The 288,358-nt window shown below is 37.5% G+C and overlaps 4 protein-coding genes and 2 pseudogenes across 13 annotated transcripts; 4 read left to right on the forward strand and 2 right to left on the reverse strand.

Annotated features, from left to right (window-relative positions):
• Positions 1-6,588: 6,588 nt before the first annotated feature.
• Positions 6,589-89,185, reverse strand: Nup35 (nucleoporin 35). 6 transcript variants are annotated; one of them, XR_016537242.1, is made up of 10 exons: positions 82,944-83,056; positions 79,919-80,089; positions 78,801-78,928; positions 76,770-76,827; positions 62,889-63,024; positions 58,225-58,294; positions 55,248-55,376; positions 52,999-53,163; positions 51,275-51,452; positions 6,589-6,811 (listed from the first exon to the last, which is right to left on the reverse strand). XR_016537242.1 is itself a non-coding variant. In XM_090342507.1 (10 exons), the coding sequence occupies exons 3-10, from the start codon at positions 80,076-80,078 to the stop codon at positions 51,375-51,377; spliced, it is 924 nt and encodes a 307-aa protein (XP_090198633.1). In that variant the 5' UTR covers positions 80,079-80,089; positions 86,567-86,623; positions 89,016-89,184; the 3' UTR covers positions 50,833-51,374. The 6 variants fall into 6 exon arrangements, 5 of the variants coding, with proteins under 5 accessions (XP_090198633.1, XP_090198634.1, XP_090198632.1 ...); XM_090342507.1 differs by lacking the exons at positions 6,589-6,811; positions 82,944-83,056 and adding exons at positions 86,567-86,623; positions 89,016-89,184 and having other exon boundaries at positions 50,833-51,452; XM_090342508.1 differs by lacking the exons at positions 6,589-6,811; positions 82,944-83,056 and adding an exon at positions 89,016-89,185 and having other exon boundaries at positions 50,833-51,452.
• Positions 89,186-94,617: 5,432 nt separating this feature from the next.
• Dusp19 (dual specificity phosphatase 19) lies at positions 94,618-128,164 on the reverse strand. 2 transcript variants are annotated; one of them, XM_090342511.1, is made up of 5 exons: positions 127,157-128,164; positions 111,966-112,141; positions 109,084-109,130; positions 102,502-102,654; positions 94,618-94,959 (listed from the first exon to the last, which is right to left on the reverse strand). In XM_090342511.1, exons 1-5 carry the CDS (start codon positions 127,357-127,359, stop codon positions 94,720-94,722), a joined length of 819 nt encoding a protein of 272 aa, XP_090198637.1. In that variant the 5' UTR covers positions 127,360-128,164; the 3' UTR covers positions 94,618-94,719. The 2 variants fall into 2 exon arrangements, with proteins under 2 accessions (XP_090198637.1, XP_090198638.1); XM_090342512.1 differs by lacking the exon at positions 127,157-128,164 and having other exon boundaries at positions 111,966-112,225.
• Positions 99,570-99,960, forward strand: LOC150056097 (small ribosomal subunit protein eS12 pseudogene; annotated as a pseudogene).
• A 2,822-nt stretch (positions 128,165-130,986) lies between the features above and the next one.
• Nckap1 (NCK associated protein 1) lies at positions 130,987-221,797 on the forward strand. 4 transcript variants are annotated; one of them, XM_090342501.1, is made up of 32 exons: positions 130,987-131,272; positions 141,695-141,712; positions 142,736-142,846; positions 158,035-158,127; positions 158,427-158,483; positions 161,294-161,436; positions 161,521-161,611; positions 163,453-163,590; positions 164,207-164,255; positions 165,039-165,195; positions 166,856-166,912; positions 168,767-168,863; positions 169,459-169,565; positions 170,398-170,530; positions 174,557-174,638; positions 177,197-177,255; positions 181,413-181,558; positions 182,985-183,117; positions 185,102-185,221; positions 189,174-189,313; positions 191,050-191,181; positions 193,208-193,426; positions 193,603-193,733; positions 193,984-194,081; positions 198,364-198,457; positions 206,816-206,898; positions 207,311-207,391; positions 212,065-212,158; positions 213,383-213,499; positions 214,043-214,152; positions 218,359-218,448; positions 219,683-221,797. In XM_090342501.1, exons 1-32 carry the CDS (start codon positions 131,165-131,167, stop codon positions 219,797-219,799), a joined length of 3,405 nt encoding a protein of 1,134 aa, XP_090198627.1. In that variant the 5' UTR covers positions 130,987-131,164; the 3' UTR covers positions 219,800-221,797. The 4 variants fall into 4 exon arrangements, with proteins under 4 accessions (XP_090198627.1, XP_090198628.1, XP_090198629.1 ...); XM_090342502.1 differs by having other exon boundaries at positions 158,041-158,127; XM_090342503.1 differs by lacking the exon at positions 141,695-141,712.
• Positions 221,798-242,268: 20,471 nt separating this feature from the next.
• On the forward strand, positions 242,269-272,736 carry Frzb (frizzled related protein). Its single transcript, XM_090342513.1, has 6 exons — positions 242,269-242,749; positions 250,216-250,263; positions 260,209-260,274; positions 266,804-267,008; positions 267,398-267,461; positions 271,227-272,736. The coding sequence occupies exons 1-6, from the start codon at positions 242,275-242,277 to the stop codon at positions 271,341-271,343; spliced, it is 975 nt and encodes a 324-aa protein (XP_090198639.1). The 5' UTR covers positions 242,269-242,274; the 3' UTR covers positions 271,344-272,736.
• A 5,832-nt stretch (positions 272,737-278,568) lies between these two features.
• On the forward strand, positions 278,569-280,624 carry LOC150056100 (growth hormone-inducible transmembrane protein pseudogene; annotated as a pseudogene).
• Positions 280,625-288,358: the final 7,734 nt, after the last annotated feature.

Here is a 288,358-nt window from a genome sequence, read left to right on the forward strand (position 1 = left end):
TGCACATTAAAGCAATCTGATTATTCTATGAAAAAAGTTTATTCAATAGCCACAAATAATAAATTTACTAAAAAAGAATATGGATGCATTGGAAAATCTAATGACTTTACAACCCTATTAAACATTATCAGGTATACACTAACTTCAAATTTTTCTTTATTTTTTTCTTATTTTTTTAAAGAAGTGAATCCTTAGGGAATCTTACAAACTAGTGTCCTGAAAATAAGCTAGTGAAATAGGAAAGTAAACACAAAAGCATTTCAAGAAAGAAAATAAATGAACACTATAGTTCACTCTAATGGCATGATTATGACATAGGGAAGGATTGGCATGGTGTAATATTGCAAAGGAATTAACACTGCATTTTCAGTCTATTACATAAAGATACTGTACAGCCAAATTGTATTTTTGGTCTCTTTTTATCCTAAAAGTTCTGTGATACAAGTAGTAACAGCATCATTGACATGTGAATGAAAGGCTCATAATTCAGAGGGTAGAGGTAAAACCAAGTTAAAACTTTTCTGAGGATTAGCAAACAATATAGTTCTTTATAAACAAACTATATATAGAAATATAAGTAAGTTTAAGATCTTTTTGCCAGTCCTGGGGCATGAACTCAAAGCCCGAGCACTGTCCTGGGGCTTTCCATAAGGCTAGAGCTCTTCCACTTGAACCACAACACCACTTCTGACTTTTCTATATATGCGGTACTGAGGAATCGAACCCCAATGTTTTGTGCAAGCTAGGCAGTAAGTATTCTACCACTAAGCAAAACTCTCGGCCAGATTAAAATTTCTATGTATGAATAACTTCTGATTTGGCATACCATGCTTCTGATTGAACATACATAATCTTCTCTCTTTTATTCAAAAAGCCCTGTGAAGGAACAGTAAAGACAGATTGAATATTATAAAAACAAACAAACAAAAACATGGCACTGTCAAGGGAAAATCATTTTCTTCCTATAGGTGCAAAGTGCAGATAATTTTTTTTACTTTCTATAAGACGGAAAAATGAAGGAGTTATGTTTGTAAGTCAACTTACAAAACCAGAAGAGGTAAGTGCACATACACAACACAGCTGTAACAAAGGAGTGCTGTCATTCTCTCTTTGGAACAGATATACTTCCTAGAGAATTGTAGTATTCTTCTCCAGCTGAAGCCAACACATTGTCCATCAAAATACAGTAAAAAAAAATTTGTTTGGGAAGGACTATTGATATGTTTCTTGTGAAGCCATAGGCAAAGGAACCCTGATGCAACTGCAACGTACCTCAAGGAATCTGGAAGAATAAAAGAATGACGTCCACCAGTAAAAGTCACTAAAGATCACTGTTGGCCTGGCACCAGTGGCTCATGTCTGTAATCCTAGCTACTCAGAAGGCTGAGATCCGAGAATCACCATTCAAAGCCAGCCTGTGAACTAAAGTCCATGAGACTCTTATCTCCAATTAACTACCAGAAATCCAGAATTAGCACTGTGGCTCAAGTTGTAGAGAGCTAGTCTTGAGCTGAAGAGGTGAAGAGGACAACACCCAGACCCAGAGTACAAGCCCCACTGCGACCCATCACCACAAAAAAAAAAAAAATCACTGTTATGGGCTAACATGTGTCCCCCTCATATCATCACCTTCAGTTCTTCTGACTGTATTTAGAGATGAGGTCTTCCAAGAGGTAACTGGGTTAAATGGAGCTATATGACTCCATATGACTGGCATCTTTCTAAGAAAAGATGAGGACACAGAGAAGAAAGTCCATGCCAAGGCAAAAAGACATGGCCATCTGCCATGCATAGAGAGGGCTCAGAAGAAACAAACAACGCATTGAATTTGAATTTCCAGCTTCCAGAAATATTGTGTGTGGGGGGATGGTAATCATTTTTGTTTTTTTAAGTCACTCAGTATCTGGTACTTTGTTATAATATCCCTAACAAAATAGTCACCCTTACTTTAAAATAGTGATAGTTCCAAATTAGCCTACCTTAAAGATGGAACCTAAAGGGTATATGTAGATTTCTACGTGTGTTCTACTTACTCCATTTAACTGAGACTTTTGACCAAAAAAAAAAAATGAACCATGTACACACTATTCCTATAAGTAAATGTACTCCTCATTAAAAAAATATTATTACTCAACAAAAAGTCAACAGTTATCTAAGAAAAATAAATGGAAAAAACCATCCCTGGGTGGACTAAAAATTATGCATGGCAGAGATGCAGTCTTTTAAAACATCTAATTAGCATACTCAACGTGTTTTAATCTATTATAAAATCAGTCTCAGAACAGAGAGCTAGCTCATTTGGAATTTCCTGTTCATAGCAGTACAGCAGCATCGCCAGCTACCTGTTTCTTTAGGCTCCACACAACTAGAAACAACAATTAGTAAGTGAAAAGGAAAATAAAATGACAAAAAAAAGAACAGGATAGACATGCTTTTATTGGCTGTTTCCAAGGAAATATTTTCAAAGGTATGACTAAGATTTGGAACAACTATGGTATACTGATAACATATATATGTGTGTTATAAATGTCTCCATTTTTAACCTTAACTGTGATAATACAGAGAAAATATTATTCGTTTTGTTTAATGATTCTAGCTGAAGCTTGTTTTCTCACAAGCAAAAGTATGCTAGCTGGTTATCCATGACTCTCTAGCTACTCAGGAGGCTGAGATCTAAGGATCCAGCATCAAAGCCAGCCCATGCAGGAAATTCCATGATACTCTAATTTCCAGGTAAGTACCAAAAAAAAAAAAGAACAAAAGAACAAAGCCATTAATGGATCTGTGGCTCAAATGGCAGAGTACTAGACTCGAGCACAAAAGCACAGAGACAATGCCTATGCTCTAATTTCAAGCCCCAGAACTAGCACTGACTGTGTGTGTGTGTGTGTGTGTGTGTGTGTGTGTGTGTGTGTGTGTGTGTGTGTGTGTGTGTGTGTGTGTGTGTGTGATTAGGTAATGATAGGCACATAGGTGAATAGATAAATGGATGGATGGATAGATGACTAATATATGAATGAATAGATAAAAAGTAAATAACACAGTGTGAAATACTCAACCTTATAGCCTTCTATGCAATTCATTAATGTGTAGACTGCATCACATTGCTCAAATAGTACATGGCAATCATTTCAAATTTGCATGTCCTTTACTGGGTCTGTAACCAGTATACCCAAGCAAGCTACAGACCACAGATTCTCTCATCTACTCTCAGTTTCTCAGCCCAGGAGTCTATCCCATTATAGCAGGTCCCTTAACAGATGGGCTGGAATCAACTCAAGATTCCCAAACCACATAGGAAATCTAAATTTCAACCCACCATTCTGTGTTTTAGTTTTGAATTAGCATTCATTCTAGTATAAGACGGCTCATTGGAATACACCTATACATATAAACAGTGTACTTCTTTTTTTAAGAATTTATTAACATTGATCTTTACATCATATTTCAAATGATGTGTTCAACAAACAACTATTCAAGAAGGGAATCTCTATATACAATCACTGGCACTTAGATTTTAGAACATAATTAAAATTAGGCTGAGGGTTTGTATGTCATAGATACATATTAATCTATGTAATAAAACATTATGTCTATAGTCATAAATTTTTATGTCTATGTAGTTGTCTTTATATTTCCATGTCCATAGCATTGGGTACACAAATACTGAGTCATTGCTCTTGTACTGTTTGGCTCTAATAGCCACATATTAAGGATACCATGCACTTTAAACAAATTCTTCTCCTGTACCATATTCTCATGCCTCCACCCACTTGCTCCTTTTATCAACCCTGACATTCTTTCTTATCTTATTTTGCTATGAAACTTCCTTTCATGGGGCTACATTGTATAATTTTGTGTAATAATACAGGACATAGACATTTCTCAGAGCCCCAGGAAATACAGGAAAAGGGGATTTTAGTTGCAAACGCCCCCCTCCACTCTTGATGTTATTTAACATGACTATCAACATCCTTTTGCCTACTTTGTCCCCAGCATCTGGAAAACCAAGTTCACCCCACTTCCTCTTCCTCTCTATTCTTCTTATACTTAACACTATGGAGAGCACGCCATCTTACTTAGACTCTGACAAGCTTAAAACAAAAATAAAAGTTAACCGAATAATTTGGGAAGACAGTAGCTTTGTTACTAAGACTACACAAAAAATCATATTTTTAAGTATGGGCAGTTACATATTATCTTTATTCTACTTGCATTTATTTCTATTTTTCTCAGCTTAAATCTAGCCTGATGTTGCACAGAATAAGTAAATATATATATATATACTTTTTTTTCAAAAAATTAATGAGGCTGGCACTGGTGGTTCATGAATTTAATTCTCACTACTCAGGAAACTGAGATTCAAGGAGGATGGTTTGAAGTCAGTCCAAAAAGGGAAGTCTTATGTCCACTAAATTATCAAAAAAGTCAGAAGTGGAGCTGTGGCCCAAGTGATAAAACACTAGTCTTGGTAAAAGAGGATCGTGAGCCGGGCATGGTGGCTCACACCTGTGATCCTAGTTACTCAGGAGGCTGAGATCTGAAGGTCACGTTTCAAAGCCAGCCCAGGTATTAAAAAGTCTGTGAGACTTTCCAGTTATTCCCCAGAAAACCAGAAGTGGCACTGTGGCTCAAGGGGTAGGGCAGTAACCTTGAACTGAAGAGCTCAGGGACAACACCCAGGCCCAGAGATCAGGTCCCACAACCGACCCTCCCCCCTCCAAAAAAAGAACATCAAGAACATGACCCTGCTAAATGGGCAAAGTTTCTGCTATAGGATAGTGAAAAACGTTCTAAAATGTATCATGATGGTGTCATAACTCTGTACATACTAAAAGACATTGTACACTTTAAGAGATTAAATTAATAGCATTTAAGTTATACTTGAATAAAACTTATGAAGCAAACAAAGAGAGCTGGAGCTCTTTGGTATAGCCCTTAGTTCATTTTCTAACACTACATAAAATAAAAAAACTAACCACAAATATTTGAACCCAGAATTGTCTTCTCCCATTTGTAGTCAAGATTTTATGACCAGAGGGCGTGCAGCAAGTAAGCAATAATGCTTACAGAGAGGAGTCTGAGCAGGGATTTTTTTCCCCTCCAAGACAATTATATGCTATAATGGCAATTATATGCTATAATTGATTGATATTTATGAATTACTAATATAGCCAACCTGCCTGTGGCACAACAATTGTAGTTTAATGCCACCTGTCCTCCACTTATCTCTTGTTGAGACTCCTATTGTTCTGTACATTCTATTATTAAATATATGTTTCATTTTAAAAAGCTATGTTTTGGCTTTTACCACACAAGAACCCTGGGAAACTTGGCTCTCCATACTTATTCCTGATATAATTTTAATGTATTTTGGCATACATAAGCAAATAAAGGCAGGCCATTTTTTAAAAGACTTTTTCAGAAATCATAATAAGATTATGTCAAAATCTCAGATAAGAATGTTTTTAAATTAAATTTTCCAAAGCTCTTCAAAACTGTGAGATGAGTTTAAAAAAAAAAAAAAAAAAAAAACCCGGGGCCAGGAGTTTGGCCTAGTGGTAGAGTGCTTGCCTAGCATGCACGAAGACCACGAAGACCCAGGTTTGATTCCTCGGTATCCCACATACATAGCAAAAAGCCGGAAGTGGTGCTGAGGCTCAAGTGGGAGAGTGCTAGCCTTGAGAAAGTCCAAGGACAGTGCTCAAGCCCTGAGCTCAAGCCCAGGACTGGCAAAAAAAAAAAAAAACCCTGGAGAAAAACTAGAGTACTTCAATTACTGAAATAGTGTATGTGCTAATTTTTTCTTTATCATGAAAAGCATGTAATATTTGTAATTCAGGTCCACTAATTTAGACTTTTTTATTTTTGGTTAATATAGCCCAGAAGGACAAGAATTATGCCCACCTTTGTCTCAGATCAGGGTTGTTGTCAAGAAAATGGAAACTTAAGTCCACGTGAAAAGGCTCTCAGAAAGTGAAGAACAATCCCAGATTTCAGAAAGGGAAAGAACTGAAGCAAAATATCTGCAAAGGACAAGCAAAATATAAGACTGGGTCCCTGAAGTAGAGCCTCGGGAGCTCCCCAATGTAATTAGATGCAGGAGGTGAGATGCAGTGGGGCAGAGGTTTTCAGTAGCTGCTACTGCCAGCCTATAAACAGAAAATGTGTTGTGAAAGATACTTGCTTTTGGCTAAAGTTCTGATTTTAAAGCCTGATGTTCTTTCCTGTCTATGTATATAACTCAGAATCATAAGTGAAAATTGGAAATACAACTCCCAATCTTCAATCTTGCAAAATTATCCAGTCTCAAAATTCACTTTCCTACATATCCAATAACTTCTGCCTATTTCTTATTGTGACACTAAAGCATTCATGTTGAGCACAGGTCATCACATGTTCCCAAATCTTTCATGAATTCATTAAGAGGAAGCATAAATGAAAGACGTATGGATACTAAGTTCTATAGAACCCGTAGATGAGCAGAGATGTTGAATAGCAGTAGACTGAAATAAAGATGACTAAAACCATGAGTCCTTTTAATCACTTTTAAATTCTTTCTTTTTATTGTTGGGATAATGTATAGAAGGGTTACAGTTATATTTGTCAGATAGTAAGTAGGTACATTACTTCTCACACATTGATACCCCTTCTCATGTCTTTGTCCCTACTTCCCTTCCCCCACCTTTAAATTCCTTCTTAAAACATACTTTTTTGAAAAGTTGGCAATTAGTGGATAAATACTGGAGTTAGAGATATGGCTCAGTTGGTAGAGCACTAGCCAGGTACCCAGTTTGAGTTCATCTTGGAGCTGGAAAAAAAAGGGATAGCTAAATACTAAACACAGTAGAGATACTACCATAAAACCAGTCATGCTAATTCCCATAACCTTTCAGAACAAAACATTCAAGTGAAAGTCAGACACATAATTATGTTAACCTTGGCTTTCAATAATCCCCAAAGCACAATACAACCATTTAATAGTAGTTACTTCCAGAATACACAGGCAATCGGCATAATTCCATCTTTCTTTTCTTTCTGTCTTTCTTTCTTTCTGTCTTTCTGTTTCTTTCTTGCCAGTCCTGGGGCTTGAACTCAGGGCCTGGGCACTGTCTTTGAGCCTTCTCAAGGCTAGCACCCTACCACTTGAGCCACAACACCACTTCCAGCTTTTTCTGTGTATATGTTACCTGCCCCACCATTTTTAGTTTTTGGGAATGGGGGGGGGGGGGCAGGTGATGGGTACCCAAGACATGTGAAAGGGTATCAATGTATGTGAATTAATGGACCTTCTATCTGGCAAATATCATGTAACCCTTCTATTAATTACAATAAAAAAAATAATAAAAAAAGAGGGACCGGGAGTTTGGCCTAGTGGTTAAAGTGCTTGCCTAGCATGTATGAAGACCAGGGTTCGATTCCTCGGTACCACATACATAGAAAAAAAAGCTGGAAGTGGTGCTGGGGCTCAAGTGGTAGAGCTCTAGCCTTGAGAAAGTCCAAGGACAGTGCTCAGGCCCTGAGCTCAAGCCCAGGACTGGCAAAAAAGAAAAAAGAAAAAAAAAAGAGAGAATAAGGGCTGGGAATGTGGCTTAGAGGTAGAGTGCTTGCCTAGCATGCGTGTAGCCCTGGTTCAATTTCTCAATACCACATAAACAGAAGTCCAGAAATAGCATTGTGGCTCCAGTGGTAGAGAGCTAGCTTTGAGCAAAAGAAGCCCAGTTCAGTGCCCAGGCCCTGAGTTAAAGCTCCATGACTGGCACAGAGACAGAGAGAGAGACAGAGAGAGAGAGACAGAGAGAGACAGAGAGAGAGAGAGAGACAGAGAGAGAGAGACAGAGAGAGACGGGGAGAAGTGAGGGGGGTGAGGGAGAGAAAGAGAGGGAGGAAGGGTGAGGGAGAGGGAGAGAGGGAATAAAATACAGGACATTTTCTAAAGATGTCTAATAACATCTGTCCCTTTCCAATTATCTAAATTATATTAGTAATTATGTCCAATATCCCTGAAAGATTAGAGAACAGAGTTTCAATGTTATCTTAGCAAATTAAGAAAAAGTATTTATTAAAGTAATATGATACAAATTGCCTGAATAGATAAAATCTTAATTCTATTGTCAATGTTAACACTTTATGAACAATTAATTTATCTCATATAATACCCATTTTGACACTGCTTGATATTTTCAAGGTATAAGAATCTTTGGTTAATCAATTTCCATTGTGATATCAATAAAACCTTTCTTTGTTTCTTTCTTTTTTTCTTTCCTTCTTTCTTTCTTCTTTTTGCCTGTTCTGAGGCTTGAATTCAGGGCTCGGTCACTGTCCTTGGACACTATTTGCTCAATGCTAGTGCCCTGCGACTTGAGCCACAGTGTCATTTCCAGCTTTTTCTGGTATGTGGCATGCAGGAATTCAACCCGGGGCTGAATGCATGCTAGGCAGGCACTCTACCGCTAGGCTACGCTCTCGACCCAATAAAACCTTTCTGATAAGGTTTATTGTATTAATAATGTTAAGAAATTTTTTCTAATAAGAGGCATATGAGTGATCACATATGCTAATAAATAGCCATACACTCCACACACTTGGTACAGTGAACAAGGGAAAATGAAAAACAAGTCCGGAAATCTTTTAACCAAAGAAGGAAATAGGAATGTGTTAACTATGAGGCGATTATTTTGAAATTAGGTCAGTACTTAAAAATAAGAGTAATTCCAACCACAAATATAGTAGAATAATTTCCTCACTGATAAAAATCAATCAAGTTCAAAGTTGATATTGAATAAGAAAAGACAACTAAAAATTTTTGATGTGTTAATTTTTAAACTATAGCTGATATACTTGGCCTACCAGAGCTATTTAAAGAGTTTCTGGCACTTTTTTTAAATCTAATTTTATTAGCTGAGGCTGCCAAGGAATGCATCCAGTTAAAATAAAAATGTTCCATAATGTGTCCTTCAGCAGAGTCACCAAAGTGTCCTGTGTTACTAACAAGTGCATTTATTATTCATGGAGAGCTACATCCCGGTGCTTTTGAATGAAAAGGGTTAACTTGGTGAACAGTGTCTTCCATTTATTTCTTGCTTTTCCCAAAGCCCTGGACATTTCCAGCTGACAAATACAGACACAGTTTTCATTTTCAGAAACAACATTAGTTTGCTGCACCATTGGGTGAAATCCAAGCATTTAGTCAGGCTTCTTTCCCTTGCTGCCTGGCTTAGCACATGTAATGAGAATTATGTCTTTCACTTCCATGCCAACTTGAATACATTAGGTGCAAAAATAACAGAGTCAGCACTATATCAAGAGAGACATACTAGCAGAAAATAATCAAATGCATCTTTACCCAGGTGGCATTCAACTGCTAAGCACTGGAACTAATGAACCATATAAAACTAATGATGGACTACAGTTTTATATTAGGCTTATAAAATTTCATAATTCAAACCATTCAACCCATTTGTTCTTTAAAAAAACTCACTCATTTTTTGGAACAGTATTATCTGCCTGTAATATATTCAACTATTTTTATCCATCTTGAAAATAAGTACACAGGAAATATGATTCAGTTTTAGTAAATAGGCTAAAAGGCTAAGTAGGAGAACAATCTGAATATTGTTTTTTAAAGAACAGTAGAGTTCAGAGCTAAAATAACAAAAATAGCTTGGTACTGGCATAAAAATGGGCCCAAGGACCAAATGAATAGATAAATCTATATATGTACAGTTATTTGATATTTGACCAGAAAGCCAAAAAATGTATGTTGTAAAAAAAGAAACCCTTGTGGATAATTGGTGTTGGGAAAACCAAATGTCCATACGTGGAAAACTAAAAAGCTAAAATTGGATCTCTGTTTGTCAGCTTGCACCAATATCAACTCAAAAATGAATGAAAGACTTCAACATCAGATCTGAAACTTTAAAACTATAGCAAGATGAAGTATAATATTGGAACTTATCAGCATAGGCAGGAACTTTCTGAAGAGATTCCAGGGGCACAACAAATAGGAGAGACTTAAACGGGATTTCATCAAACCAAAAAGTTTCTGCACAACAAAAGACGCAATTACTAGGGGCCGGGAGTTTGGCCTAGTGGTACAGTGCTTGCCTAGTATGCACAAAGACCTGGGTTCGATTCCTCGGTACCACATACATGGAAAAAAGCTGGAAGTGGTGCTGAGGCTCAAGTGGTAGAGCTCTAGCCTTGAGAAAGTCCAAGGACAGTGCTCAGGCCCTGAGCCCAAGCCCAGGACTGGCAAAAAAAAAAGACGCAATTACTAAACCAAGAAGACAGACAGACAGAAAAATTATTTACCAATTATATATACATACATATTTCATATCAAAAATGTAAGGAGCTCAAGAAACTAATCACCACCCCCAAACTAATAATCTAATAACTATAATAAGTTTAACCTCCAGGACTAGCAAAAAAAGAAAGAAAGAAAGATTTTATTGATGATATCACAATGAAAATTGATCGTCCAAAGTTTCTAATACTTTGAAAATAATCAGTGTCACAATGGGTATTATGTGAGATAAATTAATTGTCCATAAAGGACAATAACATTAATAACAATAGGCAAAGAAACTAAATAGAGACAGTTCAGAAAAAAACAAATAAGAATGACCAATAACACCTGAAAAAATGCTCAACATCTTGAACATAAAAGAAGAGGAAATCAGAATACGGAGATTCCAACTCTCCCCAGGAAGATTGGTCACCACTGAGAATTCCAAAAATAACAAATGCTGATGGGGATGTAGTAATCCTGTTCCACTGTTGGTGGGAATGTGAACTAGTACCAATGCTGTAGTTTGTAGGTTTCCCATTTACCAAAAAGATTACAAACCAGGATACAATAAAGCCACCACCCCAACCATGTTTACTTCAGTAGTATTAATCACAGCCAAGGGTATGGAATCAAGATAGATGCTCCTCCGTGAATGAACGGATCAAGAAAATGTGAAATATATAAACAATGGAAATTTACTCATCCATTAGAAAGAATGATATTGTATCATTTGTGAAGAAATGGGAATACCTGGAAATGTTTATACTAAAAGAAATAAATCGGGCCCAGAGAGACTGAGAATGCATGTCTTCCCTTATAAGTTGAAGCTAGATTTAGTTTATACACTTATAAGTAAGTATTCTGGGTGGTGTGCAAGTGCATACAAGAGTGTTTACTGAAATATTGTTGATTCAAAGAAAAACTCAAATATTTTAATTTCTTAAAAAGGCAAAGTCAAGAACCAAAAACTGGTGGTGCTGCTTTTAATCCTAGCTGCTTAGGAGGCCGAAATCTGAGGATCACAGTTCAAAGCTAATGCTGGACAGGAAAGTCTGTGAGAGTCTTCTCTCCACTAAAGAACAAAAAAGCTGGAAGTGGAGCTGTGACTCAAGTGGTAGAGCACTAGACCTTAAGCAAAAAGAAAAAGTGCAGAGACAGTGCACAGGCCCTGAGTTTAAGTCCCAGGAACAGCACACCCTCCCAAAATCAAAGTTCAGCAAAATAACCACCACAAAGTGGGTATTCAAAAGGGGTGGGGAGAGTCAAGGGGAAAGGGGTCACATTAATCAACATATACTCATAAAATATTTTGTTAAATCACAACTACTCACTCAAATACTTACAAATATATGTGTATGTATATGTATATACATGAACAGAATTAAGAGTTTAAAAAAACTAAACATAAAACTTCCCTGTGAACTAGTGATACTACTGTTGGGATACCCAGATTCTTTACAAGTCAGGATATGGTAAAGACACTGTGCTGGCCAAGGCCAGTGGATGTACTATTTGTGAATACCTGACATAGGATAAAGAAAGTCAGTTGATGTTTAGTGAGCATTGGATAAATGGCTAGAGGGAAAGAAAGAAAGAAAGAAAGAAAGAAAGAAAGAAAGAAAGAAAGAAAGAAAGAAAGAAAGAAAGAAAGAAAGAAAGAAAGAAAGAAAGAAAAGAAAGAAGAAAGAAAAAAGAAAGAGAAAGAGAGAGAGAGAAAGAGAGAGAGAAAGAGAGAAAGAGAGAGAAAGAGAGAGAGAAGAAAAAAGAAAGAAAGAAAGAAAGAAAGAAAGAAAGAAAGAAAGAAAGAAAGGAAGGAAGGAAGGAAGGAAGGAAAAGAGAGAAGGAAGGAAGGAAGGAAGGAAGGAAGGAAGGAAGGAAGGAAGGAAGGAAGGAAGGAAGGAAGGAGAAAGAGAAAAAAGAAAGAAAAAAAGAGAGAAAGAAAAGGGAAAGAAGGAAGAAAAGAAAGAAAGGGGAAGGAAGCAAGGAAGGAAGGAGGGAAGGAAATACACAATGAAATTTTACTAATCCTCTATGAAGAACAACTTTATGTTATTTTCAGGGACATGGATGGACCTAGAACAAATCATGTGAAGTGAAGTAAGCTATGCAAAGAGAGACAAATGGCATATGTTTTCTCTCATAAAAGGAAAACAGATCTCAAACACAACTGTGTATAATACCATATATAGGGCTGAATGCCTTTACACACAAACTGACTAAGCGAGGACACAATTAGGGGAGGAATTCAAAGGGACAACTCCTCTGAAAACTTACTGTTTATCAAAATGTTTACCAGGAGGTGAAAATATGTTTGGGGTGTGGGCAAAGGGGGACACAGGAACAGTGGAAAGTTGAGCAAATGCCATAATTGTATTCAATGTATAATTTATACATTTAGACAGGCAGGATAGAATTAGGCAAGTTAGGACTAGAATATATTAATAAAAATATAGTGTTCCCGGGGGCCCGGGAGTTTGGCCTAGCGGTTAAAGTGCTTGCCTAGCATGCACAAAGACCCGGGTTCGATTCCTCGGTATCCCACATACACAACCAAGCCGGAAGTGGCAGAGACGAGACACAACCAAACCGGAAAAGTGGCAGAGACAAGACTGCGACGGCGACAGAGAGCGAAAGAAGCGAGCTGAACTGAAGTAAACAAAAAGCCCAACCGAGCTGTGGCCGGAGCGTGCGGGAGCGAGCCGGGCCGGAGCGAGCGGGGCCTGAGCTAGAAAGGGGGCCTAGCCGGGCCGGAGCGAGCGGGGCCAGAAAGAGAAGGGGGCCAAAAAAAAAAAATATATATATATATATATAGTGTTCCCTCTGCTAAGCTCTGTTAAATCAATAAACTATGTTGCATCATAAAAAATGAATTATATAGTTTGAGGGTATGGTGGAAGGGGGAAATAGGACATAACAAAGGAAAGGGTGACAGTGGCCAAAAAGCATTTTACTCATAACCAGATTTATGAAATGGTAATCCCTCTCTATTCCTCTGTATACCTACTTAATAACAACACCAGGAATGATAATGAAACGAAGGATGGATAAAAATAGTAATCATATTATGCATGTTGGTATATGTACATATATATATATATGAATGTATGCATGTATGCATGTATGGAGGTGCTCCAGAAATTAATTAACTCACCTAGATGGGCTAGATTCCCAAAATCAAAAGGTGCTAAATTTACTGACTACAATATCTGACCTCCCTTGGAAGTCTTCTTTTTCACAATGACTGTAAGATTCTCCCCATTTTCATCTCAATTCAATATTTTGTTTCATCTGTTATTTTTTCATTATATTTCAATCCAGCTAATTATATCCAGCCTCTAACTTTACGAAAGAAACTGTCCAAGACTTCAAGACCCTTATGCACATTAAATTAATAAACAGGAATCTGAGTCATTTCTTGAATTCTCTGTGGGAGGTAGAGGGTAGAGTTGTTACTGTGTTTTAAGGCTGTACTTGCTCAGTCCTCCATCATTTGAGCCGCACCTATAACCCTGCTTTTTTCCCATATATCTTTATTGTAATTAATAGAAGAGTTATATTATTTTCACCAGATAGAAGGTGCATTACTTCACAAACGTTGATACCCTTTCTCATGTCTTGGTCCCCATTTCCCTCCCCTCGCCCCCTGCCCCTCATCTTGTTTTCCCCCCTTCCCTATCTAATTTCAAATAACCAAATACACATATATGCAATATATCAGATAACAAGGTAAAATACTGTAACAATGTGAGATAACCAAGGGACAGCAAAAGAGATGAGAGATAACACAGTACATTAAGGAAAACAATCACTCATTATATGGCTTTTGTTTCTATATTGTGGAGGTCCTTTCATTTAGCGTCATACTATATGGCCTTATGTATCTAGGTTTTGCTCTATTGTAAATTTCTGCTAGGAGAGCCCAAGGTTTCTACTGCTTATGACAAATGAGGAAACCATTGAGCCTATGTTCCTTTGATATGATTTTTTCTAAATCTTCCCATTTCCTTACAAATGGGGCGATGTCATTCTTTCTGACAGCAGCAAAGAATTCCATTGTGTACAAATACCACATCTTGTTGATCCATTCATCAACTGCAGGACATCTAGGTTGGTTCCATATCTTTGCTATGGTGAATAGTGCTGCAATGAACATTGTTGTTCTAGTTGATTTAGTATGTCCTTGTTTCTGGACAATTGGATAAATGCCAAGTAGTGGAATTGCTGGGTCATAGGGGAGCTCTATGTTTAGTCTTTTGAGGAACCACCATACTGCTTTCCATAGTAGTTGAACGAGTTTGTACTCCCACCAACAGTGAGTGTAGTAGTGATCCCTCCTCACCACATCCCAGCCAGCATCTGTTATTAGATTTCCTGATCCTGGCCATTCTAACTGGAGTGAGGTGGAATCTTAGAGTTGTTTTGATTTGCATTTCTTTTATGACAAGAGATGTCGAGCATTTCTTCATGTGTCTATAGGGCATTCTTATTCCTTCTTCAGAGAAGACTCTCTTTAAGTCTTTGGCCCATCTTTTAATGCGATGGTTGTTTCTTTGGAGATTAGTTTGGAAATGATTCAATTTTTTGAGCTGTTGATATATTTTAGATATGAGGCCTTTGTCTGTTGTATAGTTAGTGAAGATCTTCTACACTGTAGGCTTTCTAGTTAATTTGGTAGCTATGTCCTTTGCCATATAGAAGCTCTGCAATTTAATGCAATCCCACTTATCTAGACTTTCTCTGATTTGTTGTGTTCCTGGGTCCTTAAGAAAGTTTCAACCTGTGCCAAGGAGACCTAGTGTATCTACTATTCTTTCTTGTAAAGTTTTCAGTGTATTTGCTTTTACCTCGAGGTCTTTGATCCATTTGGAGTTAATCCTGGTGCAGGGTGACAAGGATAAAGCTTTAGTTTTCTGCATGTGCTTAACCAGTTCTGCCAGCACCACTTGTTGAAGAGGCTGTCTTTCTTCCATTCTATTTTTTAGGCTCCCTTATCAAATATTAGGTGGCCATAGGTCTGTGGGTAAATATCTGGGTCCTCAGTTCTGTTCCATTGCTCTTCAGTCCTGTTCTTGTGCCAGTACCAAGCTGTTTTGGTCACTATAGCTCTGTAATAGAGTCTAACGTTTGGTATTGAAATTCTTCCTGCGCTGTCTAACCTTGCTTTTGATTGTTAGTTGGAAGACAAAGTATCACAAACTTTTCTTCCTGAACTGGATTCAAACATTGATCCTTCTTATCTCAGCCCCCTGGTAGGTAGGATTATAGGCATGAGCCATGGGTTCTTGGTCATTTCTTTTAGTCTTACACTAAAGCAAGTTTTACAGTTTGCTTAATATTCATTTAACAGAATTTTTCCTTTATACCACCATTACAGATATCAGGTCACTATTGTAATACCCACTCCCAAGTTCTTTCCCCATTTCTGCTTCAGAATTAGGACATTATCTATTCTTCCAGACTTCAGAGAGAGATAGCTATATAACACAATGCTACTCAATGAGATGTAAGTATGCCCTAGTCTCCTGAAGAGTTGGCGAGAATATCTCTGCTGCCTGGTGATAAATATTGCTACCATCACCCTTTCTCTGTTTCTACTTTGCAGATAAATATGATGCTTCAGACTGTGATACCTAGTAAGACATGGCAGCTTATGCCTGTAATCCTATCTATATGGAAGACTAAGTTAGGAGGATCATGGTTTAAGGCCAGCTTGGCAAAAAGTTTGTAAAATACTACCTCAACCAGTGTCAGGTCACTTTGTCACATGCCTGTTAATCCAGTTATATAGGAAGCTAAGACTGGAAAGATCACGGTTCCAGGACAGATCAGGAAAGAAAGAAAAACATGTACAAGACTCCATTTCAATATGAAAGAACTAATTATGCTGATGTGCTCCTATCCTTCCAGGTATAATGGAAGCAGAAATACAAATATCATGGTAGATCCTACTGAAAATAACCATAATGTGAACAACTGGAGGGTTGGCTAAATGGCTAAAGCTGTACAGTGTCTACCAAACAAGCGTTAATCCCTAAGATCAAATGCCAGTACTGCCTTCAAACAAACTGAAATACAGTAAATTCAAGGGAGCTCTCAAATAGTGCCTTAGGAAAAGCAAGATCATGTGTCTATTAGTCATTCTTATTTTATCTTTTGAAAAGTCTCTTTAAGTCTGTAGCCTATTTATTGATTAGATTGTTTGAGGATTTGTTTTTGGAAGGTGTAATTTTTTAATATTTGAGTATCCTTATCTAATGCATAGCTAGTAAAGATATCCTCCCATTCTGTGGGCTATTTATCTTGCTAGCTATATTCTTTGCCATGCAGAAACTCTTAAGTTTGATGCAGTCCCATTTATCCATTCTTTCTTTGATTTGTTATGATTCTGGATATTTACTTAGTAAGTTTTGACCTATGCTAAGGTGTCTTAGTGTTTCCCCTATTCCTTCCTGTAATATTTTCAGGGTATCTGGTCTTACATTGAAGTCTCTGACTGACTTATGAATTAATTCTGGTGCAGAGTAATATACAAGAATCTCACTTCACAAAGCCATATAATGAATGAATTGTTGTCCTTAAGGTACTATGTTATCTCTCATCTCTTTTCCTGTCCCTTGGTTATCTCATATTGTTACAGTATCTCACTTTATTACCTGATATATAGGATATATTTGTATTTGGTTATTTGAAATTGGATACGGAAGGGGGGAAAACAAGATGGGGGTGGGGGTGGGGGGAGGGAAATGAGGATCAAGACATGTGAAAGGGTATCAATGTATGTGAATTAACGCACCTCCTATCTGGCAAATATCATGTAACCCTTCTATTAATTACAATAAAAAATATATGAAAAAGAAGAATCTCACTTCAATTTTCTTCATGTGTATAACCGATTCTGTCAGCACCATATGTTGAAAAAGCCATGTTTCTTCCATCTGATAATTTCGGTTCCCTTATCAAATATTACTTGGCTATAGGTCTGTAGGTTATTTCTGGGTCTTCTATTCTATTCCATTGGTCCTCAGGCTTATTTTTGTGCCAGTACCAAGCTGTTATTACTACGGGTTTGTAGAGTTTGAAGCTTGGTATTCATAGTTCTCCAGCATTATTCTTCCTACTAAGGACTGTTTTTGCTATTCACGGTTTTCTATTATTCCATATGAATTTTTGGATTCCTTCTATACAATTGAAGAATGTTGTGAGATTTTGATGGATAGTGCATTGAATTTGTAGATAGTTTTGGGCAGTATTGCCATTTTCACAATGTTAATCCTTCCAAACTAGAAGCATGGGAGGCTTCTCCACTTCCTTAAATCTGTTTTAATTTCCTTGTTCAGGTTTTAAAAATTTCACATCATTCATTACATTCATTCCCAGGTGTTTTATTTTCTGTCCATAAAAGAAATTCAAATCAAAACAAATTAATTGCAGTGAGGTTCCACCTTACTCCAGTTAGAATGGCGATTATCAAGAACATTAACAATAACAGATGCTGGCAGGGATGTGGCCAAAAAAGGAACACTACTACACTGTTGGTGGGAATGTAAACTGATTCAACCACTCTGGAAAGCAGTGTGGAAGTTCTTCAAAAGACTAAACATAGAGCTCCCTATGACCCAGCAATCCCACTTCTGGGCATGTACCCAACTGTCCACAAAGCAGGCTACAGTAAAGCCAATCACATTCATTGAAGCACTGTTTACCATAGCCAAGATATGGAATCAACCCAGATGTCCCTCAATAAACAAATGGAACAAGAAAATGTGATATATATATACATATACACACACACACACACACACACACACACACACACACACACAACAGAATTGTATGCTTCCATCAGAAAGAATGACTTTGTTCTGTTTATGAGGAAATGGGAAGACTTGGAAAAATAAAAAATCATGTTAAACAAAGTAAGCCAGACCCAAAGAAACATAGGCTGAAAGGTTTCCCTTCTATATAATAACCAGAATGTGCCTATAAATCTACAAGTAAGTGCCAATCAGAAATTATCTCTGACCTGGTACAAACACACACACACACACACACACATACACTAAATGTAAAACCCACTGGTCAGAGGGAAATGGGGACCATGACCTGAGAAAGGGTATCAATATTTGTGAAGTAATGTACCTTCTATCTGGTGAATATAATGTAACCCTTCTATTAATTATAATAAAAAATATATGAAAAAAACTCACCAAAAAAAAAATCTACAAGTAAACCCAATGGATAATAAAAGACAGATAATTACACCTGGACATGATTAATTAAACATCAATCTAAACATTCATACAGTAAGAACAAAGGAGAATATTCTTAGGAGATCATGACAGCTCACTGACCCCACAGTCAGCTCACTGACCCCACAGTCAGTCCCCAACAAATAACTACGTGCATGTAAAATGATGCTTATTGAAATGAACTCCAAAAACTAGAAAAGGGTTTGTTTTTTTTTAAATTACACTATTTGTAATTCTTTTTTTCTATTGTTCTCTTCTTTCCTTCTTTGGTTTAGTCCCTTTCGTCACTGTTTTTGATTTTTGTATCCCTTGTCTTATATATAATTTCAAGCAATTCAGGGTGGGGAAGGGGATGCACAGAAACGTGGGACAAAGGGTGAAACAATTCAGCAGTGAAACCCACTAGACACTATGTTGGAAATGATCTACATAACTTTGGAGGACAGAAGTCAGGAGGGGAAAACCTGGAAAAGAATGAGGGAGGGGGACAACACTGTTCCAAAGGAATGCATTCACTACCTGACTCATGTAACTGTATGCACTCTGTACATCACCTTTACAATAAATTTAAATAATAAAAATAAATCTTAAAAGAAAGGCAAAATCAATATTCAGAAAAATAAAACACTAGAGTTCTTGAAAGAGGTGGGTGGAGTCAAGGGGAAACAGGAAGAATGAAGAGGAGAAGAGAAATTACAGTTAAGAATCTAAGGTATAGGGACCAGGAGTTTAGCCTAGTGGTAGAGTACTTGCCTGGCATGCACGAAGACCGAGGTTCGATTCCTCAGTACCACATACACAGAAAAAAGCTGGAAATGGTGCTGAGGCTCAAGTGGTAGAGCGCTAGCCTTGAGAAAGTCCAAGGACAGTGTTCAGGCCCTGAGCTCAAGTCCAGGACCGGCAAAAAAACAAAACAAAAAAGAATCTAATGTATATACTAGGTCTCCTTGGCACAGGCCATAAATTTCTTAATAAAGGCCCAGAAGCACCAGGAGGGATCACTACTACACTGTTGGTGGGAGTGCAAACTCGTTCAACTACTACGGAAGGCAGTATGGTGGTTCCTCAGAAGATTAAACATAGAGCTCCCCTATGGCCCAGAAATTCCACTACTTGGCATTTACACACTCATCCAAAAACAAGGACATACTAAATCCACTAGCACAACAATGTTCATTGCAGCACTATTTACCATAGCAAAAATAAGGAACTAACCCAGATGCCCCTCAGTTAATGAGTGGATCAACAAGATGTGGTATTTACACACAATGGAATTCTATGCTGCCATCAAAAAGAACATCACCTCATTTGTAAGGAAAAGGAAAGACAGAAAAAATCATATTAAGTGAAGTAAGCCAGACTCAAAGGAACATAGGCTCAATGGTTTCCCTCATTTGTCATAATTAGTATAAACCTTGGACTCTTCTAGCAGAGGTTTACAACAGGGCAAAACCTAGATACATAGGGAGACGCTAAATGAAAGGACCTCCAGGATATAGAAACAAGAGCCATATATTGTAATTGTTGTTCATAATATACTATATAATTTCACATCTCTTTGCTGTCCCTTGGTTATCTCATATTGTTACAGTATCTTACCTTGGTATCTAATATATTGTATATATGTTTATTTGAAATAGGATAGGGAAGGGGGAAAACAAGATGAAGGGAGGGGTGGAGGGAGGGAAATGGGGACAAAAACATGAGAAGGGATCTGGCAAATATAATGTAACCCTTCTATTAATTACAATAAAGGATATATTAATTTAAAAAAGACCCAGAAGCACAACAAATCAAAGAAAGTTCGGACAAATGGGACTGCATTAAACTGCAGAGCTTCTGGATGGCAAAGGACATAGCTAGCAAGCTAAATAGAAAGCTCACAGAGAGGGAGAAGATCTATACTACCCATAAAACAGATAAAGGCCTCATATCTAAAATATATCAACAGTTAAAAAGTTGAATCTCAGGGTGATTCTATTTTTAGAAAAGACAATCTTAAACGGAACAAGGTGGCTCAGGCTGTAATCCTAGCTACTCAGGAAGCTGAAATCTGAAGATCATGTTCCTATGTTCAAGGTAATCTTGTTACTTTATATGCAGGGATAGCTGATTATGTAATCAGCCTACTTCTGCTTCCCTGTGTTTTGTCATTGGGATAATAAGCATGCACCACTGACCCAAACATTGATTGTCATGGAATCTGGAAAACTTTTATGCCTAGGTTAGTTTCAAATCTTGATCTCTTCATCTCTGTTTCTCAAGTAACTAGGATTACAGTCTTGGCTACCATGTCCAATAACAAGAAGAACAATAAAGGAGGAAAAGGGACTGGAGAGAAATAATACATGCCTAGGGAAATTTCCCAAACATTGATTCTGCCTAAGGAACAATCAAGTTTCCCTCCACATGCCACCAACAGCAATTTAATCCAAATAACATGGGACAAGCCCATACTTTGGAAACAAATCATAGCAAGCTAAGGAAAAAGCATATGCAAAAGTTTCGATTAAAAAAAAAACCTGATATATTCAAAGATGCACAAGTGACTAGTAGGGCTGAAGCCAAGTAAGTTAGAAAGTGTGAAACATTGCCATAAAAATAAGCCATTCAGCTAAACACATGTTCCTTCATTTTAAAGCATTTTACTTATATGGTGTCATTTAATTTCTTAAAAAGGCACCATATTACTTTTGGCAATTTACAGCTCTTTGCCAAAATGTTTTGTAGAACATTGTTCCTTCTCAAAATATCATTCATCCATTCAAATATTGAAACAATTTCAAACAATAATCTCCCTGTCTTTCAAGGATGGGGAGGGTATTAAGAAATATTAGAGTTTTTTTTTCCAAGTTTGACTTTAGAGAAGAAACAAATAACAATGCTGACTGAGACCATAGAATTTAGCTTCTTCAATACAAGTCAGGCATATTTTTCAAACTTCTTTCCATTAAATGCTTTCGACACAAACTTATAGAACTATCTCTTTTAACTGCATTAGCTCTAAAGAATAAAAACAATTAACCAATTTCCTCACAACATGCTCAGATAACCTGACAACCACGTTTAATGATGAACTATGGGATTCCTTCACATTACCATCTGCCAGCAGAGCGGCTTGAGGAGCAATGGTGCAAGGATGTTGGATATTTCCCTCTATGAAGAGACAGCTGGTAGGTGAAACAGAAAAAATGATAGATGCTGATATAACCAATTAATGTGGCAGCCATCCCCTTCTGTATAAGTAAACATTAGATAAGGATGATTGCTTTTCACCTTGTGTCTAAGCAGAAAACTGATGTATTAAATATTAGTGTATAGTTGGATCCATGATCAAATAAGTTTCCAATAAACTCAACATGTGTCTAAATGTTGAATCAGAGTATAAACATAAACATGATAAAAATATGAGAAGTGGCAATGCGGCTCAAGGGGTAGAGTGATGGCCTTGAGCTTAAGAGCTCAAAGACAGTACCCAAGCCCAGAGTTCAAGCCCCACAATTTACAACAAAAAAATAAAAATAAAAAATAAAGGGACTGTCATTTCCTCTAAAATCAGGAACAAGACAAGGATGCCCACTCTCTTCACTCCTCTTTAATATAGTATTAGAATTCCTAGCCAGAGCAATAAGGCAAGCAGCAAGCACAAAGGGGATCCAAATAGGGAAAGAGGAAGTGAAACTTTCCCTCTTTGCAGATTACATGATTCTGTATTTTAAAAACCCTATAGACTACACTCCCAAGTTGCTTGAGCTGATCTGAAACTTTAGCAAAGTAGCAGAGTATAAAATTAACCCTCAAAAATCAACTGCTTTCCTGTATGCCAACAACAAGAGGAGCGTGGCAGAAATTAGAAAAGCAACTCTTCTTGCAATAGCCCCAAAGAAAATAAAGTACTTGGGAATTGACTTCACTAAGAATGCAAAGTACCTTTATGATGAAAACTTTAAAAAACCTGGGGCCGGGAGTTTGGCCTAGTGGTAGAGTACTTGCTTAGCATGCATGAAGACCCGGGTTCGATTCCTCGGTACCACATACATAGGAAAAAGCTGGAAGTGGTACTCAGGCTCAAGTGGTAGAGCTCTAGCCTTGAGAAAATTCAAGGACAGGGTTCATGCCCTGAGCTCAAGCCCAGGACTGGCAAAAAAAAACAAAACAAAACAAAAAAAAACTTTAAAAACCTGAAAAAGGAAATTAAAGCAGAATCCATGCTCCTAGATTGGAAGAATTATTGTGAAAATGACAATCCTGCCAAAGGCTATCTACAAATGCAATGCAATACTCATCAATATCCCAAGGCCATTGTTTAAGCAAATAGAGTAAGCAATCCAAAAATTCATATGTAATAATAAAAGACCCAGTACAGCAAAAACAATCCTTAGCAGAAAGACCAGCTCTGGGGGAATATCGATACCAAACTTTAGACTCTATAACAGAGCTACAATAACCAATACAGTTTGGTACTGGCACAAGAACAGGTCTGAAGACCAATAGAATAGAACTGAAGACCCAGAAATCAACCCACAGACCTATGGTCACATAATCTTTCATAAGGGAGACAAAAAAATAGGATGGAAGAAAAACAGCCTAGCCTCTTCAACACGTGGCGCTGGCAGAATTGGTTAAGCACCTGCAGAAAACTAAAGTTGGATTCTTCTATGACACCCTGCACCAGGATTAATTCCAAATGGATCAAACACCCTCAAAACTTTACAAGAAGGAATAGGAGATACACTAGGTCATCTTGGCACAGGTAAAAACTTTCTTGATAAAGACTCAGAAACACAACAAATTAAAGGACAAATGAGACTGCATTAAACTGCAGAGCTTCTGGATGGCAAAGGACATAGCTAGCAAGTTAAATAGAAAGCCCCCACAGGGCCAGGAGTTTAGCCTAGTGGTACAGTGTTTGCCTAACATGCACAAAAACCCAGGTTTGATTCCTCAGTAACACATACATAGAAAAAAGCCAGAAGTGGTGCTGAGGCTCAAGTGGTAGAGCTCTAGCCTTGAGAAAGCCCAAGGACAGCGGTCAGGCCCTGAATTCAAGCTCAGGACTGGTATAAATAAATACATATATATATATATATATCTCTTAAAAAAAATAGAAAGTCCACAGACTCTCATAGAAGAGGATTACAATAGCTCAAAACCTAGATACATAAGGCCATATAGGATGAGGCTAAATGAAAGGACCTCCAGGATATGGAAACAAGAGTTATATAATGTATGATTGCTGTTCTTAATGTACTATGTTATTTCTCATCTCTTTTGTTGTCCCTTAGTTATTCCCATATTGTTACAGTTTCTTACCTGTTAACCTGGTATACTGTAGATACATTTATTTGTTTACTTTAAATAGGAAATGGAAGAGGGAAAACAAGATGAGGGGAGGCGGCGAGGGGAGGGAAACAGGGACAAAAACATGAGAAGGGGTATCAATATGTGTGAAGTAATGCTCCTTCCATCTGGCAGATATAACTGTAACCCCTCTATTAATTACAATAAAAAATATATGAAAAAAGGACAGAAAAAAAAAAGCCCACAGAGTGGGGGAATATCTTCACTAACCAAAGAACAGACAATGGCCTCATATCTAAAATATATCAACAGCTAAAATAATTGAATCTCTCCAAAACAAATCTTCAAAGAAACCACCACCCCATTAAAAGGTGGGCTAAAGATTTAAAGAGAGACTCATCTCTGAAGAGGAAATAAGAAGGGCCTATAGACCCATGAAGAAATGCTCAACATTTCTGGCCATATAAAAAATGCAAACCAAAACAACTCTAAGATTCCACCTCACTCTAGTTAGAATGGCCATTACCAAGAAGTCTAATAACAACAGATGCTGGAGGGGATGTGGCCAGAAGGGATCACTGTTACACTGTTGTTGGGAGTGTAAACTTGTTCAACCACTCTGGAAAGCAGTATGGTGATTTCTCAAATGAGTAAACACAGAGCCCCTATGACCCAGCAATTCCACTCCTTGGCATTTACCCAATTGTCCAGAAACAAGGACATACTAAAGCCACTAGCACAACGATGTTCATTGCAGCATTATTTACCATAGCGAAGACATGGAACCAACCCAGATGCCCCTCAGTATGTGATTGCATCAACAGGATGTAGCACTTATACACAATGGAATTCTATGCTGCCAGAAGAAAGAATGACACTATCCCATTTAAAGGAAATGGAAAGACTTGAAAGAAAATCATATTAAGTAAGCCAGACCCAAAGAAACATAGTTCAATGGTTTCCCTCATTTGTAATAATTAGTACACACCTAGGACTCTCCTAGCAGAGGTTTACAATAGCTCAAAACCTAGATACATAAGATCATAAAGGATGAGACTAAATGAAAAGAACTCTAGGATATGGAAACAACAGCTTTATCTTGTGTGATTGATGTTCTTAATGTACTATGTTATTTCTCTTGTCTTTTTTTTTTTGCCCTTATGGTTAATCTCATAAATATATAATCCCTACCTCAGTCATTAAGAAGAATGTGGCTCAAGTGGTAGAGCTCTAACCTTGAGAAAGCCCAAGGACAGTCTCAGGCCCTGAGTTCAAGGTCCAGGACTGGCAAAAAAAAAAAAAAAGATTTTCTTTTTAAAAAAATACTTGAGTAATAATATTACAATATCATTATTTTGCAATTCAAATTAAATCAACATTCAAGCAATAATTATCAATGGATGAAATTCAAGTAAACTTTTTGAGGGATTATACCAGATTATTGCTCCTCCAACTTCAGGAGCCTTTATACAAAGCTTAGTAATCATTATGTGTCCCAATCAAAGGGTTATTTTCAAATACATTTAGTCCTTGCTTAATTACTTTCATTAGTACCTGAAAATCATGGCAGTAAGGAAGAAGCATTTAAATGAAAAAAGAAAAAGGCTCCATTAAATTTAATAGGAAAATTATGATGTGTTTTGTCTCAATATAAGATGCTCAAACATTTTTCACAGCTAGAAAAAAATAGAGCTGTTTATATTAGTAATAGCAAGTAGAAACCAAACAAATACTACTTATACATAAGTACTCTGTTATTCTAATTTTATAATTTTCTGTTGGGGACATAATTATTTTGCCCTTAGATTACACTTATTAAAATCATATTCAAGAAAAAAGGTTTTGGCAAAGTATAGAGTGAATTTGGGAAGACAAACAGTATCTCATAGGAGATAGTACAACTTCATCTTTCCTAAAATATTCATACAAAGAAAATGATTTACTCAGACATACAAGACAAGTGATTTAAATATGAGCCACAGAAGCTTTCCACCAAAGCAGTGCTATTTCAACAACCCAGAAACAGTTGATTCAAGTTCCTTAGCTTGTCCGAGGCCTGAGGACCAGCTCACCTAGTACAAACCATTGCACTGCCTCTGAAAACACCTACAAGTCTGAGATAAAGGCATATATTCCTGACATTGATTAAAATCACATAGACACTACCCTACAGATGTAGCCTGCCCAGAAACACCCTTAATGTGCTCTGCTCAGCTGATATCCTAATACCTTTCTATAGGAGCATCTTTCCTTTAAAGACCTGCTCATAATTTGGAAAAGGCTACTGTTCTACCAGAATGTTTAGACACTAATGTAGAAACTCAAGAAACACAGAAAAACATGGAAACTTAAGACCATCAAAATAATACAAAAATTAATTCCCCAGTAACAGACACCAAAGTTAAGAGAATCAATTCAATGCCTTAAACAATTTCAAAATAATGCTGTTATGAAAATTCAAGTCTGGTATGGTGGATCATGCTTATAATTCCAGAACTCAGTAGGCTGAGGCGGTAGATCACCAGATGTTCAACGTGACCCCTAAGATACAGAGCTAGTAAGATACAAAATGATTCAAACAATTCAGAAGAAAAATTTACATTCTAAACAAAACATTCAATGAAGAGGTGGAAAAACCAAGTAGATCAAGTAGACGGAATTTCTTAATTGGAAGACATTTCTTAAAATAATTTAGTCAGGTAAATGTGATCCATTTATCACAGACTAAAAATTGCTATGTCAAGGAAATTGTCAAGATGTCATTGCCTGAAATCAGTGTTAAGTGTGTGAGTGTGTGTGTGTGTGTGTGTGTGTGGAGAGAGAGAGAGAGAGAGAGGGGGGGGGGAGGGAGGGAGGGAGGGAGGGAGGGAGGGAGGGAGGGAGGGAGGGAGGGAGGGAGGGAGGGAGGGAGGGAGAATATCCTTGGGGTTTTTCTCTTTTCTTTATTTTTTTCTTTCTTTCTTTCTTACTTCCTTTTCTTTTCTTTTTTAAATTCTTTCCTGCCTGTGCTGTCCTTGAACCATAAACTTCAGATTGCAGCCTCCTGAGTAGCTAAGAATACAGGTAAGAGCCACCAGTGCCCAGCACCCAGCTCACACCTGTAATACTAGCTACTAGGGAGGCTGAGATCTGAGGATTGCTGTTCAAAGCCAGCCCTGGCAGAAAAGTTACCATAAGACTCTTAATCGCCAATTAACCATTCAAAAACTAGAAACAGAGCTGTGGCTTGAGTGGTAGTACTCTAGCCTTGAACACAAAGAGGCTCAGGGACAGAGCCCAGAACCTGAGATCAAGCTCTACAACTGACTGTCTCTCTGTCTCTCTCACATATATATAAATGCATAGATATATATATACATATATATCAGAACACATATTTTTTGTAAATGGATTGTTTATTAAAAAATAATTGTTCAAAAGGGAATCACTTTGCAAGGGCTACTATAGCAAAAACTCATTCCCTTAAACTTTAATTCCCTTAAACATTATAGGAAGAAGTCTGAAAAGTTACAAGTAGAAAACCCATTGTCCATTCAAAAAACATTTTTAAATTCTTAGTTTAAGCAAATTGGACTGCCCGTGTTATCTAACCTTACTGTTGCTTAACTACCTTTGTTATCTTTTATTGAGGTATTAGTAGGGAAATGTCATGGTCTGAATGAACTATGGTTTTCTTTTAAGAGTTTAGCAAAAAAAGTTTAGTTTCATTTATTAGAACAGGGTAATAATTGTTACTTTCGACCACATAATCTAAAATCAATCAATCTATATCTCTAGATCAATCTAGAGTATCGTTAAACTAATCATGCTCTTTCACACTGATCTGTTGTACTAGAGAGGTCAAAATTGGCAGGGGAGAAAATAATGGCCACCTTCCTAGCCAACTATAGCTGGTATAACTGTTCGCAACTGACTGACCTTTCCTCTCAACAGTACATCATATCACTTCGTTCTTTTTGTCTAGCCCAAAAAACTCCCACTCACTAGTGTTTTACATAGAAAGCTAGTATTTTATTCTATTCCTTATTTTTCAACAGTATAAAAAGTAAATATGGATTGTTGCTCCATTGCTTCTATGAGACTATAATTTTGACTTAATTATCAAAAAATAAGTGAAATAAAAATGAACTAATGCAACACTGATATTCACTTGACATTATGTTAGAAATTAACTTTACAACTTGAGACAGAGGAGTTGCGAGGGGTAAGGTGGAGAAAATAAGGGATGGGGTAATAGTGTTCAAAAAGAAATATACTACTTATTACCTTACTTAAGTAACTGTAGGCCTCTGCTCATCACCTTTTCAATAAAGATTTTTAAAAAGTAGCATAGTCAGCTGTATTCAGTGTTAAGAGGTGAACTATTATGTCTATTTGCAGCTCATGTTGTTTAGAAACAACCCAATACACCTATGCATTAGAACTTCTTGCAGTAATGCATGTGTTCTATTTTTGTACTTTCTAATATGCTAGCCATTGGCCAATTTCTATTAATTAAAGTTGCCCACTTGTCAAAGGCGAGAGGTCAAAAGGTGAAAATATGAAAGGTCCTAACAAAATGAGTCCATCGTTATGCTATGCAGCATAACGAAGAAACGTGTTTTAATCTTAACACACAATAAATAAAAGCCTTGAAGTTATGTCACTTAACAATCCTCATATATTTAACCAATAGGCAAGAGCCACAATGCACATATGCTTTTACAGAAAATAAACAAGGACCCTAAAAGTTATTTAGATTCAAGGATCTATACCAAAGGGCAATAATAACTTTACAGAGAAATGGTGTAGCAAACAAAAAGAGGTTTGAGCTTCAAGGTTGAGTAGGTCATGGGTGGTAAATAAACAAGGGAGCTAATAAACAGTAGTGGTTAGTAGATTTATTGATGCTATCCACCTCAGTGCTCACTTTTCTGTCTCAATGATAGTGGTTATTTTCCTCTTTCTAGTATAAGAGAAGTGGAGCACAGATGGAGTCCTGCATATAGGAGGAACACATACAGCTCTTTCTATATTTTCAATTTCTTAATTGCTGTTAGTTCCAATCAGCCCTTAAACCAAAGTGGTATCTTTGGAGGTGATAGCTATTTTTATCCTATTTGACTATCACTATAATTTCTGTGCAGCAAATAAACTTGTTTTCTATGTTCATTTTCTTTGCAATCTGTTCTTTGCTTGAAATAATTTGTATGGAAATACAAAGGAGCCAGAGGTAGTGGCTCACGCCTGTAATCCTAGCTACTTAGGAGGCTGAGATCTGAGGATTACAGTTCAAAGCCAGCCTGGGCACTAAAAAACATGACTCTTATGTCCAATTAACCTCTAGAAAACCGGAAGTGGGACATGGCTCAAGAGGTAGGATGGTAATCTTGAGCTGGAGAGCTCAGGGACAGTGTCCAGGCCCAGAGTTCAAGCCTATGACCCACCAAAAAAAAAAAAAAAAGAAAGAAGAAAAAAGTATTACCATATAAGAAAAATATGAAGCTCAACCTTTAAAAGACACAGCATCATCCTCACCATTTTTGAGATTTTCCATTCTCTGTCTAAATTGCTGCAGATGTAGACTTAGAACATTTTCATTTAGGTCCATATTTCAGCTGCCCTCATTGAAACACATAAAAATACCTAAGGAGCTAGTTAGCCCCATTCCATAAACTCTGTGAGTTCACTGCATGCATAATCCTGTATTATGTGATGAAAGCACTTTGGTAAACAATGGAGAGAAGGTCTCTGGACAAGTTTAAAGTTTTGTACATAAAAAGACATTTAAAAAGTAAACAAATGCATACATAGAGAAGCACAACTGAGATGAGACTAGAAAAGAATGGAAGGCCTGAGAGAATACCAGGAGGATCTGTGTTAGCCTCAGGAGACATGAAACCAAGTCTGCAAAGGAACTAAGTGGATAATCATGAAAAAGAGAAAAGAAGAACATGCAAAGATGCATTTGAAAGACATTTGAGAGACATACAAAAGGAGAAGGCACAAAAAAGGTAGATGGTAATGAGTTTATTTTCAGTCTTGCAAACCTAAGTAGGAGATTGGATTTTGTTCTAAGTACAGAATAAAGCTTCAACAAATTTTGGAAAGGAAGTAACATCCAATTTACATTCTAAAACAGAAGTTTTGGCTGCTGTATAATAGAAATAGCAGAAACAAGAGTGGATTCAGGGAAAATCATTCAGAAAATTAGAAAGTAGTTCTGTAACGGTGAATGGCTATGGACAGTGGTTTCTGTGGTAGTCTGTAAATAAGTCTCCATACACAAACCATTCTTTGAAACAGAACTAAATCAATAGGTTAAGAGAACAGTTGTTAAGCCAGAGTCCAGTGGCTCATACTTTAGCCACGTAGAAATCTGAGATCTAAAGATAGTTTGAAAACAGCCAGGAAAGGAAAGTCTGTAAGACCCTTACAAAAAGACAGAAATGGAGCTCTGTCTCAAGTAATATACCAAGTGCCCAGGCCCTGATTTCAAGCTCCACTACTGGCACTAGAGGGAGAGGAGAAGAGAGGGGAGAGGGAGATGAGAAACAGGTAAAGGGAGAAGACCAGAGAGGGAGAAGAGACAGAGAGAGACAGAGAGACAGAGAGAGATGAGCATAGAGAGAGAAGCACAGAGAGAAAGACAGGCAGAGAGAGAGAGACAGGCACAGAGAGAGAGAGAGATTCACAGAGAGAGAAAGAGGCACAAAGAGGGGGAGGGGAGAGGGGGAGGGGAGAGAGAAAGGGAGAAGAGAGGCAGATGTTGAAATTGCAACATAAATTAGCTCAAGATTTCACACTGATGCTTGAGGTTCACTAAAATAAGAGTGTAGTATATGTAGTTATTGGGCAAAATGGAGAGATCCCAAAGGAAGAGAAGAGATATTCACACAGTAGAATTATGTCATTCAATGACTGGAGGACTACAAGAGATAAGAAGCAACCATGAAATACAATTCTCAATGTGGTGGCAGGACTTGGACTCAGACTCAGCCACACAGCCTCTGGACGCTACTTGTCCATTTAAACTACAGAGCTGTATTTGCCTGAGTTTTCCAATATGTTCATTGTTTAGAAAGAAAGTTTCCACATTACTATTTGAGAGAATCAAGTGAACTAATAAATATTAGAATTTTGAATAGTTTCTCAAAATTCATATCTGGTTCCGAACACATACAAAAATTATTTAAATTAAGTAAAATGTCAATTATCCTCATGTTTATCTTTGCATAATAGTACTTCATTATGGAAACCCAGAAAAATTGAAGTCCATACTTATTTCTTTTCAAATTAACCAGTATGATTTTACTGACCTATTTTATTAACTTATATGTTATTAATTATTTTATATAGTCAGTTGCCTCCTTTAGAATTCTTGTATATCCATTTTGTGGCTCCCTATTGAGTTTAATAAGATATTTACTCTTAATAATGCAATAATTCTAGGTAACAGTATGGTAGCTTGATATTTGTCTTTTAGGTTATTTTCTGGGCATAGCTTCTTTACAAGGCTACAGTTAATAAGAAAGTAATTGCCACTGAAAAGATGAGAAAAACTCTTTACATTTTGAAAGACAAAAAAGGATATAGTTTTGTTTGAAGTATAATTCACACATTCTTCCAGTTATTATGAACACTGTAGAAGTATTTCATACATTTCAATACCTAAGATATAAAAGTAGCTATTTAGAGCCATAATCATTTATCATATATATTTAATTTTCAGTCACATGTGCTAATAGGAATCAGCACTGGTATTTTTATTCTTTTTTGTTAGAATAGTTAAGTGATCAAATTATGACTAAGGGTTTAAGGGAAAGAAAGCTTCCCAATGGCTAATAAGTCCTAAACTGTACTCTGTACTCAAATTCATTCTTGTGGAAGTTTAGACACATTAGCACTTTGAACAGTCTCCTTTTTGCTTAAATGCCATTTGTTTTTACAATTTGCTTTTAATAATTGCTTGACTCATTTAAGTGCATACAGACTTCTTAGAAGATATGGAAACTGTGTGTACCAGTGCCACAAGGTAAAATTAAATGAATCATTTCCTTTGTGATCAAAGCTGAAAACTTTTCTATTTTTAAATTCTGTTGTGAATTTCACCAAATAACTTCTCAGTCATTTATTGAATCTTCCTTTTTGCACACATTAACATTCCAAGCTCTTGTATAGTCAGTGAACTGGTAACTTTTGTAATATGCCTCAAAATATTTTAAATGCCCTGCAGCAAAGACAATATTAGATGTTACCTAGTAGAGGGGTAAGCCAGTTTGCCTTTTCTTCAGTTTGACATTTAGAACTATGGAAAGATATTAAAACATCTTACATTGATGCCATGGATTAATATCCTGTACCCAGCACATTTGCTATTTAATATATATATATATATATATTCAAAAAAGTCACCATCTTCCCAGCTTATAACCTTGAAATATAATTCTCAAAGCTATAAAGATTTTTGCACATATAAGAGCTTCTACATACTTACTTACATAATTCCAATGAAACATACAACTCAAATCTGAAACTACATCCACAATGGTAAAATCCTGTAATTGCAAAATGGCAATTGCCAGGAGGCCAGAACAAATTCTAAAAATATTTTGGTGAGAAAAATCTATAAATAAAATTTGTCATAGCTATTTGATGGTGGTTTACTGAGCTGGAGTTTATTGCCTCTTCTGAAAATCCTGTTCAGGATGACAGGTTTCAGAAGAGGAAACATCCGTCAGTCACCACTGAAAACATCACTGTCATGTGTTTGGTGATTACATTTCCGGTTTCTGGTTCTGATAATAAAGGCGGCAAGACATCAATCAGTTACCATAACTTTCTGTAACCTCTTAAGGCAATATTGACTACTAAATACTACATATATCAGGGATATATCAGGGATAACAGCCAGATAGAAGGTGCATTATTTCTCTTGTGCTTTTGTCCCCACTTCCCTCCTACCCCTCCCCTCATTTTTCCCCTCACTTTTTTTTTGTAAGTAATAGAAGGGTTAGTTATATTCGCCAGACAGGAGGTACATTACTTCAGACACACTGGTACCCCTTCTTGTGTTTTTGTCCCCATTTCCCTGCCCCAAGCCCTCCCCTCATCTTATGAATTCACTTTCTTAGTGAGGCAAGTCAACTAATCATCTCACTATCTTCACTATTTGAGTAGTGGGTATCTAGAAAAAGGAGACGCCTTTGGAAAGAATCTTGGAATACCTAGAAATTATAGAATATATGTAGTATATATTAAACTACAAAAGGCAAAGCCAGATTGTTACATAGCCAGAAACAGTGGCTTATAACTGTAGTCATAGCACTTGAAAGACTGAAGCGGAAAGATACTAGTTTCACCCAGCCTGGGATACATAGACTGTCTAAAATACACACACACACACACAGTTTCAAAACCAATGCTCATAAACCTATAATACTAATCATAAAATACATTTAGAAACTTTAGACACCAGTGTATTATCAATGTATCAGTTCTAAAGAAGCAGCAATGGTTTGTACATTCAAAGGTATTGCTATGAGCTAGAGAAGCCCACGGAATTTCAGCATTAATATTCCATAATAGCTGGGAGCTGGAGGCTCACATCTATAGCTACTCCGAGTATTGCCACTCAGGAAGCTGAGATCTGAAAACTGCTGAAAGCCAACCCTGGGCAAAAAAGTCTGTGAGACTCATGTCCAATTAACCACCAGAAAACCAGAAGTGGAGCTCTGGCTCCAAGTGGCAGTGTGCTAACCTTGAGCATAAGTGGCTCAGGGACAGTGCCAGGTCCTGATTTCATATAGTTGTGTAAATATATTTATATGTATAAATATAATGGATGCACATTCCATGAATATTTTAAGACTAAAGCTTATCTAATAATTATATTCAGTTACCTCTTTCTTTTATTCCCTTTCACTGCTACTCATTATGAAAAGGTGCTAGCATCTGTATTAAAAGCAATGTGATTGTGTCTTTCTAGGGCAAAGTGATATGAAAAGGGTACCAAGGGCAAAGTAGCCCCTTGCTGCTAATCGAAACTCACTCAATACGTAATGTTTTGACAAGGCATCAAAATAGCTTCAAATTGCTGGAAGCCTATGATCTTATAATGGATGAACCAAAAATGTTCAGAGAAAACCAAAGTTACTATATCTGTGATGTCTCTTGTGTGCCTGTACTATGTGTGGGTAGTAGGGGCACAGAAGAAACTGACCTCTATACTTGAAGACAAAAATCTAGATTTAAAAGTGCATACAATCACACCCCAAGCAAGCTGAATGTGGCAATTTATCTTCCTATTTGAGTTTCAATTTCTTCATGTGTAAATAGGAGGAAAATTAAAGGCCCTTCAAAAGTTATGTGAGAATCCAATATGAAAATACCTAGAAAATCTTTTCTGATATTCTTACATTAATATTAAGAAGTCTGATTGAAAAAGGCTTGATAAAATTTGTGTTCCAGCATTGCAACTATAAGCCCAGATAAAGAAAGGCAATTGCCTAGTATCATAATTTCATAATTCTTACTCAAAAAATGACAGAAAAAACAATACCATCAAAATCTGTAACTACTGAAAATGTTTCATATGGCATGAAAATGTTTACTGTGCAAGTATTCACTTATAATAGAAAAAATAATAATATTATTTGTTCTTATCAAACCAGCTTGACTGGCATGGTCAATTATCTTATTGCTAATACATCTCTTTTGCTGTCCCTTGGTTATCTCATATTGTTACAGTATCTTACCCTGTTATCTGGCACATAGTATATATGTTTATTTGATTTAGGAGAGGGAAGGTGGAAAACAAGATGAAGGGAGAGGTTGGGAGAGGGAAATGGGACAAAAACATGAGAAGGGGTACCAATGTTTGTGAAGAAGTGCACCATCTGGCGAAAATAATGTAATCCTCTATTAATTACAATTAAAAAATTCCCTGAGTTAAAAAATGCATATTGGACATGGTTATACTTTGGATATGAAGTATCCCCTACCCAAACGTTTCATTTATTGAAGACGTGGTCCCCAGCTGGTGCTTCTCATTTGAGAGAAACTTTCAGAGAGTTCCTAGGAAGTAATATATCCTCCTCTCGCTACCTCTTGGACTGTGCTGTCTACCCAGAACCATGATGCCTCACCTTACCATGGTCCAGAAACAATGGACTCAACTAACCATGGTGTGGAACACCTAAAAGCATGAGCAAAAATAAATGCCTCCTCCTTTTAAATTCTTTCTCTGGGGCATTTGCCACAGTGAGAAAGACTGACTGAACCACATTTAAAGTGAAACACAAAAATGACACAAGACATTGTAAGGTTTATTGTATTCATGCCATCTGACAGGAAGGATTTGGAAAATTAATGTCTCTTTCCTTTTAACTCCTTCCAAGTTTTTCTTCTCCTCGTATTTCAAAGCACACTCATTCTTCTCTAATATGAATGCAGCTGTATGTTGTTTCAATTGCTTGGGACAAGAAATTTAGGGAAATTTTCTCTGGGATCCATGAAATGAGCCAGGAAAGTTAGTGTGCTGTAACTGAGTCTTACTGAAGCTCCAGTCACTGGAGCTTTAGAACTGATGTCCTCTAGACAGTTAAAGACCGTCACCTTCAGATGTTGGGCTAAAAGCAATGTGTTTAGTATCTGAGCAATCAAGGAAAGTAATTATAATATGATAGGGCTAAAGAGAAGGCAAAAAAGCTTTTGAGTGATCTGTTTTTCTCATCACAAGGAAAAGAATCAAAGGAAGGTCTAGAATAAGAAAAATCATCACTACTTCTTGATGACCATTCCCCATTAAAAATGTTTTTTAGGGGCCTGGAATTTGGCCTAGTTTGCCTAGTACAAGAAGACCCAGGTTCAATTCCTCAATACTACATATATAGAAAATGTCCAAAATGGTGCTCTGGCTCAAGTGGTAGAGCTCTAGCCTTGAGAAAGCCCAAGGACTGGGAGAAAAAAAAAAGGCTTAAGACCTCTGACATATTTAACCTTAATTTCTTTTGTAAATGTGGTAATTTATGTAGGTACATATGTAGTATGTTTTCTATTAGTTGTCAAGCACAAAGGAATATTGTATAGTTCTGCATATATTCTAATTAGTTGAAATAGAAATTTGGAATTTTTATAATGGTAAATTCTGAAATTTAGCATTTTGGGGAAAAATATTCCCCAAAAAGGTGATGCATTTCCTCTTAAAAAAAATAGTCACAACACATAATAATTTTATGAAGGCCTTATCCTCCAAGAGCACATAATAAAACCAATCCCATAAGCAATTTTAATTTTTCTAAATATAACCTGAAAATGAATATCCTCTTTTATTTTGGAACAAAATTCAATTATAAAGAAACAGAAATGTAATTGGAGATCAATACCCTATTACAGTGCAAGAATGAGAGACCATTTCAGCTCAGTTTAATCTACTGAAATATGTGGCTGTGGAATGTTCATTTGCTTATTCACTCTTACATGCAAAGGGACCTACATTTACTTTAATTTTACTAGAATATAAAGGATAGAATTGAGAAGTACTAAGAAATGTAATAGAAAATTCAAAAACAATACGCATGCAGCCTGAAGCAAAATAACAATTTTGATTTACTTTCTCCTTCAAAGATACAATTTTTATAGACAAAACTCATTGTTTAAGTTTGATGGGAAAAAAGACAGTAATGAGCTAGGTCTCTGCATTGGAGGTTAAAGATAAATATTTCAGTTTCAAAAAATTTAGTTTTGTAGGTATCAGTGTTCATTTTTGATAGGGTCTTGTTCTATTACCCAGGCTAAGGAAGCTTGTGTTCATGAGTTCAAATAATCATCATGATTATTTGTAGCTGGGGCTACAGGTATGTATCATTAGGTTCAGTCCCATGGAATTGCCACTAAGGCAGGTAACTTATAAAGATTCTATATCTACTTCTGAAATGTAGGATGAACAGTAATTCAAAGAGATTGAGTGAGTTGCTTAAGCAATGAGAATTATACTTTTCATAGCTGGTTAAATGGCATATATAACCTCCAAGCCAAAATGTCTCTAAGAGCACAGCTGTTAGGATGTTAATTGTTCTACTTACTAGCCACGTGATTCAATTTTATCAAGCTACTTACTCTTCTTGTCCTTAGTGCCCGCATATATAAAATAGGAATGATTATATTTCCTACCTTTTAGGACTATTGTGATGATTAAATAGGTTAATAGACATAAAGCACTGTGCTTGACACAAGGTAAATGACATTCTTAGAGTGCTGTAGGATACAGCCTATGGAATATCTTTACATATATATATACATATATATATGTAAAGACATTAAATATCGTGTGAACTTCTGAAGAAGCTTCTGAAAATGCAAAAGGACTTTATACATAATATCAAAATCTGGAGGTAAGTCAGTAACAGTACCCTCAGTATTGTTTTTTTTTCATTTTTAGATAAGAAAGTATTATAATATAGATATTAAAAATAGGGAAAAATTAGGTAATTATATATGCATAAATGTGTAAACACATGCAACACAACACATCCTACACCATGAATATAGTCCTATCAATTAAACAAAAAGGAAAATAGAAATCAAATACTACCTCCATTATTTCTGTAAAACTACAACTACAGGAAAATGTAAAACAAACTGTTTCTTTTTAAAAGCTAATGTAAAAAAGTGATAGTGTTACTTTTACTTTTTTTAATTTGAAAAAATTGGACTTTTTCTCAATGTTTGTGAAGCAATGTACCTTCTATCTGGTGAATATAATGTAACCCTTCTATTAATAATGTATGGGAAAAAAATAGCCGGGAGTTTGGTCTAGTAGTAGAGTGACTGTCTAGCATGCACAAAGACCTGGGTTCAATTACTTTGTAACACTTACACAGAAAAATCCATATGTGGTGCAGTGGTTCAAGTGGTAAGGTTCTAGCCTTGTAAAAACCCAAGGACAATGCTCAGGCCCTGAGCTCAAGCCCAGGACTGGCAAAAGAAAACAAAACAAGACACTGTTCTCTATCACTAAGATGCAGTACATTTGTGACATGAAAGAGAAGTCACACTCACGAGGGCATCGTCAGGAGCATTCAGATATTATAAAGCCTACCACAAGCTTTCCTTTTTGGGCACTGCTGGCAAAGCAACCAGGAAAGCTAGTGTTTGACACAACTCAAAGGTTTAAGTGCAGAATGAGTTCATCAAAGTATATAGAGAGAGGCATTTTTTAAAGCAAGGTTCCCTTACCCATTAGCCTACCCCAAGTGATTCTTATCCACCCTACATTGTGAAAAATCCTGTGGATGGGAAAGTCCCAAATGTATCTTCATTGTCACCATTCCTGATCTAATAATGTTATGATATTACAGTACAATGGAATACAGAACTATTACGGTCCCTAATTTACTCCTGCAAAAGGACAATAAACTTAACTTTCCAGTAAATGTAAAGGTAACCAGCATTTGAATAATAAAAAATATCACAAGACTGTGCCTACAAAAGATTGTGTTACAAATTTAATGCACTCCTCACCAAAATCCCAATGATATTCTTCCTTGAGATGTAGAAAACAATTCAAAAATTCAAATGGAACAATAAAAGATGTGGAATAGCCAAAGCAATTCCAGGCAAAAGAAAGGCAATGCTAAAGATAATCACATTTCTAGACCTCAATCAAGACTGCACAACTATAACAAAAACAGTTTGGTGCTGACAAAAAAAAAAAAACAGGCCCAACCATCAATGGAACAGCCTACATAACTCAGAAATAAAGCTTCACACTTTATCAGGGGGGCCAAAAATGTATGGTGGAAAAAACAATAGCCTCTTCAATAATTGGTACTGGGAAAACTGGATATCCATATATAGAAAACTAAAATTGGATCAGTTTGTCAACCTGTACCAATAGCAATTCAAAATGGATAAAAGAACTCAACATTAGCCGTGAAACTTTGAAACTACTGCAAAATGGAGTAAGAGAAAATATTTGAACTTTTATACATAGGTAGGAACTTTAGTAAGAGTCCCAGGAGAACAGCAAATAGGAGAGACCTGACAAATGCAATTACATGAAAATAAAATGTTTCTGCACAGCAAAGGATATAATTACTAAACTAAAATGACAGCCAACAGCCTGGGAGAAAATCTTTACCGGCAATACATCAAATAAAGGCTTAATATCCGAAATATGCAAGTTCAAAAAAATTAACACTCCCAAATTAATAACCAATCAATAAATGAGCCAAGAAGCTTAAGAGAAACTTCCCAAGTGAAGTAGCAAGTATGGTAAACATATGAGAAAATGTTCAACATCCCTGGCAATAGTGAAAATCAAAACAACTTTGAGATTGCTTCCCACCCAAGTCAGATTGGTGAATTCAGGGGGAGGGAAGGAAAGTGGGAGAAAAACAGAAACAGGGGCCAGAAGTTTGCCTAGTGGTAAAGTGCTTGCCTAAAATGCACGAAAACCCAGGTTCAATTCCCTGGTACCACATACATAGAAAAAGCCAGAAGTGGTGCAGTGGCTCAAGTGGCTCTAGCCTTGAGAAGCCCTGAGTTCAAGCTCCAGGACTGGCAAAAAAAAAAAAAAAAAAAAAAACATGGGAAGGGGGTTCAAGAAGTAATGTGTACCTACTACCTGATGAATGGAACTTTAACCCTGTATCACCTCTATACATCACCCTGACAATAAAATTTAAAAAAAAATTGTGAACGATGTTCATTGCAGCACTATTTACCAAAGCAAAGATATGGAACCAACCCAGATGTCCCTCAGTTGATGAATGGATCAACAAGTTGTGGTATTGGTACACAATGGAATTCTATGCTGCTGTCAGAAAGAATGACATTGCCCCATTTGTTAGGAAATGGAAAGACTTAGAAAAGATCATATTAAGTGAAGTAAGCCAGACTCAAAGGAACTTAGGCTCAATGGTTTCCCTCATTTGTCATAATCAGTAGAAACCTTGGGCTCTACTAGCAGAGATTTGCAATAGAGCAAAACCTAGATACATAAGGCCATATAGTATGACGCTAAATGAAAGAACCTCCAGGATATAGAAACAAAAGCCATATAATGAATGATTGTTGTCCTTAATGTACTATGTTATCTCTCATCTCTTTTGCTGTCCCTCGGTAATCTCATATTGTTACAGTATCTCACTTTGTTATCTGATATATTGGATATATTTGTATTTGATTATTTAAAATTGGATAGGGAAGGGGGGAAAACAAGATGAGGGGTGGGGGTGGGGGGAGGGAAATGGGAACCAAGACATGAGAAAGGGTATCAATGTATGTGAATTAATGCACCTCCTACCTGGCAAATATAATGTAACCCTTTTATTAATTACAATAAAAAATATATGAAAAAAACATTGTGAATTCAAACAATAATTGCTGGCAAGGATATGGCAGGGAATATTGCATGTTGGTAGGAATGTAAGCTACTATAGTCATTCTGGAGGACAGTCTGAAGATATCTCAAAAAAATGAACATAGAACTTCTCCATAACCCAGCCACATTACTCTTGGGCATATACCCAGATCATTACAAATCAGATTATCGTAAAGACTCACACATTCATGTTCATTGCTGTACTATTCACAATAGTCAACTTATGATAACAGTTCAATAGTCCTATAATAGATGAGTGGATCAATAAATTGTGGTGCCTATAAAAAATGGAATTTTACCATCCATCAGAAAGATTACGGGGTTGGGAGTTTGGCCTAGTGGTAGAGTGCTTACCTAGCATGCACAAAGACCCAGGTTCAATTCCCTACTACCAGACACATTGAAAACGCTGAAGTGGCACTGCGGCTCAAGTGGCAGTAGCCTTGAGAAAGCCCAAAGACAGTGCTCAGGCCCTGAGTTCAAGTCTCAGACCGGCAAAAAAAAAGGAAGGAAGGAAAGAAGGAAGAAAATAAGTTTCAAAGAAAGAGAGAGGGGGGGGAAGGGAGAGATTATGTCATTTGCAGGGAAATGGATGGATCTAGAACTGCAGAGAAATGGATGGATGCTAAGTGAGGTAAGCCAACCTGAGAGACGGTTTTCTTTCATATGTGGAATGTACATCTAGAATATAAGTGGATATGATAAGCTATGTAGGACTCTAGGCATTCATACACAGTCAAACTAAAGGAAGATACGCTTAGGGGAGGACCCAAATATCTAACTTTTCTGAACATTTAAAATATTTTAAAAATGAACGATAGAAAATGGAAGCATGGGTTTTCTTGTTATTGGTGGTGATGGTGGTTATGGTGATGGTTTTTGCTTCTGGGTGTTTTGGTAGGGAAAATGCAGAAAGAGAGGAAGAGTGAATGGAACAAATGACGTTATGGTATTCACTATACACTATGGAAATGAACTGTGTAACTTATGGGCAGAGATGAGAGAAACTGTTGGAAAACAAGGAAAGGAGTACATTGTCTAAGAAATGAAATGTACTCATTACTTAACACCTTACTAAAAATAAAACATCACATCTTTCAAAACTTCATCAGATATATTTTAGGTATGTTAACATTTTGGTTGCTGTCAAATTTAACATATGTTCATTTATCTGTGAATTGATTGGTCATATGAGTTTATTTTTGATGCTTCATATATGTATGTATATATATATATGTATGTTTCTGATTTTTCTAACATATCCACTTGATTTATGTGCCCATTTTTAAGCCAGTACAATATGGTCACTGTAGCTCATTATACTTTGTTACATTGCTTCTCTTGCTGATTTCTAGTTATATTTCCCTGTGTTCTAATAAAATATCTATTTCAATTCTCTGATATACCCTAAAATATGACCATTTCTGTATATGAAATTCCGTAGGCTAGTAACCAGAATGTGTATATCAGAATGCGTATATCGTGGCTGTGTGTGGAATACTCTATTACATAGAGTTTTTGGTTGGGGATGGGGGGAGGGAAAGTGGGGAAAAAAACACAGGAAGGGGTTATCAATGTTCAAGAAGTAATGTACCCACTACCTGATGAATGTAACTGTAACCCCTCTATATATCACCCTGACAATAAAATAATATATACATACCAAAATTTTATCTTAAGTAATTGTACAAAGGAGTTGCCATTCACCAGAGCAGTTTTTGAATATAATGTATCTTAATCAATGTCACCCTTTCAACACTCACCCACCCTCACAACTGACCCACTTTGCTTATGTATCTGAATTTTAGGTTAAGCAGCTAATGTATACAGTGCATCTTGATCTGAGTCATCACTTCACTCTTTTGACCCATCTCTTACACTTATCAATTCTATGATATATAGTTAGTGCAGCCAGCTGCTTTCCATAGCTTGGTATGCTCTTCTAGCAACATTAGCCCATTTAGTAAGGTAGTAAATAATCACCCTCCACACCCCCGTCTTTACCTTAAAATGGCATTCCTTTGGGGCAGTTACAACTCCTTAGACTGACATTTGCAAGGCCCCTTATCTACTATTTGGGCAGCTGCCATAAATGTTAGCCCACTATGATGAAGTCCTGTGCCCACACATCCAGTTCCCCACCTCCTAGCACCCCTGCCCCCACTGATTATAAGCAGCTACCCAAGAACAAGGCAGGCATCTTTTCTCCCTGTGAGAGAATTGGCCTTGTCAGTTTCTTTGCTGGCAATAAAACTTTTCTTTGTTCTATGTGATGGTGTGTCTGAGTAAGAGCTTACATATAGAATGAATTTTTTGCCTACATTCTCCCTCCTTCTCCCTAATTCTGGGGCTTGAACTCAGGGCTTAGGCACTATCCCTGAGCTTTTTTTGCTCAAGGATAGCACTCTGGCACTTGAGCCACATCACTTGCAGCTTTTTCTGTCTTAGTGGCACTAAGGAATCAAACCCAGGGCCTCATGCAAGCTAGACAAGCACTCTACCACTAACCACATACCCAGTCCCTCCCCCTACATTTTTTTACCCCTTTTCCCTAGGCCCCACAACCTCCTTTTGCTAGTACCCATTTCATGGTACTTACTTTGTTGGGCTTTCAGTATTTTTTGTTCTTATTTTTAAAGAATCACACTATTTGTGGTTTCCACAGAGTCTACTGTATTCATTTGTAACCTCTTACTTACCATGCAGTGGGTTTACTTGTAGATTTATAGGCACATTCTAGCTGCCACAAATGAGGAAAACCATGCAACCTACATTTCTCTGAGTCTGCTTAACTCAATAATTTTTTCCAGGTCTTTCCATCATTTACAAACGATACGGTATCATTCTTTAGGAGGCGTAAGCAGGATTCACTGTGTACGTGTGTCACATTCTCTTCATCATTCATCCACTGAGGGCATGCTGGGCTGATCCCATATCCTGGCCATGGTAAACAATGCTGCGATGAATGTGGTTATGCTGGTAGCTTTAGTGTAGCCTTATTTGTGCTTTTTTGGAGAGGGGGCTGGGAGTTTGGCTTAGTGGTAAAGTGCTTGCCTAGCATGCATGAAGGCCAGGGTTCAATTCCTCAGTACCACATACATAGAAAAAAGCTGGAAGTGGTGCTGTGGCTCAAGTGGTAGAGCTCTAGCCTTGAGGAAAGTCCAAGGACAGTGCTCAGGCCCTGAGCTCAAGCTCCACAATGGGGGAAAAAAAAAAAAGCCTAGGAGAGAAATTGATTGCTGGGTCATAGGAGGATTGCTGTGTTTAGTTTTTTGAGGAACCTTCATACTGCTTTCCATAGTGGAGTTCCCTTTTGGCAAAAAAAGACCTCCCATCCAAGAACAGCCCAGGACCCATGGATTTATAGTGAAAAATCTATAAGGCCTTCAAAGGAGAACTGACAACACTCTCAAACACTTCAATAAGAGAAAATCCAATAGTAAACTCATTCTATAAAGCCAGCATTACACTTATCCCAAAATCAGATAAAGACCTGTCTAAGAAAAGAGAAGTATATGGCCTGGGAATGTGGTTTAGTGGTAGAGTGCTTGCCTAGCATGTATGAAGCCCCGAGTTTGATTTCTCAGTACCACATAAATTGAAAAGGCCAGAAGTGTCACTGTGACTGAAGTGGCATTGTGGCTCAACTGCTAGCCTTGAGCAAAAAAAAAAAGCACATCAGGGACAGTGCCCAGCCCAGTTCAAGCCCCATGACTGGGCCTACTGGAAAAAAAGAAAAAACTATGGATGTGTATGGTAAAAAGCTACAGTAGTGAGTTTTTTAAATCAAGAATTATAAAAGATAGTTGAAATCATTTATAGGACTAATGGTGAAATTTTGTTTAAAGGAATGTTTTTTTTTTTGGTCCCCAATGGGAACAGATAAAAACCATATGTTTTGATAAAAACCAGCAATAGCAATGAAAAAATGCTGATAGGAAAAAGGAGGGGGGAAAACAAGATGATTGGGAGGGGGTGGGAGGATGGAAATGGAAACAAAAACATAAAACATGAGAAGGGGTTATCAATGTGTGAGAAGTAATGCACCTACTACCTGATGAATATTACTGTAACCCCTCTAAACATTATCCTGACAATAAAAAAAAAGAACGTAGAGTTGGAGGTTAAAGTACTAAGAGCAATTATCATGTTCTATGAATAAACTTTAAATTTGCAGCAATGACACTGATATATCATTATAACTAATAGAAGGTTTTATGTTGTACTATAGTGACTATATTTTCATTAACATTTTGTGATTTTTTCACTTTGTAAAAATTTTAGAAAATGTCCATTTATCAAACAGTAGAAAATTATTCACATTCATTAGGCCACCTTTTCTTCCAAATATGCTCAAGAACATTAAAGTAACTAGTGGTGCTTGTCTTTAGATACTTACATTTTCTAATTTTCTGGAAACAGTGATGCCTACTAAATGGAAGCACATCTAGAATCATCTGGCTTTTTCTATGTATGTGGTACCAAGGAATCAAACCTGGGTCTTCCTGCATGTTAGGCAGGCACTCTACCAATAGGCCAAACTCCCAGCTCCAGGACTCAAAAAAAAGAGAGAGAGAAAGATTACTAGGAGATCCAGGAGTTAATAGGTATAGTTTGTCTTGAAAGATGAAAAATAAAATTATGGGACTAGATAGTAATAAGTTTGCACATTATGGATGAAATTAGTACCACTGAACTATCTTCTTAAAAATGGTAAAGACTACCTACCTAAGTGTCTTAGGCTCACACTTCTAATCCTAGATACTCATAATGCTGAGATCTCAAGCTCAAAGCTTGAAGCTGGCCCATGCAGAAAAGGCTATGAGACTCAACTCTGGTTAACCACCAAAAAGGTTGAAAGTGAAGCTGTGGGTGCCAGCTTTGAGCAAAACTGCTCAAGAACAGCACCTGAGCTGAGCTGAAGCCCCAGGAATGGCATGGGTGTGCGTACACACACACACACACACACATACATACATACATACATACATACATACATACATACATACGCGCGCGCACGCGCACACACACACACACACAAATGGCTAAGACTAAATTTTGTTTTGTGAAACTTACCATAATAATGTTGGGAATCAAATCCAGGGCCTCAAAGCATACTAAGCAAGCACTTCTGTCACTGAGCTATTATATCTCCAGCTCCTTTAAAAGAATCATTTTAAAGAAATAGTTTCCAGGTTTCTGGATGCTTTGGTGAATCACATGCATACCCAACAATAGGAAAAAAACTCACAAAAATTGTGGAGCTCACCACACTAGTGAAAGTATCCGAATCCACTAGCCTGGGTCATATTAGATACCTCCTTGCCTATGAAAGAAAGAGGAAAGGAGGAAAGAGAGAGAGAAAGGGCGGGTGGGTGCGCGGGCAGGCCGGTCCCTTGATGGATAGAACTTTAAGCCTATTTCTTGGGTGATTTAGAAGATTTTTAGTGAGACCCAGAGTAAAAGAGCTTTGAAATAACAAGCTATAATACAAATAACCCTGAGCTGGACCACATTACCAGGTATGTCTCATGATTCTAGAACTATCATGAAAGATTAGATGCTACACAAAAATCTCTGGAAAACCTTAATTGTGGAGCTAGCCTATTCTTTCCGAACATTTATTTTTTACTTGAAAACATGATCTTATGTTTTATAAGCCAAAAGAACATTTGGAAAAGGAAAAGCAAGTCCAAAAACAAAGCGTACGCATAACATTTCAAGATAATGCAGTTGATGTCACTACTTCAAAATGAATTATGTAAAAATTGTGTTGTTTGGAAGAACAATCATGTATAGTAAGACACTGTGATAACCAAGTTTACATAGAAAAGATTAATCTTTCATGGGATTTTTTTTTGATTGGTTGTGGGACTTGAACTCTGGGCATGGGTGCTGCCCCTGACCTCTTCAACCCTTAAGTCACAGTGCCACTTCCCATTTTCTAGTAATTAACTGGAAATAAAGAATTTTTAGTGCCTGGGCTAGCTTTGAACAGCGATCCTCAGATCTCAACCTCCTGAGTAGTTAGGGTCACGGGCGTGAGCCACCACACCCGGCTCATGGAAATTTATTTTTATTTTATTGGGGGCGGTCTTTTATTTTTCTCAGCAAAAAATTTTGTCAGGGTGATATATAGAGGGGTTACAGTTAATTTGTGAGGTAGATGGTACATTACTTCTTGAACAAGTACCAAGTCATGGCACCAAGTCACAGTACACTCACTAGGGTGCCAAAAACTGCCCAAGTTCTTTTCTAATTAATTGAAAAGGAGCTTCTAACCTCTGAAACACCAACATCTCTCCCTTACTTACAAGCTATGATTTTAGTGGGATTCACCACCACGATCGGCTTAGCAGAGAAAACACTAAGTTGGTTAAGATATATCAGTCTGGTATATTTATAAACCAAAATTTGCTCCATATTAAATGCTAATCGAGTCTAGAGAAAATCTACTCCACTGGCAAAGCTTCATGCATTAAACCTAATCAAATGCTTGATCTATCTAGTTCTGTGGTATCAAACACCCATCACAGATGTTAAACATATATTTGAATATATTCAGCTTGTCTGTGGTGCATTCTTCATTTCACTTCTCTGGAAGCACTCAAAGGGAATATGTTCATTGAATTCTTGTATCTGGATAATGTATGAGCATTGATTTTCATCCTTAAAAGTCAGTTTTGCTACACATGAAATGTTCTGCTCACATTCATTCTATAAATGTTAAGTGTTTTGTCTGTTTTTTTCCCCCCTTCCTCTTGGCTAAGGGCTATTTTAAGTCTTCCTTTTTACAAGTTACATGCTATTTTTCTATACAGCCTACCCCCAAACTTCTGCCTTATTCTTGGTTTCTATTAGATTCTCAAGTAGTTTCAGTCTCTACAATTTGTAATTTCCCATTAATCCTTTGTGTTTTTCTCTACCCTCTATTTAATTTTTCTTCTTTTTGCAGGACTGGAGATCAAACTTAAAAGCCTAATGGATGCTATCACTGAACTACATTTTAAGCCACCATTCTCTAATCTTATGTATTTTTTAATGCATTATTTGTTGTCCAACTATTTTGCTTATTCTCATTGAGATTTAATTTTTCCCTTATACATTCTCAAAATTTTCAAATTCAAATTTTTCTTTTATGTTTTTTTTTTTTTGGTCATAGGGCTTGAACTCATGGGCCTGGGCGCTGTCCCCATACTCCTTACGCTCAAGGCTACCACCCTACTGCTGGAGCCACAGAGTCTCTTTAGTGCCCAGGCTGGCTTTGAATGCAATCCTCAGATTTCAGCCTCTATGCTGACTTTGAACCTCAATTGTCAGCCTCCAGAGTAGCTAGGATTAAAGGCGTGAGCCACTACACCTGGATGGTTTTTTTTTGCATCTTGTATCATTTTTATAACTTTAACTCCATTTTAAGTAATAGGCTATAGTGTTTATCTATTTATAGGTATGCATTTCTAGTGTGATTTCAATATCTAGAGTAACATTATTTCATACACTGCCTGTTATTGATTTATTTTTGTGTGGGTCAGTATTTCTGAACTTTTCAGAAGGTGTGGTTCATCCAACTTCATGGCTTTACAGAAATCTGATCCACTTCTTTGGGGGAGGGAAAACATTGAAAAACACAGAAGCTTGCATCTTGGTATTTCTTTGGCACTACTAAAGTTAATATGACAATAAAGATGTCAGGCAATAGGCAAACTTTTTTTCTTCTTTGTCAATTGTGGGGCTTGAACTCAGGGCCTGAGCCTTGGGCTTTTCTCAAGGCTATAGCTCTACCACTTGAACCACAGCACCATTTCCAGTTTTTTCTAGGTATGTGGTACCAAGAAATCAAACCCAGGTCTTCATGCATGCTAGGCAAGCACTCTACCACTAGGCCAAATTCCCAGCCCAGCAAACATCTTTTTAGCTATAAAAAGAAAAAAAAAAAACCATGTTCCATGAAGGCCCATGCAAAGAGCACGCACTATTAAATAAACAAAACAAAGTTGGGCATCTGTGGCTCACACCTGTAATTCTACCCACTCATGAGGCTGAGATCTGAGGAATGTGCTTTGAAGCTAGCCCAGGCAGTAAGTACATGTGACTTTTCACCTAAATACCCATCAAAAACCTACAAGCAGCGCTGTAGCTCAAATGGTAGAGTGCTAACTCTGAGCAAAAAAAAGGGTAAGTGACAGAACGTAGGCCCTGAGTTTAATCTGCAGTACCAACACTAAAAATTTAAATGAATTGCATAAATAAATGTAATTACAAAATGATAATAAAATTACAAAACTATACAGAAACTATACAGAACTGAAAGCTTTTAAAGTACCATGTAACACCAACTTCTATCTTTAAAAAGAGTCCTATTTGCAATAAAACATGATATAAAATAGCATCTTAAGTTAGTAGAATATGACTTCAGCATAAAAGTTTTCTAATGAAGCCAGGCACCACACACTCATACCTATAATCATAACTACTCAGGAGGCTGAGATCTGAAGATTGTGGTTTACAGCCAGCCCTGGCACAAAAAGTTTGTGCTACTCATCTCCAATTAACAACCAGAAAACCGGAAGTGGTGCTGTGGCAGAGTGCTAGCCTTGAGGTGAAGAGCTTAGGGACAATGCCCAGGCCCACAGTTCAAGCACCCTGACTGACCAAAAAAAAAAAAGCTTTCTAAAGAGCTGGGCTTGGTGGAAAACACCTGGAATCCAACATTCATGAGACAAAAACAAAAGACATACAAGTTCCAGTAAAGCCAGTTCTACATTAAGATACTTGATTGCAAAACAAAAATATATCAAAAGAAAATTTCCTTAGGATCACTTCATCTCACATAACTAAATTTTAATTGTAGTTTGCTGTGGCTTTATAAACCTATAAAATCTCCCATAGAATATATCATTTAACCAATGCTTTACAAAAAAAACATTAAAGGGGGCAGGGAGTTTAACCTAGTGGTAGAGTGCTTACCTAGCATGCACGAAGACCTGGGTTCAATTCCTTGGTACCACATACATAGAAAAAGCCAGAAATGATGCTGTGGCTCTAGTGGTAGAGCTCTAGCCTTGAGAAAGCCCAAAAGCCCAAGGACAGTGCCTAAGCCTTGATTTCAAGGCCCAGGACTGCAAAAAAAAAAAAAAAAAAAAAAAAAAAATTAAAGGAAAATATACAGATTATCTAGATACATGTACAAAGTCAATTATTTGGTCAAATATTTCAGTTATAAATGCTTTATCTCACTAGAACCATCTTAATTAGGCTATTATTGGCAAAGGGGGATAATATAAATAACAGTGATTGCAATTAAATGATTCAATGACGCAATGAATTTTTTTAATGCCACAAGAACAACGATGATACACACAAAAAAGTATGGGTTTTTTTTGTTCTGTTTTGCTGTCCTGGGGCTAGAACTCAGGGTCTGGGCACTGTCCCTGAGCTTCTTTTGCTCAAGGCTAGCACTCTTATTGCTTCAGTTACAGCACCACTTCCAGCTTTCTCTGTGTATGTAACACCAAGGAATCAAACACAGGACTTCATGCATGCTAGGCAAGCACTCTACCACGAGGCCACCTTCCCAGCCCACAAAATACATTTTAGGCTTAGGATAGACCACTGGTAGATGTCATGGTTCCAAAACACCACTCTGAAAATAACGGAAAAAGACTGTATTTATCCTGACATTCTGTATGAACATATGTCACGGTAACCAAATAACCCTAGCAAGGCAGGGTTCTTGTATATGAAAGCGTTCCAGCTTGTTAAATGCAACAGGAATGACAAAATTGGGAATCATTGCTTTTTAGTCCTAAATAAAATAACATCCTAACAAGCAGCATTAGTACATTTTTAAAAAACATTATGGACACTAGTGAAGTTTAATATTATATGCAGCATACAATTATCAACTATTATTTCCAAAAAAATGAAACCAGAATCTAATGTTCTCAAGATTTAGTTTCCCAGATATGAAAAAAACAGTGAACAAGCTCAGACTATAGTTAACTCACAGGGCAGCTTCAGTAGGATAGGGTTGTGCTGGACAATGGGGACTAAGGAGTGAACTAAATTACTAAAACAGTTAAAGAGACAGACAAGGGCCAGGAGTTTGGTAGAGTGCTTGCCTAGCATGCATGAAGCTCCAGGTTCAACTCCCTTTATCACATACATAGAAAAAACTGGAAGTGGTGATATGGCTAAAGTGTTAGCCATAAACCTAGCTTGATCATGATTTGAATAATGAACCTTTCATTTATAGACTATAATGAAAATTTTAAAATAAACTGAATAGAAAGCTATTATTAACTGGTAAATGGGATATGGACATTACATATATCCTGAAGTAGATTAAAACTGAATTCCATCATGTGTGTCCTTTAAACAAAAACAAAGGGGAGGGAGAAAATGATGGAAGAGGTGACACTAATCAAGACACTGCGCTTACAAATAAATGGACATGCTGAATTGAAACCCCTTCCAGCTACTTAAAAATACAAATAAATAACAAATCAAAAATGGCAAAATGTAATAGTATTTAAAGATGATTACAAGTACTAGTTAATAGTATATTTTCTATATTTCAGTGAACTGAAACTTACTAATAAATCACCACTTTAAAATATAGTCAGTACATAATTGACAAAGTTTATTATCAAGAAATTTTAATAATAGGTTCTTAAAAAGAATGTTTGGGTTTTATAGTACTAAAAGACGATAAGCCACAACAGGACATATATAAAGGTAAGTATGAAATATTATCTCAATTAAAAGACCATCATTCAAATTGCTAGTTATAATCCTGTGTCTTTATACATACAAGCAGCTTTCATGAAATTCAACTTCTCATGAGAATGAGGAGACAATTCTCCAAATTCAATTATTCAGTTTATAATAATCAATGCTGAATTTTTTGTGCACGCACTATTATATGAAGCACAAAATCCTAGAGTAATTTTTTGATTTTCTTCAAAATGTATCTCAAGCATCTTTTAAAGTGCGAGCTACAAATAAGATGTATTCTTAAAGAAAAAAAATTTTCCAAAAGAAGCATGTGAGATAGCTACCCACCATTGCCAAGTGTGGTTATACAACTAACCAAAGGAGACAGCGGTACATTGCTAACTCTGGTTTTAGTGCAGGGACTCCTTCACAACAGAGCTCTTAGTATCTACCAGCCAAACATGTACTCCATTGCTTTCGATACAAGACTTTCATCTTTCTTTGGTGTTTGTCTGTCAGAAATAACCTATTAAAATACACACAAAAAGAAAAAAAATATTGTTAGGTTATGATTTCTTCAATGTCAGTCAATTCAGTAATTAAATGGCTAATTTAAAAGATTAAATTTAATTTAAAATACTAAAACCACTAAAAATCCATTTCCAACTATTATATATTTTAAGGATTAAATTGTGGACTTACAGCCGGATGCGGTGGCTCACGCCTGTATCCCTAGCTACTCAGGAAGCCAAGATCTGAGGATTTGTGGTTCAAAGACAGTGTGGACACTAAAGTCTCACAGGAGACTCATCTCCAATTAACCACCAGAAAACTGGAAGTGGAGCTGTGACTCAAGGGATAGGCCAGTAGCTTTGAGCTCAGTGACAGAGTTCAAGTCCCACAACCGACAATTTAAAAAAAAAAAAAAAAAAAAGAATACCAACAACTCAGGTAGGACCATATAAAATGATGCTTACCAAAGAACTCTGAGAAATAAAGATGTTTGTTGTTTTTTATAGCACTGTTTGCACTTATTTCTTTCCCTCTTTCCTTTATTCCCTGTTGTCACTGTTTTAGATTTTTATAACCTTTCTCTTATATATATAATTTTTTCTGATTTGGGGAAGGAAATGGGAATCATAGAAACAGTGATATTCACTCAACATTATGATGGAGGGATCATTACTACACTGTTGGTGGGAGAGCAAACTCGTTCAACCACTATGGAAAGCAGTATGGCAGTTCCTCAAAAGACTAAACATAGAGCTCCCCTATGACCCAGCAATTCCACCACTTGGCATTTACCCAATCATCCAGAAACAAGGACATACTAAATCCACTAGCACAACGATGTTCACTGCAGCACTATATACCACAGCAAAAACATGGAACCAACCCAAATGCCCCTCAGTTGATGAGTAGATCAACAAGATCTGGTATTTATACACAATAGAATTCTATGCTACTGTCAGAAAGAACATTTGCAAGGAAATGCAAAGACTTAGAAAAAATCATATTAAGTGAAGTAAGCCAGACTCAAAGGAACACAAACTCAATGGTTTCCCTCATTTGTCATAAGCAGGAGAAGAAACCTTGGGATCTCCTAGCAGAGGTTTACAATAGAACAGAAACTAGATACATAAGGCCATATAGTATGATGCTACATGAAAGGACCTCCAGGATATAGAAACAAAAGCCATATAATGAGTGATTGCTGTCCTTAATGTACTATGTTATCTCTCATCTCTTTTGCTGTCCCTTGATTACCAAATTGTTACAGTATTTCACCTTGTTATCTGATATACTGGGGTGGGGGGAGGGAAATGGAGACCAAGACATGAGAAAAGGTATCAATGTATGTGAAGTAATGCACCTTCTATTTGGTGAATATAATGTAACCCTTCTATTAATTATTTAAAAAAAAAAAACCTTAAGTTTAAAATTTTCAATGAGGAAATCACACCAGCATGAAAGCTTTAATGGTAGATTTTATCAGTCCAATGAGGCACTTAAGCATGCTATTAAGTCTTTTTAAATACACCTTTAGATATTTTTACCCAATTTTTAAATACCTGATAGTCACTAGTAGAAGCTTTGTATGCTGTAGCAAGAGGTCTCATGGTAGAAATCCTAGGAGTACTTCCAGGTTGTGAGGGTGTACCTAAGGTCTTGATTGGTGGTGTAAAGGCCAGAGATGGTGATGACAAAGAACATCTCTCGCTGTTTTCCATGACACTCTACAGAAATAAAGAAACAATTCCTTGTTTATAAGCACACACATATATCCAGTATTGCATAAACTTCCAAAGAACTGTATTAAAGAAGGGATTACTTTATTGAATTCTAATTAACCCTTCAAATAATTTTAGGTGGGAGAAGACAATATGGTTCATAGCTAGTACTTGAGATCAGCATTTGAGCAAGAAATCTCTAATCACCTCAAAAATGCTCAGAGCTGGTGTCTCCCACCTATAATGGTAGCTACTCAAGAGGCTTTGATCTGAGGATTGTGATACAAAGACAATCCAAGCAGGATAGACCATGGGACTCTTATTTTCTACTAATCACCAAAAAAGACAGAAATGAAGCTGGGCTACTCCGCAGCACAAAAGCTCAGAGACCGCACCCAGACCCCTATTCAAGCCTCAGTGCTGGCAGCAAGAAAAAAAGATTTCAAAACAACTACAAACCACAAGAATTAAGAATACTTAGCAAGTCAGCAAAGACAAAAATTTAAAACTCTTGGAGAAACAGACTGGAAATGAAGAGTCATAGCTATTAAGTGACTAGTAACTCCAGAGAGTCCTCTATTCTCTGCCAATATCTGTTATAGCACAATTATATAATCACATGGCTACAATAAATAATCAAGTACAGAAACCAAGTCTGTTTTGTTGGTTAACATGTATGTGCCAAACAGTAAGCACAGGGTAGTATAAGTTTGTAAATACTTACAGTATGTACACACTGATTTTACAAGGAAGAAAAATTTGAACTATACGTGGTATTAACTACATATACTTTCTAAATACTGTGCAATCAAAATAAGTAGTCAACAATTGTTTTCCTAATTTGTAATACTTAGTACACATCTAGAACTTTCCAAGCAGAAGATTACAATAGCACAAAACCTAGACACGTAAGGTCATATAGGATGAGACTAAATGAAAGGATCTCTTGGATATGGAAATAAGAGCTTTATCTTGAGTGATTGTTGTTTTTAATGTACTATGTTATTTCTCTTCTCCTTTGTTGCCCTTTGGTTAATCTCATATTGTTACTGCATCTGACTTTGTTACCTGGTATATTGTATATCTACATTTTATTTGTTTATTTGAAATAGGAAAGGGAAGGGGGGAAAACAAGATGACTGGGAGGGGGTGGGGAGACGGAAATGGGGACAAAAACATGAGAAAGGCTATCACTGTGTGAGAAGTAATGCACCTACTATTTCGTTAATGTAACTGTAACCCCTCTATATATTACCTTGATAATAAAAAATAAAATGAAAAAAGTAGTCAAAAGTTCCAGTTATGTAATGCTATCAGTTACAATCTATGTAAAACAATTCATTGAGAACTGAAATTGGATAGGGAACGGGGGAAAACAAGATGAGGGGTGGAGGAGGGGAGAAGGGAAATGAGGACCATGACATGTGAAAGGGTATCAATGTGTGGGAATTAAGGCGCCATTTATCTGGCAAATATCATGCAACCCTTCTATTAATTACAATAAAAAATATATTTAAAAAAAAGGAATGTGCAGTTTCACAAAACTTGAGGTTGCTTTATATGACACAAAATGGGTTAGTAGTTAAGAGATCTAAAATCTCACTTTCAACACTGGACAAGTAAGTTACTTTTGTGCTCTTGACTTCTTTACATGATGTGAGGGGAAGTGCATGTATTATCTCTAAAAATCTTAAAATTAAATATTTTTGGCTTATTGTTGGAAATAAATAACTTTGTCCCTCATAGGGCTTGAAATGCAGCCTGGGCTCTGTCTCTGAGCTCTACAGCTCAAGGTTAGTGCTCTACCACTTTTAGCCACAGTGTCACTTGCAGTTTTCTTGTGGGTAAATGGGGACAAGAGTCTCACAGGCTTTCCTGCCTGGGCCAGCTTTGAACCTCAATCCCCAGATCTTAGCCTCCTGGTAGTCAAGATTACAGTTATAGCATGCAATAACACACAGCTTTTCATAACATTTCCTTATAAGCTAAACAAAAGACACACAGGGAAAGGAGACGACATAATGCCAGTATGTCTATCTTGTGCTCTTCATGCAGGCTAAGACAATTTCCTTTTATTACCAAAAACTTACTTTATCAATGCATGGTTTTACACCAACCATGATGGATTCTCCAAATATCCTCCCATCTTTGCTTAAAGCTTTCCGGGCCTGCAATTTAGATTGGTAACGAATATGCATCCAGTTTCCTGTGTTGGACATCTGCAAAGAACAGAGTCATCTCTTAAGATATAAAATATGAACCCAGACGCCCCTCAGTTGATGAGTGGATCAACAAGATGTGGTATTTGTACACAATGGAATTCCCTGTGCTTCTGTCAGAAAGAATGACATCGCCCCATTTGTAAGGAAATGGAAAGACTTAGAAAGTCATATTAGGTGAAGTAAGCCAGACTCAAAGGAACATAGGCTCAATGGTTCCCCTCATTTGTCACAATCAGTAGAAATCTTGGGCTCTCCTAGCAAAGATTTACAACAGAACAAAATCTAGATGCAAAGGCCATATAGAATGACGCTAAATGAAAGGACCTCCAGGATATAGAAACAAAAGCCACATAATGAGTGATTGTTGTCCTTAATGTACTATGTTATCTCTCATCTCTTTTGTTGTTCCTTGGTTATCTCATATTGCTAACAGTATTTCACCTTGTTATATGATATATTGGATATATGCTTATTTGGTTTTTTGAAATTGGATTGGGAAGGGGGAAAACAACATGAGGGGCAGGGGTAGGGGAAGGGAAATGGGGACCAAGACATGAGAAAGGGTATCAATGTATGTAAAGTAATGCACCTTCTATCTGGTGAATATAATGTAACCCTTCTACTAAGTACAATAAAAATACATGAAAAAATTGGCAAAAAAGATACAAAATATGTAAAATTAACACTGAATGACTATCAGAAAATAGATATGTGAGAATAAATTCACTCTTTGACTTTTTGTTTCATGTCCTAAAAAATTTTTATATTAGAATTCAGTAAAAATCCAATGGAACTGTTTTAATATCTACCTAGCTCCAATTCTCTAAAAAGTAGATGGCAAAAATTCTCCAAAACATTTACTTCCTATTAAAAAAAAAATGGGCTCTGGTGGCTCATGCCTGTAATCCTACCTAATCAGGAGACTGAGACCTGAGGATTATGGTTCAAAGGTCTGAGCATGAAAGTCCAGAGAGACTCTTATCTCCAATAAACCACCAGAAAACTGAAGTGGTGCTATGGCTTAAGCGGTACAGGACTAGCCTTGAGCTGAAGAGCTCAGGGAAAACACTCAGGCTCAGAGTTCAAGCCCCGCGACCAACCCTCCTATATCCTCCCCCCAAAAAGTCATGAAGGTAATGAATTTTTTTTTTTTTTTTTTTGCCAGTCCTGGGCTTGGGCTCAGGGCCTGAGCACTGTCCTTGGACTTTCTCAAGGCTTAGCACTCTACCACTTGAGCCTCAGCACCACTTCCAGCTTTTTTCAATATATATGGTACCAAGGAATCGAACCCAGGTCTTTGTGCATGCTAGGCAAGCACTCTACCACTAGGCCAAACTCCCAGTCCAATAATGAAATTTTTTTTTTTTTTTTTTTTTTTTTGCCAGTCGTGGGCTTGAGCTCAGGGCCTGAGCACTGTCCTTGGACTTTCTCAAGGCTAGAGCTCTACCACTTGAGCCTCAGCACCACTTCTGGCTTTTTTCTATGTATGTGGTACCGAGGAATCGAACCCGGGTCTTCATGCATGCTAGGCAAGCACTTTAACCACTAGGCCAAACTCCCGGCCCCAATAATGAAATTTTTAAGGAACTATATTCATCAATACAATTTGGTATAGAAATTAAGTTCATATTGATGGGGCGAGGGATTGACCAACTTAGGCAAGACATAAACACTTTTTTGAACTCTCAGTAAGAGAAAGAGCAGTAACCCCAAGAGCCTTCTCCTCATGTTTTACTCCCAATAAAGCCAACTCATTAGAAAATAATATAATAATTTGCTGAACATCAGTGGCTTACTCCTTTAATCCGACCTGTTCAAGAGGCTGAGTGAGAGCTGTTGATGGAGGTTAGAAACCAACCAGAGCAAAGAAGTCTTTGAGAATCTTATCTCCAATTAACCAGCAAACACCCAGAAGTAAAGGTATGGCTCAAGTGGTTAGAACACTATCCTTAAGCAAAAAAGCTCAGAGACCTTACCTAGGTTTTGAGTTCATGCCCCAAGACCAGCAATAATAATAGTAATAATAGTAACACCAACAATAATAATAAATCTATCTTAATCTCTTTTCAAAGGGACTGAACAGAGGAGATGATAAAACTCTCTCCTTTCTTCAATTTTTATTCCATTTTCTCAAGCAATGTGCAATTCTGAGCCTTCTAAATAACAAAGGATATTATCTTCAGCTGAACACAGGTTTATACCTGTAATTCTAGCTACCAAGGAGGCTGAGATCTGAGGATCAGGGTTCAGAGCTAGACAACATAGAAAAGACCATTAAGATTCTTAGTTCCAATTTAACTACCAAAGAGGTGGAAGTGGACTCAAATGGCATAATACAGCTCAGAGACAGAATGACCAATTCTAGTCCTAGGACTGCCACTTCCCCCTCACAAAAAAAGGTAGGTAGGTAGTAGACAGGTAAACAGATAGACACACAGACACAAAGGCAGACAGGCAGACTCAAACTTTATGAAGAGGGCACTAGTTTAGAGTTCTGAATTTAGGAATCCCACCCCTTGATAAGCAAGCATTCTACCATCTCAGTCAAAACCCCAGCCCTATTTCTTCAAAAATTAAAAAACAAAAGGGGAAAGAAAAAATAATTTAGAAAATCATACACAAAATTCAGAAGTAGTTTTCTATCTTCAAAATCTTTTTTTTTTTTTCAAGTCCTGGGGCTTGAACTCAGAGCCTGAAGCACTGTCCTTGGGCTTTCTCAAGGTTAGAGCTCTACCACTTGATCTGCACCATCACTTCTGGCTTTTTCTGTATCTGTGGTGCCGAGGAATCAAACCAGGGTCACCCACCCCCCACCCCAAAATACTGAATAAAAAAAAACCCTTACCACATGCTTTAAGATATTTCCATATTGTGCAAATTGTAGCAATATATAAGATGCAGATGCTTGTGGAAACCTGAAAAGAAGAAGTTATCCAGTCTAAGCAATCAACTTCCTTTATCAACAGAAAATCACATGACTGCCATAAATACTTTTAGATACATTGCTATCCAAATTGTCTATCTAGAAGACTAATAATAAGAAAACCTTAATTCTCCCTGTTTTCCTCTATCTAGGCTATCAAATACTAGTCACTCAAAAACAAATACCTTAAAATTAGTTTTGACTCTAATTTTCTGCATAGACTTTCTCTCTAAAACCTTCAAAATTCCCACTCATAGCCATTTTGATAGCTTTTCATAAACAGCTATAAAGCTGTATTTCTGTATATGTAAACATACAGTATATATGTTTGTAAACACTCTTTAGGTTTATTGTGAATTTTTAGAAGGCAAAATAAATTACAAAGTGTTTCATTCTTCATTCTACATAAAGCATTCTTCATTCTACATGAAGCACTATCTAAATTTTCTGAAATTTAGCCTTCAAGCAAAAATAAAAGTCAGCACCAATGAACAATGGTATTAGAATCCTTTTAAAGAACTGTAATCAAGCCTGGTGCTTATGGCTCATGCCTGTAATCCTAGCTACTCAGGAAGCCAAGATCTGAGGATCGTGGTTCAATGCCCGCAGTTCAATGCCAGCCCAGGCACAAAAGTAAGTCTATAAGTCCAAAAGTCTGTGAGACTCTTATTTCCAATTAAGCACCAGAAAAATCAGAAGTGGCAAGTGAGGCTGTGGCTCAAGGGATAGAGCAGTAGCCTTGAACTCAAGAGCTCAGGGACAATGCCCAGGCCCAGAGTTCAAGCCCCATGACCAAAAAAAAAAAGAAGAATTTTCTGATGGTTAACAGGAGATAAAGTCTCACAGACTTTACTGTCCTGGCTGGCTTCAAACTGTGATCCTTGGATTAGCCTCCTGAGTAGCCAGGATTACAGGAATGAGCCATCAGCACCTGGCTAGAAGTTTTTACTAATATAAATTAATCTGGACCTTCAATTAGAACCCAAAAGAAAAAAAAGCTGATAAAGATAAATGACAAATTAAGCATATTAAAAATCTATGCTAGTGAAATGCTCACTGAATTCAAAGTTAGTTTCAATTTTTAACTTTACATTTAATTTTAATTTATGCTGGATGAGAAGTCTCATTCCTACAAACACAAAATGAGGGTATCTCAAAGACAAAGATGAAAAACAAATAAATTTCAAATAAGGTAGCAGTTAAAAAATAAACATAATTCTAAGACCCACAGTTTACTTTAAGTAGAAACAAATATTTCGATAGTCTTTAAAATAAAAAGCACTGAAAATAATGAATGCTATTTCACAGTGGCTCTAAGTCAGCATGAAAAACTCTCAAGGAAAGAGCAAATTTAAGGTGCTTTAGGAAAAACCTTCCTATATGCCCAAAATGTTTCCTTTAAGGACAGTATGTGAGGCCGGGAGTTTGGCTTAGTGGTAGAGTGCTTGCCTAGCATGCACAAAGACCCTGCTTCAATCCTTGGTACCACATACGCAGATAAAGCCAGAAGTAATACTGTGGTTCAAGTGGTAGGCTGCTAGCGTTGAGAAAGCCCAAGGTCAGTGTCCAGGCCCTGAGTTCAAGCCCCAGGAATGGCAAAAGAAAAAAAAAAAAGTAGAGTACATAAATCTAACAATTAACTTCATAATAGAATTACTAGAACAAAGAAGTAACAAAATAACCTGGGCTCCAGTGGTTTGATGGCTCCCTCCTGTAATCCTAGCTACTCAGAAGCATGTGATCCGAAGATTGAAGCAAGCCAGGGCAAGACAGTCCAAGACACTCTAATCTCCAATTAAACATCCAAAAAAAAAAAAAAAAAAGTCAGAAGTACTGTAGAGGCCCAACACTAGCTTTTGAACAAAAATCTCAGGGACAAAATCCAGAAGTCAAGTGACCGACCCAGCACACAACAATAACAGAAAAGTTGAAAAAGTGTTAGTCTTAAATATCAGAAAAATAAAACAAGCACCTCAATTTATCTAATTATTGGTTTTAAACAAATTAAACCCCTGGGACAGGAGTTTGGGATAGTGGTAGAGTGCTTGCCTAGTATGCACGAAGACCCAGGTTCGATTCCTCGGTACTACATAGAAAAAAAAAAAGCTGAAGTGGTGCTGTGGCTCAAGTGGTAGAGCTCTAGTCTTGAGAAAGCCCAAGGACAGTGCTCAGGCCCTGAGTTCAAGGCCCAGGACTGGCAAAAAAAAAAAAAATTAAACCTGGTAATCTTGAAAGTGACCCTAATAATTGAGCCTAAAAAACACTAGGAGTAAGAATCCATGTTCTAACATGTATGTATTTTATTAAGACACTATATGTTTTTAAACATAAACAAAAAAATCAAGAAGCCAGCCAAAATGCTAGAGACAGTTTTTTGATAAAACAAAAGGAAGGAAATGACTCTGGCTTTTTTTGTTTTCACTCCAACATAATCAACAACACACAGATTCTCTTAGGAAAGTTCAACTAAAAAATAGGTGGCAACCACTTCCTTAAAGAGAAAAACAAAATTGTAGCAGGGGACAAAACTAGATGAAATTATTATGAAATTCTTGGAATTTCAAGTTAAATCCATATTATCAATTATGGATCTACAGTGCACTGTTCTTTCTTAAATGAGCTCCTGTGTTACTATTTCACCCCTAAAATATAAATAAGACCAATTATACATTTCGAATACAGTGTAAATATCAGCTTTGAAGATTTAAGTTTTGCTGAAGCTTTGCTACTTTATTACTTGGGATGCTCAGGGAACAAATCACTCTATAACCTTATATCCTAGTATTCTTTGCCTACAAAAAATAAGATTATGAGGTATGCCACATTACTTAGTACCTTTTTTGTCTGTTAATAAAAACTATGCTAACGTGAGGGCTAGTGGCTCATGTCTGTAATCCTACTCAGAAAAGAGATCTGAGGAGCCTGGTTCAAAGCCTGCCCAGGTAGATTCCTGTAAGATTCTTTTTTTTTTTTTTTTTTGCCAGTCCTGGGCTTGAGCTCAGGGCCTGAGCACTGTCCTTGGACTTTCTCAAGGCTAGAGCTCTACCACTTGAGCCTCAGCACCACTTCTGGCTTTTTTCTATGTATGTGGTACCGAGGAATCGAACCTGGGTCTTCATGCATGCTAGGCAAGCACTTTAACCACTAGGCCAAACTCCCGGCCCCTCCTGTAAGATTCTTAACTTCAATTAACCACTCAAAAACTGGAAGAGATGGTTGTGGCTCAAGTGGTAGAGCACTAGACTTGAGTTACAAAGAGAGGCAGGGACAGTGCTCAAGCCCTGAGTTCAAGTTCCACAACAGACAAAAAAAATCCAAACGCCTTAGGAAGCTCATCTTCTACTTCTAATCTACAATGTTTTATTTACTAAAATGCATAAATTCTATGGCACAGTGTATGTACCATGTCAGTGGAATCCTATGTATCATAGAAATAGAGGAACTGGAAAGTGGCTCCCTAAGGAAAGGTGCTACCTGAGGAAGCAAACTCAGTAAATCTGCTTTCAAAAAACAAAAAGTTTTAGAGCTGGGAATGTGGCTTAGTGGTAGAGTGCTTTCCTAGCGTGCAGGAAACTCTGGGTTCCATTCTTCAGTACCACATAAATAAAAAATGCTGGAAGTGGCACTGTGGCCCAAGCAATAAGAGTGTTAGCCTTGAGCATAAGTGCCCAGGCCCTGAGTTCAAGCCCCAGGTCTGCCAAAAAGAAAAACAGGTGCCAGTGGATCACATCTGTAATCCTAGCTACTCAGGAGGCCGAGATGTGAGAATCAAGTTCAAAGCCAACCTGCGAAGGATAGTCTATGAGATTCATTTCCAAATAATCACCAAGTAGCTAGAAGTAGAGCTGTGGTTCAAGTGGTAGAGCACTAACTTTCAGCAAAATAGCTCAGGTACAAGTTTAAGCCTCAAGACTAGCACAAAAAAAATAACAAAACTTAGATTAGAAAAAAATATATACATGTATTGGCCTTTAGTAATCTATGCATGCTCAATAATAAGGACGACATGCATGTCTACAATTTACTATAAAATACACATAAAAAATGATAGATGAACTTGAGAGTAAGAACAGGAGAGGAAATGGAAAAAACAAAGTAATGAATGACATTACAAAATATGCATTATACGCATAACCTTAGTTACAAAATTACAACCCCTAATACAACAATTTTTTTATTTAAAAAAAAAAAAGGCAGATAGATATGTATCCAGCCCATTGCAAACAATTGACAATCAAAAAATCTAGGTGATATGTGGCGTTTTCTGCCCAAGTCTTTGAATTATTCTGCATTGTTTGATAATGTTAGCGAATGTTGCCAAGGGATAGGTTTGTTTTTAAAAGTCCCCAAACCCTCACCCGGTGTGAGCGAAGAGGTGACATTTCCAAAAAGAAACATCCTCTTTACCTGACTTATATAACTATACTCATGTACTTTTATGGTAACTTATATAACTGTACCACACATTTATAAAACAAAAAATTAAAATTAAAAAAAAAAACTTGTTAAACATGTCCTTTGAAATATGTAAAAATCAGTGTTAATAAATTCTTTAATTAACAAAATTTAAAAAAAATAAGCCTTACCCAAACACAGTCACCCAAGTGTCATCAAGATGATCTTCTGAAGTCAGAGAATCTCCCTGAGTATAAAAAGGATCCAACTGTGCAGGCGAAAGTGTCGTCTTTCGTGGCTGACCAATATTTGCTGGGCTAAACATACCTATATTGATAAATTTACTTTAGTTAGGAATGTAAACAAGTTTGGTTTATCTTCTTTTCAAAAGGAAGTGAGCCGGGAGTGTGGCTTAGTGGCAGAGCGCTCGCCTAGCATGCAGGAAGCCCTAGGTTCAATTCCTCAGTACCACATACACACAGAAAAAGTTGGACATAGTGCTGTGGCTCAACTTGTAGAGTGGTAGCCCTGAGGAAAGTCTAAGGACAGTGCCCATACCCAGAGTTCAAGCCCCGGGACTGACAAACAAAAGGAAGTGAGCAACTATGTAAACAGCTCAAAATATATAATTGTAATCAAATTATAATTTCATACTAATACACAATGAGAAAAAGTCATTAACAATTTGGGCACAGTTGATGACATTCCACATTATAAATTGCCCAAATGTTTTGTTTTTAATTTCTTGTTGAGCCTTGGGTAAATTCTGTCCATCTCAAGCACTTCTTTTTGAACTGATGGTTCAAAATCCTATCACTTTCATCACATTACCTCTACTTTAAAATATATTCAGAAAGTTGCGCAGAGCCTGCAGTGGTGGGCTTCATGCCTGAATCCCAGCATGAGGCAGGCTAGGGAGCGTACACACGGAAAAAGATCCGATGTCAGTGCATACCTTAACAATACCTTTACCCACTCCCTCTAAAATCTGAAGGTAGTTTTTATCTAGGCCATTTCTATTTAAAGTTTCTAAACCTATTGTTTCTAATTCTTCAATATAGTAACTACTATATAATATTCTGGTATTTCAACCAAGCCAAACTCGTCACAATTTTTTTGGTTTTTGTTTTTGTTGGTGGCTCTTTGGTTTTCACTCAGTTAAGCTACACGGTTTTAGCTGCTGGCCTAAAACAGAGATCAGACAGCACCTAGGCCCCAAGGCCCCAAGTTCAAGCTTTACTATGGACCAAAAATGAAAAAAAAAATGTTTATCAACTAATTTACCAACTGTTTTGGAAATGTTAATAAACACATACACATAAAAAGATACTCGTTAATCAATTCAGTACTTAATATGGAGACATGCCATTATTAAACCGAAGATAGTAAAAGGTCAAAATGTGAAGCCAAGTCATTTTGTTTGTCCAGTTACATTAAAAAGGTACAATTTAACCGGATCAAGAAGATGTGGTACTTATACACAATGGAATTCTATGAAGCCATCAGAAAGAATGACACTGTCTCATTCGTAAGCAAAGGGAAAGACATGGAAAAAAATCATATTAAGCGAAGTAAGCCAGACCCAAAGGAATATAGGCTCAGTGGTTTCCCTCATTTGTAATGATTGGTACCCATCTAAGACTCTCCTAGCAGATGATTACCATAGCTCAAAACCTAGATACACACGGTCTTATAGGATGGGACTATAGGATGAAAGGAACTCTAGGATATGGAAACAAGAGCTTTATCTTGTGTGATTATTGTTATTAATGTACTATGTTATTTCTCTTCTCTTTTTTTGCCCTTTGATTAATCTCATATTGTTACTGTATCTGACTTTGTTCTTAATGTACTTACTATGTTATTTCTCTTCTCTTTTGTTGACCTTTGCTAACTAATCTCATATTGTTACTGTATCTGACTTTGCTATCTGATATACTGCATACACGTTTATTTGTTTATTTGAAATAGGAAAGGGAAAGATGATTGGGAGGGGGTAGGGAGAGGGAAATGGGGACAAAATATGAGAAGGGGCATCAATGTGTGAGAAGTAATGCACCTACTACCTGGCAAATGTAACTGTAAACCCTCTATACATTAACCTGACAATAAAAAATAACATTAAAAGAAAAAAGAAGTTACAATTTACTTATGCCACATATAATACCCTCAAGCAAGAAATTAAATGAGGGCTCAAATTGAGACAACCATTATGACCTTTAAAAATAAGACAAGTCAAAATTAAGTTTCAAATGAATAAGCAATCTAATTTTTGCCTTGTCAACTAATCTTAAAAATATAATTACTTGTACATAATCTAAAAGTATTTACATAAGTTTAGCATAATTGCCCCCCACCTAGTTAATGTTTAATTGCTCCACTGATTTCAGTTCTTCTAAATCAGACTTCTGGTACCCACATGCTATGCTTTATTAGATGTAAATAAAATATGTCTATCAAACCACATCAAATTGGACTGCAATTTTGTCTTCCTTGTTATGTCACTATTTAAACATTCTCCAAAATCCAATTAAAAGTGAAAGGCAAAAGACCTTTTTACCCTTTATAAAAATGGCCTTAATTAAAAAGCAGACTAAATTATTTCAAACTAATCTAAATGAAAACAAAAGATTAAAAGTTGTAGGAAATTTTATTTTCTTAATCAGTTCTGGGGCTTGAACTCAGGGCCTGAACACTGTCGTTGGGCTTTCTCAAGGGTAGAGCTCTACCACTTGAGCCACAGCAATACCTACGGCTTTTTCTATGTATATAGTACCAAGGACTCGAACCCAGGGCTTCATGCATGCTAGGAAAGCACTCTTATCACTAGACCAAACTCCCCACCTCATAGTAAACTTTAAACGGGCAAATATAATTTTGAAAAAAGAAGTCCTGTCTGTGTTATACAATATTCTTACCATGAGATACTCTAACACAGTCTCAATCCACTGTAAGATCTAACACTTGTCTAATTCCTGGGATCTAACATCTAAACTCTTGAGAAATTTCCCAGCAATAGGACTATGTATGTTATTTACAGTAGACTCCTCAGACTGAGTCTGCTAAACTTATGCTAACAAAGTGCAAATGGGTCACTCTAGGAAAATAATACATGGTCTTAAAGAACACAGTATCATCCCTCTTATGACAACAGGAGAGGAACTAAAGACAGAGCATAATTAACAATTTTATCACATCTACATCATGAAACTAATAAAAACCCCAGTCATGTAAGTTACAATGATTTTTCCCTCTTGGTCATGTTCTTTGTATAAGAGGTGAATATAAGAGAAGTAATAAGTGCTCCAATAGAAGGAAAGTTTCCCATTTTGAAGTTTCCAAGATTTCGCTCTGTATGTTCTCTTCATACTCAGGTTTGAATCATACACTATAAACAAACGTGTAGTCATGAATTCAGTACCATCCAATTAAGCATGTTGAACTTCAACACCTATGTTCACCTCTGGTCCCTCTACAAAACTGATCACTCTGGACAATCTCATATTTTAGATAACACAAGGAGGCTTTTTGCTGAATGAATTAAAGGAACACTAGCTCAAAACGGGTATAATACAGAATTAGATACCAGGACCCTGCTTATCCTAAACAGCAGATAACTTTTACCTCCAAGAGACTAGAAGTTTTATCTCTGAAGAAAAAGAACCCAAACAGTGCAAATGTCAAAGGACAAATCACGGAAGGAAATAGCCATAAGATCAGTGAAAATACGCAAAACTTTGTTCCTGTGTTCAGAGCATAAGCTTAGACTGCTAAGGGAGTCTTCTATGAGATAATTTAACAAGGAAAATGGACCTTCTATGTGCTGAAATTAGGTCTGTCAGGAAACAACTAAATCAACAAGCTGTTCAATCTTTTTACAGGGAAGGCCCAAAAGCACTTTTTCTCCATCAATTCTCCCTAGCCCCCATCCAGCCAATAGTAATTCTACCAACAAAAAAAGACTTCAATTAAGTTTATTAATACTTCAAGGACAAAGATTTTTTCATCAGTAATAACAAAAAGGGGAAAATAAAAAATAAATACAAGGTATGAAAGAATAAACATTAAGAATTGGAATTTTTTTTAAAAGACGACTACCCCATTGTTCAGACACAACAGGAAAACCAGGATGCTACATTTCTAAATGCAAAGAATAACAAAAAGCCATGTATATTAAAATGAAAGACAAAAAAGAAAACTTACTAAGAAAATCTCAAAAGTAAAATACAAACATTAAGTGACAAGACAAAACACAGAAACTACAAATCTCCAAGGTGATTTAGCACACCCAAAAAAGGCAATCCATAAAGAAAGGAGAAAGTATGAATATCAAATACCACAGGAAAGCTTCCCAGAACTGAATAATGAGTCTAATTTGAAATGTTCCATCAGTTTCCATCAAAACAAATAAACAAAGACCTATTTGTGAAATTGTGAAAACAAACTACAAAAACATCACAATTTTTTCACAAAATAAGGCACAATTCAGGAACCATCACTGCAATGGTTTCTGTGAACACTAGAAGGCAGATAGCAGCAGAAAGAGTAACTCAAAATTCTACCTTACATAGTATACCTCTTCTCTCAAGCAATTATATCAAAGCTCAATACCAAAAGATGAAGAAAAAAAAGAAAGAAAAACTAGAAACAAAACATATGGGGCCGGGAGTTTGGCCTAGTGGTAAAAGTGCTTGCCTAGCATGCACTAAGGCCTGGGTTCGATTCCTTGGTACCACATACATAGAAAAAAGCCGGAAGTGGTGCTGAGGCTCAAGTGGTAGAGCTCTAACCTTGAGAAAGTCCAAGGACATTGCTCAGGTCCTGAGCTCAAGCCCAGGACTGGTAAAAAAAAAAAAAAAAAAAAAAAAAAAAAAAAATCTGTACTTTAGGTCTTAAATTTTACTTTCATAGTAAGTTTTCTTGAAACTTTGGCAAAGTAGCAGGGTACAGAATTAACCCTCAAATTGTTGTCCTTAATGTACTATTTTATTGCTCATCTTTTTTGCTGTCCATTGGTTATCTCATATTGTTACAGTATTTCACCTTGTTATCTGATATAGTGTATATATGTGTATTTGGTTATTTGAAATAGGATAGGGGGGAAAAATAGGGGATGGGGGAGGGAATGGGGACCAAGACATGAGAAAGAGCATCGAAGTTTGTGAATTAATGCACCTTCTATCTGTTAAATACAATGTAACCCTTCTATTAATTACAATAAAAAATATATGGGGGAAAAAAAAGAATTAACCCTCAAAATCAATGGCTTTTCAGTATGCCAACAAGAGGAGGGAAGAAGAAATCATGAAAGCAACCACTTTTACAACAGTCTAAAAGAAAACCAAATACTTAGGAATTAACTAATGATGTAAAGAACCTTCATGATGAAAACTTTAAAAACCTGAAAAAAAATAATTTAAAGCAGACCTGAGGAAGTGGATAAACTCCCATGTTCCTGGATTGGAAGAAGTAACATCGTGAAAATGGCAATCCTGCCAAGGGCTATCTACAAATTCAATGCAATAACCATCAATATCCCAAGGTCATTCTTTAAATAGAGGACGCAATCCAAAAATCCATATGGAATAATAAAAAAAAACCCATATAGCAAAAATTATCCTTAACAGAAAAAAACAGTGCTGAAGGAGTATCAATACCAAACTTTAGACAAGTTACAGAGTTATAGTAATCAAACAGCTTGGTACTGGCACAAGAACAGGCCTGAGGACCAGTGGAATAGAACTGAAGACCCAAAAATTAACCCACAGACCTATGGCCACTTAATCTTTGATAAGGGAGCCAAAAAAAAAAAAAATAGGATGGAAGAAAGACAGCCTCTTTAACAAATGATGCTGGCACAACTGGTTAAGGACCTGTAGAAAACTAAAGTTGGATCCTTCTATGTCACCTTGCACCAGATTCCAAATGGATCAAAGACCTTAAGGTAAAAGTAGATACCCTCCCTCAAAACTTTACAGGAAGAATGCCAGGAGTTTGGCCCAGTGGTAGAGAGCTTGACTAGCATGCATGAAGACCTGGGTTCGATTTCTTGGTACCACATACATAGAAAAAAGCAGAAGCTGGGCTGAGGCTCAAGTGGTAGAGCTCTAGCCTTGAGAAAGTCCAAGAACGGTACTCAGACCTTAGCACAGGTCCAAACTTTCTTCAGAAAAGACCCAGAGGGCCCGGGAGTTTGGCCTAGCGGTTAAAGTGCTTGCCTAGCATGCACAAAGACCCGGGTTCGATTCCTCGGTATCCCACATACACAACCAAGCCGGAAGTGGCAGAGACGAGACTGCAACAAGCGACAGAGAGCGAAAGCAAGCAAGCGGAGCCCAACCGAGTGGTGGCCGGAGCGAGCGGGGCCGGAGCGAGCGGGGCCGGAGCGTGCGGGAGCGAGCCGAGCCAGAGCCAGCGAGGCCGGAGCCAGCGGGGCCGGAGCCAGCGGGGCCGGAGCGAGAAGGGGCCGGAGCGAGAAGGGGCCGGAGCGAGCGGGGCCGGAGCGAGCGGGGCCAGAAAGAGAAGGGGGCCAAAAAAAAAAAAAAAAGAAAACACCCAGAAACATAACAAATTAAAGTTTGGACAAATGGGACTGCATTAAACTGCAGAGCTTCTGGATGGCAAAGGACATAGCTAGCAAGTTAAATAAAAAGCCCACAGAATGGGAGATCTTCACTAATCATACAACAGACAACAACCTCTTATCTAAAATATACCTACTACAGCTCAGAAACTTGAATCTATTAAAAACAAATCCTCAAAGAAACAACCATCCCATTAAAAGGTGGGCTAAAAATTTAAAAAGAGACCCATCTCTGAAGAGGAAATAAGAAGGGCCTATAGACACATAAAGAAATGCTCAACATCTCTGGCTATACAAAAAGTGCAAATCAAAACAACTTTGAGATTCCACCTCACTCCAGTTAGAATGGCCATGATGAAGAAATCTAGTAACAACAGATGCTGGCAGGGATGTGGCCAGGAGGGATCACTACTACACTTTTGGTGGTAGTGTAAACTCGTTCAACCACTATGGAAAGCAGTATGGTGATTTCTCAAATGAGTAAACACAGAGCCCCTATGACCCAGCAATTCTACTCCTTGGCATTTACCCAATTGTCCAGAAACAAGGACATACTAAAGCCACTAGTACAACATTGTTCACTGCAGCATTATTTACCATAGCGAAGATATGGAACCAATCCCCATGCCCCTTAGTTGATGATTGGATCAAGAAGATGTGATACTTACACACAATGGAATTCTATGCTGCCATCAGAAAGAATGACATTATCCCATTCACAAGGAAATGGAAAGACTTGGAAAAAATCCTATTAAGTGAAGTAAGCCAGACCCCAAAGGAACATAGGCTCCATGGTTTCCCTCATTTGTAATAATTAGTACACACCTAGGACTCTTCTAGCAGAGGATCACAATAGCTCAAAAGCTATGCACATAAAGTCATATAGGATGAGACTAAATGAAAATAACTCTAGGATATGGAAACAAGAGCTTTACCTTGTGTGATTGGTGTTCTTAATGTACTGTGTTACTTCTCTTTTTTGCCCTTATGGTTAATCTCATGTGGTTACTGTATCTGACTGGTACACTGTATATATTTATTTGTTTACTTAAAATAGGGAAAGGATGATTGGGAGGGGGTGAGTAATGCACCCATTACCTGACGAATGTAACTACAACCCTTCTATATATTATCCGACAATAAAAAAAAAAAATTCTGTGAAAGCTACTCAAATATGTTCTTCACTAAAATGAGGACAAAATGTAGACATGTTCCCTGGGGAAAAATGCTCAACACTAGAAAGTATGTTGAATCCTGAGATAATAGTTGGACACCATCTGAAACAGTAAAGAGCAGAAAAAGACAGAGACATACGTTTAAAGCCAAGAAGAAATGTGCTTAAAACCATGTGAGCATTTTACAAAACAGACGTATCATAGCAACAGAATGCTTTCAGAAAGTACTGCAGTCTATCAGTTAATATTGTTAACAATAACTTCTATTTCATTAATGATCATTTGTTCTAGCAATTAGGGACAGACAAAAAGAAAGAAAAAAGAGAGGGGAGGAGGAAGGATCCTCAAGGAAAAAAGCTAAAAAGGAGGAACGTTTAAATTGAAGAAAAAGAAATTGATAGGATGAAGAAACAACAAACATCCAATCTTCCTTTTCTTTTCTTTTTTTCTTTTTGCCATACCTGGCTAGAACTTGAAATAAGGGCCTAGGCTCTGTCCCTGAGCTTCTCTGTGCTCAAGGCTAGCACTCTATACCACTAGAGCCACCGCATCACTTCCAGTTTTTTCTGAATATTTTTCGGAAGTAACAGTCTCACTGACTTTCCTGCCCAGGATGGCTTTGAATCTTGATCCTCAGATCTCAACTATCTGAGAGGCTGGGATTACAGGAGTAAGTCACCAGTGCCTAGCCCAATCTTCTTTAACAGGGGCAATACAAACCATAATGACATGTGCTTCTGATATTCTTTAATTCAAAGTTCTTTATTTCTGTTTACAACAGAAACTAGATTCGAAAAGTGAGTTTGATATCAGTTATATAAAAAAAAACAAACCTATCAAGCACAACAAATCTATGCATCATGCCAATCTATCACTTACATTCGATGATAACAGTTTACGTGGTTATTCTCTGATGACTACCATTTACAAATTACACAAGAAAATAACACTTATCACTAAATACAGGAACGAAGAAAATGCTTGAGCAGGATTTCCTGCTCAATTTTTCAAGTCAACTCCTTTTTTCCTGTATCCTCTTTATTATGGACCACATGTAATTTGTCACACTGTAACAACTCTTTAAAATTGCTCCTTTTCATTTATATCCCATGAAATTTTCTAGACATAAATTCCTTAAACTCAAAAAAGAGGCAGCAGTGGCTCCCAGTGGCCAATTTATGACAGGCATGTTTTTGAACCACAGTTCTTATGCTCATAAACCATTTCTTCAATTTTAAAAACGTCAATGAAGTTATATTTTAAAATATTAACAGAAAGATATTCAACTTTAATCCTGTGCTCTTTCACTTGACAAGAAATTAAGTTTTTCTGTCAACTGAGAGAGTGCGTACCACTTAAAATTTTTATGTCTGCTATGATTTAGATATAACATGTCCCTTCTGACAATCACATTAGAGTCAATACTGTTATGAGGTTAGAAACAAATCATATAGGGGCCAGTAGTTTGGCTTAGTGGTAGAGTGCTTGCCTAGCATGCACGAAGACCTGGGTTCAATTCCTCAGTACCACATACATAGAAAAAAGCCAGAAGTGGTGCTTAGGCTCAAGTGGTAGAGCTCTAGCCTTGAGAAAGTCCAAGGACAGTGCTCAGACCCTGAGCTCAAGCCCAGGACTGGCCAAAAAAAAAAAAAAAAGAAACAAACTACACAGTGTATAGAAGCTGAACTTTTGGAGTTGTTAAAACTTGATAAAATGAAGGCCCTATGACTCAATAGTGGTGGATTGTAAGAAAGACCAAAACAACAGCACATAGATCCTTTCAATGTGTGATGCCCTGTACTACCCTCAGGACTCTGAGAGCACAAAGGACCAGAACAGTGAGCCAAAATAAACTTTTCTTTATACCTTACTAATACTGTTTTTGCATCTTGAAAATCCCTGGGAAGAATGCTACTACACTTTTGGTGGCAGTGTAAACTCGTTCAACCACTATGGAAAGCAGTATGGTGATTTCTCAAATGAGTAAACACAGAGCCCCTATGACCCAGCAATTCTACTCCTTGGCATTTACCCAATTGTCCAGAAACAAGGACATACTAAAGCCACTAGCACAACAATGTTCACTGCAGCATTATTTACCATAGCGAAGATATGGAACCAATCCCCATGCCCCTTAGTTGATGATTGGATCAAGAAGATGTGATACTTACACACAATGGAATTCTATGCTGCCATCAGAAAGAATGACATTATCCCATTCACAAGGAAATGGAAAGACTTGGAAAAAATCCTATTAAGTGAAGTAAGCCAGACCCCAAAGGAACATAGGCTCCATGGTTTCCCTCATTTGTAATAATTAGTACACACCTAGGACTCTTCTAGCAGAGGATCACAACAGCTCAAAAGCTATGCACATAAGGTCATATAGGATGAGACTAAATGAAAATAACTCTAGGATATGGAAACAAGAGCTTTACCTTGTGTGATTGGTGTTCTTAATGTACTGTGTTACTTCTCTTTTTTGCCCTTATGGTTAATCTCATGTGGTTACTGTATCTGACTTTGTTACCTGGTATATTGTTTATATGTTTATTTTCACCTTGTGATTGGTTGAACACAGATACACAGGGCTACCTCATATAATAAATAAGACTTCTTGTTGGGAGGGAAGAGGGAGAATGATGAAAGAAGTGGCATGGACCAAGAAGCATTGTATTTATACTGATTTCTTGAATGATAACTACTCTGAACCATTACTTAAAGATAAAATATTTCATTTAAACTTTTTTTTAAAAAAAGAGCCAGTCAGTCAGTAGCTCAAGCCTGCAATCCAAATTACTTGCGAGGCTGAGATCTGAGAACAAAGGTTCAAAGTCAACCCTAGCAGAAATGTCTATGAGATTCATCTCCAATTAAACACCAAAAAACCTACTAGTCTTAAGCAAAAAAAGCTCAGGGACAGCATCTAGGTCCTGAGTTCAAGCTCCAAGACCAACACACACACACACTCACTGAGACTATCTAAAGATCTCACCAATATTCTATCTCTGGATTGGACTGACCATTAATTCAGTTAAGCATCAATTTCGGTATTTCTGGGAAAGAATCTTGTAGGTGGAATTAAAGTTACAAATCAACTTAAAGTGAGGAATTATCTGGACCAGGGATGCAGCATGCCTGAAATTCTGAGTATGATCCTCAGCATCACAAAAAATAAAAAATAAACAACTGTCCTAGGTTGTATCATTTGGTCCAAGAAAATCAATAAGCCTCAACAATAAGCACAAAAGTCAAGTCAAAGAAATAATATTAGAAAAGGACATGAACTGCCATTGCTGCCTTTGAAGATGAAACCACGGAATGAGAGCAAACTCTGAATTCCAACTTCCCAAAGAGCCTGGAAACAGATGCATCTCTATAGCCTCTAAAAATACGAATAGAGCTGGCCACCAGTGGCTCACACCTATAATCCTAGCTACTCAGTAGGCTGAAATCTGAGGATCATGGTTCAAAGCCAGCCCAAGCATGAAAGTATGTAAGATTCTAATTTCTAATTAACTACCAGAAAACTGGTTCAAGTGGTAGCGTGATAGCCTTGAGCTGAAGAACTCAGGGACAGCGTTCAAGCAGTCCAAATCCCAAGCCCCACAAAAAATAAATAAATAAATAGCAAGCATAGAACCAATGCTGATAACTGCTCTTGGGAGAGGAGAGGAGGGGAGGTTCTCCAGCAATGGCTAAATATCTCACCTGTAAAATCTGTGAGATAATAAATTTCTGTTATAAGCCAAAGAACCACTAGGTTCATAGAATGGGGGAAAAAAAAATCTACAGAATTTAGTACTATGAATCAGGTAATTCTCTTAACAGAAAAGTGAAAGAGAAAGAAAGAGAAAGATGGTATTTCCTTAAACAAATTGCAGTACAAAGCTAGCCCTTCAGAATATTCCCAATAAAGATTGAAAAGACATCTTGAAGAAGGCTAGATTACATCTAGAAAATTAAAAGATCCAACTGCTAGCTGGAAATCGCTTTGTCATACATTCTGACAATCTCTGTATTTTAATTAGAACACTTAGCATATTTTATTTTGTGCAACTGTTCGTTTGGTTTATTGTAAATCCACTTTCTTGCATTTCCATTCCATCTATTATATCATTCCCGATGTCTTCTCCTTTCCTGCCTTCTTTTTCCTTTACCATCACCTCCAAACAGATTTGCTTCCTTTTACCCCAATCACTCATTCACAAATTATCCTCATTTCAGTAACATTCTCAAACACCCACAAATTATTCTCATTTCAGTGACATTCTAATCATTTTTTAATTTTTCTGGGCAAATATCAGGTATTACAATGAATGATCTGCAGATACAATAATCTGTACCCATTACCTTTCTAATTTTTCTACTGTTTTTGGTTTGAACTCAGGGCTTTTTGCACTGCCCTTAGGCAATGTCACTTGAGCCATTCAGCTAGCCTCACAGGGATCTTTGAGATAGAGATGTGACTACATACACAACAAAAAGAGAGATGCAAAGTTATTGGTTTTGAAAACAAAGAAAAGAGACCATGGGGCAAGAAATGTTGAGTAGCCTCTAGAATCAGAAAAGCTAAAAACGTATTTCAAGTACCTCCATAAATATAGTCCTACCAATGCCCTAATTTGGCCCAGAGCTATTTCAAACCTTCTGACTTCTAAACTTACAGTTTGGTTAAGTCATCATTAAGCCAGTATTAAGTTTGCAGAAACATTAAGACACAACACAAAATATAGTATTAACTAGGGCCGCAAGTTTGGCCTAATGGTAGAATGCTTGCCTAGCAGAGACCCAGATTCAATTCCTCAATATCACATACACAGAAAAAGCCAGAAGTGGTGCTGTGGCTCATGTGGTCGAGCGCTAATCTTGAGGAAGGCCCAAGAACAGTGCTCAGGACTGGCAAAAAAAAAAAAAAGAAAATTAATATACTAATTAAACCCACTCAAGAGGCTGAAGAGGATCACAAATTTGAGGCCAGACTGAACTACAGAGCAAGATGCCCTCTAAAAAATTTTAATTCTATATGCTTTTGTGTGTGTGTGTGTGTGTGTGTATACATTCTGCTTAATTTTTCCCCAGAATATTATCTTCTAACCTCACTTATTTACACTGTTTAAAAATGGAAATCCTATAAACAGACGCTCCATAAAGTCAGGAGTTACATAATTTGTTCACCATTTCCATCAGCCTGATAAAAAGGTAGGTATTCAAACATTTGCTAAATAAATTTAATGTCATAAACATATGAACATATAAAGAACTGTGTGTGCTGGGCACAGTGCTCAAGTCTGTAATCCTAGCTACTCAGGAGGTTGAGATCTGAGGATCAAGGTTCAAAGCCAGACCCAGCACAAAGGGCCAGAGACTCTTATCTCCAATTTACCTCTAGAAAATGGCAAGTGGGGCATGGCTCAAAGGTAGAGGACTAGCCTTGAGCTCAAGAGCTCAGGGACAGTGCCCAGGGTAGGGTGGCAGCCTTAAGCTGAAGAGGTCAGGGACAGCACCCAGGCCTAGTTCAAGCCCTATGACCCACCAAAAAAATAATATTATGTGCTACATACATATCAAGAATTTAAGACTAGCCAGGCTGGTGGTTCATGCCTCTAATCCTAGCTACTGCAGAGGCTAAGATCTGTGAAATGTCGTTTAAAATCAGTCTGGGCAGGGAATTCAATGAGACATCTCCAATTAACTATGGAAAAGCTAGAAATGGCACTGTGGCTCAAGTGGCAGAGTGCCAGTCATGAGTTAAAAAGCTAAAGGATTCAAAGTTCAATCCCAAGGTTTATGGCTGTTACTTAGAAATGAAGTTCTAGGGCAGCCAGAGCTACATAGTGAGACCATGACTCAAAAGATTTAAAAAAAAAAAAAAAAAGCTATGTGCTAAAGATGATTACAGTGATAAAAAAAAAATGAATCTTAAAACAAAATCTAGATATAGTCAGTGGTTGGTTGTTTCAATGTCATTTAGATTTAGACCTCTGCATTAGTCACTCAACAATCATTCATTATTCAATATGAGTATTCTTTGTCTTGTCATTTGCAACAGCTTTTCTGATTTTACAATTTTTAATAACCCAGGACACTTCAACTATTAAGCATAAATTTAAAAAACATTGTTAATATTTTCAATTGGATACCTACAAATGCATAATATCACAATACATAAAATATTTCCTGAAAGGAGTTATTGACATCTGAGAAGTCTTCATGTTTAAATATATATTTTAAAAAGTAATTATTAACAAAGGTCTTACATTATCTTTGATTGGAAGACAGAATAGGCTTTGATGTTAAAAGGAGTTGTTTACCTGTTCCAGGTGTAGTTGTAACTCCAACAAGAGGACTTTGCATTACTGAAATATTTGTCTACATGAAAACAGAACAAAGTAATATGGTAAAAATGCAAAGACTAACCACTGATAAAGACAGTAATTATAAAAAAGTTATTTCAGTAGATAACTAAATTTTTATCCAATATTTACTAGAACTAGTGCTGTACAGTCTCTAATCAAATCATAGTACCATGAGTATGATTCTTTTTTACTTTTTTGCTATTTATGTTTAGAAGTGTCAACCAGAAATATGCTCGATCCTTCACAGCATAGTTGTTTAAAATAAGAAAACTTGGGCTGGGAGCATGGCCTAGTGATAGAGTACTTGCCTAGCATGCGTGAAGCCCTGGGTTTAATTCCTCGGTACCACATACACAGAAAAAGTCCTAAGTGGTGCTATGGCTCAAGAGTGCTAGCCTTGAGAAGCTCAAGGACAGTCTCAGGCAGTGAGGTCAACTGGTAAAAAAAAAAAAAGAAAAGAGAGAGAGAGCGAGAGAGAGAGCGAGAGAGCGAGCGAGAGAGCGAGCGAGAGAGCGAGCGAGAGAAAGAGAAAGAGAACTTACACTGGATAAGAAGTCCTATAGGAAATAACTAATCCAGTTGCTACCTCATTCTCAATGTACAAAAATTAAAATAATGAAGATAATGAGTCTTCAAATCACCAAATTGACAGAGAAAACAGAAAGAAGATATTTGGGAGCCGATGGCTCATGCCTATAAACCTATCTACTCTGAAGGCTGAGATCTGAGGATCAAAGTTCAAAGCCAGCCCAGGCACTAAAGTCTGTGAGACTCTTATCTCCAATTTATCACTAGAAAAGGGAAGTAGGGTAAGGCATTAGTAGCCTTGAGCTGAAGAGCTCAAGAACAACACCCAGGCCCCCAGGTAGGGCAGTAGCCTTGAGCTGAAGAACTCAGGGATAGCACCAGGCCCAGAGTTCCCCATGACCCACCAAAAAAAAAAGAGAAAAGAAAACAGAAGGATAACAATTTTAATCAGATATTTAAAAATAAAAATACTACAAATTAAAATCATCCTGGACAATGAAAAACCATATAACCGTACACTACCAGTAAAAAGTTATAAAGCTGGAAATGTACCATTACTAGTCCTGTAATTATGAAAAAAAAAGTAGGGGCCGGGAGTTTGGCCTAGTGGCAGAGTGCTTGCCTAGCATGCACGAAGACCCGGGTTCGATTCCTTGGTACCCACATACATAGCATAAAAGCCGGAAGTGGTGCTGAGGCTCAAGTGGTAGAGCTCTAGCCTTGAGAAAGCCCAAGGACAGTGCTCAGGCCCTGAGCTCAAGCCCAGGACTGGCAAAAAAAAAAAAGAAAAAAGAAAAAAAAAGTATTTTAAATCATCCTAGAAACAAAAAAACAATCTAATTAAAATCTAACAAAAGCTGGGTGCCAACAACTCATAGCTATAATCCTAGCAACTGAGGTTGCTGAGATCTAAAGATTGCAGTTCAATGTCAACACAGACAGAAACATCCGTATGACTCTTACCTCCAATTACCCGGGGAAAAAAAGTGGAAAGGGATATGGCTTAAATGGTAGAAGTACTAGCCTTGAGCACAAAAGCCAAGGGACTTCTAGACCTAGTACTGACACCGGGAGGAGAGGAATATACAGAAATCATCTGCATGAGAAAAAACATCTACTTTGCCTTTTCGGAGACAGGGTCTTACTATTATGTGGGCATGATGGCCTGGAACTCTCCTCCCTTAGCCTTGTGAGTGCTGTGATTACAAAGCATGCGCTATGATGGATAACTCAGAGTTCTATTATATTTCTCAGTATATTTCAAGATAAACACAATTTAAGTAGAATCTTTGATAAATTGTGTTTATTTTGTGCAACATAGCTACTTTATAAAAGACTTTAGGGTAATGTTTATCTAATTCCTGACTCCTACTGTGTAGCCACTTAGAAATATAAATGAATTAACTATAACCATCGGATATGAATATTAATCATGGATTATTAAGATATGAACATTACCTGCCTTCTTGAAGCTAAAGGTGTTGATCCAAGTCCTGGGCTGGAAATATCATCGTATATACTTCTAACAGGTGGAGCTCCACTTTTATCTTTATGAGCTGGTACAACTGGTTGTGGTGGCGAGCCACCTACAAGATACAAACATACACACACATACAATCCAATGATAGAGCAATCTTTTATCAATCTTTTATCTTCTAGATTTTTTTAACTTGTGCTTTTGAAATATTGACAAATATAGAATAGCCCTCATCCCTTAAGGCAATTCAAACTTTAATACCTGAATATGCCTGAAAAATAACACTGGGATCTTGTTAAAATTCTTATTCAAAAAGGTATAGAGGAAAGTCAGAGTACAAAGTGCCAAAAAGCACCCAGGTAGTACCACTGTTGCGAAGTCATAGATAGAATTTTGAAGAAAAGTTTTCTAAGTAGCAATTTTTTGCCTTCTTTCTTTTTTTTGGCCATTCCTGGCGCTTGAACTCAGGACCTAGGCACTATAGCACTTTGCCACTTGAGCCACAGAGCCACTTCGGGTTTTTCTTAGTACGTGGTACTGAGGGTTTCCTGCATGCTAATCAAGCACTCTTACCACTAGGTCACACCCCAAAATTACAATTTTTAAAACTCAGATGCTAGGATGAGATCTGAGGATTTGGGTTCAAAAGTCAGCCAGCATTTAAGCATATGTAATAAGAATATTAGCTCAGAGTCTTCTGTTTCAACAGTTCTTACTATGCATAATTAAAACATGAAAGCAGAGTCGGGCGCAGTGGCTCACACCTGTAACCCTAGCTACTCAGGATGCTCAGATCTGAGGATCTAGGTTCAAAGCCAACCCTGGGACACTAAAGTCTATGAGACTCTTATCTCCAATTAACCACTAGAAAACTGAAAGTGGCACTGTGGCTCAAGGGGTAGGGTGGTAGTCTTGAGCTAAAGAGCTTAAGGACAGTGCCCAGGCCCAAAGATCAAGCCCCACAACCCACCAAAAAAAAAAAAAACCTGAAAGTTGCCTTTTAAAGTATAATTTTGCTTAATTTTTTTAAGTCCTAGAATAAATATGGACTATATAATGCACTGATGTACTATACAACTACTCTAAGCAATTCACTTACCTGCAAGTAAAGGTGATCTCATTTCCATAACTCCAACTGAAGGGCCACTAATTGTTCGAGGTTGTGGAGTCACTGGAGCAGGCAAATCACCCATTAAAAATCCAGGTAAGAACTGGGCATTAACTCCTGGCTTTGGAGATGTAGGTGAACCCAGCATCATTGGTTCTGATCCTAAATCAATTAAAAAATAAGTTAAATATATTCCTATCATAAAGATATAACAATCTATCATGAGTATGAGAATTTAATCAAATTTTTTATTAAAGAACAGTTACAATTAATTAAAAAGCCAAAATCATTCCTAGAAACACAAAAGTAAACTTATCTTCTATTCACAATATTAGTCTTCAATAGTTGTTCCTGTATACATTGCACTGGTTTAAAAATCAACACCATTGTCTCTGTAGAGCAAAGTCAGATACATGGATGGATTCAAGTTCTCCAAGCAAAATACTGGAGCTTGAACTCAGGGCCTCACTTGGCTTTTTCCACTTCTTATTGTACACCTCTTTTTTGGTGGAGATAACCATTGTTTTAAACTCTGATCCTTTGTCCCCTAAGCAGCTAGGATTAAAGGCATAGGCCACTAGTGCCTGGTAACAGATTAAAAAGAAAAAAGAATTAGCCAGATATGGTGAAGTGCCAGTATCCAAGCACTCAGGAGGCAGACAAGAAAACTGAAATTTGAGGATCCTCTTCAATTAACCAGAAAAAAAAGTCAGACAAGAGTTCCAAGCCCAGTGCCAGTGGCTCACACCTATAATTCTAGCTTCTCAGGAGGCTGAGATCTGAGGATCAAGATTCAAAGTCAATCTGCCACTAAAGTCCCTGAGACTCTTATCTCCAATTAACCACTAGAAAATGGCAAGTGGTGCTGTGGCTCAAGGGGTAGGGAAGTAGCTTTGAGCTGAAGCTCAGGGACATCATCACCCAGGCCCAGAGTCCAAAACCCATGACCAACCAAAAAAAAAAAAAAAGAGATCCAGCTCAAGTTGTATGCAAGGGTACTAACTTCAAAACCCAGCAAAAACTAGAGAAAAGCTACAGCAGAGATGGAGTGGAGCTCAGTGGAAGTGCACTTGCCTAGCCAGTACAAGGCCCTAAGTTCAGTGCTCAGCATTGGAAAAAGAAAAAAAAAAAAGATATACCAAAAAGAATTGCTGTTCTTAATTAATATTAGATTATTATTCCACATTATATATCATTTGATATTATATATTATTTATTTAATTACATGATGTTAATATCAGTTACATTACCATTCTTATATTTATATAACATTATATAGTGTGTGCTTAACTATATTAATATTACTATATAATTAAATAATTGTATTATTAGACTGGATTAATTATAAGATTCCCTATCTAGCTAACAATGACTGATCTCAAAATTAATTCAAAATTAATCTCCACAATTACATGAGATAATAGTCCCATGTGAAACTAATTTATTCAAACTATTCAGAATAAACTAGTGCAGCAAAATAGAACCAAAAGTCAGATATATGGATGGATTCGAGTTCTCCAAGTAAAATGAGCAGAAGGGTAGCCATATACTCATAACTTTTACGGTAGTAGAATTACATCAAATAAAACACTTGACCTGAGACTTACATGGAATTAAGTTTTGTGTTGCATATCCAATGGTTACTATTATTCTACCAATATTTTATAAAATTAAATGATCGTGATGACTGTAAATCTGAAAACTCAATTTTTTGCCCTAGATGACAAACCTGAGTACACTCAAAAAGTCAAGTGTAAGCCAGGCACTGGTAGCTCATGGTTGTAACCCTGGCTACTCAGGAGGGTGAGATGTGCATGATCATGGTTTGAAGCCAGCCTAGGCCAAAGACTCCATGAGACTCTTACGTCCAATTAGCCAGCAGAAAACAAGTGGTGCTGTGGCTCAAAGTGGAAAAGCACCAGCTCAGAGATAGTGCCAAAGCCTTTAAGTTCAAGTCCCACGAACAACAAACAGATGCGCACACACACACACACGAACCTTGCAACTTGTAGGCAGGAATGGGAGGGTAGGGAACGGAAGGAATAACACTGTCCAAAAAGTACTGTACTCATGTGATTTGTGAAGCGATAACCCCTGTACACAACACCTTAACAGCAATAACATTAAAAATCAAAAATAAATGGGTTTCTTGCTCCTCAAAAGCCATCAATTATTTATCCAGATTATAGTAGACGTAAATACTGACACAGGACTATAAAAGAAGCAAGCCACCAATTCTTCAAAACTGCTAGCAGGAAACGTACCACGCGATGGTTACATTGTAACTATTTCACAGTCACTATGTCACGCTAGGCATTCGACACTGAGACGCTCCAGGGAAACCGAACGCCTCAACGGAAGTATTCGAGCCAGCGTTAGGAAATCGAGTCATAAAACGATCCAAACCACCTTCCCTCCACGTCCCCAAGACGGAGCAAAGACGCAGGAGAGAAGCATCCAACACGGACTCGGCGGGAACGCATGCGCCAGTGTGGCTTCAGCTCGGGCCCTGTCCCGCAGTGCTGCACCCCGGGAGCCACGGCTCCACCTTCGGGCTGGCTTCCGACCGCGCTCCTGGATCTCCACCTCCCGAGCGGACAGGGTCACCTCGCCTCAAGACGGCGCCGGGCCAGGGGGCCGGGGGGCCGGGGCGCCGGGGCGGAGCCAGGGCGGAGCCAGGGGCGCCGCGCGGGTTCCGCCCCCCACACCCCGCGTGCCGGGTCCCCGCCCCGCGCCCGGGCCCCGCCCCCGGACACAGCCTCCGGTCCGCAGCCTGGGCGGCCGGACCCCCGCCCCCACCACCCCGGGGGGACGCGGAGCCAGCGCGCCCGGCTCGGGAAGGACGCGCTCACGACGCCGGAGCCGGCCCGACCCGAGACCGGGAGGGACCACGGCGCTGCTCCGCCTCGGCACCAACGGCCGCGGCCCGACCGCGGCTGCCTCCACCCCACCACGCCGAGGCCCGCCGCGCCGGGGACGGCGCCGGCCCGGAACGGCCGACGGCCGTGTCACTCACCGAGCGCGGGCGCCTGGGGCTCCACCGCAAACGATGCCATCTGGACCGCGGCCACTACTGGGAGACCCAGCGCCGTCTCGATTTTCAAAAATGGCGGAAACGCCCACTCAGTCCCCGGCGAGGGCGGGGCGCGCGGAGCACGCCGTGGCGTCACTTCCGGACATGCGCTCTGCCCGGACGGGGGCCGGCGGTTTTCCCGGCCATCAGAGCCGGTGAGCCGGCGGCTGCGGGGCGTCCTCGGGCAAGGCGGCGGACCAGAGCGGAGCCTGGAATCCACGGGATTCCCCGTGTTTCAGCTAGTGTGTGCCCTTTCTCGACCCATCCCAGGGCAGCATCCTCTTCGTGAACGCGTAACTCAAGGCTGCTCGTTGCGTGTTAGCACACAGAACAGTACAGCCGGGCAAGGGAGGCCGCGGCCCCGGGGCTCGGGCCGCCGCGCTCCTCCTCCCGCTCCTCCTCCCGCTCCTCCTCACTCCGCTCTTCCTTGGAGATGGCCATGTGTTGGTCACACCCAGTCTACGGGTGCAACGTTCAGTGTTCGGTGATGCGATTCCGTAGTCCCTACACGAGCTTCCTTATTCCAAATCACCCACCTGTCCTCTGGGCTTTCAAAAAGCCTACATCCACAATGAATTCCACCGCTGGGTTTAGTTCAAAAGCAATGCTAAGCTGGGCGGGGTGACTCACCCGTAATCCTAGCTGTCCAGGAGGCCGAGAGCTGAGGATCAGGGTTCAAAGCCAGCCCGGGCACAAGAGGACCCGAGACTCTTATCTCCAATTAACCTCTAGAAAACAGGATGTGGGGCTTGGCTCAAGGGTAGGGTGGTAGCCTTGGGCTGAAGACTCAGGGACAGGCACTGGGGCTGAGTTCAAGCCCGTCACCCACCAAAAAAAAAAGCAATTCCAGAATTACAGGTTCTCAGGATTCACATTTTAAAACCATGTCAGTGGACTGTTTAAAAATTTGATCGGGTGTGTTCAATTCTACCAACAAGTTTTGTTCAAGGCTTACATCTACAAATGTGAGCTTGGTAGACAGAATTAAATTCAGGTGTCACACTAGATTACCACCAATTTGATAAATTAAAACAACACAAATTCCTCTTTCTATTCAGAGGTCTACAAAATGAATTTTATAGAATTTTCTAGATGCCACTAAAACTAGCATATTCTGGAGACACTAAGTCCTTACCTTTTCTAGCTTCTAGAGATTAATTGTAGCCAAGAACATAAAGCACAAGACTCAGGGGATCAAATGCCATTTTGGTATGCAGTTGTAATTAAGCTAATCCTGACCACAGTGGCTCAGACAGTAATCTCACATATCTAGACTTAGAAATCCAATTTAAGGCCTGCCCATAGGGTTAGGGGGATTTAGCTAGCTAAATCTCATCGCAATCAATAACCAGGCTTTGTTTATTGTGCTGCAGTGATCTCAGCTATGCAGAAGATATAGGTAGAATAATCATGATCTAATTAATGTGCAGGCAAAAACATAAGACACTGAGTGACTTAAAACCACAAAAACGTCTAGTAGAGCACTATCCTTGAACAAAAGAGCTTACAGACAACGCCCAGAGTTCAAGCCCCAAGACCTACAAACACACACATACACACACACACACCTATGTACGTAGCATCATTAACAAAAGGTAAATCGATGGAGGGGGGGAGGATAAAGATAGAGGGCTCTAAATAAAAGGTAGAGTTGGAAAACATTTTCCCTGAAATATTAACAAGACAGAACAGAAAAAGGTTTGTAAGTTGGGTGATACAAGAAAGGCCTTCAGCTTACTTCAAATACTTAGTTATTATACATGTTAGTATTTTCAGTAATTTTTTTCTCCCAGTTCTGGGGCTTGAACTTGGGGCCTGAGCACTGTCCTTGGGCTTTTTCAAGACTAGATCTCTACCACCTTGAGCCACAGCACCACTTCTGGCTTTGTTTTTCTACGTATGTGGTGCCAAGGAATTGAACCCAGGTTTTCGTGCATGCTAAGGAAGCACTCTACCACTAGACCAAACTCCCAGCCCCAAAGGTATTTTTTTTGTCAGTCATGGGACTTGAACTCAGGGCCTGGCACTGTCCCTAAGCTCTTCAGCGCAAGGCTGTACTTTACCGCTTTGAACCATGGCACCACTTTAAGAAATGTTGCCCTTCAAAATCCATTTATAGCCAGATACCCAGTGGCTCCTGCTTAGAATCCTAGTTTCTCAGGAGACTGAGATCTGAGGATCAAGATTGAATTCTAGCCCAGGGAAGGACAGTCTGGGAGATGCTAAATCTCTAATTAACAAGCAAAAAATAAAACAATATAAAAAACTAGGAGTAGAGATGTGGCTCAAGTAGTTGAGCTCTAGCCTTGAGCAAAAAAAGCTAAGATAGCCCTATGCCTGTTCTTTACAGGCATATCACTCTCTACCGTTTCAATTGCTTAGAGGAAACGTTGTTTGCCTACCTTTATAAGACTTCGAAAGACGGAGCTTCAGAAAGTAAATAGTCTTTAGATAGCTATCTTTGGTTGTCAGTCTTTGCTTGTGGGGGAGGGGGAACTAATTTCCTACTTCTAATTACTTTCTATTCCCTACCTTAACTTTTCAGTAACTATGTTTCTAACTTGAAAATCTTTGGCCTTACCTTTCTTCCTCAACCCCAATAGTATCCTTTGAAGTACATATCTATTGTCACATCTATGAAAATAATTTCCAATACTGTATGCCCACCATTTCTGCAAACCCAAATGTCTTTTTTCTATGTGTTTTCTGATACTAGGCAATATCAGTACATTGGACGTGGAAAACAACTTGTTACCTCTAAACCAACCCCATTCCAGGTGTTTACTTTTTTTTTTTTTTTTTTTTTGGTCATGGGGCTTGAACAAGGCCTGAGATCTACCGCCCTACCCTTGAGCCAGGCCCCATTTCCTGTTTTCTAGAGGTTAATTGGAGAAAAGAGGCTCAGGAGGTTCTTTGGTGCCAGTGCTGGCTTTGAGCTTCCTGAGTAGCTAGGATTACAGAGGTGAGCCACTGCTCCTGGTCAGGTCTTACTTTTTTTGTTACTGTCTTAGAAACTCACATATTTAAGTCACATTTTAGAAACAGACCAGAACTAAGAGTCATATTCACTTGAATTAGAGCCCAGTGCTCCTATTTAAAATCTGTATAATTTGGATTTGTATTTAATTTCTGGATTTTTTATTTTGGTAATGGGACTTGAACCCTGAGCCTGGCATTGTCCCTGAGCTTTTCAGCTCAATGCTACTATCCCCTACCCCTTGAGCCACAGTGCCACTTCTAGTTTTCTAGTGGTTAACTGGAGATGAGTCTCACAGACTTTGGAGCCCATGCAGGATTTGAACCCAATCCTCAGGTCTCAGCCCCCTGAGCAGCTAGGATTACAGGTGTGAGCCATTGAGCCTGTCTCTGCATTTTATTTTTTGTAAAATAAAAACAATTATCATGAATATTTACATTTTTTCCACCATACACTCAAATACCAAGTCTTACTTTTTTCTGCCTTCTCAATTTTTAGATAATTTCCAACTCTCCATCTCTCTCTGCCTTCAGTCTTTTACACTAACCCTAACACAAATAACCAAAAGTTCCCACTTTGTATACATTACCTGGCTATCCAAAACAACTTCACGGGGGCAAGTATGGTTCAATTCCCAGAAGCTCTCCTGAGAAAAAACAAAAACCAAAATCCTGACTTATTGTTTCTTACAGCTGCCTCCTCTTTGTCAGATTCCACAAGGCTCACATGGGCAGCACAAACCAACTAACAATATACATCATTAGCATATATACATTCTCACCTGGGAAGCCCGGAAATCTTTCATGGCAAGAGGGCAGGTACACCTCTACTTAGAAATTTCACTAGGCTCCCCTGAAAGCATGGAATCCACATTTCAGCCTACTTTTATGTTTGAGTATTTGAGAGCTCTGCTCTCAAAAAAGTCCTTCGGCTTATCACCCTAACCTCCTTCAATTCATTCTCCCATTATCTTCCTCTGCAAGCACCCATCTTCTTGTGATCAGAGCTTCACATTTTCACACTTTGCTCAGAAAAATTCTGTGCTTATCATATCTTCACATCCCCCTGCCTTCCCATCCCTTATCCTCCAGTATGGAAGAAACCTGCTCAAACATTGTAGCCTCAGTCATTTTTTTTTTTTTTTTTGCCAGTCCTGAACTTGAGCTCAGGGCCTGAGCACTGTCCTTGGACTTTCTCAAGGCTAGAGCTCTACCACTTGAGCCTCAGCACCACTTCTGGCTTTTTTCTATGTATGTGGTACCGAGGAATCGAACCCGGGTCTTCATGCATACTAGGCAAGCACTTTAACCACTAGGCCAAACTCCCGGCCCCTTGCCTCAGTCATTTTTCTGGTTCAGAACATCCGTTGTATTTTCTTTGCAACTCATTTACTAAAAGATAATTCAGTTTTTGTTTTCCTAGCTTTCTTTTCAGCACCACTAACTGGATTTTCTTGCAATGACCATTTCCCCGTCTGTCTTGTATTTTATTATTTTTTGTGTTTACAAATGTTGAAAATACAATTAAAAGAACAAATTAGGGGGCCAGGAGTTTGGCCTAGTGGTAGAGTGCTTGCCTAGCATGCACAAAGACCCGGGTTCGATTCCTCGGTACCACATACATAGGAAAAAAAAAAAGCTGGAAGTGGTGCTGAGGCTCAGTGGTAGAGCTCTAGCCTTGAGAAAGCCAGGACAGTGCTCAGACCCTGAGCTTAAGCCCAGGACTGGAAAAAAACAAAACAAATTAATGATCAACTCTAAAATATTGAACAAATGACAATTAACATAAGGTACTTGATTTACATTTTGAATATTTTAATGTTTTAATTATAAACTTGGTGTATTCTACTCAGAGTGCTTGTTATTGTAAGTGAAGATGTGCTTATAATTCTAAGATTTTTAAAACTTGTATTATCTTGATAAGAAAGTCGCAAAAATTCTGATTGTTAAACTACAAACTTGCTTACTCACCATATACAGGAATATTAATAACCATTCAACACTTTGCTTTTCTACTTTCTGTTTTGAACACACTGAATAAGATGTCACACGGAATGGAACCTGTTCCCCATTTCTTTGTTTCTTTTGTGCCAGTACTGGGGCCTGAACTCAAGGTCTGGATGCTGTCCCAAAGCATTTTTTCTGTTTTACTTTAGCCACACTCCCACTTCTGGCTGTTTTGGTTGTTAATTGGAGATCTGAGTCTCTCAAACTTTCCTGCCTGGCTTTGAAACTTGATTCTCAGACCTCAGCCTCCTGAGTAGCTAGGATACCAGGCATGAGCAAATAGGCATTCAGTCCTTCTATTTCTATTCTGGATTAGCGGTTCTCTAAATGAACTCCTCCCATGACATAACTTTTCATCCAAGTGCTGTTTGTAGACTACTGATTTTTAGCTTAGATGAAAATTCCTTTAAGAGCATAGGGTAGATTCCTGGGAAATACAACAGAATTTCTCTGGTTGGTGGAAAAACATAGGAACAGGGCTAGGGATAGGGTAGAGCGCTTGCCTAGCATGCATGAAGCCCTGGGTTCCTCAATACTATATAAACAAACAAAAAAGGCAGAGGTGGCACTATGGCTCAAGTAATAGAGAGCTAACCTTCAGCAAAAGAAGCCCAGGGACACTTGCCCAAGCCCTGAGTTCAAGCCCCAGAACTAGCGAGATTAAAAAAAAAAAAAAAGAGGAAGATGATAAGTCCCATTGAGTCAGGGTTCTGTTGACTAATCTGTCTTCCAACAGTAGAAGAAAGCTTAGATGAATAACCTTGGAATTCAACCTAAAAATTTATTCTTCGCAATATATATTTCAACTTTTTTCTAAACTCCAGCAAACTTTGAAAAAAATCAGAAATATATAGTCTCAAAGTTTCACTAACCTTGATGCATTTGTAACTGTATGTCATATATACTGAATGTGTATCAACCTATTTATAAATGTCTATGAATGTGATATTTATATATAAATATAAAATCAAATTGTTTGTTGGATAAAAAAACCAAAGAATTAAAAAATTAAAATGAAGAAAAGATATTCACCTTCAGTAAGACTAGAAAAAGATGGAGTCTGTCATCTTCAGAAAGTTGAAGGAAAGGGAGCCTTTACCATCGATGCTGCCTCATCTCTCTGGTTGGCAGATAGTATTTACCATGGACTGTCATTCACTTCGATTGTGATGTCACACAGAAAGCACATGGAGATGCTCTGACTTCTCTGACTTCTCAGTGCCAAAGGACAAGGATCTCTAAGATGCCTTCATGATCTTTAAGGTAGAAGGATCATCCTGAAAAAAATACAAGTCCCATTACTTGTTATTTCTATTATCGAGCTCTAATAATAAACTGAAACCACGTATTTTTCTTTTGTTCTTTCTTTCTTTTTCTGTTGTTGTTCTGCCAGTACTGAGGCTTAAACTAAAATTCCGGTCTGTCCCTTAGGTTTTTTTACCCAAGGCCAGTGTTTTATCACTTAAGTTACAGCTTCACTTCTAGATTGTTTTTGTAGTTCATTGGAGATGAATTTCACTGACTTTGCTGTCCTGGCTGGCTTCAAATCATGATCCTCAGATCTCAGTCTCCTGAGTAGCTAAAATTTCAGGCATGAGCCACTGATGCCTGTCTTTGGCACATTTCCTTTTTGAGAAATTATGACTGCTTCAGTTTTACTGCTCATTATATATCTGTTTACATGGTTAAGGCCTTCTTGATTCATATGTGTCTAGAAATAGATTTTCAATTTATTAGAATGTTTTCAAATTTTTCCTTGATGACCCTAGGAATTTCATTAATATCGTTTTTTTGTTTTTTTGTTTTTTTTTGCCAGTCCTGGGCTTGGGCTCAGGGTCTGAGCACTGTCCCTGGATTTTCTCAAGGCTAGGGCTCTACCACTTGAGCCAGAGCACCATTTCTGACTTTTTGCTACGTATGTGGTACCGAGGAATCGAACCCAGTCTTCGTGCATGCTAGGCAAGCACTCTACCACTAGGCCAAACTGCCGGCCCCAATATCATTCTTTTTTTTTTTTTTGCGTTTTTATTTATTTATTTTTAATATATTTTTATTGTAATTAATAGAAAGGTTACATATTTGCTAGATAAATGGTGCCTTAATTCCCACACATTGATACCCTTTCACATGTCATGGTCCCCATTTCCCTTCCTCCCTCCCCCACCCCTCATCTTGTTTCCCCCCCTTCCCTATCCAATTTCAGATAACCAAATACAATTATATCCGATATATCACATAACAAAGTGAGATAGTGTAACAATATGAAATAACCAAGGGACAGTAGAAGTGATGAGAGATAACATAGTACATTAAGGACAGCAATCATTAATTATATGGCTTATGTTTACATCATATTTTAAATGACAAGTTTAACAAACAATTGTTCAAGGAGGAAATCTCTAATTACATTCCCAATATCATTCTTTTCTAATTGTTTTAACTTGGGTCTAGTCCTTCCTTCCTCCAGATACACTGTCAATATCTTACCAACCATTTTTCAATGCTTGCTTTGAATGCATACATTTTTGAATGCTTATAATATATAACATTACAATTATGTCAAGTCTCAGCTTTGATGGAAAACAACAATTTATTATGCAAAAACTATGTTCATGTATGCAATAAAAAATGGGAATGTAAAAAGTGTTAGGGATTAAAATAGCGTAAAACCTAAATACATAAGGCCATATAGGATGAGGCTAAATGAAAGGATCTCCAGGATATGAAAGCAAAAGCTTTATCTTGTAAAAAGTGTTAGGGATTAAAATAGTGTCAAACTTAATTACATAAGGCCATATAGGATGAGGCTAAATGAAAAGACCTTCAGGATATGAAAGCAAAAGCTTTATCTTGTGTGACTGTTGTTCTTAATGTACTGTTATTTCTCTTCTCCTTTGTTGCCCTTTGCTTAATCTCATATTGTTACAGTATCTGACTTTGTTACTTGGCATATTGTATATTTATTTGTTTATTTGAAATAGGAAAGGGAAGGGGGAAACAAGATGATTGGGAGGGGGTGGGGAGAGGGAAATGGGGACAAAAACATGAGAAGGGGTATCAATGTGTGAGAAATAAAGCACCTACTACCTGGCAACACCACCAACAAAAAAAAACTACCAAATGAGGTCAAAGAATTAACAACAAATGGTCCAGAAGCATGGGCTTTATGCCTAGCATGCACAAAGACCCAGGTTCAATTACTGAAAAAGCTGAAAGTAGCACTGTGGCTCACGTGGCGGCGGAGCACTAGACTTGAGCAAAAAAGTGTCCAAGGACAGTGCTCAGGCCCTGAGTTCAAGCCCCAGGACTGGAAAAAAAAAAAAGAATTAACAACAAGCAAGTGTGGTGGTAGGTGCCAATCTGTGTCCATATAGTTTCAAAACAATCATGCACAGAACATCCATCAGTTTATTTTGACTAAAAGTACTTTAAACTTTCCATGTAGTTTTCATTGACAATTTCTTCAACTTCACCAGTATTAAAACCTTACTTTAGTTTTTCAATTCACCATATATTGAACATAGACTCTAAAATACATGGTTTTTGCTTCTTCCCCACACATTTCTATTTCATTTCCTTTTTTATTTTAAGGAGCTGTACAAAAGGGTCTCAATTCAACAAGTCAGATTATGAGTACAAAGCATCTTGATCCATGTCATTCCAACTAGTTTTTAACTTAGAATGCAATAACAAATAAAACAAGGTATTTCATCCTGAATGAAATACATTAACAGGAGAAATATATATTTATTAAGGTATGCAATACCTACAAACAACAAAGGGAACATTATGAATAAGTATACAAAACCAATCAAAGCTATACTTGAAATAGAAAAATGTTAGCTATGTTATTTTTTAAAACATGGCAATGGAAACAAACCACACATATACAGAATAAAAAAAAGCTATTGTATGTATTTCAACAACATAAAACCTCAAAATCTAGTTTAAACTGCTACATAACTACTGGATGACCAAGTCTCTTGAGAGAGAATCCTTTAGGCAGGAAAATAAAAGATTCAGAGTCATGTTGAAAAATTAAAATGTATCATCATGCTATACTTTTGTTACATTTAAATGTACTGTGGTTTTACTGATAAAGGTAATTCTTCACTAAACTAACAAAATAGGTATCATCTAAATATTATATTTATATATGGAAAATTCAATAATATTTCCAGAAAGGACCTTTTTTCTATATACATTTGAAAAACTAAAATTATCCATGTTAACAAGTTATGGTAGGTTCCCTAAGACATTAACATTATACATTAGAATCAAAGGTTCCTTAGAGTATGCACACACATTTTTATGTCCCCATCAAAGTTGTAGGAAGATATTTTCAGTAAGCATTTAATACTAATACTCCATTTCCTCTGAAATCTTTTTCTTGAGTTAGTATACTGGTCTAAATTATTTCCTAAAAAAAACCTCGAGAACAAAATAGATACTTTCAAAAGACCTAGATATTTTCAGTTTTACAGTTTCAATTATATGTAATTACAATCCTATATACTAAATCATAGTTAGAAAGCCTTATAAAGACTAAAGGATACTCAAGGAGTTGCAATGCCTTCATGGGTTTGATAAAATTTATTGAAATTAACTCCAGGAAATGGAGTCAGTCCTTTTCCTTTTTTTTTTTTTTTTTTGTCTTGTTTCTTGGTTTTATTGTCCTTTTTGTGGGAGTGGGGGAAGGATAATGAAGGGAAAAAGAGTGAACAAATGCAGCAGTGATACTCAGTTGAAAACAAACTATACATACAACATGTGGGCAGGGACAGGAGGGAAAAACTGGGAAACAGCAATGGAAGCAATTGTCCAAAAAGAAATATACTCATTGTCTGACTTAAGAAACAGTAACTCCTCTGTACATCACTTTTATAATAACAACCAACATTATTTAATGGAAATTTTTAAAAATCATTTGTGTATTTGTGGGGGGGTACTTGTACTTGAACTCAGGGACTCACACTCTTTCGACACTAGTAGAAAATCTATTCACAGATTGCTTTTTATGCTGGTACTGGGGCTTGAACTCAGGCCTATGTGCTGTCCCTTATCTCTTTCGCTCAAGGCCAGTGCTTTGCCACTTGAACCATATCTGTACTTCCAGCTTTTTGGTGATTATTGGAGATAGACTCTCAGGGACCTTCTTGCCTAGGTTACCTTTGAACCACAATCCAGATTTCAAGACTCCTAAGGAGCTAGGATTACAGAGGTGAGTCATTGATACCTGGATAGAAAATCTATTTTTAAAATAGATTAAACAAAAACTACATGAAATATTTTACCTCACTCAACACAGACTCATATGTGATATGAATGTTTTTCATTTATACCATATTATAGAATACTATAATATTATATAATCTAAATATATAATATCATAATAACGAAGTTCTTCCCCAAAAATAATAAAAGTAGGCCCAGTGGTGCATCTTTGTAGTCCCAGCTACTCAGAAGTAAAAGGCAGGAAGATAGTGATTCACGGGCAATCCTGGCAAAGGAAGATATTTTATTTGAAAACAAAACAAAACAAAAACCTGAAAGACTGGAAGTATGACTCAGGTAGAGTGAGACTCTGAATTCATTCAATCCTTGGTAACACAAAATACACATACACACAAAGGTATTTCCATATTAAACATTTTCCCATAGGCCTTAGGAAACCAAAAGAAAAAAAAATCCGAGGGACTGGGAGTTTGGCCTAGTGGTTAAAGTGCTTGCCTGGCATGCACGAAGACCCGGGTTTGATCCCTCGGTACCACATACATAGAAAAAAGCCGGAAGTGGTGCTGAGGCTCAAGTGGTAGAGCCCTAGCCTTGAGAAAATCCAGGGACAGTGCTCAGGCCCTGAGCCCAAGCCCAGGACTGGAAAAAAAAAAAATCCGACAATAGAATGCTAAACATTCTATTGGAACACAGGCCCAAAACATAAAGGAATATGATAAATAATAAGTTCATAGTAATATGAGAGAGCATCTACACAAATACTTCAAAAATTTTTAAAAATGAAAGAAATAGAATTTTAAAAACCAAAATGAAATGTGGACATGTATTCACAAGGAAATTTAAAACTTTTCTAACTACTGTAACCACTATATGTTAAATAAATCTTAAAATTCTGATATACTCCTGGAGTAGTCATATTTTAACTTTAAAATTCTTTATCAAAAAATGTATTCCCCTCAAATAGAAATCAAGTGGCACTTCAAGGTTTTTGGTTCATGAACTCAGATGCTGGGATACAAAATGCTAAAATTCCTCATTAACTGATCTATTCTTTCTGTAATATAGCCTTAAAATGTAAGCTTTTTTCTTCTATAAAAATCAAAGAGCGGCCAGGAGCATAGCCTAGTGGTAGAGTGCTTGCCTAGCATGCACGAAGACCCAGGTTCAATTCCTTGGTACTGCATACATAGAAAAAGCTAGAAGGGGTGCTGTGGCTCAGGTGGTAGAGATCTAGCCTTGAGAAAGCCCAAGGACAGTGCTCAGCCCTGAGTTCAAGCCCAGGACTGGCAAAATAAATAAATAAAAGAGATACACAAACATTGTAACAACAAAGAGAAAGCAGTATAGTTTTTAAATGTATTCAAACACTAGTTCAGAAAAATCAAATTGGCCCTTATTTCCACTTGTTAATAACAAGTTTACTTGTTTACTCTCCCAAAAAGAGGAAAGATGGCTGCCAATATCAAAAATTGCATTTGTCCATCATCTGTTAGAATGAAACTCATGAGCTATTGTTCTTTCCCAGTTCTGGTGTGTCGTCATACAGATTGCTTTCCTTGCACTCTTGATAGGTACGAAGTTGCTCCATGAAGCCAGAATTTGGACATATAGAAGGTCTTGCATTTTTCACCAAAGAAAATGCACCAGTAAAGGAGATTTCTTCAGAATGCATCAGGAAGCCTATTACAATTGTGGCAGCCCTGGAAACGCCTGCATTACAATGAACAAGAACCACACCACCCTGCAAGAAAATCAAACCAAGTGATGAATTCTTCATTTACGGTTATTAAATCAACTACGCATAATCTTAGGCATGAAGCAAAGTTCCATTTTATCTATTTATTAGACTTAATTTATTTTTCAAATATAACTCATTGCAACTAATGAATGGGAAAATAAATCAATTACTATATCCTACGATTGAAATGCTAGGATGATATATTTGGAATTGTAAAACAGTATCATTAATAAAATAGGAGTAATCTAGTAAAGTGTAATAAAATTATAAAAGCTGTAGTTTCTATTGAGCATGTCAACTTAATAGCATAATGTATATGAATGATAGAAAAAACCCCTGGAATATACATATGGAAACATAAGACATAGCCACAAACTAAACAGAAAGACAGAAATATTCCAAGTATACAAAGTATTCGCATAAGGAAATTAATGCCACTGGCATGGACATCTATGTATAAACATCAGCAAGAAAGCCAGCCACCAGTGGCTCTCACAAGTAATCCTAATTATTCAAGAGGCTGAGATCTAAGGATCATGGTTCAAAGCCAGCTTAGGCATGAAAGTCTAGTGAGACAATTATCTGCAATTAATCACTAGAAAACTGATGTGGTGCTGTGGCTCAGAGTGGTAGAATGATTGCTTTGAGCTGAAGAGCTCAGGGACACAGCTCAAGCCCAGAGTTCAAGGCCTATGACTGACAAAAATAAATAAATAGGGGCTGGGAGATTGGCCTAGTGGTTAAAGTGCTTGCTTAGCATGCACAAAGACCCGGGTTCGATTCCTTGGTACCACATACATAGAAAAAAGCCCGAAGTGGTGCTGAGGCTCAAGTGGTAGAACTCTAGCCTTGAGAAAGTCCAAGGACAGTGCTCAGGCCCTGAGCTCAAGCCCAGGACTGGCAAAAAATAAATAAATAAATAATCAGCCAAAAAAAAAAAAAAAAAACCTGAAGAGAGTGAAAAACAACACATCTCAATAAACAACCATGTTCCCAGGTACATGATTATTAGTAAGTCAGCTATTTCCAAGTGAAGTGCTCAAGGCTTGAGGAATTCTTGGTCATCTAAAGTACTTTTAGTTTCCATTAAGAAGAGTAGCTCACTATAAGAGCCCGGAGTGGAGTTTTCAGAAAAATAGCTTCTTTTTCCCCCATAGAGTTGAATCTGTCAGGCATACCTAATAAAAGTGTGTACATACATCAAAATATTTTCTTGTCTTCTTGAAATGCTGCCCTTGACATCTTATTGCTGTTTGTATTTCTCCCTGTATCTATCCTCTGTTAGAATGCCCATCTCTTGAGATTTGCTTAGTTGGTTGCATAGGAATATTGTTATTTTCCATCTTGTCCGCTAACTCTTATTCAAGAACTACGGGCAGAGGTATATAGATGGAAGCGGTCCTTGGTTACTTGGTAGTACTGAAGATTTGTCCAAGTAACTGGCTGCACAGAATGTAATAGAAGCTTTTCTTATTTTATTCTTAAAATCAGTATCTTTTTACAATATTCTTTCTATATGATCCTTTTTTGTACTTTTAAGAATATTTTTATGACATTCAACAAGCACTACTTTTTAAAAGGGGGTCTTCAAGTGAATAAGTAAAAAAATATATTGTTATAGGTAGAGGAAAAAATGTTACCAAAATTTGCATCTTCCTGCATATACCCAAGCTCAAAAAAACATTTTGTCTTGGGTCAGTTCAATACTTACTAGTTTTGAAATCTTTATCATCAAACCCTTTCTTTAAGTTTAAAATGCTGTGGAATATGACATGTTTGAGAAGAGAGTGAGCTCAGAACTTAGATGGGATTCTGTAGATTAAGTATGCTAAGTATACAATATATGTTTTAGTTTTGTACTTATACCAAGAAGATGTGGTCACTAAAAAGTAAAAACTATGTAATACTTAAGGTACTCTTGCTTTGTCAAGCTGTTTGCTCTAGTTCGTAAGATCATTGTTACTCTTAACTCTGGAAAAGTGATGTAATCTGGTAGCAATGCAGTACTTCAAATAAAAGCATTTACATTAAAAAAAAGAAAAAACTGGTAGCCAATATCTGGAATCTGGCTTAATCAGAAACCTGAGATCTTCCTGGTGGCAGTGGCTCATGCCTGTAATCCTAGCTACTCAGGAGACTGAGATCTGTGGATTGTGGTTCAAAGCCAACCCAGCACTAAAGAATATGAGACTCTTATTTCCGTTTAATTACCAGAAAACAAAGAAGTGGGGCTGTGGTTCAAGGGTAGGGCAGTAGCCTTGAGCTGAGAGCTCAGGGACAGCACCCAGGCCCAGAGTTCAAGCCCCATGACCCACAAAAAAAAAAAAAAAGAGGGCCAGGAGTTTGGCCTAGTGGTTAAAGTGCTTGCCTAGCATGCATGAAGACCCGGGTTCGATTCCTCAGTACCACATACATAGAAAAAAGCCAGAAGTGGTGCTGAGGCTCAAGTGGTAGAGCTCTAGCCTTGAGAACGTCCAAGGACAGTGCTCAGGCCCTGAGCTCAAGCCCAGGACTGGCAAAAAAAAAAAAAAAAAAAAAAAGAGAGAGACCTGATATCTGAGGATTGAGGGTTGAGGCTATCCCAGGTAGAAAGTCTGTGAGATTTATCTCTAACTAGGGAAAAACAATAACAAAACACAACAACATCAAGGAAAAGAAAGCCAAAAGCAGAACAATGGCTCAACTGTTAGTTTTAGCCTTGAGAAAAAGAAAAAGAGAAAGGAAACATAGTACTTAGGCCCTAAGTTGCAGTTCTAGTACTGGTGCACGCACTCACGTGTGTGTGTGTGTGTGTGTGTGTGTACATACACCCCCCACACACACATACATACACACACATGAACAAGGTAATATTTTTTCTCCCATTGGATTACTTTATTTTAGAAGTTAGTAACATAAAAATGTTTAAGTTTATAAGTTAGTAAAATGGTGAGATCATGAACAGCTCATGACAACATGAAGTAGAAAAGGTAATCAGACACTAACACAAGGTGAATAAATGAAAAATGTTTCAGGTAACTTGAAAATAATATTTTCCAAGTGAAGAGACACAGTGCAGACCAATGCTGATGGGGGAAATAGTGCATGAATAATGAACATAACAGATCTGATGGGATGGCACCGATAGACCTTGGTCTGTCTCAGGCTTTTGAAAAGTTAATGATCTAAATGAAATGTGGTGAACTGGAAGCACCTCTACATTTGCAAACAACAAAGGAAAAGAATAGGGGGAGATGAAGAAGAAAAAAGACCATTACTGGGCTGGATGTAGCTCAGTGGCAAAGCGCTTGTCTACCAAGTGCAAGGTCCTGGGTTCAATCCCCAGTGCCAAAAAAGAAAAGACCCCCCCAAAAAATACCATTAAAAAAACAACAACAACAACTACAAAAGACCATTACTGAAATCCTTTACCCAAAGCACACAATATTATTGCTATAACTCAGCTTATTTTCTGTTTGCAAGGCAGTTTTCTCACATTTATGTATCAATTTACACAATTCTGCTCTTTGATCCCTTGTAACAAATTGGCAAGTGCATCTTTTTTTCAAGAATGATAAAAAACAAAATTAGTTAATAATTTTGAAAATGATCACATCGAGAAAGAAAATCTTAATTATTTTCTAACAGGTATTTATGATTCACATTCAAACTTTTTCTGCACAAGGAAAGCAAAACAGCAGTTTCTATATTCACTTTTATCATTGTAACAGCAACTCATTTTAAAAACATGATGTTTAGAAACTGTATTGTATCCAGGAAATGGCAACAATAGAGGTTTTGTTAGCTGTTTTTGTTGTTATCTTTTATTTTTGTCTTGTTTGTTCATTTATGTATTTGGGGGAGGGCAAAGGGGAGATCACAAAAATGGAGGGACAAAGGGTGAACAAATGCAGCAGGAGAACTAACTAGCCACTATGGCAAAAATGAACTATACAACTTGTTTGTGGGGACAGAGGAGGATGGAAGGTGTGACACTGCCACCCTAAATGTACTCATTACCTGACTTATGTAACTGTACCCTCTCTATATATCACCTCCATAATAACAATTTTAAAAAGGGAAAAAATTTATTATACTAGCTTGGAAATTATAAATGTATTTCAATTAGCTCAAAACAAGTTAATCATACGCTTCAGAGAAACCTTGTAATTTTTCTTCTCCTTTACTACTTGCTTTATATAACAGTTCTGGTGCGTGCGTGCGTGCGTGCGTGCGTGCGTGCGTGCGTGCGTGTGTGTGTGTGTGTGTGTGTGTGTGTGTGTGACAGACAGACAGACAGACAGACAGACAGACAGAGACAGAAAGACAGAGAGACAGAGAGAGAGAAATAGGATCTTACTAGGTAGTCCAGAACAAGCACTCTTTTTCTGTCTGCTGTCTGAGTGCTAGGATCATAGGTATTCATCATGATACCTGGCTTTTATGACTTTTGATTTATCTACTTTCTATGTTATTATTCCTGGGTATCATGTAAGCCTGGAAAATATTTCCAGAAAGTTATCTTTATATTCCCTTTCCCAAACTCAAAATAGTGATCTTAAAAAAAAAATTATAAAGCAGCTCTTTCTTTCCCTGCTGCCGCTCAAGCTTCGGCTTCACCCTTACCTCACCCCATGGCGGAGGAAGGCATTGCTGCTGCAGGTGCAATGGACGTTAACACCGCCCTCATCCACGATGGCCCAGCATGTGGAATCCGTGAAGCTGCCAAAGCCTTAGACAAACGCCAAGCACATCTTTGTGTGCTTGCATCCAATTGCAATGAACCCATGTGTGTCAAGTTGGTGGAGACCCTTTGCGCTGAGCACCAAATCAACCTTATTAAGGTATAAAAAACTGGGGGAGTGGGTAAGCCTCCGCAAAATTGATGGAGAGGGGAAACCCTGTAAAGTGGTTGGTTGCAGCTGTGTAGTGGTTAAGGCCAAGGATGTCATCCAAGAGTATTTCAATTGCAAGAAAAGAACAAATACCAAGACATGTGAAAGGGTATCAATGCATGTGAATTAATGCACCTTCTATCTGGCAAATATCATGTAACCCTTTTACTAATTACAATAAAAAATGCAAAAAAAAAAGAAAAGAACAAATAAAAAAAGTTGAAAAAAATATATAAAGCAAATTTTTCCTTTTTACTTGCTGTTGTCCTTTGGCTTCAATACTAAGACTATCTCTCTCTAAATGAGGGGAGGGCAGGAATATCTTATCCCTCTATCTTTGAGTCCAATTCTTGACACATATTAAGGATTTCATAAATTTTTGATGAGTAGGGCCGGGAGTTTGGAGTAGTGGTAGAGTGCTTGCCTAGCATGTATGAAGACTTGGGTTCAATTCCTTGATACCACAAACATAGTAAAAGCCAGAAGTGATGCTCTGGCTTAAGTGGTAGAGCTTTATCCTTGAAAAAGCCCACGGACAGTGCTCAGGCCCTGAGTTCAAGCCCCCGGACTGGCAAAAAAAAAAAACTGATGAGTGAATTCTATTGTGCATTTCGGTGAGGAAATATGATGCCCTAAAACTTCAAATCACCATTTCCATTTCATTGTGAACCAACAGTGATGTAGATACAGATGCGGGCATATGGTAGTATATTTGTGCATGTGAACATAGTAACAGAGATGTAGATGTAGCAATGTAGAATGCTATGAAATTCCTACTTTAGTTTGTTGCCTTATTACTGTTACTACCTAGGAATGGTAACCTTTTGAATTAAGCAACAGGTCATAGTCCTTGACTCTGTTTTTAAGAAATCCAAGCTAAGAACTAAATAACTAGTGGTCCAAATCAAGGCAAACTTAATATTAAAATATTTTTAAATTCCAGAACTTGTTACTCAATATCCAATTCTTCTGTTTTAGATACTGTTCTCTTCTCCAATTTTTACTTGCAGCATGTATATCCCTTCTCATTTTAGTATGAATAGATGATATTTACTACTTCAAGCATAATGTATATCTCCTTTGAGGAAAAACTAACTCAGAAGCATACCATTTCACTCTATTACCTGGTGCATTGCAATGTTGCCATTTATAATATGTAGATAGATGGATGGATAGATAGACAGAGAGGAGAGATACCTAGATACATAGATGTAGATTTAGGTGAACCAGTTCTCACTTTGTCTCCCAGGCTGTCCTCAAACTCTTAATACTGTTGCCTCCACCTCCTGAGAGTTAGGATTACAGGTGTGCACCCCCATATCTGGCTATAGCATATCACATTTTTCACTACATAACAGAATGGCTAATATTAAGCCAAAGAGAGAAAAGGGGAGAAAAAGGAAAAGAAAGGAAGTAGAAATGAATCCATGAGATTAGAACTCAAACTGGATTGAGACCTGTCCTTTCTAGGAGTTCCAAGGGGTATATTTCTCTTTGTAACGGCTTTTGCTTCCCTCATCCATCTATTTTATAAACTTTATAAGATTTACTAAAATGATACCATTTCAAAGCATACTTATTGATAACAGCCTACTTGACAGCTCTGTCAGTGTTGAAATAGCTTCAACACCAAGACTGAAATATATTGTCTGTCCTCTTAAGACACAAAATCTAACCAACAGCTTCTGGTTAGCCATTTCATACAACCAAAGTAAAGCAATGGACATTTAGTCCCCAGAGAGACTTTCACATTTCAAAATTATTCTTAAAATGCATAAATACTCTATAGACATAATGTTTTATTTCATAAACTAATATGTATCTATGACATACAAACCCTTAGCCTAATTTTGATTAAGTTTTGATTAGTTTTTAAGTGCCAATGATTGTATATAGAGATTCCCTTCTTGAACACTTGTTTGTTAAACTTGTCATTTGAAATATGATGTAAAAATCAATGTTAATAAATTCTTTAATAAAAAATAAAATTAAAAAAACCAAAGATAGTGAAAAAATGCATAAATACATAATCCCTACCTCAGTCATTAAGAAGAATGCATACTTGAGGCCGGGAGTTTGGCCTAGTAGTAGAGTGTTTGACTACCATGCACACGGAACCAGGTTTGATTCTTTGGTACCATATACATAGAAAAAAGCTGGAAGTGGTGCTGTGGCTCAAGGGGTAGATCTCTAGCCTTGAGAAAGTCCAAGGACAGTGCCCAGGCCCTGAGTTTAAGGCCCAGGACTGGGAAGAAGAACAAAAGAATGCATACTAAATCATCATGAAAGTATTAAACAAGGCAAAAAGCAGTCTCTATATTCTGGTCCATATTGTTATGTTACAAATAATTCAGAGGGAAAATGATTATATGCCCTAAACAGAAATCTAAACACATATTTACATAGGGAATTTCAGCAAGTAGGAAATTTTATCTCCTAACCTATTTCAAAAAGGGATAAGAACAGAAACTGAATTAATGTAAAAAAGTAAATTTCTCATTAAGAACAAGTATAGAACTAAAAGAACTGAAGGAATTAATGAACACTTTTGCAGGAAAATTTTCACAGTGATTTTTCATAGATTAATGGCTAAGAGAATAAAAATTGGTAACTGACCAATATTTTCAGAAGAAAATCCTTTTAAAGAAGTGTGGATGAAAATGAAGCTTACCTTCATTTTTGCTTGTTCAATAAATTCAAAACATTCTGGAAAATAAGACAGGATATTTGTCTCAGGCAAATCCAATATAGAAATGTTCTTATATGTAAACTCACTCAGGAAAGCATTTTCAATTCCACACGCAACATTGAGAATATGAGTCACCTTGAAGAGAACGAAAAGAGATGATTTTTTTTCTAAGTCTTTTCAGTTAGGTTATATAAAAAGAAGCTGTGATATTGGTATCTATAAAAAGAAGATGAAACTTCAACATGGCTCCCTTGAATGAAACTTCCTCCTGGAAGCTTTCTCAGACTGCCTTGCCCCCTTACCAGCAGCGTTCCCTCTGTACATTTATCACTTCTACGTTTGCTCCTCTAACTTACATGGTCGCCTAGCCTTTATGTGGTCTCCTTCACTGCCCTAGATACTCCAAGAGCTTCTACTATAAGCACTGCAAGCCTAGCAGAAAGTACTTTACACATATGTTGCCTACCTCAGTGAATATTCATATGAAAACTTATGCAAGAGAAATATATCAGTGGTATATGACTCCTCTTTCAATTATTTTGCTATTTCCCATCATGTTCTTTACGAGTAAAATGGTTCTTGAGTGTGGCTGAGCAAAAGAATCATCCGGTGAGCTTTTAGAAACTATTAATCCACAGAGCCACAGCTCCAAAGATTCTGATGAATTCGTCTGGCTAGGCAGGGAGGTTGCGAGAGTAAAGACATGTTCACTTCATCTCTTTTTGGAGCTCCTTTGCAAAGGTGACTTAGAGGAAGTTTACTGAGTAATCCCACAGGGTGGGAGATGGACACCGGCAGCCCAGGTACTTGGAGGTTGAGAGAGGGATGTCAATTGAGCCAGGTATTCTAGACTACATGGAAGACTCTGTCTCAATAGCAAACAAACAAATCCATTAAGAAGAATAAGGGCCGGGGCCGGGAGTTTGGCCTAGAGGTTAAAGTGCTTGCCTAGCATGCATGAAGACCTGGGTTCGATTCCTCGGTACCACATACATAGAAAAAAGCCAGAAGTGGTGCTGAGGCTCAAGTGGTAGAGCTCTAACCTTGAGAAAGTCCAAGGACAGTGCTCAGGCCCTGAGCTCAAGCCCAGGACTGGCAAAAAAAAAAAAAAAAATGAAGAATAAGGGCTAAGCCTGACGTGGTGGCTCACACCTGTAATCCTAGCTGCTCAGGAGGCTGAGATCTGAGGATCACGGTTCAAAGCCAGTCCAGGCAAGACTCTTACCTCCAATTAATCACTAGGAAACCGGAAGTGGGGCTGTGGCTCAAGGGTAGGGTGGTAGCCTTGAGCTGAAGAGCTCGGGGACAGCGCCCAGGCCCAGAGTTCAAGCCCCATCACCCCCCCCCCAAAAAAAAAAGAAGAATCAGGCTATGTACATAGCTTAGTGGTACAGCGCTTACCTAGCATTAATGAGGCCCTGAAACTTTAAGAGGGAGAGAGAGGGAAAGAGGTGAAAGAAGGGGAATGGAGAGGAAGGAAGAGAGAAAAGAAGGGAGAAGGGAGGATGGGTAGAAAGGAGAGAAGAGGGGCACCAAAAGCTAAATGGATCAAATAAACATAAATATAGTTATAAAAATAATTCACTGTATTTGTTCTACTTGTTTCATAGCATAAGTCTTAGGTTTAACCTAATCAGTATTTTCCTATATTTCTCAGTATTTTCATCTATTAATACATTAATATTAGAGTATCCATCTATCCTGCTCTCTTGCCTTCTCTACCCTCACACTTAGAGTTTTGCCAGGATCTAATTTTCACTCTTGCTCTACAGCTGACTCAATCTGGGAGATTTAGAAAGTGAAATAAGCTAAAAAGATAGCTGTAGTGATCTACGAAATTGGAGTTCTGAAAGCGTCCTTCTATTAATATGTTTAAGGAAAATGAACAATTCCTACTGTCCAAAGGGATGCGTGGGATAGGGGCAGTAAGGGACATGGGAGAGAGGAGCTTGCCCGGATGTCCTCCTATTCCCTAGTTCCAGGCCCTGGCACCCCTATCTTGCCCTTTTGTCCAGAGATTTCCCCCTGTATTCCACAGTATGGGTCTACTGTAGTCTCTTAAGTAGGTTCTTCATTGAAGGGCAAGTGAGCTGTTTCCAACAATTTGCTGTTATGCATAGTGTGGAACATTTTGTGTTACACATAGTATCTATTTTCAAAGTTTTTATTAGGCACACACCAGGCACTCAAGGAGCACCTCATTCTAATGTAACTATTATCACCATTTATAAACATGAAAATTATGTTCCTATAGGACTTTCTGAAATAGACCACCACCAAAGAAGTCCTACTGGTTACAATAGTTAATCAAAATTCTAAGGCATTGCTTTAGAATGTGCAATACATTTCTGCAGACTCCAAACATTTTTCTAGAAACTGCTGCTCAGAAACTCAGTTTAGTTTCTTCAAGCCTTGATTAACACAGTTGTATGTACAGAGACCACAGTATATTCTAAGTTTCTTGTTTCACATCACTGGATGGAGCTGAATTTGGACTACTAGATCATTAAGATGTGAGTTTATTGTGCGTGTGTTTTTTTTTTTTCCATCGGCTGTGGGTCTTTAACTTTGGGCACTGTTCCTAAGCATTTTTGTTCAAGGCTCGTGCTCTACCATGTTGAACACAGAAGCACATCTGATTTTCTGGTGGTTAGTTGGAGATAAGGGTCTCATGGGCTTTCCTACCTGGAATGCCTTGGAATATAACTCCCCAGATCTCAGCCTCCAGAGTAGCTAGGATTATCGGAAGGAGCCATAGTACCTTGTTAGGTGGCTAATTAAAAAATAAACAAACAGGGCCGGGAGTTTGGCCTAGTGGTAGAGTGCTTGCCTAGCGTGCACAAAGACCCAGGTTCAATTCCTTGGTACCACATACTTAGAAAAAATAAAAATAAAAAAATAAACAAACAAAATACTTGATAATACAAAGTTTCTATTTGTTATTTTACCCTGTGGAATACTAATTTGTTAGTAGAAGCAAGATTCTGAAACTTATTATACCTTTGTTAAAATATTGGTATAGGGCCGGGAGTTTGGCCTAGTGGTTAAAGTGCTTGCCTAGCATGCATTAAGACCCGGGTTCAATTCCTCGGTACCACATACATAGAAAAAAGCCAGAAGTGGTGCTGAGGCTCAAGTGGTAGAGCTCTAGCCTTGAGAAAGTCCAAGGACAGTGCTCAGGCCCTGAGCTCAAGCCCAGGACTGGCAAAAAAAAAAAAAAAAACCCCTAAAATATTGGTATATAAGAAGCCTATTAAGAAATCCAGTGTATGCAAATTACTGAAGATCCATGCCTGTTATCCCAGTTATTCAGGAGGCTGAGGTCTGAGGATAGAGGTTTGAAGCCAGCCTTGACAGGTAGGTCCATCAGATTCTTATCTCCAATTAACCACTAAAATACCAGAAGGGAAGGTGTGGCTCAAGTGGTTGAGTGTCAGTGTTGAGGTAAAAACAAAACAAAGCCGGGCATGAGAGCTCGTTGATGTAATCTTAGCTATGCAGGAGGCTGAGATCTGAGGATCACAGTTCAAAGCTTGCCTGAGCACTGAAGACTGTTAGACTCTTATCTCCAATTAACTACTAGAAAACAGGAAATGGTGCTGTGGTTCAAGTGGTAGCTGTGGTTCAAGTAGCTTTGAGCTGAAGAGCTCAGGGATAACACCCAGGCCCAGAGTTCAAGCCCCATGACTGACAAAAAAAAAAAAAAAAAGCAAGAGCTTGAAGCACAGAATTCAAATCCTAGTATCAACAGAAAAATGCAATTTGTCATCCTCCTATTCTTTATGTAATTTAAGCCATTATTTCTCATTGCCAGATGGTAATACGTATAACAATAACAAACCAAGGAGAACTCCATTTAAACACAAATCAGTAAAGTGACAAGTAAAAATGTCATTCTAGTACAAATTAAGTACATACATATATACATACATATATATATATATATCAGACTAGTAAATTCATTGGTTAGAAGCTATTTTCCTTAGAAAAATACTTCTCTTTATTATGTAAATTTTTATCTTCAATGCAAGCTAAAGTTTGTTGATTTTTTTAAAAATCTTTCAGTTAGCAGTCCAAAGCCCTGCACTTGTCTGGAAAAAGTTCATTTTACACCCAAACCACAAAGTGTTGCTGGAGAAAAAAGCAAGACAGTTTTGCATTTCATGCTTACCATAAATAATAAGAGAAAATCCTCTGGACTTGCAGCAGTGTTTAGCAACTCTATTTTCCTAGTGGTCTCTTTCCTTCATTCTGTCTCAGTTCCTTCAAACTTTCCCACTCTTCTGAAAACTTTCAACTCTACCATCTCTTCATAATTACCATAAGTCACCACATAAGAATCTATATATCTCTCCATCAAATCTACACCCTACCTACATCTATACTCCTTCCTTTTGCCTTCTTATTAAAGAAATGATCTTTTCCTGCATCCTTTAAAAGGCTTATACTAGTCCCTATGCTTGCAGTAACACAGAGTCCTACCTCTTTGGCATCTCACTCTTTCTATAATTTTTGCTTTCTTTTTTTTCATTCTTTCCTGTACATAAGCCTTAAAACATGCTCAAAATATTCCCATATTACAGAGTTATAGCATCTCTCAGGTTTATTTTTTCCTTCACAAGCAAGACTCTTTAATTTGACATTATGAAAAAAAAATCTAGATTTTATATAGATCCTTGGAATTGGTGATTCGTGCCCATCAGCTCATTCTTTTTCAGCCTCAATCACAGTCTGCCATTTTGGGATCATGGTACACATCTGGTCATGTTATGGTCTATGCCATGAACATTAGTCAGGCAGGATTTTTATTTGTTTGTTTTCTCCCCTCACCATGCTCAGAAATCAGCTTGAATTTTCTACATGTAAATTTATTCTGCACCTTAGTTGACCCTTGAGGCCATCAGATTCAATTCTGGTTTCTTGATTCCTTGTGACCAGAGACTTTCCAAGATAATTTATTGAACATGGTTGGTGTGCATCTTCTTACAATACTAACTTTTCGTAGACAATAGATTATCCACCTTCCTTTCAGCTTCCTTTATGTCGTTTTTGGTAAGGCACTTGATCTTGCCAATCATCCTGGTACTGTTCAGACAGCCAAAACATTACCTCGATACTCTTGATCTTTTGGAATCTTAATCTAACATAACTTAATCCTATTTGTACTTAAACTTCCAGCATATGACACTGACAATTCCCTGCTCCTTAAAATTCTTTTCTTTTGGCGTCCGTGACCTGTTTTGACATTCCTGTGATCTCTTGCAACCTTTCCTTTGCCCATCTAGAGTCTTCTTCCTTGATCATACCTCACAGATCAGTATCACACAACTTACCACTTCTAATAGTGTTCCACAAAGGACTCTGTGTTTTCATTAACATTTCTGAAGGTGATTTCACTGGCCTAATAATTTCAATTGCTGTTTATAATTGACTACTCCACAATACCTTCTTCCTACACTAACTCCCTATATACCAGGACTATCCACTAAACTCTACTCATAAGATCTATAGTATCTGAAATTAACAGTGAGCAATAAGTACATCCAAGCACACAGGAACTGGAAGCCAGTCTGGTCTGGACTATTTCTTAGCAAAAGCTTTATGAGCACAAACATCTTTTATACTATTCAAATCATAGCAATTCCATAACCTGAAATACTTCTTGACACAATGATAGTACAAAAAATCTTTCTCAGTAAATAATGTAAATGAGGAATAAATCACATCATTTGCATGCAGACAGTGGGAGGAAACATTAACAGAAAAGAAATGGTACATGAATTGGGACTTAAGGCATGGCTAGATCTTTGACAAGCAGAGATGAGAGAAAGTCTCTCATACACAAAAGAAATACTTAAGCAGAATCAAAAAAGATACACTTCCTGGGCTAAATTTATGGGATTATACAAATAGATTGGGGAAAATGTAAAATTGAAAAGATGGATTATTGATCCACATATGTTCTATTAGTTAAAATCAATTTTTTTCCCACTTCTGGGGCTTGAACTCAGGACCTGGACACTGTCCTCGGACATTTTTTGCTCAAGGCTGTCACTCTGCCACTTGAGCCACAGTGCCATTCCTGGCTTTTTCTGCATATACAGTACCAAGGAATTGAACCTAGGGCTTCACGCATGCTGGACAAGGACTCTACCTCTAGGCTATGCTCTGGCCATAGATGTAATAACTTTTTAATAACAGTAGTCAAAAGAGTAACAATCAAGTATTTGAAAGATGGACCACGGCTTTTTTCTTTGCCTTTTTCTCACATTTTTATTAGGTATACAAAGGAGTTTCCCTACGTAAATATAAAAATTGAAATATCTCTTAAAGGTAGTGTTAGGGCCGGGAGTTTGGCCTAGTGTTAGAGTGCTTGCCTAGCATGCACGAAGACCCAGGTTCGATTCCTTGGTACCACACACATAGAAAAAGCTGTAAGTGGCGCTGTGGTTCATGTTAGGGTTCTAGCCTTGAAAAAATCCAAGGACAGTGCTCACCCCTGAGCTCAAGCCCAGGACTGGCAAAAAAAAAAAAAAGGTAGTGCTGGGCTTGAAGCATTTTTACCTTGTACTTTCTCAGTATATCCAGATCATGAGCAGCATCTTGTGACCCTATAAGAAATACAAATTGAATACAAATATAATCATCTCACTTTTGATTTAATGTATTCAACAATTCTGTTGAAGATACATGTGTATATATATACATATACATATAACAACTTGTGAAGACCTCTTCGTAGTGATCGACATTATTCTTCATGAAACATTAGTACTCCTCCTACACATGCTTTCGGGTTTCCCCATCTAAGAATGTGCTGTAAAACTTACAGCTGTCACAATGATTAGCTGTATGAACTTTATCATACTATTGCTTGAATCACAACAAACAGAAACAAAACAACCAAAAAGGAATTAAAACCCAGGATAGCTGGGTGTTAGTGGTTCACACCTATAATTCTAGCTCCTCAGGAGGCTGAGATCTGAGAACTGTGGTTTCAATGCAGCCGAGACTCTTTTCTACACTAACAACCAAATAAGTCAGAAGTAGAGCTGTGGCTCAAGTGGTAGAGTACTAGCCTTCAGCAAAAGCTGCTCAGGGACAGCGCCCAGACTCTGAACTCAAGCCCCAGGATAGGTATATACACATACACACATATTTTCTTTCTCCCTCCCCCCTCTCTTTCTCTCCTTTTTCTCTCTTTCTCTCTCTCTCTCTCTCTCTCCCCCCACACACACACGCGTAAGCATACAAATCCTACTATAGCTGAGTTAAACAAAAAGTAGTACAGATTAGTAGGTATACATGAAGATCTGGACAGTCATGTGCAACTGAACTGCTTAACAGTTTGTTTCTTTAATTGACATGTTAAATAAAGGTTATTTTTAAAGCAATACAATTATATAATGAAATAAATATATACAGCCTTCAGAACCATTAGAAATAAGAAATGAAAAATATTTATGGTATCAATATTTGTTCTTAATATATTAGGTCATATAAATCAGTTATAAAAGACCATTATACTTTTTTTAATGTAAAAGCCAAAACTATGTATATGCTTAAGAATAGCCTGGAATAATACAGAACACAAGGTTAACTGCAGAGTCTCGGGTAATTTTTTTTCTTCTTTAAACTCACTTCTGTTGTCAGTCCTTGGCCTTGAACTTAGGGCTAGGGTACTGTCCCTGAGCTATTTATTTGTTCTCTCAAGGCCAAAACTCTACCCTTCCAGCCACAGCTCCACTTCTGGCTTACCCTCACCACCCCCTGCCCCCATGGTTAATTGGATAACAATATCTATCACAGACTTCCCTGGCTGGCTGGCTTGGAACTGGGATTCTCAACTCTGTCTCTTAAATGTCTAGGATTATGGCCTGAGCCACAGGTGCCTTGCTTTCATTTGTACTTTTAATAATGAACACTTCTTTATTTCCTAACTTAAAAAAGGAATAATAAGAAAGTCACACGCCCACAACCTGACTTAGCACCAGCTGGTCTGGGAACACTCGGCAGCTTAGAGATCTGCAGGATGATCCACGCACGCTCCATGCACCATTTCTCCTCTTTCTGTTGAAGTTATCTTTCCAGATCTCCCACACTTGGAAACTGGCCCTAACTGATAAGCAAATTCTCATCTCAGAGAATAGCTTAAATAACTCAAGGTTGACAACTCAAAAAATAAAGACAATCTATTTCAAGATGTTAAGTATTTTACTTTCCTGATTTGGGTTTCAGTCTCGTAAACCATGTTTTTCTGATTTTCTAAGAAAATCAGCCAGCTTTGGTTATTAAATGGTTTTGTACTGGGACTGGGGTTTGAACTCAGGGCCTTTGCTTTTTTGTTCAAGTGTGGGGCTCTACCTCCTCCGCCACATCTCTCTTTCCTGCTTTTGGCCAGTTAACTGGAGATAAAAGTCTTAGAGACCTTTCTAAGCTGGCTAGCATCAAATTGTAGTCCTCAGGTCTCAGCCTCTCAGTAGCTAGGATTAGAGGTGTGAGCTAGCATCAACCATTAGTTCTTTTTGTTTGTTCTTGTTGTTATTGTTTTTGTCCATTGTGGGACTTGAACTCCGGGCCTGGGCATTGTCCCTGGGCTCTACAGCCCTATCCCTTGAGCCACAACACCACTTTTGGTTTTCTGCTGGTTCGTTGGAGATAAGAGCCTCAGGACTTCAGTGCCCAGGCTGGCTTTGAACCTTGATCCTCCGATGTCAGCCTCCTGAGCAGCTGCGATTACAGGCGTGAGCCACGGCCCCAGGCTACCCATTGGTTTCTATCTCACGATTTTGTAGCTGAAGGCCAGGAAGTTCACTTTCTAATATTATCTTAATACCACCAGGCTCACAGCTTGCTAACTAAGCCTAAGTTCAGCTTTACTTAAGAGCGAGCCTATCAAACTACTCCATTTTTAAAGTTGGATAATGCACACACAACTGTTTCCGATATTATTTTCTGTGATTTTGTAAACGTTAAGTGATAACTACGTCCCGGGCCTGAGCGCTGTCCCTGGGCTTCCTCAAGGCTGGAGCTCTCCCACGTGGGCCGCGGCACCACCTCCGGCTGCCGAGGACTCGAACCCGGGTCTTCATGCATGCCAGGCAAGCGCTTTAACCAGCAGGCCAGGCTCTTGCGTCCAATTAACCACGAAGCCCGGAGGTGGGGGGCGCGCAGGCTCGCGGGCGGTTGCACCGCGGGAGCAGAGCCACGCCGGCCCTGCGGACGGGCGGCATGCAGGGGACAAGTGACCCCGCTCGGCAGGCGCTGGGCCCAGCGCTGCTCTGAGAGGTGGGTGGAGGGTTTGCAGATGGCGTGTGTGGGGTCCACACCCGAGCGGGGACGCGCACGGCTGTCCGCAGGTGCTCCGGCCGCGGCAGGGGGGGGGCTGGGCGGCAGCCGTCTAGACACGGGACGCAGCCCCCGAGGTGCAGGCGGGAATAACTCACCCAGAAGCAGCCAGGGCTTGACCACGCCGACCTGCAGGTCCAGGCTGGGGTCCTGCACGTAACCGCAGCCACCCCCGCCGCTGGGCTCCGCCTCTGCCACCACGAGGATCCCGGCATCGCTCCGCGTTTCTAGGATTTGCCTTCCCGTTGGCGTGGTCACCCTGGTGCACTGCTTCCTGAGGTCCTTCCGGGAGAACGCTTTAATTTCCTGGTTAAGAGAGTGCATCGCACGGGGCGATGACCGGCACAGCGAGGGGTTGAACTGCACCGCCCTAACCGCGCCGGACACGCAGCTCAGCCCCGGGGACGCGCGCGCGGCCGGGGACCGCAGCGCCCGGGACCGCAGCGCCCGGCTCGGCTTCCCAGAGCCGCAGTGCAAGGCGAGCTTTGATTGGCCGCTGTGAAGCGGGCGCTGATTGGATGACGCTCCCTCCTCCTCGGGACGGGAAACTGCGTTTTCCTCCGCCTGCCCGCCCCGCCACGCCTCCCCGCCCCGCCCCGCCCCGCCGCCCCGCCCCGCCTCCCCGCCCCGCCCCGCCGCCCCGCCCCGCCCCGCCGCCCCGCCCCGCCGCCCCGCCGCCCCGCCCCGCCCCGCCGCCCCGCCCCGCCCCGCCGCCCCGCCCCGCCCCGCCGCCCCGCCCCGCCCCGCCCCGCGGTAGACAGTGTGATCAACTATGCCATATGTTGCCGAGTGTGGAGTAAAATGAAAACTGAAGCCAGGCACCAGTGGCTCGTGCCTGCATCCTAATTACTGAGGAGGCTGAGAGCTGAGGATAGCAGTTTGAAGCCAGATGGGGCAGAAAAGTCCCCTGGAGACTCTTACCTCTAATCAACTATTTTAAAAAGCCTTACTGGTGCTGTGGCTCAAATGGTAAAGCACTAGCCTTGAGCACCAAAAGGCTCAAGGACAGCACCCAGGCCCTGAGTGCAAGCCCCAGGACTAGAAAGAGAAGGAAAGTAAGTAAGACATAAAATAAGAAAGGAAGGAAGGGAGAAAGGCAGGAAGAAGAGAATTGAGCACCCAGACCAGATTAAAGGGCTTTTCAGGGGGGGGTAATGGGGACCAAGACATGTGAAGGGTATCAATGTATGTGAATTAATGCACCTTCTATCTGGCAAATATCATGTAACCCTTTTACTAATTACAATAAAAAAAATTAAAAAAGAGGCTAAAAAAATAAAAAAAAAATAAAGGGCTTTTCAGTAAAAACAGATGCTATGTCTGTCCCACCAGTATACAGTAACTATCTGATTCAAGCAGCTATTATTCACTCCTCTTTTATAGAAAGGAGCACTTGATTTGAATCTAAGTAACTTTGTGGCTGGGAATGTGAATTAGTGGTAGAGTACTTGCCTAGCATGCATGAAGCCCTGGGTTCAATTCCTGAGTACCACATAAGCAAAAAGGGCTGAAATTGGTGCTAGGGCTCTAGTAGTAGAGTGCTAACCTTGAGCAAAAGAAGCTCAGAGACAGTGCCCAGGCCCTGAATTTGAGCTCCAAGAGGAAGAAGAGGAGGAGGAAAAAGGGGGAGGAAGGAGGAGGAAAGAAGAAAGGAAGAGAGGGAGAAAAGGAGGAAGGGAGGGAGGGAGGGAGGGAGGAAGGAGGAGGGAAAGTGACTGCAGTATCCCTGGATGTGAAAACACTGATTTTAAACCCTACCCAACTGAATGCAGCATTTTGTAGAAGATGAATCATCTAGAGAAATATTCTGATTTGCCTAATGAAACGCCTTTGCAATTCCAGGTCTTGATTCAATATATAATACTGCCTCATATAGGTTACTGAAAAGACTTTTCAGTAAGGGAATAACATATTTTTCAAAAAAAGAGTCTAGAAACATCACTCTCAGGCTTGAGTGCTGGCAAAAAAGAAAGGAGATGTAAAGTATCATGAGACCCAAGCTAGAGCACAAGGATCACATTGCACCAATGAGGGAGGCATTAGGTCTGCAGAACCATGATCTGCAAGGGATTGCTCTGGAAGAGAGACATTTGTTTTAAAAGGCTTAAGGGGCCTGGGTCTGAAGAGAAGGTGAAAATGTAAAGAGAATATACTGAGAGTACGTTCTTGCACCCTCCTAACAGATGTCGAGGGTCTGTGTCAAGTACACAGACATGAAATATCAACCCAGAAATGAAAATCCTAGACATTGCCCACGTATTGCTTCTCATCCCCATATAACGAATGTAACTCTCAGATGGTTACTAGCATCCAAAGTGCTATCATGTGTTCAGTCTCAGGTATTTTGGCTTCAGAGACCTTTTGTTTTCCCATGACACTATAGTTTCTGACATATTACATTATAAAATCTGCAATGGAAATATATCACCTTCATTAATTTAGATATGACTTATATGGGTAAAAAGATTTATAAATACTGTAACCTACAACCTTCCCACTTTACATTACAGTTTCTGGTATGAATTATAACCTTAATTATGTAATTCACTAGGAACATGCAGGTACAGCTTGAAATGAACATAAAGGAAAAAAATTCCTTTTGTTATTGTTGTACCTGCTACCTCTGTGATTCTTTAAAGACATTTACATAAGGTATAGTTCAATTAAACATAATTTGAATATAAATTTTCTTTATGAACAAAATGCTTCATATATAAATTTGTTAATTGAACATTTTGATTACACAACAGGTTTTTTTGTTATCCAAGCATGATTTTTCTTATTTATGTTATAATGTTACCATCAAATGAAGCAGAATGCTTCTGAATTTCCTTCCTAGTACTAATTATTTTCAAGTCTCTGGTGATTTTTAAGAACCTTTCATTGCCTAGAAATAAAATATTTTTAAAAGTTAGAGCCATAAAGTCAAGATATAATTTGGAATTTTATAATTCCAGCTTTTGTGGTATACATTCTATATATATATATATATATATATATATATACTTAAAAAGGAGATTTCTATAGTTGTCAAATATTTTTCATTTTTTCTAATTTCTGTCAAAAAACAAGTCATTTTAAAATTTGCTTTTGAAATTAGTGATATATTAGATAGTGATTAGATATACAGTACTTTTTTTTTTTGCCAGTCCTGGGGCTTGAACTCAGGGCCTGAGCACTCTCCTTGGGCTTTTTTTCCCCTCAAGGCTAGAGTTCTGGCACTTGAGCCACAGCACCACTTCTAGCTTTTTTTTTTCTGTGTATGTGATACCAAGGAATAGAGCCCAGGTCTTTGTGCATGCTAGGTAAGCACTCTACAATTAGGCCAAACTCCTTGCCCAGATAGACAGTACTTCTTAATGATATGGCCAGGAAATGAATCAATAAGCAATTTTGGGTTATCTGCAATGAGTTTAATACTTCATCAAGGGATGTGAAAGCGCATAAAAGATACATTGTTTAATTTAAAATATCATTATTTATTGTTTTGAATACCGCCAAAAGAAATACGTCCAACAATGATAAATATTGTTGATTTTAAAATACATTCTGATTTTAAAGTAAATCATACAAAGTACACATACCTTAGAGTTAATAAAATCAGATTAAAAGTAGATTCTATTTTCTGAGAGCTATAAAAATGACCAGAAATGAGAAGAAAAATCACAGTGTAAGGACAGGCATTATCAAATGTGGAGATACTTCCTAGCTATAGAAAGAGTGTATGTTAGGTAAAGATGTTTGGGCACATAAAGTTTATGAACATTAGCAATGCTATGATCAAGTCTTATCATGTAAATTGAAGAAATTAAGCTAAATAGTAATCTAAGTACAAGGGACTTAGCAAACTGTATTGTATTGAAGCTCATAAGAACTGATTATTCAAAAAGATCTTTTTAAATAGTTAATGAAGCTTACTAAAACAAAGAATGTAGGGATTAAAGAATTGGAGTTACTAAAGATGACTTGGCAGTTTCTAATTAGGGAAACTTAGACACTAGTGTTACAATTGCTGTGAGCTGTATTGTTCTAGGGAGCAGCTCAGCTAATTTATTTAGTGGATGCCCCATTGCAAGCATTCAGTAAATATTTCATCAGTGCATGAACAAAAGAGTAAAGCCAGGCCCTCTGGGTTGAAGGCATTCATATCGAGGTGGTAGTTGAGTGAGATAGCATGAACTTCTCAGAAGCGCTTGTCTGGACAAAATTCACAAAGAACAGTGACTTCTAAAACAAAATCTGAAGACTTGAAAATATTGAAACAGGAACACTCACCAGATAAGAAGTTATAGGAATTAGTAGACACCATGAAAAATGTAATACAAAGTAAACAAAAGGGTGTGTGTGTGTGCACACGTGTGTTTTGTGTGTGTGTGTGTGTGTGTGTGTGTGTGAATCCTAGGACTTGAACTCAGGGCCTGGACATTGTCCCTGAGTTTTTTCCCCTCAAGGCTAATGCTTAAGCTACAGCTACAGCTCTACTTACAGCTTTTGAATTTTTTTTGACTTGTCTGAAAGTATGAAGAGCTTCAGAGAGGTCACTGATACAAAGAACTAAGAAAAGATAACTTGAAATGATGAGTTCTATTGGCCACTTTTTAATAGAATAGCCTTGGTAATGTGGTAGGATCAAATAGCTGTGAAATTTGAGAGGTTGGAGGGATATGATCAATTGGAAATAGAGATAGATGCCTACTAGGTCTAGTTCAGAACACATGTGATTGTCAAGATAGGAAATTCACTGTCACAAGGTCATCCTCAAGAAATGATGATCTGTCCATATTCTTCCAACAATTTATCTTTTCTAAGCATTTTTAATTTTACTTTTTTACATTGTATTTTTTGTCAGTCCAGGACCTTGAAATCAGGGCCTGAGCACTGTCCTTGGGCTTTCTCAAGGCTAGAGCTCTACCACTTGAGCCACAGCACCATTTCCAGCTTTTTCTATGTATATGTGGTACCAAGGAATCAAACCCAGGTCTGCATGCATGCTAGGCAAGCACTCTACCACTAGGCCAAACTCCCAGCCCTTAATTGCATTTTACTGTGGAGGGATTACATTACATTCATCAGGTGGTGGATACATTACTTCTAGAACATTGATACCCCTTCTCATGCTTTTCTCCCACTTTCCTTCCACTAACCTCCTCCCAATCATCTTGTTTTTCCCCTTCCCTTCCCTATTTAAAATAAACAAATAAACATACATACAATATACCAGGTACCAACGTCAGACACAGTAACAACAGGAGATAAATCATAAGGGGGGAAAAGGAGAAAAGAAATAACTTTAAAAAATAATATATATGTGACTTTTTTGTGTTTATGTCCCAGTACTACTACTTGAATTCAGGGCCTGGTCACTGCCCCTGAGCTTTTGTACTCAACCACAATTCTACTTCCAGCATTTTTTTTGGTAGGTAATGAATTTGAGATACAAGTCTCACAGACTTTCCTGCCTAAGATAAATTTGAATTGCTATCCTCAGATCTCAGTTTCCTGAGTAGCTAGGATTACATGCATGAGCCACTTAGCCTTCCAGATTTCAGTTGAGATTTCAGATACTAGGACCAATATTCTTGTAGCACAATGGAACACACCTGTAATCTTAGCTACTTGGGAGCTTGAAGTAGGAGGATCATAAATTTGAGCCCAACCTTAGCTATATAACAAAATTTCATCTCAAATAACAACAACAAAAAACTCAACGATGATAATAAAAAGCAGAGAAGAAATATGGTCAAATTATTTTTTCCTTTTTTTGCCTGTTCTGGGTCTTGAACTCAGGGCCTGAGCACTCTTCTTGGGCTTATCTCAAGGCTATTGTTCTACCACTTGAGCCACAGCACCACTTCCATCCTTTTCTGTGTATGTGGTACTGAAGTATTGAACTCATGTCTTCATGCATGCTTGGCAAGTACTCTACCATATTCTCAGCCCCAAATTACTTTTTAAAATATGAAATGAAATGGATAATGTGAATTAAATAAAAGTTACTAGAGAACCAGTCTTGAAACCCAAAAGTATTTTTATGTCAATTGAAGGACATATGGTTAGTAAACTAATTATCATGTCATATCTGGTGTTAACAAACATCAGAACACTGATTAAGAAGTTTAAGAAATGCTTGGGTCACCCATGAGCTCATCTAGTTCAATAAGGGAGCCGTTCATGATTCTGCATTTCTGATAGATGAATTCAACAGCTCCTGTATGTTCCTTCCAGATCTATTTTTGTATCAGTACTCTAGTTGGTCCAATGTAGTAAACATGGATTTTATTTTATCTTTGATCTTCTCTTTTTCAGTTGAATTATTATTATTATTATTATTATTGCCAGTCCGAGGCATTAACTCAGGGCCTGAGCGCTGTCCTTGGGCTTTCTCAAGGCTAGAGCTCTATAACTTGAGCCACAGCATCACTTACACCTTTTTCTATGCCTGTGGTACCAAGGAATTGAACCTGGTCTTCACGCATGCTAGGCAGTCACTCTACCACTATGCCAAACTCCCAGCCCTCAATTGAATTTTTTTTGTTTGTTTGTTTTTTGCCAGTCCTGGGCCTTGAGCTCAGGGTCTGAGCACTGTCCTTGGACTTTCTCAAGGCTAGAACTCTACCACTTGAGCCACAGCACCACTTCTGGCTTTTTTCTATGCATGTGGTACCGAGGAATTGAACCCAGGTCTTCGTGCATGCTAGGCAAGCACTCTACCACTAGGCCAAACTCCCAGCCCTCAATTGAATTTTATTAATTTTTTTCCTTTGTAAATTCTCTGAAAGCATTGTATATTTCTCTGGAAATATCACTATAGATATAATTCTCTGATGATTAGATGTGCCCTGTGTCTTTCTTGAATTCTATGAAAAGAAATTTTTCACTTCCTGACAAAAGATTTAAAACCCAGAACTTTAAAGATTTGGATGAGGGGCCAGGAGTTTGGCCTAGTGGTAGAGTGCTCAGGCCCTGAGCTCAAGCTCAGGACTGGCAAAAAAAAAGATTTGGATGAAATAGTTAAGGCATTGATACAAAAAAAATGCATTAACATTGAACAATGAATATTAGATCAAGCTGGGCACAGTGGCTCACACATGTAATCATAGCTACTCAGGAGGCTGAGATCTCAAGATCAAGGTTCAAAGCCAGTCTGGGCACTAAAGAACCTGAGACTCTTGTCTCCAATTAACCTCTAGAAAATGAGAAGTGGGGCTTGGCTCAAGGGTACCGCACTAGCCCTGGAGTGATAGCCTTGAGCTGAAGTGCTCAAGCTCAAGGACAGCTTCCAGGCCCAGAGTTCCAGCCCATGACCCTCCCCCACCTCCTCCAAAAGAATATTAGATCAATGTGTTTGGATAGAAAATAGACTTCTCACAAATTTTTCAGTTATAAAATTATAGAAAACACTGTGGCAATAGTACTGAGGTGAAAGAGAACAAATATTATTAATATTTTGTGAATAACATCTTTGTATTATATTGATTTTCACTGAAGAATTTATCCCAGCTCTAAATGCTTCAGTTAGAAAATGCCAACAAATATTAAGGACCATTATTGTTCAGTGCTAGAGAGTGAATCTAGGACTTCATATATTTAAGAAATAACTTTTACTATTGAGTTCTAATGCCTATGATTTTTTTCTTTGAAAAGTTTGTGAAAAATGATGTGCTGTTTTATAGTTATGATTGTGCACTCCTTAGTAAACACAGTGTTTCATTATTGGTTAAATATGTTAAGATAAAGCAAAAACTATTTGTTGTTCATTTATTGTACAATTCTTTTTTTTTGATGATGAGCTTATGTTTTACTTAGATACATGTCAGTACTGATGGTTGCTTGATAGCTATGGAACATTCTGTTTCTATGAGCAACTATACAAGTTTTGTGTACCTGTTTTGTATCAAAGATTAATACAGAGCCATTTTTGGCAAGACTTCACTTGAGATTTGCTCAGTGTTAGAATTCTTATGTTCATATAAAACAAGTCAAAATGCATGTCTTTTTTAAAATTTACTTTTAAATACATATATACTTATATAGTCTTGAAAAATAAATATTAAATTATTCACATGTTAGAAGTAGTGTCATTAGTATTTGCATTCTAGTCATTATTGTACTACTGAAATTCATACTTTATATTATACTTTATATGTAATAAAATGTTTGAAGATTGCCATAAAAGAAGAAAAACTCCAACTTAAATAAAATTTCCCCATTACCTGTAATTGTTCAAATGCATATTTATCACGATACTTTCCATTTGGCTTGAAATGATGGGAGAAAGAGAGTTAGAAAATAAACAGACATTATTGAAGATGCATTGTGTTCATAATCTGACATGTTGAATTGAAACCTGCTTGTACAACTATTTAAAATAACAACAACAACAACAATAATAATAATAAAAGGTCGGGAATGTGGCTTAGTAGCAGAGTGCTAGCCTAGCATTCATGAAGCCCTAGGTTTGATTCCTCAGTACCACATAAACAGAAAACGGCAAAAGTGGTACTGTGGCTCAAGTGCTAGAGTGCTAGCCTTGAGCAAAAGGACCTGAGTTCAAGCCCCAGGTCTGGAAAAAAAAAACTAAAAATTAAAACATAAAAGACGAACAGAATTATTGACAATATCTTGACAAATATTGAAGTTGGATGATGGATAAACAGGTATTCAGTTTTACAATCTCTTCTTGTTTTGTTTGAAAAAATTTAAGTACCATTACGTAATGTAAATGTTAATGGCAAAATAAGAAAAATCAATCCTCTGTGAGCTCCTACAAATGGCATGAGATTTCAAACATATTAAAAATGTTTGCTCCCTTAATGCACCTACTACCTGACGAATGTAACTGTAATCCCTACAATTACATTATCCCTACAATTAAAAAAAGCAAAAAAAAAATGTTTGCTTCTTGAAGAAAATGACAATGCCAGGACAGGATTTTTTTTTCCTTGCCAGTCATGGAGCTTGAACTCAGGAAATAGGCGATGTCCTTGAGCTTCTTTCACCCAAGGCTGTCATCCTACACTTGAACCAGAGCTCTACTTCTGGCTTTATTTTTAGAGGAGGAGGAATTTATTAGAGATAAGAGTCTCTCAGACTTTACTGCCCAGTCTGGCTTCAAATTGTAATCCTCAGATCTCAGCTTCCAGTGTAGGTAAGGTTACATGTGTTAGCTACTAATGCGTAACAGAAAAAAGGTAGTATCTTAAAAGCAAACAATCAACCAAACATCATAGCTAGGTAAACATAAAAAGGGAGAAAAAGAGAGTTTCCAGGGCATAGACAAATAGCTATGCTTCATATTATTGATGTTTGGAGGGAAAGAAAATAACTTTTGATAATATGTTTTCTGATTTCTTTTTACTTTATTATTTTTGTATTTTAAGAGATATGAAAGCTAAAAGTATGTCTTCAATAATTTATTTTATATATCAAGTGTATTATTAACTTTCTAACTTGATTCAGACTATTTGATGTTTTTACAAGTGGTTTTGATGCCATCATACAATATTACTGTTTGAAACTTCCAGAATTTTGCTGACTCTTCTACCACCAGGAATTGGTGCTACATGAAATGTTATTATTATTACTTTACAAAATAAGAAGGACATAACTTCAGTGTCCATATGTGCCTGCATTCCTGTGAATCTGTGTGTATGTTCAGCTATTTATATCTCAGCAGCATAGAAGATTCCAACCTGCCAGCTGTAGAGTAACACACCATGTGCTCATCACCATGGTAACTAGCTCTAAGATAAATTCACTCCAGAACAATGGTCCCAGAATAGTCTAATACCCATTTCTTTCTTTTTTTTTTTTTTTTTTTTTTTTGGTAGATTTCCATTGTGGCAGCGAACAATTTTGGGGAAAAAAACAAAAATGAAAACCCTTCATCTATTCCTTAACTGAGAGACAACAACAGCATATCCAACCCTGCAGAGAAAATATAGCTATATGTGTTGAAAATCATTGCAGTAAACTCAGCGTTTCATGGGCCCTGAGTTTTATTTTGTGATTATCTATACTTTCACAACTTTTTTTTTTTTTTGTCAGTCCTGGCTTGAGCTCAGGCTCTGAGCAATGTCCTTGGATTTCTCTCAAGGCTGGAGCTCTACCACTTGAGCCTCAGCACCACTTCCGGCCTTTTCCAAGTATGTGGTACCAAGGAATTGAACCCGGGTCTTCGTGCATGCTAGGCAAGCCCTCTACCACTAGGCCAAACTCCCGGCCCTACTTTCGCAACTTTTAACTTCTTACCTTTCATGATCCTTTCTGGGCTTTTTCTTTTTTGTCTATAAAATGAAGAGAACAAACAATCCCCCCATCTCTTTTAGCTTTGAAGTTATATTTTATAAATTTGCTACTTGCCCTATTTTGAGAAAATACTCTAGAAAAATACTTGAGTTATTCTTTCTAGATAGATAAAGGAGTTTGAAAACTATTCCAACCAAGTAGTGCTCCTGTCAATATTTTAGTATTCTTATTCTTTTCTCTTACAGTTGATTACATTTCCATGAAGCTTAAAATGTTCTAATTTTTCTAATTGAAGACAGATTGGAGAATTTTCATATTGGTAGAAAACTCCTTTCTGTTGGTTTTTAAGTGCTCATTCTACACATAACTGCTGCATCTCTCTACTTAAGTTCTAATGCCAGGAAGCAGGAACGCCACTGTGACCTTTAAAAAGGAGTGGCCAGGAAAAAATACATCATGGAGAAAGCATTGCTGATTCTACTCAGTCCTTTCAGAAAAGCTAATTTGTCAGTTCTGGTAGCTATCCATCACACCAAAGCTCTCAATGACATGAAATTCTCTCTGCTCCAAGATTTAGAGAGATGGGGAAGAAGAGATAGGTCTTTTATATAGTTCTGAGTAAATTCCTTTCAAATGATCTTTTTGATTTGTGAGTGTCATACTCATAGCTGTTCACCCTTGCTGAAAAATCCTCCTACTCTTCCTAGGAATGGAATTTCAAATGTATTAAGTGCGCATTGATTATTTTACAAGGGAAGAATAATTTCAATGTTCTTGATAAATATGTTCAAATTGATCTCTGCAAGTTACAGCAACATATCAAAGTACTCTTCTTTTTTTTTTTTTTTTTGCCAGTCCTGGGCTTGAGCTCAGGGCCTGAGCACTGTCCTTGGACTTTCTCAAGGCTAGAGCTCTACCGCTTGAGCCTCAGCACCATTTCTGGCTTTTATCTATGTATGTGGTACTGAGGAATCGAACCCGGGTCTTCATGCATGCTAGGCAAGCACTTTAACCACTAGGCCAAACTCCTGGCCCCTCAAAGTACTCTTCTATGCAAAGCATTTTTTCGATTCTTTTTCCCCTTAAACTTTTAAAAATTAAATAGCTGTACAAAGAGAACAAATTGTTTCAAAATTTAATGTTTCTGTTTCATTTTGTTTATAAATCATTTTTTTTCCTTTTTGGTCTAGGATCGCATTTCGGGATGTTGCACTTGTTAGGCAAGTGCTTTGCCACTGAGCTACATATCCCATCCCAATCTTAATAGTGCTTGTTTTCTAAAATGTCTTGTTGTTCTAAATTTTGAGAACCTCTTTTACTTTGCATGCTGTAAAGAAATAAAGAAGATAAAATTTGGATTTTTTGTGTGTGCTATAGAAAGAGAAGGTATTTGACTTCATGAACGACACAAAAATTATAAAGGTTAATATCTATTTTATTGCAGCTTTTTTTACAAAGACTTTTATATTTAAACTAAAATTTACTAAACAGAAATAAGACGGATCATGCTAATTAGGCTTATCAATAAAACAAGTTAACTGATTTGAAGCTATAGGCAGGAGTAGCAATAAATACGCATCTTTATTTTTCTTAAGAGAGTAACGATTTTATTATATTATTGGATATTATCTGATCACATCTCTAGAGCACTCTGAAAGTTTTTCATATAATCAGATTTCTAGTTCATCATTCTGTCTTGTCTGGCATTAAAGTGATTTGAACAAACAAGGGGTAAGAATTATTGAAGTCAGGGCAGATTGTATAAAGCCTGTGTCTTCATACCTGTGAGTTCTTTTTTTTTTTTTTTTTTGCCAGTCCTGGGCTTGAGCTCAGGGCCTGAGCACTGTCCTTGGACTTTCTCAAGGCTAGAGCTCTACCACTTGAGCCTCAGCCCTATTTCCAGCTTTTTTCTATGTATGTGGTACTGAGGAATCGAACCCGGGTCTTCATGCATGCTAGGCAAGCACTTTAACCACTAGGCCAAACTCCCGGCCCACCTGTGAGTTCTTAAGAAGAATTACAAAGAAGAAACAGGTGGTTTACCTTTCTCTCTTTGCACTGTGTGACACAGTGGTAAGAGCGCAGGGCGCATTCCTGATAGGCTGCTCAAAAGCATCAAGATTTAGGAAGCACTACTAGGAGTCATGGAATCACACGCTGGTATCTAAGGCTCTGTTCCATAAAGAGATATGCTGTTAACTACTGGTAACAAATTTTCCTCTTTAACTTGGTCTGGAGTGTCACTTTAATACTTATTCTTACAGTATCTTCTTTCAAAAATGTTGTTAAAACGACAACGAGGAAATGTGAAAATGACACCTTTCTCAAAGAACTAAAAGTAGTTGTTGTCTTTGAATGAATAAGCCCCGTTGCTTCTGAGAAATTATTTTATTCATAATCATGGCATGAATAAGAGAATACTGGCTTAGATTATAGACAAATTAGAAGTCTTTATATTTAATTTGGGAAAATGTCAGTAAGAGTCCAGCCAGGAGCAGGCGGTGGTGGCTTATGCCTGTAATCCTAGCTATTGGGGAGGCTGAGATCTAAGGATTGCAATTCAAAGCCTTCATAGGCGGGAAAGTGTGAAACTCTTATTGCCAACTGGGAAAGGGTGAAACTCTTATTGCCAACTAACCACCAAAAACCTAAAAGTATAGTTGTGGCTCAAAGTGATTGAGCTCTATCCTTGAGCAAAAGAAGCTCTGAAACAGTGTCCAGGCCCTGAATTCAATCTCTAGGACTGACACACATACAAAAGGAGTTAAGAGATCCAGAAACACAACAAATCAAAGGAAGGCTGGATAAGTGTGATTGCATTAAACTGCAGAGTTCTGCATGGCAAAGGACATAAATAGCAAGATAAATAGAAAGGCTACAGATTGGGAGAAGACCTTTACTAGCTATACACCAGACAAAGGTCTCATATCTAAAATATCAAAAAATTAACCCCTGCCCCAAATAAAGAAACAACCCCATTAATAAATGGGCTTAAACACTTAAAGAGAGACTTCTCTGAAGAAGAAATAAATGAGGAAATGTTCAGCATCTCTGGACAGAAAAGAAGTCAAAGAAATATTAAGATTCCACCTCACACCAGTTAGAATAGCCATTATCAAGAAAACTAATAACAACAGATTTTTAGCAAGGATGTGGTCAAAAGGGACTGCTACTACACTGTTAGTGAGAACATAAACTTATTCAGCATTATGGAAAGCAGTAAGAAGGTTCCTCTAAGGACTGACTGAACATAGAACTCCCCTATGACCCAACAATTCCACTCCTGGGCATTTACTCAAAGAATCCAAACAAGGCCACACTAAAGCTACTACCAGAACTATATTCATTGCAGCACTATTTACCCTAGCTAAGATATAGAACCAACCCAAATGCCACTCAGTACATGATTAGATCAAGAAAATATATACACAATGGAATTCTATGCTTCCATCAGAAAGAATGACATTGCCTCATGTGTAAGGAAATGGAAAGACTTAGAAAGATTTATATTAAGCAAAGCAAGCCAGACCCAAAGAAACATAGGCTCCATGGTTTCCTCATTTGTAATAACTAGATTTTGTCTAGGATATTCTTAGCAGAGGATCACAACAGCTTAATACCTATGTTCATATGATCATATAAAATGGTGCTTATCAAAATGAGGGTCAAGAAATGGAAACAAGAGTTCTTTTGTTTTGTCCTGCTAAAGCATGAGTTACAAAAGCTACCATGTCATCTAACATGCTGAACCGATCAGCAAAGGGACACTTTTCACAGTTCTGAAGATGCTCAAAAAGTTGGCTTCTTAATGATTATGCCATATTATGCCATATTAGCACATGATTATGATCTCTCCCCTCCACCCCCTTTTGAGGCAAGATTTCACTATGTAATACAGTCTGGCCTCAACATTGATTCTCTTGCTTCTGTCTCTTGAATCTTGGGAATACACACATGTGCCATTACACTGGCCCATTATTCCTTTTTTTCTTTTTCTTTCTTGCTTTCTTGTTCTTTTTTTTTTTCTTTTCTGCCTGTCCTGGCTTGAACTCAAGGCTTGAGCACTGTCCTTGGGCTTTCTCAGGGCTAGTGTTCTACACTTGAGCCTCAGCACCACTTCCAGCTTTTTCTGTGTATGTGGAACTGAGAAATGGAACCTGGGGCTTCATGCATGCGAGGCAAGCACTCTACCACTAGGCCACCCTCCTGGCCCTCTTTTTTAAATTTTAATTATAGGTTCTGTGAACTTATACTCAGTTTTTTGTTTTTTTTGTTTTTGTTTTTTTTGCAAAGGCAAGGCTTTATTCAGGCAGGCTGCAGCTCGGGCTTCCTCCTGCACACTGACAAAGCGGAGCTTAGGAGGAAGCCCCAAGCTGAAATTTCACAAGGCTTATAAAGGCAAAAGCAACCAGATGTTTGAGTAAGATAAGGTGGGGGTTAGGGACATTCCAGGGTAATGGGAGCTGACGGGAACTTCCCACGATGGTTGAGTTCTATTCAGCTGTCTGAATAGTTTGATGGCTTGAAAAACAAATGCTATGTGAATTTTAACACAGACAGGTCAGTTCCTGGAACTTATGGACATCACAATCCTGTTTCTTTAATTTATGGACGCTTTGGGGTTATACTCAGTTTTTAAAAATTATCTTTCAGTAGTTGTACAAAGATGTTTCAATTCAACATACCAATTTATGAGTACAATGCATTTTGATCCTTACATCATCCACCTATCTGCAAAAACAAAAATATAAAAAGCAAAAAATCCTATAAACTGTTTAAACAATTGCACTGGGCTGGGAATGTAACTCAACATCATAGTGCATGTAAGCATGCACGATGCCTACCACCACAAAAACATCCAAATCACACAATAGCAAATTTTGAAAAAGCTTAAAAATTTTTGTGCTGTTTTTCCTTTGGTGGTACTAGAGTTTGAATTTGTGGTCTGAAGCTTGCTAGACAAGTACTCTACTATATAAACCATGGCTTGCTTCCTTATTGTTTTAGTTACTTTTCAAATAAAGCCAGCCGTTCCTCCTACCTTTGCCTGCTGTGTAGCTGACGTAACAGGCGTATTGGCTGAAGTGGTAGAGATCTAGCCTTGAAGGAAGACCAAGAACAGTACTCAGGTATACCCTTGTTACTTCTGTCAATATGAAGGAGGTAGGGGAGAACTGGCAGAAGGAAAAACAGCCCTCTCCTAAAGAAGGGTCTTAAAAGCTTGTATTCTATTGGCCAGAACATTAGTTTCAAGGTCAGAGTCAGTTGCAAGGGAGTCTGGGAGTTGTAGTCTTTATTCCAGTTTTAAGAATAAAAGATTTTACACATCCCTCCACATACACACGTAAACACACACATATGCATATGCACATAGCACATGATATTAATAACAAAACTCTTTTCTGCTAAAAATGAAATGAAAACACTGTAAATAATTCATTTAGATTTAATCTCCTTTTCTCAAAATTCTCTATTAAAATTTGGGCTTAGCTTGTCCAAGAATTAGTTATAATAATATCAATTGAACAATGAGTCTAGTCTCTGCAGAGTTCTCCATGGACAGTCAAGAGTTACAAGTAGTTGCAAGCATTCCAGCTGTGACAGAAACATAATAGTAGCTTTTCTTGAGTGAGAATTGCTTTAAAATTCATACCATTCTTGTCTGTTTAAATATCTGAACTTTAGAATTGGTTTATTTATAATTGTATTAAAAGAGCATAGGTTTCCCTGCCTTCCCCACACCACACACTCTCCAAGACTCGGCATCTTTTCTTATCTGGCTGCCCTAACCTTTTCAAGTGCTTTCTCCTTTCCAGTTTCCCAGATTTCAGATGCTGACCACTTTTAATTGAAAATGTTAGGCATTGGGGTGTGCCTCCAGCCAATGAGTGACAGTGTGCAGGCATTGAGTTCAAGTTCTGATCAAGGTCCTACAAAGAAATGCGATTAGTTAACCAGACAGTGATTAGTTATCTGCAATAATAGTAAATACATGACCTCTGATGTGTTTATATTTTTTTCAAAAAAGCAAGAATTTCAAGTAAGCTAGCTCTATTCCAATCCTAGTATATAATTATGACATTTTATTATTAGGAATAGTATTATTTTAAGTTCTTAAGTCAAATACATGATCTAATCCCTCTCTCTTTGAAATTTTAAAATATTTTCTTTTCTTTTTTCTTTTTTAAATTGTAATTAATAGAAGGGTTACATTATATTCGCTAGATAGAAAGTGCATTACTTCACAAACATTGTCCCCATTTCACTCCCCCACCTCTTCCCTTCCCCTATTTCAAATAAACAAATAAACATATATATATATATATAATATACCGGATAACAAGGTAAGATACTGTAACAATATGAGAATAACCAAGGGACAACAAGAGATGAGAAATAACATACTACTTTAAGAACAACAATTACGGGCCGGGAGTTTGGCCTAGTGGTTAAAGTGCTTGCCTAGCATGCATGGAGACCCGGGTCCAATTCCTCGGTACCACATACATAGAAAATAAGCCAGAAGTGGTGCTGAGGCTCAAGTGGTAGAGCTCTAGCCTTGAGAAACTCCAAGGACAGTGCTCAGGCCCTGAGCTCAAGCCCAGGACTGGCAAAAAAAAAAAAAAAAGAACAACAATTACACATTATATGGCTCTTGTTTCATATCCTGGTAAAATAAAGATTTTCTTAAGAAGAGTATACTAGCTTTTATCCCATATTTTCTTTTCATAAAAAGTGTTATGAATCCAACGATAGTGTATTAATTTTTAGAGCTTTGTTTATTGAAGGTGGCGGGATGTTTTGTTGCTCACCTAAACGAATAGATATAATCTAAAAGATTAACACAGAGAAAGGAGATAAAACCCCAACTATCAAAGTGGTCTAAATTCTCTTGTCTGGAACTTTTCAACCTAGTCATCAATCACATTGGGGCGGCAGGGGGGGGCTGTGAGAGAGACAGACAAACAGACTGACTGACTGACTTGACAGACAAGAGACAAATGAGAGATGGCAAGGGGGAGGGGGAGAGAGGCACCTAGTGTCCATGAGAATAACCGACCAAGGAAATAAACGAGATGGAGAAGTGAAACTTTTCAAGGAGTGGGATTTAGGCGGAGCCCCACCCCCCACTGGGAGGCCTTCACTCACTGACTTCTCCAGATGTAGACGGAGCCCCTCCTCACTGGGAGGCCTTCACTCACTGACTTCTCCAGATGCAGGTGGAGCCCCTCCTCTCTGGAGAGGCCTTCACTCACTGACTTCTCCAGATGCAGGTGGAGCCCCTCCTCACTGGGAGGCCTTCACTCACTGACTTCTCCAGATGCAGGTGGAGCCCCTCCTCACTGGGAGGCCTTCACTCACTGACTTCTCCAGATGCAGGTGGAGCCCCCTCCTCTCTGGAGAGGCCTTCACTCACTGACTTCTCCAGATGTAGGTGGAGCCCCTCCTCACTGGGAGGCCTTCACTCACTGACTTCTCCAGATGCAGGTGGAGCCCCTCCTCACTGGGAGGCCTTCACTCACTGACTTCTCCAGATGTAGACGGAGCCCCTCCTCACTGGGAGGCCTTCACTCACTGACTTCTCCAGATGCAGGTGGAGCCCCTCCTCACTGGGAGGCCTTCACTCACTGACTTCTCCAGATGTAGGTGGAGCCCCTCCTCACTGGGAGGCCTTCACTCACTGACTTCTCCAGATGTAGGTGGAGCCCCTCCTCCTGGGAGGCCTTCACTCACTGACTTCTCCAGATGTAGACGGAGCCCCTCCTCACTGGGAGGCCTTCACTCACTGACTTCTCCAGATGTAGACGGAGCCCCTCCTCACTGGGAGGCCTTCACTCACTGACTTCTCCAGATGCAGGTGGAGCCCCTCCTCACTGGGAGGCCTTCACTCACTGACTTCTCCAGATGTAGACGGAGCCCCTCCTCACTGGGAGGCCTTCACTCACTGACTTCTCCAGATGTAGACGGAGCCCCTCCTCACTGGGAGGCCTTCACTCACTGACTTCTCCAGATGTAGGTGGAGCCCCTCCTCACTGGGAGGCCTTCACTCACTGACTTCTCCAGATGCAGGTGGAGCCCCTCCCCACTGGGAGGCCTTCACTCACTGACTTCTCCAGATGCAGGTGGAGCCCCCTCCTCACTGGGAGGCCCTCACTCACTCACGGGTGTCGGAGCCCACGAGGACTTCTCTGGATGGGCGGTCTCGTGGACCAACGCCCATTCTGTCATCTCGGGAACTTGGGTTATTTGCACTTTCGAGGTCCTCGTTTGCCGAGGGAGGTCGTCGGAGGGGAGCGGGTCGGGTGGGGTGGCCGGAGCCGCGGCGTCGGAGGTGTTGGGCGGGGAGGGCGTGGGCCAGGCCGTGGGAGGGATGGAGGGGGTCCTGGCGCTGGGAGCCGCCGGTGGGTGACAACGCCGCTCCCTGGGCCTCTCCGGGGCGGTGTGCGGAGGCCACGCGGGAAACCCGGGGAGGGGCGCGCGGACCCGCGGGGACGACCGCACCCGGGCTGCCCACCTGGGCCTCGGGTTGCGCCCGGCACTCCCAGCGCTGGTGAGCGGTCGGCCGCCGCGAGGCCCGGCGGACCCAGGGCCGCCGGCTGCGGTTCCCCGTCCGGCCTGGAGGGGGAGCCGGCGCGCCCGGTCAGGTGACCGCGCCGGTCCGGGGCTGCGGGAGGCGGCCTCGTTCTCAGCCGCCGAGACGCCGCCGCCCGCCGCCACACCTAGTGGAGGAGCCGGGAAGGCCGCTCGGTGGGGGCTGGGCGAGAGCGTCGGGGCGGAGACGGAAGGGCGGCGGGCGGCCGGCGCGGAGGCTGCGGGGCTCCGCTGGCTGCTTCTCTGGGGGTGGCGGAGAGGGGACGGGAGCCCCGCGGGAGCGTGCGGCGCGGCTTGCTCCTCACCCGCGGGGTCGGGGCGCGCGGCCATGGGCGCGCTGGCCTGAGGCGAAGGTCGCGGGCGGCGGGGGAGGAGGCCGCGGGCCGGGGCCTGGGCGCGAGGCGACGGCGGCGTCGGCAGCACCACCACCACCACCCGGGCCACCGCGGCGACCACCATGTCGCGCTCCGTGCTGCAGCCCAGCCAGCAGAAGCTGGCGGAGAAGCTCACCATCCTCAATGACCGCGGCGTCGGCATGCTCACCCGCCTCTACAACATCAAGAAGGTGCGCGCCGGCCGGCGAGGCCGGGGGGGGGGCGAGCGGGCGCGGAGGCCGCGGGGGTCCGGCGGGCGGGCGCGGAGGCCGCGGCGGGCGTGGAGTCCGGGGCCGGGTGGGGGGGGGCGGCGGGCGGCGCCCGGGGCCGAGAATCGCGGCCTCCCCGCCAGGCCCGGCCGGCCCGGGTCGCCGGGATGCGCCGCGCGCGGCCTAAGGCCCAGTCCGGCGCGCTTCCCGCGGCGGCTCGCGGGGCGGCCCGCGGTGGGGAGAAGCCGTTTCCCGGTTCCCGCAGGCGGCAGCGCCGTCCCCGGCCCCGGCCCTCGTCCGCGGGAGGGAGGGTGACGGGTGCACGCCATTCCGCAGGGCTCAGGACCCTTGGTGTGCCTTGGCCGAGGGTGAGGGGCCGTGGCGCCGGGCCGGGCGTCTGCCCTCCCCGCCGGCATACTTTTCTCTCCTTTGGGAGTGTGGAGGAGACATGGCCGATGGGGCCTCGCGTGCCCGGCACTGGGCCCCGGGCTGGTACACACAAACCCTGCGGAGGCGCGAGGACGCTGGGATTATTCCACGGTGAAGGAGGCGCGGAGGCGGGAGCGGGGAGCCAGCGTTCCCCCGCAGCACCTCCCGCGGTGAGTCACCGGAGCGGGGGCGTCGGCCTCCCCGCCGCCGCCTCCCCCGCCGCCTCCCCGCCGCCGCCTCCCCGCCGCCTCCCCAGCTCCTCGAACGCCCCGGAACGCGGGTTATCATCCCAGAGCAGTGCGGACACACAGAGGCTCCGCGCGCCGCGGGCGGCAGCGTCCGATCCGCCGAGTGGCCGGCGGCTCCCGGGAAAGCCCTCGACCGCGTAGGAAAGGCGGGTGTGCAGAGCCGGGCGAAGGCAGATGAGCTTCCTGGAACGTAATCCAGAGAACCGGGAGCCGTCTAGGTTTTGTTTTGGTGCTCTAGTCTCCAGGGTAGCACATCGTCATCGCTTTTCCTGGCCTCTTCATGTGGCTTCTTAAATGATAGCAGTAGATGAGTGAGGGTCGTTGATTTAGAAAATGCCTGTCAACGGGGTCAAGTCCTGAAGCGTAAAGAAGGCCATCCTGCGTTAGCAGTGATGATGTGTTTTGGAAAAGGACAAACATGGCTGTCCACCCGACTGCCAGGACCCACTCCCTGTGCGCGCAGTGCCCATGTTCGTTACAAGCTGCGAGCCTGCAGCACGGCGTCGTGGCAAAGCAGCCTTCCGAACCTGCCGTGGCTCGTCGGTGATGAACCGCTGTAGGCTCTGCACTAACTGAATTGAGGAAGCACTACTTACAGGTGGCCCTATCCTAAACCTTTGGGTGAGATTAGCTTCGTAAGAAGCACACGGATTGGAACCACCATGTAAACTTTGTCCAGAAAACCAGCAAGTCAGACCTTACTAAAACTTACTAGACCTGTGGTATTGTGGTTAAAGGAAATGGTTAGGATGGTTTTCAGAAGAGGAAGTGAGAGTAACATCAAAAGTGATTTGGGTTACTTGGGCAAAATACCTTGTGTTAAGCAGTCATTATAACTAGTTTATGGTGTAAAGATAAAAAGGCTTTAATACGGTAGTTTCATAGATAAATTTAGCTAAATTCTAAGCATCTGAGCTCTGATAATTCCAGTTTACTGCCATTGCTCAAAGCAGTATTTTTATTCACTTCCTGTTTTGAGAAACGTTGTTTTTGTATTGTTAACTACCGAAATTTAAGTTGAAAGCAGTCATTATTATATCTAATTGCCAAATATTTTAAGTTATTGAAAAACTATATTTCAGCACTTGCCAAATATTGATAGTTTCCTGAAAAGTGTTTTGCTTACCCTGCCTGATTATGAGGTTCTTCTTGATTAGTATATTTTTGAACTATTAGTATTTAGGATTATTACCTGTCACATGAGGTCATGAGGCCATTGATTAGAGCTTGTTGAAATGAATTATATAGATACATATTGTATTTATGAACATAAACATTTGTAATATACATAAATATGTTACTTTTAATTTTAATACTAATGGCTTTTAGGTTCTTGTGTGTAATTTTGCTTATAATTGCATCAGATAAATTTTTAATCTTTCAGTCTGGGAAATTGTCTGTTTTATCTTCCCAGCTGGCTAGGGATTGAGACATTTGTTAAAATATTCTGCCAAAGAACTGAGATCTGTTTGCCATGTGTTTATAAGGTTCACAGTGTCTTCAGTTTTATAGGAATATAAACCACATAATCTTTTCAATCTCAATCTCTTACATTTCTCAGAAAAACTTTCCACTTCATAATACATGGCCAGCTAATTACTACATTTTTGTTAATACATATGTACATTAGATTATCTACCACACTTGATTTTCTGCTCTATTTTGGTTGGAAGTAGCAGATTTGGTTTAGAAGTAATGAAGTTTCTCAGATTTTGGAATGTTTGGGCATACATAAATGAGATAATCTAGTATGAACCCAGAGAATAAAATCTGTTTGGTAGTGGGGGCCCTGGAGTTTGGCCTAGTGGTAGAGTGCTTGCCTGGCATGCACGAAGACCCAGGTTTGATTCCTTGGTACCACATAGAAAAAAGCCGTGGCTCAACTGATAGAGCCTTGAGAAAGCCCAAGGACAGTGCTCAGGCACTGAATTCAAGGCGCAGGACTGGCCAAAACAAACCAAAAACAAATCTGTTTGACCTGTTTGGGGTGTGTGTGTGTGTGTGTGTGCACACGTGTGTGCATGCACACGTGTGTGCATGCATGTATGCATGTATGCATGTATGCGCCAGTGCCAGTCCTGGGCACTGCCCCTTAGCTTTTTTGCTCAAGGATAGCACAGAAACCACAATTACACTTTGGCCTTTTCTTGGTTAGTTAGAGATAAAGAGTTTCCTGGACTTTTCTGCCCAGGTTGGTTTTGAACCACAAACCTCAGATTTTAGCCTCCCGAGTAGCTAGATTACAGGCATGGCTACAGGCACTTGGCTTCAGATACATCTTATACATCATAACCAGAAAGTAACTTTACATAGTGATTTTATTGCTACTGCATTTTGACTGATCCTTCACACAGGTTATGTGTGAAATTTTCCACTTGTGCCATGTAGATGCTAAAAAAAATTTTGGATTTCAGAGTATTTTAGGTTTTCAGATTGGGGAAATATACAGTCTATATACTGTGGAAATGGTTCTATCAAATAAGTATAAAGAAACATCCTTTAGTGAGCTAAATAAAATATATTACTACAATTAATACATTGAAACATTTACTTGGGGAGCTTACCATGGTTCCTTGAAAATATTTTCATAATTGATTTAGTCAAAAATATTTGAAGCTAGCTGGTTAGCCCCTGGCAAAAGTACTGAGACTGTATTTCAAACTGGGTTTGTAATTCTTGTTCTTCAAGAGCAAGCCTGCTGGTCAAGAGGCAGCCTTGGGCAGAAAGTGAGACCTTAGATTTGAAACCTTTTGGGGCAGAAAATATTTCAGTGAGACCCTTATCTCAAGAAACCAGTAAAAAGACTGAAGTACAAATGTGGCTCAAGAATGCTAGACTTGGGTGAAAAACCTAGAGCTCAAAGCTCTGAGTTAAAGAACTAGTATAACACTAGAAACAAAAGACCCTTTAGCAAAAAAGAGAAGGAATTGTCCTAGCAAGTTTGATCATCTAAGTGTAAATCCTAGCACCATTATCAGAAACATTCAACAAAACAAAACATACACAACATCCTCCTTCCAACATAAAAAAAGCTGGAAATGTGGTAAACATCTGTAATCTCAGTATCAGCACACTAGAGAAATCTTAAGAAGTTTGGTCAATTTAGGCTACGCAATGAGATTGTTTTAAAAAGGAAAGAAAAAATTGAGACCTAAATATTTACAAGTTGAGAAAGTTTTAGGGAGTTTGTAGTTTAGTTGAAATTGTGAGAAAATAGGGGAGTTTAATGTAAAAAAAGTAGTTTATGATGTAATTTATTTCTAAATTCATTAATATTTTATTAATTAAAAACCTAGCTTCCCTTTCCAAACTTTCTAATACTGCTCACTTAATACATAGTGATTTTTTTTTTTTGCCAGTCCTGGGGCTTGATGAACTCAAGGCTTGGGCAGTGTCCCTGAGCTTTTGATCAAAGCGAGGTCTCTGCCACTTGAGCCACAGTGCCATTTCCAGCTTTTTCTGTTTATGTGGTACTAAAGAATTGAACCCTGGGCTTCATGCATTCTAGGCAAGCACTCTACCACTAAGCCACATTCCCAGTCCCACAGAGTGATTTTTTTAAGTTGTTCTTTAAGTGATTCTTTTAGTTGTTTTTGTAGAGGATGACTGGGTAGTATGGTGGTAGGGTTAAGAATTATGGGCCAAAAGTTAGGAGATGTGCACTCCAGTCTTCATACTTTCACTAAAAATTCTTTTCCTTTTCCTTTTCCTCATTTGTAAAATGGGAAAAGGTAACTGAAAAAAGTAACAGGAAAGTCTCTTCAGTTAAGTCATCCTTTTCAGTCCCTTGTGAAGTAGTATGACCCATGGCAGTGTCTGCTCTGCATACTTCACAGGATTGGTTCTGAAGGTAAGGGGTTATGATACTACAGGAAAAAAGCTTAAAGTCCCTATGAAAGTTGGCAAATAGTTTTGAGTATGAGCAAATTTTGGGAAATTGTATGTCAGGTAATGTCAGAGAAAGTATAGCCGAATTTCCAAAGAAAACCCTTTGCTTAGTTTAAGGCATACTTCATTTTTGTCTTACTCCTTTTTTATCCTTTCCACTCTATGCCATCAGTTATGTGAGCTTTTCTCTGTTTCAAAAAGATCTCAGTTAATTCTTCATAATTTTCCTTTTGTTGTAGTACTGTACCAGCTCTTATGGTATAAAAAAGGAGGAAAAAGTCTTCTCAACAGTGGCAAATCACTTCTATAATGGAGTGTTTTACCTTTAAAAAATTGATTGGAGGAATATTTTCCCCCTATAATTATTTTTATGTAATTTTGGATAACTTTAATTTTGTTTCTTGAGGGAAAAGTTAACCAGGTTAGCAGTATGATGTTGAAAGTCTTTAGCTATATTTGCTTAATTATTGGCAAGAAATGATGTTTGTGAAGGGGGGTGGCCACACAGTTGGCTTTAGTCTTTGCCTCTGGAATTGTTCTTGTCTCCATTTAGGGCATCATATTCTTGGTTGGTCAACCAGGAGCAGAGAAATTAGGTCAGTTGTTTGAAATTGGATTGCGGCAGTTCTATGCTAATAAGAGCTGTTAGTATAAATTTGTTTTTTTCATATTGGATTCATTATTGAAAGTGTTAGACATGTTATGTAAACATCTCAGTACAGCTGAATTTGCAATATATGTTCAACTAAATATTATAACTACAAATATAATAACATTTCAGTTCTAATATGTTTGCTTGTAGTTGTTTTAAGGAAGCGCTGAATGTAAGATGAGGCTATGATTATTCTTTTCTGTTTTATTCTGGCTGGGGCAATAAAAATCACTAAAATACTGAGGGAAAGTGATTATTTTTAATTTTTTGGTTGACAGTGGTAGATTTTCCATATTATGTTTCCTTTGTAGAAAGGAAATACAAAATAACTTAAATATGAGGAAATCAATAGTTAACAAAGAAATACACATTATTTAAAACTTGAACATAGCAAATATGTGGCTTACAAATTTCACTGTTCTCTCACTTTTAAAAATGTCATATATATTTTTACCCTTTTATGTATAATGCTAACATATGTGCATGCATATTTTATTATATTATGATTAAATTGGGTAGATTCTTTACAAAAATAAAATTGGAGAAGCAGCATGGTGTAATTTACATGTAAATGAAATTAGGTTTCTTAATCTGTTAAATACACCCCCCCCACACACACACACAGAGCCAGTTCTGGAGCTTGAACTCAGGGCCTGGGCCTTGGACACTTTCTTTGCTCAAGGTTAGTGCTCTGCCACTTGAGCCACATTGCCACTCTGGCTTGCACTCTTGGCAAGCACTCTACCACTGAGCCACATTCCCAGACCAAAGATCTTGTTTTGAAATTGGGAACTTCCTTTAGATAGTCACATTTTTTTCATATATTTATTATTGTAATTAATAGAAGGGTTACATGATATTTGCCAGATAGGTGGTGCATTAATTCCCATACATTGATACCCTTTCACATGTCTTGATAGCCACATATTTTGAAAAGTTTTATATTACAAGAAAAAAAGCTATTTAGAGTTTACTAAATACTTACTTGCTAGGTATTAAAATAATACTTCGTATGTACCATAGTTTGCTTTTTAAAATACCTTTTAGCAGTCTATGAAGTAGGTAGTAATCTCACTTCCTTAAGTAGGTAACTGAGGCATAGAAGTTAATCAACTTGCTAAGTTACATGCTGTGAGCTTGACCAAAGAGATAGGTGGGGTCTTCCCCCCCCACCAGATGTGGGAATTGAACTCAGGATGTAGTGCATGCTAGATAAACACTTTGCTACTGAGTTATTTCCTTATCCTAGCAAGATAGTGAAATATTTTCTATAATAGAACTGTGATTTTTATCAGACACTTAGTCTTGAGCTTTTTGAATTTATAATGAGAATATGGATAATCTTTATGGAGACTATAGTTCAAGTTAGAAGAACTACAGATTTCTATCAATAAATTTATTTTAGATTTTCTGGAATTTCAAACAGTATTTTATGCATTGTGAAAATTAGTGAGTTAATTAAAATAAAATATTAGATTTTTTTGTAATTTTGTGGTTTATATATTTTTCTTTTGTGTGTTGAAATTTGCCCTTTTATTCAGTACTATGAAAAATACTTGGTAGAGCTATAAAACCTTATTAAAAGTAAAAAGTAAACATTTTTCATTTCTCTCAGCTGTGGTGGGGAATAAAATCCCAGTCCTTACGCATGCTAGACAAGCATTCCACTATTGAACTACATTCCCTACCCTTTAAATGTAATTTTTGTATCATTGTCACCTTTTTTGTTTATTTTTTTGGAAACCTGGAAAGGGATAGAAATGTTCCAAACTAATTCAGTCAGCAGTTTGTTAACAATTTTTACTTAGTCTTGAGTTAAGCCCTTGAAATGTATTAGTAATTAAATTTAATAGTATATATAGTTTCCTAAAATTTGGAACTTCAAGGATTTTTTTTTTCTTTTTTGCCAGTCCTCGGCCATGAACTCGAGGCTTGAGTACTGTCCTTGGGCTCTCTCAAGGCTAGAGCTGTACCACTTGAACCACAGCACCATTTCCAGCTTTTTTTCTATATATATGATCCTGAAGAATCGAACCTGGGTCTTTGTGCATGCTAGGCAAGCACTCTACCACTATGCCAAACTCCGGTCCAGATAATTTTAATAGTGAAGAATTAATTTTATGTAATGCAGCTGTGGTAACATGATACAGGGCTTCAGGTGTGCTAACACCATGCTCAGCTCAAAAAAAATTTGAATTGTTATCTTAAAATTTCTTTGTCTTCATATGACATTTTTTGTTAGGGTGGGCAAAATTGGTCTTTATAAAGAGCCTGCTAATTAATAGGAATTTTGTTCTATCACTGTGGTCATAGTATACAAACTGTCTTGACTGAATTGCAGTTACAGAATTGTAAACTTAGAATTACTGTTATAATAATTTCAGTTACAGTTAAAAGTACAACACCATCTAGGTAATGACATTGTTGTACACCGACACAGTAGTATTTCTGTTCATATGACTAATATAAATTCCGTAAATCTGTTGTATACTGAGACTCACCATTTAGTGTATCTTTGCCAGGATATAGTTTATGTGGTTATAACTTTAAATCAGATCATAGTTTTATGTTCTTATACATTCTTTTGCTTGAATATTTCTCATATTTACTCAGTGTCTTTCCTATCCCACCCCATTACTGAGGTGTGAACTCAGAGTTCCCTCACTTTTTTTTTTTTCCTGCTCACAGCTGGGACTCTGCCACCTATGCCAGGCCTCCAGTTTCTGCTTTTGACTGATTAATTGGATTTAAGAGTCTCTATATTTGTGGACCTAAGCTAGCTTTGAATAACAATACTTAAATCTCAGCCTCCTGAGTAGAGCTAGGCATATAGGTATGAACAAATGAACAACTGGTGTCTGAGTGTCTATTTTATTCAGTAAAATTTGAGAGAAAGTATAATGGGGATCCTTAGTTTTGTATTTTTTATTGCCATTCATGTGTGTGTGTTTGTGTGTGTGTGTGTGTGTGTGTGTGTGTGCGCGCGTGTGTGCGCACGCGCGTGTGTATGTGTATGTGCGTGTGTGTACCAGAACTGGGAATTGAACTCAAGGCCTGGTCACTGAGCCTAAACTTTTTTACTTAAGGCTGGCACTCTACCATTTGAGCCATAGCTCTACTTCAGGCTTTTTGGGTGATTAATTGAATGTAATAGTCTCACAGTCTTTCTTGCTTGGGCTAGTTTTGAACTGTGATGGTTAGATCTCAGACTCCTAAGCAGCTAGGATTACATGCATGAGCCATTGTTTCTTGGTTATTGACATATTTTGATTGCTCATGATATACTATATACTCATAAATTCTATTCATGTGTGTTCTTTTCATGCATCTAAAACATTAAATTATGTAGTTTATATTCTCCAGTTTATTGTTAACAGCATTGAAACAAGGTAAAATCATTTATTTGTGGTAACGTAGCGATTGAGTGACAGAGCCAAGATTTCAACATGGCTATCCTATAATAAAGCTCATATTCTCAGTTCTGTAAATGGTACAGAATACTTTGGGCATGTAAAAAGCCCTGGGTTCAATCCTCAGCACTAAAATAACAAAACAAAACAAAGCCACAAAAATCTTACATTCTTAACAAAAGGCTAAGTTTTTGCTTAAGTAATATATTTACATTTAGGCTAAATGGGGAAATAAAATAATACCTTTAGGAGAATCAGTACTCATATAAGGAAATTACCACTTTTTGCTTAACTTCCATGTATTATGAAGAGGACTGTTACTAAAATAATGGCTGTCAAAATTAGATTTCTTATAAGTTATTATAATAACTTATTAACAAAGCTATAATAATTTGAGCACTTACGTGTCAGTCATGTTGCTAAATGTTTTTACCTGGATTAATCTACCCTCTTCAGATCCTTATATGGAGGTAAGTACTGATACCCACTTCAATTTACAGATGAAGAACCTGAGAGTAAAAGATTCTGTATGTAGAATTTTCAGGATTCCATGTCTAGTTTTATTTCAAAATCTGGTTTTTAACCTTTCTGCCATACTTTTAATATGTTTAAGATTCAATAAGCAATATGGAAAAAGGTAAATCAATTCCAAAAGGGATTTTCTATAATTACTTTTCCAACAAAATGCAATTTCATTCTTTTTGTTTTCAGTTTAAAAAAAGAGCTATTTACACATTTTTACAAATGCATACTCACATTGTACACTTCATTTTAGTTGATTAAATTCTTACACAGTAAAATTTGTGATCATGGAATATTGTTATTGTAGCCTATTATATCTTCATTGTATAATGTAGATGCTATTAAATTGGATAACTTAATTCTTAAGTAGAATAAAATAGATAAGAGAATAATTTGCAATCAGTTTAGGATTTTGAACTATTTCTGGCATGTTTATTAAACTTGATTTTCATTATGCCATTGATGTAAGGAAATACTAACCTATAGTTGCTTCTTTTGGGGCAGATTGTTAGGTGTGATTTTTACTTTGTTATATAATTATGAGGAAGATGATCCATTGGAAGCAAAGTTTACAGGAAACAGTATTTTAGAGAAATGATAGTATTAGGAAAAGTGAGATTATATGCTAATATTATGTTGAGATTGAATTTATTTAGTAGCCTTGTGTCAGTCTTATTAAAATGAGAATGATTAGGCTATAATTGTTTTATCTAGTTGTATTTGAAAATTAAGTTTTTTTTTTTACTGCGTTCCTATTTTCACTTCTTTAAAATATGGGAATGCTTGCATTGATTTTTTTTTTTTATACTAGGAAGCTAGATAATACTTGAAAATAGTGTTCAATTTGAGTTGAAGTGAAAACTCACCCAATAACAATTTATTTTTATTCTTGGCTACCGTTTGTTTTTAAGGTATGTAAAATTTCACTGCTGGTTTTGCTCCCATTTTTATAGATGCATGTAGTGTTTATTTTTCCTTTCTATTATTATTTTAAATTGCTTAAGAAAGGCCACCAAGATACTGACATGGGTTGTACACTTACACAGTCTATTTCAATATATATGAATAGTATAATCTATGAATCTATACTGACTTGCTATTTAGAATACCTTTAGAATGTAGCAACATACAGTTCTAATCTTGTTTTATTATTCATAGTCTGCAGTGCATAAGTTTTCTACTGAGAAGTATGTCATAGTTTGACAATCATTGTTGACACATAATTTTCTCTCTTTTTATTACAATGCTTCCCCAGCAAGGACAAGTTTGGAAGGTTTGCAAAGCTTTTCACCTTCCCTCTGCCCGCTTGCCCGCTTTCAGATCAGTTTCATGTCTCATAACTTCTCTTTCTGTAATTCACAACATAGCCATAGTAAATAATTTTTTAAATTACAATGCTTTATTTCCTCACACATGGCAGACAAATTATTTTTCAAAGGACACTATTAAAGTTATGGTAAAAATGATTAGGAATGCTACAATATTAGTAATTTCTTAAGAACATCTGATTAGCAAGCAGTTAATTGTCACAGAATGAAACAGTGACTAATATTCAAGATTCTATAGTACTTCACAAAAAATTCCAATGATTTTTTTTTTTTTTACAATTGTATAATGCCTTGTATTTCACTACCTAGAATGCTGCACTGCTGATGTGGTCAGGTGTAAACATTTTATTTGTTCTGTGTTTATGAGATAGAGAGTAGGTATAGATTTTATTGTAGTGCTGTTGGATGATGGAAAACTGTGCGGTAACCTAAAGAACAGGGAACACACGTTAGCATGTTAAGACAGTTTTGCAGTTTTCAGTTCTTTTGAACAAGGGCTCATATTAAAATGTTTAAGTGAATGAGGAAAACGTTTTGGAAAAGACATTTAAAAATAAGCTTATCACACTTAGAAAGCAACATGTCCAGTAGTTGAGTTAATAGTTAATTTTCAGTTCTACCTCAAACCAAGAATTATTTTCTTTTTTTCTTTATCTTTTTCTTTTTTTCTTTTCTTTCTTTCTTTTTCTTTTTTTTTTTTTTAGGTTTGAGCTTTTCCTTTCACTGCTGTTCTGCGCTAACTGCTTTGGAACTTTCCATGCATTTTTTTTTTCAGTAGAAGAACATCTCTGTACTGTCTCCCATTGCATATTTCAGCTGTGACAATCCTTGCACTTTGCCTATTCATTTTATCACCTGCTCACCAAAAACAATAAACACCTTCCTAATTTCTGGTTGCAGATTTGTTATTCTTTGATTTTAGGAGGAGGATACATTTCACTCTTGTTTTTGTTACCATTGTTTTTTAGGCATGTGGAGATCCCAAGGCCAAACCATCCTATCTTATTGACAAAAATCTGGAATCTGCTGTGAAATTCATAGTCAGAAAATTCCCTGCTGTAGAGACCCGCAACAACAATGTAAGTCTTTTCAATTTTCCTATTGATTAATTATCTGTAAGGAAATCAGTGGTCAGTCTGTGATGCATGTAGTATTTATTTAATTCTTTTTTTTTTTTTGCCAGTCCTGGGCTTGAACTCAGGACCTGAGCACTGTCCTTGGACTTTCTCAAGGCTAGAGCTCTACCACTTGAGCCTCAGCACCATTTCTGGCTTTTTTTCTATGTATGTGGTACTGAGGAATCGAACCCAGATCTTTGTGCATGCTAGGCAAGCACGCTACCACTAGGCCAAACTCCCGGCCCTAATTCTTTATATTTTGTTACACAGATTATATACATTGCTTCAGAACTTTTGAAGATAATGCTTGTCATTGAAACTGGAAAAAATGTCTTAGTATCATTATCATTTTATTGTTAAGATTAAGATTTTAATTTCTTAATTAAATCTTAATTTTAATTTTAATTTTTATTTTTTTTCAAAGTGCAACAAAAATAAGGGAATGAGATAAATAATATAGAATTCTAAATACTTATTTTGTTTCTGTAAGTCATAAACTTGACCTTTTTCTGGTAGTAAATGACTCCTTAGAGCTTTTTTTTGGTCATTGTTGGGGCTTGAACTCAGTTCCTGGTTATTGTCACTGCCACTTTGATCCTTAGTGCCACTTCTAGTTTTCAGGTGGTTAATTGGTAATAAGAGCCTCATAGACTTTCCTACCCAGGTAGGCTTCACACTGAGGCCATCGCACTCAGCTCATAGAGTTTTATTGATGTGGTTATTTGCTGGATTCAGTTTTGAACAAATAATTTGCTTCAGTATTTTCATAACACTCAAAACATTTCTAAAAAAAGTAAACATTATGGTGAGATGTTTGGTGATAGATTATTCCTGTTCTACTTTCTTTTTTCTTGTTTTTGGTCTGAGACTGAGGCTGTTTTGCTCATTGTCGAGCACTCTTCCAATGGAGGCCCACCTTCAGGCCCTGCCCTCCCTGCTTGTCTTCTTTTTTCCCTCTTATATTCCCATGTTATAATCCTTGCTATTTTTTTATTAAAGAATTTATTAACATTGATTTTTACCTCATATTTCAAATGACATGTTTAACAAACAAGTGTTCAAGAAGGGAAAATCTCTGTAGCTATTTTTTTTTTAACTTTTTGTGCAGGTGTATGTTCTCATGATTTTCCTAATTTTGCAAATGTTTTTAAAAGATACATTGTCATCTTTTCATTTTCTCAAATTATTTGTGGTCCTTGAATATTTGTATTTAGCCTGTTACCACTTTTACTTAAAACCATTTGTAAAAGAAAAGCCAGTCCAATACAAATAAGTTAATGCTTAGAGAAGTGGTTTTTTTTTTTTTTTTTGCCAGTCTTGGGCCTTGAACTCAGGGCCTGGGCACTCTCCTTTGTTTTTTTTTTTTCCTCAAGGCTAGAGCTCTACTACTTGAGCCATAGCACCACTTCTGGCTTTTTTCTATGTATGTGGTACCGAGGAATTGAACCTGGGTCTTTGTGCGTGCTAGGCAGCCAGTCTACCACTAGGCCAAACTCCCAGACGCACTTAGAGAAGTTTTTAAGTTTCTGGCTTTTGGACTCGGGGACTTGCTGGATTTGTACTCTGTTACTTTAACCATAGCCCTTTCTCCTATTCATTATGTTTAAGATAGTGACTATTATTTATGACTGGCCTTTGGATAAGAATCCTCCTACCTATGCTTTCCTCATTATAGCTGGGACTATAGGCATAAACCACCACAGAATGCCACCATGCTTCTTTATTGAATTGAAATCTTGTTAAACTTTTCCAGGGCTGGCCTGGAATTGCAAACATCCTGATCTGATTGGCTGAAATAAAAAGATTATGTTTTAAAATTTTTATTTGAAAAATAACTTATTTTTTTTTTTGCCAGTTTTGGGGCTTGAACTCAAGGCCTATGTTGCTGCTTCTGAGCTTTTTTTGTTCAAAGCTCTATCACTTGAGCCACAGATCCACTTTTGGCTTTTTTAGTAGTTTAATGGAGATGAGAGTTTTACAGACCTTCTTACTGGCAATTCTTTTCTTTGAACTGCAGTTCTGAGATCTCAGCTTCCTGAGTAATTGGGATTACAGGCCTACCTACACCTGGCTAAGATTATGTCTTATAATTGGTGTATTAAGGTATCGTAATTCATTTCTGATTAGAAAATAGGTAATTCAGGGTATATGTTTCTTCATACAATTATTGTGTAGAAAAATCCTTTTAGTTTTTGGTAATAGTTGGATTACTTTTTCTTTTTTGCCAGTTCTGGGACTTAAACTCAGGGCCTGAGCACTGTCCTTAAGCTTTCTCAGGTCTACCATTTGAGCCACAGCACCACTTCTGGCTTTTTCTATTTGTGTGGTACTGAAGAATTGAACTGGGGCCTTCATGGATGCTAGACAAGCACTCTATCACGATGCCAAACTTCTGGCCTTGGTTGGATAACTTTTTAAAGAGATTATATACTTGAAGAGATTTTTCTTTTTCTTTCTTTCTTTTTTTTTTTTTTTTTTTTTGGTGGATCATGGGGCTTGAACTAGGCCTGGGCACTGTCCCTGAGCTCTTCAGCTCAAGGCCCACTGCCCTACCCCTGGTCCTGGGTGTTGTCCTTGAACTCTTCTGCTCAAGGTTGCCGCCCTCTTCCCATTTTCTAGGGATTAATTGGAGGTAACTCTCCCTGTCTTTAGTGCCTGGGTTGGCTTTGTCCAGTGACCCTCAGGATCCTCATTCTCTGGCCTCCAGAGTGGCTATGGTTACACGTGCGAGCCACCGTGCCTGGCTTAGAACAATATAAATTTATCAACAACACAAGTCATTCACATGCTTGAACTGGTGACTAAAGTGTGAAATCAAACATTGTCACATTTTATTTGTAAATGTTCATGTGGCATAGTTACTTATTATGAAATCTTCCTTAGAAAATCACCAGGAGTTACGTAAATACCTATTCACTGTTAATAGTTTGATGTTTTTTGTTAAAGGCATCAAAAATCTTTATCGTTCTTGATGGGCTTGCAAACTACTACAACCACAATGTTTTTGCTTTTTATTCTTCGATATTTTACTTCGTTTTTCATCTTTTGAAGTACAGAATTTTAATAACAGCTTTATTAAAATGTAATCATATATACTATAAATATAATGCACTTTAATACACTTTTAAAATATGCTGTTTACTGATTGTTAGTTTATTCACAGATTATAATTGCAGTGATATGTAATTCACATATTATAAATTCACCTATGTTAAGTATACTATTTAATGATATTTCCTATATTTGATACTCAGGCAGCTGTAGAACATTTATATTGTCCCAACAAAGAATGTCATTGTCCATTAACATTCACTCCAGATTTCCTGCCAGCATCTTTTCAGTAAATAAGTGTACTTCCTGTCTCTGGGCCTATTTGATTGTGGTTGGCTTTTTGTCATAGCATAGTGCTTTCAAGGTTTATCTAACTTGTAGCATGTATAAATACTTCATATCTTTTTACTGTTAAATGATATTCTTTTTTTTTTTTTTCTTTTGTCTTTGTGCTTGAACTTTGGGGCCTGAGTGCTGTCCCTGAGTGCTTCAGCTTAAGGCTAGCTCTCTACCATGTTGAGCCAAAGTACCACTTCTGGTTTTCTGGTGGTTAATTGGAAATAAAGAATCTCACAGTCTTTAGTGCCCAGGCTGGCTTTGAACTGTGATCCTCATATCTCAACCTCCTGAGTAGCTCGGATTACAGGTGTGAGCTACTGGAGCCTGGCTATGCTATTGTGTTTTATATCACATTTTATTCATCATCCTGAGTTGATGGATGTTTGGGTAGTTTTTACCTTTTTTGGCTGCTAAGGGTAATGATGCTTTGAATTTGTATAAACATTTTTCAGTGTATACATATTCCAGCATTATTGGCATATGTATAACTAGGTGTAAAATTGCTGTGTTATTCTGTGTTGAACCTATAAAATTGGTTGCATAATTCTGTTGAATATTGTAACTACTTGTAGAATTTAACTGTGATTATTTGTAGAGCTTGGGCTTGTCAAAACTTTTACAACTATTTTGTATAATGCTACACTGTTTATTTTATTTTTTGTAATTAATAGAAGGGTTACATTATATTTGCCAGATAGAAGGTACATTTCTTAACAATCATTGCTACCCCTTCTCATGTTTTTGTCCCCATTTCCCTTCCACACCCCCTCCCTACACTGTGTATTTTTTTAACTTATTAAAGTACTATATATACACATTAATGAAATTTTGTGATTTTAGTTTAGTTTTAGGCCTATGAAAATACTGGTAAGAGTCTCCTGGCCAGCTTGATTAAGAGATGAGAAGTGAAGAGTTCATTTTTATTATTTTTAAGTCCATAGAATAAGCACTTGGAATGTAGTATGTGGGATTGATGGAAGGTTGCAAATTTCTACTACTGCCTTGTTCATGTGGTGGTAGTATTTCTGCTTTGATTCATGTCTTATAGGTACCACTTCTCAGTTTCAGAAACGGTACTTATAAGAAAAAGTTGTTTTGATTAAAAAATTCATCAAAAGGGCTGGGAATGTGGATTAGTGTTAGTGTGCTTTCCTATCATGCATAAAGCACTGGGTTCAATTCCTCAGTGCTACATATACAGAAAAGACTTGGGGGAAAATGGAAAAAGTACTGTGATTTAAATTGTAGAGTGACAACCCTGAGCAAAAGAAGCCCAGGGAAAGTGCCCAGGCCCCAGGACTAGCCAAAAAAAAAAAAAAAAAAATCAAAATATTTAAAGTTTTAAAAATAAGCTTTTATGAAAAGAACAATCCTTTGCAGTCAAAATATTGTTTTTGATTGCCTCTTTAGTAATTGCCCTTATCTCCCAATCTTCATATTTTTCAATTCTATGAAAAACCATGTGCATGTAACTAACTACCCAGTCTTCCATCAAGAGGGCACTTCTGACAGTCATATTATATGGCTTCTGCAGTATAATGATCTTTGATTTCATTGAGTAATTTTTACTGTCTCATTCCAGGTCTTTGGTGACCATTGCTCCTTTTTTATATATTCAGTTCTGGATTTAGGGAAAACTTAGTATCAAGGAGTGGGGGTATGCCTCCATATCATAATAAATGCTCACAGGCTGATGCAATAAAATTCAAAATTAATTAAAATCATACTACTATCACAAGTTTAGCAGCCACTTATTTTTTTAAATTTTTTTATTGTAATGTCACAGTTACACTCGCCAGACAGAGGATACATCACTTCTAACACATTGACACCACCTTTCATGTTTTTGTCCCCATTTCCCTCTCCCACCCCCTCCCAATAATAATATACATATATACAATATACCAGGTAACAAAGTCAGATACAGTAACCATATGAGATTAACCAAAGAGCAACAAAAGAAGAGAAATAACATAGTACATTAAGAACAGAATCACACAAGATAAAGGTCTTGTTTCCATATCCTGGAGATCCTTTCATTTAGCCTCATCCTATATGCAGCCACTTATTTTATAATCTATGTTAGGCTAAGTATTTTAATAGATTTCTTTATTTAATTTTAGTTTAAACTGTATCTCTTAGTTGAGAGATAGTCTAATTTATGTCATGCCATACTTCCTGAAAGTATACCTGTGAAGTGGTTTTTTTCATGTTTCTTATAGCTTGTACTCTACCACTTGAACCATGCCATTAGCCTGAATTCGGGATAGATTCTAAAGGTTCATGTGCTTTGATTAAAGAATTAGGATTAATTGTAAAGACACTTAACTTCTAACCCCTCCTTTTGTGTGTGTGTGTGTGTGTGTGTGTGTGTGTGTGTGTGTGTGTGTGTTTCAGGGGGCTCGAACTGGCCTGGGTGCTGTCCCTGAGCTCTTCAGCTCAAGGCTACTGCCCTACCCTTTGTGTTTTCTAGAGGTTAACTGAACCTTGATCCTTAGATCTCAGCCTCCTTAGGAGCTAGGATTACAGGCGTGAGCCACCACCCAGCACTTCTAACACCTGGCTAGTCTTAAGAGATGATGGATTTTGTTGTCTGAGAACTTGAATTTGGAGTACTGATCTTCCCACTTACTAACCAATAATTTTGAGCAGTTGTTTGTTTTCTTGAAATATAATTGTGCTTAAGTATAAAATGAGGCTGGAAGTTTGGCCTGAGGGTAGAGTGCTTGCCTAGCATGTGGAAAGACCCGGGTTCAATTCCTTAGTACCACATACATAGAAAAGGCCAGAAGTGGTGCTGAGGCGCATGGTTCAAAGCTGGCCAAGGCAGAGAACTCAGTGAGACTCTTCTTTTCAATTAACGAGCAAAAATCTAGAATTGGAAGTGTAGCTCAAGTGGTAAGGCTCTAGCTTTGAGTGAAAAAGCTAAGCAGTAATAAAAGACCCACGTTGAAGCCTCAGTATGGAGAGGGAAGGAGGAAGGAAGAGAGGAGATGGAGAGAATTGTGTAACTCAGTTATGGTCAGATGTAATTAGATTGAGATGAAGTTATCATGGTTGTATACTTTCTCCTACTGTAGGTTTTATAGTTACAACAGAACAAAAAGACAAGAAGTGCCCCGGAGTGGTGGCTCTCAGCTGTAATCCTAGCTACTCTGGAGACTGAGATCTGAAGATGGGGGCACTATAGGATGAGCCTGGGCACTAAAGAAGGGGGGACTCTTGTCTCCAATTAATCAGTAAAAAATGGAAGTGGGGCTGTGGCTCAAGGGTAGGGTGGTAGCCTTGAGCTGAAGAGCTCAGGGACAGTGCCCAGACCCAGAGTTCAAGCCCCATGACCCACAAAAAAAAAAAAAAGAAGGGATTATAGTGATGACTATGTAAAATGATGATTGATAAGAAAGGAATTAAGAGTTGACAAGTGGGGTTGGGAGTTTGGCCTAGTTGTAGAATGCTTTCCTAGCATGCATGAAGACCCGGGTTCGATTCCTCGGTACCACATACATAGAAAAAAGCCAAAAGTGGTGCTGAGGCTCAAGTGGTAGAGCTCTAGCCTTGAGAAAGTCCAAGGACAGTGCTCAGGCCCTGAGCTCAAGCCCAGGACTGGCAAAAAACCAAACCAAAACAAAAAAAAGAGCGAGATGTCAAGTGATCTAAAAAGATTGTAGAGTGATAGTTAAGAGGTGTCTTAGGTTCAAAGAAGTGGAAATAGAGTATTTAAGGTTTCAAATGGAAATTTATTCTCCCACTCCTTACCATGTCTGTCAACCTCCCTCAAACTACAGATTCTAAGAAGACGTGAGAGAAGCTAAGGTAGCTTAAAGACGAAGTTTATTACTCTCTTCAGGCTTACCACTCAAGGAAACAGTGTCAGCTGACATTGTCATACTATGACAATAGCATGTACACATAGTATATATGCAGAAAAATTCATATGTGCCTTCTCAGTTCTGGGCTCATCGTCATCTTCCCCCATTGTATATAACCTTTTTGTTGTGGTGGTGGTTGTTGTTGGTACTACTCAGAGCCTGAAGCACTCTACCACTTGAGTGATGCCCACAGCCATAAATATATAGTTCTAAGATATATAGTACTTTTGCAGAGTTGTGGAACCATCAGCCCCATCCCCAGGCCTTTTTCATATTCCTGTTAAAGATATATTTTTATCCTAATTTTTCAAGCATAGAAGCAAACTAGAATAAAGTAGGGACTTAATACAAGTCTATCAGATTTCACGCATAAAACGTCTCTTTAATACTTTTCAACATTCAGGTTGCTATATAGCAAGACAAGTAATACAGGGACAAGCAATACTTAATGTATTAAGTGTAGTCTCTTATTAACCAGATACAAAGACTTCTTACAGCTTCTTTCATGCAATATAAACTTTTTCCAAGTTTATATTGTTAGCCATTTGTTTAATTCTAAAAAACAAATTAGTTCTAAAAGAAATGAAAGGCAAAAAAATGAATATCAAGTTATAAATATAAAGGTATGCCCATACCTTTTTGAAATAAGCTTTATTACACTTTCCATTAAGAGTTGCAGTCTATAGAATGCTGTGGCATTTATAAGGCTGGGAATTAAACTCAGTAGGACTTAACAGCTTCTTATTCTGCTCTTTTGAAACAATGCCCTCTGTTCTGTGTATAAAGAAAACTGATAGAAAGTATTTCTGGTGGCAGTCTAATTCATCCGCTGAATATGATTGTAACCTACAGCTGGAAAGACCAACAGAATAATTGCCCAGATTAGTCACCATCATTAAGAAATAAGGTGCTGCCCCTGGAATTCTATGCTGCCATCAGAAAGAATAACAGTGCCACATTTGTATGGAAATGGAAAGACTTGGAAAAAATATTAAGTAAACCAGACCCAAAGGAACATAGGCTCCATTGTTTCCCTCATTTGTAATAATTAGTACACCGTTTAGGATTCTCCTAACAGAGGATCATAATAGCTCAAAAGCTGTGCACATTTGTTCATAGGATGAAACTAAGTGGAATGAACTCCAGGATATGGAAACAAGAGGTGTATGTTTTTTTTGTTCTTAATGTACTATGTGAAGCTATTTCTTTCCTCTTATCCCCTTAAGGTTTATCTCATGTTGCTACTGTATCTGGTTCGTATTACATTGTACATATATTTATTTGTATATTTGAAAATGGGAAGGTAAGTGAAAAACAAGAGGAATGGGAGGGATCTGGGAGGGAAAGTAGGAGAAAAACATGGGAAGTGGTTACAATGTTCAAGAAGTAATATACCCAACCCCTCTGTACATCACCCCAACAATAAAATAAATTAAAATTAAAAAAAAAAAAAAAGAAAGAAAGGGCCGGGAGTTTGGCCTAGTGGTAGAGTGCTTGCCTAGCATGCACGAAGACCCGGGTTTGATTCCTCAGTACCACGTACATAGAAAAAAGCCAGAAATGGTGCTGAGGCTCAAGTGGTAGAGAAAAAGTCCAAGGACAGTGCTCAGGCCCTGAGCTCAAGCCCAGGACTGGCAAACCTCTCCCCCCCCCCAAAAAAAAAAAAAGAAAGTGTTGCTTTTAATCCACTTTTGGCATGGTCTATTATGTAGTAATAATATCATAATTATATATAATATATAGTAACTAATAATAATATAAAAGTATAATAAAAATGAACGCTATTACCTGAGTATAATAATTTGTTTTTAGCTAAATATCTTGGAAATTTAAAATAACTAAATGGTTGAAAACATTCAATTAATTTTTTTTAGTATGAGAAAAATCAATATATGCTTTTTGTCTATTTTGTCTAATTGAGTTGGTCAGGTGCAACTTTTTTACATAAAAGACATCATACTGTATTAGGGATAATACAACCTACCTCATTTAATGACATCATTTTCAATGATAAGTATAGTAGAAATAGATAAACTAGATTATATTGTTGTAATAATTTAAGAATCTATAATTTGATGTATTCATACCCTGAATATACTAGACCATCATCAAGCTTTTCTTACTGATCAGATACCATCTCCATAATTAATTATGTCAAAGTATTTACGTCAAGATGGCAGCTGGTGCTACTGACAGGTGCAAGTTAGTCAGGCAGCATTGAGTTCTTGCCTTTCATACCTTTTAGTTTTAATTTCTTTTTCCTTTCAATATCATTTGTTCCTGAAGACAGTATAGTGCCTTAGAAAACGTACTTGTTGTAATTTTGCCTAAATAAACCCAACAAATCTGGTCATAGGAGATTCATAAAGCCCTTCTTAGAATAAGCTTCATTTATTATATAATACCATCTTATTGCTCAAATCTATTTTTCATATAATTTTAGTAAATCCATAGTTGTGGAACCATCAACCTGATTCAGCTTTAGAATGGGGCTTGCATTCATCATTCCCCAAACATCCCTTGTGTCTATTGATAAGGAATCCTACTCTTACCCTCAGCCCAAGACAAATACATATCTGGTTTCTGCTTGAATAAACTTGGTGTTTCTAGGCATTTCCTATAAAAGAAAAGCACATATTTGTGTGTGTGTGTGTGTGTGTGTGTGTGTTCCTTTTTTTCAGCTAGTTGTGTTCATTTAACTGAGTGTTTTATGTTCAATTGGGTTATACACATACATAGTTCCTTTTAATTGTTGAATAGTATTCAGTTAAAAGTTCTCATTTTGTTTGTTTATTCTTTGATGGGCACCTTGTTTCCAGTATGAGGTTGTTATGAATAATGAATGTGTTCAGATGAACACATATTTTTTTCCTCTTGGGAAGATTCTTTTAACTGCTTCCTTTTCTTCCAAACCATGCCTGGCTTATTTTAAGAGGATTAAAAACCCAGGAGTTTGGCCAAGTGGAAATGTTTGCTTAGCATGCACAGAGACCCGGGTTCTATTTCTTGGTACTACATACATAGAAACGTTGGAAATGGTGCTGTGTGGCACAAATGGTAGAGTGCTAGCCTTGAGGAAAGCCCAAGAACAGTGCTCAGACCCTGCATTCAAGCCCCAGGACTGGCCAAAAGTTAAGAAAAGGATAAAAATACTAGTATTATTTTGACTAAGAAAATAATAAAGCAGAATCAGCTACAGTATTATAAAAAGTAATAACTGAAATGAGGAACTAAAAATTTCTAATCTTTGTGTTAGAACATTGAGTTAGTGCTGTTAAGCATTGATTCCTTAGGACAGTTTTCTTTGAAAGAATGAAAACTAGTAAATCCTAAATTTAAATCAATGTTTCACATATATTATTTTGTGTGGAAACTGCCTCTTAACTGAACAAAGGTTAAATCGAAGATTTTTCCATGCAGAGATGAAAACTTCATAGTTTGCTTGCCATTTTTTTGTTGTTTTTTGTTGTTTTGTTTTTTTTAATATTTGGTACTAGAGCTTGAACTCAAGAGCTGGGTGCTATCTCTTAGCTTTCTGCTCAAAACTGAGCTCTACCATGTTAGCCATACCTTCACTTCTGGCTTTTTGCTGGTTAGGAAATAAATGTCTCAAGAGTTTTCAAAGCCCTGACTGGCTTTGAAGTGTGACCCTCAGATCTCAGACTCCTGAGTAGCTAGGATTACAGGTATGTACCACTTGGTGCCCAGCTCTGTTATACATTTTTGTACACTATTTACAGTTAAGAATAATGCTCGTAAGCTAGAAGTCTTTGTGGATGTGCTATCATGTGTGACATGAATATGTCTAAATTATTAGTGACGAATCTATTTCCATGTAGTAATGTCCTGTTGTATAACATTAGTTTCTTACTGATATATGTTTTAAAATCATTTCTTACTTTTTATATTCTAAAAACAATGAAGTTTCAGATTTTAGTCTTTATGATGAGTGTTTTGGCTCATAATGCTAGCACCTTACGACACAGAAATTGGAAGGATTATAATTAGAGAGTAATCTGGGGAAATAAAAATAGGAGAGTGACGCTCAGCCAAACAAGCTTGTGATAATGGGATATATAGTCTTGTAAACCCACCCAACTCTTGGGCAGATGTAATTAGGAAGCTCATAGTCCAGGTGGATTCAGACAAAAGCAAACAAAAAAACCCAGGAGAACTTATCTGAAAAATAACTACAGGAAAACATGTTATTTTGAAATCTGTTACATGTTTTGATCAAGTAAGATTTAAAAAATGCAAAGAAATTTCATACACAAAAATTTTGAATTAAGTAGTTGATATAAAGTTAAATTAGTCCAATAATGTGTTACGAATTATGTGATCTGATGATAGTTTTCTACCCTTAATTTTTTGAAACTATATCTGCTGAAAAGAAAATGGTGTCAGAAAGCAATGAAAAAGTTAATATGCTTAGTTTAAGTGATAAAGTAAAAATTTCAGATGTGTTGAAAGATGCATTATCTTCAAATAGAATTTGGACAGTATTGCAGGAAAAATAAGTCGTCCTTGGTACAAAATAGAATCCTGTGTACCCTGAACATTTGAAGTTTTTCTTCATTAGTGCTATCTTTGGAATCATATAACTATGGATACTTTAGGGATCTATAAAGAAAAGAGATTTGTGTGGCTCAATTGATACATCAATTGTCTATTGTGCAATGCCCTAAATTCAAACTCCAGTACTACCAAAAGTTAAAAAAAAAAAAATCATACTGGATATTTAACCTGAAGTTGATACTTGTTAATGTTATTTTCCTTTATTTAATAATTATAATATAGCAGCTTTTTTTCTTTGAAGTTGAAGCCTTTTCTTTTAGGGCTATATGGAATTTATTTTCACTGTTATATAATGTAATTATTGCATAAAGATATTTAGTGAATTGTGTGAAATACTTGTTAAAAGTATTAGTGCCTGACACATAACAGTCAGGGAACAACTGCTCAGTGCATACTTATTCTTATTAGAAGCATTAAAAGTAGTGTTAGGATTGAAGAATAACTCATTTTGAATAACTGGTTTGTATGCCTTGTTTTACATCTAATATTTAATGTACAATCTTTAGGTGTTAGGAGCTTATACATTCTCATATGTGTTACCTTGGTTAACTAACACATCAACTCAACTCCCATTTGATGATGCAGCTGGTAGCCTATGAGATACTAAGTCACCTTGCCATGTTTGAACAGTAAGTGGTGGACTTTCTAGCATTACCTCTCAAAATTGTCCTGATATGGACATAAATGTTCTTAAGTTTGAAGTTTCAATCCCTTATTTGTTACATATTTGTATTGGATGCTTTTGGTAAGAACTAGGTCGACAGAAAATTCAAGTCTAGTGGATTGTGATGACGGTAACTATGAGAAAGCAGGAAGCACAGGAGGAAAATGTTTATTGACATTCATAGAAGAATTCAGTTGCAGGTTGGCTGTTGGAAAATGAGGTGAGAATTTAAGCTGAGAGATTTAAACAGTGTGATTTGGATATTCCAATAGGGAAACAGAATATTAAGAAAATATGAAATATATAGAAAGTGGTTAAAAATGTACATACGGTATATAGTGTGTGAATTTATACAGGGGCAACTTAGATCCTTGAATGCTTAATTGTTTATTTTGAACTTAGGCATTTTGGTGATCAGTACACATTTGTAGTCAGCAAATAGTGCAATATAGGTTTATAGAAAATAAAATAGAAAAATGTAAACTATGATGTGACTATTATGAGTGATATTGGACACAGAAAAGTAGAACACTTCGTTTTTAGAAGAAAGACAATGGGATTTCCAATCTTGGGTCTGTAATTAGCAGTTATTTAACTGAAAAAGCTCTTGTTTTATAGCTTTTGTTTTTGTTTGTGGTACTGGCATTTAAAGTTAGGATCTTGTACTTGCTAGGCAAGTGCTCTTCTACTTTGTTTTAATTATTTTATGAATAAAGTCTAGAGCTTTTTTTTTTTTTTTTTGCCAGTCCTGGGCTTGAGCTCAGGGTCTGAGCACTGTCCTTGGACTTTCTCAAGGCTAGAGCTCTGCCACTTGAGCTTCAGCACCACTTCTGGCTTTTTTTCTATGTATGTGGTACCAAGGAATCGAACCCGGGTCTTCATGCGTTCTAGGCAAGCACTTTACCACTAGGCCAAACTCCCTGTCCAGTCTAGAACTTTGGATTGAGAATCTCCTGCTTGTTTTTTTTTTTTTTCCACTAACTAGGATTATAGGTAGTGTAGTCTGAGATGATAGTCATTCTCTCTCTCTCTTTTTTTTTTTTTTAGTGTGGGGGTAGTTGTGGGACTTGAATTCTGGCCCTGAGCTCTTCAGCTCAAAGCTACCGCCCTACCCCTTAAGTCACAGTCCCACTTTCTGTTTTCTGGTGGTTAATTAGAGATGAGTCTCATGGACTTTTGTGCCCAGGCTGGCTTTGTGAAACACCATCCTCATATCTCACCCTCCTGTTATAGCTAGATTATAGACATGAGCCACTGGTACCCAGCTCATTTTTTAAATATCTGTTCACTTAATAATGATTCAATATATGTATATAAAATAAAATTGTTTAGAAAACTATAAATGTAGAAAATAATATCAACTATTCTCAGAGAGGCAGTTATAAGAGGATAAGCCTTTTTTTCTGGCATTTATTTAAAGAGAAATGAGATATTTCATTTGTGGATGTTTTCCATATCTAATTTTTTCAGTTAGTTATCTAAAGGAAATGCAGTATTTAAGGTGGTTTACCCTGTCATAATTGACTTGTGACTGATGCTTTAAAGTTGAATGTGGTAGTTCTTTTAAGTATCCATATTTTCCTAATGTTAGGTTTATTGCTATAAATATTCCTATTTGCCATGCTTCATTACATTTACATCATGGAGGCGTCTCATGTCCAGTGCTCCCATAGAAATATAAATAACTAACTACATGAGGGCTTCAAACGTGTCGATTTTGATAGGAAGTTTGATACTCACTCTTTCATATTTTCTTCCTCATATAGTAGGTAAGTGTTTCTCAAGGACAGCCAAACTCATTTTGCTTGATGTATTGTTAAAAAAAGGTAGATTCATAATCACTTGGTTTGAATTGTCTTAGAGATTTTGCTCTTCTTATAAGTTCCTAAATGATGGACTGTGGCTACATTGAGGAATATCAGGACTCTGACAGTACTATCATATAAAAGGTATTAGGTATGATTAGATCCTCTCAGAAATTCTATCAGTAGTTGAATTTAAATGAAATACTTGAATGTAGATTCCACAATACAGTTGACTGAAATATTTGTCTTTCACATTCTTTCCCCCATGTTTAATTCTGGTTTTGCTTTTTCTTCATTTATTTTTTGTTGTTGTGGTTTTGCTTTTGTTCAGTATGTATTATGTTTTGTGGATTTGGTCAGGGAACCGTTACTGTATTTTATGTTTGTATCTACATTTTATTTTGCATGCATGACGTGGCTTTGACTGGATGTTCTTTTTGGTAAGTTCCAAATTTATATAGCATTATTGTTTTTGTGGTGTAATTCATACTGTTTTTCATTTTCTTTTTTCCCACTTCTAGAAATGTAATCATGCTCGTGATTTAATTGTTTTAAAGTGTTCATTTGGTAACTAATTTCCCCCCCTAACATTTCCCACTTTTCCTTTATAGTAATGCAGTTTGGTACTAATATGCTTTGATTGGTTTCGTAGCCTCACACTGTCAGTTGCTGGTCACTAGCAGCGGTGCTGTCTCAAGTACTATGGTTTGTTTTTTTTTAAAGCCCCGCTCATTTAGAAATTCTGCTCTAAAAGCTTATGCTTCCATATAGATATCATAAAAGAAGATTACTAAAATTTTGTGTTGCTGTTCTCTATGAAGTATACTCTCTAATTTGTTTTTACAGCAACAGCTTGCACAGCTGCAGAAAGAAAAGTCAGAGATTCTGAAAAATCTGGCATTGTATTACTTCACATTTGTAGATGTTATGGAATTTAAGGTATGTAATTTATATATAAAACTTGGTGTTTCATATGTGAATTTAATATTTGTTAATTATGTAATTACTTTGGTACTTATAAGTAATAAAATTGAAATTCTTCCAAAACTGGTATCTGAAATATATTTTCTGTTTCTGTCTTTTGAATTTAAAATTATTTTTAGAGAGTTGGAGATCTTTCTCAGTGGTAGAATAGTTGAGCAGGTTGCTGGCCCTGGTGGGTTAAGTTCCCTGCATTAACACTCCTCCTATCCCCCCAAAATAAGATAGAAAAGACTAATGTAAAATTGTCTTTTCAGGATCATGTCTGTGAATTGCTAAATACAATTGATGTTTGCCAAGTCTTCTTTGATATTGTGAGTATTATTTTTCCTTTTCTTTTTTTTTTTTTAAAATATTGCCAGGGTTATATATAGAGGGATTTCAGTTACATTTGTCAGGTAGTGAGTACATTATTTCTTGAACATTGATACCCCTTCCCATGTTTTTCTCCCACTTTTCCTTCCCTGTTCCTCCCAAGTCATAAAGTTCATTTACAACATATTGTCTTGTGAATATCACTGTTACATTGGTTTATTCTTTGTACTTTGTCTCATCATCTTGTTTTCCCCCTTCCCTTCCCTATTTCAAATAAACAAATAAACTTATGTACAATACACCAGGGGCCAAAGTCAGATACAGTAACAACAGGGGATAAATCATAAGGGGAATAAAAGAGAAAAGAAATAACTTTACATAGTACATTAAAAAGCAATCACAAATATAAGCCTCTTGTTTCGGTATCCTAGAGTTCATTTCACTTTAGCTTGTGAGTATTACTTTAAGAAAAAAGTTACACTTTTATGTTTCTCAAAGAACTGAGGGGACCAGTTGCTTTTCTTTGGAGAAAGTTCTTTTGCTGGAGTACAGAGTTTAATGATGTTAAGGCTTGGTTAACATAGCGTCTTTAAAAAAAGTGAAAGTTTATTTCATATTTTTGCATTGTTACAGAATATAAATTTTTGTACATATTTTGATTTTTTAATTTTAGTACTTTTATATTTGATTAATTTTAAAAAGTAGACAATGTTGTTTTGTAAAGCCACACACATATTTAATATTTCATTGATAGAGAAACTCAAGGTGAGAAATGTCTCCTTTGAATTAATGGCAAAATTTAAAAAATCTTTCTCTTATTTTGCTTTTTACTCTGCCTGGAATTGAACCAGCTCTTTGAACAAGCAAGACACCCACCTATTTAGTCACTGAGTTATATCGCTAACCAAAAGAAAATTACTCCTTTTTTGTTCGATGAAATCAGTGCTAGTGTTTCTTTTTTTCATTTTTCCTCCATCAATATTTATTGATCATTTACAGTGTACTATGTACAATAGAGCATACAGAAAACATTGTCCCTGATCTGGAGGAGCTTGCATTTTAAAAGAAAAAAAATACACCTCTTTTAAAATGGCATTTTTGTTTGATGTTTTCTGCAAAGTACTTAGGAAATACTCTGTAAAGTGAGCTTTGGGTTTAACTTAGCCCCATCATTATTTAGAGAAGAAAGATTTAAAGGCAAATGGACCATTCGGGTTAGAGTTTATAGGAGATACGCAATCTCATCAACTAACGAGAGATGTGCTCAAGAAATAGTTTGTGGGATGCAAGCAAGGGAATCAGGGGATCTTAAACATTGAGTGGAGCCAGAAAGATCATGCGGCCTTTTCCCAACTACACAGCCACCGAGGAGGAATGGTTGGTGACAAGACAGAAGGTTTAAAAAGGAAGGTAATCCTGTACACCTGACGAATAGAATGACCAAAATTGATGCCAAGCTGTATCAAGAAATTCTCAAAAACCAAAAGTGATTTGGAAAGCACAGAATTTACAGATAATTCTACCCAATGTCATGAGGAGCCAAGAACATTATGGCTTCCTAAGTTAGAAATGCCGTATATCATAAGGCCATATAGGATGACGCTAAATGAAAGGACCTCTAGTATATAGAAACAAAATCCATATAATGTGTGATTGCTGTCCTTAATGTACTATGTTATTTCTCATCTCTTTTGCTGTCCCTTGGTTATCTCATGTAGTTACAGTATCTTACCTTGTTATCTGATATATTGTATATATGCTTATTTGGTATTTGAAATAGAATAGAGAAGGGGGGAAAACAAGATGAGGGGTGAGGGCGAGCGTGGGAAATGGGAACCAAAATATGAGGAAGGTATCAATGTTTGTGAAGTAATACACCTTCTATGTGGCGAATATAATGTAACCCTCTATTTTTTACATATATATATGTATATATAAAGAAATTGCTGTATACCAACATTTTAATTGGAACATATTACTTTCCCAATCAATTTTCCCCTCACCAAGGAAAAAAACTTTTGTTTTGGGGATGGGGGAGAATGGGGAATATGGGACGTGGTCAGTAGTTAGATTAATATTTTTGTTGTTATGATAAACTTTGCACTTACACTTAGTAAAAGCCCATTAGCTGCCAAAAGGGAGTAAGGATTACATTTCTAATAATCTACAATTTTTAAGAGAAGTTTTTCAAAACCAAAAGACTAATTTACATGAAAAGTGGTAGAGAAAGTAGTTGAAAAGTCCATTCATAAAACTTTTACTCCACTTACATGAACTTAATATATGTGTTCTTAACAACATGTGTTTCCTTTTTTCTTTTTAAAAAAATATTTTTGTCAGTCACAGGGCTTGAACTCAGGGCTGGTCGCTGTCCCTGAACTCTTCAGCTCAAGGCTAGTGCTCTATCACTTTGAGCCACAGCATCATTTCTGGTGTTTAATGGAAATATGAGTCTCTTGGACTTTTGTGCCTGAGCTGGTTTTGAATAATAATCCTTAGATCTCAGCCTCCTGAGTTGCTAGGATTACAGGCATGAGCTGCTGGTGCCTGGCTAGTGTTTCTTATTATTGCTTTTGTCCTTTAAACATTTACCAATTTTAATACAATACTCATAGTCTCCTTTTATCTATTAGATTATCACAAGTGCAAGTTTTTTTTAAATCTGGAATTCCTAAATTTCAGATATATTTTAAGATTCTGAATAAGCTAGGATTTCAGAAATGGGAATAAAAATAAACAGCTACCGAAAATGATTATTAACTTCTGGTATTTGTAAGCTTGACATAAAGTTGAACTTTATTTTTCTTAGACCGTGAACTTTGATTTAACAAAGAACTACTTAGATTTGATTATAACTTATACAACATTAATGATACTGCTGTCTCGAATTGAAGAAAGAAAGGCAATCATTGGATTATACAACTATGCTCATGAAATGACACATGGAGCAAGGTATTCTGTGTTTTAAAGCTTTTTCTAAAATTCTCTGTATAATGGTTTACAACTCATTGAAATTCGATGTGTGTATTTTTTAAGTGACCGAGAATACCCACGCCTAGGTCAGATGATTGTGGATTATGAAAACCCTTTAAAAAAGATGATGGAAGAATTTGTACCCCATAGCAAGGTAAGCTTTTTTTTTTTTTTTTTTTTTGCCAGTCCTGGGGCTTGCTTGAACTTAGGGTCAGGGTATTGTCCTTGGGATTTCTCAAGACTAGAACTCTACCCCTTGAGCTGTAGCACCACTTCTAGCTTTTTCTGTGTATGTGGTACCAAGGAGTTGAACCCAGAGCTGCAGGAATGCTAGGTGAGCATTCTACCACTAGGCCATGTTCCCTGCCAAGAGCTGTTTTTTTGTTTTTTTTTTTAGGTAGGATACAATGGGCATAAGAGATTACTTTGTCCTGGATAATTAAAAAGATAAAGTCCTTTGGGGGTAAAATGAATGACTGTGTAGTTTTACCTAATTATGAACCATAAATGAGTTAAGATTCACAGTGGTATAAATAGACTCAGAAATATGTATATGTAACTGGAAATAAATATGACTGCTAGTTTTTATATTTAACATAGAACATAAAAAATAAGAGGGTAGTTTATTGATAGGAGGGCAGTTTTCATACTAGTTTCCATAAAGTTGTAATCTTAGTTCTTTTGTTGTTGGTGCTGGTCGTGGTGCTTGAACTCTGAGTTCTGTTCTAAGCTCTTCAGCTCAAGGCTAGTGTTATACCACTTTGAGCCACAGCACCACTTCGGGTTTTCTGGTAGTTACTTGGAGCTAGGAGTCTCACAGACTGCCCGGGCTGGCTTTGAACCATGATCCTTAAATCTCAGTGTCAAGATTACAGTCGTGGAAGAGGCACTGTGGCACAAGGGGTAGGGTGCTAGTCTTGAGCTGAAGAGCTCAGGGACAATGCCCAGGCCCAGAGTTCAAGTCCCACAACCGAAAAAAGAAAAAAAAAGATTACAGGGATGAGCCACCAGTACCCAGCTAATCTTAGTTCTTTGTGCTGTTAACTATGCAATACTGGATAAATTATTTATATAACCTTACTCTTTTTTGCTTTTATTATTAAAATAGGGTAAAAATAGCACTATCCACATGGGTTATTATGAATGTTAAATTGTTCACGAAAAATACATAAATACTTATATATGTAGTATTTGATATGTTCCAACTATATTATAACATCATCTCTGAAAAATGACACGAATTTTGTGGAAATAATTTGAAATGTCTGTTTTTTAAAGGTATATTAAAAATAGTTCTGTGGCTCATGCTTGTAATCTGAGCTACTCAAGAGGTTGAGATCTGAGGATTGAAGTTTAAAGCCAGCCAGCTTTGAGTAGGAAAGTTCATGAGACTCTTTATTTTCAATTAACCACCAAAACACCAGAACTAGAGCTATGGCTCAAATGGTAACACAGTTTGCATACAAAATCTCAGCACTTAGACCCTGAATTCAAGCCCCTAGGATTAGCACAAAAAAAAATGAGAAAAGTTCTTAATGAAATAATTTTGTTTATAAGGAGCATTGCCATTAGAGTTCATTCATAGAATGAAACAGTCCCTGTGTTCTTCATAGAGGACTGGAGAAGTACATGGCAAGGTTAAAAATACTTTGTAGCAAGAGTATCAAAACCAGAATTAGTTGAGAGCACCAAATACACAGAAAAAGCCAGAAGTGGTACCTCTTGAGCCACAGTATCACTTCTGGCTTTTTCTGTGTATTTGGTACAGAGGAATCAAACCCATGGCTTAGTTTATGCTAGGCAAGTACTCTACCACAAGGCCACGCCCATGGCCCTGAGCTAACTCATATATTATTTATTTATTTATTTGTTTTTTAAGAGCACAAGCACATATTATTTATAGGCAGCATAGTTGTAGTTAGGTTCTCTTGTAGCTGAAATTTAAATAAAAAAAGAAAAAATATTTCTCAACTTTGTTTTTCCCCTTTTAATTAGTCTCTTTCAGATGCACTCATTTCTCTTCAGATGGTATATCCTCGAAGGAATCTTTCAGCTGATCAGTGGAGAAATGCCCAATTGTTAAGCCTCATAAGTGCACCCAGTACAATGCTTAATCCTGCACAGTCTGACACTGTATGTCTATATTCCCTTTTATTAATGAATATGTCATGTTGGTTCAGTATTTTTTTCTAATCAGCATTATCCTATTAGTAATTTTTATTGAAAAATGTTAATGAGTTAAGTTATACTATTTAACTTTATGACTTTTAAGGTTTTGTGAAACTATAATTCATATAACTAAATAATGAGTACTTTTTCTTTTTTCTTAATATTTGTGCATTTCTTTTGTTCTGTCATAGTGCAAATATTTGAAGATGTGTAAAAGTATAAAGAAAAGGACCCAAATTACTCCCATATCCCAGTTACAGAAAATCAGTACATTCTTTTTCTTTTAAACCAATTTTCCAAATACAGAACCATGGATGTTACAGACAATATACACAGATAGTGCATTGATTGAGGCTGAGGATATACACATGTGAAAGAATTATGCTCTTAACTGGCCTTTATTGGATATAGTTTAAATATGCATTATAAATTCTTATCCTGTTTGTCAATGTTGTAGTGTTATTTCAACCAAGAATTAAATAGTAAGAATTCTTAGGAGGATGACAGGAGAGTGACTCAATATAATGTTTTTTTTTTAAGCATTTCTTTTAATCACAAATTTTTATATATTTTTTTAAAGATGCCTTGTGAATATCTATCTTTGGATGCCATGGAGAAATGGATTATCTGTAAGTAAAAATGGTTTAGTTTTGAAATTACTCCCAGGTTTTAAGTTTTAGAGGAAAAAAAACTTGTACCACATCTGAACTTTGCTTTTCACTGTTCTAAGCCACACACACACACACACACACACACACACACACACACACACATCCATACTTAGCATTTCTCATCTTGATCTTATCAGAGTGTAGATAGTCATAGGTGAGAAATATAAAACTTTGGCTTTACAACTCCTGAGTGATAAAGACAAAGTAAGAGCCCAGGCCAATTGTAGTGTAGCTTGTGAGTTATATTGTATAGCCTCTTTATTGTTTTCTTTTCAGTGCCAGAGCGGGGCTTGAAGTCAAGAAGACCTGTAGCTCTCCTTTGCAACCCAGAAGTGACATTTCTTTTTTTCACTAGTATGGGTTTAAGTAACTGATTTTTCAAAATACAGAAAATCACAATTGAAGAAGAAAAATTTTATCTACTATGAATTGTCACTTTACAACCACAATTAATGATTTTGTTAAAAAGCTCCACTGGGGGCTGGGAGTTTGGCCTAGTGGTAGAGTGCTTGCCTAGCCTGTACAAACAGCCAGGTTCGATTCCACAGAACCACATACATAGAAAAAAGAAAGCCTCAAGTGGTAGAGCTCTAGCCTTGAGAAAATCCATGGACAGTGCTCAGGCCCTGAGCTCAGGCCCACGACTGGCAAAAAAAAAAAAAAACAACTCCACTGTAGACAAAAGAATGTAACTTGAGAATACTTTCATACTCTTTTTGTTTTGTTTTGTTTTCTTTTAAGTTGGCTTTATTTTGTGCCATGGAATTCTAAATACGGATGCTACAGCACTGAATCTTTGGAAGCTAGCTCTTCAAAGTAGTTCTTGTCTCTCTCTCTTTCGGGATGAAGTTTTTCATATTCACAAAGCTGCAGAAGATTTATTTGTCAACATACGAGGGTAAGGCATTTTCAGTTATCTTGATTTTTTGGTATATTAAGCCTATACTATATTACCTGGTTCCGGAAAGTTGCCTTTAACAGCCATGATGGAATGATAGGATAATATTTTTACAGATAACTTGATAGATTTAGAAAGCTCTAAGATTCTCTTTTCCCAAACTTGTATTCTAAAGACAAAGAATCCTCTTTTTAAAATCGTAATTAGATATATTACTGAATGTACCATGAATGTTTTAGAAGTATTATTAAGAAAAGTGTATATTTGGGCCGGGAGTTTGGCCTAGTGGTAGAGTGCTTGCCTAGCATGCACGAATATCCGGGTTCGATTCCTCAGTACCACATACATAAAAAAAGCTGGAAGTGGTGCTGAAGCTCAAGTGGTAGAGCTCTAGCCTTGAGAAAAAAGTCAAAGGACAGTGCTCAGGCCCTGAGCCCAAGCCCAAGACTGGCCAAAAAAAAAAAAAAAAAAAAAGTGTATATTTATAAACTATTTGAAGTAATAAAAGATACTTCATTAGATTTAGAACTGTAACAGCAGTAAAACCACTGAGCATTGGGAAAATCATGTTTTCTTAAATATTTCCTAAGTGATTTGCTTTTATTCATTCCCTGAAAAGCACGTAATTGTCTGAACTTTATTTTCTTGAAATGCTTAATATTGTCATTTCGCTTGATGTTCTGTAGTCTCAGTATATTAATAGCCAAATTGAATTCAACTTGCTAGCAATTTATCTCCAAAAGGAGTGCAGCTATATCCTGGGATACTCATGAGGCAGAGATCTGAGGATCGCGGTTCAAAGCTAGCCCAAGCACTAAAGAACGTGGGACTCTTACCTCCAATTAATCACTAGAAAAGGAATGTGGGACTGTGGTTCGAGGGGTAGAGCAGTAGTCTTGAGCTGAAGAGCTCTGTGACAACGCCCAGGCCAGAGTTACACTGTACTTGCTAGTTTCAGATAAAAATGAAATTTGTTTACATTCTTATCAATAAGATCTTAGTGAAACTGAGGTAAAATAAAGTACTGTTATTAAAAAATAAAAATGTATCTAGATTAACAATCAGCACCAATATATATGTCAAATCTTAGTGAAGTCTTATTTTAGATTGTAGATAAGTACTCTATATTAGTTGTTTATTTTTATTTTAGAGAATGAAAACTATGAAACTTGTGTATCTTAGAATATGGATCACCTCTTTAAAGAATCAAATTTAAATATATGTAAACATTTAAATTAATCAAATCTTTGTATATTCTATTAGCTTTTGGGTTTCTTTTGTTTGTTTTCTGTGTTAACAATCAAATCCAGGGCCTCATACATGGCAATCAAACAGCCATAGTAGGTAAAAATTACTAATAAGGCTCAGGATGTGGCTTAATGGTAGGGTTATGCTTGCCTCACATGTACAAGGACCTGGGTTCATTCCACAGCACCACGCACTAATGGAGTGTGCTTCAAGTGGTAGAGTACCTACTTAGCAAGTGCAGGGTGTTGAGGTGAATGGGGCATCTAATTTACTAGGAAAAGATGTATGTAGTTTTTGTTTATTTCTCCTTTTTTTTTTGCTGTTGAAATAAGTCATTTTAAGGTGTTTTTTTTCTTTTTGACTGTTAGTTTGCAAATTAAGATTCAAATGATTCATTTTTTTTTACATATAGCTACAACAAACGTATTAATGATATAAGAGAATGCAAAGAGGCAGCTGTCTCACATGCGTAAGTAGCTCTTTTGTCTGTGGTACTTTAAGCAAGAAGAATTTGTTTCTTAAAACAATTGAATTAGTACAGATTAATGGTATGCAAGATGTAGTAGAAAAGTATACCTTTTGCTTAAGATGAAGTTTTGAATTAGTGCAACTTTAAAATATTTTTCAAGTATTAGTTTACATGTTCTAAGGAAGTACTATCCAAAGCACTTTTGTTTTAGGTCTCATCATTTACTATCATGCCTCCTGTAGAGTTAAGCTTTGCAGATTGTGATGATTACTATCCTAGATAGCATATACCATTTTATCTTTACCAACTTTATCCATATCCTCAAGTTGTGTAGCTCCCTTTTCAAAATATACATATTGAATATAATCACTGTATTTGCCTCTTTCCATTTGTCCACCTCTGCCCTTTGGCTTTCCCTCTCTATAATTTTGAAAGTGTGTTCACTTCACACATTCCCCCCATTTTAATTTCTTGTATTAATAAATGTACATAAATTCTAAATTATGAATTAGTATATTTAAGCTCTTTGAACAACTTTCCAGTTTTCTCATAAAATAATTCCAAATAATTTGATATTTCACCTTGTTATATAGTGTATATATTTTATCCAATGAGCTTTGATAAGATAATAGATATGATAATATCTGCCCCATTAGTACTTTTATAAGTCAAAGAGAAAACAAGCACCTTCCATGTTTGAAGATATTAAACCATTAGAGGTTTAAAAATTCTACAGTAAGTATACTATATGAAAAATTTAAAAACATTACTTCCATGTGAAATTCTACTATGATTTAAATCAGACCAGATATTTAAACAGTCTATCTTTTACATCTGTTGTGTCATTCTTTATGCCTGCATTTTTCACCTTACTGATGAACAGGTGCTTCCAGTGTTCAGAAGTGATTCTCTAGAACAAATAACATAGTTTTGAGTCTTTACTGTATTTTATATAAAACAATTGTAAATAGTATGCATGTAACATGTTACCATGTATCAGATCCAAATATATTAGATCTTTTTTGTCAATATTAATGAACATAGAGACTATTCACATCAAAGTAAGAATAATCAAAACATTTATTCATTATCTGCTTAGAAATGATACCAGGTGTCTTCATTATTGCAGAATGAAAATGACATTATAGAAGTAATATATCAGATGTCATGAAAGCTGTATGTAGCTTTTGAGGCAGTGGTCATCATGCTTATTTTATCATTGAGGAGTGAAACTTAGAAATGAAGCCAAAGGTCATAGAGATATATGATTGGTTTTAAACCAAGTTATTTGTTTCCTATAGGACCTTTCTGTACCTGAATTTTAAAACTCTCTTGATGATTATTTATTTCATGTAGTCTGAGGAATTGGAAAACAACATTTTTTGTTTTATTTTGTTAATAAAAGTAAGATCAAAATTGCATTTTAATTAAAAAATTATATTATTTTTCCCTAATCTGTTCTTGAACTAACTTTTACTTATTCAATTATATGTATTTAATAGGCATGCACTTAAAAAGCAAGGATATAGATAATTAGATATTTATTAAGTTTATTTATATTAATTTCCATGTGGAAATGACAAAAATGTACCCAGTAAGATAATGATTACCTTCAAGTATTTCATAGTTCATTATTAACCCACAAGGAAAGTGGGTAGAATTTTTGTAGGTAGAGAACAGCAAAATAAATATGGCTATGAAAGTAACAGTATAAGCAACAATAACATTAGTATTTTTATTGAGTGTTCTGCATCCTAAAAATAATTTTGAAGTTGATTTGAAAAAGCCAGGTCACTTTAATTACAAGTAATTATTTTAGTAGAAACAATTACATTCTGTTGTCTTTCCCTACAGTGGCTCAATGCACAGAGAAAGACGTAAGTTTTTAAGGTCTGCCCTTAAAGAATTGGCTACTGTCCTGTCTGATCAACCTGGCTTGCTTGGTCCCAAGGTAAGTGATGGAATTTTTACTTTTGTAAGTATGTGCCAATTTTTCTGTGATTTAAGCCAGAGAATACAAAAAGGATTTTACATTTAGCCAAGAATGTATTGACTCTCACATATCAAACTTCCTTGTACGTTCCTCGCTTAGATGTATGTTCATCTAAATATAGAGCTCCAAGTTCTCTCTGTTCTTTCTTTCTCTCCCTCGCTCTTTCTTTCTCTCTCTCTCCTTCCTTCCTTCCTTCCTTCCTTCCTGCCTGCCTGCCTGCCTGCCTGCCTGCTGTCAGTTGTGGGGCTTGAACTCAGGGCCTGAGCACTGTCCTTGGGTTTTCCTCAAGGCTAGCACTCTACCACTTGAGCCACAGTGCCACTTCCAGCTTTTTGTATGTATGTGGTACCAAGGAATCACCTGGATCTTTGTGCATGCTAGGCAAGCACTCTACCACTAGGCCAAACTCCCAGCCCCCTCTCTTTTCTTTCTAATTGTATTCTTTATGTCTTCTCATGTTAGACCCCTCTTTTGAATTTACTATTGTCTGTTGGCAGTGACTTTTGACTTAGAAAAAGACTATGAGTAAATAATGTTTGTTTGTTTTAAATAGGCACTTTTTGTTTTTATGGCATTATCTTTTGCTCGAGATGAAATTATCTGGCTACTACGTCATGCAGATAACATGCCAAAGAAGAGTGCAGATGACTTTATAGATAAGTAAGTTAGTGACTTTGGAAACATATTATTTGCTGTTTATTTTTATTTATGGACTGTGGAATCTAAGAATTTATATTTGAAGCAAAGTTATTTTTCAAAACTTTTTTTAAATTTAATTTTTTTATTGTAATGTGTAGAGGGGTTACAGTTACATTGGTCAGATAGTAGGTGCGTTACTTCTCATATATTGATACACCATCCCTTCTTGCAAAACTTTTTTAGGGAATTTTTATGTTTGTCATAGTAGGAATGATTGTACATGTGTTAGATGATATCAACTTGGAATGGGAAATTGTTAGTGTTACTAATGTTTTCTCTAGTTATATAGATGATGATGAAGTTCATTATTCTCTGGCTATACTCAGTAATACTACTTTCAAGTTGTTTTTCACAGTTATATTCCATACACAACAGCTAAATAAGAGAATTCTTCAAAGAAAAATTTAAAATTGAATAAATTTAACAGTACTGTGTGTCATTTGAAATAACTGTTCTTGTCTTATCTCACATTCCCTCCACAGGGGTTAGTAAAGGAAAGCAGAGATAGAAGCACATTGAAACAAAATCATACTTCTTGCTAATATCATTTGCCTTTGATAATTTTAATGATATAGTTATGAAATTTCCACATTTTGTTTTCACTTTGGAATTTCTGCTATCAGTTACTAATCTCAGTTGATTTTTCTTTCTTTCCCATGGTTTCTCTACTCACATGAAATCATTTAAAGAGGAAATAATATTAAATATTATAATACCTTGCCTAAGACAAAAGTTCTAAAATAATATCAAAACATTTAATGTTTGAAAATATTTTTTTTAACTTTGTAAAAAGGCATATTGCTGAACTAATATTTTACATGGAAGAACTTAGAGCACATGTGAGGAAATACGGACCTGTAATGCAAAGATATTACGTCCAGTACCTTTCTGGCTTTGATGCTGTTGTCCTGAATGAACTTGTACAGGTAAAAGCTATCTCATTGGTGCCTCTTTGGGTTGTTATTGCTTAACACTTAAATCTTAATTATGTTCCAGGTAGTGAAAATACAAATATTATATGTTATGGTCATTGTTATGGGGATCATTGTCTTGAGGTGAGAAAGCAGTTAGAGTCCAGTGAGATGTGTTTATGCATTACGTTTGTATAAACCTCAGAATGAGCACAATGAAGAAAATAATTATACTTAGGATGGAGTTATACATTATCTAGGTTATAGAAGGCCCTGTGAAAAAGTATATTAGTCAGAAATTAGATCTGCTACTACCTAGAAATACCACCCTGGCACAGTGTGGATAATGGATGACTAGAGACCCAATTAAGAGACAGAAACCAGAGAAGGTATGGAAGGCAGGTAAGAACTATCCAGAATGTGAGCTTGGACAGTGCTGTGGGTATAGAAATGGTGACAGTGTAGACAGTAATAGACTAGGTATTAGAGGAAAAGGGGAAAAAAGTGTTTTTGAGTGGTGTTTGTAGAAGATGGTCAAAAAAACAAAGATTGATGTTCTAATTTTATTTTTATTTTTTTGTTTGTTGGCTTTTAGCTCATGCTCTCCCCTCTCCCCTCTCCCCCCTCCCTCCCTCCATCTCTTCCCTCTCCCTTCCCCCCTCTTTCCTCTTTCTTCTTTCCTTTCTCCTCCCTCTCTCCTTTCTCTGTTGTGAGACTTGAAATCTGGGCCTGGGCATTGTCCGTGAGCTCTTCAGCTCAAAGCTACCACCCTACCTCTTGAGCCACAGCGCCACTTCTGGTTTTCTGGTGATTAGTTGGAGATGGGAGTCTCACAGACTTTAGTGTCTGGGCTGGCTTTGAACCACAATCCTCAGATCTCAGCCACCTGAGTAGCTAGGATTACAGGCGTGAGCCACTGCACTGGCTTATACCTCTCTTTTTAAAAATTTATATATTACTCAATCCTTTTAGCTTAATGTAAATTTCCTTTTGTTTCTATAGAAAGTCCAATAAACGAACTATAACAAAATTAGTATTTTGCTTTACTCAGTAGCTATCTAAAAACTAAAGAGTGATAAAAAGTATCTTCACTAGTCAGGCGTGATAATACCATTGTGTAACTCCAGCACTTGGAATGTTGAACGGGAGGCTCACAAATTAAAGATCAACATGCAGGATGTATTGAAAATCTAACTGAGAAAGCAACTAAGAGCCAAAAAACAACTACCTCAGATAATCAAAGCTAATGGTTTTTTTTGAGCTAATTTATGTCTTCTGTGACCACTAGATGGAGTTCTGTTACCTCCTTTATATACAAAGATTTGTTCCTAAAAAAGGAACAGAAAACCTGTTATATACCTGGATATTATTGGCTAGTAGTAATTTTACTTATAAATAGTTTTTCTAGATAAGCCAACGGCTTTGGTTTATGTTTATTATTTAGTCATATTATCAACAGCCTGAGAAGGAAGCAAAAACTCTTGGTTTCAACTAACTTTTGGAACTATATTATAGCTATTTAGATATTTATCAATACTTTTTTTAGATATTTGATATAGTCTTGAAATGGTTGAGGCACTTGAAATTCTTGTTTTTTATAAAAAGTAAAGCATAACAAAAAAGAAAATTCTTAGCATTCAAACCATACTAAAAAAAGAAAATTCTTAGCATCTTTTGGTATTGTAGTTTCTTAATGGTAGTATATGTTCTTAATTTTATGCAATAACTCTGATTAGGGTAGTTATCATTATTTGTTGAAGAAAAAAGACTAAACACCTAATAAATTAGAAGCAGCAATTGATAAAGAATAGCGCCAGTATTCAGACTTAACCCCAGATCTGAGCTTTGTACCTTCCTCCTCTGTTACAGTCTGTTCAGCCCTTTTGTAAATATAGATTTAGAAATAAATTTAAAACCTATTGATGTAATTCATTTTTATATAAATATTAGGTTTTTATTTTGATGAAATATATATATATAGCAAAATTTATTATTTGGATTATTCTAATTAGTTCAATGACATTACCTTGTACATTCACATTGTTATGTATATCTTAATACTCTGTACATGTATTTCATATATGATCTTTCTCAGATAAGCATCCACTTTTTAAAAGAACATAATTTTAGGGCCAGGAGTTTGGCCTAGTGGTAGAGTGCCTGCCTAGCATGCACAAGACCCGGGTTCAATTCTTTGGTACCACATACTTAGAAAAAAGCTGGAAGTGGTCCTGTGGCTCAAGTGGTAGAGTGCCAGCCTTGAGAAAGCCCAAGGACAGTGCCCAGACCCTGAGTTCAAAGCCTAGGACTGGCAAAAAAAAAAAAAGAATATAATTTTAACATCCACTTTAGATTACTTTTTTAGTTTTATTTTTTGCAGTGCTAGGGATTAATTCCAAGGCCTCTTGCATGCTAGGCAAGCATTCTACCACTGAACCAGTCCTGAAATACTCATTTCCTTAACCAGTTTGAAAGGTTTATTTTCTTTTGGGGGAGATGGATATGGACTTAGTACAAATTTAATTGAGATTCAATTTATATTAAATGTCATAGCTGGGTATATGGGCTTGAGCCTGTAATTATTTTTGAAGGCAAAAACTCGGGAACTGTGGCTTCAGGCCACATAAAAGTTTGTTAAGACTCAATCTCACTCAATAGCTGAACATGGTGGTGGGTCCCTCTTGATGTAGCTACTGAGAAACTCAAATAGGTAGCTCATACCCTCACTGTCATACAGTGATGTTACTCTAGTTTTAAAAACTTTTTGAGCTGGTTTGGTGCCTCACGCTGATAATCCTAGCTACTCAGGAGGCTGAGATCTGAGGATTGCAGTTCAAAGCCAGCCAGGGCACTAAATACCACTAACTAGTATGGAACTCTTATCTCTAATGAACCACTAGAAAAGTGGAAGGGCACTGTGGCTCTAGGAGTAGGGCAGTAGCCTTGAGCTGAAGAGGTTAGGGATAACACCCAGGCCCAGGGGTAGGGCAGTAGTTTGAGCTGACGAGTTCAGGGACAGCGTCCAGGTCCAGAGTTCCAGTCCTACATTGACAAAAACAAACAAACCAAAAAAACCTTTTTGAGGGGCTGGGAGTTTGGCCTAGTGGTAGGGTGCTTGCCTAGCATGCAGAAATACCCACTTTCGATTCCTAGGTACTACATGCATTAAAAAATACCAGAAGTGGTACTGTAGCTCAGATGGTAGAGCCCTAGCCTTGAGAAAGTGCTCAGTCCCTCAGCCCCCAAGACCAGAACTGGCCAAAAATAAATAAATAAATAAATACTTCAAATTTTTTCATATAAGTGCAAGTATAGATTCATGTACTTTATAATCTTTACTTAGTTTACACAGTTCCAGTTCCAGCCTTTTGGTGGTTAATAAGTCTCATGGACTTGGCCCAGGCTAGATTTGGATGATGATCTTCAGACCTCAGCCTCATAAGTAGCTGGGATTGCAGGGATGATCCACTGCTCTTATAGTGCTATTATAGTGCTTTTCATATTAATGGTAAAATGTATATGAACATTCTGTTTCTTTTTTATTTTTGAACACTATTTCATAATATGGATGTACCAGTTTGTTTGCCTGTCTACTAGTTGATGTGTCCGGGTTTTTAGCACTCTTTGCCTCCTGACCAGCAGGAAGGGCAAAGAGAACACGCCCCGACTAAGAGGAGACCGAGAAAGGATAGGGCCGGCTGGTCGCCTTCACCCAGCCCTCCCTTCTCCAGAGGGAAGGCACAGACGCGCCAGGGAGAATGTCACAGCAGACTTGTTTAATGGGAAGATACCAGGGGCTAAAGTAGGCAGGACAGGGGGAGGTAGGTGCAATCAGAGAGGGCTGCGGGCCAATCACATCACAAACCATAGCCAAACCTCCCAACCAGGAGACAGGCAGGTTGGATCTCCAAAACCAGGAAGTGAGCACTGGGCCACGAGGTAGGCCTTTTGATGTGACGTGCCCCACATGGATGGACCTATGAATTGTTTCCCTGGTAGATACTAGATATTAGAATGTTACTTACTTTTTTTTTTCTCCAGAATCTTTCAGTTTGCCCAGAAGATGAATCAATTATCATGTCTTCTTTTGTCAACACTATGACTTCCCTAAGTGTAAAACAAGGTAAGTATTAAATCAATGCACATTTCTTTCTCAGTAGAGTTCATGCTTGATTAATGAGAGAATTAATAGTTGATGTCTACCTAGACATCTCTGTTTTTGATCTATTTAATCTCTTCTTTTTTGTTTTTATTTTTTGTGAGGCAAAGTTGAATCTGAGATGTTACTTATAAAAAATTGGGGCTGGCATATAATGAATGATTGTTGTTCTTAAGGTACTATGTGATCTCTCTTTTGCTGTCCCTTGGTTATCTCATATTGCTACAGTATCTCACTTTGTTGCCTGATATATCAGATATATTTGTATTTGGTTATTTGAAATTGGATAGGGAAGGGGGGAAAACAAGATGGGGATGGGGGTGGGGGAGGGAAATGGGGACCAAGACATGAGAAAGGGTATCAATGTATGGGAATTAATGGACCTTCTATCTGGAAAATATCATGCAATCCTTCTATTAATTACAATAATAAATATATGGGAAAAAAAATCGGGGCTGGGAGTTTGGCCTAGTGGTTAAAGTGCTTGCCTAGCATGCATGAAGACCCGGGTTCGATTCCTCGGTACCACATACATAGAAAAAAGCCAGAAGTGGTGCTGAGGCTCAAGTGGTAGAGCTCTAGCCTTGAGAAAGTCCAAGGACAGTGCTCAGGCCCTGAGCTCAAGCCCAGGACTGGCCAAAAAAAAAAAACAAAAACTTTTATATAACAAATTTGGAAACTCAGGGTTTGATAGTTAATCTCTTAAATATGTAACAATTTATGCAAACTTTAGTTGCTATTAGTACCTAGAAGTCAGCTGTATCTATCCCCAAAATTGACATTTTTAAGTAGATCATCTAGTCTTTATTTCAACATTCTACGCAAATGGATTGATTAAATAGTTTAGTTTAGTAGTTTTTAAATTACAGGTATCAAAAGCTTAAGAAACTTTTCAGTAATAAATATGTAAACATTTATGTTAGTTCAATCAGTGTTTATTGTTATTACATTTAAGTATCAAAACTACTATAATCTTGGTGGAGATATTTGGTTCCCATGGAAGGAGCTTTATAGCAAACTGTCTAAAATCCTATGAATGTTCTTCCATTACATTTTTTTATATTGTATACATTTATAAGATTTTCCATTCATGGGATTTTTCAGACAAAATCAGAGAGCTTAGGATAAGCTCTATTTTTCTCCTTCCATAATTGCTTTATCTATCTTTATAGGATTTGAGAAATGTTTTGATGTCAGTTCATAAATTAATTTTTTTAAATTCATGTTTTTCAGTTGTAAAATATAAGCCAAGGACTGGTGGCTCATGTCTTTAATCCTCATTACTTGGGAGGCTGAGAGGACTGTGGTTCCAGGCCAGCCCAAACAAGAAAAGTTCAGGGGATTCAATCTTAGTGGATAGAAGCTGGGCATAGTAGCATGTACTTGCATCCCAGCAAGAGAGGCAACCTACAATAGGCAGATTACAGTTCAGGTATATACCTGGTCAGGGGAATGAGACACTATTTCAAAAATAAAAAGTACCAGACAGGACTGGAGGCCTGACTTAGTGGTAAGAATACCTGCTTAGCAGGCATGACACCCTGAGATAAAATCCTGATACTCGAAAAAAGAAATGATTACTGCGCACTGGCAGCTCATGCCTGTAATCCTATCTACTGAGGAGGTAGAAATCTGAGAGTTTTGATTCAAAGCTAGCCTCAGCAGGAAAGTCAGTGAGGTTCTTGTCCCCAGTTAACCACCAGAAACCAGAGGTGTAACTGTGGCTCATAGTGATAGAGCTAGCACAATTCTCTCTTTCTCTGTGCAGCTCTCTCTACATAGAACTCTCTCTCTCTCTCTCTCTCTATATATATATATGTAATATATAGAGAGTCCTATGTGTATTATATAATACATATTATTATAAAATATACTTAATATAACATTTATTACCTTCATTTGTAATTGAGTAATGGTAGGTACTATTGTTATATCATCTATCTCTAGAAATTCTGATCATTAAACAACACCATTCTGTTAGTTTGCCCTGGATACTTCATTTAAATAGAAATAATACAGTTTTTATTTTGTGCCTAGTTTTTTTTTTCAGTTTTTAGAAAAGATCTAAGTATGTGGCTTAGGCTAGCCTCCAATTCCCTGTGGCTCAGGCAGTCCTTCTATCACAGCCTCCTAGGCAGGTGGAACTTGAGGCATATTCCACTGTACCTGGCTCTATAAATGTTTTATTTTATTGAGTATGATATCTTCAAGGTTCATCCATGTTATGCCATGTGTCAAACATCCCCTTTTAAGATTGAATAGTATCCCATTATAATTATATACTACACTTTATTCATCTGTTCCTCTTTTTATTCATCTGTTCCTCTGTCAGTGGACATTTGAAGTTTTTGACAATCATGAATAATCTTGTTATAATTACAGATGTGTAAATACTTCTTTGAAACTCTGGTATTCTTTTGCTCATATATTGAGGCATAGTATTGCCTTAGCTGTTAAGTTATTGTGAAATTATAAATTTGTAAAAAAATTTAATTTGCTTTCTAATCTTTTTTATATTGTAGTTGAAGATGGGGAAGTATTTGATTTCAGAGGAATGAGATTAGATTGGTTTAGGTTACAGGTAAGACTACTTAAGTTTTGTTCTTTTTCTCTTATTGCTTACATGATTATTAACTAACATTAACCTTTTTTTTGGCCAGTCCTGGGCTGAACTCAGGGCCTTGGACACTTTTTGCTTAAGGCTAGCACTCTGCCACTTGAGCCACAGCGCCATTCTGGCTTTTCTGTGTATGTGGTTCTGGAGAATTAAACCCAGTTCTTCGTGCATGCTAAGTGAGCATGCTACCAGTATGCCACACTCCCGGACCAATTAAATTTTTTATAGACCTATATAAATTGTTGGGTGCCTATTGAAAAGACTTGCTTTTTATACCTGACCTTAAATAAACATTTTGTGTTAGTTTACTAAACTTGGGTAAATCCATATGTAAGTTAACCAATATGACATTTTTTGAATAAAGCAGATTATTGGAAATACATATGATGCACATCTGTAATTGTAGTACTCAGAAGGCTGAGGTTCATTTTGACTTTGAGGCCAGTCTGGGCCACATAGCAAAACTGTTTTGTAAAAGATCAAAAAAGCTGGGTGCTGATGGCTACTCATGAAGCTGAGATTTGAGGATTGTAATTGGAAGCTAGCCTGGTCAAAAATGTCTATAAGACTCTTCAACTAATCAGCAAAAAGTGGAGGCGTGGCTTTTGGGGTTGAGTACCATCCTTGAGTGAAAAGTAAGCCCAAGTACCAGCACACAACAAAACAAAATAGATTGTTATAGTTTTATAATATCTAGAAATTTAAATTCCGTCCTTCTTGGTTATGCTAATTTAAAGTGAAATCACAAAAAGCTCTTTGATATTAACTTTTTTTTAAATTTAAAGAACTAGTTAATGAAAATTTAAAGCAGTTGGGCCATACAATTCTTATCTACTCAGTTGGCTACTGTAATGAATGAAATGTTTTATTATAACACAAACACACATAAACATAGGCTTGTGAATGTATTCCAAGAAAACTTTATAAAAGTAAGTCAGTAGCCAGGTTGCTGATGGCTCATGCTTGTAATCCTAGCTACTCAGGAGGCTGAGATCTGAAGACTGTGGTTCAAAGCCAGCCTAGGCACAAGAGTCTGTGAGACTCTTATCTCCAGTTAACCATCAGATAACCGGAAGTGGTGCTGTGGCTCAAGTGGTAGAGCACTAGCCTTGAGCTGAAGAGCCTAGGGGCAGCTTCCAGGCTCAAAGTTCAAGCCCCATGACTGACAACCTCCCCCCACCCCCACAAAAAATAAATCTTGGAGACAGTGCCCAGTCCTGAGTCCCAGCCCCACCATCACCCCTTAAAAAGCAGGTAGCTACAATCCATAGTTTATAATCACCATCACCTGATCTAGTCTCAAAATCCGAGTTCACTGAAATGTGGCAATAGTGTTAGACTTTATAATACTTCCCATATATTTCTCATCTAAGTTTTGTGGGATTTAAAAGTTCAAGTGTAACATCTTCTATAGTAAATTTTAACAGAATAATTTAATTCTTTAAAGATTTGAAGTCATTAGGGGCAGAAGAGGAAGATAGGAAATCCCCCTTTGAGAATTTTGTAATCTAGTTAGGTTGACAAGGGAGAAAAAAATGTAAAGTGAAAAAAGCAATTGGAAATCTAAAAGATAGATGCCATAGGTAAACTATGGCAACATAATTATTACAGTTTTTTCAGAAGGGAGAAAGACTTGCTTTCAAGTTGGAATTGGTAGGAATGACTTTAAATGGAAAGTAAGATCTTACTTGGGTTTTAAGATGGGTAGACTAAATAGGAAAATAGCTTAACTAGGAAAATAATACATAATGATTACAGATCAAGCAAAGAAAACTTTTGAGTTTACAAGAGTAAGCAAATAACGCAGAAGAGATGTGACTTATCTGGCTTTCATCATTCTCCATGAGTTTCAGGCTGAAACATGGAGTAACAGGCCATTAAAGGACATGACCTAGGAGAGGTTCTGTCGCTACTAGCATTAAAGTAGAGCACTGCCAAAACAATAAGCCTTTGGGAAAATGTTAGTGGGGTTTGTGCCTTCACTGGAGTCCTATATCATTTTGACTGTAAGGCATGGCTCTTTTATAGGTCACTTTCTTCTCCCCTTTTTCAAGTTAATCAGTTTTTAAGGTAAATATTAAGATTATTTGAAAGTGAAAGGAAAGCCATTAAAAGAAAGTAGCAGAAACTTTCTATGGGGGAGGGGTCTAAAGTACAGTGTCAATTTTTTTTTAATCAATGCTGAAAATGGAAACTAGGGCCTGTGCATGCTAGATGAGCTTAACTGCTGAGTTCTTTTTTCCCCCTTAGTAGTTCTTTCTATATGTATGCATCATTTATTTTCTAATTATGGGTTCTCATTCCCCTATGGATTCCATCAACCCCTTAAGCATCTTCAGTTTGTTTTCAGGTATCTTGTTTATATCTGTCCTCTAATGAATTTGAGTTGCTCCTGTGCTAAAACTTTTTTTTTAAATCACACTGAGATATGAACACTCTACATGAGTGCTAGACTGGTCTCCTCTGCTATGCGAATTATGCCTCTAGCTCAGCTTTCTTTCTGTTTTGTTTTGTGTTTGAGCTCAGGGCCTGGGCACTGTCCCTGACCTTTTTTGCTCAAGAATGGTAGGTCTGCCACTTCAGCCACAGCTCTACGTCTGGCTTTTTGGTGGTTAATTACGGATAGGAGTGTCGTGGACTTTCCTATTGGGGCTGTTCAGGGCTGGCTCCGCCTCCTGACTAGGTAGGATTACAGAGATGAGCCACCAACGCCTGATATCGGCTCTGAGGTTTGAAATCAGGGCCTGGGCACTGTCCATGAGCTTGTCTTTTCAAGGCTAGTGTTCTACCACTTCAGCCACAGCACTACTTCTGGCTTTTTGGTGGTTAATTGGACATAAGAATCTCACAGACTTTACCTGGACTGGTTTCTAACACCATTGTTAGATCTCAGCTTCCTGAATATCTAGGATTACAAATGTGAGCTTATACTTTTAATTAAAAGTGGTTTAGGGCTGGGAGTTTGGCCTAGTAGTGGAATGCTTGCCTACAATGCACAAAGACCCAGGTTCAGTTTCTCTGAACATATACATATATAGGAAAGGCCAGAAGTGGTGCTATGGCTCAAGTGGTACATCTCCAACCTTGAGAAAGCCCAAGTGCTCAGGCCCTGAGTTCAAGGCCCTGGACTGGCAAAAATAAATAAATAAATAAATAATTCTCCTTTCATTGCCATCAGTCATTTTTTTTTATTGTAATTAATAGAAGGGTTACATGATATTTGCCAGATAAATGGTGCCTTAATTCGCACACATTGATACCCTTTCACATGTCATGGTCCCCATTTCCCTTCCCCCCTCCCCCACCCCTCATCTTGTGCCATCAGTCATTTTAGATGAATATTTTAAATCAAATTATTTTATTTTGTCACTCTTCTGAATTTACTTTCACATTGTATTAAAATTGTGTTTTTATTTTTATTTATTTATTTTTGCCAGCCTGGGTCTTAGACTCAGGGCCTGATTATTGTCCTTGAGCTTTCTCAAGGCTAGTACTCTACCACTTGAGTCACAATACCATTTACAGCTTTTTCTGTTTGTGGTACTAAGGAATCAAACCCAGGTCTTTGTGCATGCTAGGCAAGCACTCTTATAACTAGACTAAACTCCTAGCCCCTGAAATTGTGTTTTTAAATTATATATTAGTTAACAGGAGTTCAATAAGATTGAATTCATGGCTACACTTATAATCAAAACCTGATTAAATGTCATTAGGCTTAGCTTATAATAAATGTCCATAGTATATTAGAATTAATATTGTTATATCTATTCCTCATTCCTTCTACTTTGTCAGCAAAGTAACAGCACACAAAACCTAGTCTTCTCTGTAGTGCAGTCTTTAGTGGCTTTGTGCCATTATAGGGTTTGAAAATTAGATTTTTGTCCTGTTTATAAAGTAGCATTGTTTCTTATTCTTTTATAATGGAAGATATGAATCTGATAGGGCAGATCCCAGCCAGATTTTTCACATTACAGGAATTAGTCTAAAGATCAGCATATGAACATTTTCACTGTCTCTCTTCTAAGTTCTGCAGTGGGGCCATGATGTGTGCAGTAGGGTTGTCAAATAATAGGATATTTGTCTCTGTCTAAACTGCTTTTGTTTTTTGTTGTACTTTACAGGCATATACTAGTGTCTCTAAGGCTTCACTTGGCCTTGCAGATCACCGAGAACTTGGAAAGATGATGAATACAATCATCTTTCATACAAAAATGGTAGATTCCTTGGTGGAAATGTTAGTGGAAACATCAGATCTCTCTATATTTTGGTATGTTGTAGTTTTCCTTAAATCTAACATGGAAATTTTTAGTTTCTAAATTTTAAGTTCTTTTTATTGAGTTTATGTTAACATGTACAAAAGACAATTTAATAATAGATTCTTTAAAAAAAAGGGAATTAAAAATTAAATACTTAATAACTTCACTTCTATAGTATTGAACTTCTGTAGTATCATGATATCCTTATGCTAGTCATAACCTCTTTTATTGTACTTAGTACTATATTACTTTTCTCCCTTTCCTAAATGTAACCTTTGAAGCTTATATTTTGGTTTCTTTACTGTTTAACATTGTAACTACTTAATAAATATTTGAGATTAAGTGAACTTGGTGGTAATGAAACTAATATTTAGTAGAATTGAACCACAGTTTAACCTCAAATTTTCTTAAGTTTGGTGTTCCTTAGGTATATAGTGTCAGCTCTTTTCCTGCTTCTTGGCCTTGAGGGAACTGAATTGAATAACCTAGTCGTCTCTTTATTCCTAAAATGCTGAGATCAGCAGTTTCTCATATTGCATAGAAGTCATTAGAAAAGCTTTTCCTGCCTTTTACTTTCATTTTGGTATTTGTTAGAATGATGCTAATTGGTATTACTGCAAAAGAAATCTAAATCACCAAGCAGAAAAGGCTTGCCTTTTAAAAGAAACATAACCATCTACTTTTTTTAAACATGGCTTAAATAAACAACATTTAAACTTGCAAGATTTTTAAAGATTATCTGTCTGACTCAAAGTGTATACTAGAAAGAAAATGAATTATTTTCTATTTATACATATTTAGCTATGGCAAGTTTGTATTTCAGGAGAGTACAATGAGAATTATTTTCACCCCTTTGAGTTAAAAAGCAATTTGAATAATGTTTAAAATTTATAGTTTTTAATATTTCATTCTTATACATCTATCCAAAATAAAGATATATTTGCTGTTTGTTTCCCGTACTATTTTGAGATTATTGTGCCCATTATGTTCTTTTACATTTAGAGTTTACATATCTAGAATTTAGATATAATTTAAAATTAATGAAATGTTATTTTTTTATGTTGGCATTGTTTTTCTTAATGCTTAAAATGATGCTTCTGATAATTGATAGTGATTTAGCTTTTATTAAATTTGGTGATAGAGGATTTTAGTATCATGTATTCATAGTCAATGCTTATGACATGTTCTACATACATTTTTCCTTTAAAGTCCTTACTAATGCTTATGTAGATATTTGTATATTCTGAAATAGTTATTAGCATGTAAAAGATATTTTGGGAAATAAATAATTATTCTTAAAGGAATAAATGAAATAACTTTCACTTCAAGCTAAGGAAATAATAGTATACTGTAAGGAAAACTTTAGCTATAAACCATTTAACTATTTACTACTGATAAAAATTGCTATTATAGTTTTTATTTTTTTTTCTGATGTAGTTTTTATAGTCGTGCTTTTGAGAAGATGTTTCAGCAGTGTTTGGAGTTACCATCTCAGTCAAGATACTCAATTGCATTTCCACTACTTTGCACTCATTTTATGAGTTGCACACATGAACTGTGTCCAGAAGAGGTAATTTCAGTGTAGTATTGTGATTTATATAGTATGCAAAGTAAACTGGATTAAATTGGTAGCCAGACAAGTATTTACAAAGTCCTAATTTTTCTTTCCACTCAAATAGTTTTTGTGGAGTCAGACAAATGCTTAAGTGGATAAGTATGATAATGATATGTATGAATTTTTATACATGCTTATGTGTATATATATGTGGTAGATCAACATGCATATATCAGCCACTTGTGTTTGTTGATATATATAAAATAAATGGTGAAGCAGGTATTAATATTTGTGGATTTACTTCTTTACATATATATTCATTTACTTGTATATGTGTTGATTAAGTTTACATACCTACTTTTCATCTTTAAGTGTGACTGAAAGGACTTGAAAATTGAATTTACAAATTACTGGGCAAAATCAAAGAGAATTTAAAAGTGAGGTACTGATATCTCACACTTGTAATCCTAGTTCTCTGGAGATTGAAAAAAGAGGATTTCTATTTAAAGGCAGTCTGATCAGAAAAGTCCATGAGACTTGTGAGTTCAAGTCCAAGTATTAGCACCCAAATTCATATATTAAATGAGTAAGAATTCTAGCTACTTAGGAAGTTGAGATCGGAAGATTGTTGTTTGAAGCCAGCCTAGGCAGAAAGAATCCCTATGAGACTCTTATCTCCAATTAATCACACAAAAACAGGAAGTAGCACTGTGACTCAAGTGGGTGCAAAGAGGCTCAGGGACAGCACCCAGACCCCGAGTTCAAGCCCCATGACCAACAACAAGAAGAAAGTATAGACTTTTATTGTTCTCAAAACAAAAATAAATAGTTGAAGTGATGGATAGGTTAATTACTTTGCAATGTTCTCTAATGTACACAGATCTTAATTTTAGTGAAGGGAGGAGCAGGTATAGCTTAGTGGAAGAATGAATGCTTGTCTGGCATACATTAAGACCTTGGGTTCAATCCTCAGTACTAAAAAAATAAAAAATGTAACATTAAATTTTTTCCCATAAGTCTACACAGTTGTCATTTGTGAATTTTTGTTTTTTTTTTTCCTTTGCCAGGCCTGGCCTTGAGCTCAGGGCCTGAGCACTGTCCTTGGTCTTTCTCCAGGCTAGAGTTCTACCACTTGAGCCACAGCACCACTTCCAGCTTTTTTTCTATGTATGTGGTACCAAAGAATCGAACCCAGGTCTTCGTGCATGCTAGGCAGGCACTCTACCACTAGGCTAAACCTCTCGCCCCCCTCCTCCCATGTGTAGTAGAAACCCCTGATTTAAGTTTTTGCACATCATTTGCTTATTTTTTTAAATGGGTTACTATAATGAAGACTGGAATTTGGAGATTAAATCCCAAAGGTTGCTGTTTTTATTGTGGGTTTGGGGGACTGTTTGTTTTGGGGGACATGTTCTGACTATGTGGTTTGGGCTGACCTCAAATATATACTCCTCCTGTCTCAGCCCTCTAGGTGCTAGAATTACAGGTCTCTGCTACTACAGTGTCTAAATGAATAGTTTTTAAAAGAGGATTCCTCCTACCTATACATTTTTTTATATAATCACCAGGTACATAATATTTTATGTTAACTGTGTACAGATAGAAAATAGTAGGGTGGTTGTCACAAGTGAAAAAAGAAATATATAACTTCCTATACCTAATTTTTCATGCTTATTTAAATTTGTTCTAACTCATCCTGCTTTCTTGTAATTCTTTTTTGTTTGTTTGTTTGTCAGTTTTGGGGCTTGAACTTGGGCCTGGGTGTTACCCCTGAGCTCTTCAGCTCAAGGCTACCACCCTACCCTTTGAGCCACAGTCCCACTTACTGTTTTCTTAGTGGTTAATTGAAGATAACAGTATCACAGTCTTAAGTGCCTGGGCTGGCTTTGAACCTTGATCCCCAGATCTCATCCTCCTGAGTAGTTAGAATTCCAGGCGTGAGCCATTGTACCCAGCTTCCTTTCTTATAATTCTTACTACCATAATTCCGCTTCAACAGAGACATCACATTGGAGATCGCAGTCTTTCCTTATGTAATATGTTCCTGGATGAAATGGCCAAGCAAGCTCGAAATCTCATCACTGACATTTGCACAGAACAGTGTACTCTTAGTGACCAGGTAATAATCTAAATGTTACATTGCAGATAGAAAATTTGACTCTGACGGCAAGGATAGGCACTGTTACTTACTGATATACTTTCCTTCTTTAATTCTCACATTCTCACTAGAGCCCCTTTACTTTGTGCTTTGAAATTCCATAGGATTTTTTTTTTTTAAACAAATGGGAAGCTTTTAGCAAGACTGTACAGATTTGTGTTTTTTCTCAGGAGACACATTATATCCAGTTAGGTTTAGAGTTCATTTTGTTAGCACCTGATTCTGCTATTTCATTGGTGTTAGCAAATATACATGTTCTTTTGCATATATTGGTTGTGATACACTTTGAAAAAGATTTCTTTCTTATTTCTTACAGTAATTCTCTTCAGCGGTGTAGCTTGTAAAGGAAAGGCAAAAGAAATGTTTGATTTTTTTTCTTTGTCTTTATTGTCTCTGGTAAATTATTTTTTTTAATTAATTAATTAATTTATTTGTTTGTTTGTTTATTTTTTGCCAGTCTTGGGCTTGAGCTCAGGGCCTGAGCACTGTCCTTGGACTTTCTCAAGGCTAGAGCTCTGCCACTTGAGCCTCAGCACCACTTCTGGCTTTTTTCTATGTATGTGGTACTGAGGAATTGAACCCGGGTCTTCATGCATGCTAGGCAAGCACTCAACCACTAGGCCAAGCTCCCAGCCAAATTATTTTATAGTATTATGAACTCTTGGAATTAAGCACACTTGGTGATTTCTAAATATTGTATATGATATATATGTTAAATATTTAATATATAATTTATTTAATCTATGATGTACTATAGTTATTATGCACACACAATCAAATTGCCCCATGTTTGTGCAGTGGGGGGGGTCGTTATAGTTACTTGAGGGCTTTCTTACTATCATTTATGATACAATTCTCAGTGGTAGAGGTATAGTGCATATCTTGCACGTGCAAGCCCTAGTTTTAATCCTTAACACCACCAAAATAAGAATGAAAATATGTAATAGCCCCATCCTCATTTTGCACATATTTTTGCATAGATCTTTTCTTATTCACATTCTTAACATACCTGTTTCTGTTGGCTGATCTTATTGGGAAATCTGTGACCCTGATCTGTACATTAGGGATGCTTGTTGATCTCATCTAGGTCTCATTAGGATTCATTCATTCCTCTCACTCATAGAGTTCATACTTCTGATTCAGATTCAGGACCGCAAAGTTGTATGTTGTGTTTAACATGTGTATTGTCTTTTCCACATTGAAAATTTGGGTTTCAAGAACACTGAGATGGAAGTATTGTCAGTTCTTTAATAACAGTTGTAATTATTCCAATACCAGTATTGGCACCATCAATATATATCTATTGACATTTGGCGGGGGGTGTCATGGGGCTTGAACTCAGGCCCTGGGCACTGTCCTCAAGGCTATTGCCCTACCCCTTGAGCAACAGCCCCACTTTCCTTATTGACAATTTTTTTTAATTGCTTATGTTCTTAGTATTTAGTACTCTTGTTTTTCTTTTTTAAGTATTATTATTATTATTATTATTATTTTGCCAGTCCTGGGCTTGAGCTCAGGGCCTGAGCACTATCCTTGGACTTTCTCAAGGCTAGAGCTCTACCACTTGAGCCTCAGCACCACTTCTGGCTTTTTTCTATATATGTGGTACTGAGGAATTGAACCCAGGTCTTTGTGCTTGCTAGACAAGCACTCTACCACTAGGCCAAACTCCCAGCCCCTACTTCCTTGTTTTATACCTTTTTTCTTCATCCATTTTGACTGTCTTTAGTACTTTGCTTTTTTCAATGTTTACTTCTTCTAGAGTAGATTTAGAATTAGCTTTAGAAAATAGAAAGAGAATGATACAGAGTAAATGTAAAATACACTGTATCTGCATTTAAAGATGGCATAACCAAATTCTCTGAAAGCTGATGAATAGAAGGGGGAAAGAGATAGGGAAGGAGAGTAATTATGAAAGTGCAAAATACTACAACCAAACACTTTGAAAAATGATTATGTACAAAAAAATTAATGATAGGATTGTAAAATAGTCCTGTTTGTGGGTGGGTAGATTGTGAGGGTGGATGAGTAGAGCAAAATGGAGATAAAACTATGATTGAAATACTTTATATACATGTATGCATATAGAACAGTAAAAAGTATTGAACTTTTTTTTTTTTTTTTGCCAGTTCTGGGTTTGGACTCAGGACCTGAGCACTGTCCTTGGTCTTTTTCTCAAGGTTAGAGCTCTACCACTTGAGCCTCAACACCACCATTTCTGGCTTTTTTCTATGTATGTCGTACCGAGGAATTGAACCCAGGTCTTCATGCATGCTAGGCAAGCACTCTACCTGGCCCATAAAGTATTGAATCTTTTAAGAGAAGGGAGCAGAGATTAGAGAGTGATGGAGGGAATGAGTCTAATCAAGGTACATTGTAGGCATATATAGAAATGTTACATTGAAACTCTATAGCTGTACTTTTTTAAAAATTATTTTAAATATTTTTATGAGAAATTAGATAATTTAAGATGGCATTATCCAATATTTCAGTTGTTAAGTTTTTGTCCTATTTATAAACAGTTAAAATTTCTGTTATTTTTTTCTGGGTAGTAGCATATATAGTATAAGGTAACATTTGGAATTTCTAAAATACTTCCAACATTCCATAAATAATTGCCATAGATATTTCTGTATTTTTTATTGAACTGAAGGAGATAAGATTCGGCTTAAAGCTACTATTTCCTTCTTCAACATAGGCTCTTTTAAGATTCCTTGCTTTTTTTTAAAAAATTATTAACATTGATTTTTACATCATATTTTAAATGATGTATTTAGCAAACAAGTATTCAAGAAGGGAATCTCTGTATACAAGCACTGGCACTTAGATTTTAGAACGTAATTAAAATTAGGCTGAGGGTTTGTATGTCATAGATACATATTAATCTATGTAATAAAACATTATGTCTATAGAGTCATAAATTTTGATGACTATGTAGTTGTGTTTATATTTCCAATACCATGTACATTGCATTAGGTATGCAAATATTGAGTCCTCGCTCTTGTACTGTTTGAATCTAATAGCCACATATTAAGAATACCATGCGCCTTTTGTTCCTTAGGTCTTAACTTGTCTCACTCAACATGATTCACTCTAGATTCATCCACTTCCCTGCAAATGCCATTATTTTATCTTGTCTGAATAACTGTACTTTTTTTTTTTTTTTTTTTTTTTGCCAGTCCTGGGCTTAAGCTCAGGGCCTGAGCACTGTCCTTGGACTTTCTCAAGGCTAAAGCTCTACCATTTGAGCTTCAGCACCACTTCAACTTTTTTCTATGTATGTGGTACCGAGGAATCGAACCTGGGCCTTTGTGCATGCTAGGCAAACACTCTATCACTGGGCAAACTCCCAGCCCCAACTGTACATTTTTTAAGGCAAGAAAATAACTTCAGTTGTGGTTCTGTTTTTTGTTTTTAATCAATTGATACTTTCTTTGGGGTTGTTACACTTTAAAATCTAACCTCTCTGGCTTTTCATGGAAGGTTTTCATGACCTCAAAACTTATACTTTGCCCTTCATTTTATGCTTTACTCCTAGTAGTTTTCTAGAAGTGCAGTATGTCATATCTTGAAATAGTTTTATTTAATAGGCGATTTATTCCTTGTAATTATTATTTCTTACCTTTGCTTATCTGGCATGCTTTTAACTGTCCTTTAAGTAATATCTAGAATAAACTTTGAAATAATTTCTATGAGGTATTTGTTCACACCACAGCTACCAAAGTTTCTGTTTGCTGCCATATTTTGTGGGCTAAAACAAACTGGCCAGTTAAACTGCTTCTTACATATATGTCAGTCCTTATTACTCACATTTTATTTGCTATATGGTGTGGACTCAATTCAGATTTCCTTTAATGGTTATTGTGTATTCAAAGCAGTTGCTGTTACGTAAAATATTCTTTTTAATATTTAGTTGCTGCCTAAGCATTGTGCCAAAACCATCAGTCAAGCAGTGAATAAGAAGTCAAAAAAGCAGACTGGTAAGAAAGGAGAACCTGAAAGGGAAAAACCAGGTGTTGAGAGCATGAGGAAAAACAGGCTGGTAGTGACCAAGTAAGTAATCTGTTTTTATTATAACTTTTGATGTGATAAGACATTTCTGCCCTGTGTGGCATTGATACTGAGGCAATGGTAGACATTATGAATATTTTATTTTCCAACCAATTGTTTTTTTAAAAATCTTTGTAAACTTGATTACCAAGTGCTTTTGTCTAGCTGTTAGGTTTTTAGGTCTCTCTCTTTTTTTTTTTTGGCCAGTCCTGGGCCTTGAATTCAGGGCCTGAGTTCTGTCCTTGGGTTTCTCAAGGCTAGAGCTCTACCACTTGAGCTACAGCATCACTTCCGGCTTTTTTCTATGAATGTGGTACCAAGGAATTGAACCCAGGTCTTTGTGCTTGCTAAGCAAGCACTCTATCAGTAGGCCAAACTTCCGGCCCTAGAATTTTAGTTTTAAGAGATAATGTATAGTAGATTAAATCTGTCTCGCTATTTTAGATATTGGCAGGCAAAAATTTTGTCTGAAATTTTCATCTGGTACACTATAGGCAATGTAAAAATTTTACTTAAAAATCAAGTCACCAAGATGACTTGATTTTGTCATGTTATGATATTACAGCATATCTGATACCATTATTTTAAAAGCAAAAATACCAGATCAGGTAGCATTCAGGACTCTATATAATTTGATTATTTGGAAGGGAAGCTTGGGGAAAAACTATCAATATATTTCATTTAAATTTCCTACTTCCTCAGTTGAGCAAGACATTGCCATTTTATAAGATCATTGTTCCATCTCCTGAAATAAATTATAATAGCACTTGGAAATGGTTGTCTTTACTCAGTATAGTTATTATTAATTGAATGTAGAAATGGATAAAGTTCTCTTTTAAAAATTATTTCCATAAACGGGGGAAAACAAGATGAGGGGTAGGGGAGGGGGGAAGGGAAATGGGGACCATGACATGTGAAAGGGTATCAATGTGTGGGAATTAAGGCACCATTTATCTGGCAAATATCATGTAACCCTTCTATTAATTACAATAAAAATATATTTAAAAATTATAAAAAAATTATTTCCATAAGTTATACCTATGATTTCAACTTTTATTTTTTTGAACTGGAACATTTATTGCATTAACACCACAATGACAACTGAAATGAAATGTCAAAATATCTAAACAAAAATAAGGAGATGTATGACATTAATGTAACCACATTTTAAAAGAAAAAGACAAAACTCAAGTTAAAAAAAAAAACAATAGAAAATGGATGTAATTCAATACATGATTTTTGTGAAACCAAAAAACAAAAGTGAAAAAAACCCACATATTTCATTTGTGATTCATAACAAAATTATTACAGTCACAAATAACCTCCTAAGACTAAGTAATAAAGATATTTATTACAAGGGAAATAAAAATAGAAAATAAAGTAACACAAAGGAATAACAGGCAATATGAAGATAGCTTAGCACTGACAAGATAAAGTACTATCTATGCACTATGCTATCACAAGGAATTAAGAATATACTGTGACCAAGTCAGAAATGAGAACTGATTCAAAAACTTTAAGAACTTAGTCTAAGAATAAGAAAAGTTACTTAAATTTAGATTTTTGCAAGTACTTTGCAAATAACATTGTAAATTGAAAATACACTTAAAAAGTAAAAATATAGGCTGGGAATTTGGCCTAGTGGTGGAGTGCTTGCATGATTTCTACTTTAAAAGTTATTGTTTTGCTTATGATGACATATTAGGCATTTTATTTCCTGTTTTTTAATTGTTTTTCAGCCTTGATAAATTGCACACTGCACTTTCTGAGTTATGTTTCTCTATAAATTATGTACCAAACATGGTGGTATGGGAACATACCTTTACACCACGAGAATATTTGACTTCTCATCTGGAAATTCGTTTTACTAAGTAAGAAAATATAAAATGTTTTGGTTTTTCTTTTTCCTGTTGGTTCAGTCATGAGTTTGTTGTTTTAATTGTTAATACAGCGTTGTTGCTATACAGTGTTTTTCTTTATGAGAAAAAATATTGATGGAACTGGTATAGTCAAAGAATAATAATCTGGGAAGTAAGAAACCTAGCAAAGAATTAAACTATCCAAATTTGAATGGCATACTTGTTGTTTCTTATGCTAGATGAGAAGATTGGAACAAATCAATATGTTTCATTTGTACATTTGTACATTGCAAACTAATAATGTCATGAAATAGGTTTGGTAAGTTGCAAAAAAAGTGGGAGACGAAAGAAGGAAAAAGAAGCATGTAACTAATTTGAGGAAACTTCAGTTATGTGTATGCATGTCTTTGATGATGAATTGTTCATTATAAGTAGGTTACAGTCAGTGCTCGAAAACCTCAGGACTAGGTGCACTTTTACATCTGTTCTAAATTCAAATGTATGCTATCATTTTAGTTTGGATTTTCACTGTGAACCCAACTCTCGTTTGTTTTTGTTTTTGTTTTCTTCTTCTTCTTTGCCATTACATGGATTTGAACTCAAGGCCTCATATCCAATTTGGTTATTCACAACTGGTGCTCTAGGTGCATCATTTGAGCCAGCCATCCAGTCTAGCTTTTTGTAGGTTATTTTGGAGATGGGATCTTGTAGATATTTTTGCCTATGTTGGCTTGTCACAATCCTCCAGATCTCATGCACCTAAGTAGCTAGTATTAAAAGTGTAATGCACTGACAAGTGGACTACAACTCAATTCTAATTATTGAAATGATATTGAATCACACACACACACACACACACAAAACATCTTTTAAAATGGTGCTTTGTATTTTTTGTACATATTATTGAAAATATTTATTTTGATTTTTTTCTTGACAGTGCAGTTTATAAAACAAAATTTTGCCTGTTTCTTTGAAGTTTCTATGGTTGTTAATGCTCAGAATTTTTATATTTGTCATATACTTAACTGTGTTAAACTATTGTAAAGTAGTAAGGAGCTAGAATAAAGCTTACAACTTTAAGATGCATAGAAAGGGAACAAAATATAAAGTCTGTAAATGGTAATTAATCAGTTTTAGATCACCAGTTGGCTGGAGAGAAAAGGCTGGTGTTGAAGAGTGTCTTTTGCTCTCCTTAGTGAGACAGGCATCCCGACAGTAAAACTCGAAATGCTCTAATAGTCGGACATTATGCATTCTGATGTTTATTATTCTCAACTGGATGAGGGTAGAAGATTGGTGAGTAGAGGAAGGGTTCAGTTTACAGATCACTTGTTTTCCTTATGTAAACAGTTTGATTCCCTGCAAAAGAAATGTTCTTTTTACCAAACCCCTGTTTAGTGATCAAGACCAAGGCAAGGGAACAACTTGCTTTGCTTACCTAAGAAAGATGTTTACTCTAGAACAAATAGTTTGTGGGTACTAGTGGGTTGAATTTTGCAATTTTTAACTCAGGATAGATACAAGAGTAGTAATTTCCATTTTGAGTTAGTTCATTTGGACCTCTTTTTAGTGATAAGACTTGTCTATTCTTTTTAAAGATCCATCTCAACATGTCCAATATACCCGAGGGAGTCTTTTTTAAAAAGTGAAATAGGAGTGACCTGGTGTAGAAAAAGACTACTTGTATTTCCCTTTAGGCTGTCTTCTTAGGACATAAGGAAAATGTTTTAATGTGCTATGGGTGATTAAAACAATTAAATTGTTGCCTTGTTTTGACTGTGATGCAGTTGTTTGAGGGCAATATTTTAAGTAAATGGGTCAATTTCTAGACAGTCCTTTTGTTGCTGACATTGTCTTAAACTATTTTAAATTATTTGTGCTCCTATTTCACATGCCACCTTTTTAGGTTGCTGGTCTGATAATGATAGTGGTAATCTCATGGCTTTGTAAAAATTATCAGATATCCAGTCGAATGAATTGTTTGCATTAAATGAAAAAGTCATGTCATTCAGTATTCCCTGCCTCTTACCTCTTGCAGATCAATTGTTGGGATGACCATGTATAATCAAGCCACACAGGAAATTGCAAAACCATCAGAGCTCCTAACAAGTGTAAGAGCATATATGACTGTACTCCAGTCAATAGAAAACTATGTGCAGATTGATATTACAAGGGTGTTTAATAATGTCCTTCTTCAGCAAACACAACATTTAGACAGTCATGGAGAGCCAACAATTACAAGTCTATACACAAATTGGTAAGGAATGCATTAGAAATTTAAAATGAAGGAAAGATTTTTGTACTTCAATTATTAGGAAAATTAACTTTTTATGGTTACTCCTATGTTGTCAGTCAACTTTAAATGCAGATATATACCATAATAAATTTTTAATTTAGCTACCTTTCTCACTTATAAATTGACTTTTCCTTTAGGTATTTGGAAACTTTGTTAAGACAAGTCAGCAATGGTCATATAGCCTATTTCCCCGCAATGAAAGCATTTGTAAACTTACCTACAGAAAATGAGTTAACATTCAATGCAGAAGAATATTCTGATATATCAGGTGAGTAACATATCTTGAAAACTTGATTTGTCTTATTTGTATTATATTGGCTTTGGATTCTATTGTGACTTTGATTTTAGGCACAATTATATGTCTGAGAATTACTTCCGCATTTTGTGTTTTTTAATCACAGAAACTTTTCTCAAGGTTTTGTATTGATGTTTCTATAATGGGATATTTCAGTTTGTCAGTATTCATTTTCTTAGTGTATTTGCTCTGTCAGTTATAAAATTAATTACATTTCTTGCAGAAATGAGGTCATTATCAGAACTACTTGGTCCATATGGTATGAAGTTTCTAAGTGAAAGTCTTATGTGGCATATTTCATCACAAGTTGCTGAACTTAAGGTAAAATCTTTATTAATCTTAACCCTTACCACCACCACCCCCCATTTGCTTTCTCTTTTGGTACTGACGAATAAAGTCAGAGCACTATACTTCTTAAATTTTTACACAGGATCTTGTCTAGTTGCCCAGGATGGTCTTGAACTGTGATCCTCATTTATGAGATGACAGGTTAATGCTACCATGTCCAACTTCAATTTTACCTGTTTAAACATGAAATTTTTGTAAAACATTTCGGGAATATCAACAACAGCTTTGAACATTAGTTACTAGTTGAGTCAACCAATTGAAGTTGGTACCCCCAACTCTGTTTTGCTTTATTTTTCAGGTTGAGTCTTGCTGTTTTCACTCGAGGTCAGCCATAATCTTTCTGTCAGCAGACTCCCTTGAAACTGGGAGTATACTACTAGTGCATACTGATTGAAATGAGATCTGGCTAACTTTTTTTGCCCAGCATAGCCTCGAACCCCGAGGTTTTTTGGTTTTGTTTTGTTTTTAATCTCTGCTTCTGAATTGCTAGGATTGCAAAGGTGTGAGCCACTGTACCCAGCATAAATATCAGTATGTTTTTAAAGTCTTCATATATAATCCTCACTCCTGACCATTGTGCCTTCATCATTTAGATTTTCAAAACAGAATGATTAGTCCTAAGAATTCAATTATTTGGAATTGCCCAATGTTTTACAAGATTTTCTTTTTTTAGACAATTTTTTTCTAGTAATTTCCTGCGTGGTTATTTGGAATTTTCCATTTACTTTATTAGATAAACTCACTTGTCACACATTCTTTTGTGCGGGTATCTCAAAAAGGCCATTCTTAAGAGGTAGTGAAGATTAGTTAATGTAGTCCTTTGATGATTCTTCATTTTCCATTTTTCAAGACTAGTGAGTAGCCTGTGAGTATGGAAAGCTGAGAGCCACGGCAAGTGGTTTCTTTTCACCTCCATTTTTTTTTATTGTGATTAATAGAAGGGTTACATTATATTCACCAGACAGAAGGTGCATAACTTCATAAACATTGATACTCTTTCTCATGACATGGTCCCCATTTCCCTCCCACCCACCCCCTCACTTATCTTGATTTCCCCCCTTCCCTATCCAATTCCAAATAACCAATTAAGCACATATAAAATGTACCAGATAACAAGGTGAAATATTGTAACAATATGAGATAACCAAGGGATGGCAAAAGAGATGAGAGATAACATAGTACATTAAGAAGAGCAGTCATTCATTATATGGCTTTTGTTTCCTTAACCTGGAGGTCCTTACATTTAGTGTCATACTATTTGGCCTAATGTCTCTAGATTTTGTTCTATTGTAAATCTCTGCTAGGAGACCCCAAGGTTTCTACTGATTATGACAAATGAGGGAGATTATTGGGCCTATGTTCCTAAGTCTTTCCATTTCCTTACAAATGGGTTGATGTCGTTTTTTCTGACAACAGCATAGAATTCCATTGTGTATAAATACCACATCTTGTTGATCCACTCATCAACTGAGGGATATCTGGGTTGGTTCCATATCTTTGCTGTGGTAAATAGTGCTGCAATGAACATTGTTGTGCTAGTGGATTTAGTATGTCCTTGTTTCTGGACAATTGGGTAAATGCCAAGTAGTGGAATTGCTGGGTCATAGGGGAGCTCTATGTTTAGTCTTTTGAGGAACTGCCATACTGCTTTCCATAGTGGTTGAACGAGTTTGCACTCCCACCAACAGTGTAGTAGTGATCCCTCCTGGCCACGTCCCCTCCAGCATCTGTTATTATTAGTTTTCTTGATCCTGGCCATTCTAACTGGAGTGAGGTGGAATCTTAGAGTTGTTTTGATTTGCATTTCTTTTATGATCAGAGATGTCGAGCATTTCTTCATGTGTTTTAGACAATTTTTTAAAAGTTTATTGTAAAGGTAATATATGGTAGAATTACAGTTACATAAGTCAGGTAATTAATACATTTTTTTTTAAGTGTCACTCCTCTCTCCCAAGTTGTATAGTTCATTTCCAACGTAGTGTCTAGTGAGTATCACTGCTGAATTAGTTCACCCCTTTTTTTTTTTGCCAGTCCTGGGCTTGAGCTCAGGGTCTGAGCACTGTCCTTGGACTTTCTCAAAGCTAGAGCTCTACCACTTGAGCCTCAGCACCACTTCTGGCTTTTTTCTATGTATGTGGTACCAAGGAATCGAACCTGCGTCTTCATGCATGCTAATCAAGCACTTTAACCACTAGGCCAAACTCCCGGCCCCAGCAACTTATTTTTAACTTAAAAGTGAGCTTAATTATTCTAGTTTCTGTTTTGGCCAAGAATCTAGTTGTTTCAATTAGTAAATTTATGAACCCTCTCCCCTCCAAAAGTGCTGAGCCATGAAAAAGCAGAACTTTTTTATTTTTAATGGTTGTATGTCATTCAAAGCCAACACTGTACATGTGTACTTGTGGTGCTTGTGGTGAAATATGTTTATTATTTTCTGAAGAAAAAACACCCAATCTTTTTTCCTACAAAAATTTTTTGATTGTTTAATTTGGGAGTTGCAGCTTTTAAGTCAATTTCAATTTTAAGTCTTCCAGTCTTGCCAAAAGAATTATTTTGGCATTTTACATGTCAATTCTATTTCTTCATAGGATCTCAAATATAAAAAATTTAAATGTATGTTAAAAGTTTAATATTTCTTTTTAATACAATGCCAAGTAAATTTCTTAAAATTTAAATATTAATTTTTGTTTCACTTGAAATCTTGCTTTGTTAAACTATACTACGTTTGTAGTTTCTATGATTATTCTGTTTTCATTATCATTAAATTAATGAGAGAATTTAAATGCATAGAGAGTCCTACTTTATTTAGGTTGTAGTTGAAGGAGAGATAAAGATGGGAAATCTGGAGATACACACATAACACATACACATGCATACTTTTTTTGGAAACAGGTGATAATGTATAATAAAGGCCTGGAGCCATTATACAGATTCTAAGGAGAATTCTGTTGTGAAAAGAACTTTATAGAAATCAGAAACTAAATTATAATTACATTTTCACTAGCATACTAGGAAAATTATGCTAATGATGAACTTAGTTGTGATGATACCAGTAGTAGTGTAAATAGAATATCTGACTTATTTTCCTTCTAGCTCAGCTTACAGTCTAAGCTTATCTATGTCAAAATGAAATTAATTCTGTTTGTTTTAGTTAAAATCTTTAAGCCGAATTGGTTTTCCAGTGCTGCTTTAAAAAAAAGAGACATTTGGAAATGGTGCGGTGGCTCAAGTGGTAGAGCACTATAGCCTTGAGCTAAAGAGCTCAGGGACAATGCCCAGGCCTAGAGTTCAAGTTCCACGACTGACGGGGGGGGGGGGGGGGACCAAAAACATTCTTTATTGAGTTTTGCTTTCCTTGAATAGCTGTCCTTTCCCTCTGCTATTTATATCTTTTTTTTCCCCCCTTTTTCCTTTTACTAGTGGTTCCTGAAGAAAAGTAGATAGTTGGGGCCGGGAGTTTGGCCTAGTGGTTAAAGTGCTTGCCTAGCATGCATGAAGACCCGGGTTCGATTCCTCGGTACCACATACATAGAAAAAAGCCCGGAAGTGGTGCTGAGGCTCAAGTGGTAGAGCTCTAGCCTTGAGAAAGTCCAAGGACAGTGCTCAGGCCCTGAGCTCAAGCCCAGGACTGGCAAAAAAAAAAAAAAAAAAAAAAGTAGATAGTTTACATTTCCATTTATAATTTATGCTGGAAAGCATTACTTTAATATAGTCCTTGTTAAGTTATTCTCTCTTTGTATATATTTGATAAAGTACTCATTGTCTAAAGACACATTCTAGAATGTTTTGGCTACTTTTAGCTTTACTAATTCTTTTTATTTTGGAATATGTTGCTCTTTATATGTCTGCTCTAGTGTCTGTTTATTATTGTTAGTATTCTGTATCTAAGCATGATTTTTTGTGTGTGTGTGTTCTGGGTTGGTCATGGGCTTGACCTCTGGGCCTGGGCACTGTCCCTGAGCTCTTCAGCTCAAGGCTAGCATAGCACTCTACGACTTGAGCCACAGTGCCACTCCTAAGCATGATTATTTTAATTCTTCTGCTGTGTTGCTTTTTCTTTACTTGAAAAACTGATAAAAAAAAAATTCCTATGTAAATTACTTACAATTCCTTTATTGAAAAAAAAAACAAAAATAGAGCATCTGGATTTCATGACTTGAGCTTCTTACTTTCCACATTGTCATTTTTATGAGTGTTCTTGTCTCATTAACACAGAAGTCTGTGCCTGATCAAGGCTCTTTCTTTTTTTCTCCAGAAACTTGTAGTGGAGAATGTTGATGTTCTAACACAAATGAGGACCAGCTTTGACAAACCAGACCAGATGGCTGCACTCTTTAAAAGATTATCATGTGAGTAACTCATAGTACGTTTTCTAAACATTAGCAAGATGTTGACACTCAGTATTTAATTTTTGTCCAAAATTTGTAACATAAATCAAACAATAAAATTTAAAACTATAGGGCCAGTAGTTTAGCCTAGTGGTAGAGTGCTTGCCTAGCATGCACGAAGACCCAGGTTCAATTCCTCGGTACCACGTACATAGAAAAAAGCCAGAAGTGGTGCTGAGGCTCAAGTGGTAGAGCTCTAGCCTTGAGAAAGCTCAAGCTCACAAGCCCAGAACTGGCAAAAATAAAATAAAATTTAAAACTATATTCTTTATTATATAAAGAGAATTAAAACAATTTTACCATCAAAGTATCTGTACAATTAATAGAAAGCATGTGTTTATGTTTAACATGTCAGTTATTTTAATGAATGATCATTATTAATTAGTTCTTGAACCCAATAGACAATAAATTACATTAATTTTGAGTAAAGTAGAATCCTGTAACCTTGTAAACATCTGCTTTATTGAAGTATAATTTCCCTACATTAAAATACATTATTAAATATATTTTAAGCCTAGAGTGTAAGCTGAGCTAGAAGGAAAATAAGTTAGACCTTCTATTTACATTGCTACTGGTATCATCACAAACTGTGTTCATCATTAGCATACTTTCCTAGTTGTTTCACAATGCAGTGTATTTTACTGACAAGTGTATACATCTTGCCACACTCAAGATAGTGAATCGGTCCATTACCTTGAAAAGGTGTCTCCTATATGTAGTCTCCTTCTTCAGCCTCTAAACCTAGACTAGCAGGGATCTTAATAGTTCTCTTTAGAATCTATCTTCTTTCATTTACTCTAATTAAAATTCGTCTGTTGGTGTATTGAATGATTTGGTTTCATGGAAATCTGAGCCAGTTCCTTAAAGTCTGCTTCAAGAGCCAGGAATGTGGCCTAGCAGTAGAGTGCTTTCCTAGCATGCACAAAGCCGCCCTGAGTCCTTTGGTACAACATACACAGAAAAAGCTGGAAGTGGTCCTGTGTCTCAAGTAGTAGACTGTTAGCTTTGAAAAACCTCAAGGACAACGCCCAGGCCCTGAGTTCAAGACCTAGGGCTGGCAAAAAAAAAAAAAAAATCTACTGCAGACGTCTTTTTGAAATTAATTCTCCTAACACTAAAAAATGAATGAAATTCTGAACAAAACCTTCTTTACATTGGAAGATGAGGAAAAAGCTTATTTCCCTAAGTAAAAAATAATCTTGGGGGATGAAGGAATAGTTCAGTGGTAGTATGCATGTTTGAAATATGTTCAACCTGGAGTTCAAATCCTACACTAATAAAAATAATTACCAGCCAGCCACGGTACTGTGATTTACCCCTATAAGTATACGTAATTGGAAGGTGGAAACTGGGAGAAATGCTGGTTGAGATGAGCCCAGGCAAAAAGCTTGTGAGACCTTATCTCAACAATTACAAAACTGGTCTTGGGGAGATATGTCTGACAAAACAAAAGAAAACAAAACAAAACAGGGTTTCAGCCTAGGTGGCCTGGAAAGAGACCTACCTAAAACAACAACTAGAGTAAAAGGGTCGGAGTTTGTGGCGCAAGCATTAGAGGGCATGCCTAGCAAGTATGACACCTTGAGTTCAAGCCCCAGTAACTCACAAAAACAAAACAACTAATAAGCATGAAGTTAAAATATACTAACATCAACAATAGAACGAATGCATTAAGAATAAAGTGAAAACAATAAAATTATATTGACTGGGCATTGCCAAGAAGAACAGTATGAAAGAATAAATCATTTTAAAAGTCTTGGGTAGTTTTAGTATCTTTTCATATTCTAGTTTTTTTTATATTTCTTATGTTTCAGATCCGCGCCCCCCCCCCCTCTGGTGGGTTATGGGGCTTGAACTTGGCCTGGGCACCGTCTCTGAGCTCTTCAACTCAAGGCTACCACCCTACCCTTGAGCCAAGAACCACTTCCCTTTTCTAGGGTTAGTTGGAGATAAGTCTCAGGTCCTTTTGTACCCAGGCTGGCTTTGAACCTTGGTCCTCAGATCTCAGCCTTCTGAGTAGCTCGAATTACAGGCATGAGCCACCACGCCCGGCCATTTTTCTCATTTTTAAGTCAGGTGTTGATCTTACTAGCCCTAGCTTTACTTTCCTAGTAATAAAAATTTTATGTATGCACCTTCTAGATAAAAGTTAAAAATACACTGAAATGCTTAATGCTTTGTTTATTAACTTTCTTGTTTGCATAGTTGAACAAAATGGATGTGGTTAAATTTCCAAAGAGGATTTGCAGGATTTCAAGATAAAATGCAGAATCTTTTGTCTAAATTCTGTTTACTTGAATTTTTAGTGTAACAAGTCTGATTTATGACCTTAAGATATACCAGAAGCAAAATTGTTGAATCTTTATGACACACGTTTACAAAATTTGTTTTTTCAATTTTTAATTGTTGTTATAAAGGTGATGTACAGAGGACTTATAGTTACTTATTAAGCCAGGTAATTAGTACATTTCTTTTTGAACAATGTCACCCTTTCCCTTGCTATCTCCCAGTTTTTCCTCCTATACCCACCCACAAGTTGTATAGTTCATTTTCCAAATTTGTTTTTAAATAATAATGTAGTGGGGCCAGGAGTTTGGCCTAGTGGTAGAAGGCTTGCCTAGCATGCACGAAGGCTCAGGTTTGATTCCTTGGTACCACATACATAGAAAAAAGCCAGAAGTGGTGCTGAGGCTCAAGTGGTAGATAACCTTGAGAAAGTCCAAGGACAGGGCTCAGGCCCTGAGCTCAAGCCCAGGACTGGCAAAAAAAAAAAGAAAAAAGCCAAAAGTGATGCTGTGGCTCTAGTGTTGAGAAAGCCCAAAGACAGTGCTCAGGCCCTGAGCTCAAGGCCCAGGACTGGCAAAATAATAATAATAATAATAATAATTTAGTAAATCTTTTTTTGGTGTGATTTAGAAAAAAGAAAAGATTCACATGAATTATTTAGTAGGGTAGCTACTACTCTTTCAGTTGGTGTGTATCCAAATGCCCTTTTGTCTTTGATCCCTTTATTGTGTTTTCTTCATTCATGTACTGAAGTCTGTGTGTTTTCACAGGAGTCCAATTTCACAAACACTAAATGTATTCTATTAAAGGATAAAGTCTGGAATTTCTTTTCCTTTCCAGGGCTTCCTGTGTGACTTGAGTGAATCTCTTAATGTTCTTTCTCCTTACTTTCTAATCTCTGACACTCTTATTTTTGAAGCTAAGTTCATTATTTTATACCTTGGTTCAATGACCATTATTTTCTACTTCTATACTACAGTTACTCATTTTTGAAAATCATCCCATTTAATTTGCTTTCCTGCCACCATCTATAAACAAACCTACAGTTTTGTTTGTTCCAGAGACCTTTACTATAGCAATATTTGCTTAAACTACTCCCACAGAAATGCCCAGAATTCTGAAAAGCTTCTCAGACCATAACCACATCTTTTTTTCCTGTTTCTTTGTGTAGACTGAACTTCTTGTCTAACTTACTGAAACTATGATGCCTCTACTTTCCTGAACATTCTCAAGTACAGTACTTTACTTCTCTGTTTTAGACTGTTTTAGTCAGAAAAGGTCTATTCTCTTCCTTTACCAAACAAAAACATTCTCAAGTACAGTTCTTCTGTGTTTTAGATTGTTTTAGTCAGAAAAGGTTTATTCCCCTCATTTACCAAACAAAAACATCTATCTGTACTCATAGTCCTTTTTTTTTCCTTCCAGTTCTGGGTCGAATTTAGGGCTTTACACTTGATATCCCGGTATTCTACCATTTGACCCATACCTCCTGTTCCTTTTCGCATTCTTTATGTTTCAGGTAGGCTTCTAGTCTATGCTGTGATCCTCCTACTTGTGCTTTTCTTTGTCACAGGAGATGATAGTGTGTATGGCTTCCAGCCATTGTGTTCTTTCAATCCCGGAGAGCTGGGATATCAGGTTATTTGACACCTTGGTTGAGATAGAGTTTCCTAACACTGTTGGCCTGTAGCAGTCCCCCAGCACTGTCTTTCCAAATAGGAAGGATTACAGATTTGAGCAACTTCACTTGTCTTATTTTTGTGTGGTATCAGTTTGAGACTTCCTATTGTACAGTAAAATTCTATTAAGTAAATTTTATTCCACCATATTTACCAGTGTACTTTTTTTTTTTTTTTTTTTGCCAGTCCTGGGCTTGAGCTCAAGTTCTGAGCACTGTCCTTAGGTTTTCTCAAAGGTAGGGTCCTACCACTTGAGACACAGCAACCACTTTTGGCTTTTTCCATGTATATATTACCGGGAAATCGAACCCTGGTCTTCATGCATGCTAGGCAAACACTCTACCACTAGGCCAAACTCACGGCTCCTTACCAGTGAACCTTAAATCTTAAATTTTAAACTAATACTCAGCCTTAATTAATTCTCAGCATATATTTAAATAACAAATGAGAGTTTGACCAGTATATCTGTAAGTATGATCCATGGACCAATAGCAGTAAGCAACATTACCATCTTATTAAGAACACAGATTATTGTTCCTCACCCAAAATTTACTGATTTAGGAACTATGGAACACAGTAAAAGGAACATAATGCTAGACAATTTTCAGACGTATGGTTCAGATAATTGATATAATCTCTGCAGTGGAAAAGGTTCTCCTGTTGGAAGTAGATTCAAATAGGTGGAGCGAAAAGGTCTGATATTCTTTTTTTTAATCATTTACCATTTAATTTCCCCTCTCATTCTTCATTTCTCACATTCCTTAGTTAGTAGCTGTGACTTGTAAATTAAAATTTGCAAATTTGTAGTTTAAAGGCAGAATTTGTTTAGCTCTATGCTATGCAAGGTGTTGATATTTTGGCCTTCATTTTATTTATTTGTTGTTCTTCCTATTATTAAAGTAGTTGTACAAAGTTCCTTAAGTGAGGTTATGAGTACAATACTTTTGATTACTGTCACACATCATTCTCTTGCATTCTTCTCTATTTTCCTACCCTCAAGTTATCTAGTTTTTTTTAATATAATGTACATTATACTCACTATATTTGCTCATTTTTCCTCCCTCTGTTGTATCTCTTCCCTCCCGACCTCCCCATGTTTCCCCTACCTGGTATTCATTTTATTAAACTGTAGGAAATTTTACACTCCTAAAAAAAGATTCAGTCTTATTGCTTCTTGGAGAATAATGTGTGCAGTACTTTCCACGTTACAGAAACTTGACCCACAAGAACTGTCCACTGTTTGTCTCCCATTTTACTTCACTCACTGTATATAGTAGAGGTTGCCTGTATACATTTGGGTTCACAACTCTTGCTGTCATTGTTACCTCCTAAATGTAATACCCCAGATCTGTTGCTTTCTATTCCTATGACTTTTGTTGATGGTTGCACGTGTTTTGTTTTTTTGTTTTTTTTAAATGAATAACACTCATAGGTTTGTTCTAAATATGCTTCCAGTTTTCCTTTCTAACTTACCTTATTCAGTCAAAAGATTAAACATATGTTGTTATGTAACTATATAATAGAAAAACTCTGAACAACTTATTGCTTAAAGAATATTATTAACTTATGAGCAAGACTTTTTTTTTTTGCCAGTGCTGGGCTTGGGATCAGGCCTGGAGCACTGTCTTTGGACTTTTTCCTCAAGGCGAGAACACTCACTATGACTTGAGTCTCAGCACCACTTCTGGCTTTTTTTTTACTATGTATGTGGTACCTAGGAATCGAACCCGGGTCTTCGTGCTTGGTAGGCAGGCACTTTTACTACTAGGCCAAACTCCCAGCTGAGAGCAAGACATTTTTGAGATTAACCTCACATCTAGCAATTATATCCCTCACTTTCCTTCATTATCTGCTGCTTTCCTGGCCCCATTACCACACAGACAGACCCTGTGCTAGCTAGTATTAGTTCCTTAGGACTAATGGAAATAATGAGAAATGAGGTCAAACAGATTGCTAAATAATCTTTTAAATAATTAAGCAAATTGCTTCCTCTAAAGTTTCTTAGAACTTTTAATGTGGTTATAGGAGTTTTTCCACTCACTGAATTCGGGGTAACATCCTTTTCTGTCAGTCCTGGATCTTGAACTCAGATTTGGACACTGTCCTTGAGCTTTTTTTGGCTCAAGACTACTTGAGCCAGTACTTGTCCCTTTGGTGGTTAATTGAAGATAACAGTTCCAGGAACTTTCCTGCTAAGGAAACCTCTGAGTTGCTAGGATTATAGGTATAAGACACCAGTGCTGGACCTGGCCTTTCATTCCCTTTCATGGATTTGGTTACTGTTTTGGCTTGTGGCATAGAATGGTTTTGTCTTTGTACTTTTCCATTATACTCAACTTGGATGATATTTTCTTAGAAAAAAATTAATCGTGTTTCATTTCTTCTTTGGTTACAATTTAGTCATATGTCACCATTTCCTTAAACATCTGCTAATTTTCTTGTTATTGGACACTCTTGAATACTACAAATAGATAAAAAGATTAGTAAGACTGATTTTTCTTATGTGGAATTTAGAATGTATTTGTGCCTTATGTCACTTGGTTTTTTAAAGTTTCAACACATTTTAGCTCATATTATTTCTGTTTGTATTATTTAATAAAAGATTGCCTATGATCAGAAGTTAAATAGCTATGCAAGAAGTAACATGCCTCTCCATTGTTTCTCAGCTAGTAGTTATGGCTAACAGTTTTCTGTAGACCTCTTCTTAGAAAGTTATTGTGTGTATACAAATAAGTATGTGTTTATATATATGTACATTATATATATATACATATATATTTTTTTTACTTTTTTATTTTTGTCGGTTGTGGGGCTTGAACTCTGAGGCTGGGTGTTGTCCTGAGCTCTTCAGCTCAAGGCTACGGCACTACCCCTTGAACCACCAAGGCACTTCCGCTTTTCTGGTGGTTAAATGTAAATAGATAAGAGTCTCGTGGACTTCAGCACCCAGGCTGACTTTGCACCGCTATCCTCAGATGTCGGTGTCCTGAGTAGTTAGAATTAACAGGGGGTGAGTCACTGTGCCCGACAGTATTTTTCTTTCAAGTAATGTAATATTTTAGTCTGTAACTTGAAGTCTCAACCATATTCCTTTTATAGGAATGTTCAATACCTTAAATAATTGCTTGACTTTATAATATTAAAGTATTTTATAGGGTGGGAGGGGAGGGTAATGGGTACCAAGACATGTGAAAGGGTATCAATGTATGTGAATTAATGCACCTTCTATCTGGCAAACATCATGTAACCCTTTTACTAATTACAATAACCCCCCCCCCCAAAAAAATAAAGTATTTTATAATATGAAAGTATTGCCCTTCTAGTCCTACTCTCCCTAGATTTTGTTAACCCAATTTGAATGTTAAATACATAATAATTTTTGAAATAATATTCTCTAATCAATATGTAAGTGGTCAAATCCATTTGTGTGTTTCAGTAATCTAGGCCTCCCAAAGCATTTTTTAATTTCAAAAGTAATTTTTCATTTTTTGTCCCAAGCCCACAACAACTTATAATTTTAGTGTTCATAGGTCATTTGAAAGAATTTAACTCTTATTCATTCTGATAGTGTTTTTTGTTTAATTTTGTTTTATTTTGGCCAGTCCTGGGGCTTGAACTCGGGGCCTGAGCCCTGTCCTTGGGCTTTCTCAAGGCTAGAGCCCTACCACTTTGAGCCATAGCACCACTTCCAGCATTTTCTATGTATGTGGTACTGAGGAATTGAACCCAGGTCTTCATGCATGCTAGGCAAGCACTCTACCAAACTCCCAGCCCCATTCTGATAGTCTTTTTTTCACTAATTTCTTGTTATTTGACCATCTCCACCCATTTTATAAAGGTAAATACAGGTAAGATGATTTCTAGACCATCTGGAGAACCATCTAACCCATTCATAAGAATCAAGTATTAAGCTGGGCATGGTGGTTCACAACTGTAATTCTAGCTACTCAGGAGGCTGAGATCTAAGGATCGCAGTTCAAAGCCTGTCTGGGCACTAAAGTCCGTGAGATTCTTATTCCAATTAATAACTAGAAAACAGAAGTGGTGCTGTGGCTTAAGAGGTAGGGCTGTAGGTAGCCTTGAGCTGAAGAGCTCAGGGACAGTGCCTAGGCCCAGAGTTCAAGCCCTATGACCAAAATAAAAATTTTGTGTGTGTGCGTATGTATGTGTGTGTAGACAGGTAAATTAAAAACTACAATTACTTTGATTTCTAATTAGATTAAAAATTAACCGTGTATTGGTCAAATTGGCATTAGTCATGAACATTTGATATGACTTTACAAGTTTTCTTCAAGGTTAAAAAATAAACCACTTCATACTTTTTCCTTTTCTTTTCCCCTTTCTACAAATATAGCTGTTGACAGTGTCTTGAAGAGGATGACAATAATTGGTGTGATTTTATCCTTCCGGTCATTAGCACAAGAAGCACTCAGAGACGTAAGAAACCATTACGAGTATATACCCCATGTCCACATAAATCCTCTTAATTTCTTAAAATTTCAATTGGCAGAGATAAAATTAAGATTCAGTGTATTTAAGTTATGGAAAATAAAAATGCATTGAAAGAGTTTAAGCTTATTGTTTCCCCTTTGGAACTGAAATTTGGAGGATACAGTATGCTTTATTACTGCATTATTTTTTGACTTTGCTATTTTTTAAAGAATTTTTCATTTGGACTACTATATTCAGTGTAACATTGAATCCATTCCATTTCTGTGTATTTTGATCATTTAGAAAAATGACATGTAAATAGATAATTTTTCAAAATCTACAGTTTATCAAATGATAATATTTCATGTATTTAGAGATCACCACTTAAACCTGTGTTTTTGTTTGTTGTCTTGCGTAGGTCTTATCATATCATATTCCATTTCTTGTAAGTTCAATTGAAGATTTCAAAGATCACATTCCAAGGGAAACTGATATGAAGGTAATAATATATAAGTTCTATTTTGGTTTTTACTAATTCTTTTTTTTTTTTTTTTTTTTTTTTGCCAGTCCTGGGCTTGAGCTCAGGGCCTGAGCCCTTGGACTTTCTCAAGGCTAGAGCTCTACCACTTGAGCCTCAGCACCATATCTGGCTTTTGTCTATGTATGTGGTACCAAGGAATCGAACCCGGGTCTTCGTGCATGCTAGGCAAGCACTTTAACCACTAGGCCAAACTCCCGGCCCGGTTTTTACTAATTCTTAACTAAAGCTGAATATGGAATGAATCTTAAACAGGTTTAATATTTCTCTTTTTAGAATTGCCATGCTTGCTTTAAATTTTTATATTTGAGTATATGTCACCAAAGTACTATCTAGACAGTTTGAAAGTCAGTATGTACAGTGGGTGAAAAGTTAGTCTTTCTTTTCCTTAAACTCATACTATTGATACTTGGTCATAAAGCAAGCTGAGAAAGTTGAGTCAGTGAAATGGGAGTTGTTTTAAATATATTCAGTTCTGTTTTTTTCTTTAATGTTTTACAGTATTAAGTATTTAGGATCGAACTCAGATATTATGTATGCTTGGCAAATGTGCTACCACTGTGTTATATCTTCTCTCTGTAAAAGATGTTAATTATAGGCTGTCTTCTTTACTGTCTTTTTTTTGTTGTTTTATTTGGATATTTGGGACATAATCTCACTATGTAGCCCAATTACGCCTCTATGTTCTGAGTGCTAGAATTGAAGACATGTACTACCACATCTAGCTACTATTAATTAATAAAGATGGGCAACTTCATATGAACCCATAGTTTTTGCTTTGAAGACATATTAAGCCATGGAATATAGCCATGCATCTAATCCTAGCCATGATTGGCTAGAAATTATATATCTACACATATGGTATGTGACTTGCCAAACCATATCTAAGCTTTCCTGTTTCTTGAAGATTATCATTACTGCATATCTTGAAATGTATTACTGAAAATAATAATTTCCAAAATCCTATGCAATAACAAACCTTAAACTGGTGTTGCTCACCTTTTTCCTTCCTTCTTTTTCCTTCTTAGTCTCCTTTTTCTCATATCTTCTGAACTAACTAGGTCTTGGTACATTTGCATATAAATCCATTTTATCCTCTTCATTCTGGTTGAAAAATTTGCCCTTTATCTGCTTTAAAATTTTATTTATCAGTTAGGTTATATTTCAGTATTTCTAAGAACTGTTTATTCTTCATTGATAAGAGCCATTCCCTTAGAAAGAACTTTGTATTTGTGACTATATCTGTAATTGTGTTTTTCTACTGATACTTATACTAGACAGTAAATATAGAAAACTTTGTGTTTTCTATAAATAAACATTCCTGATTAGTGATTATTTTACGGTCTTTAGTGCCCAGGCTGGCTTTGAACCACAATCCTTAGATATCAATATCCTAAGTAGCTAGGATTACAAGCTTGAGCCACTGTGCCCGACTACATTTATATTTTTGAGGAACCACCAAACTGTTTTCAAATAGAAAGCACCATTTTTAGCAGTGTTATAAGGGTTTTACTTAAAGAAATAAATAAAATTGTATGTGGTACTAAGATTTGAACTCAAGCACAGTTTTGCCTATGTATGTATGTAGTATGTATGTATGTATGTATATATGTATGTTTGCCATTGTATGTAAGTACTCTACTACTTGAGTCATGTCTGTATCCTAGTTTTACATTGTGTACATCCTCACAGTATTTTTTGTTTACTTTCTAGTTAGCATTTCATTTGTTTTGATTTGTATTTCCTTAATGGCAAATGAATACTACCTTTTTATGTATTTATTGCCAATTTTTTTATTGTAATGTATAGAGGGGTTACAGTTATATTCACCAGATAGGTGCATTACTTCTCACACATTGATACCCCTTCTCATGTTTTTGTCCTCATTTCCCTCCTCCACCCCCTGCCAATCATCTTGTTTTACCCCCTTCCCTTTCCTATTTCAAATAAACAAATAAACATATATACACTATGCCAGGTAACAAAGTCAGATACAGTAACAATATGAGATTAACCAAAGGGAAACCAAAGAGAAGAGAAATAACATAGTACATTAATAACATTAGTACATTAAGATAAAGCTCTTGTTTCCATATCTTGGAGATCCTTTCATTTAGTCTCATCCTATATGACTTTATGTATCTAGGTTTTGTGCTATTATAATCCTCTGCTAGGAGAGTTCTAGATATGTACTAATTATTACAATGAGGGAAACCATTGTATTGCCTATTTGTGTATCCTCCGTTTTTTTTTCTTTTGTTGGTTCAGGGGCTTGAACTCTGGGTCTGGGTGCTGTCTCTGAGCTCTTCAGCTCAAGACTTTGGCTCTACCACTTGAGCCACAGCAACACTTCTGGTTTTCTGGAGGTTTAATTGGAGATAAAAATGTCATGGAAGCCAGGCACAGTGGCTCATGCCTGTAATCCTGGCTATTCAGGACACAGATCTGAGGATCTCGGTTCAAAGTCATTGTGGGCATTAAAAAGTCCGTGAGACTCTTATCTCCAATTAATCACCAGAAAACTGGAAGTGGCACTGTGGCTCAAGGGGTAGGGCTGTAGCCTTGAGCTGAAGAGTTCAGGGACAACGCCCAAGCCCAAGTTCAAGTCCTATGACCAATCAAGAAAAAAAAAAAGTCTCACAGACTTTTATGCCCCAGTTGGCTTTGAACCTCAATCCTCAGATCTCAGCCTCCTGAGCAGCTAGGATTTATAGGTGTGAGCCTATTTTGAGCCAATTTTGAGTTGAGTAGTCTTTTTTTATTTTTGGAATGTCAGAGTCTGTATATTCTGGAAAGAAGACTATTAATAAATACATAACCTGTGATTTTTTCCCAGTTGGTTATCATTTCATTTTCTTGATGGTTATCTACATTTCAGATTGATTACTTTCCTTTTATTATTTGTTTTATTGTCATATATAAGAAACCATTGCATAGGGATTTGTGCTCATTTTCTAAGAGTTTTGCAGGTTTAGTTTTTTGGTTTTTTTTTTTACATCTTATCTTTTTTTTTTGTTTTTTTTTTTTGTTTTTTTTTGCCAGTCCTGGGCTTGAGCTCAGGGCCTGAGCACTGTCCTTGGACTTTCTCAAGGCTAGAGCTCTACCACTTGAGCCTCAGCACCACTTCCGGCTTTTTTTCTATGTATGTGGTACTGAGGAATCGAACCCGGGTCTTCATGCATGCTAGGCAAGCACTTTAACCACTAGGCCAAACTCCCGGCCCCAGGTTTAGTTTTTATATTTAGATCAGTTATCTATTTTCTACTTTGTATATGAAATAATGTATTACAAATATGTATTTATCTGGACTTTATTCTTTAGAGGGAAATGAAGAAAATACTTAAGGTATATAATAACACATTTACATACAAAGGATTTTTACTGAAATGACTGTTTTACCCTCAGAACAATGTATAAAGCGGAAATTATGTCACTTTTCATATTTTGTAACTGTGGCTCATTTCTGGCAGAGCTTTGTAATTTGGGGAGATACCAGCTGTTTTCAAGGAAGAGTTTCTTATGTATTCCTTGAGGGCCTTTCCTCTTTTATATTCTCCTTACCTGACTTTATCCTCTATCAGTACTAAGGGTAACAAGTTATTTAGATAGTTGAGTTTTTTGGTTTGTTTTTTTTTTTTTGCCAGTCCTGGGATTTGAACCAGGGCCTGAGCAATGTCCTTGGACTTTCTCTACCACTTGAGCCGCAGCACCACTTCTGCCTTCTTCTGTGTATGTGGTACTGAGGAATCGAGCCAGGTCTTCATGCGTGCTAGGCAAGCACTCTACCACTCTGCCAAACTCCTGGCCCTTATTTAGTTTTTTTTTTTCTTCCTTTGTAGTATTTTTTTATTGTAATTAATAGAAGGGTTACATTATATTTGCCAGATAGAAGGTTCATTACTTCACAAACATTGCTACCCTTTCTCATGTTTTTGTCCCCATTTCTCTCCCCCTACCCCCTCCACTCATCTTGTTTTCCCCCCTTCCCTATCCTATTTCAAATAAACAAATAAACACATATCAGATAAGAAGGTAACATACTGTAACAATATGAGATAACCAAGGGACAATAAAAGAGATGAGAAATAACATAGTACATTAAGAACAACAGTCACATAGTTTTTAAGTAGAATTTTGAGCAGAGTATTCTAAGTACTTGTAATCTCTAATTTTTTTGCAGAAAAATCAATTGATTCTTTTATCAGATTTTTAATTAGTGCTTTGTTACAAATAATTTTTATGTGTATAGGTGAGAATAAACAATCACTAATTTTTATTGAATATAGACATAAACATGTCAGTAATATTTCATTTTTGTATTTGTCTCTCTTGATTGCATATTTTGCACCCATACATTTAAGAAAAATTTTAACTTTACAGTGATTCAATTAGAATTTGCCACAACATATATATAAGCTTTGTTTGACCTGATAGTGGGAGGTTATAACTAGCAGTACATCACAGAATACTAAAGCCCTTATACTATATGTCACCTGCTTCAACCAAGTCTCAGAAGTTCACTAGTGTTCCTGCAAGCAGATTCTGATTTCAACACTAAATCTTTGCCTACTAAAGTGAAATTGTTCAGGTGTTCGTTAGAATATTTCTTAATCTAATTTCTACGTATTTACTAGGTTGCAATGAATGTGTATGAGTTATCATCAGCTGCTGGATTGCCTTGTGAGATTGATCCTGCATTGGTGGTGGCTCTTTCCTCACAAAAGTCAGGTAAAATGGGTTAGTAACCCCTTATTAAAAGCGGGAAGTAGAGCTGTGGTTCAAAGTGGTAGAGCTCTAGCCTTGAGCAAAAAAGCTTAGAGACAGGCTTTCAGTTCAAGCCTCATAGAAGTGACAAAAAATTTTTTAAAGAAAATTTAAAAAATAAATAAAATAAAAAGAAAAATTTTAAGATGGAAGATGGTAAGTATGAAATTATTTTGCCAAGGAGTTTTATTGTAAGGGAGAAAAATAGTATAATACCTAAAAGAGATAGAAAAATTAAGTCTGTTGTTTATTTTCTCTTCCTTTCTTCCCCCACCCTCCCACTTCCTTCCCCTCCTTTTTGTTACTTTAGTTATATAGTACAATAACTATAGGGATTATTATTATGATTTTCTGTAGTATGATGGCTTTTTAGTTTAATTTTTAGTTATATGTAATGATGGGTAGTAGGATAATTAGAAATTCCTAGGTACTCACTAAATATTTTCTGAAGAAGACTCCAGTTTGTTCAAGAAATTAGAGCAAAATTTGACTAATAGAAAAAGAAGCAGCTATAATTATATTCATGTCTAGTTCAGGCAGAAAAAATAAGAAATTTTTTCTTATGGTGGTTTTTGTGGAATAATGTATGAGATAATAAATTATCTAAATTGTAGCTAAGATTTTTTTTTAGTAAATAATTTCTCATCAATTTTCAATTAGGAAATTTAAGGATTTAGTTATCCTAACTATATTTTGGCCCTGTAACCTTACTGTTTAAAAACAAAAGGCAATAAAAGCACCAGTGGCTCATACCTATAATCCTAGCAACTCAGGAAACAGATCTGAGAGTACATCAAAGCCAGCTGGTCAGGAAAGGCAGAGATATTCTTATCTTCAATACCTAAAAATTAGAACTGTAGCTAAGTGATAGAGCGTTAGTCTTGAGCAAAAAATAAATAAAATAAAATCTTGCCTTATTGTTGCATTAGGAGTCCTTGTAATATGTCTGGAACAATTTAGCCAGTACTAATACATATTTTTTCTATTTTATTCTTTGTTTCTTCTGACAAAATTTTAGCCAGTTCTATAAAACTCTAGTGAAATGTTTTGTTTCAATATTTTTGATTGAAATAACACGTTTTTAATCAAGTACTTGACATTTTCAATAAATATATTTTGTCTAGATTATTAACTCTTAACTAATCTTGAAGAAATAACTTGATTTTATTCTTAATTTTTCTCCCTTAGAAAACATTAGTCCTGAAGAAGAATATAAAATCGCCTGTCTCCTCATGGTCTTTGTAGCTGTTTCTTTGCCAACACTTGCCAGCAATGTGATGTCTCAGTACAGTCCTGCCATAGAAGGTAATAGTGGTTTAAAATCATGTTGGTTCTAAAAAGAATCATTGGTTTTGCTGAAGTATTTAGTTATGTAATTACTTATGTAATTGATACTTAAGTTCCATCCCTTACTAGCTCTGTAACTTGGGACAGTCTATTGCCTTTTATGAAATTTGGATTTTCTGATACATGAAATGAGATAGAGTATTTAAATCATAGGATTATTTCAGGAATTGGATGGTGAAATGCTTGTAAAGCAGTTTAGCATGTCTTTTTAAATTTTTTAAATAGTATAAAATGGATGCATGATTTATTTTTTAAGGAGTTTTGAAAGTATTTGCCTATTTGATTATAATATAGACCTGATTAGTTATTGCTTACTTGCTACAGTGTTTTTAAAACATAGTCTTCCTGAAAGTAAGGGAACAGGGTAGTTTGTGCCTGCTGTATTTTTAATCATGTTACAGTTTATGTAGGTTGTGAAATCAGTAAAGACTTCCTTTCTTTGTATAACATGAAATTTTGGGGTCACTCAGAATTTACAGAACCCTGTTTATCCTTTCCCAGGGCACTGCAACAATATACATTGCTTGGCCAAGGCTATCAACCAGATTGCTGCAGCTTTATTTACAATTCACAAAGGAAGCATTGAAGACCGTCTTAAAGAATTTTTAGCGGTAGGTATAAGCACAAAATTCATCATATTATACAAAGGAAACAAAATTATGATGAGTTCTAACAGTAAATCCTCTCCACTCAGTAAATTTTCATCTTGCTTTGCTCTGATGACATTTTATTTTTGGTTGTTCTTTAATTCTTTTTTCAAGTATACAAATTTTTCTTTTCCTTAAATGTTTTTTGTTTTGGAAAGTACAAGTGAAAGCAGGCAGTAAGATCAAGGAACAAAAGAAGGCCCTGAAGTCAAGCCCTGTCTGTTACTGGCACTAAGAAGAAAAAAAAAAAAGAAAAGATATATCAAGGAATATCTTCTAACTTAGAAGTTTTGTCTCCACTTAGAGAGCTGTGAGAATTACCTTATTTTTTTCTTCCGACAAGTATTTAGACTGTCCTAGAAATTCACCTGTAGTTTGTAAGAGTAGGAGAGAGGGGAAAATGAGGCAGAGAAAGGATGTTTCCTTTAAAAAGATATATTTTATTTATTTTCATGTATTTGAAGAAACTGAAATAACAGCAAAAGCTCAACAATAAAAACACTACTTGCTACCAGTAAAGTTAAGTCAACCTTTGCCTAATATGAATCTTTTTTTTTATGAATAAATCATTCCACATTTTAATTAAAAGAAGAGATAGAACATGGAAAAATGAGTGTTTGCTTCCTTTTCGAGTACAAATCCTACTAGGCTTTAAAAGGTTGCTTAGTTAATTGTTTTAGAAGCAAATATAAGCTGGGTAATGGTGGCTCATGCCTATAATCTTAGCTACTGAGAAGGCTGAAATATGAAGATCATGATTTGAAGCTAGTCTGGGCAAGAAAATCCATGAAACTATACAGACACACACACAGACACACACACACACCCCACACACTCTCTCATGCAACAGTAACTTGAAGAAAAACCTTCCTTTTGAAAGCAGAAATAAATGAGTGAGACCATGCAGCCTACATTTTTCGAGGTCTGGCTTTGCTTAATATAATTTTTTTCCATGTCTTCCCATTTCTTTGCCAATGGTACAGTATCATTTTTTCTGATGCATGAGTAGAATTCTGCTGTGTATGTCCACTGTGTATATATGCCACATTTAAAAAATGTATTTGTCCATTGAGAGGCATCTGGGCTGATTCATATCTTGGCTATGGTAAATAATGTTTCAGTGAACATAGTTGTCTAGTAGCTTTTTGGGGGAGGGGTGGGCTCTGTAGTATAAAAATGTAAGTTCAGCTTTTTTTTGTTATTATTATGTTACAGTTATATTCCCTAGGTAGTAGGTGCATTACTTCTCACACATTGATACCCCTTCTCATGGTTTGTTTTTTTGTTTTTTTTAATTAAAGAATTTATTATCATTGATTTTTACATCATATTTCAAATGACGTGTTTAACAAACAAATGTTCAAGAAGGGAATCTCTATATACAATCACAGCCTTCTCATGTTTTTGTCCCCACTTCCCTCTCTCCACCCCTTGTCTAGTAGCTTTAATGTGACTTTGTTTCTGGTCTGTTGGAAAAATGCCTAGGAGTGAAATGCTAGGTCATAGGGTAGTTCTATGTTTAGTCTTTTAAGGAACCTCCATACTGGTTTTCCAAAGACCCAGAGAAATGTAAGTTGGTCTCCCTAATTTGTGGTAGCTAGAATGTGTCTATAAATCTACAAGTAAACACACTAGGTGGCAAGCAGGGGGTTATGAATTATTTAACTGAAGTCAAATAGATTAAAGAGAGCACAAATCGTATGATTTCTTAAAAAGTGAAGTCAAAGCCCAACAAAATAAAAGGGAAAGGGTGGGATAAAGTGGGGGTGAAGATTTTGAAGTAGTGGCATAAATCAAGATGCATTGTACACATAAACAGCTTTGTTAAAAGGGGAAAATAAAGTATATAACCTAAAATTAACCTAAGTAGGGGAAGTGGGGATTGGTTAAGAGGAGTGGGTGGAATATTGAAAGAGGTGATGTGACAGTGATCAAGATGCACTGTATTCATAAATTGCTTTGGTGAATGGCAACTCTTTGTAACACTACTTAAAGATAATTGAAATGTTACTTGCTGTATTTCATTTAGGACTTGCTTTCCTAATCTTACAGCATTCTTTTAATTCAAATCCAATGTGAAATTGTGGGAACTAAGAGATATAGTACTTCCTCTCATCTGTCAGAGATTCACTATAGGTCACTCTGTGGACACCTAAAGCTGTGGATTAAGTACCATGTACATACTGCTTTTCCCTATGAAAAAGCTGATCTCAAGTGCAGTAAAAGATTAACAAAAATAACTAACAAAATAGAAAAGTTTACAAGTATATGGTAACCACTGTTAGGTGAATATATGTCTTAAAGTACCATATAATGTTGATCCTCCTTACAGTGATATGAGATGATGCAGTGACTACAGGTAAGAGAAGCCCAGGTAAAGGATGCAGGCATTGTGGTATAGTGTTATGGTACTACCGATTCTCTGACAATACTAAAAAGGAAGATCTGTGAAGGTTTGGTGTCAGGAGCAGATGATGTCAATGGTTGGAATTCCTCAGTAGTTGTTTTTGTTTTGTTTACAGACTTTCTAGAAGTGATTCTCTGTCTCTCTGTCTCTGTCCCTCCCTCTCTACATCCTCCCTCCCTCCTTCCTCCCCTTCCACCTCTTCTTCCTCCTTTTGTGGTGCCAGACTTGGGGCTTGAATTCAGGGTCTGGGTGCTGTTCCTGAGCTTTTGTGCTCAAGGTTAGTTCTGTACCACTTCAGCCACAGCTCTACTTCCAGCTTTTTTGGTATTTGAGATACATAGTCTCACAGACTTAATCTTCCCTGCCATGTTTGTTGCCCAGTGACTGTCTTTGCACTTTTTTAAGTTTAAATTCTTCCAGATTCATTACAGTTGAAGATTTGCCTTGGAAAAATACCCTTTCTCCTTAATCAACTTCCTTAACTCTGCCAGAAATGTGACAGCAGCTTCAATTCACCCTCTATGAGTAACTTTACAACTTTCAGTACAAGCCTGTTGCTAAGTTTGTGCAGTCATCCCATAGGTGCAGTAAATGGCTTATACTCATTTCCAGGAAATCCATGGTTGAAGTCTCTTGTGCTTTCTGACAAAATGTGTTGTTGTCAGTTGGAATATGTTTTATTTATTTATTTATTTTTAAAATTTCTTTGCCAGTCCTGGGCTTGACTTCAGGGTCTGAGCACTGTCCTTGGACTTTCTTAAGGCTAGAGCTCTACCACTTGAGCCACAGAACCACTTCTGGCTTTTTTTCTATGTATGTGGTACCGAGGAAACAAACCCCAGTCTTTGTGCATGCTAGGCAAGCACTCTGCCACTAGGCCACACTCCCGCCCTGGAATGTATGTGTGTCCCACCAATGCTAGTACTATAGGTATGATAGTCTTCTCTTGATGTTTTCATCTTAAGTAAGCGTATAACACACACAATGACCATAATTTTATTTTGACAGGTGACAGCTAAACTAGCCCATTTTATTATTTCTTCACAATTTTATGGATAGATTTGTTTTTATTATAGGTCTTAGCAGTTTCAGCATATAATATTTTTTTCTTTGTTAGTTGAGAATTTTTACTTTTTTTCTTAAGGGAAGAATATCATAAGCTATTCTTTGGATATCCAGTTTGCAACATGGCTGTTTAATGGGTGATATATGTTGCCACTATTATTGAATAAAATAAGGGTTACTTGAACATAATCATAGCATGACTATGACAGTCAAAAAGCAGGTAACATAGATCTCTGCAGTGTATATGTGCTGGACAAAGAGGTGAATCATGTCCCTGGTAATATAGAATCAAATGATATCGGCTTTCATCACACTACTTAGAAATGTATGTAATTTAAAACGTAGTAAACTTTATGGAATTTTTCATTTAGTATTTTCCAACAGTTAGCCACAGAAAATGAAATATGGTTTAGGGGGAAGGCTTATTATGTAGTTAGTGCAAATACTGGTAAGAGAGAAAGTAATTTGAATCTTTACAAGGAAAAGCTTGTTCTGAAAAATAGTAGTTTTAAGGACTAGAATGAATACTTGATTAAATGTATCTCTTGATAGTTCTTTACTCGAATGAAAAATATCTAGGCCAATTTGTTAAATTACTCATTTTACATATAGCACTGAATTGAATGATTGAATGAATTGAAGCATACTGAAAGTAAATAACTGATGCATGGTTCATTTAAAAACTCTCTACTTTTAAGCTTGCATCCTCCAGTCTACTGAAAATTGGTCAAGAGACAGATAAAACTACAACAAGAAATAGAGAATCCGTTTATTTACTGCTGGATATGGTAAGACTTTTTTTTTTAACTAACAGAATTTCTACTCATTCTCCAATGTCTTAACAAGGTAGAACATTTGTTTTCATCTTACATCCACTCTACCCAAGTTGTACACTTTCTAAAAATTACTGAAAAGCACTGACATATTTTACTCTTAAGATATATCAGACAACAATAAAAATCAAAGATTAGAATTGACATGTAATATTCTTCTATGAATCCTTTTTAATCTGTTGCTTATATTTTCCTAGTTTTCCTGTTCTTATCCAGTTTACTATTTTTTTACATTTGACAATTTTTGCACTGTCAATGAGCCAGGTATGCCTGTGCCAATGTTTTGCCTGCTTTCTGCTTTCTTCTTTCCTTTAGTTCTATCTTATATCTAAAAATTCATAGCTTAGCTGGTTGCCACTGACTCATGCCTGTAATCCTAGCTATTCTGGAGGCTGAGATCTAAAGATTGCATTTCAGAGCCAGCCCAGGCAAGAAAGTTCATAAGATTCTAATTTCCATTTAACTATCAAGAAAACTGGAAGTGGTGCTGTGACTAAAGGAGATAGCTCTAGCCTTGAGCAAAAGAGCTCAAGGACAGTGTCCAGCCCATTTATCAGTTCAATCCCCATGACTGACCAAAAAAAAAAAAAAAAGCAAAAATCTCCGAAATTTTTTTTTCCTAGATGATGTTTCCTACTGTAATCAACATTAATCTTTCTTTCCTTTGGAACTCTAGAATTATACTTTCCCATTTAATTAGTTAAGTCTTGTATTTGGTTTTATTTTCTAGCTTAATCTTGAGTTTGTAATTATACTTAATGATCTGGATCATATCATAAATATTTTTGTATTCTCTTACATATTTTCATATATATTTCTCATATATTTTTGAAGATAATGGAAGTGCTTAATATTTTTTCTCATTGAAAAACTAATTTCATTAAGTATCATTTAAAAATGTTTGATCTACATTTTAAATTTTTAGTAAAAGGAAAATGATTTGGGACTGGGTGGGCTGGGAGAGATGAGAGCACAGTGGAAAGAAATGACACCCCCAGGTATGTTGTACTCAAACTGATGTTTTGAATTGAAACTCCTTTGTATATCTGAATAATTGTATAACAAGAATAATTTAAAGTTATCTGGGTCTGTTCTATTAAAAACAACTTAAAAATTGTGTCTTTTTAGTTGTCAATAAATGTCCCATTATAAAACACCTGAATTTTGACGAATTTTTGGAATTTTTCAGATTGTACAGGAGTCACCATTCCTGACAATGGATCTTTTGGAATCTTGCTTTCCTTACGTGTTGCTGAGAAATGCATACCATGCTGTCTACAAACAAAGTGTTACATCTTCTGCATAAAATACCTACTTATTCAAGACAAGCACGCCTTTTTTTTTTTGCCTTGGTTTATCTGTAAACTGTGGAAATATTTTACCTTAAGGCCTGAAAAAGTTTTGTGGATTATAAGTTTCTTTCATACGGTTGTATTTTCTGATCATTGTTTCTTAATATGGCTGTACTACAGTATACTTGGTTGATTTAGTTTGCTCATTCGCTGATATAATTCCTATAATTTTGAAGTATCCTTTGTTTGAAAAATATGGTTTTGATATTTGATAAAGAAAAAATTGCTTGGTTTATTTCTGAAAAAGAACTGTATTTAGTGATTATTTTAGATAGTGATATTATAGCATTCATCCGTGTATAAATTATTTCATATAGGGAGGAGTTCTGATCTGTACCTATGATTCTAAATGAAAACAAAAATTGGATGTGCATTTATGTGATGTTATGGATACATTTCTACTTTGTTTTGAAACATTTGCCAAACTAAATACTCTTAACACTGTATAACATCAAACATGTTAAAGGACTGCTTAGCATTAGAAGCAGATCATATTCTGGACTTCTAAACCAGCAGCACATCTTGTTGCTTGTACAAAGCTTGGTGGTAATTTTTAGACTGACTTCCATGGTGCCCTGTTGGCATAAGCACTACCATTGTATCCTGCTGTATAATAAACAATCTTAGACATTTATCAACTGTTGATACAAATGTTAGTCCTTAACCACTTTTTATATGTTTTAAAATTTTGAAATTCAAGTGTATCTGCCATTACATAAAATAAACACTAGACTATATCACATTTTGAATGATTCTTAATTAAGATCTTTACAAAATTATATGACAATGTGAAAGTCATGATTTAAACATAGTTTTAAACAAACTTTGGCTTAGAAATATTTTAGCATCAATTTGCTAAGGTAAGCTATTACGAGAACTGCCTAAATGTTTTAGAAAATATTTGAGGTGAGGCGAGATGCCAAAATAAAATATAATTACATAAACTGTTTAAAGTTAAGAACTGAAAGAAAACTTTGTGCTATCAGTTTGCTACTCATATCTGTTCCCAAATGGCAGTTGCTTAAAGGAATGAGCTAGTGCAAATGTTGAAAAGTACTGTGTCAGTCAGTAGTAAATGGACTTGTGCTCATTGATTGCTTGAAGGCCTAAGCAGCTCATTTAGTTTAAAAATTAACCAGATGTTTTGTACTCTTTGATTGGCATTATAAAGACTATTTTTCAGCAGCTTGGTTTCTGGATATCATAAAAGCTGTTATTCATAGCTTCTTATGTATACACTGGTAGCTTGTGTTGAGATAAAAGAAAGTTGCTAGGAATTTAGTTATATTTTTCTTCAGACATAGAGTGGGATAGATTCAATGCACACAAATGTACTATTTGGTGTATTGTTTGTATACTTTAAGTTTGTTAGGGAATAGCTGTCATGTTGAAGGATCATAGTTCCATAAGGGTTTTTTTGAGAGAAATCTTTAAATGGAATAGTTTCAGATTTAAATAGTTTCAACTAAATACTGTGCATAAACAGACTTTTTAAAATACAGGATCCTAGAATGGTAACAACTTTGTTGACAGTACTGTTCTGAGAGGAAAGCAGGCATTTGAATATGTACACTTTGCAATATGTGAAATAAATAAGCCATGTTCTACCACTGTTAGGCCAAGAAAAGAAGTTATGAAGTCTTTCTTGTCCAGATTTTTTCCTCATACACTTAACCACACTTACTGATTGGCATTTGATTGAACCGTTTTTTACAGAAAGTTTTTCTACCAGAGAGAGAGGTAGGAGGGATAGGTATGGTAACTTGGAAAAAAAAAGTTAAAAGTAAATTAACAACTACTATTTCTAACTACTGTTTTTCACATCCTACTTTAACCTTTGTTATATTTTTCTGACATTGTACTATGCTGTTTTTGTTGTTTTCTCTATAATAATGCTGATCTGTAATCTGCTTATGTCCTTCAAAAGTTAGTAAAAGGTGTTTGATATTCTTTGTAATGCCTCTATATACCATGAATAATTTAGTGACTTTATTTAGATAGACATTTAGGAAAGGTCTTGTTTTTCTTTACTAAAAATGCTTTAGATCTGTGTCCTGGTGAACTTGACCCTTAGGAAACATCTGAGAAATAACATTGATTCCTATCACTTTCCTATTCGTTAGCTAAGCAGATACTTATAGATTACCTGGTTAAAATGGTGAGTAAATAGGAAAGTTTGCCCTTTCACTATGAATTTGCATTTAATGGTGGTCCTTGTGGTAGTTACACAGATTGTTCTAGATGATATTCTGGGGAGGAAATCTATGAAGGCACTTTGAGGAAAGCTTTATCAGGGAAGATTTATCTAAGAGAAAACATTTGAGTTGATGTGATCAGAGAGGGGAACATTGAAAGTAAAGGTGCTAGAGGTAAGTACAGACTTGTGACACATATGAGAAGTTAGAAGTGTACCAGGAGTGCTGGAGTCCCTCATGTGCCCCTCTTCTAACCATCTAGTTCTGGTCTGCTTGCCTTCTTTCTCCTTTACTTAGTATTCATAGACCCAGTCTTATGTAAGTTAGTAAATAAAGAAGAAAATGCACATGAATTCACTGGTAAATGGTGAATTACTCTGAAATAATAAGCATTACATATCAGGAGACCTACACGAAGACCAGATTCTGTCCAATAGTGAACTGAAGCCTACTGTATACTTGATGAACTATTGTAGCTAAACTTACTCTACTATAATGACTTGTTTTTTGGGATTTCAGTTCTATTCTTCCCTAGACCTTTTAAGTAATAAAGTCTCGTGTTGTTCATGACTTCTTTTTAGCCACTCAGAAGGGCAGCATATGCCATCAACACAACTGGACACTCACTGGTGGCGCACCAGAATAACTACACTAGTACACAGAGCACAGAGGGAAATTTTCACTCCAGGAATATGCAATGCTAATCTTTATTTGAAAGAGAACATTCAATTATAACAAAATGCAATACTAGGGAAGGGAAGTGGACTGGGCTACACAGTAAGACTCCTTCTTCCCCCCCAAAAAAAATATAAAGCACGCTATTTTGTGTGACAATAACCTATGCATTTACGCGGTCATTGATTATTCACAAATTTTGAATGCCAGAAGGCAAAGTGAAGAAGGCAGTTTCAGACTTCACAAGGCTAAAGTTGACTCGGTGTCAGTTCATCCTAACTCGTTCTTTAGATACAATGTACAAGTGCTGTCTGGCTGGCTGGCAAACTTACGATGGCAAGGAAGGGAAATTTTTACCTTGCTGGTACAAGAGGTCGTGTCCATTCCAAAAGTGCTATCCTACCTGTAGAGCAATAAGAGTAATTTTGAGAGCTGTGCTAAGGTTTTCGTTTGTTTTGTTTTGTTTTTCATTTTCTGTGGTTTTGTTTTGTTTTGTTTTGGTCAGTTGTAGAACTTAAACTTTGGGCCTGGGAGTTGCCCTGAGCTTTTCAAAAAGCTCAAGGCTGCTGCCCTATCCCTGAGCCACAGAGCCACTTCTGGTTTTCTGGTGGTTAATTGGAGATAAGAGTCCTCATGGATTTTAGTGTCCAGGCTGGCTTTGAACTGCTATCCTCAGATCTCAGCTTCCTCGTAACTAGGATTACAGCCATAAGCCACTGCACCTGGCTCTGCTAAGTTTTATCTAATTCATTCCTGAAGCGTTTTCATATTATCTTCAACCTGATGTGGAAATTGAAGGTGAAAGAATGGTCATTTGTATAAATACTGAATGGAAGTAATGGAGGCAAGATTTTAAATGTGGCCCAGGGGCTGAATTCTCATTCTTACACTGCCTCTCGTGTCACTCATGTGTGAACATGGATCATCTATCCATAGCATGCTTATGTAAAGTTTTCTTACATTTACCACAGCCTAAAGGACAGAAACACAAAGCTTACATAATGCCACTCTTGAACCAGAACTTTCCATGCCCTTTACCTGATTTAATCTGAAAATTAAATTGCTTAGTGAGAACATTCTCCAATTTTCGTGAATGAGGAAACTGCATCACAAATTAAATCTCTTACCTAGTGTCAGAGAATGACAGAATAATAGAGTTAAGGTTAATATCTAATAAAGATCATGTATTTCTAGCCCATATTTTTTCTGGTACATATTGCTCGGTAAATAAAGCACTGGAGAACATTTCCTGGATAATTAACAGTGGGTGTGAGAAAGCTGTGCCTCATTGCCTTTCTTTGTTTAATTTCCTTAGGTTTTTCTCTCTTGGTCCTCAGCTGGATCTATTGAATTGATTTCTTTCAGAATCCCCACCTGTTACTTGGAAGCTGCCATGACCCCTGACAGGCCATGTGTTGAACTTCAAGGAAATGGATGAATCTTAAGGGCTCTGGCCTAATTAATAGATTAATACCTCAGTGGATTTGTAATGTGATATTACTAGAAAGTGGTGGAAAACTCAAGGATGTCCCCTGGAAATGTTGGGAATGTCTCAGGGTATTAGGGTGTCACACAGGGATAAGGATGCCAACTCCAAAAGAACTTGGCAAGGCATGATATCACTTCTGAAGAAGCGTGTGCTAGCAGGAAAGCAAGTGAAAGGCATGCTGTGAATAAGCATGCAGTTCACCTAGGTTTTATCCCTAATGAGGTTACTGTCCTTAGTTCTAATTGATTGGAACTTTGCACAATTGGCTAGTTTGAAAGGGGTTAAAATTTCTAGAATAACTGATCAAAGCAGGAACTTGGTCAGAAAAAGTTCTTACCTGGCTGGAGCTCTACCACTCCTCCAACTCCTAGTAAAACAAATCTGACAAGATGTGGCTCAACAAAAAGAGCTCCTAAGATGAAGCGGTGCTTATGCCCTATGATACATATAGTGTGTCCTTAGCTCCTTCCTAGTGTTTTCTGCTTTCGGGTCTGCCATGTGCTAAGCAGCTCTGTTCCACCATGTTTTTGTTGTCTTTCAGAAGTAAAGGAGCCAGCAACCACTGAAACTATAACCACAATGAGTTCCTTTAACTGGTTTCTTTACAGTACTTGTTACTATCACCCCTAGAAAGTGCATCACATATTTGCCAATTTTGAAGGTTCTATACTCCCAGTTTTAGATACAAGATCTCACTACATAGCCCCAGCTGGTTTCAAACTTGTGCTCCTGCCTCAGACTTCCAAGTGTTATAGGCCAGTTACATCATTCATAAACTCATACAGTATTTTCTTTTGATCCAAGATCAGGATTCAAACTCAGCATCTGACACTTGCTCACTGGCTAGTGCTCTACCAACCGAGCCACACCTCCAACTTAATTTCTGTGTGAACAAAATGACATTTTGGCTATTCTGTATCAAACAATAGCTGTTCTAATAGATGGATGTAGGGGGTTCTCTGTGTGTGGTTGATTGTGTAGAGTGTTTGCTTTGAGCAAATGAAGCTCGGGCAGTTCCCAGGCCCAGAGTTCAAGTCCTAGGAACAGGGTGGGGAGGTAGGGGATAAAGTTATTTTCAATAATAATGGGTAATCCTTGAATGGGCCACTCATGTAGCAGTGATTGAGATCATGGAGCATTTTAGTCTTTCATAGCTGAATAGAGCTTAGAAATACCCAGTCCACCTATGCACAGGTAACAGAAGCATGTTTGGGGACTAGAACTTCACAGTGCTTCTACTATGCCACACGTCCTCACTCAGCCTTATTACAATAGTTGTAGTGAAATTCTAATGGTCATTTATTTACTGGTTCCTTAGAAGATTTAAGAGATAAATGGGTAATATAAAGTCACAGCATCAAGCAAATGTGACATTTGAATCCTGCTTTATGGACAACTCTGAATTTGTTTCCTGAAGTATTTAATGAACTCTTCAGAGAGCTCTTGCAAGCATGAAGTAATTTGGTTTGTATTTACATAGTTGTAGAAAGGGGTTTCCATTCAACACACCAGTGTATGAGTACGCTGCATATTGGTCATGTTACTCAATATCATAAATACAAATCAATGCAACTGGAGCCTGCCACAGAGTAGGTATTCTGTAGATCATCTATATTCATTAGATTGGATTTTTGCAGCTTATAAAATTGCCTTAAAGAGTAATCATATACTTTTAGTAGTATATGAGAGCTTTCATTCCTGAAAATGTGATATGTGCTGTTAGACTATTAGACCTCTGGACACCGCCCCTCCAAAAAAAAAAAAAAAACTGTCAAAAAAAATCTTTATATTACCTTAAATGGGAAAGAATGCTTCCTTCAGTGTTAACAACAAGACTCGAATTTTAAATTGGGCACCAGTTCTTCATGCTTGTGATCGGGAGGCTGAGATCTGAAGATCAAAGTTTGAAGCCAACTTTGGAAAAAGGAAAAAAGAAAAAGCAAGAAGAGGCTGGGAGTTTGGCCTAGTGGTAGAGTGCTTGCGTAGCATGCACAAAGACCCAAGTTCGATTCCTGGGAACCACATACATAGAAAAAAGCTGGAAGTGGTGCTGTGGCTCAAGGTTAGAGCTCTAGCCTTGAGAAAAGTCCAAGGACAGTGCTCAGGCCCTGAGTTCAAGCCCCACAATTGGAAAAAAATTTAAAATTTAAATTTAAAAAAAGCATGACATAGAACTGCACCTTAAGTGGTAGAGTGCCAACCTTAAAGGTAAAGGGAAACACCCTGGTCCTGGGTTTGAGTCCCAATACTGACAATTTAAAAATTATCTTGTACAGTATGATTTATGTATTCTATATACAACACATGTATGAAATAGGAAGCATGTATGTCACGGTGCCCAAAAGAATTGCAACAGTTGTTGTGTGGACATCTTGGCTTTCCCATATGCTATTCTCTGCCTTAGAACAGGATATTCTCTTATATTCTGGTTGGCAAACCCCAATCCTACTGCAAACATCACTCTCTTCCTTAACACACTACTTGCTTTTAAACTTTGTAAATGCCTTTATAACCAAATTTAATCATAGTGTAATTATAACATATCACTGTCTCTAGTTCTATGAATTCCCGAGGTGAGCAGTGTATATTTATTTCATGTGTCTGTTCACAGCAATCTCCAAGCTGCCTAGCTCTCAGGAACTGTAGTGAAGTGGGAATGGTTCTACAGGTGCTACAGACCCCCATTGGTGGAGATACCTTTTGCTTTGGGTGGGGAACAAGAGGTTAGACTTCTCTCTTTCCAGGAGAAGGACGTTATGAGTTACACGTATGTGGGGATTTCAGTACATGATGTAATAGTTTGAATAATAGTAGCTCATTGGTGTTTTCTCATACTTGTGGTGTGTTTAGGGGAGAATAAAAAGAACATGGGCATTTGAATAAGCCTCATGATTGAGCAGTGGTGGGACATGAAAAAGATGTTCCTTGTTGCAGGAAAAAAAAGTCCTCTTAATCTGGAAATATAAAGGAAATACTAAGGAACGAAGAGAGATCCAAGTGAAATACTAAAGAGGAACAGAGAAAGCAAGTGATTGTCCTTTTCATTCTAGTGATTCACCTCTAACTAGACTTAATACTTTGGGGATGGGTAAGGGGGGCTGGAGGTTTGAGACACTTCACTGTAATTGTATCCTTGTGTAGCAATGTCTCCTGAACTCAGGCTATTATGATCTCATGTCACCAAGAACAAGGGATTAATAAGCCTTGAAATTTTATCCTATTGGTTTAATTCTTCATCTCTACTCAAGACTGCACTGGCAATTCCTTTGGCAACTGATCACACAGTGAGGACCGCAGAGGCTCACTCATAGGCTTCAAGACAGCAGTACAACCTTGGGGAAAGAATGCCTCTGCTGCTGAAGGCCACAGCACCCAGAAGAAACTGGAGTCAGTGATGACCTCTGTAGTGAGTTCTGCTATTTCTGTCACATCTGAGCACAGGTCCCAAGGTTGCTGGCAAGTGAATAATATCATGCCTCTGACCTGTACCCTAGATCACACAACTCTGAACTACACTCCCTTCAGCTGTGAACCGTCTCCTAAAGCAAGATCTGACCATTTGTATTCTACAGAGAATGTTACAGTTGGAAAATAGATGTAGCATTTTTGTAAAAAGCTTGCCAAACCTCCAAACTATCTTGTATCAAGCCTATTCCAGAAGCTGTGCCTTGTTTCATATGCTAATCTCATTATGCTTTATTTACTTATTTATTTGCAGTATGTGGTTTGGATTCAAGGTCTTATACTTAGTAAGTAGAGCTCTCTCATTTGAGCCGAGCTTCCAGGCCTCATTGTGCCTCTTGAAGTAGAAGTTCCTAAAAGTATACAGAGACTGAGCCTTTGGGCTGCACTTAATTGCCTGTCTATGAGCGAGGGAGGAGGCCTTGGGGTGACACGAGTGTAGAGGTGCTCACAAAGGCTCAAACAGCTAGTTTGGTGGGATGCCCAGCTAAAGTCACAACTTGAGGGAATTTTTCAGGTAGGGGCTCTGTTTTTACCCAGATTAGGCTCTGGTAACTGTGATGATTTTTTTGAAAAAAATAAAAAAGCTGGGAACTGGTGGCTCCCCTGTAATGCTAGCTACTCACCAAGCTGAGATATGACTATTCAAAATCAGTCTGTGGCTTACATGGTAAAGTGATATCCTTGAGTAATAAACAAAACAAAAACAAAACTGAGGGACAGTGCCTAGGCCTTGAGTTCAAGACTCAGTACCAGCATAAAAATAAAAATAAAATAAAGAAATGGGTTAGGTGAAAGTTTCAGTGTTTTTAATATCCAATGGAAAACTGAATTGACTAGAAAATTATTAGCAAACAATTGCTCTCCCCCTCCCTACCTTCCTCCCTCCCTTTCTCTCTTCCTTCCTTCCTCCCTTCCTTCTCAATTGAAACCTGGCTGCAGTATTCTGCTAATGCATATAATTTGATTTGGTTCAAGGCATGCATAACCAAATAAGTGAAAAGCAGTGATGTTGGACATCATACTTATTCCAGTGACTGAAAAGCAATAGATCATTTTGTCAAGTTGCATTCTAGCATTAAGTTTCCGCCCTTATTATAGCTAAGTAGCAAAGTATTTGCAACTGTGAATAACACAGAATCGAGAAAAAATGTATTTTCACAATTGCTCATTGAGCTTAAGTGTACCTTTTCTAATTCATTCTTTTTCCTTTCTGGAATGTATAACTTTTACAGGTCATTGGAAGAGGCCTGCTTAACAGGATTATTATAGTGTGCTTCTAAGAGATGGCACTTGTATCTCACTGACATGTGGGGAGCTCGTGTGAAACCTCTTTGATCTTTGCTGGCTTTTTCACTGAAAGGATTTAGAAATCTTTTTGGTGCTGGCAGAAACAGAACTGCAGTGGCTGTTTGTAGATGGGTGATTTTCAGCAATGAGTAAGACAGTCTGTGGAAGACAGCTTCTGAGAACATAATAGGCAACATTTTATCTAAAAGGCAAAGAATATTTTGCTCCTATCAAAAGCCCTCCTGATTTTTAAAATAATATCCAAAGATATTTAAAAGAAATTATGTTTTGTTTTTCAGCTGAGATAGGAGTTTCAAGCTTCTGAATGAAAGATTTTTTTTTAAGTGTTAGCAAAGATTTCTTTTGAGATATCAGGGTTAAAATGGAAAAAAATTAAAATAAAAAAAGAAGCATCTTTTTGCCCCCCATGCAGGAGTTAAAGACTCAAAATGGTAGTCCCTATGTAGTTTCTGTACTTGCTGAGCTGGGAATGCCATTTAGCAACTCCTAATCCTAAAACAATGGTTTGGGGAATGAGGCCCACCGAAATTCAGAAGGGTTTTAGGCAAAAGGAATTTTTCATGACATAATTGAATCATATCTACTCAGTTGGACAATCGCTTTTAAAGGGCTGAATCTAATTGGTATTTTGTTTGCATTTGCTGCATTTGAATTCAAACATGAAATGTACCTTGTGAAAGATGAAACAATAATACAGAAGTTATTCCCAAGAGGAATATTCCCAAGAGAAAAGTGTCAGTGCAGTTACTGCTTTCTAATAAAATTAGAACAGAAAATTATTTAAGTGTATCCATCCCAAATTTGTTGAGGCAGTTAAAAAACAGTAGAGGAAAACGTTTCATCTGAAGCCCACTTTTTTTTGTTTTGCTGTTGTTTTTTAATGAGCAAGTTCTATCAATAATGGTTTCTCTTCCCAAAGCACAAGTCACTGCATATCAAGGTTCAAGCAGCTGGCAGGATGGGAGGTGGATGTAAGGATCCAGAAAAAGAAGATATTACAGCTCTGATGAATTTTCCAGCTCTTGAACCTCATAAAGGTTCTTTATAAGGTTCTTTATACTCTTTTGTTAGTATTACCCCAAATGGTAGGATATTACCTTTTTCTATATATTTTGCTTTTATTGAATTCCCCACTTTCCTTGTTCCAACAGACATGATTATGGATATGTAAACATCAAATGAATCAGAATTTGTAATTTTTAAAATCAGTTCCTGTAAAACTGGACTCCAGGAAAGGTTTTTCTTAGTGTGGAAGGAGCTTGTTTTGGACCCAGTTGTACCCTGGCTCCATTCTGAATAATATAAATCAAATTCGAAATGTAGCACAGAAAACTCTCTGATTTCTATTCAAGTTATTTGTGCTTTAGTGCTCTTGAATATTTTTCCTAAATATCAAAGTAACTCCCATTGTACAACTAATATAGACTAAGAAAAAAAAATTACCCTTTGTGCCAGGTGCTATTGGTTCACACCTGTAATCCTACCTACCCAGGAAGCTGAGATCTGAGGATTATAACTCCAGGCCAGCAAAGAGCAGCAAAGTCTGTGAGATTCTTACTCCAAAACTACCCACACACAAAGTCAGAAGTAGAGTTGCTCAAGCCCCAGCCTTGCGCAAAATAGCTCCAGAACAGTGCCCAGGCTTTTGACTTCAGGCTTCATGACCAACACACACACACACACACACACACACACAATATCTTGGCTTCCCTCCCACCCCTGTGCCCTACTCCTCCTGCCCTGCTCCCAACTTATTCTGTTTCCTTATTTTTCATCCTTTCTTTCTAGGAGACAAAGTTTTCTGAAAGCTCTGGAAGCTACCTGGGATTCTGAAGACAGGCTGATCCCCAACACAGACAACAGGGACTATCTTCAATTACTTGAAGGACGCATCCTATTCTGGGGACACTGTCACATTGAGCCTGGCTTTGCCACTTCAAAAAGCACACCATTTCTTTGGTTTAATAGGTGACTGGTGGCAGGGAAAGGCGGCGTGAGATGGCAGAGATGTGATAGCTTGCAAGTGTAGTAAGAAAAGCAGTCGTTCATTACCCAGACTTGGAAGTGTTACTTGGTGCAATCTAATGTAAAGCCCTGTTTTTGACCCCCCTGAGCTGCAAGCATTTGAAATACTCTCTGGAGTCTTGGGGGTGGGAAATTACCATAACTTCCTTCTCTCACAGTCTTGTCTTCCAGCCTCCCAGCGGGGTTTCTCTTTGAAATAAGAGTTGTGTGTGTGGAAAAGATTCAGCAGCAAAGCTTGCAAGCCAAGAAGAAAAGCAACGGGTCTATTTCCCATCCCAAGTAACCAAATACAGCTGGCACTTCAGACTGAGGTGCTTGGGAAAGCAATTTTATTATTATTACTTATTATCTTTTCAGACACAAGTGTACATTGCTAAGGAAAAGCCCTCAGACCCAACTTAGGAAAGATAGCTTTGATGTGCTCATTTAATACAATATATAAAAATTAACAAGTTAGTTCATTTTCTCTTAAGAATCCCACAATCACTTTTTTAAAAAAAGACAGACTAGTTTATTATCAGCTCAGAAATGCAAACAGAGTTCTAGAACCTATAAATATAATACATATATTATAAATATATGTAATATATATCTATTTTTATAAATATATATTTTATTACAAGTTGAAAAATCTATATTTCCTTCTATAATAACTAATTTCAGTTTATGCAACTATTAAAGGTAGTTAAAACTTCTGTGTTTTGTCTACCTGTGGAAACAAATCTTCTGCAACACAGGAAATGTACAACAAATCCTTTTTTTATTACTATAAGTGTGCATGTTTTTATGGTGTTTGCAGGAGTAATGTAGCCATGAATCAAGCAAATAAAGAAATTGTAAGCTATATATTACTAAAATCTCTGCTGAATAATAACCTGCTTAATATATTTAGCAACTTTTAAATTAATAGTAGCTTCTGTCTGCACTATAGGTAGCAATTAATCAACTGTCACACTGAAATGAAGAGAACAGAGGCATTTGTCAATGAACATGTGAAAGATTACTGATAATGATATTTGCCAGAAAGCAAATTAGGTGACAACAATACATGTGTTTTGCTAGTTTGAATAGAAAAACGTTATGACTCAATGATTTAAAAACTAGGAAAACTTCAGGAATATGATTTCTTAGTTTGATAGGTATTTTTTTAAGTAGTCTAAATGTAGGAAGCTGGTGGTAATAGATACAGCCAAGACTTCACCCAAGAGCAATATAGCAAAGGGTTCTGAATGATGTTCCTTTGATATTTCTTTTAGCCCATTCCAGAGAAAATCAATGCAATTATTCTTCAGGTATTCTTCACCAGAAAGCTAACTTTAAAAAAATATTTTTTCTACTAGCAGAGATTAGCAATAGAGCAAAACCTTGATACATAAGGCCATTTAGTATGAAGCTAATTGAAAGGACCTCCAGGATATTGAAACAAAAGCCATATAATGAATGATTGTTATCCTTAAGGTACTATGTTATCTCTCATCTCTTTTGCTGTCCCTTGGTCATATCATATTGTTACAGTATCTCACTTTGTTATCTGATATATTGGATATATTTGTATTTGGTTATTTGAAATTGGATAGGGAAGGGGGGAACACAAGATGAGGGGTGGGGGTGGGGGGGAGGGAAATGGGGACCAAGACATGTGAAAGGGTATCAATGTATGGGAATTAATGCACCTTCTATCTGGCAAATATCACGTAACCCTTTTATTAATTACAATAAAAAATTTTAAAAAATTAAAAAAAGCAGCAGTCTTACCTTTCTAGACCACAAAACTGTATTTGAGAAAATGGAAAAATAAAGAAGAATCTCTTCCAATGGGACCTCTAAGCCAACCCTTTCAATACATATGCTTTTCTATGCTATGTGATATTTCTAGAGACACAACAGCTTATATAAGCACATAAACATGAGTTGGTTGTCTCTTCCTGTATTTTTCATGCATAACATCTCGGCCTCAGGTTGAATCCTAACCATCAAAAGTTGCAAATTTGTGTTTTAGTTCTCTTGAAGAAGCCGCTTACTCCTGTAATCCTATCTATTCGGGAGGCTGAGATTTGAGGACTGTGATTCAAAGTCAGCCAGGGTACGAAAGTCTATGAGACTTGTACCTCTAAGTAATCACCTCAAAGCTGGAAGTGGAGCTATGGCTCAAGTGGTAGAACACTGGTCTCTAAAGGAAAATCCCTCATTCAGATGACCAAGTGGCCTTCTCTCATACTAAGTGGAAGAGGCAAGTCCCAGGTGAGCATAGCAAGCCAGACCTGAGTTTTCCTGTTCTCTCTGCTCCCAAGCATTAGTACTTGGCCTGAGAGGCTAAGATTCAATTTCTTTTCACTTTGCAAATCTGAAGATGTTTCCCAAAAGAGTATATTAAGTAAGTGGGTGGCTTAGTGATCTAGGATTGGTGTGAAAGGTCAACTACGTCTCAAAAGTTCCTAGGAAATCAAAGGTGCTAATACAGTTGTCCCTAGCTGAGAGACCATGCTATAACCATCACCAACATGTATGGGAGATACAGTTTTGCCTAAAATGAAGCCCACAGGGAAAGCAACTGTATTTGTAAAGCCTAGCGTTTGGGAACTGTAAAGATGTTTTAAAAATGTGCAATCACATTCATTAGATCGCAGGAGTGTTATGCGTGGTTTGGCTCCAATACTGTTTTGTTCTGGAAAATGCTTGCCCTTGCTTGTCCTTGAATGTTCCCCCTGGAACAGTAGAACATACCATATGACATCTGCCTTGATGTGGCTTTTGCTTTTTTAAGCTTTATGATAACTGTACTTGGAGCTTCAGGTTCTTTGGGGATACTAGTCTGCCTGTGGTTGCCAACTTTCTAATAAAGACTCAATTCTTCCTCTTTAAAAAATGTGTAATCATATGCTTTGTTTTCTCAGAGTAAGGGTAATATGATTTATTATTGGTTTATATAAGTTTTTTTAACTAGAGATATTCACTTAACTGACTTTGCTATTCTGTAACATAGTAGTTACCACTGAAGAAAACCTACAATAAATTTATAGAAGAAATCCAGGTGTATTCAGGAAAAATAAAAATAAGCCAAAACCCACAAATGTTAAAATTAATTGAATTTCCCAGAAAATCTTTATCTTAAACATCTTTATCTATATGTAAAATTGTTCGAGATGGAATGCCATATCTGTCTGTCTGTCTATCTATCTATCTATCTATCTATCTATCTATATTCTAGAGTAATATATATTTACCTACCTCTACATTTATATCTATAACAACATCTTTATTGATCCATTTATCTATCCCATCTTTCTGTCTGTCTGTAGATCTGTCTTCCTGCTTGCTTGCCTGTCTGCTTATCTATATTATCTCTCTCTCTCTCTATGTATCTATCTAGTTTTTTTATTAGAGAATTTATTAACATTGATTTTTACATCATATTTTAAATGACAAGTTTAACAAATAAGTGTTTAAGGAGGGAATCTCTATTTACAATCACTGGGACTTAGTATTTAGAACTTAATCAAAATTAGGCTAAGGGTTTGTATGTCATAGAAACATATTAATCTATCTATCTAGTTTTATATGAGATCATGCAATACCCAATTGAGATAACCCAGGGAAAACAGATAGAACAAGCCCAGCATGAAGTAGATAGTCAGTATCCTTTCTCTTATTTTTTATAATTTTTATTGTGATTAATCGAAGGGTTACATTATATTCACCAGATAGAAGGTGCATAACTTCACAAACATTGATACCCTTTCTCATGACATGTCACTCTCATATTACTTTCTGGCCTGTCACTATGTGGCTTGGTCCTTCTCTCTTCATCTCTTCTCTTTCTTCTGCCTACTGAATGCATGCTTGCTTCTTAGCGACTGCAGACCTTTAGCCCTGGCATCCATCTGATATTTATAAAAGGATTTCCTAAACAGACCCCATTTCCTTTTTGAGCATGCTGGTGCCAGTCATTAAGTTAAAACATTTTGTTGACCCTCTGCTTACATATATAGAGAATTGGAACAGTTGCAGCTCTCATCTCCATATCTGTGACCCAGTTTACTTCTAGACCAAGTAGTGTGTTTACCTTTACTCCAAGAGTGTGTACTCAAGGCAAAGATGTGTCTGGTATCCTTTGTTTGGACATGGAAATCTGTATAGATATGGATGGAATAAGTGATTGAATTCCTTCTTTCTCCACCATCATGGTGTGAGTTGTGGAGTCCATGACAAGCATTTCCACTTCTTCTGATAAGAAATCATTTGCTCTCTTTTGCTGTATTTTTAAACAGATAAAAAATTCTCTTTGGGCCGGGAGTTTGGCCTAGTGGTTAAAGTGCATGCCTAGCATGAATGAAGACCTGGGTTCGATTCCTCGGTACCACATACATAGAAAAAAGCCGGAAGTGGTGCTGAGGCTCAAGTGGTAGAGCTCTAGCCTTGAGAAAGTTCAAGGACAGTGCTCAGGCCCTGAGCCCAAGCCCAGGACTGGCAAAAAAAAAAAAATTCTCTTTATCCATCACGGTAACATGTGACTGATTCACATGACTAAAGGCTCTGAACTAACCTGGGTTTTTTAGACACCCAGGTAGTGGAGTACAAAAGAGGGTAACCAGAGCTAACTTGATCCTACAGAGGTGAAGCAAGGATCATAGATCTCTGTATCCTTCCAGTCCAGAAAAAGCAACCGATGAAAAGTCTAGATGATTGGACAAGCCATCTCATTCAAAGCCAGAAATGACCTCACTGGCATCTGAGAGGATATGGAAAAACCTGAAATTGCTTCCCTTAACTTCATGTGGAGGTATGAAACACCTAGAGAGAGAAGTATGGGTAATTATAAATTATTTATTTTCTTTGATGAGAACATGTAAGTGAAATACAGGAAATGTCAAGGCCTCGTATACTGGAAACCATGAAATCTGGGATACTTAGACTGGCAGTAGAATTCAGAAATGACTTGAAGGGCAAAAAATAAAAATAATGTTTACTAGGTTTTACTATCCATCAGGAATTGTTCTACATCTTAATACATATTAGCTTGTTTAATCTTCCTCATCACCATGTGAGGTTAAGTATAATTGTCATTGATCTACATCTCCAACTTTGCTTTTTGTGTTGCATATTTTGGAGAGAGAGTCTAATGAACTTTTCTGCCTTGGCTGTTATTGAGCCTATATCCTCTGGATCTCAGATTAAACTACAAATATTTTATGAAAAACTAGAAATGATGAATATAAACTCTCAAAACAAAAAGAAATGGCAAGGAGAAAGAAATGCTAATAACCCAAGTCTGATTAATATAGATTGTGCCCATTATAATATTATAATATTATATTGTAATATAATATTATAGTGTATCCCATATATTTATGCAGTTAATAAAACAAAAATGGCCTAGTTCCATGCTAAGAACATGATAATGGATTAAGAACTTTGTGTGTGTGTGTGTGTGTGTGTGTGTGTGTGTTGTTATACTTTCTCACAGGTCTGGGATTATCCATGCATTCACTCTGAAGTATAATGGCTTACAGCACAGTGCAGAAATAAATCTAGTATTTTTTTTTTTTATTGGCCAGATCTGGGGCTTGAACTCAGGGCCTGGGCACTGTCCCTAAGCTTCTCCATTCAAGGTAGTGCTCTATCACTTGAGCCACAGCCCCACTTCTGGTTTTGTTTTCTGTGTATTTGGTACAGAGGAATTGAACCTACGGCTTTGTGCATGCTAAGTGAGCCCTCTACCAGTAGATCATGATCCCAATCCCAATAAATTCAGTGATGTTTTCTAGGAAAGAAGCAGAAGGTGACACGAAGTTTGGCAAGGAAAAAAAATTAGTCAATGTAGAATTTGAGATTTCTAGGGATATTTTCCAAAAATATATAAAGGAATCCCTATTTGGTAGCAATAAGTGTTTAAGTTTAGACTTTCATTTAAAATAGATTGCCCGATATTCATCTTCCCAAAGCATCAAATACACAAGATTACCAAAATTAATGATTCTAGATGTTGACTGAAACGAAATTATACCCTAGCAGAATTTTCAAGTGAATGAAATGCTTTGTGGGATTCTGTCTGGGCAATATTTATGTAAGTTATTATAGAGCCTGAATTTCAGATGCAGAAATTGTTCATCTGCCATACCAACTCCAATTCTATAAAGGACATTTTTCACTTCTTAAATGATCATTTTTTTCTTTTTCTCTTTAAAATTATCTTTGTGTAGTTGTACTGAGGGATTTCACTTTACCATGACACTCTGTGAGTACAATGCATCTTGATCAATGTCACCTCTAAACGTTCAAAACCAATGAGTTGGGGCTTAGCTCATGTTTTCATTCAAGTGCAAGAGCAAAGCCTCCTGTCCTGTGACATTGCACTCCAGAAAGGCAAGGGCCAGGTGTTAGCTAGAGCTGCTTGTGTTAGTCACAGTGTGAACTGCTTGGTCTTTCCTGCAAGTAACCTTGGCCAGATGTGGAATCTAACTGGAATCTATAGTGACTCATTTTTCCAAATAGAACCATTTAATCAGGATTAGAGAGGAGGAAAGAGCTCGTATTGAGAAAGAGCTGATGACCAAGGCTGGTACACTTTTCCTGATTGCTAACTCTAGACAGTTTCTATTCTCTGCTCCATGACCTGATGTTTCTCTTCTCTTTCCTTTCTCTCTAATAATTTAAACTAAATATACTTTGTTGAGTGCCAGATTGTCATTGAAAATAGGTTTTGTTGTTGTTTGTTTGCTTTTTGTTGCCACTACTGTTTTTGTTGTTGTCCTGTAGCCAGGCCTGGAGCTAGAACTCAGCTGTCTCTGAGCTTTTTTGTTTTACCACTTGAGCCACACCCCCACTTCTGGCTTTTGTGGAGTTTATTGGAGATGAGAATCTCACAGACATTCTTGCCCACACAGGCTTTGAACTGATCCTCAGATCTCAGCCTTCTGAGTAGTTAGAATTATAGGCATAACTACTAGTGCCCAGCTTAGTACTGGAGTTTGAATTCAGGGGCCTCAAGCTCTTGCTTGTTTCTTTTTTGGTTTAAGGCATTCTACCAATCCTAAGTACCTAGGATTACAAGTATAAACCACTAGTTCCCAGTTACTTCTAATAATCTATTTCAATCATTTATAGTAGCTTAGATGATATATTAATATTAATTATAATAACTTATAAGTACAGAAACATGATATTTACATATTTTGTGATCTAGAAGTGAAATGACACAGACATTAAGTAAATTTGCATTCAGTTGAGAACTTATTTAACTTACTTATTAGATGCTTTAACTTGCTTAAATTCTTGACAAGAAACTGTAGTTAGGGGATTGGTCCAATTTAGATTTTGCTAACACTGTGTGGTTAGTTCAAAATGATAGCCTCTAGTGAGCCCTTTGCTGCCAACTTTGGTCAGGAAGGTAAAAGGAATTCCATTTGTCATGGAGCCATGAATCAGTCTAAGAAGTCTGGTGACTTTTTTGGTCTGAGTGCGCTTTGTCCTACCCAAGCAGCTTATTGAACCCAGAAATGATGCATAGCGCCTAATAGAGCCCTCTAGGTTCTAGGTTCTAGGTTCGGCTCTCAGAGAGCCACTTGCTCCCTGGAAGAGACTCATTACACATGCTGAGTAGAGTCCTGCAGGTACTCTTCATACGTGTATGCTTTTTTCATATTAGTAATTTACATTTGACACCGTGAAAATGTTTTCAAATATAAAACCATTTGTATAAAATGTGTCTGTATCTTTAGCTCCCCCCAAAATGAGTTGTTACTAGTATGGTCATCAAAATATCCTCTAAAGCTCCAATTCTCCAGCCCTTTGTCTATGACTTGTAGGTTTTCCTACTTGGTAATTTCATTAGCTGAGGGAAATGTCACACACAGCAGGCAGCTGTCTTTTCTGTAGCCCAGGTGCTGTTTTGTACAAAGATCAGTGTTCTGTCAGTTAAGTCATGGTTAGACATAAACCACATAAAATAAAGCACAAGAGAAGCTAATTACCTACAGCCCATTTTTCCTTGGGTGTGGTCTGGGATTTCTGCAAGGACTTGGCCTATTGAAGGCCCCTACATGAGCGCCTTCATGGGGGTACAGTTCACCTGTTAGTTATGCCTTTTCTACTTTCTGCTTCTTTTGTGATCATATGCGATTTTTTCAAATTTCAATTTTACTGCTTACCCAATGGGTACATTATTTCTCTGGACATTGATAGTTAATATTCAAAGCACTGTAGTACAGTGCCTATTTCAACAGATAGAGGAGATGGATTCTCTTCTTGCAATAAGTGTCCATGCCATGTAGGGAGGCAGAGAAAACCTGGATGAAATGATGCAAGAAAAAGTTTAGAAGTTACAAATTGACAGATGCTACCAAATAGTTTTTAGCACTGAACCCTCTTTGGGAATAAGAACCAGGATAAATGAACACAATTAGGACACTGGAAAAGGTTTCCTGAAGATGGTGAAATGTATTTGGGGTTTTGAGAAAAACAAATTTGGATTAAAGAAAATTTGCAAAATGACACTTTAGACATAGTTGACTTTGGCCCAGGGGAAAGAAAGACTTCATTTCCAATGGTTGTGTAACCATTAAAACCGTTATCTCCTTTCTTCATGTAGTAATTTAAGATGAACTAGAAAACATATTTAGCAATCTGCCATATCTATCCTTCACTCCTGCTCCTATTTATAAATCACTGATATATTTTGATATCACTTGATATATCACTGTATATCAAGACTAGTCCCCAAATATTGTAATACTGTTACTTTCTCCTTCCATTTTCTGTGCTCAGTCATTTTTCATCTAGTTAATTTATTTATATAACTTTTGACCTTGTTCCTGTACATTTCATTAAATAATCATAAGCCAGGTGGAGTTCCTATGTTAACTAAATGACTTCCTATCTCTCCTAAGTAGAACAAATGTCTTCCTGAAAACATTTACTACAGTCACAAACTTGTTTATGGGCATGTAAGAGATAAAAATTTGTAAACTCGAGTTACTGCTGACATTTTATAAGTGCTATTAAAGCAATATGTGTAGGAAGCTCTCTGTCTCACTGAGAATTGGAAGGCGGAGACTTAATTTTCTGTGCATATTATTGACAATCAGAAATTGCTAGACCAAAGCAGAGAAATCCTCCAATGATGGAGAGTAAAGGTGGCTTCCCGCTTTTGTTTTCTTTCCTTCTCAGTGAGTACTGTTTTCTGACTTCATGAAATCTCTTTGCTCAGCGATTTCCCATTGAGAGGACTTACTGCTAGAGCCATAGCACTAAGGTCATTCCTGGTACAATGCCTGAAAGGGAAGGAGTAGAGGGACCAGAAAGAGGAGACTCTGAAGACTGTGGAAGGAGCAACCCCAGAGCAATCTGTTTTCTATTATCTCTTCCAGACTGAACTCATTTGGATGGAAGGGTTTTATTATTGTTATCACCATTTTCATTACCTGTATAGGGATAGTACCTCCCCCCACATTTCTTTCAAGTGAAATTATTCTTGAGTAAGGGTAGCTAATAAGTGCTATTTCATATCTGTGAAAATAGAAAGAGTCAAATAGCCAAGGGCTTTGAAGCAGTTTCTATTCTTTTTAAAAAAAAACTTTTTTTATTATAATATATGGAGGGGTTACAATTATATTCACCAGATAGGAGGTGCATTACTTCTTAGACATTGATACTCCTTCTCATATTTTTGTCCCCATTTCCCATCCCCCACCCCTCCTAATCATTTTGTTTTCCACCTTCCCTTTCATATTTCAAATAAGCAAACAAATGTATATACAATATACCAGGTAACAAAGTCAGATACAGTAACAACGTGAGATTAGCCAAAGGGCAAAAGGGAGAAGAGAAATAACATGGTACATTAAGAGCAACCATCACACAAGGAAAAGCTATTTCCATATCCTGGAGGTCCTTTCATTTAGCCTCATCCTTTATGGCCTTATGTATCTAGGTTTTGCACTATTGTAATCCTCAAGAAGTTTCCATTCTTGAGCTTTAGTATTTACAACTCAAAAGTTTTAATTGTTCAGGTCAAAGAAAAACATCAAGGGAAAAAGGATAAAAACAGAGACTCGGAGAGAGAGAGAAGGAAAAGGGAAAAAAAAAGGAAAAATGAATAAAGAAAAAAGAAGGAAAGAAGGAAAGGAAAAGAATCAATTCTTGGCTAGTAGGGGCTTATTGGTCTCCATGCCCAGCAATCTCTTCATGAAACGGAATTCTGCCCAGCTATTTAGAAGGCGGACGTCTGTAGACCCCAGCTCGGTTCCTTAGCCTCTGTCTCTTCTCAGGAGGCTCTTTTCTGAGACACGGATATTTAAAGCCACTTTGCTTAAACCTTCTCCAGCTCTGACTTTCTGTAGAGCGAACGATCCCAGAGAAAAAGCTGCCAGTAAGCATGCTGGAAGGAAAACAGCTCCGGGGAGTGGGGGACTGGCGAGGGGCGGACCTGGGGAGCAGGTTCTTCAGTGCGCAGCAGGGGCTCGAAAGGGGAGGGGGACCATTAATCTTTGAGGGGGCTTGTGGTATCCTCCCAGCTCAGCCAGGCGTTCTCACCCCACCTCCTCCATCCCACAGCCCTCGCCCGGCCATCACCCCCTCCCATCCGTGGAAGAGGACCGGGTGGAAGGACTGGGGTGGGGTAGGAGGGTGGAGGGGAGACAGAGCCGCCCTCTTGCCCAGAGGTGGCCGAGGGGGGCTGCGGTGGTTGGCCCAGACCTCCCTTCTTCTGGCCCCTGCGGTCAGAGCGGCCACAGCCCACCGAAAGTTAGCTCTCCCTCTGCCTGCAGGACTTGGCAAACTTAAGTGCACCCTGCACTCTGAGTTTTCTCCTCCTGTCCCACCCCCACCGCAGCCCCACCCCCTCCTCCCCTGCCCACGGCTCCGGCCCCCCGTCCTCCTCCCTTTGGAGCATTTAAAGCTCCCTCCCACCCCATCGTCCGCCGGTGATTCCGGGGCCGTGGCACCCCGGGACCCCCGACACCCCAGGGCGTCCGCTATCTTAGCTGAATTCTACTTTTGTTTGTGTTTTCTCTCTCTGGCTTCTTCTCCTGCTCTGCTCTGATTGATGGCGGAGGGCGAGGAATAAATAGATGCCGCCGCGTCCCGAGGCGCACACACTGGGGAAGAGGAGCCGCCGGGCCCGGGGCGCAGCTCGGGGACGCTCTGCGAGGCGGCTGCGGTGATCTCCGCCGCGCTCGCTCGCCGTGTCCGCTCCCGGTGGGCAGGGGAGAGCTCGGCGCTGCCACCCAGCTGCCCCGGGCTGCGCCGCCGCTGCCGGCCCCTTCCCGCCGGGACCATGCTGCTGCGGCGGCGGCTGCCGCGGGCCGGGCTGCCCGCCCTGGCCGCGCTGGCCGCGCTCAGCCTGCTCCGGGCGCCCCGTGCCCGGGCGGCAGCCTGTGAGCCCGTCCGCATCCCCCTGTGTAAGTCGCTGCCGTGGAACATGACCAAGATGCCCAACCACCTGCACCACAGCACCCAGGCCAACGCCATCCTGGCGATCGAGCAGTTCGAGGGTCTGCTGGGCACGCACTGCAGCCCGGACCTCCTCTTCTTCCTGTGCGCCATGTACGCGCCCATCTGCACCGTCGACTTCCAGCACGAGCCCATCAAGCCCTGCAAGTCGGTGTGCGAGCGCGCGCGGCGGGGCTGCGAGCCCATCCTGGTCAAGTACGGCCACGCGTGGCCCGAGAGCCTGGCCTGCGAGGAGCTGCCGGTGTACGACCGCGGCGTGTGCATCGCCCCCGAGGCCATCGTCTCCGCCGAGGGCGCCGGTGAGTCCGGCGCTGCCCCCCAGACGCCGCGCCTCCGCTTCCTCGCCTCTACCCTCTGTGTGCTCCGTCCCTCTCCCTGCTCGTCTCCCGGGGTCACCTCCTCTCCCTTAGTCACCCATCTGTTGAGTATCAGTCCTTTTGGGCTCTGAAGTTCACCCTCCAAAGGGACGTTGCCATCCCGGGAGCTGAGCCTTCTGGAAACTCCACCGACTCTACTTTCTTCTCCTTTCCGTTTTCAAGCCCGCATCTGTTCCCACTTCCTCCCCTAACTTCTGTGTTTCGTTGTTGTTTATGTGTAATCTTTGAGTAGTTGTACGAAGAGATTTCTAGTCCACGCGTCGGCTTGTGAGCAAAGCGCCTCTGATCAGCGTCGCTCCTTTTGTCCTTGCTCATCTCTCCCAGTCCCATCCACAGCATTAGGTGATTTCCATCTCACATAGGGACATTGAATAAGTCGACTGCATTGCCCCACCCTTTCTCTTTCCTAATATTACTCTGTCTCCTCTCCCCTTTACAAAACATGTTTCAAAACTCTTAGTTACATCGTTACTATTTTAAAATTCCAAGGGTTGTGTGGAGAAAACAGGAAACCAAAGCTCTCATTTTCTTCTTGTCATTAAAAACATTTGCTAAAATAATTCCAGCAACCTTATTCTACCCCTCATGTGTTATTGGTAGGTGTTTGTTCAAAATCCAGTTCACGCAACTACCTTTACCTTAAATTTCTTCCTTCTTTCAATGAGATAATTTGCAATTGCATTACAGACTGAAACAGTTGTGAATTATTGCTAGGCACTGCTAATTATTTTCTATGGTATGTTCCAGCCATAGATCTGGCAGAGTGACTTCTGGGCTCTTTGCACATGCCCACATGCCTCCCAGTCTACTTGTAAAAAGGAATTATATTTTAGGCATGTTAGCTTCATATTATTATGAATAATGTTATTTTAACCTCTCCTTTTGATTTGCCTTTAATGCATATCATCATCTACATGTTCTACTATGAAAACTTATTGCAAAGGGGGCATTTAATAGAATTAACCACAAGTTGTTTTTTTACTGGTGTAGGGTATAATTATGACATTCATCACTCAGAAGCCTCAATTAATTCCAGTCAATACAGTCCATTTAAGTAGCATTACTGCTACTAATTACTCCAAACTACAAATTTTACACACACACACACACACACACACACACACACACACACACTATTTATACTTATATTAAAATGAAGTTTAAGAAAACCCTAATGGTTCTCTTTTGCAGCTTCCTAAACAACTCTTCAAATGTGTTGACTTGGTTACCCCATCTCTGTTCATTTATTGGACATCAACTTTTCTTTCTCTGTCTTTAGACATGCTCCCCGTACCCTGTTTATTTGTATTGAATGGTTCTTAGTTACCAGAGAATTGCTTCAGAAAAATCACCTTCTGTGCAGTGATTCAAACATAAAGTGAGAGAAGGGAAAAACACACATTGCCGGAAAGTTAAGATATTTTATGCTCTTTTTGATGGTCACCTCACTCGGTTGTCTGTTTTTTGAATAAAAATATTGCCTTCTTTTGTTTCTCCTCCTCCTTCCTCTTCCTTCTTTTGAGATGGTTTCTCTAGGTAGCTCAGCTTGGCCTTGAACTTACAATGATCATACTTCTACCTCTCAAATGCTGGAGTAGCAGAATGCATTGCATTTGTTGTCTTGGTTGGCTAGGCACTTGGAATCAGTTAGATGTTGTAGCTCTTCTCAGGTCATGGGCTAGGGACCATAAGTGGCTGTGGTTCCTTCTGAAATCATTCTCTTCTGAAAGGACAAAACTTGCCTTTAAACCTCTTCTCCAGAGATGGATTAGGAATGAACAAGGTTTGGCAAGGCTAAGTGCTCTCAAAAAGCCATAATCAACATGGATGGAAAGCAGTTTCATCAAGTGTCCCTGAGTTACCTATCACCATGGACCAAACAGGGAACAATAGCCCCATTGAAGCCTTCACATAAGACATGCATGGAGATAATTTGTTCATCTAGGGGATTTGATTTCTGTGCTGCTAAATGCCATATATTTGTTTTGCTGACAGCAGTCTTGCCAAAAACTAAGTAGGACAAGTATAGTTGGAATCACATTTTAATGATGGTCTTTGCAACCCCAAACTTCAGCATGAAGCAGACTCCGATGCAAGAAGGGAGTTGGAAGTGAGGTGGAGATGGAGAGTGGAGAGCGGAGGGTTCCCCTGACTTCCAAGACCAGTTGGTTGAAAATTACACATTCCCTATGCTGGGTCAAACCTACAGACACCTGGAATTACTTAGGAACTACCACATGTGGCGAGGCTTATTTACAATGCAATATACTTGGTTTAGTGGACATGATATATCATAAAACAGATTGTTTTTCTTCCTCCAGGTAGAAACTGAGTCCCTATAACTTAGGGCTAGAAATGATCTAGCCAGATAGAAAATGCAATCTTCCTGAATAAAAAGGGAGAACATCTCACAGTCCTATATATCATCCTGAGGATTTTCCAACTTCTGCCACTCATGATTGTCTGTCCTTTCATAATATATTGTCTTTTAACAAGTATCCTTAGGACATTATACAAAGCAAGGTCTTACTGAAATAGAGTAGTGCTTCAGATTATTTCTTTCCCTCCTTTCAAAACCGTGAAGGAAGCTAAGCAGCCTATAATCCTAGCCACTGAGGAGAGTAAGAACGGGAAGACCTGGTTCCAGGCCAGCCATCAGAAAAAGAAAAAGTTTGAAAGACGCCATTTTGACAGAAAAATCAGGGGATGGTAGTGTACTCTTGTCATCCCTGTAATGATGGGAAATGTAAATGCGTGGATCTTGTGTCAGCACCTGGGCAAAAACAGAGGCCCTACCTCAAAAATAACCATAGTAATATCGGCCGCTGGTGGCCTACACCTGCAATCCTAGCTACTTAGGAGACTGAGATCTGAGGATCACAGTTGGCAGCAAACCTGACCATAAAAGTCCCAAGTCCACTAGACTTTTATCTATAATCATTATCAGAAAAAGCCAGAAGTGGCACTGTGGCTCAAGTGGTAGAATGCTAACGTTGAAGAGCAACAACAGCAACAAAAAAGGAGCCAGGAGACAGACCCAGTGGCTACCTGCTGTAATCCTAACTACTCTGGAGGCTGAGATTTGAGGATTGCCATTCAAAACCAGCCCCAGCACTGAAGTCCATAAGACTCTTTTTTTTTTTTTTTTTTTTTTTTTTTGCCAGTCCTGGGCTTGAGCTCAGGGCCTGAGCACTGTCCTTGGACTTTCTCAAGGCTAGAGCTCTACCACTTGAGCCTCAGCACCACTTCCGGCTTTTTTCTATGTATGTGGTACCGGGGAATCGAACCCGGGTCTTCATGCATGCTAGGCAAGCACTTTAACCACTAGGCCAAACTCCCAGTCCCTGAAGTCCATAAGACTCTTATCCCCAACTAACCACCAGTGGTGGTTGTGGCTCAAGGGGTAGGGAGGTAGACTTGAGCTGAAGAGCTCAGGGACAAGACCCAGGCCCAGAGTTCAAGTCCCAACAAAAGAGAGAGGGAGAGAGAGAGAGAGAGAGAGAGAGAGAGAGGGAGGGAGGGAGGGAGGGAGGGAGGGGGAGAGAGAGAGAGAGAGAGAGAGAGAGAGAGAGAGAGAGAGAGAGAGAGAGAGAGAGAGAGAGAGAGAGAGAGAGAGAGAGAGAGATAGTACCTAGGCCCAGAGTTCAAGCCCCAGGGCCATCAAAACAAACAAATGACAAGATAACAACCCAGAGTAAAAAGGACTAGAGATGTTTTCTTTAGCTAGGGTACCTGCCAAAAAGGTCAAACCCCAGTACTGCCAAAAATGAAAATCAAACAAGCAACAACAACAAAATAAAAACACAAATGAAACTCAAAGTTTCTTTTATCTTTAAAAAATGTTACATATTGCCATATATATCTCACATTTATTCTCCCTATCCACTTTTTATTTATTATAGAGTTTGGCTTCATGTAATAATACCTTTTTGTGTTTTATCTAAGAACTCTTTTCATTTGGCCAGTCAGCAGATTAACTAAAACATCTAGTCAAATCTTTAAGAATCCTGGTAAATACAGTACCAATGTAGAGTCAGGCAGATCAGGCATTGAATCGTAACTCTACTCACATCTACAGTTACCAGTTTTATATCTGGCTATTTTCCTGTAGCAGTTTCTAGTACTTCTCAAATAGGGATACAGCCTAGAACTTTTAAGTAAATGCACATACAACCTAGAACTTTCATCAGACAAGTATTACTGGGATGAAACTTATTTCTTCTGCACATGTACTGGATATTTCATTTTCTATAAATCCCCTTTGGACTCAGGTTTGAGAGTAAATCACCTTGGGAGTGACAGGATACACGAATGAGACTGATGTGCGCCTGTAAATTAGAGGTAGTTTACCTCAAAACTCAAGCATGTAAGAAAACTTAGGCGATTTCACAGCTGTTTGTTCAACTCCGGTAGTTTGCTGTGCCAAAAGCTGTATAATCACCCCTCAGTTACTGCTGGCTTCCCAGCTGGGCTCACTTGTACCCCAGCTCTTGCTCAAAACATTTGGCAGGGCACCTCCTCCCCCACTCAGTTTCCACATGCAGGAACTTGTGTTTAATCATTTCTCCCCACTCTGAGGAACAGGCAGTCTTTTCTTTAGCCCTGGCTGAGAAATATTTGAGGGACCAAACACCAAGAAGCAAGGACACGAGCAGGAATGTGGAATGGAAATTGCAGATGAGTACTAGAGAGAACCAACACGAGTCGAAGGACTCTTCATCATGTGACGTGTTCTGGATGGGGAGTGGAGGGACATTTCAGTATTATAGCATTAATATTATTTGCTTAAATGAACCAAACAAACTAAATAATCAGCCAACAAGCTTATCAGGAATATTGAGACCATATCTACATCTTATTTTAATGAATCTGTTTTGGAATTAATCAAAGAAATGCTTGTACAAAGTAATGGATCAACCATACTCTGATGTTTAAAAGCATCTTCGGGGACACAGGTCATTAGCAGCCACAGAATAAAAGCTAACAGTGCTTAACATGTTGTTGACATTGTCTTAAGTGTGTCGTGCTGGTGAATTCTCCTAACAGCTATCAAGTAAGTACTGTTACTCCCATTTCACAGAAAGCAAAGCCAAAGGGCACAGAGAAATTTGGTGACTTGACATGCTAATTCAACTGGAGAGAGAGAGAGAGAGAGAGAGAGAGAGAGAGAGAGAGAGAGGATATTCAACTACACTCTTCCTTAAAAAAAAAGTAGGTGATATCTACCTTTATGAAGAATTGATGTCTTTTGCCCATCTGATCCATTGCCCATAATGGATTCAAGAGACAAGAAATTACTGATTGCACTGCTGAGAAACAGAAGAGAACATACACTCATAGCTTTTTCACCCAGACCTGAGTTGTCAGCCTCGGTATGTCCCAGAGGGACTCATTACATCCTGCTCCTGCCTTTGCTTATTCTCTTCTAGCATTCTCTTGTGGCTGACATGACTCTGTGCCTTAATCCTACTTCATTCCTAATTCCTACATTCAATAAGCATCAAGGGCTATTAGATCTATCAAGTATCAAATTTTTGTTCCTACCCTCTCTAATGCCATTTTCTTATGGATAATTTTTGTATGGACCATTTTTCATACGGATTATGGCCTATATTATAAATGATTTTTTGATTTCCATTATATCTAACAGTATGGTTTTTCTGAAGTACAGTTCTATTGCTTACAATCCTTTGTCTTTGCTCCAGGATCCCTTACCGCCTACCCCAACTCTTTCTCTAATGGAAATCTCTATGACATCTTCTAGAAATTCCTGGGACATAAAACCTCCTGGTGATATAGTATTTAAATATTTTAATTCAAGAAAATTTTCATGCTAGAGCTCTTGGGGAGGCATGACACAAGTTGTATAGTGCTTATCTAATTTTGATGCTTATTTTCATAAATTTAACCATCTGGAGCTATTTTTTTAAATGATTGTTAAACCACTTTTCGAATAGTTTCCACTCTAAAAATCCACTCTGTCTTAGAGTTTTGACCACTGAGTTCTAAGTGTCTTTAACAGTATAGAGACACATGCCTGTGACTCTGAATATGAAAGAAACAACTGTTCATGTTGACTTAGCTGTTTCAAAGGAGTTTCCCCCCACCAACAGTTTTATTTTTCATCTTGCATAAAACTTTGAATACTAAACATTTAACATGTGCATCAGTATAATTTATTCATCTACAGGGAGATGGTTTTTATATAAACCATATGTATTTTATCACATTATTATTCAGGAAGAGGAAAACTATTGGCACATTACATGAAAACTTGGAGACATTTATCATGAATGAATAGAATAAAAGTCATTAACTTGGTTAAATGGAAACTCCTTTGTATAACTACTTAAAGAGAAGAAAAGAGAGCAAAACTTAATACTTTATGCACAGATTAAACAAAATGTTTTAGAATTACTGTTGATTGTGTAATTATCTATGCATTTGCTTTGTTTATTTTCCAAATAGCAATCTTTCCTTGTACATGGATTTTCTTCCTCCCTCTCTCCCTCCCTCCCTCCCTCTCTCCCTCCCTCCCTCTCTCCCTTCCTTCCTTCCTTCCTTCCTTCCTTCCTTCCTTCCTTCCTTCCTTCCCTCCTTCCTTCTTTCCTTCCTTCTTTCCTTCCTTCCTTCCTTCCTTCCTTCCTTCCTTCCTTCCTTCCTTCCTTCCTTCCCTCCCTCCCTCCCTCCCTCCCTCCCTCCCTCCTTCCTTCCTTCCTTCCTTCCCTCCTTCCTTCCTTCCTTCCCTCCCTCCTTCCTTCCTTCCCTCCTTCCTTCCTTTTAGTTTTTAGTGCCAGAACTGGGGCTTGAGCGCAGAGGCTGGTGTTCTACCACTTGAGCTACACTTCTGGTCTTTCTTCTGGTTGTAAGAGTATCATGGACTTGCCTGAACAGTGGTCAAACTGATCAGATCTTGGCCTTCTGTGTAGCTAAAATTACTGGCATGAGCCATAAGCTCCCAGCTAATTCCTGAATTTTTTTTGCCAGTCCTGGAACTTGAACTCAAGGCCTGGGCACTGTCCTTGGACACTTTTACCCTGCCACTTGAGCCATAGCACCATTTCCAGCTTTTTCTGTGTATGTGGTACTGAGGAATTAAACCCAGGGCTTCATGCATGCTAGGCAAGCACTCTACTACTAAGCCAAACTCTCAGCCCTAATTCCTGAAATTTTTATGTTCAGCTGATGCAACTTCAATAGTTCGGTCATACTAAAGAATAGATCTCATCCCCATTTGACCACGAATACAAGTGCCAACCTCACAACACAAAAATATACTTCCTTGAGACGTGATTCTTATCAAAATCAAATTTATCATTTAATTAGGTTTTATGTGGAAATTCTTGAAATAATAAATATATTGTTATGCTTTCTTTATTCTGTTTCAGACTTTCCCATGGATTCCAATAATGGAAACTGTAGAGGGGTAAACAGTGGTGAGTATAGTGCTATCTTCCTTTTTTCATTTGGGGTCTAATTAGCCTTTGATGTGATGTTGATACTCAATACGTATGGAAATTTGTGCCATAACCCTTAAAAAGCAAAAGTGAAAGTTCCTTTCCAGCTGGGTACTGGTGCTTCACTCTTGTAATCCTAGCTACTTAGGAAGCCAGAATCCGGGGACCAAGGCTCAAAGCCAATCTAGGCAGGAAAGTCTGCTAAACTCTTATCTTCAATTAATGACCAAAAAGCTAGAAGGAGAGGTATGGCTCAAGTGCTAGAGTGCCAGCTTTGAGTGAAGAAGTGAAGCAAGACTGTGGGCCTGAGGTTCAGCCCCAGTATCAAGAAACTGTATATGTGTGTATATGTGTTTACTTGTGCACACACAAATAGAAACTTTTTTCCATTGTATACTAATTTTATTTTTAAATATTAGCATATAATACAATGACAGAAATTTTAATGTATATATGGATTCATGTAATTACAGATAGGATTCAGAACAATTCTATTACAACTTCAAAAAATTACTTCATGCTGTTTACCTTTACAATTGCATTTTCCTTTTCCTTAAGCTCTGGCCAGCACTGATATGCTCTTTTTCACTGTGCTAATATCTTTTGGGGATTGTCAGATAAATGGAATGACAATATTTAACCTTTTGAGATTGACTTTGTCACGCAATATTATGCCTTTGAGAGTTATTAATCTATATGCATGGATGATCCATTCCTTTAGTTGATGATTATTTTATTACTTGGATGTATTGCCATTTGCTTATCACTCCTCTGCTTAAAAATTTTTAGGTTGTTTCTAATTTGAGCAATCATGAATAGAAGCTCTTTAAATATGTGTGTACAAGTTTTTACATGAATATGAAATTTTATTTCTCTGGAGTAAATTTCTAGGATTAGGATAGCTCAGTGTGTGTTTAACTTTATTAAAAAAATGCAAAACCATTTTCCAAATAGCTGTTTAATTTTGCACTAGCTTTCCATAAAAATTCTAGCTGCTTTCTATCTTTACTGTCAATTGGTATTGCCATTTTTAAAAAAATTGTTGGTCATTTAATAGGGATGTAATGAAAGTTCATGGTGCTTTTCTTTGCATATTCCTAATCATCAATAATATTGACTACTTTTTCAAGGCTTATTTTGCCATCCTCTTATATCCTTCTGGTCAAATGTCTATTCAGTTCTTCTGATTAAACTGTAGTGTAAATGCTAGTCTTCTGTGGTTGGTGATTTCAATGCAGTTCAGTTTCCCAGAGTTTTGTCAGTGCCTTTCACACCACTTCCATATGTGTCCCACACAGTGATAAGTGTGAGACCTACTCCATAGTTCATTGTTTAAGGTCTCAGATACACTATCTCATGTCAGATTTACACACACTCAAGAGGGGGTCCTGTAGTTTGTCAACAGCGTTACCAGATCTTCCATTATGGGTTGTTTTTTTTTTTTTCCATTTTTGTCAGTCCTTTGACTTTAGTCTTTTGGCAAGGAAGCTTGGGCCTTATTTATCCTATTGTACGATACATTTCTTGTGCTCCTGCATCTGCGAGCAAGAAGTGAGCAGAGATAGGCAATGAGGTTCATTCCTGACACCACAGGTCCTCAAATCAGGAAGGAAAGTTCTCTTCCATCATGGTTTTCCATTCCTTTGATGCAGTGTTTTCCCTTATTGCTATCTTTCCACCCAACTCTTGCTTGAGGGGTGGCTTACAAAAGACAAGAGTGTGGTAAAGGTTCTCCCCACTTGTTCATTTAGCACTGGAGGGCTTCTCCTAGAGTATTCTCTATACAGTGTCCCATCCTAGGTCACAGGCTATGTGCAAACTAGACTGGTAGACAGCAGAGAAGGAAAATTGCTGCGCCATATCAGGTTGCTGGGCCTGCTACTATTTACCATTGTGCATTCTTAAGAAGAAGAGACTTTATGCATTCTGCTTAGGCTTTCAAACTACAGTGGGACAAATAGGATGGAGTCTAATTACTCCATCTCACCATAAAGTAAACCTTTTTAGTAAAGTGCAGAAAAGGTGTACTATTGAGGCACTTTCATAAACACTCTCTTGTAAATACCACACATCCTAAGGTATCACTAGCCCTTCAAAAGCTGCCAAATCACTAACTCCACCCTTCTTCCCAAGTATTTCTGCTAGGAGAAATCTAATATACTAATTTTGCCTGATTTGGGATTTTATATCCATGAAATCATGCAATATGTATTTATCTGTGCAGATGGCTTCCTTTGCTCTTCATTTTGCTGTCTGTAACAATAGACTTTCACTGTAATTTCTTTATAGTAGTCTATCATTGGAGGTGTTCATGGTGATTTTGGATTGGCTTCTGTTGTCATTCTGTGACTAAAGGTTGTATTTATTTCTACAAGAATATTATATATTATATTATAACTACATTCAGTTATAATGTATTTCTATTTCACTTCCCTCTAGATATTAGCTCCGATTGGGGTCCATGTGTCCTATATTTTTAGATTTCTTCTGAGTGAAAGAGAAACATTTATTAAGTTGTAAATGTGTGTGTGTGTGTGTGTGTGTGTGTGTGTGTTTATGTAGTGTGAGTGTGTACACTGGGGCTTGACCTCAGGACCTGAGCAGTATGCCTTAGCTTTTTCAGTCAAGACTGAGATTTTACCACTTGAGTCACACCTAAACTTTTGAAATGAGTCTCATGGACTTTTTTTCTAGCAGTGGTCTTCAGATCTCAGCCAACTGAGTAGTGAGGTTACAAGCATGAACCACTACTAGTGCATGGCATCAATGCATTTGAAATATTTATTTTCACTAGATTTAAACAACTTTCATTATTACTTACATCTTATCAGGTGACAAGCATTTGGCCTGAGACAATTACCACTAAAATTAGCCCAAACAACTACTTATCTTACTAAAAACATAGATGAATGAAAGTGATTTAGAATTGTTTCATTTATCATTGAAATAATTGAAAATGTTGTTCTGTCTTTGGTGTCCAGCCATGGGCTATTTTAGAAAGACTTCCTTTTATTATGTTTGTTTAAAGCAAACCAGAAAGCTCATTAGTCTAAAATTACAACTGGTGAGTCAAATTTCTGGGAAAGTGTATTGCTATCAATTTGCTCAGAAATTATGGTTAGAATAACAGAGAGTTTTGACATGTGAAAGAGAGAAGACATCAACAACACTAGATAATATACAAAAATAGTTCAACATGGGAGACTTTCTAGAATGATTATGTTTGTATGTTCAATGTTTACTGTTCCTTTAAAAATATTTTTTCCTGTTTCCTTGTTTAATAGGGGTAAGGAAGAGAAACAAACAAGTAAAACTAAAGCACTCTTTGTGAGAAACCATGAGTATATTCACATATTTCAAAAACAAAATATAATTTGTTCACCCTCAAAAAATTTTGTTTTCTGGGGGAAAATAACATCTAGGGTGGATCATGATAAAACAGGAAACAAGGTATAACATTGCTGGTGCCAGTGGTACACATTTAGAATCTTCAAGCTACTCAGGAGGCTCTGAGCTCTGACATCTGAGAGCTGAGATCTGAGATCTGACATCTGAGGATGACTATTCAAAACCAGCCTGGGTAGGAAAATCCATAAGACTCTTATTTCCAATAAAATTACCAAAAGAAATCAGGGCACAGTGGCTGAGGCCTGTAATCCTAGATACTCAGGAGTCTGAGATCTAATAGAGTCTAAAGTTTGGTAGTGAAATTCTGAGGATCAAGTTTCAAAGCCAGCCCAGGCACAAAAGGACCTGAGACTCTTATCTCTAATTAACCTCTAGAAAATGGGAAGTGGGGCTTGGCTCAAGGATAGGACGGTAGCCTTGAGCTCAGGGACAGCTCTCAGGCTGAGTTCAAGCTCCATGACCCACAAAAACAAAAACAAAAACAAAAAATCTTATCAAAAGAAGTTGGAAATGTAGCTCTGTCGCAAGTGGTAGAATGCTATCTTTGAGCAAAGGAAGCTCAGGATAGTGCCTAAGTCCTGAGTTCAAGCCCCAGCATGGGCAGGCGCGCGCGCGCACACACACACACACACACACACACACACACACACACACACACACATACACACACACACACACACACACACACTGTAGCCCACATAGCAAATTCTTTCCAATGAGTCAAGCTATTTGTGGTCTTGTATTTGAAAATTTCTACACTCCAATTAACTAATTGTTATTTATTTATTTTTGCTTCAAATCTTACCAATTTCCTTATTCTTTTCCTTTTTGGAGACAATGAGTGAGAACTTCGTGTTTGTGAGTGTGTCTGACCATTTAAACCCATCATCATCATAATAAGGAATAGATCCTCCACAAGCACAGCATGGGATATGGAAAATAAGCAATTTTAGTTCTACTTCGCTGAGTCACTTTGTCAAATTAGCACATAAGATTAAGGATAATATTCAGATGGTTCAGTGAAAAGATATTTTTTTATTAAAATAATTCAAAAAATTCTCCTAGTTTCACGGTTTGTGCTGGCAACCAGATTATGAGCATTTATATTTAAAAAGGCACAAGTAGCCTGGAACTAGTTAGTGGCTTATACCTATATTCTGAGCAACTCAGGAGACTGAGATCCAGAGACTAGCTGTTCAAAACCAGCTTTGGAAGAAAGGAGATTCTATCTCCAATCAACCAGCAAGAGTTAGATGGGAAGTATAACCCAAGTGGTAGAACACCAGAAAAGCAAGTACTCTGAATTCAAACCTCACAGAAGAGATAGAGTTGATACATTCTGGTACTCATTAATTACATAACCAAATTATTTCTCTGGGTCTGTTTGAGATTGTAGTGATCTCTGAGCTCCCTTTTACAAATACTAACTACAGAGGCTGGATTAATTTGGGCCAACTTTCACTCTTATTGCGAAAAAGAACAGGTCCAATGTATAATATTTTTGTAACCATACAGTAGCTTATAAGTACAAAGCTTGCTTTTCGTTAGTCTGCAGCAGTGGGTACTTCTGATCCCTTCTCTTTCGTCAGTGTTTTCTCCTTCAGCTATTGCCCACATAGCTGAAGTGCCTCTCCTTCTGGGCCCCAACTGTGGGCCCTAGGCTTGGTCTCTTCCTCCCTCTTGTGCTAATTTCTTCCATTGGAATTCATACAGTTCACCCTCACTTTTGTAAGTGTTTTGTAGAATATCACATATCTAGTAAGTAAAATATTTTTAATAAATAATTTCCACCTCGCAACATTCTTATTTAGTATGTGGCAACATCATTTTCCCCTGGTCCCAAGTACTGAAGCTATATGGCTGGTTTTCATCATCCATCACACCATTTGTCAGGAATGTAATGAACGTGTTTTGGTACCAGGCACACAGCATGTCATGGTTGTGAAATGAAGAATTGATTGGTATTTCCCTTTTTTCTACCTCTTTTCTCAGTGATTAGCCCGGAGGAGACAAGACATCTAAAAGACTGTGAAACCCTTTTGGGCTTTGATATTCATTGACTTTTTTAAAAGAGTATATCAGTAAACATACCCTTCAGATGTACTAAGAGAAAATAGTAAATATTGCACTGTGTCTTTCTATTTGGACATTCTAAATGAATCTTAGTTCCAGAAATTCTGTGAAAGAGAGTTTTTCTTTTTCCTTTTTTTCAAGATTTTCCAAAAGCATAACTTCTAAAAACAATTAATTGAATTTCCCTTTTTGATTAATAGTGTTAGTCCTCGCAATCTTAAGTAATTCCCTTTTATAAATGGCAAATTACTGTGAATTGAGTCCTTTTTTGCAATATTTGAGGCTTGCTTTTGCAGTTAAGTTGAGCAAATGTTGTATTTGCTTTTTAAAGCCTTACTATATTACCCAGGTTCACCAGTCAACTTCATCACATTTTCCATAAACTGCTCAATCCCAAATAAAATGTAATATGATACTTTTTGCCATCTGCATATGTTTAGGAAATTGATATTATTTTAAACATAATGAAATATCTCAATTTTTATGTTAATGATACATTATTAAGGCTGAATTTATTTAAATAAAATACACAACTCTCAAGTGTATGCTACATTGAATTTTGACAAATAAATGTCAAAATATATGTCCATATTTATATTAATGTGGCTATCATCTACCTCAAGATAAAAAATATTTCCTTCATCTTTGAAAATTTCCTTGCATATACTCTAGGCAAGCAGAGTTCTAATTTTTATTGTTGCAGATTGGTGTTGTTTTACTTTCCGACAATCATATAATATATAAGCATATAACATAGGAATTATTCAGTACATCTACTATGGTTGGATACTTTTGCTTACTATAAAGGCACATGTATAGATCTGTGCATCACTTCATGATTTTCAATCATAATAATGTATGAGAATAATATCAATGTGGTTTTTAAATTAAAAAAATAATACTGTTCTATCTGGATGCTGGTGGCTCATGCCCACAATCCTAGATTCTCAGAACACTGAGATCTCAGGATCACAGTTGAAGTCAGCACAGGCAGGAAAGCCTCTGAATTTCTTATCTCCAGTTAATCACCAAAAAGTGCCAAGTGAAGATGGATGTCAAGAGGTGGAGAGCTAGCCTTGACCACACAGGTCAGGAACAGTGACCAGGCCCTGATTTCAAGCCCCAGAACTAGCATGCATACAGAAAATCGCTCTTGGTTTTGGTATAGTTCTTATATTTTCTAATTTTGGTTTGTGTAAGAATTGCATTGTTATCATGCTTTATTCTTTCCTCTATATTCATTTCCTCATTGAGATCAGAATGGTAGGATTCTGGTGTTTTGATTTTTAATGTTCTAGGAACAAGACTCGACGTAGACTTTCCATAAAGTATCCATGACTTGTTTGGGGATGAAGGGATAGAATTAGTCCTAGGATCTAGGGAAAAAAATGCACAACTTGGCCGGGAGTTTGGGCTGGTGGTAGAGTGCTTGCCTAGCATGCACGAAGACCTGGGTTCAATTCCCTGGCACCACATACATAGAAAAAAGTAGGAAGTGGTGCTGAGGCTCAAGTGGTAGAGCTCTAGCCTTGAGAAAGTCCAAGGACAGTGCTCAGGTCTTGAGCTCAAACCCAGGACTGACAAAAAAAAAAAATCGCAACTCTTTGCATCTAGAAGAATAGTGGAACTAAATCCACAAGGCCAGTTAGAATATTGTCTCTCTTCCATTTAAAGGTGTTCCAAGATGGCATTCATCTCTGTTCTTTCTGATGACTGACAATGGAACATATAAGCCATTGACTTTCCTCTATTTATATGCTTGTCTGTTCCATCCCAGCCACTCACGATCATGGGAAATTCTGATCTTTGATATCTAGCAATGGCGCTGTATTTATAGCCTGAATTTCAAGCACTCTTTACCTTCTACCTCTTCCACCTGATTTCCTGTGGCACCTGACTGCTGATTTTCCTTCCTGCAGTGAGAGTGCCTCTATCCATCACCTACCACTTACTCTCTGTTCGGCCCCTTCTTGTCTGCACTGTCTACAGTATTAATCATTTCCTTGAAAACATCTTCAATTCCCTTGCTTTCTCTTCCTCTGCCATGTTCTGGAAATTTTCCAAATCTAGTTGCTAGGGGAAAAAAATCATTCAACTGTGTTTGGCTAATAAATAGCAAAAATTCAACTAGACTGTCAGCATTGTCTAGCCATACTATATATTAAAAACTTGGTCTTTACACTCAAAATAGCTGCTTTGTTTCCTGACCCCCACATCCTGCCTTTCTTACCCTCTCATTCCTGATAGCTGATGTCACTACATCCTTCAATGAGGAAGTTAAAGCAATTGGGAAGAAATTATCTCATCCTTCCACAAATTTATTACCTTGTCAACATCCATACCCCTCTTTTTTTTCGTTTTATGTCCTGGCTGTCAACATCCTGATCTCTCTGTTAAAGTTCCTGTCTCCTCCTTGCCAGCTAACTTCATTGAACCCTGTTGTTTCATAACTAATTTGGGGCTTGATGCTTATTGGATACAGAAGACTACTCTTTTACTTTAAAAATAATCTCTTTTGACTCCACATCTAAGCATACATCAAGATGCAGTTCTTACCTAGACAACTATAGCTCATCTTTCGGCATTAGGCTTAATTAACTTTTCTTCAGAGGACCAAAAGGCCCTCTGTTTGGGTTATCAAGTTATATATTTTTATCACAAACACACAGGATATTTCTTATAGCATGCTCACATATGGTGTGAGCTTTGTGTGTCATTATTTGTTCAATACTTACATCCTCTTCTGGATTATCTTATTTGCCATTTTTGTGTTCATAACATGCCTGTCATGGAGCTTTGAATGCAACTGAGGTCCAATAAGTTTTTGTAGAGTAATGTGCAAGTTACTTGAATGCTCTCACACTGAGAAAAGCTTGGATATCCTAGGGTTTGGAGTGAGAGGTTGCCATCATTTCTGGTGAAGAAAGACAAAATATATGGTGATTTATGAACTATACTAAAACCAAGAGCGATTTTCTGTATGCATGCTAGTTCTGGGGCTTGAAATCAGGGCCTGGTCACTGTTCCTGACCTGTGTGGTCAAGGCTAGCTCTCCACCTCTTGACATCCATCTTCACTTGGCACTTTTTGGTGATTAACTGGAGATAAGAAATTCAGAGGCTTTCCTGCCTGGGCTAACTTCAACTGTGATCCTGAGATCTCAGTGTTCTGAGAATCTAGGATTGTGGGCATGAGCCACCAGCATCCAGATAGAACAATATTTTTAATTAATAATAAAATTTATTTATTTATTATACGGATAATGCATTTCATTATTATTATTATTATTATTATTATTATTATTATTGTTATTATTTTGCCCGTCCTATGGCTTGAACTCAGGGCCTGGGCCCTGTCCTTGGACATTTTTTGCTCAAGATAAGTGCTCTGCCACTTGAGCCACAGAGCAACTTCTGGCTGTTTCTGTGTATGTGGTACTGAGGAATAGAGCCCAGAGCTTTGTGCATGCTAGGCAAGCACTCTACTAGGCTATGCCCCCTGCGCATCCATTTCATTTCTAATGAAACTTTCTTGGGGTTTTTATTTTATTTATATTTATGTTCTAGCACTAGGGACTTGGAGTCAATGCCTCACTCTCTTGTTCAGCTGTTTCTTTGCGAGGCTGTACTCTACCACTTGAGCTACCAGTCCACTTTCAGGCTTTTGCTTCTTAGTGGAGTTAAGAGACTTATGGACTTTTCTGCTGGGGCTGGCTTCAAATCCAAGTCCTCAGATCTCAATCTACTGACTAGTAGGTTGACAAGGTGTCCTGTGCCTGGCTGAGGAGTTTTATTTCAGAGTAACCTTTGCATAAAATCAAATATGTCTTGTGGTCATTGTATATTGTTTTTTCATATTATATTGACACTACTGATAACTGACAATACTTATGCTACACATTTCTCAGTTATGTAATCCTGCCAGAGTATCTGGGGTTTTTTTTTAATATGATGATCTATTCTTTAATACATTAACCTACACTACTTATTTCTAAAATACAGAGTTTCTTTAAAAATATGTGCATAGGAAGCTGGGAGTTTGCCCTAGAGGCAGAGTGTTTGCCTAGCATTCAGGAAGACCCGGGTTCGATTCCTCGGTACCACATACATAGAAAAAAGCTGGAAATGGTGCTGTGGCTCTGGTGGTAGAGCTCTAGCCTTGAGAAAAAGCCCAAGGACAGTGCTCAGGCCCAGAGTTCAAGGCCCAGGAAAGGCAAAAAAAATATGAGCATAGAAATTTCCTAAAATAAGCATAATACCAGTGTGAGTAATGGCAGTCATTCTATACTGTTCTACCAATAGTAAACATCATTTTAGAGAATGAGACCAGACATGTAGTTTGTTCCTTTTATCACCAAATTAATATGTAGTCTTATAATAAAAAGTAGTAAACAAAAGAAAGGTAATATTGAAAAATTGCTTATCACTAAACTATTTTTTTCAGAACGCTGCAAATGCAAGCCAATTAGAGCTACACAGAAGACCTATTTCCGGAACAATTACAACTATGGTAAGAATAATTTCATGATTGATTCACATTTCTGCATTAAGAAATATGTGTGTCAGCTGGGCACAGTGGCTCACACCTGTAATCTTAGCTGTCTACCTCTCAGGAGGCTGAGATCAAAGGATCACAGTTCAAAGCCAGCACAGGTACTAAAGTCCATGAGATTCTTATCTCCAATTAGCCACCAGAAAACTGGAAGTGATGCTGTGGCTCAAATGGTAGAGTGCTAGCCTTGAACTGAAGCGCTCAGGCCCCACGAGCGACCAGAACACACACACACACACACACACACACACACACACACACACACACACACAAAACAAAACAAGAAATATGTATGTCAGTGAGACCAAAGGAGAATATTCTTAGGAGAGGATCACAAAGGCTCAATAGCTATTTGCATATGTGCATATAAAGTATTTATTGAAATGAACTCAAAATAAAAGGCTTTCCCCTTTGTTGCTGTTTTTGTTTTCTGTACCTTTGTCTTGTTTGTAAGCTTATCTGTTTGGGGGAAAGTGAGGGGGGAGCACAGAAATTGTGGGAAAGGGTGAACAAATGCAGCAATGGCACTCACTAGACACTATGTTGAAAATGAACTGTACAACTTATTGGTATGGGGGACAGGAGGAGACTATGGAAAAAAGGCATGGGAAGGGGTAATACTGTTCAAAAAGATATGTCCTCATTACCTGAGTTATATAACTGTCAGCCCTTTGTACATCATTTTGACAATAATAATAAAAGAAGATTCATTGTATTCATAAGCTGACATTGAACAATAATTCTTCAGTATAACAACTTAAAGGCAACAAAATTATAATTAAATGGAAAAAAAGTCTTTGTAGATGTAGAACCTTGACAATGTTTTGTTGTTGCCAAATATCTGTTGGTGTAGAACTACCTTTGTTACATTTTTCCTTCTGAAAGAGCTACTCAAAAGTTGATTCCTCCCATTTCCTCAACATAATATTTGTTTAAGTGTTTGGTAATAGAAATAAAGCCAGATTATTTCAAATGTTAAAAAAGAAGTCTGTCAATGTGTATGCTGACATATGTAGATGAGTAGAATAATTTAAGAAAATGACTTAAAAATCATAGACAACTTAGGGGGGTGTGATTAGGGCTTGAACTCAGGGGCTGGGCACTATCCTAGAACCCTTTTGCTCAAGGCTAAAACTCTAGCACAGCTTTGCTTCCATGTTTTTGGTAGTTTATTGGAGATAATAGTCTTATAGACATTTCTGTCCAGGTTCGCTTCCAACCCCATTCTTAGATCTCAGTCTCCTAATAGGCTAGGACCTGAACACCCAGTACCTGGCAAAAGACAACTTTTAAAAGCACAAGCCTCTGATTGAACCAATGAAAATGTGTCATTCTTTTGTTTTTATTTTATTTTATTTTTTAATTGTCAGGGTAATGTATAGAGGAGTTACAGTTACATTCACCAGATAGTAGGTGCATTACTTCTCACACAATTATCTTGTTTTACCTCCTTCCCTTTTCTATTTCAAATGAACAAATAAACATACATAAAGTATACCAGGTAACAAAGTCAGATACAGTAACAATATGAGATTGACCAAAGGGAAAAAAAAGAGAAGAGAAATAACAAAGTACATTAAGAACAACTATCAAACAAGATAAAGCTCTTGTCTCCCTATCCTAGATCCTTTCATTTAGTCTCATCCTATATGGCCTTATGTACCTAGCTTTTGAGCTATTGTAATCCTCTGCTAGGAGAATCCTACACGTGTACTGTTACAAATGAGGGAAACCTTTGAACCTATGTTCCTTTGGGTCTGGCTTGCTTCACTTCATATGATTTTTTTTCCCAAGTCTTTCCATTTCCTTACAAATGGGGCGATGTCGTTCTTTCTGATGGCAGCATATAATTCCATTGTGTAAAAATACCACATCTTGTTGATCTAGTCATCTACTGAGGGGCATCTGGGTTGTTTCCATATCTTTGCTATGTAAATAGTGCTGCAATGAACATTGTTGTGCTAGTGGCTTTAGTATGTTCTTGTTTCTGGAAGTTTGGGTAAATGTGTTGGAAAAATTCTTAGCCAGTGCTTGATTGTGAGCTTACCAGCAGCATGGTTGGCATTTTAGAACCACAGATCAAAATAGAGTAGCCCTTTTCTACCCAGAGGCCGTGCTGCAATGGGAGGAAGAGTCTTGGCAGCATTGAGAGATTTGGTGCCTCATTAGTGGCTTTCTCCCATTCACAGAGTTGGGATGTAGTGCTCAGTAATAATGGTTGGTATTCACCTGAGGAAATGCTTTATTATCAAGCTTGCCTAAAATCATGATATTGTGATAAGTCTTAATTGTAGAGCTACTAATCTAAATATAGCTGGCTTAACTGCAGGGGAATGAAGTCTGCTGCTGCTGTGTTAGGGAGTGTGCTAGGCTGACTCCACATGGCAGCCTATGTTTCTGGACTCTTCCATGAAATGGATTGTTATCCTGAGAACACTGATAGAACCTAAGTTGTCCCTTCTTTAATTGTTCAAAATGTAACATTGAAGACTGATGCCTTGGTGTTACAAATAATCCCTATCCTATTCAGAAAAGGCAATTACTAGAGCTTTCCAGCTGATTAAATATGGGACTATTCAGTATGGGCTATTTCTTACAGGTTTTGTGTCACAATGATTTTCTAGCTATAGGTTGAACCCCTTATCCAAAGTGCTTGGGACCAGAGGTGTTTCAGATTTTCCTTCTTGTATTTTAGAGTTTTTGCAAATACATAATGAGATACCTGAAAATGGGAACTTATTTGTCATAATACTTTGTATACATTGCTTTTAAGATAGTTGTACACAGTATATTGAAGGCACATTTACCATGACCTGATACATGAAGTTAGTTGTCCATAGTTCATTTTCTATTTTCTGGTGTTGGCCTAATGATTTGATTTTTGGATGTTAAAATTTTGGATTATGGATACTTAGCCTATATCTATAAGATTGTTAAAGGTCAGCATACTCTCTATGCAAAACATTATTAATACTAACTCAATAAGAAAATCTTGGCAATCAAATCAATTTTTATAGTGAATTTTATTATTAAAATAAGAGTTGTATTATATTTATATGCCTTCTATTTAAGGGACACCTCCACATAACCCCCACATACATACATACATACATACGTACGTACATACATACATACATACATACATATGTGTAGAACTGATTTTTGATATATTGAAAAATAATGTATAATATACAGTATAATGTAGAAAATTCATGGTTATTTAATGCTCTTTGAAACAATGTTTCTCTTCAATTGAACCAAATTTTACTTTTGTTTACTAGTCATCAACTAAATCTATCTGCCACCTCCTCTTCCTCCTTTTCATCTTCCTCTTCTTGTTTATTTTGTTTATCTGAGAATCCAGATTGATGTGAAGTACTTCAGGGAAAAAGGAGGCCTTAATGTTTTAAACACTAGTTTTTCGTTGTTGTTGTTTATTTATGCTGGTCCTAGGGCTTGAACTGAGGGCATAGGTGCTATCCCTGAGTAATTTTGCTCAAAGCTGCCTCTCTGCCACTTGAGCCCCAGCTCAACTTCTGGCTTTCTGTGTTTAATTGGAGATTATCTCACGGGCTTGCTTGGTCAGGCTGCTTTTGAACCACAATCCTCAGATCTCAGCCTCCTGAAAATCTAGGACTACAGATACGAGCCATTGATGCCTGGCATTAGAGACCATTTATTTATTTATTTTTTTAAGACTGAAAAGCTATGTGAATGTTTAAGTAAAAATGTAACATTGTATCATGGAACTTTAGCCATTTATTTGTTTTTAATGATGCTTAATTTTCAGTTTCCACAACTCTTTAGGATGCTGTGAAGCCTGGTGCTGGTGTTTTTGTTAAAGATGAAAACAGTAGTGGTTACAAGTCACTGGTCAAGGGATAGTCTTAGAGAAGGTACTGAATGCATATTATAAAGGAAAATGGGAGATAGATCATAATTACTAGAAAGGAGGTTGTTTTTCATAGCCAAACAATTACCAAGTTGCCCATCGTTCAAGTTTACAGATCTTTGAAGGTAACCCTAGGACTGAAGAGAAGGAAAATCTCTAAAAAGGACATGTGCTTTTACTTTGGAAGTATGTTGATTGTTTTGTATATTTTTATGTTATATATTTGTATATTGAAACAATATAGGGTAGAAATAATTGGTAAGCAATATAAAACTTCTTCCTCATTCAGATTTATTCAGTCTTGAGTTTTAACAAAATTACTTGAATAATAAAGTAGGTCTTGTAGAGTGATATTTATTTTGGAGTGGGTACATGTGCTAAAAATTTCTAATGAAAATAGTAGACGCACTGGATAAATAAATCATTAGTTGGAGAACATTTACACAGCTCACTAATCACAAGTGGTTCATAGATACTATGAAACACAGTCACTTAAGCCAGGACACAAAAATATGCTTGCAAGCTGAGGTTAAGAATTCATCATTCAATTCTCTCTAGCGACATTCCAGAGAGAGGGCAATCTTATCTCTTGTTAAAATACAGAATTGAGCAAACAGGAACAGAAAGAGATTCTACTAGCTAGCCAGGCCAAGCCACAAAAAAAAAAAAAAAAAAAGAATGTGCTGTTTTTCTCTGTTCCTTTGTGTTTTCCTCAATATTCATATATCTTGAACGAGCACCATCAGTGTGTATGAGCAAATTTTATTGACTGCTTGCTAATTGACACTTTTCTTTTCTTATTTTCCTTTCTTTCTTTCTTTCTTTCTTTCTTTCTTTCTTTCTTTCCTTCCTTCCTTCCTTCCTTTCCTTCTTTTCTTTCTTTCTTTCTTTCTTTCTTTCTTTCTTTCTTTCTTTCTTTCTTTCTTTCTTTCTTTCTTTCTTTCTTTCTTTCTTTCTTTCTTTCTTTCTTTCTTTCTTTCTTTCTTTGAGTCATGGGGCTTGATCTCTGGGCCTGGGTGATGTTCCTGAGCTCTTCAGCTCAAGGCTACCGCCCTACCCCTGAGCCACAGCCCCACTTCTCATTTTCTAGTGATTAATTGGAGATAAGAGTCTCAGGTTCTTTAGTGCCTGGGCTAGCTTTGAACAGTGATCCTCAGATCTCAGCCTCCTGGAGTAGCTAGAATTACAGGCATGAGCCTGTTTTTATTTTTATTTTTTTATTTTTATTTTTTTGCCAGTCCTGGGCTTGAGTTCAGGGCCTGAGCACTGTCCTTTGACTTTCTCAAGGCTAGAGCTCTACCACTTGAGCCTCAGCACCATTTCTGGCTTTTTTCTATGTATATGGTACCAAGGAATCGAACCTGGGTCTTCATGCATGCTAGGCAAGCACTTTAACCACTAGGCCAAACTCCCGGCCCCTGTTTTTATTTTTTAAACTTATCTTTAAAAAGCTCATTTACCAGAAAAAGAAATCTAAAGAGTTGGCTTTTCCAAAGGAGAGATTAGAAAAGTATCAGAACTGTGCTTTCTACATTCTGGACTTGGCAGTTGAGAAAGTTGAGAAGTAAAAGTGATTCTAATGAGGAGGATGAAGTGTCAGTATCACCATTGTGAGAGGCAGATCTACAGAACTAGCAGACTAGAACACACTCCATGGTACTTGATTGGAGAGGAGTGCTGGGTTTCTGACCTCAAAAATTATAGAAGAAGTAAGGTCTATTAAAGAAAAAAGTACCTCAAGGAGAATGGAAAAGATAATATATACTGAAACAGAGCAAGAAGACAGTTAATGTCTCAACAGTGAACTAAGATGAAGAAAATGAAAGATTGCAGAACTAGTTTGGGAACACCATTGAACAGGACAGTACTGTAACGTTAAAAAAGAGACCCCTATTTGAAAAAAAAAATCTATGTATAATACTGATGAAGAAAAACTGAATGTTAGCATCTTAGTTTACATTTGTGAAGTTCATATATTTTACTTCTTGTTGGCTACAACTGAGATTGTATGCTTCCACCTACACACACACACACACACATTTATACTCAAAATGAGATTTTGGAGGAAAATTATGTCAAATGATCAAGCTTTGATCATCCACATGTATTTCTTTCAATGCAAAGCATGCACACATGTGCATATATAAACACAAATACACTATTTTCACACTAAAATTGTAAGGATGAATGATTAAAAGGGCACATGTGCTGTTCAGTGTCTCATCCATTCCAGTCTAAAGCAAATGTATCTGGATGACTTTCCTTCTTTAATCATTGAGCTTCAAGGGAAAAAAAGAACAATTAGAAAGGAGCCTACTGTCTTTCCTGAATAGTATACCTATTGTGTTTGGTACTGTGAAGTTGGCACTATTGTCTTTTTTTTTTTTTTTTGTCAGTCCTGGGCTTGAGCTCAGGGCCTGAGCACTGTCCTTGGACTTTCTCAAGGTTAGAGCTCTACCACTTGAGCCTCAGCACCACTTCTGGCTTTTCTCTATGTATGTGGTACTGAGGAATCGAACCCGGGTCTTCGTGCATGCTAGGCAAGCACTCTACCACTAGGCCAAACTCCCGGCCCACTATTGTCTTTTATTGCAGTCATTCGAGCTAAAGTTAAAGAGGTGAAGACTAAGTGCCATGATGTGACGGCAGTGGTGGAAGTGAAGGAGATTCTAAAGGCATCTCTGGTGAACATTCCCAGGGATACTGTGAGCCTCTACACCAGCTCTGGCTGCCTGTGTCCTCCACTCCATGTTAATGAGGAATATATCATTATGGGCTATGAAGATGAGGAGCGCTCCAGGTAACTCCTGCCTCAAGGATTCAGAATAATTTCTTGACTTATCTACTCACTGAATTTTTTTCTTTAGAGGTCTACTATTGTATTCTTACCTTGGGACCCTTCTCCTTTCGTAGGTACTAGGGTTTAATTGGATTCCTCAATTTCATATATTGGGCAGAAAGGCATATGTGTGGAACTTATAAGTATGAACTTTCTAGAGAGAGGAATTATAGCTTCACCTGTTGCTTAAAAGGTTCTGTGACTCCCAAACGGTGATGATTTACTTGACTTTCAAACTTGACTTTCCTATTCTACAATAAACACATTAGACTGCCTTGGCATGGATTGCTTGTATTTCTTGGTACTGTGCTTTAATTTTTCATAAGTGGTTGTTTGTTTTAAAAATGCAGGTTACTCCTAGTTGAAGGCTCTATAGCTGAGAAATGGAAGGATCGACTTGGTAAAAAAGTGAAGGTAAGCCCAATATTTGGTTGTTCTGAATCATAAAGTACACAGAAAACATTAGGAAACCAGCTGTTGGTCATATAAGTGAAACAGCTATCCTCAATTACATGAGAGATGAAAACCTAATGCACACATCTATATATCCTTATATCCTTGGTATTCCAAGACTTGAGTCTGTAGGTACTGTCTTTTTAAAGGAAAGAGTTCCTTATGTATATTCAAGATGTAAGTATGGTCATCCTAACATCTCATAACAATTGTAGCTGGAATTAACCTACTACCCACTTTACCTTGACAGCTTACACCATTTTTAGAGTGTTGTTCTATTTCCATGGAGGTCATACTTTACCTCCAGTATCAGGCTTGATTTTATACAGGAAGAAAGGGGGAGACATGAGGAATTTTCAGGAGTTCAATGCAGTTTGTAAAAGTTTTAGTCAAGATTGAGTGACATGTCAAATCCCTAACTAGAAAAGGAGATTAGAAGATGCAAGCTTTTCTTTTTTAGCAAAACATATTGATTTCTGGACAAATTGCAGTTCTGTGAGAAAAGGAAAGTAAATAGCAATAGGCAAATTATTTCATTATAGAACATTTCCATATTTTTTCGTATTGCATTAAATAAATCTGTCTCAAAGAAAAAGAATGTGCACGGAATCAAGAATGTCAAAGTATGTGTGTAGAGAGTGGGGGCAGGCATGGGGAACTGCACCAAACGTAATATATCCTTTGCCTTCTGCAAGTTTGGAGGCTTGGGAAACATTTACAGGGTAAGTTAAACACCCCTGGGCAGTGGATCTTGCACATCTGGCACTCAACACAGCAGACACTTTTGAATTTAATTGACCTACAGAAAAATGTAGAGGGCATTATTTTGTAGGGAGAAACTATCACCAGTTAAATTCCTTAAACCTTTCCCTCCCTACACAGTATTTTTTTCAACACTGAGATTCATTTCAAGTGTAGACTTGCGGACAATCTCTTTGTATCTGTCCCTCTATTCCTGGTGTTGGATATAGCAGTGGCTCTTCTTCAGTATCTTGAATCTCTTTTTGTTCTTTTAATTTGCTGTTCTGCTTACTAATGCTGAACAGGAATGTGTCCTAAATTCCTGTACCAGTTGGAAGAGCTTACAACATCTCTATGCAGGGCACTTAACAAGCTGAGCTGTTCATGTTGTTGACAGGACACATAGTTTCTTTGTCCTGTTTTGTAGCAAGGTGAACATATTTTCTACTGCTCTCTGTTGGAAACACAGAAAGACCTTTATTTTTTTCCGACACAAATAATTTACTAAAGTATCTGTTAAACCGATCATTCCAATCTAGACATTTGGATTGTCTTGGGGAAGATGGGAATCAGACCTTTTTTTTAAAAAAAAATAAATTATTGTCGGGGTAATGTTTAAAGGGGTTACAGTTACATTCATCAGGCAGTAGGTGCATTACTTCTCACACAATGATACCCCTTCTCATGTTTTTGTCCCCATTTCCCTCCTACCACCCCCTCCCAATCATCTTGTCTTGTCCTCTTCCCTTTCCTGTTTCAAATAAACAAATAAACCTATATACAATATACCAGGTAACAAAGTCAGATTAACCAAAGGGCAAAAAAGAGAGAAGAGAAATAACATAGTACATTAAGAACAACAATCACACAAGATAAAGCTCTTGTTTCCATATCCTGGAGATCCTTTCATTTAGTCTCATCCTATATGGCCTTATGTAGCTAGCTTTTGAGCTATTGTAATCTAGGAGAGTTCTAAATGTGTACTGATTATTACAACTGAGAGAAACCATCGAACCTATGTTCCTTTGGGTCTGGCTTACTTCATATGATTTTTTCCAGGTCTTTCCATTTCCTTACAAATGGGGCAATGTCATTCTTTCTGATGGCAGCATAGAATTCAATTATAAATATAAATTCTTCTTGATCCAATCATCTACTGAGGGGCATCTGGGTTGTTGTCATATCTTCACTATGGTAAATATTGCAGAATCAGACCTTTTTTTTTTTTTTGCCAGTCCTGGGTACTGAAATCAGGGCCTAAGCACTGTCCTTGGGCTTTCTCAAGGCTAGAGCTCTACCACTTGAGCCTCAGCACCACTTCCGGCTTTTTTCTATATATGTGGTACTGAAGAATCAAACCTGGGTCTTTATGCATGCTAGGCAAGCACTCTACCACTAGGCCAAACTCCCGGCCAGAATCAGACCTTTTTTAAAACATAACTTTATTGTTATTAAGAAGGAAGCTACTATTTCATAAGTCCAGCCATCAGTATAATTTTTTTTTTTTGCCAGTCCTGGACCTTGAGCTCAGGGCCTGAGCACTGTCCTTGTGCTTTCTCAAGGCTAGAACTCTGCCACTTGAGCCACAGCACCACTTCTGGCTTTTTTCTGTGCATGATAGGCAAGCACTCTACCACAAGGCCAAACTCCTGACTCAATTCTTTTTTTTTTTTCATTATTTCCCTCCTTCCATCCTTGCCCAGAAAGAGAATCAGATTTTTTAAAATATATATTTAGAAGTAATAAAGATGAAAGTAAAGCTTTTTAAAAATGAAGACTTTTGGTAATAGAAAAACAGTATCAGCTAAGGGATTATGTATACTCACTTTGTAAAGTTTTCTTCAGTCTCCAGAAGTTATAACCATTTATCCTACTATTAATTCTAATACAGAAATTAGGAAAATGAGTTCTACTAAGTTTAAGAAGCTGAATAATAAGTAATAGAATTAAAATTTGAAATTGGGTCAGCTGACAATTAGCTTCTTGCACTGTAGGCCCCTGGGGAGCTGGTGGGCAGGGAAAGCATTGGGCCCCATTCTGGACCTACTGAGTGAAAGTGTACATTTTAAACAAGTTTCCCAGGTGATTTTGGTGTTCTTGGAGGTCTGACAAGTGCAAATACATTTTTTTTTATCTGCTACCTCCACTCTCAGAATATAACTTCCATTCAATTTAATTACATGAAAATATTATTGCTAATGTTAACTTAAAGTATTAGTAAACATAACTGTGGTTTCTTAAAAAACATTGCAGTGCTTTCTTTGTGAAACTTTGGATAAAGGCAGGGAATTGACTTGTTTGTGGCACCAGAGAGATATTACTTAGAAACATTTTTAGAGACACTACCCAATACTTTTTTTGCTGCACAAAACAGGCAGGTTTTAAAAGTTTGTGTTATCATGTGTCTTAGGAGAGGATGATAAATGTAGGCCTTCCTTTGAATTCTCTGTGTAAGTCTCTCATGTGTGTATTGCTTCAGGAAGCAGCCTCAGACAGTTGTAGATATTTGTATTGCCATGGCGATTTTTTTTTCCAGCCCTGGGCTTGAGCTCAGGGCCTGAGCACTGTCCTTGGACTTTCTCAAGGCTAGAGCTCTACCACTTGAGCCTCAGTGCCACTTCCGGCTTTTTTCTATGTATATGGTACTGAGGAATTGAACCTGGGTCTTTGTGCATGCTAGGCAAGCACTTTAACCACTAGGCCAAACTCCATGACCCCAGCCATGGAGAGTTTTAATTTTAAGGTTCAATATGAAAACATTACTGAGTATACGAAGGGTGAGTATTTTGTACTTTGTAAAATCAAAGCATTATGTTCATATATTGTTTCTTTCACTGATACTCTTAGTAGGAATTTTATAGCTCTGTAAAAGTAATGAAATACTTTAGAGATTTGACTTTGTAGTCTTATCCATGTGGTCAAGTCATAGAAGTGATGACCCTCGTGCTGCACAGAGGTGACTGTGTTCTGCTCTTCCTTTCACAGCGCTGGGATGTGAAGCTCCGTCATCTTGGGATGAGTAAAACTGATTCTGCCATTAGTGATTCCACGCAGAATCAAAAGTCTGGCAGAAACTCCAGCCCTCGGCAAGCACGCACCTAATTCCCCAAATGCACAAATAACATCGGTGGACTTCCCATTAAGACTTGCATTGCTGGACTGGCAGAGGAAAATTGCACTATTGCACGGCCTATTCTATTGTTTACTACAAAAACCATGTGGTAACTGATGACATTTCTCTTTTCTCTTCATTTTTTAACCCCACCTTTTAATGGCCTGGAGTTAGAGTCTTAAATATATTGTATGTTTTCTATTTTACTAAGCATGGGGAAACTGTTCTTTTGCAATAATAGTAAATTAAACATGTTGATACTAGGACCTCTTTGCTCCAGTCCCCAGATGTTAATTTTGTTTTCTGCAGTCAGATCAGGAATGTAACAGTGATATAAGGAGAGATTTCTGGTGTACAAAGAAAGCTAGATAGGCTGTGAAATACTCTTGCTGATCTAATTACAGCCTCATTTGTGTATGCCTTAGGGCATTCTCCCCATGCTTAGAAAGTTCTAAATGTTTATAAAGGTACAATGGCAGTTTGAAATCAAATGCTGCACAGGCAAAGCAATTAAGCACCAGGAAACATTTATGAGATAATGACACACAGGATGATTTATTTTCAAGATTGGCAGGAAGCAAAATAAATAGTTTTAGGAGCCAAGGAAAGAACACTTTGCCTGATTGGGAAGCACAATCAAAACCAGTAGCCCTGGGAGTGTGAACAGTAGCCTTCATATATCTGCAATATGTTTGATTTGTTCCTGAATACATTAATCAGCAACAAGTAAGTGACTTACAGTTAGACATCTGCAATTACCACCAGAGTTCTGATTTTTTTCCCTAAACTTCTCAGTGGAAGTCTCTCTCTCAATTTCTCTCTGTCTCTATCTTTTCTTTCATTATAAAATGAACTTGCTGTGTTGATCAGGAAAAGAAAATATGTATGCATGTGTACCAAGGTGTTTTTTTATTTTTTCCAGAGATATATAGCTCTATAAAATGGGGTGGTTTACAGTACAGTGAAACATGAGAACATTTTTCTTTTTCAAAAATTTGGTGTGTGTGTGTTTCTATATTTACGTGCATGTGGGTTTATGCACTCAAACACGCAAGCTTGACTAAATTACAGGTCTGGGCACTAACTAGTTTGGATATTATTGTTTGGATCTATACTGCTCAGTGCTTAGTCAAAAGTGCCTCATAAAAAGAATTATGTTTGTCAGGACAGAGGTACTCTCACTTTTGAACCAAATGTATATTCTCATTATCTAAACCTCAGTGAAACTCCCAGGGACAAGGGGAGGAAATGACGTTTTACTTCCTGCCTCCAGGAGGGTTCAGTAGAGCATGTGCCAATCACTTGAAAGTCTCATTCCCTGTGATTTACATGTTTCTAAGTAGTTTGCTGAAAATAAAATGTATCTGAAGCAAATGGGGCTGTGTTTCCTTCAATAAGGACAATCATACAAGAATGAAACTCATTCCTGAACAAAAGTTTGCTACATTAGTAAATAGCAATTCATGGAAATGCTCTCTCTTTCTCTTTTTTCGTGAAAAGGACTTTTTAGTTTATTTATGGAATACCCTGTAACTAGAAAAATACTCCATTATCAGTAATGATAACCAATGGGAAATGCTCTCTTTTAAAAGCAGGACATTTTCACCTTCCAATTAACCGTAAACTCCAACAGCTTGTCCAGTCCCACACGCAGAAATTCCCTTGGTTGCCTAGAGGAGCAACCATAGGTTATTTGCTGCCTGCTATTTGGATTATATTCTCCAGTATGTCTGACAGACATCTAGAGGCTTCTGCACAACTTTTAAGTGAGTTTGGGTAGCCTAGGGTCATGATGAAGAAAATATTGTACTTTCTGTTTTGGTCAGTCATGGGGCTTGAACTCAGGGCCTGGGTGTTGTCCCTGAGCTTTTTTGTTCAATTAGCACTTTACCACTTCGAGCCACAGCTCCTCTTCCCATTTTAACTGGAGATAAAAAACCTCATGGACTTTCCTGCTGGGCTGACTTTGAACCATGATCCTCAGATCTCAGCCTTCTGAATGGCTAGAATTACAGGTGTGAGTCACCTGCTTTAGAGTTTCTTTTCATGAAAACTTGAGTTTCCTGAGGGAATGCATCTGCCTCAGGCTTTTTTATATTAATTCCTGAGGAGGGTAAATATGAATTACAGAAGGCCTAAAGAAACTTGTATTTCAATTTCTCCAAATGTCACCAACTTTTCCAGCACAATCCTAAGTAATTAAATTTTAATTTTTTAATTGATTATTTTATTTATTTATTTTTATTTATTTATTTATTTTTTGCCAGTCCTGGGCTTGAGCTCAGGGCCTGAGCAATGTCCTTGGACTTTCTCAAGGCTGGAGCTCTACCACTTGAGCTTCAGCACCACTTCTGGCTTTTTTCTATGTATGTAGTACCAAGGACTTGAACCCGGGTCTTCATGCATGCTAGGCAAGCACTTTAACCACTGGGCAAAACTCCCGGCCCTTAAATTTTAATTTTTAAAAAATTATTTTAAGAGATCAGGAGTCAATCCAATATCCATGAAAATGCTGAGCAAGTGTTCTACCACTGAGCTACTCCCACAGCCCAGTAATGAAATATTTAATATACGATGAAAGCCACAGTTGTTTCTAGCTCCTTCAGGGTATATTTTTGGAGCGAGAAGGTAAAAAGGTCATAATCTTTTCTTTGTAGGAAATTCAACACAATTTATCCTTAATAAACAAAGTATTTATAAACAAAAAGGGCCAGATTCTCAGACCCATTAGTAATTTTTGCTATTTTGCTATTTTCCATTGTTATTATACTGGTATTTGCTTTTTGCTTGTCTGTATGAAACTTTTGTCACTTATTTTAATTTCTTTCTTCTCCCCCCACCCCATCCCTGTTTGACCTCAAGGCCTAAACACTGTCCTTGAGCCTTTTTTTTTTTTTTTTTTTTTTTGCCAGTCCTGGGCTTGAGCTCAGGGCCTGAGCACTGTCCTTGGACTTTCTCAAGGCTAGAGCTCTACCACTTGAGCCTCAGCACCACTTCCGGCTTTTGTCTATGTATGTGGTACCAAGGAATTGAACCCAGGTCTTTGTGCATGCTAGGCAAGCACTTTAACCACTAGGCCAAACTCCCGGCCCCTTGAGCCTTTTTTTCTTAAGGCTAGAGCTCTACCACTAGAGCCACAACACCACTTCTGGCTTTTTTCTATGTACGTGGTACTGAGGAATCAAACCTGGATCTTCCTGTGTGCTAGGAAAGCACTCTTACCACTAGACCAAACTCCTGGCTCATCACTTATTTTATTTATTTTTATTGTTTTTGCCAGTCCTGGGGCTTGAACTCAGGGCCTGAGTACTGTCCTTGGGCTTTTTCCTCAAAGCTAGCACTCTACCACTTGAGCCACAGCACCATTTCTGGCTTTTTTTCTATGTATGTGGTACTGAGGAATGGAACCATGGTCTTTGTGCATGCTAGGCAAGCACTCTACCACTAGGCCAAATTCCCTGCCCATCACTTATTTTGATTTCCAATGAGATAAGGTCACTGGATAAAGCACATGGGTTTCTTCCAGTATGCCACCTGTAAGATCTATATTATTTGGAGCATGGCATTTTATCTATCATGAAGGTCACATTTTGAATCTGACTGCAAAATTTATTTCTATGAGTGCCTCTCTACAGTCATCTCTTGCAGCTACAAACTTTGAAACTCACCAAAATTTAATAATCTACGGGCAACCTTGTCAGTAAGCTTGAGATCAACAAAGTCGACTTGAGATGTCTTCAGGATGTTAGTTTCTTTAGCTAAATACCAAAGAAAGTCAGATGCATGTTGCATAAACTAGGGAAAGTCAGCAGAGAAGTAGGATTCTCTTTTTCCGGGATGGAAGACTATTCTACGGAGTCACTTGTGTAATCGGATGCAGAGCCATATGCTGCAGCAAGCCCTTGGGGGTGGGGTGGGTCTTTCCACATCTGCTACCTATTAAGAAGGCAAATGAAAACGTTACAATCACTGTGAGTAAATAGCACTACTTACTGCCTTCTGCAAGAAATTATTTGTTATTACATCCCACCAGTAAAATGGTGCTTAAAAAAGTATTTCAAGCTTGGTATTCATTCAGTTTCGTGGAGATTAACATATTTAAATACACACTATCACTGAAGATGATAAAAATAAGTGAAACAGAGGCTTCCAAGACTGTGTTACTGAAATGCAGCCAAAAGAATTTAAAAAGTATGCCTCCCAGTTGTATTAAGAAGAACAAAAACAGTATAGGCATGCCTTTGATAGTGATCGCTTTGGGGCAATAATGTCTAACAGTGGCTTGAACTCTGTACAAACACTTGAATGTGCATTATTTGCCCCTTGAAAGTTTATGAAGTAGACACTGCTACTCCTATTTTCTAGATTTTTTTAAAGTGAGGATTTGGGTATTAGAGCCTCTTGCTTTTATTTCTGAAGTTACATGTTTTATTTATTTATTTTTACCATCATAAATGCTGGCAAGAAGGCAAATGTAAAACATTAGCATAGTAAAAATGCTTAGTGTGAACTGATGAGAAGCTGCTAGTATTTATTTCTTAAATTGAGGTCTACTGATGGTGTGTCAGAAAACCCATAAGATAAAATCCCAACTTAACCCTAACATGGGCATTCTTCCTTAGTTGTTCCCTTCTCCCATGAAATAAAATTTGTAACACAACTATAGCAGTACAGGATGATCAAGTGAATCAACTAAGTGAATATTTTTGACATTCAAAAATATTTTGATATTCAAAAATATGTTATTTGCAGTGAAAAGAATGTTCTTCATCTGTTTTCCCTTGAATTTGGAGAAAAGTATGCAGTTAATTGTATTCAAGAAGGTCTAGAGGAAAGTTGAAATGAAAAAGTTGGTGGTTACTACAAATAAAACTAGAAAGTTGCCAAGTGCAGTGGCTCACGCCTGTAATCCTAGCTACTCAGGAGGCTGAGATCCAAGGATCTCAGCTCAAAGCCAGCCCAGGCACTAAAGTCTGTGAGACTCTTATCTCCAATTAACCTCTACAAAACCAGAAGTGGCACTGTGGCTCCAGGGGTAGGGCGTTAGCCTTGAGCTGAAGGGCACAGGGACAGCGAACAGGTCCAGAGTTCAAGCCCCATTACTGACAAAAACAAAACAAAACACAAAATCAATACTAAAAAGTCTACTACCTACTAGAAACTCTATTTCTCTTATTTACATAATCACTTCTATGCCCTTCACCACCAGAGTCCTGCGTAATCTAGAAAGAAAACTATTTTGCACGACCTAATTCCCCTTGATTTCTTTCATGAAATACTTTTGTTCTGAAAAGGATGCAACATGTTGCTGTGAGACAAAGATATTTTTCTTTGTATAAAATGCAAACATCATTATGCTTCTCCTTTGGTAATTTTTTTTTTTTCCTATCCTGGGCCTTGAACTGAGGGTCTGGGCACTGTCCTTGGGCTTTCTCAAGACTAGAGCTCTACCACTTGAGTGAAAGCACCACTTCCAGCTTTTTTCTATATATGTGGTACCAATGAATCGAACCAGGGTCTTTGTGCATGCTAGGTAACACTCTACCAGTAGGCCAAACTGTTTTCCAGCCCTCCTTTGGCGAATGTTAAGCACTTAAATTGTTGGCCCATAAAGAAGAAAAAGCTGTGACAAATTCATGGAAGTTGCTCCAAAAGGAAAGGATTTGTAGACTGTTGAGATTAATGCAGAAATGAAAGCAGATTGTTTCCCACTAACCACAGGATGTGTATATGTAGGGGGTTGATGCTACTTACCAAGCTACTTACTATACTACATCCATACTTTTGGCTGCCACCCCATCTCCACATACTTGGCACCATGAAAAAGGACTGACTTTATGACAAATTTTCTTGTTTAGACATAATGGCAAGAAAGAAAACTAACAGCTAAAGGTAACTGGATTCACTCTGATATCTTTTTCTTCAGTATTTTGGTCATCTGGGAGAACCGTAGCTTCCTGGAAATGGCATCTCTATTAGCATTAAAGAGCAAAATTTGAGATGAATAATTTTAACTTAGGTCTGGGAGAACTCAGCAAAAGAAAGAATCAATACAAATAAAATCACAATTGAGAAATGTTCCCTGTGGTCTCAAGTGATACATCAAAGTTCAAGACATCAGAGTTTTAGAGAGAATTAGCAGATTCAGAAAATGCTGCACCCACAAAGTCCTGCCTACACATTCATCTTTTCCTTCTTATTTTTTCTACTTATTCTGCTTCTCAGAGTGCATAGTGAATTGTCAGATACAAGCTTGCCTTAATTATATTAAGAATTGCTAGAGGATCGGGTTTAAGGCTAATAGAAGAAACAGGTTTCTTAAAATGCATCGGTCAATATCAAGCTCATTGTGATTTCTTTTAGATTCCTCAGGTCAGATAGTCCAGTCTGAAGCTCTACCACTTTATCATGTGCCACCTCCTATGCATGTGTTTTGTTTTTGAAATAGGGTGAAGCTAAGTTTTGTCTGAGCTGGCCTCAAACTCAAGATCCTGGTTCTGCCTCTTGAGTAGCTATGATTCAAGACATACAGCACTGCATCTGGCTCTAAGCTGCTCTAGAGTTCCTAGAGCTAACATTTTCCACAATGTTTTTGGTTTTTTTAAACCCCCTTAAGAATAGCCCCTTGAGATTGTAAGCAAGTTCAGCCACTCTGGAAAGCAGTGTGGAGGTTTCTTAAAGAACTGAAAATTGACCTTCCCTATGATCCCACCATACCACTTCTGGGCATCTATCCTAAACATCATAACCCAAGATATGATAAGGACACCTGCTCAGCTATGTTCATCTCTGCACTATTCACAATAGCCAGGCGATGGAAACTATCCAGATGCCCTACTGCAGATGAATGGATACAAAAAATGTGACACACACACACACACACACACACACACATAGAGATATATACACACAATGGATTTCTACATAGCCAACAGACAAGATAAAATAATGGCGTTTTCAGGGAAATGGATGAATCTAGAGTGAATCATGTTGAGTGAGACAAGTCAAGACCAAAGGAACAAAAGGCACATGCTATCCCTAATATGTAGCTATTAGATCCAAGCAGTACAAGACTGATGACACAATAGTTGCGTACCCAATGCTATGGACATGGTATTGGAAATATAAATATAACTACACAGACATAAAAATCTATGACTCTGAGTGAAGACCAGGCAGAGGGCCGAGAAGGTGCAGCGTGCTCGTTATCACAGGCCTGGAAGGGGAGCTGCGTGGTGGTGGAGGTCACCGGGAACTGAGCATTCCAGACCTGCTTAGTAAACCCGGTTCATCACCATGCTGGCTGCAAGGCTTGTGTGTCCCCGGACACTACCTTCCAGGGTTTTCCACCCAGCTTTCACCAAGGCCTCCCCCGTTGTGAAGAATTCCATCAGAAAGACTCAATGGCTCTTAACACCCAGCAGGGAGTATGCCACCAAGACAAGAATTGGGGTGCGCCTTGGGAAAACCACCCAAGAACTCAAAGAAGCAGCACTGGAACCATCAATGGAAAAAGTATTTAAAATTGACCAGATGAGAAGGTGGTTGGTTGCTGGAGGGGCTGCTGTTGGTCTTGGCTCACTGTGTTATTATGGCTTAGGAATGTCTAATGAAATTGGAGCTATTGAAAAGGCTGTAGTCTGGCCTCAGTCTGTGAAGGATAGAATACATTCTACCTATATGTACCTAGCAGGAAGTATTGGTGTAACAGCTTTGTCTGCTTTGGCAATAGCCAGATCACTTGTTGTCATGAATTTCATGCTGAGAGGCTCTTGGGTGACAATTGGTGCCACCCTTGCAGCCATGATTGGAGCTGGAGTGCAAGTACAATCCATATCATTCACCAGAACACGGACACAAAGCATCTTGCTTGGTTGCTGCATTCTGGTGAGGGGTGCAGTGGTGGCTCCTCTGACAATACTAGGGGGACCCCTTCTCATCAGAGCTGCATGGTACACCGCTGGCATTGTGGGAGGCCTCTCCACCATGGCCATGTGTACTCCCAGCGAGAAGTTTTTGAACATGGGCGCACCCCTGGGAGTGGGCCTAGGTCTTGTGTTTGTGTCTTCACTGGGGACCATGTTTCTAGCACCTAACACTGGCTGGTGCCACTCTGTGCTCAGTGGCAGTGGATGGTGGATTAGTTCTTTTCAGCATGTTCCTTCTGTATGACAGAAAGTATTCAAACGTGCAGAGATAGCACTATTCACTATGTGGACAGAACAGATATGATCCAATCAATTTGCTGTTGGGAGTCTACATGGATACACTGAATATATTTATGCGGGTTGCAACTATGCTAGCAACTGGAGGTAACAGAAAGAAAGGAAGTGACAGCTTCTGACTCCTCCAGCACTTATATGTTGAATAGGAGCAGATATTCATTGCACAGTTTGGACAAGCAGCTTTCATGGAAGTTTAGAAGATAAGAACCTGTCAACGTGTTTGAAATGTTCCAGTAATGTGACCCTTCAGGTCTGCTTTTTCTTCTTGAGAATAAATTCTTCCAGATGAGATATATTTTCAACTCTTATATGTAAATAATGCTAAGATGCTTTAACAAATGTGAAGACTTAAGATTTGTGTTACGATAATGTGGCTTTTAGTTGATCAGATAAAGTGTTAGCCTACATATTTTGGTAGAGTCAGAATATTGTGATGTTATAAGACTGCAAGGATTTGCTCCAGAGAGCTGAGAAGGGTAGTCATGGAACCTAGCAACATGTGATTGCGATGAGCCCCAGTGAACATTAGTTGAACTATTTGAGAACAAACAGCTGTTGTTTTATTCATTAGCCTATGAAAGGAGAGTGCAGGATTTCTTCTCCTTCTCTGTTTCTTAGTATTCTTTTTCCAGTATTGATGATATGTTGGTAAAGATAGTCAAGAATGTGAACCACATAGAGAAACCCTGATAGAATTATGTATGTGCATGTAAGTTTTACATTGAAATGTCTAAAACAAAATATCTTGTTCTCAAGGTAAAATACTTAAAAGTATGAGGTTTGATGCCTTTGTCAGGTATATGTGGAATATATTTACTAGTTGCTGGGTTTTTTGCATATTTATTCAGTGTCTAATTGAGATAACATGCTTGTATTTTTTTCATCTCAAAGTTTTGAAGAGTCTGAGCATTGAAAATCAAAGCAAATATTAAATTTTTCTTTAGAATATATATGCATCAGAAGTGTACTCGGGATTCAGAAATAGTTCCTTTTTGTCCTACATAGCTTTCTCGATATTTGTAAGTGTTTTGATATATAATAGTTATTTTGGGAAGTCTTCCATGAATGAAAGTAGATCTGTATGATTATTGCTTTTCTTGGGGAACATTTTATTACAGTAATCCTAAAATAGCTATTTTTAACCACTTCAAAGTATGCAGATGTCTATTTCCAAAATAATAAAAGGTCCCAGCTGGAAAAAAATCTATGACTCTATAGACACGATGTTTTTTGTTTTTAATTTTTTTATTGTGATTAATAGAAGGGTTACATTATATTCACCAGATAGAAGGTGCATAACTTCACAAACATTGATACCCTTTCTTATGACATGGTCCCCATTTCCCTCCCACCCTCCCCCCGCTTATCTTGATTTCCCCCTTCACTATCCAATTTCAAATAACCAATTAAGCACATATAAAATATATCAGATAACAAAGTGAAATATTGTAACTATATGAGATAACCCAGGGATGGCAGAAGAGATGAGAGATAACATAGTACATTAAGGACAACAGTCACTCTTTATATGGCTTTTGTTTCTATATCCTGGAGGTCCTTACATTTAGTGTCATACTGTTTGGCCTAATGTCTCTAGATTTTGTTCTATTGTAAATCTCTGCTAGGAGAGCCCAAGGTTTCTACTGATTATGACAAATGAGGGAGACTATTGGGCCAATGTTCCTTTGAGTCTGGCTTACTTCACTTAATATGATTTTTTCTAAGTCTTTCCATTTCCTTACAAATTGGGCGATATCATTGTTTCTGACAGCAGCATAGAATTCCATTGTAGACACAATGTTTTATTACATAGATTAATATGTATCTATGACATACAAACCCTCAGCCTAATTTTAATTATGTTCTAAAATCTAAGTGCCAGAGATTGTATATAGAGATTCCCTTCTTGAATGCTTGTTTGTTAAACACATCATTTGAAATAGGATGTAAAAAATCAATGTTAATAAATTCTTCAATAAAAAAAGAAGAGCTCCTTAAGATATTTACTCACCAACTCCCTCTTCCATACAATGAAAAGGACTTTGGGTTCAGATTCCTACTTTGTAATGGTTTGACTCTGGTCTTGTCCTTGAGCTTCAAACTCAGGAGAGATGAGCCGGGTGGAGTTCATGGAGTGGATCCTGGAGCAGATAGGTATATAACAAGCATCACACCTCTTCTACCTGTCACTTCTGGATACTCTGCAGCATTCAGTTCCCAGCAGGGCTAGGCACACGGTGATCAAGACTGGAAAAAAAAAACCAAGTGTCTCCCAAGAAAGCTTTCTCTTCACCCTGTTCTCTCTTCCAATTTAAAGATATTAGAATCAAAAATTGTCCTGACTCCTCCTCAAAACGGAGATGGACAGTTTTCCCCCCTTTCTTCCAGCAAGGCAGGTGTGCTTAGAAAGCAGCACCATCAGGAGCCTGGACAAACGATCCCGTGATTTTTTTTAATAGGGCATGTAAAGGGAACTGGAATCAGCATAATGTACTGAATTCTGTATGTATTGATATCACTTTTATGCATGTATGCTTTATTCCTAATAATATGACTTATCTTGGGATTAAAGAACTAGATAAAGAAGATGGTAAATTTATAGGTAAATTTATGGTAAATTAATAGTTCATGCTGATCATTTCTTTTTTCTTTCTTTCTTTTTTTTTTTTTTTTTGAAGTTTAACAGAGTTTTATTCTGTCCCTAGCATCAAGAATCATACTGACCGGTCAGTATGTGAGTGAGAGGGCGACCCCACCTAATCTTACAGGCTGCTTTTATAGGGGCATCAGCCAAGTTGTTGGGCTTGGCCATAGCCAGGTGGCCAATGGAATCTCAACAAACTTGAGTGACGGCTGGGGCAACCACCTACACCTTTGCTGTTTGAGCTGACCTACCATCACATGGGCTTCTGGCCCACTGCTCTGATGACAAAGGAAAGGGGAAGGGGTTTCCCTTACTCTGGCAAACAAAGGGGGTGAGGTGGAGGAGGAGCTCTGGTAATGCAGATCATTTCTATAAAGATGTCAACTGCCAAAATAACACAATCCTTAAACCTTTAAGTGGAATAGAGTTTGTTGGACTGATGTCCCTCTGTTATAATATTTTCCATAAAAGAGCAGACCAGGTAAAATCATCTTCACTGAAGTTATTTGTGAAAGTTTGGCTTTTCCTAAAGGTTATTGTTCATAATTTAGGTCATAAAGGAGAAAGTACTTGGAAAGATTTGTGTTCTCAATAAGAGATGAATTTTTTTCAGAGGAGCTTCCTGGTGTTTTTCATTTCATAGGGAGTTGCAGAAGTACTAAAATTATATCAAGACAAAGTGTTTATGTTCCAAAAGTGCAGACACTGCATTCCAGGCTACACACTGTGGTTCTCAAAACAGTGGTGGCTTTTGCTGAAACTGGGAAATAGACTAGTCTATACTGGAAAAATGGATGATAACCAAAAAAATACAGCTGAAAAAGAAACAACTAATTCAAAGATTGACCTTTTTTTTTTTTTCTGTAAAAGTACCATAGTAAATATTTAAGATCTGGGAGGCTATTCAGACTGTTGCAAACTCAGCTCTTCCATTAAGGCTTAAAAATAGACATCAACACTGAATGGATGTATGAATGGGCAGGGTTGTGCTCCAGTGAATCTTTATTTACAAAAACAGGAGTTTTAGCAGATAAGCTGTGTTTGCCTACCTTATGGAAATAATCACATTCTTCCATTTTTCTTTTGGTCATTTTTTTGGACTCAATGAAATTAGCTTAGGTGACAGAGAAAATTTGTTACTAAATATGTTAATCTTGTGCTTAAATAGAGCTTTGCCTGAAGTCCTACCATTAAAAATTCAGTCTTTAGGGGTCAAACATTTTTTACTTCAAGAATTTGCTGAAGTGATTCCTTCATGTTTATTGGCTTGCCGTAAAAGCTTCATGAGACCACTCAGTGCCTACAGTACAGAAGAGTAGAGGAAACTGAAAGAGAGAAGTCACAAAATGGAGAAGTTAGTCCTTCATCCATGGGAACAATTATTTATAGGAACTACTGTCATACCCCTATCCTCCACCCCAGTCTTTTTTTCCTGTCCTGGGGTTTGAACTCTGGGCCTGGGCGATGTCCCTGAGCCGTTTTGTGCTCAAGGCTAGAGCTTTACCATTTGAGCCACAGCATTACTTCTGGCTTTTTCTGAGTAGTTTATTGAAGAGTTCTTCGGACTTTCCTGCCTGGACTGACTTTGAGCTGCAATCCTCAGATCTTAGCAGCCTGAGTAGTTAGGATTACAGGCAAATTCTTTAGGAAAACAGTTCTATATGAATGAGTGCTCATATTCTACCCCACAATGCCTACCATCAGGCATCATTATGAACAGACACCTATTTTGTCACAAGGATCATCAGTGCTTAGAAGGTAAGAAGTGGAATAGGATACTCATCAGAGAAATTCCACATACAATATGAGAGGATATAATTTAAAAAGAACCAGAAATGACAGGTAATATTTTTTAATAGAAAAGACTTCCTTAACCTGCTGGTTGGTCTCTTTTCAGTCTATTCTCCCTCTTATTCATTCTAGTTTGAGACAGAAAATGTGGTCCTAGCATCATTGTCACTTAATTTTCAAGCTGGCATGCCAACAGTAGTGAACAAGGGTAAATATGGTTGTTGTTTATCTATGTATATATTTTTATTTGTTTTTGTAGAGCCAGGGATCAAACCCAGGACCTCAAGCTTAGTGGTATTTATTTCTAAAATCATATTTTAACTCTTTCCTTAAATTTTCAGTTAGGTGCCTAAGCTTTTTCTTTTTCTTTTTTTTCTTTTTTAGATCTTAGGAAGTGTGGTTTGAGCACTAAAACCCTCTGTGTGTTTAACCCATTCACCAGAGTTTGATTTACAACTGCTTTCCTTTCTTGATGGATCCCACATGGCCCATAATTTAAACATCTTAATGTGCTCTCACTGGAGTGCCTTTTTATTTGAATGTAAATTGATCCTGAAACAGCTCCCAATCAGAAGTTTATGTTTGATATACTGGAATTCAGACTTGACTGTGGTCATATGAAGATTCAGTCTGCCTGAGAGAGGATTGAAGTTCAATTGCTACCACGAGGAACGTAGCTCAGGTTAATTTAACCATAAAATATACAATCTAGCTGATTTGTTTAGCTGTTCTAGATAAATGAATGGTGTAGATCCCAAACCACTCAACAAATGGAATGCAGTTTGTTCACATAAATACAAGAGAACCTGGAGTTCATTCCTAAATTTGTGCAACTTGTTACCATTGCTCTTGTTTTAACCAAAAAAAAAAATTCTAACAGAAGACAAACAAAGGTTTTATAGCATTCTAGACCTAAAACTCTGTACGATTTCTTATTTAGTCCAGGATTAAAAAGCAAATGAATACAAACCATAAAAGAGAGTGGTGTACCTATCTCATTAAAAAAATTACAATAGAGGGGCCGGGAGTTTGGCCTAGTGGTTAAAGTGCTTGCCTAGCATGCATAAAGACCCGGGTTCGATTCCTTGGTACCACATACATAGAAAAAAGCCGGAAGTGGTGCTGAGGCTCAAGTGGTAGAGTTCTAGCCTTGAGAAAGTCCAAGGACAGTGCTCAGGCCCTGAGCTCAAGCCCAGGACTGGCAAAAAAAAAAAAAATTACAATAGAAAACACTCAGTGGTCACATATACAGATCATTCTAGAGTTTAAGACAGTCTCTGCCATTAGCACTTACATGACAGGTTTTAGCACAGAGGAAATATTTAGTTAAAACCATGAAAGTGCTTTGTTGAACTCTTTACTCTTAACCAAAATTAGAAGTATTTGATTCTTAGTTGACTCATATCTTAGAAAGACTTGATACTATTTCAAGCCCTGTTTCCTATCTTTAATACAGAAAGGGGAGGGGAGAATTTAGTTGTAAACATGTCTGGGTTCTGGTGTCTGCTCTCCTTGGAGAAAGGTGGCAAACCTAGAGGATGGAAAATGTCTTGCAGTATTGAGCTCGGGTTGACTTATAAATACATGAATAAAGGAGGGAACAGGTGCAGAAACACATCCAGAGAAGGTAGTTGGTGTTGGGAGAGCCCAGGGCTGCACTCATGGTGCTGACACCCTGGGCTCAGTCTAACATGACCACCGCCAGAAGCCAGGTTCAAGCAGAATTCTTCCTCTGAAACAGAGGAGGTGGTGATTTTTTTTTTAAAATACAGATATAATAAGGCTCAACCCTCTCCGACGACTTCTTTTCAGCCTAAGAAATTAGGTTGTGGCCTTAAATATCTCAGAGGCTTAGGATAGATGGGGCATAACAGTTGCTCCCTCCTCACTAGGAACTGGCCACACTCCAGGCTTCTTCCTATGGGAGACAGAGAGAGCAGAGCTGTTTTCATGGTCTGCAGATTTTTCAGTCGTTTGTTACATCTACAACTATTCATTTCAATATCATCTCATTATGCACTCTTTCAACCATGAGCGGTTACTGAATGCTACTGGGTCTTGGTAGGTAGGTTCTCAGCACCTCCATTCCTGGAATGTGCAGTCCAGTGAAAGAGGCAGTCAGTCTCCAGGGATACACTGTGAGAAAGGCTTGGAAGGATAACATAAGATTCAATAACCCAGACGATACAGACGGAGAGGGCTGAGAGCCTGCTCACCAGGGTAGCCACAAGTAGAGATCTCTGTGAAGTTTAAGAGGCTAAGCATGAGGTCCTCATTAGGCCTTTTATGAGGCTCAGGATATTCCCATACGCAGAGGTTGTGTATTTAAGGTTTTAAAAAGTTATTTCCTTCAGCCCCTACTACTGTAAATATAAGGGATACAATAATTATTTTTCCTATAAAATGTTTTTTTTTCCCCTTAACTCATATAAGCTTTGGGACTTATAAAAGCTGGGATTCACAATTGCTGATTAGGGAAGACTTCTCTGAGGAATAGACATTAGGTGATTCTGAGAGGGCATGTTGTCCCCTATGCTCAACGAGGACCACAGACCAGATAAGCTGAAGGGCCACGGGCAATTGTCCAGTCATCTGAAGGAGTCATTGAGGAAAAGAGAGGTAGAAAATATAGGGACAGTTATGAAAGGCCAAGGTAATTCATATTAGGGACTTAGTTTGCATCACCACCACTAGAGTGTCTGCACCTGAAGAACATGATCAGATTTATGTTTTTAAAAGTTTATCCAGACTTCACAGGGAGAATTGATACAGGGCTAGGGCAGGAGAGGAGAAAAGAGGATGTGGGGTTTTCCAGGTGATGGATGCTGGTGGCAGCACATTTTGAGAAAAGGGAGCAGATGGAAGATGGATATTGTAAGAAATGAGAGGCTGGCCATGGATACGGGCTCAAGGCTTTATTGAGGGATAGACAAATCCTCTAACCTGGATTAGAATGAAGGCTAAATTGAAGAGTTACTTTCTGTGGAAGTATAGGAAGTGCAGGATTATGATTTGGACATGATTCTGCATCATTTAATCCCAGTTGGGCGTGCAGGAATGAATTAAGTATGTAAAATATATATGCAGTGCTATCTCTATAGATAAAACATTAACTTTGTTACTTCAGTGAGGTTATACTTTTTTGGTGGCCTGAGAGAAGCAATTCTATGATCACCACTGAATCATTCCAATCAACGAAGAGAGCAGACTTTTCAAACCTACACAAAATGCTGCCAATGTGGTAACCTGTGGGTTAATTTTCACTTTAAGAAGTGTTTTTAATCATATTAAGTGAAGTAAGCCAGACTCAAAGGAACATAGGCTCAATGGTTTCCCTCATTTGTCATAATCGGTAGAAACCTTGGGCTCTCCTAGCAGAGATTTGCAATACAGTAAAACCTTGATACAAAAGGCCATATAGTAGGACGTTAAATGAAAGGATCTCTAGGATATAGAAACATAGGCCATATAATGAATGATTGTTGTCCTTAATGTACTATGTTATCTCTCATCTCTTTGCTGTCCATTGGTTATCTCATATTGTTACAGTATCTCACTTTGTTACCTGATATATCGGATATATTTGTATTTGGTTATTTGAAATTGGATAGGGAACGGGGGAAAACAAGATGAGGAGTGGGGGTTGGGGGGAGGGAAATGGGGACCAAGACATGAGAAAGGGTATCAATGTATGTGAATTAATGCACCTTCTATTTGGCAAATATAATGTATCCCTTCTATTAATTACAATAAAAAATATAAAAAAGAAGTGTTTTTAATTATTTTTACAGCTAAAAGAAATATTTGGCTAGGCATGACTTAGAGGTAGAGATCCGAATATATTCTATCAAATATCATGTAACCCTTTTATTAATTACAATAAAAAATTACTCAGAAAAAATATATTCTATAAAACTAGATATAATCACAAAAGGTTGGAAAATACTGATACATCATAAGGTAGAAGTAACTTGTTATATTAGCATCTCTGCCCCTCTCCATAGGGAATGTACAAGAGTATATTTGTACAGTCAGTCACTACTTCAAATACAATGACAGTTGGATTATTTTTAAAAAATGTCTTAGTTACTTTGTAGAATTGTATAGAACTTTGGAATAAAGGAGACCATAAAGCTGTTGGGGGGAGGGGGGGAAATAACACCTTTTTGAGTTGTTCATCAATAGTACTCATTTCTAAATGAGAACAGATTGACAGTAAGATGACATTTTGGACAAAGGTGGGAAAAGAGGTCTATCACAGGACTGAAACAAATAATTCAGGAGACTTAGCCAATAGTACCGGCATCTTTCTTTAAAAATTGAGGGATGTAAACTACCTAGGTAA

Source organism: Megascapheus bottae, chromosome 12 (genome assembly GCF_031878675.1).
Source record: "Megascapheus bottae isolate mThoBot1 chromosome 12, mThoBot2.hap1, whole genome shotgun sequence".
In the NCBI taxonomy this organism is placed as follows: Eukaryota; Metazoa; Chordata; class Mammalia; order Rodentia; family Geomyidae; genus Megascapheus; species Megascapheus bottae.

Coding starts and splice junctions, on each gene's coding strand:
- Nup35 (XM_090342506.1), bottom strand. CDS start 82,983: ATGGCATCGTTTGCGGTGGAGCCCCAGGCGCCCGCGCTCG. Junction 80,090..82,943: donor GCCCCAGGCGCCCGCGCTCG/GTGAGTGACACG, acceptor TAATTGATTTAG/GATCAGAACCAATGATGCTG. Junction 58,295..62,888: donor ACTTGGGTGACTGTGTTTGG/GTAAGGCTTATT, acceptor TCTTCTTTTCAG/GTTTCCACAAGCATCTGCAT.
- Dusp19 (XM_090342511.1), bottom strand. CDS start 127,359: ATGTTCTGGCCAATAGAATACAAGCTTTTAAGACCCTTCTTTAGGAGA. Junction 109,131..111,965: donor CAAGCCCTGGCTGCTTCTGG/GTGAGTTATTCC, acceptor TATTTCTTATAG/GGTCACAAGATGCTGCTCAT. Junction 102,655..109,083: donor ATATACTGAGAAAGTACAAG/GTAAAAATGCTT, acceptor GTTCTCTTCAAG/GTGACTCATATTCTCAATGT.
- Nckap1 (XM_090342501.1), top strand. CDS start 131,165: ATGTCGCGCTCCGTGCTGCAGCCCAGCCAGCAGAAGCTGGCGGAGAAG. Junction 142,847..158,034: donor TAGAGACCCGCAACAACAAT/GTAAGTCTTTTC, acceptor TTGTTTTTACAG/CAACAGCTTGCACAGCTGCA. Junction 214,153..218,358: donor GTCTTAAAGAATTTTTAGCG/GTAGGTATAAGC, acceptor TCTACTTTTAAG/CTTGCATCCTCCAGTCTACT.
- Frzb (XM_090342513.1), top strand. CDS start 242,275: ATGCTGCTGCGGCGGCGGCTGCCGCGGGCCGGGCTGCCCGCCCTGGCC. Junction 260,275..266,803: donor CCGGAACAATTACAACTATG/GTAAGAATAATT, acceptor CTTTTATTGCAG/TCATTCGAGCTAAAGTTAAA. Junction 267,462..271,226: donor GACTTGGTAAAAAAGTGAAG/GTAAGCCCAATA, acceptor TTCCTTTCACAG/CGCTGGGATGTGAAGCTCCG.